At 35.3% G+C, this 288,358-nt stretch overlaps 1 long non-coding RNA gene across 1 annotated transcript, besides 1 other annotated feature; it reads right to left on the minus strand.

Moving 5' to 3' along the window:
• Positions 1-817: 817 nt before the first annotated feature.
• LOC124901589 (uncharacterized) lies at positions 818-205,684 on the minus strand. The gene is made up of 2 exons (XR_007060211.1): positions 205,600-205,684; positions 818-4,333 (listed from the first exon to the last, which is right to left on the minus strand). It is a non-coding gene; the product is annotated as an uncharacterized LOC124901589 (long non-coding RNA).
• Positions 176,905-178,104: an enhancer, noted in NCBI's record as "P300/CBP strongly-dependent group 1 enhancer chr7:12105584-12106783 (GRCh37/hg19 assembly coordinates)". NCBI's record gives its function as "activates an origin of replication core promoter dependent on BRD2, BRD4, P300/CBP, MED14 and CDK7 cofactors, with strong dependence on P300/CBP, by STARR-seq in HCT116 cells {active_cell/tissue: HCT116}" and the evidence as "EXISTENCE:reporter gene assay evidence [ECO:0000049][PMID:35650434]".
• Positions 205,685-288,358: the final 82,674 nt, after the last annotated feature.

The following is a 288,358-nucleotide window of genomic DNA, read 5'->3' on the forward strand; positions in this document are numbered from 1 at the left end:
CCAGCCATGCAGAACTGTAAGTCCAATAAACCTCTTTCTTTCGTAAATTGCCCCGTCTTGGGTATGTCTTTATCAGAAGTGTGAAAATGGACTAATACAGAGGCTAACAAGTAAAAACTAACCAGTATTACTCAAACTTTTTTTCATGTTGAGAACCATGTTTTCAACATAGCAGTTTACTTTTTTTCAAAGACATTTTTTAGTAGTTAATTTTTTTCCCATCTAATATCAAGAGGTCTTGAAGCTTAAAGTTAACATTTTATGGTTTAAAAAAAAGCCCAAAAAATCAGAATGGATGATCCCAGATAATGAGATGGGTCAATTCCACTAGAAAGACACTAAATTTAAATACTGTCATGAAAAGTATCCACACGTAAAAAGCACCCATCAGTTTCAGTAAGAAATTAAGTTACACTGATGACTGTTCTTCCAGTAAATTTCCAAAATAGAATTTTTTTTCAATGTTTTGGAATTACATACACAGTTCTATAATAGCTTGGTCATTTTAAAACCAATCTGGCAATTGTACTAACATACATAGGTGCATGAGACACATGCAACACAGTCCTATGACCCAACACTAAATATATTCTTCTCTAAAAGCACAGGAATAACTATTCACAAGCTTAGCCTTTACAAGAATTTTTGTTTTACTCTAGAAAATCATAAAACATGGGGATCATTTAACTTACAAAATTGCATGTATCCCTTTGCTTTTCATTTCAGGATATATCTTTAATAAAAACATAAAAATTATGGGGATTCAGAGCAGCACAATGAGTGAATAAACAAAGAATTAACATATGAGTAATCTTAATGGAATTAAAACAAGTATACTTTATTGAGTAATGACAAGGACAGAATTAAAGTGTGACAATTGTCTGCAAATATCAGGATGGTTCCCAAGGAAGGATAAGTTCTTTTGCCTACCTTGAGCAAATCTATCTTTGGACAACATCACCAAAATATAATAGAAGATTATTCTAAAAGGTACTACATTTTTTAAATGTGAAATAGTAATAATTTGAAAAGATAGGGTAATCTGGTTAAGAATTAAAATTATACTAGGTGGAGGGTTAAATAATAAATGTATTCATTTTCCTATGACTATAGTTTTAACTCTCATAGTAATAATTTAAACTCTAAACTCTCATTATCTGAATATGAATCTATCACCAGGATCTTTTTAATAGTAAAGAAATTTCTGTGAATTTAAAAGAATTTTGTTGCATGAAATTTAGAGAGAAACTAAAGAATTTTAAATGGAAATATTCTACAGAAAAAAATAAGAATTTTATTTTTGAAAGTGGAAACCATGTTTGGCACTGTAGCTCATTACTGATGACAAATGAATCATAATTAAATTAGTGATAAATCACCAACTGACTTCTATTTGAGTCATGTAGAATATGTCAATTTTTTTTAAATCTTCAACAAAATTGAAACTTTGAAAGAATATGCAGGAGTCTACACTTTTGAATAACTACATTTTAAGACATGTTGCAATAAAGTATTTTCATGTGCGGGAGAATAAAAATGGTGAACATCACCTACCATATATTAGCCTCTGATCTTGAGCACTTCACAGAGGTAACTCATTTTGTGCTCCCAGCAACCTTAAGAGACAGCTGCTTATTATTATAATTTTATATATAAGCACATTGAGACAAAGGAAAGTTGAGTAACTTTCTAAAAGATATAGGAAGAGTCACAGTTAGGATTTATATCTTGCAACTGGGTTCTGGTTCCTAAATGCTCAACCCACTATATCAAACTATATCTTAACAGAATAACTAGAGCCAAATTTACTTTGGACTACCATCAAAATTGAATTCCCATTTAAGTAATTAGACTAAAAACTTTCTGTGAGAAAGTGATGGTATTAGATTGACATTACCTTTTGTCTTTCTGAATGTCATCCGTAGCCAATGAGAAAAATTATACACAGAAAAACTAGCCTTGATAAATTCAAGCCCTAGACACAAACCAGACTGTGGCTTTTGTGACACAAAACCAAAATTCCATATATGTGGTGGCAGTAATTCAATGCTGATTTATTTTGGATGTTTGTCCCCTCCAAAACTCATGTTTAAATGTAATCTCTAATGTTAGAGATGGAGCCTGTTAGGAGGTGATTCGGTCATGGGGCTGGATCCCTTACGAATGGCTTAGTGCTGTCTTAATGACAGTGAGTGAGTTCTGTCTTTGAGTTTATGTGAGATCTGGTCACTTGCAAGTGTGTGGCACCTCCCCCCTTGCTCTCTTACTCCTGCTCTCACCATATGATGTGCCTGATCCTGCTTTGCTTTCCACTGTGAGTAAAAGCTCTCTGAGGCCTCCCCAGAAGCAGAGCAGAGCAGATGTTGGCACCATACTTGTACAGCCTGTAGAATGGTCAGCCAATTAAACCTCTTTATAAATTACCCAGTCTCAGGTATTTCTTTATAATAATTAAAGAAAATTGGTAGTGAAGAGTGGGACATTGCTATAAAGGTACTCGAAAATGAGAAAACAGCTTTGGAACTGGATAATGGGCAGAGGTTGGAAGAGTTTGGAGGGCTCAGAAGAAGACAGGAAGATGATGGAAAGTTTAGAATTTCTTAGAGACTGGTTAAATGGTTATGACCAAAATGCTGATAGAGATGTGGATAGTGAAAGCCAGGCTGATGAGGTTTCAGATGGAAGTGTAAACTTTATAGGGAACTAGAGCAAAGGTCACTCTTGTTATACCCTAACAAAGAACTTAACTGAATTGTGTCCATGTTCTAGGGATCTGTGGAAGTTTGAAGTTAAGAGTGATGACTTAGGGTACCTGGCGGAAGAAACTTCTAAGCAGCAAAGCTTAGATGTGGCCTGGTTGCTTCTAACAGCCTATGATTCAATGCAAGAGCAAAGAAATTACTTAAAGTTGGAACTTATATTTAAAAGGGAAGCACAGCTGAAAGTTTAGAATATCTGCAGCCTAGCCGTGCAGTAGAAAAGAAAAGCTAATTTTCAAGGGAAGAATTCAAGCATGCTGCAGAGCAACCAATTGCTAGAGAGATTTGCATGACTAAAAGGGAGCCAAATGCTAATATCTAAGACAAGGGGGAAAAGGCCTTAAAGGCACTTCAGAGATCTTTGAGGCAGCCCCCTCCCATCATAGGCCCAGAGACCTAGGAGGAAAGAATGGTTTCAGGAACCAGGCCCAAGGTCCTGCTGCCCTGAACAGCCTCAAGACACTGCTCCCCATATCTAGGCTTCTCTAGCTCCAGCCTTAGCTCAAAGGGACCCATATATAGCTTGGGCTGCCCTTCTGGAAGGTGTAAGCCACAAGACTTGGTGGTTTCCACATGGTCTTAAACCTGCAGGTGTACCGAATGAAAGCATAAAGGAAGCTTAGCAGCTTCCCCCTAGATTTCAAACAATGTTATGAGAATGCTTGGATGCCCAGGTAGAAGCTTGCCACAGAAATGTATCTCCAGAGAGAAGCTCTACTAGGGCAATACCAAGGGGAAATGCAGTGTTGGAGCCCCCACAAATTGACCCCACTGGGCCACTGCCTAGTGAAGCTGTGAAAATGGGCCTGCCTCCCTCCAGACACCAGAATAGTAGACCCACCAGCAGTTTGCAGATTGTGCCTAGAGTCCTTGGGTGCTCACCCCTTGTACCAGTGTGTCCTGAATGCACGTTATAAAGTCAAAGGTGATTATTTGGGAGCTTTAAGATTTAATGATCACTCTGTTGGATTTCAGGCTTGTGTGTGGTCTGTTGCCTCTTTCTTTGGACCAATGTCTCCCTTTTAAGATGGGAATATATACCCAGTGTCTATATTCCCATTATATCTTAGAAGTAAATAACAGGCTCATAGGTGAAAGGAATTCATCCTCAGATGAGGCTTGGGACTTTGAACTTTCAATTGTGTTGATGCTAGAACTAGTTAGAACTTTGGGAAACTATTGAAAATGGATGATTATATTTTGCAATGTGAGAAGGACATGTGTCTTGGGGAGCCAGGGGTGAAATAATGTCATTTGGATGTTTGTTCCCTCCAAATCTCATATTTAACTGTAATCTGCAACGTTAGAGGGGAGACCTGGTATGAGGTGTTTGAGTCATGGGATTGGATCCCTCATGAATGGCTTAGTGCTGTCCTCCTGACAGTGAGTGAGTTCTCTCTCTGAGTTCACATGAGATCTGATTATTTAAGAGTGTGTGACATCTCTCCCCTTACTTTTTTGCTCTAATTCTCACCAAGTGACATACCTGCTCCCACTTTGTCTTCTGCCATGAATAAAAGGTCCCTGAGGCCTCCCCAGAAGTGGAACAGAGGCTGTTGCCATGCCTGTACAACCTGCAGAACAATGAGCCAGTTAAATTTATTTTCTTTATAAATTACCCAGCCTTAGATATTTCTTAAGGTATAGTAACACAAAAATGTTTTAATATGGATGCATAGGCTGGAGATGGCTTCAAACATAAGCCATATTTGAAACCACTATTCTAGCCCCATGACATCAGTGCAGAAAGACTTTTAATGTGTGTAAAATTATAATTGCATATATCCATTGGTTTATGATATGGCTAAAAAAATATTTATGTACACACACATACACACACACACAGACACACACACACACACATATATATATATCCATCCCTAGATCATTCACATATATTTCAGTTAGTCTCAAATATTCCCTTTGCCCTCTAGGATTAAAAAGAAAAAAGCCACTTCTTTAACAGACAGATCTGGTTGTGGAAGATGAAGAACACTCACTACAAAACATTACCAAGTAAACTAGCTTCCAGGAGCTGCCATAACACATCTCCAGAAAGTGATTGACTTAAGAAAGAAAAAAATGTATTCTCTCACAGATCTGGAGGCTAAAAGTTCAAGATCAAGGTGTTGGCAGGTCCATGCACCATTGGAAGTTTCTTCAGGGTGCAGTATCTTTCTGGAAAAAGATATTCCCTTATTTCTTCCTAGCTTCTGGTGATTGCAGTCAGTTTTCACATTTCTTGGCTTGCAGCTGTATCACTCCAACTTCTGCCTTGATTGGCACATGGATTTTCTTGATGTGTCCATGTATTCACATAGCCTTCTTATAAGGATACTGGTCATCGCATGTAGAGGCCACCGTAATTCTGTATAATCTCATTTTAATTTAACTTATTACATGTACAAAGACCCTGTTTCCCAATAAACTGACATTCTGAGGTTCTGAGTGGACATGAATTTTTCAGGGACACTATTCAATCCAGGATACCAAGGAATAGATGAAAATTTTGGCCAAAAATTTCAGGAAGTTATAAAATTGAATAAATATATTACTTCCAAGAGCATCAAGCAAAGATACAAAAAATTGGGGAAGAGATGACAAGAAAACAGGAGATAAATATAAATTGAAAGAGATCAGGGAAGATGTGACATTAAAATTAAAACATAACAGAAATTTAGGCAAAATTAGGATGATTCTGACAGAAATAAATAGGAAGTTCTGAAAAGTGGAACATAATATTTACAGGTATATAAATAAATAGAGTCTTAAAATACAAGTCTATTTCTATATTTAGGTAGACAAATTTGATTTTAGAGAAAAAAAAATTGGCTAGAATGGACAGCATGGAAATATATCCTACCTACTAAAGTTATCAGTAGAGAAACTATCATTTGTGCTTCTAGACAGAAGACTAAATAACTCGCAAGGAGAACGTTTTTTAATAGTCTCAGATACTTTCACAATGTCCAAAGACAGTGGAGAAATTTCCACAAATTCCTGACTGAAACAAGGTATGAGCCAAGAATTTGCACACAGGCAACATGGAAGAGTTTTAAATATGTAACAGTGTTGGGAAGACAAAACATTTCCATTTGATCCTCAACTAATAATTAGGCACTAACTCATTTTTATCTGTTTTCCAACCATTTTCTAGCCATTTTCACATCTAGAAAATATTGAGAGTATATTACCAATAAGTAACACTTTATCTATCACCCAAGAGACAATAGATGGATGTGGAATTAAATGTTCACTGAAATGATTCCATTCGTTGCTTGATTTGCCCAGGCAAACATGATTATACCCGCTGTGAAAACAACTATAATTTAGTGTATATCTACAATAGCTATTTGTTTACATACTTATGCTTCCTTCCTACTTTATTAGAACCTTCTTGAGAGCAGGGACTATATTACAGTAGTTGTTTTTCCTTTATCATGGACAGTATACATCTATATATAATAGACCTTTATGAATATTTTTTGAGTTCAATTATTTTTACCAATAGGCAAAGATATTTGCTGCAAGAAGAAACATTTGCTATTTCACTCGAAACAGATTTAAAATAATTTGACATAAGGAAAATAGAAAGGAGAAGTAAAGTACTCAATTTTGGCCTAGGCAAACTGCCCAATTCTAATTAGGCCATGGCCATGTGGGCCTCCCCTTATTTGCATATTTTCTTTAAAGCCCTGGAGGTAACAGAACAGTGATCATGGCAGCCAAGCAAACCATATGGGAACCAGTAGACCACAACTTAATTAGCACTGCAAATTTATGCCAATAGTGTCAGCTTCTATTTTTATATTACTTCATCTTCAGAATCTTTAAGTTTCAGTTAAATTTATCTTTTTGCCTTTGCATTTATCTTTCCTTAAAATATGTGTTAAATAAAATTACAATGATATTTATCAAACAAATGTATTTAAAGTAGAAGCTTAATTTATTATCTATTTAAAGCTTACTTACAAAAAAGCTATCTGGCTGGATAACAATAATGATAATAATTATCTCTAAATCTATTTACTTCACAAGATGCATACCTAAAACAAAATGATCCAACATGGTAAATATTTCAGAAAGAAGAATGTATATAATGAATGACAACAAATATTAAATGCAGATATGCTTCCGGTAAGGAGGGAACTTGGTGATCTTGAGCTTTGAACTGGGAAACCAAAGAATGTATTTTTGTATAGAGCCTTAAAATAGATAATAACAAAGAAAATTTTTTAAATCTCGCCTTCTAAAACTTACTTTATCATTAATATATTTTAAACTTTATTTACTATCAAAATTTAATTTCATATTTAAACAAACCACAGGGGCTTATTGAAACAAGGCATCTGTAATATAATCTTATAATAAATATCAAAATCAAAATGTTAAATAAAGCCTTGACTCTTTAATTTTTATACCATAGTGCATCAACTTTACAGCATTTTAGGGAGATTTAATATATCTTGTTGAATAATTTTACCATTTACTTGACAGATAGGTGATTGATTCAGTGGTAGATTTAGGAGCAAAATTGTAGTCAACTGAGTCTCAGTTCAGTGCTCTCTTCCTAGACTAGAAGGCAAGTGAAATGTCAAAGAACTAGATTCCTTTTACTTCATGTCATTATTTACATCTACATTTCATTAGATAAAAACACCAGAATAAAGCACTGAGACAAAATTCCTAAAACTTATTTAAAATCCGTATTAATAAACATTACCTTAACATGTCCATAGGTGACAATTTAATTTATACAAGAAAAGAAAAGTAATCATAAATACTTTCATTTTTCCTAACTTTACTACTATGTTGTAATGAAAAAAAAAAAATTTGGCACTCCACAGAGAGCAGATAAATTCAATCAGTTGTTAATAGTTTGGAATTTGTAGTCTTCTACTTAAGTTAAAAAATATAAATGAAATGATAAGGTTTTGTCTTTGCTTTTTTTTCCCCTCAATTCTTTGTTGTACCATCTGGCCTGAAATGCTCACAAACACTGCTGTCTGGACAGAGATATGACTAATTATGCAGACACAAAATCCCAAACATTAACAGTCTTCAATAATTTATTGTTACTACCCGAGTCTGCCATTGTTATCTTTTACTTTTTATGAGCTACTTATCTCATTAATCATCTTGACTGTTCTAAACCTAGTTTTAAATATTTTATGCATTTTTATATAAAGACTTTTAAAAAGGTATTATAAATGGTCTTCAGGAAAAAAACACAAAAAATGCCATAAAATTAGTGAACATGGTAAAAAGAAACTGGACATTGGTAGCACTGAAACAATGCTGTTAGATTTATATAATAAATTTTGTTATTACAAAATAAATTATTTTAAACAAATTGGTAAGGATAGAATTGATTTAATATCACAAAATTCTTTTCTCCTTTGTTTTTACTTAGCGTATCTTTAAAATCCCCCCATGACATCATAATAATGACTATGAATACCTAATAAGCAAGCAATTTGTATTATAATAGAATGTTAGAATTCATCAACTTTGATGTTTTGAAATGAAATAATATTAAATGAAATGCAAATTAAGCTATTGCAATATCTGCAGAAAATAGTCATTCAGTTTTAAATTTAGGGCCTCTGGAACCTAAGTATATAAAACTCTGGACTTGTCCATTTCAAATCAATTTTTTAAAAATTATATAACAGCATGCTGTGGTTTCTATTGATCAGGTACTACTAGAGTTCACCACATGTTTATTCTGTGTCTTAATTTCACTTTTGACACTTCATTCTTCAACTCACAAATCTCTGGAGTGAATGATACCAGCAACAGCTTCCTTTGCTCAAAGAAGAAACCTTTGCAAATGGGCCCCAATGGCCCATACAATATTTTCTCACAGACAATGAAAAGCATTAAAGAGAATCAGAATGACAAATTTTGTTCCCAACAGATCCCTAGGTACTTAGACAGAAGTTTTGATGACCAAATAACAAACATAAAGTCCACAATTGCTTCAACAAGCGGGCCCTAGTGGGTAATGTACTTCTAAATATAAACTGATAGCGTGATATAGAATGAGTATTTTGAATTATATTTTGTACTCTTCTTTCATTTATTTGACTTAACTGCTTTGGTATCACTTTTTTAAAAATCAAATAGGGCACATTATCAATGGAGAGTTTACTAGAAGTGAGTAGGAAAGGCAAAATTAATAGATTTTCAGTTTACACACATAAAACACAATTAATGTAAACCTGTTAAAGGTGGCACTAATGTAGCAGTTTATCATTTCTAAAGTTCAAAATAAGCTATTTGAAATCTAGAAAATAAGAAAACAGCTGTCATATTTTGTAAAGCAATATGCAATTTCAAAAAAAATAGATGTGCTTCTCAGCAGTGACTAACAGGGAATTAACTTGAAAATTAAAATCTTTTCATTAAGAAATCGATTTATTTTCTGGCCACTCTCTTGCAGATGTGGGATGAATTGTTTAACACAGATAATAAGTTAAATTAGCAAACTGGCTTTGATGGTTATTTTAAAAAAGATTATTTAGCTTCACCCTCTAGTCAATCTAGAAATTAGATTTGTTACTCAAGAAGGAATTTGTTCTTTGATTGGGAGAGACATTACCCAACCCTTTTCTTACTTTGCATTCTGTCTGTGGAACAGCATGCTCATTTTTAAGTTTTCTATTACCTCTGGATGCTGATAGCACTCAGTTCTACATCCCCCCACCTCTTTCCTCCAGGGCTCATCACATGGGCTATGATGGTAAATAAAATCAATAATTGATTTTAATTTAATTGTTTAATAAATATAAAATTAATAAATGCTTGCTGTTCATGATTATATTCACCAACATCTACTAGAACAAAATATATAATAAATGAATGAATGAATGAATATAAGAAGGGGGAATGGACACTGGTAAATATAAGTAAAAATTATCTCAATACAAATGGCTCATGCCTGTTATAACATTTTGGGAGGCTGAAGCAGCAGGATCACTAGAGTCCAGGAGTTCGAGAGCAGCCTGAGAAACATAGTGAGACCCTGTCTCCAACAAAAATTAATTAATTAATTAAAAGTATACAAAAAATTTTTAAATTTAAATTTGTTACTGCCAGGGATTTAGGGGACCAAGTCATCTTAATTCAATCAGAGATTAAAAAGACTGTACCTGAGCTTCTCTCTCACTGATGGATAGTTTACTTCTTGTTACTATTATTTCTGAGGTGTAATCCCTTGGTTTCTCAATTCAAAACTCAAAATCACAAGGCCCTTCCTTCGAGGAAGTATTTGCATTTGACATTTTTAAAAAACCTGTTATATACATTAATTCTTTTTTGAATATTTGCTATGTTATGTCATTTTGTTTCAGGTATGGATCTTGTGAGTTGAATAAATTTAGAAGTTATTCTCATTATTACTATCTAGTCAGAGAAATTTTTCATATGGAAGTTTAATCCATTTCTATATATTTCTTTTATTTTATATATATACTTGAATTTTTTGCTTTGTATTGTTTTAGCTCTCCTGCTATATATGATTAATGTTTTTTAAAAATTGAGAGGGTATAGTCTCTTTTAAATTATATCACTGTTATCTTTTTAAGTGTCTGAAAATGATTCATTGCTTAAAATATTTACTTTAACTTCAGAGTCAAGGATTAAGTGGTATGTTTTGTTTTTCATTATTAATAAAGAAAATTGGGCAATGTTTCATTCCTTCCATGCCTATTTACTGCATTTTAGGATTCTAAGGCCAAATTATTATTATTATAGTATGATTTATACAACATATGTCTTTTTTACAAAAGTAGCTTTTGATAACTGCATGAAATTTTAGGACTTATTCATAATTCTTGTTTCCATTATTTCCCCTTTTTAGAGTAAATTTGTTTTTCTTATATCTCAGTTTTAAAAACAGGGCTTGCATATTTGAAAATGTCTTTGTTGTCTTCATTCTTTTCTAACAGGTTAAAACTTTTTATTTAAAAAACATACGTATTACTTTATTATTTCCAGGCATTACCTGTAAGTCTTTTATTTCCTGTTATTTTCTGAGAGTGGCAGTCTCTCCCCAGATACAGAAAGATGGTATCTGGGGAAGCAGGAAAGAAATCAAGGATTCTCTTTACCTCAGGAAGTAACTCCAAGAGTTATAGAGGAAATAAGTGCCAAGTTCTCCATTTTGTTCATCTCTAAGTTTCTGAAACAAGGTACAGATTCTGGCAAGAAGGAATGAAAAATCATATCGTTGCTTTTTATCAGGTATTTTGCTTTATAAAGCAAAACTAAAATAAATCATATGCCAAATGTGGCTAAATTACACTTAACACCCTTCCATCTATTCATAATAATAGTCGAGTTTTACCAGAACCTGGCATTAGGTTTTCTGTTCAGTCTTTTCTATCAGATTATCAGTTCACTTACTCCATATCTTCAAGAGTACTTCAATGAGATATTGAGAAAAACTGCAACCAGGCCAGCTAGCTAAAAACTGCTTTGTTTGGATGATTTAGGTAACATTATTTCCAATTAGTTTTTACTATTAATATAAAATGCCAAGAACTTCTACATAGTTAGAAGCCAATTAAAGTATGCCACTTAAAGATGTGGTAAGTTCTTATCACAAGATCTTGATTTAATAACTAGTCAAATCCATATATTTGGCTTCAAATAATTTGTACTAAAAGAACAAGTATTTACATGTAGTATTATTTTTCATTCACGAACTTGCATCATTAGTCTACTCTTTGAGGTTACATCAAAAGAAAAGCAAATGGGACAGGAAGAATGACCAAAGCATAAGAGCACAGCTAGAGTTGTAAACAAAGATATCTCACTCATGATGTATTTCAACATTTTTCATAGTAAAAGAAGAGAACATAATATTGAAGTGCACCTCTAAATTCTCCTTCATAGTTGTCAATATTGGAATTGAAATATTTAATTCAAAACTACCTTGGATAGTAATAAATTGCAGTAATGTATTTCTTTATGGGTGTTTAAATACATTTACTTTTTAACAATATAGATATAAAATAATGTATAAGATTTAATGATTAATCTATGAAATAGAGCAATAGTCATTAAATAGAAATATAAAATAATTTCTAAGATTAAATGATGAATTATAAGATATGTCAAAGCACTTAAGTTGTCCACAGACCTGTTTATCATATAATTTACTTGTCAGGGAAACTGTTCAGATAGATAAAATATTTTTGAATCCAGAAGGTATTAACTATAAGCTATACTGTGCCCACTAAAGAACTATATCATAGTATTATTTTTAGTTTTCAAATTGCATAACAATGAATTTGCACCTAGAATCTAGTGATTCACTAAAAACTTTTGTGTGGATGTTGATGAGAAATCTTTGGTTTAGGACAGGCTATTTTCTTTTAACAATGCATTGAAAATCTGCAGTCAATTCTTAAACTAATTGAAGTATTCATGTGACGTTAAATGCATGGAAAACAAGCAGTTCTAAGAGAAAAGTTTATAGAAACAGACTTCTTGAAATGATATCTCTGATATCTTTTGAAGCTAACACTTTCAAGGAATATTAGTTTCAATATGCACATTAAGCCAGCTTTTGTTACAGCTAAAAGTTTGTTCAATTTAAGTGAGTTTTCAGAATTCTGTAAACCTCATTTCCAAGAGCCTACATCAAAAAAATACAAAGATCTCACATAAGCAGCCTAACATTATACCTCAAAGGACTAGATAAACAGGAACAATCAAAACCTGAATAATTAGAAAAAAAGAAATAATAAACATCAAAGCAAAAATAAACAAAATAGAGACAAAATATAAAAAAATCAACAAAACAATGAGCTATTGTTTTTTCGAAAAGATAAAGAATGCTGACAAACCTTTAGCTAGACCAAGAAAAAAAGAGAGAACAAACAAGTAAATAAAATCAGAGATATAAAAGGAGACACTGCAATGGATACTACAGAAATACAAAGGATAATAAGTGACTACCACAAACAAGTATATCCCAACAAATCAGAAAACCTAGAAGAGATGGATAAATTCCTGGACACAAAAACTTACCAAGATTGAATCATGAAGAAATAAAAAACTTGAGAAGGCCAATGAGTAATGAGAATGAAGAAATAATAAAAAGTGTCTCATCAAAGAAAGCCCAAGACTTGACGGCTTCACTGCTGAATTCTACTAGCCATTTAAAGAAGAATAGCACTTCTACTCAAACTATTTCAAAAAATTGAAAGGAGGGAATACTTCTAAACTTATTCTACAAAGCCAATATTACTCTGATACCAAAACCAGACAAAGATACAACAAAAAAGGAAACTAATGTCCAGTATTCATGATGAACATAGATGAAAAAATCCTCAACAAAATACTAGCAAACTCAATTCAACAGCACATTAAAAATAATCACTCACTGTGATCAAGTGGGATTCATCTCAGAGATGCAGAAAATATTCAACATATGCAAATTAATAAACACAATCACATTACCAAAATCAAGGACAAAAACTACATGATCATTTTAATAGATGCTGGGAGAGCATTTGATAAAATTAAATATACCTTCATGAAAACACTGTCAACGAATTGAGTATAGAAGGAACATACCTCAACATAATAAAGGCCCTATATGAGAAACCCACAGCTAAATCAAATTGAATAGAGAAAAGTTAAAAGCTTTTCCTCTAATATCTAGAACAAAACAAGAATGTCCACTCGTCCCATGTTTATACAACATAACACTGGAAGTTCTAGCAAGAACAATTAAGCAGGAGAAATAAATAAAAGGCATTCAAATTGAATGGAGGAGGTTAAATTGTTCCTGTGTGCAGATAACATTTTCACATATATTAATGTATAGAAAACCCTAAACACTCCACCAAAAAAAATTATTAGAAACAACACAAATTTCTATTCAAAATCAACATAGAAAAATCAGTAGCACTTGAATTTGTCAACAGTAAACTATCTGAAAAAGAAATCCAAAAAGCAATTTTATTTACAATAGCTACAAAAAATACCTAGGAATAAACTTAACTAAGGAGGTGAAAGAGCTCTACAATGAAAACAATAAAACATCGATGAAAGAAATGGAAAAGAACAAAAAAAAAAGGAAGATATCCTATGTTCATGGATTGGAAGAATTAATATTGTCAAAATATTCATATTACAAAAACAGTCTATAGATTCAATGCAATGTTTATCAAAATGCCAATGACATTCTTCACAGAAATAGAAAAAATATTTCAAAATTTATCTAGAAATGCAAAAGACTCCAGCGAGCCAAAGCAATGTTGAACAAAGAGAGCAAAGCCGAAGACATTACATTACCTAACTCCAAAATATACAGAAAAGCTATAGTAAGTAACACAACATAGTACTGGCATAAAAAGAGACATATAGACTAACAGAACAAAAAAGAAAACCCAGAAATCATCCATTTACAGGAAACTGATTTTCAGCAAAGGTGCCAAGGATCCACATTGAGGGAATGGCAGTCTTTTCAATAAATAGTACTGGGAAAACTGAGTATTGACTTATAGAAAAAATAAAACTATATAACTATCTCTCACCCTATGCAAAAATCAACCCTAAATGGATTAAAGACTTCAATGTAAGACCAGAAACTATGAAACTAGTAAAAGAAAACATAAGGAAATTGCTTCATGAAATTGGACAGCAACAATATTTTGAGTAAGGCCTTGAAAGCACAGGCAACAAAATAAAAAATATACAGATGGGATTACACAAAACTAAAATCTTCTGCACAGCAAAGAAAAAAATCAATAGAGTGAAGAGACAACCTACAGAATGGGGGGAAGTATTTGCAAATTATGCATCCAACAAACAATTAATATCCAGAATATGTAAGGAACCCTTAGCAGCGAAAGAAATTCTAATTTTAAACTGGGCAAAAGAACTGAATAGACATTTCTCAAATGAAAGCATGCAAATGGCCAAAAGTTACGTGAAAAAAAATTACACATCACTAATCATTAGGGAAATGGAAATCAAAGCCAAAATGTTGTATAACCTCACCCCAGTTAGAATGATTATCATAAAAAAATAAACAAACAAAACAAAACAAAAAATTACAAAAGCTGGCAAAGATGTGGAGAAAGGGGAACTCTTATGCACTGTTGCTGGGATAGAAATCAGTGCCACCATTATGTGAAACAGTATAGAATTTCCTCATAAAGCTAAAAATGGAACTACCATATAACTCAGCAATCCCATTACTGGGTATATATCCAAAGGAATTGAAATCAGTGTTTCAAATTGATATCTGCACTCCAATGTTTATTGGAGCACTATACACAATAGACAATAAAAATATCAACCTAAATGCCCATCTACTAATGACTGAATGAGGAAAATATAATATACATACACAGTGAAATACTATTCAGTCATAAAACAGAATAAAATCATGTCACTGCAGGCAACATGAATGAACTTGGAGGACATTATGTTAAGTGGAATAAGTCAGACACAGAAAGACAAACACTGCATGATCTCATGCATTTGTGGAATCTAAAAAAGTTGATTTCATAAAAGAGTATTATATTGATTACCAGAGAATTGGGAGGGAGGATTGAGAGAGGATGGTCAATAGATTCAAAGTTACAGCTTGACAGGAAGAATAAGTTCTAGTGTTCTATTATACAGTAAGATGACTATAGCACATGATAATGTAGCGTATATTTGAACATAGCTAGAGGAGAAGGTTTTGATTATCACCACAAAGAAATTATAAATATTTAAAGTAATGAATATAGTAATTAGTCTTATTTGATCATTATACATTGAAACATCATATTGTACCCAACCAATATGTGCAATGATTATGTCACTTACAAATAAAAATTGATTAAAAAAGAAAATAATGCAAATTAAAACTACAAAATAATTTTACATAAAATAATTAGGACTAATAAGGCCCATGTTTCAAAGATTTCATATTTAGATTATAATCCTTTTCCAAATGTAGGGTGTCATTTAAGTTAATCAAATTCTTTCACCAAAAACTTTGCAAACTATCTGTTCTGAAAGACCAGTCTTTTACTTGTCTATCCATTATAGGCCTATAAAAAGTTGATTTCATAGAAGAGTATTATATTGATTACCAGCGAATTGGGAGGGGTAGCAGTGAGGGAGGATGATGAGAGTGAGAGAGAGAAAGAGAGAGAGAGATTGCATCAGCTTGGTTTTAAATAGGAATGCAAATACAGTGATTAAAAATGATCATATGAAACCAAATTCAATGACTAGAACTTTCCTATAAACTATAAGATAGATATGATAAGCCTAGACAAAGATAATAACATTATAAATCCCTTTTGAACCATGTTTATAATGAGAGGACTAGCAAAGGAATAGGTCTGCATTTGGGCCAATAGTATAATGCAGGTTTGAAACACTGGCAGCTTCTGCCCAAATCACTGTCAGATATTGTTAATTGATTTTGCCATTTTCAAATCACTTAGCTACTAACTAGAGATGTGGTTTCTCAGTCTTTGCCCATACAGCCTTCCAGACGGCCACTTCTAATCTATTGGTATTAACATAAAACCAGTTTGCCAAGGAGAGAAATGAAAAACTATGACAAGAATAAGGAGACTAATCTGACTTCTGCTTTGTTTCTGTCTTTACAATTAAATATGTGAACATGAAAGCATATAACATTCTTGTTTAAGTGAAAAGATATACTGGACTAACTAAACTAATATGGATGAACACATAGTTTCTAGCCATATAAGTAATATAAGGGGACACTGTGATCATATAGAAGTGTGATTATAGAAATACAAGACCAACTTTAGACGGGAACAGTCAGGGAAGGTTAAACATAGCATAAACCTGGAAGCACTACTTAAAGAAATTGAAAAGAGCTGGTAAAGAGATTCCAAAGAGCTGGACTCCATGTATGTCACAATGCAGTTAAAACCATGTGAAAAAAGAAAAACTTTATTACAGATTTTTGAATTAGCCAGTATGTGCCAAAAGATTTTAAAAGAGAAATCCTTGGGACAAAAGGCAAAAATGTGGTTTATGGCCAGGTTCTGAGCAGCATATCTTCATTGTTTCCTAATTCCTTTTGGGCCCAAATCCTACAATGAACTAATTTTACTCATATCTTTCCTCCTTTTTACAAATCTTTTCCTCACTGCCATGATGAAGCTTAATGATTTTTTTTTTCAATTGTGAAATGTCAAAGCTATGGGAAGGTAGCATGCCAATTTGCTTTGTGTTTAATTTTCTCTTCAATTTTCTTAGATGGAAGTTATATTACAAATTCTCTCTAAATTGATCTGTAGATTCAACAAAAAATGCAATAGGCTTTTTTGAAAAAGAAATAGAGCAGCTAATTCTAAAATATATACGGAAATATAAAGAATCTAAAAGAGATAAACCAATTCTTACAAAAGAAAAAGACTAAGAGATGTTATTCTTTTCATTTCAAGAATTATTATATATTTACAGTAGTCTACATTGTCTGGTATTGGCCAAAAATAAAGAGTTTAATGGAATGAAGTAGAGTCCAGAAATACAGCCACATACACATCACCATTTTATTTTCAACATAGGTACAAAGCAATTCGATGATGAAATGCTAGCCCTTCAATGCACTGGAACAATTGGTTGACCTATAAGGAAAAACAATAAAAATAAATACTGACTCTTCCTTTAATTGCACCAGTTACAAAATTAACTCAAAGTTTATCATAGACTTTTTAATGACCATAACACTTTTTTAAAGTAGTTACTTTTTAGAATGTTTTGCAACTTAGAGTGTCTCATGTTTTCTCACGAATAGACTCAGGCTATGCATTGTTAAGAAGGATCATGCAAAGGTGATGTCTTCTCACATCACATCAGGAAATATATGAGGTTGATACTTGCTTAAACTGTTACATGCCTCGATTGTCCACTCTATAGTTATTATTTTTTCCTACTTAATTGTTAAATAATTTTGGGGGAGGGAAGGACACTTAGAAACTATGTGCATATTTTGTACCTATTTAAATTTATATCCACTAGTTTTAGCATGCATCAGATGTTGCCTGTGGTAATTATTAATGTAATGTTCTAATTGTGTGATTCTGTTTCCCTCTTCCCAATTCCCTGACAATACCATGGCAGAGCTAGAAAGAGGTACCTTATTACTTCCTGAGGAAGATGAAAGTCTAAAGTTTTTAAGTGGTCCCCAGTGACACTATGGGGTCTTAGTTACTGAATGGTAAAGATGAAAGTCCAAACTTCTTATTTAACATTGTGTGATACCAAGGCAGTCAGAATTGGAGGCACCTTGTTACAACTTGATGAGAGTGTAATCTATGAACTCTACTCAACTTTACTGGCATGGATCAGGGAGGGGACCAAAGTTAATTTTCTGTGGCATTTGGCTTGTGTAGAGAAGTTGTCTAAAAGTTCTCTATTTGGTGAGGCTGTCTCTTTTCTGATCCTTTGGCTAGAGAGGGCTTTTCTTCTTTTGTCTGTGCCCATTGGTATTTCTAGGTTTCCAACTTCTGGTCCTATTTTAGAATATGTAAGGCAAAATGAAAACCCAAGAAATTCACCACCACATAATTTCTTGGGTCAGAGGTACCCTAGTGTGTCTGTGTTCTCTCCACCATTTACAGTTATTTTATATTTGCATTATACATAATGTCCAGAGTTTTTAGTTATACTTCATAAGAAGAATAGGGACATTTATGAGTACTTCACCTTTCTGAAATATAAATTCTCTTTTACCTCTTTTTGTTTGGTTGTTTTCTTATTGTTGAGTTTAGGAACTTCTTCATATGTCTGGACACAAATTTATTTGGTCAGAAATGTGATTTGCAAATATTTTCTTACAGTCTATGGCATATATTTTAATCTTCTGACAGCATCTTTCACAGAGCAAAAGGTTTAAAGTTTGATTAAGTCCAATTTACCAATGTTTTATTTTATAGATTATGCTTTCGTATCTAAAAACCTTTTGCCTAGCAAATAATTGTGTACATTTTCTCCCACGATTTTTTCTCAGAGTTTTATAATTTTTGCATTTTACGTTAAACTCTATTATTTATTTTTTGTTAATTATATATTAGCTTTCAGTATAAGTCATGAATTTCTTGCTCATTGTGTATATAAATGTTCAGTAGCTCTAACATCATTTGTTGACAGGCTTTTATCCATTGAATTGCCTCTGCACCTCTGTCAAAATCAGTTAACTGTATTTATGTGGGTTTATTTCTGAGCTCTCTATTTTGTTCAATTAATGTGTATGTAATCATTACTTACACTGGATTGCCTTGATTACTGTAGTTTTATATTAAATTTTGATATTGGGTAGTGAGTAGTCAAACTTTGTTTTTCTTCAAAATTAATTTTGAAACTCTAGTTCTTTCATCTTTGCACATAAACTTTAGAATAAGCTTACTGACATCTATAAGAAAAAAATTAAGGCTTAAGGCAGGAGGATCACCCGAACCCTGGAAGTCGGGTCTGCAGTGAATTATGTTTGGGTCATGCACTCCAGCCTGGGCAATAGAGCCAGACTCTGTCTCAAAAAAGAAAAAGAAGAAAAAAGTCTGCTGGGGTTTTGATTTGAATTGCATTGAAACTATTTTCAAAGACTTTATTCTTACTTAGAAATCATCGTATCTTCCAATCCATGAGCACTCCATGTATTACCATTTATGTAGATCTTTGATTTTTATAATCAATGATTTGTAGATTTTGGCATATACATTCTGCATGTATTTTGTTAATTTATAAGTACTTTACTTTTTTGACATTATAATTTTTGTCTAAATTTAGAAAGCTTTAATAAGCTTTCTTTGTCACTCCAATCTCCTATAGAGATAACTTGTGCCTAGAGTGGGAATGGCTACCAGAGCAAACATTAGCAATTTTGAATTTTGGTCTTCTCTTTGCCCTGTGCTTAGAGAGGGTCTATATGTTTGCTCTAGTTCTGTCATCCTCTAGCAGTATTCTGAATATGTTAGGTTGGCAGTGGGGAGTGATGTGCCTTGAGAGAAGGGGGACATATTAGTCCCTGTTCTTCTGATTAAGCCTCATCTTAGATATGCAGCATGTCTCTGGGGTATATCTTTTATAAGTTATCTTGCTCCTCACCCTAGTTTTGGGTTCACTAGGTAGTCCTTCCTCTCCAAAAGTTAATTTTTTTCTTCTACTTCCTTCTCTGAGTGGCAACTGATGTTCTAATGGCAGCAGCACTTGTTCTTAAACCACAGATTAAAACTTTCATTCTGAAGGGGAGAAGGCTCCAGGAGATTCTTGCATCTAACTGCACAGCTGTTGCTTTTCCTTAAGGTTAGATCACAGTCAATATTTCTTAGAGTTCTTTCCAATTTTTCTGAGTATCCAGTGAAGTTTTCAAGTAAAAGCCTACAAGACGGGACAGATTTACCCAATTTCTAAAGCCCCCATGAGTTTCCTATTGCCCCACCAACCCTTGCTACATCTATACCATTTGAATGTTTTGGGAGGCATTTTAAACTATTCTTACTCTTCTTACTGTAATTCAACTGCTTCTACTGCAGGCAAACAAGTTCTCAACTCCTTTCTCCCTGCAGGCTTCATTATTCATTAGATTTGGGGCTCGTTGTTTGTAATTGCAAGCTTAGTAAACCAATGGGTTAAAAAAAATCATGAATTTGAAGTTAGCCTGGCTAAACATTTGTAATGGCACAGGTTATGTGCCACTTTGGATTATGGGATGTCCAAACAGTTGGTCAAACAGTCTTAGTATGTCTGTGAGGGTGATTCTGGATAAGAGTACCATTGAATGGATGGATTCAGTAGAGTAGACTGCCCGCCTTAATAGGGGTGGGCCCTATCCAATCAGTCAAAGGCCTGAGTAGAACAAAATGGCTGGCTCTCCCAGGAGTAAGAGTGAACTCCTCATGTCTGATAATTTAAAGCTGGGACATCTTTTCTTTCCTACCTTTGTATTTGAATTCAAACATTGGCTCCTCCTGGATCTTCAGTATGCAGGTATTCAAACTGGAACTATACCATTGGCTTTTCCTGGGTCTTCAGCTTTTGAACTACAGATCTTGGGACATGTCAGAGTCCATAATTGTATAAGACATTCCTTAAAATAAATCTCTTAAGATATAGATATAGGTATGTAAATATATAGATATATAGATATTGATTCTATTACCCTGACTAATAGTAAGACAACCTTCCATAAGTTGTCTTCCTCTTTTTGATTATTCTACTCATGTAAACCCATATGGATGCTTCAATACAAAAGCAATTTGTCCTAGTTACAAGATACAACCAGAAATCTGCTCTTCCAGCCAAGAAGCCTCATTCTTTTGTGCAGTTAATTCCACAGAGTGTTTGTATCAAAATCCTCACTTATGCCCATCAATTCCCATGTAATATTTATTGAACTAGGCAAGAATGGCTAAAATGTCTGGTGAATTAGTAGCCTAGAAAAGCCTTGTTAAATCTGCTGCAAAGGTGCTTCCTGAAAAGAAGCCAAGAAGTTTTCAAAGGCAACAAATATGTCTAATCAAGAGCTCCAATTACCTTTTTCTACATAATTCCAGTCTATTCAAACATATTAGGCTTACACTCACACAGGCTATATCTCAAAGTGCCATGGTGACTTGAACATTACTCATAATGACTGAAGAGACCTAATTCTCAAAGTCTGCACCCTGGCCCTAAGATTAGAGGAAAGCCATTTCTCCAAGATTCAGAAAGCCTTCCTCTATTCCTTGCCTCAGGGTAAATAAAGGAATAAGCCTCATTTTCTAACGTAAGCATAATGGAATTGGCTGTCTAACAGATTGTCACCGTACTTACAGCATTATCTTTTGGCTACAAAATGAAGTACAAAATAAAGAATGTTTTGGGGGGCATTTTTTTTTTTCGTCTACACACAGCTGGGCCTTGAAAATCACTAAAATTCTATAGGATTATGGCTTAAACACACAGCAATGAACCACTACTCTCTTTAGACTTGCTTCAGGATGAATCAGCCTTCTTGATAAACTTTAGTGTGTTTTCTTAGTGGGAAAAAGCATAAGCCTGAAGCTTATCGATATGAATGTTTCTTAGGCCAGAAAAATCTGTAAAATTACCAAAATTTATTATGCTTTTCATGTGTGCCCCAATCTTTAATCAAAAGTCCTATTGCCCAAATCCCCTTCTACAGAAGAAAAGTCTAATGCAACAATTTATATTATGCTATGAGTTACTAATAACATCCTAATAGTATCCTTTTGAGCAATATTTACTCCTTCAAAAACAAGGTCAGATGTTATCAAGTTTTAAGGAAGTGAATAAGAATGAGGCATATTTATTGGGAAGAATTTTTTTTAGTAGGTGAGATTTCTTGGCCCCCTTTAAAACATGCTGTCAAGAAAACTGCTCGCTGTGCACCTCTTTAATATCAGCCTTGCCTTGGTTAAATTCAATCCCACTTCAGGTAAATTCCCAATTTTTATAGCTTCAAATGAATTTTGCAAGAAAACCGGGTACTTAGCTTTTGCTGTGGAACTTCAGAAAATCAGTTTAGAATGACTGACCTCTGTAGAATTTTATCTACTACCAATTTTATCTCCGTGGAATATTATCTACCAAGGACCAACTTTGATAAGCATGTTTTCTTCCTTATCACTAATTAATTTGGAAAATTAAATGAGGTCCTGGCATAAAAGGGATGCTAACATTTCTTTAACATCTTCCCTGTACTGCATATATTAGATGTATTATCTAGTTTAATTATTGTAATAACTTTACTAAAAACATACTATTATTTTCATTTATACAAGATGAAACCAAGATTGTAGGTATATACGAAATAACTTTTGCAGTCACAGAATAAGGAATGAGCTCAGTTTTAAGCTCAGATATGTCTTCCCCAAAGGCTGAGCTTTTCAATTGCACGTGTCTTCTAAAGAAGAAATCTGACCATGAACACAAATAGTTAAAAGAAAAAAAGGACAAATATAAAGTGGAAAACATCATAACCACATAGGACCACAAAATCTGCTGCAATGCATACCTGAAAGTACATTGTACTCTATAAGTAACACAGTAAAGATAAATCATGCTCTATAAGTAACACAGTGAAGATAAATCATGCTTATTTGAGGCACCATAACAATAGATACCACATAAATGAAAAATAGAAGTGAGTGCAAAAACACACTCCGGCTCATGAATTCATCATGTCCATGATAACAGTTCTCTCAAATGCCAAATAAAGGATTCCCGGTGTGTAAATGCAACATTTATGCCAAAACAGCAGGAGACCATCAGTGCCAGAACAGTAGCAGCAGAGGCATTTGCAGCAACTGTATCCTTCCTGGCTGGAAATGCAACTGAGCTAGCTGGAAGGAAATAAGCCTCAGTGATGGAAGGAAGCTAGGCTAGGAACAGAAGCCAAGGAACAAGCTACCAGAAGAGTAAGAATCCCACACAATCTGGGCAGGATTGATACAAAGGGCCAGGATGGACAATAAATCACGGTTTTCTGATTTATTTATATTGATTTACAGGAAAAGATATGAGATATTATGTGAAAATTATCTATTAGTACTTATTTTTCAAATTAGGGCTTATAAGCCAGTAGGGAGTTTTAATACACCAGATGGTACAAAAATCAGGTAAAAGATGACTGTTACATAGAAAAATACTAATTAAAATGAAAAAAATAATTTTATTCTCTTTTTGTGGTTTGTCTATTTAAAAATTTTAGTTGTTTGTATCCCTCACCTGAAAAAGTGCTTTGCATTTTTTTGCATATTTCTTAATAAAATTTGGGTATAGAAAACATGTAAAATCTAGTACTTAATAAAATTGATAGTTATACTTTAGCAACACAGATAAAATATATCTTAGTACTTCAACTTTTCCTCATGTGATGTGAGCCCTATCAATAGCTGAGTAATCAATTATATATTATCATATGACAAACCGTTTTTTGAATACCACTTAATTCCTTTCCACATACATTACTCATTTAACTGAATTAAAGACGGAGAACACTCAGAGAAATAATCTAGAATGTTTAATTTACCTAAACATTCCTAGACCCAAGTAAGATCTTAGTCCTGAAGACTTAAAGATGAAATTGTGAGAAACTTATGACTATATAAAGGCAGAAAGGCCTGGGAGAGAGGGGATTGGGGAAGCATATGACTGAAACTCACAGTATCTTCTGCTATTTTTAATATCCTCCCCTTTTAAACTCTTTATTTTACAGAATATTCAATGATAAACTGTTTTATCCAGTTGGCAAACATATAATGCCAATAAAAGAGAAATATGGAAGACATTTACTAGGTACTCAAAAGTGGCTAAACGTGGCCAGGCGCGGTGGCTTATGCCTGTTATCCCAGCACTTTGGGAGGCCGAGACAAGGTGGATCACGAGGTCAGGAGATCGAGACCATCCTGGCTAACACGGTGAAACTGCGTCTCTACTAAAAATACAAAAAAAAAAAAAAAAAAAAAAAATTAGCCAGGAGTGGTGGCGGGCGCCTGTAGTCCCAGCTACTCGGGACGCTGAGGCAGGAGAATGGCGTGAACCCAGGAGGCGGAGCTTGCAGTGAGCCGAGATCGTGCCACTGCACTCCAGCATGGGCGACAGAGTGAGACTCTGTCTCAAAAAAAAAAAAAAAGGCTAAACGTTAGTTTCTTGGTAGCCCCTGTTGCCGTAAATCTATCAATTTACATTTATCAGTAGTAAGAGCAGTTCAAATGGACAATAGGGGATTCCCAGAGAATGAGCAAGAGTACATATCTGCTAGCCTTTTCAACCTATTCGGCCAAAATATGGGATTTTTATGAAAGAAATATATACTAAGACTGCCAAGCTTGAAGTGTAATATTGTTTCTGATCCTTGCCTTGGAAGATACTCAGGAATAGTCTGGTTTATGAAATAATATTTGTGTTAGGTAACTTTTAGGAAAACAGTTAATACGTGATCAAAGTATTTAGTGTTAAAGGACAATATAAAACTTTCAAAATACAAAAAATAATTCAAAATTTGTGTTTCTATTTTTTCTTAAGAAAAATTATACTAGGAAAAAATAAAATTTTACAAAAGGGTAAAAGTCTCAAGACCTTTGATATTCACTTCTATTTTGTACTTTATTCAGGAATATTTAAAATATATGACAGAAATACAGATTTCTTAAATGGAATGATCTGAGATTATAGTATCAATTAAAATGTCAATTATATTGGAATAAATAATCTTTTGAAAAGAGTAGAAATAAAAAACAAATGACAGTAATAAAATCTAGTGTCTGGAAGTGGAAGCATTTATAGTACCAAGAGATTTCACCAAACTATTTTGTGATAAACAACATTGTTCCCATTTAAAAATGAAGACTCTACAAGAAAAATGTTTCAGGATTTTATTGATAAAGTTTGCTAAGTTTGAGAGTGCTAAGAAAAGCTAGTAAGGATTATTTTAAATTTGACAAATGGCATCAAGACTAAAGTTACTATTCAAACACAGAAATATCCAATGTCAAGCTCTACCTCAAACTCTGAATAATTATTTTTCTATTCATTCATGTACATTACACAACTTTAACTTGCTGCTGACAGATCCTTTATTATTGAATGTATAAAATATAACATTAGCCATCTGTTAAGATCATTTTTCTACCTTTTAATGAAAATATTTTATTAGCTAGTAGAATTTCTCCATTTCCCTGAAATAAAGGACATAAGAAACTTCCATTGTTCAAGCTGACTAGGCTGCCAGATAGAAACCTCATCAGTCACTGAATTGCCCTTGAGTGACACAGTTTTATGATATTTCTAAAGAGTCCGCTTGCACCTGAAAATGTTCTTCCATTTAAGAAATGCAGTCTTGAAGTAGACGCATTTTCTCTCTTCTATTCTCAATATATAAAAAAAAAGGGTATTTTTCTTTACGGCCTTTGTTTTCCACAAGCACATTCAATAAACTGTTCTGTGAAGAGAAAGAGCAAAGGGCTCAATTCAATAAAAAATTGCAGTGATTATGCTATGCAATTGTGCTCCTGCTACTTTATCACAATTTGCCATTCAAGTGGACACTGATGTGCTTCCAGCTCTAGAGGGGCAAAAAGCCCCATCAACTAGTGCAAGGTCATTTTCGACGAGAAAGACACCAGTCCAATTTGATAGCAAGTCTCATGTCAGATTGCCAGCAGTCTTTGTATCATAAACCAAAGTCATACTTCATGCAACACAAAGCAACCAAAACAATCATTACCAAATAATATTTATTTACCTAGATAATTTCAGGATCTGAGATAATCCCTTGCTCTTACATAAGAAGCTACAGTTCTTTTAAGCCTAAAAGGTATATCTAATTGGTTACTGCTCTTCTTTATCACTGCTCCACCTCAAGGCCATTCTAAGAGGTGGGAAAAGCTAGGAAGGATCTCAGGCTTGGAAAAATACTTCAGTAAGCTTGTTGTGTACATAGACTTGAAAGAAACAAAAGTAAAAATGATAGTCTCTATCCTTCAGGATGATGTAGGTCTACTTACACTTTGGCTGTTTTGCTGAAAACTATGTACCCACAGAACTTATTCAATATTAATCAACATATGTAGTAATGATTTCTACAAATATTTTTTGTATGTGTTACAAGTTACAGCATATGTCTAGCTCTGTGGGTCACTATGCTTAAGAAGTGTAAATAAAAACTTGAAGGTGGAAAAGTAGAGTATATATGACAAAGAGAATGGGTTACAGTATGCCTGAAGGTGACTTTAAGAGGACAGTAATATGGGAGCCAGTATGAAGGCTTTTATTTCTTAGTAAGTGAAATATAATGATGGACTAAACAGCAATGATGGCACGGAAAGAAAAGTGAGTACTAAAAACAAAAAGATATTGAAGATACAGAATTAGTAAGTCTTTGGAGTACAAGCAAAAGTTTAATACCAAAGAAATTCTGATATTTTGACCCTGTGAATAGAGAAAAATAGGGTCACCATAAAACACATGGGAAATGGTAGAAAATGAAAATCATTAAAGTAGAGCAAAAATAAGAGAATTAGAGTTTGGGTATCTTAAAGTTGAGAAATAGCAAAATAAATAAGTTAATGGAGATATTTGACAAGACTCTGAAGGGGTAGAATTGAAGCTCACAGTATATATTATGGCTGGATTACAGAACTGGGAATTCTGAGAAAGAGGTAGCTATTGAAACTATGAAAATTGATAGATTCCATACATGAGCAATAATATGTTGAGAAATAAAAATTATATAACTTTGAAGAATAACATATCCAAAAGCCTGGAAGAAGATTAGAAGAGAAGAGAGAAAAGACAAGAGAGAAAATAAAATAAGAATGCTATTTACTTTAGTAGCTCCACTACTAAATATGATACCTCAGAAATTACTAACAAAATCTTAGTTTGAGGACTTCCAAGAAATATGATGAAGTAATTAGCTATGCTCTCCATTGCTACACATCACCACACCATCATGAAAATGTTCAATGAAATATAAAAAGAAATGCAAGAAAATATATGAAAAGGCATCTCACACATACATTTTTGAATCGTTTTATATTGTTCAAAATATATAGAAAAATAAAACGTGGAAGAATATAATTTATTTGCCTGAAATAGGTTGAACCAGATATGCAAATAATTCTGGTAGAACTCTAGAAAATTTCACTTTGCATGTATTAACTGATATTTTATACCTGGCAAAAATGCACAGATTGGGGCTGGTGAGTGAAGGATAAAAAATATGATTTTAGTTTAAAAGATATATACATAAGAAAACTTTATTTCAATCCAGAACATGATTGAGAGCTGTGCAAATTAATTTGGTCCTTTCTGTATAGCTGAGATTTGACCTTCACAAAAGTAGGGGATGCTGACAATTATTAATAATTAACCGTCTTTTCTGAGAATCAGAGTCTGCACAGTTCTTACCTCATGGATGATGATAAAGGAACAACAAAAAAAGGAAATTATGTGAAAAAACTACAACACTTGCAGAATAAAGGAAACAAAAACCAAATCTGGAAGATTCACAGTATATACATATTTGAATTGGAAATTTTAGAAATAACTAAAACAAATGTTGGGGATACAAGAAGAACAGTAAGCTGAGAAATTGGTAAATGTGTGCATAAATAGTCAATTTTTGTTACATGGAACAGTGGCAATAAAATACTGGGAAAGAACGCTTGTGTCAAGAGAGGGAAAATAATTGTTATCACACTCTATAATATTTGCCTTCTTTGGAAAAACAGTAAATATATAGATTTAATTTAGGTTCGGGTTAAAATACATTTTTCTATAATAATCTTTAAGAGGAAAAAAATAAGATGTAATTTCAAAGTTTGTAAAGGAAAAAATTAAATGGAAAAAATATATTCAATTTATAATTTAAAAAAAGACTGGGTAAAAAGCAAACAGAAAATCTCCAAGTTAGGTTGGGAAAAAATAATACAATCTTATAATTCTTGTGGGGACATTAATTGTTAATAACTTTCTTATTTATACAGTCAAGTAGTGAGATTGGGAGAGTTCTGATTTTTTTGTTATATTTGGGTAATATTTCTATTGAAGACATTTAAGATTTTTTCTACAGTTAACATATATTTGCTAAAGGAATCATAAAAGTATACAGCAATTTATAGCAATCAATAGATAGAAAACTGGTGGAAAATTTTGGGTGAGCAAATCAACTGTAAGTATTAACATCTTAGAAAGGGTGTTCCCTTTGTCCTTTACAACAATATATAATAAGGATTTTATCATGAAATGTAAAAAATATATATTTTTTAAATGTTCTCTTCTGACTTATTTATTATAGCAAATATCTATAAACAAACAATCAAATATAGAGATCTCATTATATAAACTATAGTTCATCTTCATGATTAAATAGCATGCATGCATAAAAAATAATATATCACAGGAGGTTATAAGTTGCATGGGAAAGCGTTTAATATATGTTAACTGAAAAAAATTTTCAATAGCATATGTACTACATGATCACATTATTAAAGATATGTGTACTACAGAGTGACATCAGCAAGGGAGTAGGAGATACAAACCTTCTTCTCCCCGCACCCCCGACAATAAAAATATTTATCCATGAATGATAATAGTCTTGGAAGGGCTCAAGGATCCCTTTAAGAACTTGCGGCAACACAGTAAGGAGAAAAAAAAAAAAAAAGGAGAATATTCACACAGAAAGGACTGCTGGGGAGACCAGCATACTTGAGATGTGGAAATGGTTAGGAAGGAGGAAGTGCAAGAGATATCAGTGGTGAATACAGCTGACATGCACAGTAGCCTTCTCAGCAAAGGACACTAGCATCTTTCAGTACTGAGACAACAAACCACACCATTGACCCTAGGAGAGGGAGATGCTACTGCCCTCTCCACCAGATGGAGTTAATGTTATGCTGCCCCAGGGACCAGATCACTCAACCCTCTCGACCCTGTGCAAACCCTTGACCCTAGAGCATCAGCCACGTTGTATGTACCCACCTCACCACAAGCACACCTGGAAGCTGGGCCAGCAGCAAAGAGGGATGCCCTTGGCCATGGCTTCACTGGTTGGAGAAAAATAGATTAAGAGGACGGAGCAGCATTTGTCACTGAACAACCCCACAGCCCTTGCCACCACTAAGGATATCCACAGCCTTGGCCTCCTCGGAGGATCTCTGCAATCTTTGCCAACACCAACCTTAGCTGACAGAGCTAAACAGAGACTACATTGTTGCAACCTCACCTCAAGCCAGAACTACCACTTTCCACCCAGTTGGAGCCCTCTCATCTGACGTTAGGGGAATGTCTTTTCCCACTGAAAACAAATCTTAAAGTACAGAAGAGATTATTACTCCATCACATTTGCAGACATCAATGCAAGGCAACAAAAAATCATGAAAAACCAAAGAAACATAACACCACCAAAATAACAGTAACTTTCCAGTAACTGACACACACACAAAAATGGAGATCTATACATTTTCTGAGAAGTAATTCAAAATAATTATTTAAAGAAACCTCAGCAAATCATAAGGACACACAGAGAGACAACTCAACGAAATCGAGAAAATAATACATGAACAAAATTTAACTGAGAAACTGAAATCATACAAAGGAACCACACAGAAATTCTGTAGATGAAGAATATAATGAATACAATGAAAAATGCAAATAGGAATTGTCAGTAGCAGAATTGATCAAGCAGAGGAAAGAACCTATAAACTTGAAGACAGGTAATTGGAAAATATTTAATCAGAGGGGAAAAAAAGGAAAAGAGACTAAAAAGGAATTAAGAAATCTTACAAAATTTATGGGACAACATCAAGACAGCTAACATTTGTATTATAGGATTCAAGAAGAAAAAGAGTACAAGAAGAGGACAGAAAGTTTATTTAAGGAAATAATTGTTTAAAGCTTTCCAAATCTATAAAATGATATAAAGATCTAGGTATAAGAAGTTCACAGGTATCCAATCGGATTCAACCTAAAAAGTCTAACTTTATCAAGACATAAAATCAAACTGTTAAAAACCAAATATGAAGAGAGAATCTTGAGAGCAGCAAGAGAAAAAGTATTCTCACACACAAGGGGACGTGACAAGGCTACCTGTGGAGTTCTTAGCAAAAATTTTGCAGGCCAGAGAGAGAGTTGATGATATAGCCAAAGTTCTGTAAGAAAACCAAAAAACAAACAAAAAACTGCCCCATAAGCATAGTTTACTAGGCATAATTGCCATTCAAAAAGGAAGAAAAGACTTTACTAGACAGAAAAGCCAAGTGAGTTTATCACCACTAGACCTGCCTTATAAGAAATGCCAAAGGAAATTCTTCAAGTTGAAACAAAAGGATGCTAATTAGTAACATAAAAACATATGAAAATATAATACTCACTGAGAAATGGAAGTACATAGTCAAATTAAGACTACCATAATACTGTAATGGTGGTGTATAAATTAGTAACATTTCAAGTATAAAGGTTAAAAATTATTAAAAATAACTATATAATAATTTAAGACACAATAAAAAAGATATGAGTTGTGACATCAGAAACATCAAATATGGTGGTGGAAGTAAAAGTGTAGTGTTTTTTATACAATCCAAGTTAAGTTGTTATCAGCTTAAAATAGCCTATTATAACTATAAGATGTTTAATGTAAGCCTTATAATAATCACAAAGCAAAACCTTATAGCAGATACAAAAAAGATGAAGAAAATACCATTATAGAAACTCATTAAACCACAGAGAAAGATAACAGAGAAAAAGAAAAGTTCTACAAAACAACCAAGAAAAATTAACAAAATGGCAGGAATAAATCCTTACTTAGCAATAATTATACTGAATGTAAATGAATTAAAATCTCCAATCAAAAACAGAGTGGCCGAATGAATTAAAAAAAACAAAAAACAAGACTCAAATATATGCTGTCTACAAAAGTCTCAGTTCATCTGTAAGGACACACATGGACTAAGAGTGAGGGTATGGCAAAAGACATTCCATACAAATGGAAATCAAGTGAGAGTAGAGAGAGCTATATTTCTATTAGCTGTCACTAATAGAGGTAATAGAAATAGTGAAAAAACTAAAAAAAAAAAAGAAGGTTATTACACACTGACAAAGGGGTCAATTAATTTAGAAGAAATAATAATTATAAATAGACATGTATGCAACATTGGAGCACCTAAATATATAAAGCAAATATTAATAAATCTGAAGGGAGAGATAGATAGTAATACCACAGTAGTAGGAGACTTCAAAATCCTACTTTGAATAACACACAGGTAATACAAACAGAAAGTCAATGAGGAAACAGCAGACTTGAGCTATACTTTAGATCAAATGGACCTAACAGATCAGACATACAATGCCTTGCATCCAACAGCAGCATAATAAAGATTCTTCTCAGGTGCATACAAAACATTTTCCAGGATAGATCATATGTTAAGCCACAAAATGAATCTTAACACATTAAGAAGACAGAAATCATATCATGTAACTTTTCTGGACACTATGGTATAAAACTAGAAATAAATAACAGAAGGCATTTTGGACAATTCACAAGTACGTAGAAACTAAACAACATGATCCTGAACAACCAATGGGTCAAGAAGAAATCAAAAAGGAAGTTTTAAAAACTATGTAGAGATAAATGAACATGAAAATGCAACAACCCAAAACTTACAGGGTACAGCAAAGGCAGTTCTAAGAGGGTAGTTTATAGCAATAAATGACTACGTTCAAAAAGAAGAAAGCTCTCAAATAAAAAAAATTTACACCCAAGGAACTAGAAGAAAACCAAACTAAGCCCACAGTTAGCAAGGAAAGAAAATAACAGAGATGAGAGGAAAAATAAATAAAATACAGACTGGAAAAATAATAGAACAGATCAATGAAACTAAAAGTTGCTTTTTGAACACATAAACAAAACTGATCAACCTGTAACTAGACTAAGAGAAAGAAAACAAGACTCAAATAAACAAAATCAGAAATGAAAGAGGAGACCTATAAATGATCCTGTCTACTATGTACAGAAATACAAAGGATTATCAGAGATTACCATGAACAATTATATACCAATAAATTGGATAGCCTAGAAGAATGGATAAATTCCTAGAACATGTAACCTACCAAGACTGAATTATGCAGAAATAGAAAGTATGAGCAGACCAATAATGAGTAAGGGGATTGAATAAGTAACAAAATACATCTTATCAAATTAAAGCCCAGTAGCATACTGGCTTTCACTTCACAGGTGAATTCTACCAAATATTTAAAGAAGAATGAATACAACTTGTGCTCAAACTTTAACAAAACAGTTAAAGATCAGAGACTACTTCCAAATTCATTTTATGAGTCCAGCATTAAACTGATACTAACACCAGATAAGGACACTACAAGGAAAGAAAATTGCAGGGCAATATTCCTGATGAACATAAATGTAAAATTCTCAACAAAATACTACCAAACCGAATTTAATAGCATATTTAAAGGAATAATCATCATGATCAAGTGGGATCTATTTATGGGATGCAAGAATGTTTCAACATATGCATATTAAAAATGAGATACATCACATTAACAGAATGAAGGACAAAAACTGTATCATTTCAACTGATGCAGAAAAAGCATTTGATGAAAGGCAACATTCTTTCATCATAAAAACTGTCAACATTTTAGATACAAAAGGAATGTCCCTCAACATAATAAAAGCCATATATGTACCACAGTTAACATTGTACTCAATAGTTAAAGGTTGAAAGTTTTTCTTCTAAGATCAGGAACAAGGCAAGGATGCACACACTTACCACTCCTATTCAACATAGTATTAGAAGTCTTAGCCAGAGCAATTAAGCAAGAGAAAGAAATAAAAGGCATCCAAATAGGAAAGGAAGAAGTTAAATTGTGTCTAACTGCAGATGACATAATCTTGTATATAGAAATCATTTAAGATTTCACCAAAAAAAAAACTGTTAGAATAACAGTAAAGGTGCAGATTATGAAATCAACCTATAAAAATCACTTGCTAAGGAAGGAGAACAAGGAATGAGGAGATACTGGTCAAAGGGTACAAACTTCCAGACAGAAAGAGTAGGTTCCGGAGATCCATTGTACAACATGGTGACTATAATCAATAATAATATATCATATACTTCAAAATTGCTAAGAGCATAGATCCCAAATGTTTTCATTTAACAAAGAGAAGTACGTGAGGTGATGGATATGTTAATCATCTTGATTTAATTATTAAACAATGTATACATATAGGAAAACTTCACATTTTTCACCATAAATATATACAATTTTTATTTGTCAATTAAACCTTCAGGAAGCTAGGAAAAAGTATGTAAATGCTATTTGGGAAAAATGTGACTCTTTTTGTGTTCTCCTTGATGGAGGCTCTATTTTCTAAATCTTTTATAATGATCATGTATTATTTTCATAATGAGATAAAAATGAATCCCTAATTTGACTATACAATACTGTAGCATTGTTTAAACAGTGTTAATGTTAATAAATATCATTCTTTACATATAATTGGAAATTCATGGTTTAAAATACGTGGTACTCATTCTAGTAAAATAACCAGAAATATGCTGTGTGCCATCCACACAAATCAACCATCGAAGAGATTATTTCAGAAAATAACATTTAGCTAATTAACAAAAGTGACTGTGTTAGAAATAAGTAGGCATTTATATGACAACACACTATTCTGAAAGATTTCTTTAGTGCTTTTTCATTTTTATTGTGTGTGTGAAGTTTTAGATAAAATTCTCAGATGTCTTTTTTTTTAGCCCTTGTTGAACATTCTGAAAAATTATGAGGAATATATATATAATCCACTTTGAACATCAATTTATTTTTCATTTGTACCTCATTAATGGCAACCAAAAAACCCCATCATGACCATTTTAGGAAATAAAAGAATATATTCAGTTTCAAAAATATTTTTGGATTTAATTCTTAAAATTTTAACATTTAAAATATCTAGGATTTTAAAATAATTTCACTTTTGTAATGAAATTTGTAGGAACCAATTAGAAAATAACAAATTGTGAAAATTTACCTGTCAAAATTTTGCTTGCCACTTGGTCATGCATGTTCTGTATGTATCAATTACACTAACTGACATACTAATGAGTACTTGTGGAAGTAAAAATATTCAGGGTTTTTTCATCTTTAAGGTGGATACTTTAATAAGTATCTTGCAGAGCACGAAACAATACTATCTTTTCACTTTATCCAATTTATATATGACTATAGGGTGGATGACATTGTTTCAGAGATTTCTTCCTGTTAGCTTAATTACTCAGACCCTGTTCATAGAAACTTCTATATGTCCAAAAAAGGAAAATATAAAAGAAAATAAAATCTCACATTGGTGCTTAGCAGGAGAATTTTTAAAGACTTACAAATCAACAAGCTGTTCAAATAAATAATGAATGCTGCAGCTGGCTCTTACATGGGCCTGAGTGTCCAATAGTAGCAGATGTCCCAGTTCTATAAATGTGCTAGCAGAGGAAGGTCCTAAATTGAGATTGAAACAAATTGGGATGCAGGCTTACAAGTGGGCATTTGATTATAGAATTAATTGAATGCATTTTTTTCTAAAAATTTATATAGGTATGAGAGTAAAATGCCTTTTAGATAAAAGATTAAAATCTCCTTTAGCTTCCAAAAGAATTAGTTGATATCTATGTGAAATTTTGTTTTAGATAAGCTCTTTCTCTGCTGTACTTGAAATAGAAAGTGATTGTTTCAATTTAGAAATGTATTTAGAATTTAGAGGGATAGCATTTCAGAAAATTGACATGGATCTATCTGCAGCAAGAGTTATTTAGTAGTTATTTGATGAAGACCTGGTTTGAGCTCAGAACTGCTGGTAAAGTCAATGCCAAGATGGACACACTCAAACTGAATATTTTATGAAAACATTAAAGTGTGAAATGAACCTTGTCTTCAAGAATGTCTACCTAATGAGGAAAGGAAATTTGAACCAATAATAATATTTTAACTCCAACAAATGAAGGTCATATTTCAAGACAAAAAAAAAAAAGAGTATGCGTGAGCATAGATGAATAATACCATGGAGGTCAGGGAAGTTCTTGAAGTTTTGACAGCCACTCATTAAGCAAGCAACATCATGGTGAGGAAAAGTATTCTAGACAAAAGAAATAACATGTACAAATTTTAGAGTAGAAAGTAGAAGCAGTATCTGGGAAAGAAGGCAGGAAAGATCATAAATGATCTTGTACTCAATGCTTCGGAGTTTAGATTTTATCCGGTAAGAAATAAAACCCAGTTAAATTTTTTTTTTTTAGAGCTGGAGAAAAATGTATTGGAATTTTTGCATTAGGAGGTAAATCTCCATTTCACAGGACCATTTCAGTGGATCATGAGTTCTGATCCTGCCCATCTGGGTGTCTCTTAAACTCAGCCACTCGTCTTCATCTAGCAAAATTAATCATAGTCCTTTTTTGATGCCTTTCAGATCACTTCAGTTTTATTTTCTGTAATTCCTAGAACAGTATGTTCCACGTGGTAGAGGCTCAATAAATGTCTGGTGAATTCAATTGACTGTCTTGTCTCAGTATATGAGGAAACTGAAGCTCAGGACAGTTCACCTGTTTCTTCAAGATCAAACAGCTAGTCCATGGCAAAGGAAAGGGTAGAAATAACCCAAGACTCTAAATTCCCAGACTGATTCATCCTTGACTGTACTATGAGATTCTTATTTGTAACAGTCAAATTGCTTTCACCTAGATTTTTCTCCAGGATTATAAACTCAATAAGTCATATCCAAATTAACTAACTTCTGCCTATTTCCTATGACCCAAGCTTTTCCCTGTATTTGTTAATTAACAATGACATATCATCTATATTTAAAACCTCAAAGTCAGCTTGAATTCATCCACCCCTACCTACAACTTCAATTACTTTCAAAATTCTGTCAGTTTTACCTTTATGGTACTTCTTAAAATATAGTTTTTTTCCATTTTACTCTGCCCTTGACTTTGGAAATAAGTTCCTAACTGTTCTTCCTACTGCCATTAAATCCTCTCTTCTTCCAAAGTATCCTACATGATTATATAATTTTCCAAGTACTCTTTATGTCTTAAATTTCTCTTTTTCGCCACAGGCCGGAGAAAACTCTCAGCTTTCAATGAGCTCATGTGACAAGGCTATGTCCATCTGGAATAATCTCCCTTTCTTAAAGTCACGTATACTGTGTAAGATAACATAACCATGGAGTAATATCTCTTTATCTTCACATGTTTTATACAATTTAAATGGAGGGAAATATACAAGGGCAAGAGTCAATGCCCTTGATCATCTTAGAATGGCTGTCTTCCAAACCAGAAACTGTGAATCTATTGCAAAATTAAAATAGGATAGTGACTTAGAAACAGGAAAAGAAGAAAGGCCTAGAAACAGATATAAGTATGGAGAGGAAATTAATATATTAAAACAGAACGGTTAAACTGAGTGGAAACAGAGTGTCTTGTTTAATAATGATGATTGACAGGCAATCTAATTTGAAAAATATGGACTATCCAAGGTACGAAGTGCTTCTTAGATATTCAAGTGAACATGTCAATGAGCCAGTTAAATATAATGAAGTTCAGGTGAGAGGTTAAGCCTAGAAATATAAATTTGAGAGCAATATACAGTTATATTGTATATTAAAACATCAAATTGAATGATGTCGTGTAGGAAATACTGCAGCTAGAGAAGAGAAGCCTCTCTGGCATTTCCAAGTAGGTTGGAGAAAGAAGAGTTGCCCAAAAAGACATTATCTGGCATTCTTTTATAAACCAAAAAATGCTATTATTAAGCATTAATCATAATATTCATATTATCAAATGGTAGATGCACTAAAGTAACTTGGCTTTATCATAGTGTGTGAGGTTGGAGATAAATTAAATATTAATTTCCTTTCAAAGAATAAAAGCAAACAGACTATCAGCCTTTCAATAAATTCACACTATCAAAATAAAAAAGTGCCAGGTCCTTCCATATTTGGCCCCTCACCTTTCTGGCCAATTGCAATTGAAGTGGAGAGCAAGGTCTATAATGAAGTTCTGAGCCCCAAGTTCTTCAACAGTACAATTTCCATAATAATTAGTATATAATATTGTGGTGAGCATTAAACGATCTAATATCTATAGAAAGTCTTGGCACATACCCTTTCATATAGCAAATAATAACTTACAGAAATTATCTATTATCTGTTAGATATATAGTTCTTGTCAACCTGCCAGATTTTCAGCCAGATTCATTTATTGTCTAATCATTCCCTGTTCTTTTCCAATTCTTTACCACTGTTCATGTGATTCAATTCATCAGGAATATGCTTCCCCCATTTTATGACATCTCTCAAGGGCCATGTTCTATCCCTCTTTCAAGGTCCTGTTTAAATATGTACATGTATTTTATATTATGTATACATTTTTTGTTTTGTTTAAGGAACAGATGTGGGGTTGTCCACTTTTATTTTTCTTGATAAGAATAAAATAAAAGCAGTAAAATCATCCACCATCTTCTTATCACCATCACTGCACACATGCAAACAAATATAACCTGAAGAAAAGTAGGAGATGATCTTAGAATTTAAAAAAAGCTATGTATAAGATTTTATTAAAATCCTTAGCTTATAAGAATACCTGGGTCTCAAGGCAGTTAGGCTAATATCTTAGGTTTTTGAGTACACATTCCCATGGCCCCAAAGGACTGGGATATATATTTTCTACCTTTGTGTTTTCAGCACCTAGTACACAATATGTTGGGGGAATGGTTACTATATATTTCCTTTCATTATGGTTGCTTAGGACTTGTGGTATTTTGGACTACAAAAGTCATGAAAACGAGACTTTTCTACTTGATTCTATCACACTTTTCTACTTGAGTCTATCACAGTACTTGGCAAATTAGCTGACAAGCAAATACATGCTAGCCAAATTAAACTGAGACACAGTGACAATTTACGTAGCTGCAATTTAGGACTAGAATTTTATAATCCACATTAAAAATGTAAAAGACAAAGAAAAATGATAATGCTTCTATCTGGTCTGTATATGAATATCTGTGACCAAGGGCTGGTTTGTCCAAATCTGTGACTAGAATGCTTATTTCGAAAAATATAAAGAGAAAGAACAGACTCACACACACACAAAAAGTTTCTGTCTTAATAAAAAATCTTACAAAATGCTAGGAAATAGAAAGATTCTAGAGTATAGCAAATATTCTGCATCTTCCCTTTGCCTCCTTTACCACCCAACTAAGCATGTAGCTGCTCACATTTGTCCTTAAACCATAAGATACTTCTTTATCCCTATTTATCAAGAGCATCAATATACTTCCCCAAGGCATGCAGTCCCAATGTATACTCAAATTAGGATAAGACAAGGAGAGATTTGAGAGGGGGTAGTGTCAACCAAACCATGTAGAGTCATTCTCAGGCCCATTCCTTGATCTCCAGATTTGCATTGAGGGGTGATGGTGCCAGAAATAAGTTTCAGGTCTGCTATGTTTTCTCACTGGGAAATACTTCACCCTGGCTCTTAATGAGGCTAGATATGGTACTGGATAAGTAGCACAAGCAGAGGTAAAATCTAGCATGGGAAGCATGTTTGGAGCAGAGCCCAGGCCACTGGATGGTGGAAAGGCAAGAATCAAAGGACGAGCCATGCCACTACTTTACCTAAGTTTCACACCCATGCCTTAACCCTCAAAATATTTTTATAGTTTTAAAAAACTTCAAGTCACCTTGTTCAGTGCAAAAATATTAAAATGTTTCTCCTCTGGGGAATATTCACAGAGAAAGAGGCTGCTACCTCTGCAGTGCCCTCATTTTGAAAACAGCATTGGGCTTAGAATACATTATTCTAAACGTATATTTTATATGATATTCTTTTTATGTAGTCCAAGGCGTTTTCTCAGAAAGTGCTATTTGCATAACCATGTTTTAGGTAGTACCTGTATTTTCCTCTAAGAGGAAGAATATAACATGCATTTAATTATAGATAGCTTTTAAATTGAATGCATTTATGCTTACACAATATTATGATCCAAAAAATGTGAATCTAATGGACAGCAACATTTTTAAAAGCAACTTTAATACTATGGCTTTAGATTTAAAAAGCAATTGTTATTTTTAAGAACAAGAGCGCAGTTAAAATAAAGGTAAACCATTATTGCAGCTACATGTCTATAAGATAAATAATCAATTGGCAATTATAATCTATACATTATGCCATCAAATAAGTTGTTCATTAAGAAATTACTAACTGATGCTATCCCTAATCATGTTCGGTCAAGGATTGGTTCTCTCATCCAAAAATGGTCAAATCCTTTGAAGAGGAACTTTGAGGATATGGAGATTCCTTTGCAAATCTGGTTCTACTTAAAGAAAATTTATCCACCCCATGAATGCATTTATGCTGCATGGTATTTCTGTGTAATCCTTTCTTTCTTCTAATTCATGTCCTATGAATTAAAATGAGAAGCTTTTGTACTTTAATGAATGCACAAATACAGTATCAATGTCTACTCAACAATTTTGTTTAAATTTCCCAGTGCAAAAGAAAATGGCCAAACTCATTTCCATTGATAATTACTCAGCATGGACTCAATTAGCTCCCTCCAGTGCTTTCCCATCCTTAGTAAATGCAATAGGTTGGATAGTTCCATGTCTCTGCATATCCATATTTTGTTTCTAATGCTCAGATAAGGAATAATGTGTTAAAGTTGTTATTAAGAAATCAGCTAGTCTGAAACCAGGAAATTATTAACACAAGAAGAACAAAATCCACAATATTTTAAGAGAGATCTTCCCTCAATAGATGAGGCAAAATAATTTCCTGAATATCACAGGTAAAAAGAAAGGATTTATCCTCACTTAAAATGACAGATGGGTATTTACATACATTTTTGTGACTGGCATTATTAAGGATTTTATTAAATAAAAATTTAATACAATTTGTCTTTTTCTTTAGCATGGCTAGAAAATGTACAAAATTTAGTAGACTTTTCTTTTTCCTTTTGGTTTTCTTTCTTTCTTTCCTTTGTATAGTTTTTGGGTATTTTTTGTTTGCTTTAAAAATAGCCCAGTTCTTCCCTCTCTGTTCTTCAGAATATTATTCTAGTCTAATATATTTAAAACATCACATTGAATCTTCTAGTCTCTCTATAGAGACCATACCGCTAATGTCTTTTAATTTTAAAAAGATAAGCAAAATGAAGAAGGTGATATGAGAATTTAGGGTTTTGGGGTGTTTTAATGCAAAACATTGAAGAGTCTTTATAATAAGCAAATATCTGATATTTCTTGTCTATTTTCCTGGATGAAGGAGCCTTTTTGTATAATGAAGAGTAAAGAGAAATATATCTAAAGGCCAAAGCCAAACAAGCTATCTTCAAGCTCTAGTTAGCTAATTACTCGCTTAACTTAATATTCAAAGTCTTAATACATATCTATGGAGGCAAAACGAGAATTTGTAGTTCATATCTAAGAAGTCTGAAATAAAATCAGAAATTTATTCACTAAAGTAACGTTTTGGGGTTTGGAGATAACTAGCTCTGTCTTAAGTAAATCTACCCTACCTCTGGGTTTTAATCCAAGATAAGGAGGTTACACCCTTTGTTCTCTTACAACAGAAACATTGCAGAAATATAGAACCTTTACTGAGCTACTGATCACAAGTATTTAATACATCTCTATTAAATTAGTGGTTGAAATGATATATCAATGATTTAATTATTTTATTAAATTAAATGTTGATACTTCCAATGTTTTCCATGATCCCCCCATTTTGACCCCCACCTGGAGCATTTTCAGCAGATTCACACTGGGGAAGGGGAGGTTACTGGTCAGCTTCTAGCGTGGCACTTCAGCCAGACCCACAAAAGTGTAGAACATCTGCAGATGGGGTTTCTAGCTCTATTTTTATAAGTTCTCAAGGTTATTATTCTGTGGAAACATTAGAGATTTGCCCTTTAAAGTATAAATATTAATCCCAGAAAATACTGTCATCATCTTTATTGTCTGAGTCATAGCAGCCAAAGATAACATAAATAAATTGGGCATTTGGCAATAACTTATAAAATAAAAAGCACAATAACTAATTACTGTAACTGGAGTTTTATGTTATTTTTAATTAATTCTTTATGTATTTGAAAGAGAAATCTGTATAGTTGATATCAGCTCTTCATTAACTAAACATGAAATACATTTATTAATATTAATATAAAACTGTTTTCAGTGTCTATATATATATATTTACTATGTATGTATAGGCAATTACAATCACTGAAAACTGAGTTTTTAGTTTCTGTCTATATATATGTGTGTGTATATATATATGTGAATATATATACTCTACACATGTAGTAAATAACAATAAAAGTCACTCATCATTTATCTGTTGTCATCTGGGAAAGTGTTAAATAGTCTATGTAACATTTGGAAAAATGGATTCCCCATGGGTATAGCTCAATGCCATTGATGCTGATAACTGCTGGTTAATGTTGTCATCACTCAGGTTATTATTAAGTTTCCTGTGGCTTTAACCTGCCTAATTGTGTGAGTGGCTTGAATTTTCTAAAATCCAGTTGTTAAGGACAGTTGGTAAATAGAAGAAAGAAATTATACAACAGAGTTCATATTTATTTCGAACTAATGACTTAAAGAAAAAAATTCTGTGGTAACGTGCATCACAGTAGCTTATAAAAATTAGGCAAAACACATTAATTAATTAAATGTCCAAATATTTACAACCTACATTTACAAGGGATCAAGTCTATTCTATAAATGTGACTTTACGTCCCTGAATAGAATAACTGTATTTAATGCAAATCATGGCTCTTTGGTTAATAGCTTTCTAAGGTTTAAATTGTATTTTATATTAAAAGACAGCTGCTGGACATGTATCAATCACAAATGGCTTGGATAACTAAAAAATATATCATGCTGTCTAAACCCCATACTTTCTCTTTGTTCTGATATATGTTTGTCCTACAAACTTAATGGAAAAAATATAGCTTAGAATTCGGGGTTATATATTATTTAGGGTCGTCAGCTACTGGCACTGGGAGAAACCATGAGTCTGTTACCAGGGATTACATCCAGCAAAGCATAAACCCTCTATGGAATGCCATGGATGTGGCAAACATTTACAGAAACTCTAGGTCAATTGAGGGGCATAGTTCTTTTAAAGTCAGAGTTTTTCCAGTGTAGCTAATTACAACTAAAATATACATGTTCTTAACCCCAAAACCACATTTTCTTCGTGGGTTATCTGAGTTACAAGTATCTTCAAAACAAATTAAACTCTATGGCATTCCCTCCTGTTTTCAAAGTACCTCTCAATGACTAAGCTATGAGTTTGTTTATATGTATTTCATGATGCCGTTTATTAGAAACAAATATAAATTGTAGTTACAGTCAGATTTTGTTTTGCAAATGGCACGTCTGTGTCCTGATCCCAGGGTTTTCTGAGGTATATGTTGAAGTCCGTGGGCAGTGTCTCTACAACAACAATAATCATCTTTTTTCCATTAACAAAAATACCGTAAAGAAAAAAATACAACACTGGAATTCACATGAATATTGCTTTCTTGGTTTTCATCATATTGTCTTTCGAACTATCAAATAAAACCTACCTCAAATAACTAGAGGGAAAAACACTGTATCTCTGTCTCCTTTTGTTGTTTTCTTTCCTTCCTTTCACTTTCCTTCTTTCCTTTTCTTCTTTTTGGTTCTTAGAGTTAAAATAACCCTTATAATTCATATAGTCCAACTTCTTAACCTCACAGTTTGAGAAAGTGAGGCATACTTTTGAAATAATGCTTTATCTAACTGATTTAGTTATACCTTATCAAAATAATTTTTCCAGTGAGAAAATTCCTTACCATATAGAATATACCCATATTTATATATTTCTAAGTTTTATTATTATAGCATACACTGATTTAACATCTAGTTTGGAGTTTAAAATAGCAACAGAAAATGGTTATTTTAACTGGAATGCTCATTTGTGAATATGAAATATTTAAAATTGCTAGCAGCATGGATCAGTTGGCTTCAATTCATATTGAATTAATGGAACCAACAAAACTATGATGTTAAAGAATTTGGAACTCAAATAGAATAGGGAATTATATTATGTTTGAATGATAAATAATATCTTTGAAGCATTCTGTTTGCTATCTGTAATAATTCTGATTATTCTATTGCACCAGATTTGGATAAATTGTTGATGTTGAACAAAGTTGTCATAAGACTTAAATAACCATAAAGATTTTTTAATTTCATTTATCTCCAATAATTCAATGAATAAAGATTTTAAAACTGTGAACATATCTCATTTGGCCTGAATCTTTCCTGTATTTATCAGTGAATTGAATTATTGTGCAGAGTAGTCTAGGAAAGTCAGGTTAGATGTTATAGTCATAACTAATGGTGAGTTATTACACACAGTGACTGGTCATCATACCCTCCCTTGGCTAAAAATGCTGGACTGGAGATTGTCATCAGGCCATTGAGATGGTCTGATTTTAAAAAGTAATTAAACTTTAATAAAATACAAATGTTTCACCCACTATGATGACTTTTCCACCAACAGAATCTTCTCTTTTTGGTAAATTGAATTTGAGACATACAGGAAGGATTAGCAATCATTAGCAAGGTTTAATACCAAGCAGCAGTGATTGAAACAAATCCCAAACACATACACATATCCCCAAATGTTCAATTATCATTCTGAATGCCTAGAATAACAAGTGTACCTTGCCTTTTGCTTTTGATGGTAATTTTTTAAATGATGTATAATTCTGAATCTAAAGGTACCGGTGGTAAAAGAAAAAAATAATAATTCTAGGGAAATCTATGAGCGTCTTTTAAGCCCCAAAACCAGACCTAGTTTTCCCTTGGTAGGAACAATATTCAAGTCATAATATGCCCTTTTAGTTTGAAATAATGACTATCATCGTATTTAAATGACAGTGATTCAGGTCGTAAACTTTGACAATCCAACACACATGGTCTGGAGAGGAGGGATTAGGTCAAACATTCAAACCAGACCCGAAAGGAGGAAGATATGTTTGGTTTCAACTTTTCTTTTGTAATTCAGCAGGTTGCCAGTATTTTAAAAATCAGGGAGACTTTGAGTATTAGTTTGCTACAACTGCTGCAAAGAAGTACCACAAGCTGTATAACTTAAACAACAGAAATTTATTGCTTCACAGTTTTGGAAACTAGACAGTCAAAAGAAAGAGGTTTAGAGACCAGTCATATTGGATTAGGGCCCACTTTAATAAACTTATTTTAATTTGATTTCCTCTGTAAAGATCTTGTCTCCAAATAAGGTCACAGTCTGAGGTAATGGGGACAAAGACATCAATAGGTAAACTGGGGGTAGTAGGTAAACAAAATATATTTCATATCATTTTGTATTAATTCTGGATTTTTAGCTAAAATTGACAAAAATCAAATGACTTGAAAACTGTGGGCTACCATTCCTTCAAAATCTCCATCACCTTGAGCTAAATTGTGACTGCTTTCTCCTGTTTGCAGTAATTTCTATTATCTCTACATTTTGCTTAATCTTCTAATTCCTTAATTTTTGGTGTCACCTATAAATTTAAGAATATGCAACAATCATTTAATGTCCTTCTGTTCTTTAAATAATATAAGAAAACTTAGACTGGGTGTGGGGGCTCACACCTGTACTCCCAGCACTTGGGGAGGCTGAGGGGGGCGGATTATGAGGTCAGGAGTTTGAGCCTAGCCTGGCCAACATTGTAAAACCCCATCTCTACTAAAAGTACAAAAAATTAACTGAGCGTGGTGGTGTGTGCCTGTAATCCCAGCTACTCGGGAAGCTGAGGCAGGAGAATTGCGTGAACCTGGGAGGCAGAGGTTGCAGTGAGCCAAGATCCAAGATTGCGCCATTGTACTGTATCCCGGCCAGGCAACAGCGCAAGACTACATCTTAAAAAAATAAATAAATAAAATAAAATAAAATAAAATTTACCTTCTTATTCCAATAGGTGAACAGTGCTATACTGACAACAGCTAAAACAGCTAAATTTAGTTTTTTTACACCTGCCTTGAGTCCAGCCATCTTCCCGTTATGTCCAAGGGACTATTGGACCGACTATGTGGTATGCTTGAACTGATCTATTATTAAATGGACAAAAGCCATGTTTAATAGTCACTCAAAAAAATAAAATGGATCTAATAAAATTGTGGAATTCACAGGGTCAGGAATTATGGGCCCACCCTCTATGTTTGTTTGGTTTTTGACTAAATAGTAGACATGCAACAAACAGTGGTAAAGGAAAAAAAAAATTCTAGGGAAATCTATGAGCGTCTTTTAAGCCCCAAAACTAGACCTAGTTTTCCCTTGGTAGTAACAATATTCAAGTCATAATATGTCCTTTCAGTTTGAAGTAATGACTATCATGGTATTTAAATGACAGTGATTCAGGTCGTAAACTTTGACAACCCAACACACATGGTCTGTAAAGTAGGGATTAGGTCAAACATTCAAACCAGACCCGAAGTCCTTAGCATCTGGAAAGAAAATCTATCTTCTTGATTAGAGATCACTTGTGAGTTTCCCAGGTTAGAAATTAAAACAAAACAAAACAAATGTCATGCACACATTCACCACAAAGAAGGTAGGCAAAATCTCTGAGGTGTGAAGTTGCAACACTGATCAGAGTACAGAGAGAAAAGCAGAGTAGGAAGAAGCAGGCAGGACAGGTGGAAAGAAGACAAAAACGAGCCATATCAGGGCAGAACTCAAATCCCCACTGGGTCACCAGAACTGTTGATAGAATGCAAGAGCTGTTGACTTATTTTCAACCACAATAAGCAAAGCTTCAACTCTTCCTGAGTCCTGCATGCACTGCTGATGAGACAACTTTCAGTCTCCTTTGCTCCTCAAGGTATCCTTACAATAGAGACCCATTAACTCAGAAAATTAAGCAAGTCTGAATTCTTTGCAGCTAGAAATAAATTAACAGATGACTTATATCTCTTCTGCATGACATTCACATCATAAATAAGTGCAGATTATGTGCTAAGTGCAACTATTAACATTTTTCTAGCATCTACCAGTTAGATTAATATTACCTTCTCTTCATGACAAGAAATGAATATGATTCATCTCATTTCCATCTAATTATTGCCACATGCAATTGCAATAAAAATGCAATTAAATAATTTACTTAATCCTTTAGCAATTACATCTACCAAGAAATTATGCCATTGAGAAGAATAAAAATTAGGCCCAAGATATTAAAATTACTATGTCCAAGGAAAAAACTCTAAACACACACACACACACACACACACACAGGGTTACATAGCATATGATTTGGGGATTATTTTTTTTTAAGTTTTAGGCTTATTACAACATGAATATGAAACTTTTTTTTATAATATGTTACAGAGCACAGGTTTGCAAACTATGGCCTGCAAGTCAAATTTGGCTCCTCTCTGTTTTTATATGACTGGTGGGATTTAAATGTTTAACATTTTTATATAACTGTATCTGAAATTATTATATAAGGACCTAAGTAATATCCTCAGTTTTGCCTTTTGGCCCTCAAAGTATAAAATACTTATCATCTGGTTGTTTACAGAAAATGTTTACCCTAGTATGGAATACACTGCATCCATTAATAAACTATTTTTAATTAATACAAATTATTTTACAAATGTATGGAGTACATGTGAGTATTTATTACATGCATATGGTATGTGATGATCATGTCAGGATATTGCATCATCTTGGGAATTTGTCATTTCTATGTGTTGGCAACATTTCAAGTTCTCTCTTCTAGCTGCTTTGAAATCTATAATACACTGTTGCTAATTGTAATCACTCTACTCTGCTATCAAATATTGGGGCTTATTCTACCAGTATGTTTATACCCACTAACTAACCCCTCCCCTTTCACCCACACACCCTTCCCTCTGGTATCTTTCAATCTATTCTCTATGAGACCAACTTTTGTTTGTTTGTTTGTTTGTTTGTTTGTTTGTTTTTTCAAACACCAAGTCGAACCAGTGAGATCAACTTTTTTTTAGCTCCCACATATGAGTGAGAACATGTGGTATCTGCCTTTCTGTGCCTAGTTTATTTCACTGAACATAATGACCTCCAATTCCACCCATATTTCTGCAAATCACAGCATTTTCTTTTTATGGCCAAATGGTATTCCATTGTGCATGTATACCACATTTTCTTTATCCATTCATCCATTGACAGGCACTTAGGTTGATTCTGTATCTCTGCTACTGGGAATAGTGTTGCAACAAACATGCCAGTTCAGGTATCCCTTTGATACACTGATTTCTTTTGGATATATACCCAGTAGTGGGATGACTGGGTTGTATAGTTCTATGTCTAGTCTTTTGAGAAATCTCCATTCTGCTTTCCATGGTGTTTGTACTAATTTACATTCCCATCGACAGTGCATAGTAGTTCTTTTTCCTCCACATCCACACCAGCATCTGTTTTTCTTTGTTTTGTCTTTTTGGTAATTACCATTCTAACTGGGGTATATTTCATCGTGATTTTCATATGCATTCTCCTAATGATCAGTAATATTGGGCATTTGTTCATATATCTGTTGGTCATTTGTATTCCTTCTTTGGAGAAATATCTATTCATGTCCTTAGCCAACATGTTAATGGGATTTTTTTAAATTGAGTTGAGTTCCTTGTATATCCTGGATATTCGTCCATTGTCATCTGAGTAGTTTGTAAATATTTTCTGCCATTCTGTAGGTTGTCTATTTACTCTGTTGATTGTTTTCTTTGCTGTGTAGAAGCTTCTAGTTTAATATAATCCAATTTGTCTATTTTTGTTATAGTTTTCTGTGCTTTTGAGGTCTTAGCCTTGAAACCTTTACCTAGCTCGATCGTCTTGGCAGCGTTACTCCTATGTTGTTTTTTTCTTTCTGGCAGTTTTATAGTTTTTGGTTTTATATTTAAGTCTTTAGTCCATCTTCAGTTAATTTTTGTATATAAGGAGAGATATGCATCTGGTTTCCTTCTTCTGCATGTGGATATCCAATTTTCTCAGCACCATTTATTGAAGAAGGTGTTATTTTTCAGTGTATGTTCTTGGCTCCTTTATCAAAAAATCAGTTGGCTGTAAATACTTGGATTTATTTCTAAACTCTGTAATCTGATCCATTGGTCTATAGTCTGTTTTTATGGCAATAGCATCCTTACTTTGGTTACTATAACTTTGTAATATATTTTGAAGTTGGGTAATGTGATGCCTCTAGCTTTGTTCTTTTTGTTCAGGGTTACTCTATTTTGGCTTTTGTTTTGAGGGGTGGTGCTCCATATGAATTTTAGAATTTTTTTCTAATGCTATGAAGAATAATATTGGTATTTTGACAAGGATGATGATACTGCCCAAAGCAATCTACAGGTTCAATGCAATTCCAAGGAAAATTGACTTGTTTTTATAAACTAATCATTGTCATATTTTAAACTAGACTCTTAATGTTTCAAAAAACAACTAATCAATACCAAGTAATCAGCCTCTCCTTCCTTGGATTGATTTTTCACACTACACTCATCTGGCTACACCTCACTCTCACTCCCTACTCATCACTCAGAGAGAAGATATAAAATCAGGTATAAACCACCAAGATTTTATAAAATATTATTCATGTACTATTTTATTCCACAAAACTTACTAGGACCTTTGTACTGGAAAAATAAGTTAATAAATGTGCTGTGGGTTAATGGCCAGGTTATTGGCTTGGCTACCCGTGTTGAGAGCTGTGCACTCATCCAGTAAGAAAATATTGAAAAAGCTGTAAAATAGGGTTCTAAGATAAATTAAGGTTCTTAGATACTCTTGAAGCATTGAGGTGGAAAAAGCAGGAAAATATGTAGTCTAGCAACTCAAGAGGAGTACGGCCTGGGAAATATTTCAGAATCATAAACACATACTTGGAAGTTGAAATGTATTTAAAATTAATCAAAGAAAGATATAGTTAGAGAATGGGCATGGAATATATGGAGATCACCAACAGTTAAGAGATGACTGGTGAGATTCCGTCTCAAAAAAAAAAAATAACTGAAGAACATATCAGAAACAATATAAGTCACAGCTGTGACTTAATTTTAAGGAGGAGACACAGTTATCAATATGAAATAGGGAAGCCAATTAATAAAATGTCTTTATTTTTATTTTTCAAGACAGAGTCTCATTCTGTTGCCCAGGCTGGAGTGCAATGTGCGATCTTGGCTCACTGCAACCTCCATCTCCTGGGTTCAAGTGATTCTCCTGCCTCAGCCCCTCGAGTAGCTGGGATTACAGACATGCACCACCACGACTGTCTAATTTTTATATTTTTAGTAGAGAGGGGGTTTCACCATGTTGGCCAGGCAGGTCTTGAACTCCTGACTGCAGGTGATCTGCCTGTGATCCACCTGCCTTGACCTCCCAAAGTGCTGAGATTATAGGCATGAGCCACCATGCCCGGCCCAACAAAATATTTTTTAAAAGTGAGTGTTCATTAAGAGAAAATCTGTAATCTTAGTAGAAGAAGATAAGGACTAGTATTTGGAAATAAAACAGCTTACATTGTATCAAAGCAAAAATTGTAATAGACAAAGTTAAATAGGCAAGGAGGACTTTATTCAAAGCTACTGCAATAGGAAAGAAAGGCCATACTCAGCCTGAGCTCAACTCCACTAACACAAAGGACTAGAAAGTTTTTAAGAGCTGAGGTGTGGGGATCTTAGACAATCTATGTTTACTGATTTGCTTTACCCAAAGAAAATGTAATTTTTTTCTCATCTTCATAATAGGGAGTAATTTAATATCTTAAAGCAAGGACTCACTGAAATTAGGCTCCTACTCTCCTACAGAAACTGAGAAACAGGTCCCCTATTTTAGATGGCTCCAAGTACCTGAGACAGATATTCTTGGACTTTAAAACTGGCAAGAAGCTTTTTAAAAGATTAATACCTTAAAGGAGCAGAGAAAGAATGGACATTTACAAATTTTCTAAAGTAAATGCTTTAAGAAAAAGGGGAACAGGGACCTAGAATAAAGAAGAAGTTTCTCTTCCACTGAAACTTAAAGACAAAGGGCTGAACAAACATTTTTGCAACACAGGTAAGCAGAATAAAAATATATAAAATTCAATTAAAATTAACTCCCATCCCCAAAAATAGAAGCCTGGTATCAGTGGTAAACTGCTTTTTTACAACTTTATACTAAGGTTTCTTAAATTATATATTTGTTAATATTGTCATTCTGTTGACAACCCACATTTTACTACTTTATTTTCAGGCACTCAGGAAAAAGACTCACAATTGATGACCACAGAAATTATATAATCTCTCTCATTGCCATTTTTGGCAGAATGGGACAAGCTGTTAAGAATCATTAGCTGTTTAAAATGAATGATTTTAAATGAAAAGCTAAATACAATCTTCTTTCTTGTCTGCAAGAAAAATAATGTTATAAATTTGAGTTTTTATATGGATGACTAAATGCTGAAAAAGTTCATATGACAAAATGAAATTCTATCTAAATACAGCTGGACTCCGGTAAGTAGGTAAATGCCTAAATCATACATAAAATTCTATTTGCCCTCGAGACTAGGGGCTTTTCCATTTTGTAGAGTCATTATAGTCTTTGACAGGCTGATGAATCTGTGGACCCACAAATTTGCTCTAGTATAGATAGACTTCATTGCCTTTGCTCTCAATCGGAAATGTTATTCTGGGATAAAGAACAGAGATAAAACAGATAGAGCACACCATATTTGAGAAGCGATAGAAAGAATATTAAAATGACATAGTCTTATAAATCAGAATGGAGGTTTGGGGAAAATGAAACTTCCGTCAGTTATCTATATTTTATTATTATATAATTCCGTTTGTTTACTTCAGTAAAATATCCATGATAAATAGCATATTAAATTTAGATCTACTCTTGAATCTGCAAGAATACTTTTTTAATATCCTCATGTATAAAATTATATTTTTCAACTATGCCACAAAATGAACCCCTGTGGAAAGTATTTGATATTTCAAATATTTCTTGGTAAATTAAAAAGTTTTGAAATAAAAATTCATTACTAGTTACTACTAGTGTAAAGAGATTCACATAGAAAATATTCCTCTTAGAAAAATCACGTGAGAATTATAGACATCATAACATTCAATAAAAGGCTAACAGTTAAAGAAATACACAATTTACATTTAAAATTATAAAGAATATAAAAAGTTATTTTATATGATGATGGCTATTACTTTAATTTTGAACCAATATAATTAGAATAAAACTATGTAACTAAGTTACCACAAGTGACCTTACTCTAGGTTTTCCAGAAAACTGAAGAAACAAAAGGTACATAGTATAATAGTAGAAAGCTAACCAAAATTTGAAACTGATTTTGTTTTAAAATTTTCAAGTTAACTAACAGCATCTTTGATATTGTTAAGATGTCTAGAAAATAAAATGTTTGTTACTCTAATGAGGCAATTGAAAGAAACATTAAGGCAAAAAAGGCATGGCGCACAAAATGAGATGCATGATATGCTAACATACGCCACATAAAAAGCAGAGTGAATACTCGGAAGTGATTTTCTGTATGCAGTGAGAGGTAAGGGGATCTACCCATAATTGAGACCAATGGTTTATTACAGAAGAGGACTACTTTCAACTTTCATCCAGCTCCCAGCTTCTGTAAATGAGGATATATTATAAAGATTTAATATTTATTGCTTTTAGACCATAATAGATAAGTCCGGTGATAGATCCCCAGAAATAGAACCTGTATCTCTAGAGAAGCACAGAGCTATAGGAACACTGGATGGCAATAATTACTAACATGGTCTCCAGGCTAATTATTTCAAACATAAACAGCAATGTTTATTATCTATCTATAAGCAGCCAAGTTATTAGTTCACCATGAAAATGAAATGTGCTTGCAGTGGAATATATCTAGTAAATTTAATAGAAATGGAATCTCACTGCTTCATTAAATTATACAATATCATCAATATCACATTCTGCTTTCATGGTCAGCTACAATAATGCTGCCCGCTAGTTTCACAGAAAGATATGTAGACAAGCAACAAAGCTAAAAATAAAAATCACCCATTATTGATAGCTATGGAAGGAGAAGTGCCTACCACAGTACAAGATTCTGTTCTCTGTTGACCTACAATGAAAACATACAGCAGCTGTATGCCCAACTGGCTTTAATGTAGTAAACTGAAAAGTATCAACCGCACACAGAAAGGCAAGAATAATAGATAAATATAGACAGATAGCTATATACACACATATATATTTAGATACATAAATCTATATTCATTTAGATATATGAGTAAATAAGTCAAAATATAAGGCAGTCCAAAAAGTCATAGTGCATATTTAAGTTTTAAATGTTCTGAAAATTAATTCCAAATATTGAGGCAATATTTTAGCCTGTTAGGAAACAATGGCACCCAATGGCCATCTGTCCTTCTTTACTTCTCTTTCTTTCTCTGTCCTTCCTTTCTCCTTTCCCTTCCCTTCATCTTCTCTTCCTCTCCCTCCCTTCTATTCTTCCATTTATTCCCTCCCTTTTTTCCTCCCTCCCTCCCTCCATTTTTCTTTCATTTTTTTCTTGCTTTCCTCTAATGCTTATGGTGCATCTTTTGTGCCATACACTGTTCAGCATTGTGAAATACACTGGAAAAGGATATTTAATTATCTACCTCCTAAAAACTCTTCTGGTATAAAGAAGATTTTAAAAAGCCAAAAGAAAAGTCAATAAAAACAAATAAATATGTGTAATGTCAGGCAATGATAAGTGCTGTGAGAAAGACAAAGGACAGCCAGAGGACAGACAGTAATGTGCGTAGAATGAGGGAGGAAAATTTTGATTGAATGACAATAGAAGACTTCTCCAAAGGGGTGGCATATTGGTAGAGAGGTAAGTAAGGGAAGAGTAAGTCAAATAACAATCCGGCAGAGCATTCCCAGATAAGGAAATCCCAACTAAAAGCCCTTCCGGAAGTGGAATGAACCTGTTGTGAACAGGAAGGCCAGAGTGGCTTACATGGAGTTGTTAACAAGGAGACTGACAGGAAATGAATATGGAGTCATGGGCCTACAGCTTCTGACCCATAGGACAAAATGAAGACTTTCTTTATTCAGTACGGCTGTTATTCAGAGGATCGTATAATGGGAGGCTGATTTTCGTCAAACTAGAAGTCCAAAGGCAGGTTTCAAATACAAACAGGCTCCTCATTTCATAAATTACATTTGGATGCAGACTTTAAAAATTAGAGTATACTGAAGTCCTTTCAGCTATACATGGATATGTAATACTATAACCTAGCATATGTATGATGCCTCTCTCAGCTTATAAAATACTTTTATTACATTATTTGATTTCATAATCACATTCTTTTATAGTACACAGAGAAAGTATTTTAAACTTCATCTTAGATATGAAAATATTAAGGCTTAAAAGGTTAAATGAATAGCCCATGGCCACAATACTAATAAAAAAGTCTTGAGTTTAGAATCAACAAATATGCAAATGCCAAGAAAGTAGTCATTAGTAGTAAAAATCATTCTTTACATGAATAAAAGAATAGGATATATATATATGTATATATATATGTGTGTGTACACATATATATACACATACCTGAGTGATGAAATAATATGTATATATACATATATGCATATATGTGTGTATAGGTTGACTTTTTAGCTTTGTGTCAGTTAATATCCTCCATGGTCCCTTTTGCACTATCTGCTGGGAAAGAGCAGACTTTTCACTGTTCATATAAAAGCACTTTCTTTAGAGTTGAAAGTATGTATTTAACCCCCATGGGCTTTTTCTCATGACAGTGTCTAAATCCCTTTGGTTTGTTAGGCACTAATGTGATACATTATTGCACTAACTGCTATTTTTTCAATGAAAACACAGCAATCCTAATGACTAACTTAGACAAATAATGATTGCCACACTTTGAAAAGAAAGCAAAGATATTTAATTCTCTCTGCTTCATTATTTTACTATGCCTGAGAAACCAGCGTGAAGATTCATTAATAATGTTAGAAATAACATGATTTCATGACAACATTCTGCAAGTTGCTTTTAACTCCATCCAGTTTCACAGTTCTGGCCCACAAAAAGGCCAAATTAAAACATGACATAGAGAAATTATGTTTATAAACTATGGAAAAGTAGCAATTAAGAAGAGTACTCAGACCCAGTCATATCCATGTTAGAATGACTTTGAAGGAATTATATGTGTATACTATATAGGTACTTTTAGAACATGTTCAATTCTTGATCTCATTAGCAAGTGCACTGTGGCTTGTAAGAACAAGCAAGCCTCTTTTGACTCAATCTCTCTCTCTTTTCCTCCCCCGCCCCGCCGTCTCTCTCTCTCCCTCCCTCCCTTATTCCCTTCCTCCCTTTCCCAACCCCTCCTTTTGAAATGAGGACACCAGAAGTCTACTTTTTCATAGGAGGTCTTTCTATGTCATTGAAGAGAATGTATTTTGTTTTCTCTGGAATACTATAAGAGAATGAACTTTATCATTAACTGATAGATGTGTTAGGTCTAAAGTACAGTCAGGCAACAAATAATGACATTATGGTCAACAACAGACTTCATAAACGATGGTGGTCTCATAATAATACCATAATTTTACTGTACCTTTTATGTTTTTTAAGTTCAGGGGTACATGTGCAGGTTTGTTATATAGATAAACTAATGACATGGGGTTTGTTGTACAGATTATTTCATCACTCAGGTATTAAGCATAGTACCCATTAGTTATTTTTCCTAATCCTCTCTCTCCTCCCACCCTCTACCCTCCACCATGCCCCAATGTCTGTTGTTCTCCTTTATGTGTTCATGTGTTCTCCTCTTTTAGTTCTCACTTAAAAGTGCTAACATGCGGTATCTGATTTTCCATTCCTGTGTTAGTTCACTTAGGATAATGGCTTCCGGCTCCATCCATGTTTCTCCAGAGGATACAATCTCATTCTTTCAAATGGCTGCATGGTGTTATAGGGTGTATATGTACCAATCTACTATTGATGAGCATTTAGGTTGATTCCATGCCTTTGCTATTGTGAATAGTGCTGCTGTGAACATATGTGTGCATGTGTCTTTATGGTAGAACAATTTATATGCCTTTGGGTATACACCCAATAATGGGATTGCTAGGTTGAATGGTAGTTCTATTTTCAGGTCTTTCAGAAATTGCCACACTGCTTTCCACAATGGTTAAACTAATTCACACTCCCAACAACGATGTATAAGCATTTCTTTTTCTCTGTGACTTTGCCAGCACGTTATTTTTTGACTTTTTAGTAATAGCTATTCTGCTAGTGTGAAATGGTATCTCATTATGGTTTTGATTTGCATTTCTCTAATGATCAGTGATACTGAGCTTTTTTTCATATAATTGTTGGCTGCATGTATGTCTTCTTTCGAAAAGCGTCTGTTCATGTCCTTTGCCCGCTTTTTGATGGGGTCATTTTTTTTCTTACAAATTTGTGTATGTTCTTTATAGATTCTGGATATTAGACCTTTGTCAGAAACATAGTTTGCAAATATTTCCTCCTATTACGTAGGTTGTCTGTTTACTTTGATGACAGTTTCTTATACTATGTGAAAGCTCTTTAGTTTAATTAGAGTCCGTTTGTTAATTTTTTCCTTTTGTTGCAATTGCTTTTAGTGTGTTCATCATGAAATCTTTGCCCATGCCTAAGTCCAGAATGGTATTGTATAGGTTGTCTTCCAGCATATTCATAGTTTTGTTTTTTACATTTAAGTGTTTAATCCATGTTGATTTTTATATATGGTATAAGGAAGGGGTCCAATTTCAATCTTCTGCATATAGCTAGCCAGTTATCCCAGCCCCATTTATTGAATAGAGAGTCCTTTACCCATTGCTAGTTTTTGTTATTTTTCTCAAAGATCAAATGGTCATAAGTGTGAGGCCTTATTTCTGGGCTCTCTTTTTCTGTTTCATTGGTCTATGTGTCTGTTTTAGTACCAGTGCCATGCTGTTTTGATTACTGTAGCCCTGTAGTATAGTTTGAAGTCAGGTAACATGATGCCTCTGGCTTCGTTCTTTTTGCTTTGGATTGCCTTGACTATTCAGGCTCTTTTTGGTTCCATGTGGATTTTAAAGTAGTGTTTTTCTCTCTGTGAAGAATATCATTGAAGTCTGAAAGGGATAGCACTGAATGTGAAAAATGGTTTGGGAAGTACAGCCAATTTTAACTATATTGATTCTTCCTATCTACGAGCATGAAATGTTTTTCCATTTGCTTGTATCATCTCTGATTTCATTGAGCAATGTTTTGTAATTCTTACTATAGAGACCTTTCAACTCCCTAGTTAGAAATCTTTCAACTCCCTGTATTCCTAGGTATTTTAGTATTTTTGTGGCTATTGTGAATGGGATTGCATTCTTGATTTGGTTCTCAGTTTGACTGATGTTGGTGTATAGGAATACTAGTGGTTTTCGTACATTGATTTTGTATCCTGAAACCTCACTGAAATTGTTTATTAGCTTAAGGAGCTTTAGGGCTAAGACTATGGGGTCTTCTAGACATAGAATCATGTTATGGGCAAATACGGAAAGTTTGATTTCCTATCTTCCTATTCGGATGCACTTTATTTCTTTCTCTTGCCTGATTGCTCTGGCCAGGACTTCCAATACCATGTGGAATAGGAACGGTAAGAGAGGGCATCCTTGTCTTGTGCCAGTATTCAAGGGAATGGGAATGCTTCCAATTTTTGCCCATTCAATATAATGTTGGTTGTGGGTTTGTCATAGATGGCTGTTATTATTTTGAGGTATGTACCTTCAGTACCTAGTTCATTGATAGTTTTTTTCAAGAAGAGATTTTGAATTTTATCAAAGCCTTTTCTGCATCTATTGAGATAGTTATGTGGGTTTTGTCTTTAGTTTTGTTTATGTGATGAATAACATTTATTGATTTGCATATGTTGGACCAACCTTGTATCCCAGAGATAAGTCTACTTGATTGTGGTGGATGAGCTTTTTGACGTGCTGCTGGATTCAGTTGGCCAGTATTTTGTTGAGGATTTTTGCATCAGTGTTCACTAAGGATATTGACCTAAACTTTTGTTGTTGTTTTCGTGTCTCCGCCAGGCTTGGGTATCAGAATAATTCTGGCCACACAGAATGAGTTAGGGAGGAGTCCCTCCTCCTCACTTTTGTTGGAAGAGTTTCAGTAGGAATAGTACCAGTAGGAATAGTACCAGCTCTTCATTGTACATCTCATAGAATTTAGCTGTGAATCCGTCTGGTCCTGGACTGATTTTTGTTGGTAGGCTATTGATTACTGATTCAATTTGGAGCTTGTTATTGGTCTGTCCAGGGATTCCATTTTTCCCTAGCTCAGTCTTGAAAATTCCTGGACAGATATTATCTGTCGAGGAATTTATTCATTTCTTCTAGATGTTCTAGATGTTCTAGTTTGTGTGCATAGAAGTGTTCATAATATTACCTGTTATTTGTATTTCTGCAGGGTTGGTGGTAATATCTGCTTTGTCATTTCTAATTGTATTTATTTGGATCTTCTCTTTTCTTCTTTATTAGTCTAGCTACTAGTCTATTTTATTTATTTATTTATTTATTTATTTATTTATTTATTTATTTATTTATTTTTATTTTTTTTTTTTTGAGATAGAGTTTCACTCTTATCGCCCAGGCTGGTGTACAATGGCATGATCTTGGCTCATTGCAACCTCCATCTCCCAGGTTCAAGTGATTGTCCTGCCTTATTAAAAATAAAAAAAAATCCTGGATTCATTGATCCTTTGAATGCTTTTTCATGTCTCAGTCTCCTTCAGTTCAGCTCTGATTTTGGTTATTTCTTGTCTTCTGCAAGCTGTGAGGTTGATTTGCTCTTGGTTGTCCAGTTCTTTTAGTATGATATTAGGTTGATAATTTGATATCTTTCTAACTTTCTGATATGGGCATTCAGTGCACTAAATTTCCCTCTTAACACTCCCTCAGCTGTGTCCCAGAGATTCTGGTGTGTTGTATCTTTGTTCTCATTAGTTTCAAAGAACTTTTTGATTTCTCCCTTAATTTCATTATTCATCCAAGGTCATTCAGGAGCAGGTTATTTAATTTCCATGTAATTGTATGATTTTGAGTAATTTTCTTAGTCTTGATTTCTAATTTTCTTGTGCTATAGTCTGAGAGAGTGGTTATGATTTCAGTTCTTTTGCATTTGCTGAGGATTGCTTTATGTTCAATTGTGTGGTTGATGTTAGAGAATGTGTCATGTGGCAATGAGAAGAATGTATATTCTGTTTTGGGGTGGTGAAGAGTTCTGTAGATGTCTGTAAGGTCCATTTGTTCCAGTGATGAATTCAGGTCCTAAATATCTTTATTAATTTTCTGTCTCAATGGTCTGTTTAATACTGTCAGTGGAGTGTGGAAGTCGCCCACTATCATTTGGGGGAAGTCTGAGTCTCTTTGAAAGTCTCCAATAACTTGCTTTTTAAATCTGGATTCTTCTGTGTTGCATGCATATATATTTAGGATAATCAGATCTTATTGAATTGAATCCTTTACCTTTACGCAGTGGCCTTCTTTGTCATTTTTGGTCTTTGTTAGCTTAAAGTCTACTGTCTGAAATTAGAATTGCAACCCCTGCTTTTTTCTGTTCTCATTTGCTTGGTAGATTTTTCTCCATCCCTTTATTTTGAGCCTGTGGGTTTCACTGCCTGTGAGATTGGTCTCTTGAAGACCGCATACCACTGGGTCTTGGTTATTTATCTAGTTTGTCACTGTGTGCATTTTAATTGGGGGCATTTAGCCTATTTACATTCAAGGTTAGTATTGAGATATGTGAATTTGCTCCTGTCATCGTGATGTTAGCTGGTTGTTACGCAGAGTTGTGTGGTTGCTTTATAGTGTCACTGGTCTGTGTACTTAAGTGTGTTTTTGTAGTGGCTAATAATGGTCTTTCCTTTCCATATTTAGTGGTTCCTTCAGGAGCTTTGTAAGGCAGGTCTGGTGGTAACCTCAGAATTCCCTCAGTATTTCCGTTTCTGAAAAGGATCTTATTTCTCCTTTGCTTATGAAGCTTAGTTTGTCCATATATGAAATTCTGGGTTAGATTTCTTTTCTTTAAGAATATTGAGTATTGGCCTCCAATCTCTTGTGGCTTGTGGGGTTAATGCTGAGAGGTCTGCTGTCAGTCTGATGGTCTTTTCTTTGTGGGTGACCTAGCTTTTCTCTCTAGCTGCCTGTAACACTTTTTCTTTCATTTTGACCTTGGGGAATATGATAATTGTGTCTTTTTGTTTCATTTTTGACCTTGGGGAATATGATGATTGTGTGTCACTTCACGTGAAGTTCCTTGCTGGTATTCTCTGCATTTCCTGAATTTTAAGGCTGGCCTCTCTAGCTAGCTTAGGGAGGGTCTCATTGATGATATTCTGAAACATGTTTTCAAAGTTGCTTTCATTCTCCGCATCTTTTTCAGGAGCACCAATGAGTCATAGATTTGGTCTCTTTATTTAATCCCACATTTCTTGGAGATTTTCATTTTTTTTCTCTATTTTTGTCTGACTGTTATTTCAGAAAATCAGTCTTCAAGCTCTGAAATTCATTCCTCCACTTGGTCTATTCTGCTATTAACATTTGCAATTACATTATGAAATTCTTGTAGTGTGTTTTTCAGCTCTCTCAGGTCAATGATGTTCTTTTTTATACTGGCTATTTTGTCTTTAAGTTCCTATACCATTTTATTGTGATTATTAGCTTCTTTGGATTGAGTTTCAATGTATTCTTGCATCTCAATTATCTTCATTCCTATCCATATTCTGAATTCTATTTCTGTCATTTCAGTCATATGAGCCAAGTTTAGAACACTTGCTAGAGAGCTAGTGTGATAGTTTGGAGGAAAGAAGATACTCTGGCTTTTTGAGTCGAATTGAGGTGGAAGGTATTTAAAAATGTCCTTTGGGAACTATTGGCTCCCTCATATTTTTCCCAATTGGCTGATATACAAAGATTTGAGCTGGGTACTGAGCCAAAGCAAAGATTAGTATCTTGAGCTGATTCTTTCTCATCTTTGCAGGCTGATATTCCTTCAATCTTTGAAGTTGCTGTCCTTTGATGGTTTCATTGTGTTTTTTCTCTTACCCTATTTGATGACTTTGAGAGTTTTATTGTGGTAGATATAAGGTGGGTTCAGTCGACTGCCTTCATTTCTGGAATATATTGGGGGGCAAAGCTCAGCTCACAACTCCTGGACTGCATGCCCTAACGCTAGGGGACTGATATTGATCCTTGACTCTTCTCTCTGGCTCCTCAAGGTTAGGAACCCACTGTGCTGGTGGGGATCGAGATACTACCAGACCACTAGTCACCACACTTTGATGGATGGTGTCAGCCGAAGTGTTTTGTAGGCCAGTGGTAGCAGATCAATCCTCATTCTCATTTGCCAGCTGCAGCAGAAGCATGGCAGGGTGCATGCTCATCAGCTGCAACAGAGTGCTACCAGGTGTTGGGGTGTCAGCTTTCATGCAGGTATTCACAGCAGTGATGGAGGCGGCATGTCTCAGAGGAAGAGGTGCCCCCATTGGTGACTCTGTGCATGGTCACACTGGTGGTGGTGTTAGCATGAGGGCAGGGCACTGGTGGGTGCAGGTGTGTGTCTACCCTCTGTGTGCATTCATGCAGGTAAAGGTGGCTGCTCAGGGTGGGGGAGGGTTTGTTGCTCTCTGTGCCTAGTTTCACTCTGGCAACAATGTTGGTACAGGGGTAGGGTTCTGTGACTGCCAAGGCCCTAACTGTAACAGTGATATGGCAAGGGTATGGGGGGCGGAGAGCACTCATGATGGCAGCAGTGGCAGAGCAGGGTTCATGCATACAAACATGCTGGTGTGGTAGGGAAGAAAAGATTTGCCTGCACACACACATGTCGGTAAAGTGATTGGGGGTTGGCCATGGGCCCAGGGGACGCTGCAGTGAAGGGAGGGACTGGGTGGGTGCTGCTCTGCTGGAGCTCTCTGCTGGTCAGGTACCATCTGCCACAGCAGGAGCTATGATGCAGGCCCCCAGGGCACCTGAGGCTGTACTGCAAGCAGGCACAGCCAGGCTGGGGCCCTGAGACAGGCTAGTACACCAACACATGCTCAAGTCAAACCGGTCTCATCAGATGGTCAAGACTGCCCAGCAGAGGTCAGGTCTGACAGTTCCCCTAGGGCTAAAGTCTCCCGTGAGAACAAGTTGAAATTAGGGGGATGGGCATCCCTGGCCATACTCTGGTACAGATGTTCCCACACCAAACCCACAGGGCTCCATACTGACTGCAGTGCTGCCTCTACCACTTCTCTAAGCAGCTCTCTCTGCCACTCAAGTGGCCCTGGCAGTTGAGGGGTCTCCTCCTGCTGGGATTCCAAAGGTCCATGGCAAGAGCAGGTCACTCCTTGCCATTTTAACTCTCCCCATTCCCTGGCATTGCTGGGGGCCAGGAATGAGTCCCAGTGTGTAGCAGCCTCATGTAGGGCTCCCAGCTTCTTCCCACTTCAGCCCAGCTTCTGTGTCTTCCTCAGTCTACTCTCAGTGCCTTCCCTCTGAATATCTGTTAGGACTGTGCCAGTCATCTCGGTCCCTTGGTGGCAGCTGTTCCACCTGGCTGCATCTAGTCGGCCATCTTGCCCTGAATTCATTTTATGTTTAGATATGTTTAAACACACAAATACTTACCATTGCATTACAGTCGCCTATGGTTTCAGCAAAGTAACATGTCATGCAGATTTGTAGCCTAGGAGCAATAGGCTATACTGCATAGCCAAAGCATGTAGCACTGACCACTCTTCATCAAACCTAAGTGTAAAAGAACACAGGTTCTCTATTTCTTTGGGTCTTCATTTTCTGAAAGCTCCTGTGTCACATAAAATTTATATTAAATACATGTGTATAATTTTCTCTTGTTAATCTGTTGTCTGTCATAGGTACCTCAGCCATGAACCTAGCAATGGGTGAGAAAATACATCTTTTCTTCCATACAGTTGGAATCTCTTCTAAAAACTTTTGTTATATTACACAACACAGTTTTAAGGGCAGTAAGAGAAGAGTTATTATTTTACAGACTGTCATGGTCACGCTTTACAGAAAAGCACTACTTGTACAAACTCTATACTGTACCTTTTTGGCAAAGAAATTGTTCCAAAGGAGAGGTGACTTTAGGCACAACAGAGAACTGAGGTAGAAAGTATTTAAAAATGTCCTTTGGGAACTATTGGTTCCCTCATATTTTTCCCAATTGGCTCATATACAAAGATTTGAGCTGGGTAGTGAGCCAAAGCAAAGACTAATATCAGACCTGGGAAATAGAAGTACACTCTAAATGCAGATAAAATCAATGGGATGACCAAAAAGAATTTCAGAAGAAGATAACCTCAACAGATAAAAAATGGAAAAATAAATGAAGGGAAAAAATAGAAGTTATAAAAGAATTAATTTCAAAAGATTTCCCAGAATAGGTATTTGAGCTTCCTCAAATAGATTCAGTTTTTCCATAACACTTGTTTTAAATAGCAAATTTGCTCAAACACAATTGGTATATTAGAAAACAATTTTAACATAATGCAAATTTTTATTTTGCTTATATGTGATTTCATTGGCAAGAAACACTAGTGACTTCAGAAAACTGTGTGTAGCTAAACCAAGCATTGGAAGACAATAACACACACACATACGCACTCCTACCCGCCACCTCAGTTCACAGTATGTGCTATGAGTCACCCCTACCCACATACAGTGTTACAACTTTCTCTCTACTTCATTGAACCCTCCTTCCACTGCTGCAAAACAATTCATAGTTGCAACCCTTCCGACTCTCACTGTACAAGCAAATTTTAGGCCTTTTTAAATGTAAAATGCCATATTTATTGTAGTATGTCTATATATTTTTAACCATTTACCACATGCAAAACTATACTACCATTTTTTATTAGGTTCTAGCTTTTGTATTGTCACTGACAAAGTTTTTGAGGGCTGTGCTCCTAACCCTATTTTTCCCATAAACCCTTCTGATTGTTTTATTGTATGATTTTCAGTAAATTTCAAAAACTCTTACTTAGAAAATAAAAATAGAAAAGAATCACCTAAAAATATTTATATAATTAATAAATTTGCTAAATGACTGGTGTTTTCAGGTATCACAGCAGTGAATTATTTAATGATGAAGGGAACCATTAAAAATAATAACCAAAGACAAGCAAAGTATGTAATGGCTGGTTTGGAATATGCTTTTTAAAAAGGTAACAAACTATACATCTTTATAGAAATGCATGTAGAATACCCAAATAAATGAAGAAAAAAATACCATGTTACACAATGGGAACAAATTATTTGTAATAACCTCTATTCTTCCCAAAATAATACTCACATATAAACATAAATGGAAAACAAGATATAACTTCAAAATAGACATTTTTGAAATATAACATTTCATATGTGGTAAATAAAGCACCAGCCAAATAAGAAATTGTGTTGCTTGGTAAACACTAATAGGAAAATAAAGAGTTGTCAGAAAAAGAATCGATATATGTCTTCATATTTCATAGTATAACAGAATAAATTCTAGATGGATTAAAGTGCTGAACAACTTTTAGAAATCATAAAAATACTACAAGACAGGTTTCTAAGCATAAAATAAATAAAAAATATCCTGTGTTTTAAAAAATAACAAAATAGACAAACTGAGAAATCACTGAGTCCTTAAATTCAACGGGCCACTCAAATAGATTTTTCTAAAGACTAATTTTTATGATTTATTGCTAAGTCATTTATTTTTTTGAGATGGGGGATCTCACTATTTTGCTCAAGTTAGACTCAAACTCTGGACTTAGTAATCCTCCTGCTTCAGACTCCTAAAAAGCTGTGACTACAGGCACATGCCGTTGTGTCCCATTCTAACAGATTTTTTAAAACAACATTAAGGTCACAATGGGAAAATGGGTCAGATGTTGATAAATTCTAAAAGTGTAAATACAATGGATGAATAAATACATGAAATATAAATCTTTACTACTATTTACTATAAGTAGAAATTAAAACAATCAAAAATAGCTCTTTCTTTACTAAATTGGCAAATACTTTATAATTTTTAATACTGAATATTGGTGATATTGAAATAAGACAGGTCTCTCGTCCTACCAGTAGGGTGTTGTGTAAGTTTACTAGGCCTACCTTAACAAAGTACCACAGAATGGGTAGATTAAACAACAGAAACTTTATCTTCTCACAGTTCTGGAAAATAGAAGCTCAAGACCAAGGTGTCAACCAAGTTGGTTTCTTCAAAGGCCCTTCTCCATGGCTGTAGATGGCCATCATCTCCCTGTGTCTTTGCATGGTCCTCTCTGTGTGTGTCCTCATCTCCTCTTCTTGTGTGGACACCAGTTGATCATATTGGATAGGGCCCACCCATATGACCCCATTTTATCTTAGAAATCTCCTTAAACGCCCTCTCTCCAAGTACACTCACATTCTGGAGGCGATGGGGGATTAAAATCTGAACATATGAATTTTGAGGGGACAAAATTCAACCCTTAACAGATGCCAAAGCAAAAATTGCAACTGCCAAGGGAAGGCTTTGCTTAAGTCTATTACCATACTGTAGAAAGATCAGAGTTCAGTCTGAGATCAACTGCTCTGATACAAATGGCTGGAGAGTTTTAAGAGTTGGAGTAGGGTATTTTAGGCCATCTGTGTTTGCTAACTGGCTTTACGCATGAAAAGTAAACTCCTGTCCTCAGGATGGGAGGTAATTTTGCAACTTGAAGCAAGAGGCCACTGAAGGAACGTCAAGTTGTTAGAGTGAATTGACAATGGTGGAATTATTTACACCATGAATAGGGCCCCTCCCTCCAAAATAAAACCACTTATCCACGTGCTCTGCTTTTGGTATGATAATATTTCAAAGCCATGCCATAAAAAGCAATCAGTTACGTTTAGAAATAAATAAATATGTCTTCTAAATGCTATCAAGTCAGTGATGACTTCAGGAAACCAAGAATTGCAGACATGAATTCAAAAGATAGCTGTATGAAACAGAATTATCTTGAAGAAACCCAGAGTCACCATCAGGTTAAAGCCTGGTAAAGAATTAGGAAGAAAAGGAGAGAGGGAGACCAACGAGGTAATTCCAAGTTACCTCTGTAAGGAAATTCAGGGTTCATTGAAAAACAATTGGAAGGGACCAATAGATAAGTGGCTACACAATCTTCTGAATCAAAAAATAGGGTTACTGGTCTTCCTCAGAACTGTATCACTCCCAGAACAGGAAGAGCCCTGGAATGGTCTCAAGGAATTTTATAGATAATTATCAAACCATCTATGGCCATACCACTCTGAACGTGCCAGATATCGTCTGATAATTGTTAAACAGAAATGAACAACATCAAATTTCTCCTTACCTTTTTTGCAGTATCTTAAAAGCCTTTATTGACAAAGGACTATGTCAACAATTAGAGGAAATAAATCCTGCCTGAAAAGAATCCTAGCTAACAAATCAATTTGAATAATCATATTTCTAAAATGCAAATTGACTCATTTCTCTCTCCATTAAAACCATTTGATGGTTTTCCATTGTCCATTGAATGAATTTCAAAATTCTTAGCATAGTTTATCAGGCAGTTTGTACTCTGATTCTTCCAACTCTTCATACTTTGCAAGTTGTAGCCACATATCTTTTCCTTAGCCTCCAACATATGCCCTCATTCCCCACACTAGACTAGATTAGCGGATCCTACAAGTGTTCACAGAGCACAGTAAATGTTCCTATCACACAGCCCAAATCACCCTGAATCATAAATCTACATCCCTTAAAGGATCATAAACTGAGAGATACAAGACAGTGTTAATTTTATTCAACATTTACCCCATGCATTGTGCACAGTAGATGTACAGAAGATATTTTTAACAAATAAATTGATGAATATTTAAGGAGAATTTATTGTCTCCAGGGGAAGAAAAACTAGTACTTAGTAACAGAAGGATTATAATTTCCTCTAACATTTGTTCTGTATAGGTTATGAAGAAAATGTTACATATGTCACTTAGAAGGTTCGCAGAGATCCTTGCATAGCTAATACATTTGAAGGCCCACTTTGCTTTTCTCTGGAAACTCTGCCATTCAAATTAAAATCTCTCTATGCTTTGGTCAAAATCAATTGCTGCCATCTCAGATTAGCCTTCCAATTATTTCCTTTCTTCTTATTCAAAGAAACCCTGAGCAAAGGATCAGTTAAGTTTAATGAAAATATCACTAAATTAGATACAGTGTTTATCATTTAACTCTCTTATGAAAATATGTGTATGTATAAATTCATATATACATGTATGTCTATATGTATACATATATTATATATGAATTATATATAATATATGTATACATGTATACATATATATGAATTATATATAATACATGTATGCATGTATACATATATACATATATACACATATATATGAATTCACAACACAAATGAAAAGCAACATAAAACAAATAAAAAAGATTTTAAATTAAAAACAAGATGAAACACAGCCTTTTCTCATTTTTCAGTGTACTGATTTACCCAGTCAATTCCCTTCATCATCTACCTCTCCCCACCAAATCACAAAACACACCATTCTGCCTAGCCTGACCAAGCAATATCCTTTATTAATATAAAAAAAAGAAAAAAACCCTGTGGCTAAATCTACGCACTTCCATCAAGGCTCATTTTTCTTGAGAATGACCCAACACTTGGTTCTGCATACATTTGCCTAGCAGGCAGTTCCCTATATAGTTTTTAATGGTGTGAATGTCTATTACCAGACATCTGTTTTAAACCTATTTTCTTTATTGTACTTACTCCATCTAATTACATTATTTTGGTAAACAGAAGAAAAAAAGTAATTTAAAATGACATCTATCTGAATCAGTCCCAAGCTAGTTAGTTTTCTTTTCTCTCCCAAAGATGTAAAAACGGATGTTTTTGTTTCTCTGCCCCACTACTGCATATCGTTTTATTATGGAATCAATTTGTTTACTCTTTTCCATTTTCTGCTTTTAACTGATATTACCATTTGCAGTCTTATACAGAAGTGGTCTTAAAACATTTTCTCTTGCAATTTTAGTTACTTACTTTCAGATCTGATATCTTTTAAGGCGGAAATAAGAAGATGCAGAAATGCCTCCCATTCAATAGACCTAGCATTTGCAGTGAAAGGACTTAAGACTGTGTAGTGAAGTCTCTGACAAAATTAACCTTACGGCATCAGATTACTTCTGAAACTTTGTTTTGTTATCTATAAGATAAAAAAAAAAGTGATTTCTCAATTTTCCAAGTTCAAGTTTAAGACCCTGGCTTTTACACATTACTGTGAGTGTTAAAAGACAATGAAGCCTGAAAAAGAAGAAGGACATTTAGAAAAGCTGGTAGAAAGCAAGAAGAGATGACTGTCACAAAGCCATAAGAAAAGTGTTAAATAATAATAATAATAAAAAGGTTGTCAAGAGTGTCAAGTGATAATCGTAATTTTTTTTCACTTACATAGTGTTTTTAAGTTGCCAAATACTTTTTCATAGATTATAATGTATTGCCAATGTCAATTCTGTGATGGAAGTAAGACAGAGATCGGTTTTCATTTTTAATGAATCTCTTAGTCTGTTGCATTGCTATAAAGGAATACCTGAGGCTGGGAAATTTGTAAAGAAAAGAGGTTTATTTGGCTCAAGATTCTGCAAGCTGTACAAGAAGCATGATGCCAGTGTCTGCTTCTGATGAGAGCTCCAGGAAGCTTCCAAAAATGGCAGAAGGCAAAGAGAGGCTGGCATATCACATGGCAGGGGAAAAACGGAGAGGGAGAGCAGGTGCCAGGCTCTTTTTAACAACCAGGTCTTGCAAGAATTAAGAGTGAGAACTCAATCGCGTGAGAAGAACACCAAGCCATTCATGAGGGACCCACACCGATGACTCAGACACCTCCCAGTAGGCCCTGCCTCCAACACAAGGATCAAATTTCAACACGAAATTTGGAGGGGACAAATATTCAAATTCTATCAATGGATTAAAAAACTGAGGTTAAGGAATATTAGAAAAGTCAAAGAGAAAAACATGAAAACAGGAAAATCTAAATCATAGAAATACTTTAGATCTGCAGTCCTGATTTGTTATACACACAGATTCTGATCTGGACTGCTGGGGTTCAAATCTCAGACCACTAGGTAGTTTTTGACCTTTTGACTGCCCTGTACCTCAGGATGCTCACCTATAAAGTCCAAATCCTGACACAATTTACCTTAATGATTTGCAGTAAGAACTAGTTAGATACATATAAAGCACTATGACAATTTCCTCGCATTCAATAAATGTTAGCTGCCCTTATTACAGTCACTAAGGTGAAAATCCAGCCACAGCTTCACTGCCTCAGGTTACCTTCTCTCTATGGGGCTCTGGAGGAGCGGAGAAGCAAGAGGCATGTATCAAGGGAACCCTCAATGAGGAGTGGCCAAGCAGCCACCTAAGGAAGCAGATTACGTCAAGGTCTAGGGCCTCACTCCCTTCCACAAATGCTGAGCATGCTTAACTCCTGGCCTAGGCAGTCTCCTCAAAGATAGAATATAAGGATATTCCTACTTACAAAGACTTTATATTACTCTATTAGGGACTTTTGTTTGAAGACAGTGTTATGGAAAGTCATAACATGTGAATTTAACTCTAGTCTAAGAAATTGTACAAGTGTAAGCATGTAAGTTAATTACCTTTTATGTTGAAGACACAATTAACTTATGTAGTAACATCTGGTGGGCCTATTTGCTTTTTCAAATTAAGATAATTAGAACTGACAAAGTACCTTCATTCCAATTTCTCTGTCTCATCACCACCCGCCCCTTAGATTATTTGCAAGTTTGCTTTTTGTTGTGACAGGTTTTTTCTGTCATTTTTAGTCAATATCAATTTGTTTTATTTTAAACTTTAGGAGCTGTAATTACTACTGTGAAACTGTTCATAATACAAATTTATATTATGTTGAAAAAAGTCATAAAATGAAAGTACACATAATTTAAGCAGTCAGTACTTCTCATAATTAATATTATTATATAGTATTCATGAAATTTGATGAAAGACAAGCTTCTCTAAGACTTTTTAACACTCACTCTAGTATTCTCAATTCTTAAAAAAGGACCTAATATATACTAGCCACTCAGTGAATATTTGTGTCATGAAAGAATGAATGAATGAGTCAACCATATGGAATTTTATAATGCCATATATTTACTAGAGCATAATTATGATGCCTTGATTTTAGAAATTCTATTTACTACTATTTTAGTTCATGAAACTATGTTAAATCTATTCAAACATACATTTATCTTCTTTACATCATGTGCTTTTCATCCTGCACATCCTAAATTTAATACTAGACAAAATATTTGCACATATAAAACTATTATTTTATTTTTTATTATAAGGATTACTCATACTAAAATTTTATAATGATTTTTTACACCAACCCTTTGTATATAATACCAAGGGCATTAGTATTCGGAATACATGAATACTCATTCCAGCCCTTAATAAAAAAGTCACTTAATCTTTCTGTGCCTAAATCTCTTAATCTACACAGTGTAAATAATCATAAACTTACTTTTCTTAGCTCAGGGTGTTGTTCTGAAGATCAAATTGTTTCTTAATAAAAAGCTAATTAAAATAATCAAATTAGAATGGACTCTAATGTATTTAAGAACTTTATTCTATTTTTTCAGGATGTAGGAGACAGAAGGTACCACCCCCAAATGTGACTGCAGAAGACCAGAATATAATGCCCCAAAATATGCTTCTTTAGTATAACGATTATTTTGAGCTGATTATTTTGAGAAATAGAAGCTCTGAAAACAGAGAAGCTACTCTTTGAAAGGAAAATTTACATTTATAAAGGAAATCTCCAACTTAAATCTGCATAACAAACCTTATTCATATTTACCATACTTTTCCTAGTTGCCTTTCCTTAACTCATGTCTCACACCCTTTTTGCTTATTTGTTTTTAGCTGAAGATTATATTTAAGCCTGAATTCTAAGCTTCTTTTGGTTACTCATTTCCCTGCGTATTTTCTATGTATATATGAGATGTACATGTTAATAAATCTCTATTTTTCTCTTGTAATCTGTCTTTTGTCATAGGGTCCCCATTCAAGAACATAGAAGGATAGAGGAAAAATTATTTTTCTTCTACTACAAAATAAAAGGACAAAATATTTTAATTATAATATTTTAAAATCTATAGTGAGGTACAATTTTTCTTTAGGCATTGGAAAACTTACGTGGTAAATATATGGTATTGTTAACCCAAAGGAAACAAGCTGAGACAAGGTTAATGTAATTAGAGAGTTTATTGGGCCAAGCTTGAGGATTCCAACCCAAGAGCACAGATTCAAATTTCCCTGAATACACACTCCAATTAGTAGCAGTTACGAGTAAAGTTTTAAAGGCAAAAAAGAGGCAACAGGGAGTGAGTTGATACAAAGTTGTTTGTCAGGACTTTCACTGGTTGACAAAAATCACATTGATTAGTGATTGGCCAGATATTGTTAAGCTATAGAACGTGAGTAACAGTATCCTGTGTGGATTAGGTTAATTTATAGCTACCTGTGACAATAGCAAGCAGTTTCAGGAAATGAATACAGAGCTCAAACCAGGGAGCAGGATGTGATCACTGTCTCACTTTAATATCTCTCTGGGCCTGATATTTTAAAAGATTTGCATTCATCAGACGAAAGTTATGTTCTTTACTAATTTCCCCTTTTTGATCAAAAATCTTTTTTATGAAAAACACTAGTGATCAAAATTTGACTGCCAAGTGTCCCTTACTGCCAGTAAATCTCATTCCCAGGTAGTCCTGTCAAAGTAATTGATCTATGGTTGCTGTCATTTGCTAAATCTTACCTGGTCTTCAAAGTACCATGAATTTAGTTTTTTTAGAAGTAAAACAATGAGACATAAATAGCATTAATAAGTTAAATAGCAGAAATATAATGCAAACAATGATTACAATCAAAAGAGACTTTGTATGTCAGAATAGGGAAAAAATACTCTGTTAGGGAGTCAACTAAAAACATCATGAAGAAAATTAAATCCATATTCTTCTTTAGAGATGTCTCGTAGCACTGAAGTAAGTCAGGATTAAGTCCAAATGTAGGTAAATAATAAAGCTCAAAAACAATGGAAAAGACTAGACTCTAACAACAGGTGTACTAGTTTTCTTCTGAAATACAATGTTTTCTTCCTTGAGCTCTCTATTTTTTCCAAAGATAAATCTTAGTAGGACAGATTTATTTGCAATGTAAGGTTTAGTCCTCTTATACTTGGCCTGATTATTTGCATTAAGTGCAACAAGAATAGTGAATGGCCATATAATCCCCTTTAAATTGGCTTTGCTAGGATTTTTACATAAGGAACATCCAATTCCACTTTTAAAAGCCTTGAGGCTATTCAAACCAAAGATTTGCCATGAGACTGTCTACAATAATCATAAAAATTGGGAGAATTCTTCTCTAGGTCCCAAAATAACTTGAGGTTCCTAGGCCTGTCAGAAAGTGACATTCTTTACTTACCACAAGGATAGAAACCTTGTAAAAGAACTATGTATTATTACACAAGGTACGAGCCCAGTGTTTCCAAGGGGCTTTTTGTCAGCTCTGCAAAGTCAATTTTAATTCATCAAAGCATTCTGGTCACATCCAAAATTATGCCATCCCAGTCAAAATCTGGGTTAAAATAACCAGTTATCTAACTGTGGCCTGTGACAAAAGAAAACAGATTTTTATTGAACTTATGCAAATGATCATATTGCCATAAATTAAGAATATACACGAATAGTTTTCAAATCATGAAGAATCTGGTAGAGAAGGGCAAATGTTTCAGTTTTACTCACAAAAGTATGCTTTACTCAATTGCTATAAGCTATAAATGGCTCAAAAAGAAAAAAAAAATGTTTTCTTGACCCTGGAAAACAAAACATAAAAAGAACCAACAGTATTTCAACCAAAAGTCATACAGAAGTATTTAAGTCCAAAATTGTTAGTTTAGTCCCATGTAATTAATTCCTGTTCTGCCTGATGTTAAGAATCCTTTTGAACGTATCAGCTGTTTTTTATTAGAGTCCTACAGTTTTTCTACCTACCTCATTGGTATGATCTCCAAAATTATCAGAAACCCCTACTGAAGAGCATTTGCTAGAGTCTTTTCCATAAATGCTTTTACATAAGGAGCAAATTTTAAACTGTAGCAGATTATAAATCACTTTTTGCCAAAAATCAAAGTAAACTAATAATTGTGGATGACAATAGTGTTAGAATAGCCATGGTTAAAGACACAATTGACAAGAAAAATTGGTTGTTTCTGTTACCTACAACAATTTAACATCATAATCATAAAAATTTTCAAAATCTCATATAATTTTGGAACATATATTAGTAACACATTTATACAAATATAACCCCAAAATAGTTAAAAATAACTTCATGTTTTACAATATTTCATATCAAATAAGCCTAATATGTCTCTCTTGGACTTCCAGAGGCCCTAAATGTCCAAAAAGTTAGCTTGCGGTCAAAAGGACAAAATTTAGAATTGAAATTTGACTTTAGAAAATTTGTCAAATATCAAAGGTTTAAAATACTTGCTGAAAATATGATCACAGGTCACTGTAAAATACTGATGATTCATTTAGCCAAAGTGATAATTCAAAAATTTTTAAAAGCAAAAAGCTTTACTATTTGAGAAAGGGAAGATGCGCTTTCTCCAATTATCATAATACCTAATATTGACACTGTAAGGCAAACAAAATCTTTTACTCCTTTCTCTTTTTTTATGCAACTTACTCAAAAGGAAATAAAAAATCTTTTATTATCTCATGAATATTATGTGGAAAACCAAGTTAGATTTGTGTCACTATATTATCAATGCTAAAGCTAATTTTAATAAAATCTTACAAACAAATCTATCCAATCTCAATCAGCTTTGACCATACTGATAAGATTTCCATAAACCTTTTATAAACTCTTGCAATTTCTATTAAAAAGCAGATCCTTTTTATTCTGACACAGAGGCCCAGGATCTGGCCCTGCATCAGTGTACTTTTGATGTTAATGCTCAGTTTTAACTTATTTTAAATTAAAATAACCCCCTTTTAATTTTAGCCAACCTGATCACACACAAAATTCCATTCAAAAAAATCGGTCTTACATAAACCTTCTACAACTTCCTTAAACCTTCAGTTTTCATCTATCACTTTAACTTAGAACAAAAATTTCCTTTCCTTTTCCCCTTATTTTGAATACATAAAGTTCTCTCCCACATAAAGGAAAAATTTCTCTCTTTTAAACTTTCTCTACTTCTTAACTTTATATGCTCTGTATATAGACATGTTTCTCATATCCAACAGTTTTAATTGCATATACTAATTATAATTTTAACTCTTAGTAGCCCTTATTTTTAGTGAAAAATTTAGAAAGTAAGCAATTTTAAATTTTAATCATGTACGAGATGCAGTATCCAACACAAAGAACAGAGCTGTAAAGACAATGCCTGAAAGATCTAATATCATCTAGCATGGCCAAGAAGCATAGCTGGGCCAGGAAGGATGGGGCCCAGGTGTTGTTCCCAGTCTTCACTATGTTTACTTGTCTAGACCCCAGAATTTGGGGCTTAAAACTGAAGACAAGCTTATAGTAAGATGTGTATAAGGCTTTGGAGGACCCCAATAGTCAGCATTTACAGGTTTAAGTCACAACTTAAGCAAATATGAAAAGTACCGCAGAAGCAATAGTTTTATGATTTTAAAATAGTTTAGAAACAGCCTAAATGTGTCTGACCAGCAGACTCAGGCAAAAATGTCTAAAAATTTGAAGATGTCTTTATTTTACCAACTATTTTAAAACTATTTTTTTATTTACCAAAAATTACTAAAGTTATAAGAATTTGAAAAGTATTTGGGCTAGTTATGTAATTTATGAGGATTCACCTTTAAGTTAATTTGCTAACGTGTAGACAATATATATTGTCTACATATAAACATGTACAGACATATATATATATGTAGACACAACATATAACATATACATGTACTTGTGTATGTATCTAAAAGCCAAATGCAAAAGAGCTTAATGCAAAAGAGAATATAACCTTAGACTTGAGGAATCTGCCCAGTTAACAATTCTTGGGGTTTTATGAGGAAAAACAGAGGTTTCTCCCAAAAAGAGGAGTCTCTGGAACCTTTTCTGATTTCCTTAAGGGATCCCAGGCTGTTAGAAAGTTTTTTAGGTTCCCTTACGTGGCATCAAGGGTGGTAAGAGGAAGGAGGGACTGACAGAAGTAAATGAAGAAACAGACAGAAGGGGCACATATGGTTATCATGGTTTTAAGAACAGATAAATTCAGTAGACTGATAAGTTTTTACAGAAGGAGAACAGAGCCCTTAAAAAGATATATATGTATGAATACATATGGTTATATATGTGTGTTTATATGTATAGGTGTTTATATATGTATGTATACATATATATCCTAAATATCAGTTTTAATTAAGTTCACATTTAAGTATACAGCTCTTAAAAACATCCTTTTAAATTTCTTATTATCAGATTTTAGCTGGGACAGTCGATATTTCAGGATTTTGAATCTTTTTTAGCTGAAGTACATTCCCAAGTGAAACTAATAAGACTTAACCAAGGTTGCAGCTTAACCAAGAATATACATGGTGTCTTCAAAGAGGTGGAAAGCAGTGCACATGGAATCCAGAACTATCTCAAAGACAGCACAAAGAAAGGAATGTTTTGCTAGCCACAGATGAAGCATAATCCATATCTCTGTCTGGCCGTATTTTTTAGGGTCTCAGCTTTTGAGCTGACCATCTACACATAAAAGCCCAAAAGCCTCATGTGCCCCCGATGAATGAAAGGAGACAGGAAATCAAAAGCTGTCCGTGGAAGGGAAAAGGATCAAAAACAAATAAGCACCCCTAAAAGTCGAAAGTGGTGTAAATGTCAAATCAAGAGAGACTGATTCCCTGACCAGGAACTGAACCCGGGTCCATGGTGATGAAAGCACAGAATTTTAACTACTCAACTACAATGTGGAGGCAGCCTTCATTGTTAATCCCACAGGAAAGCTAAAGCAGGTAGTTTGAGTTTACAAAGGATTTTAACTTTTTTCAGATCCGATCTTAGCTGGAATGCTGCTTAGCTAATTCCCTGGATGTTGGCATTTGAACATCAGTATCAGTCATTAGTCCTGATTGGAAAAAAAGTTGTTGGATATGCATTTTTATAATCTCAGTGGCTTTATTTTTACTCATTTCCCCATTTTGACTATTAATCTTTTAATTACCTGTTTTATTGCCCTAAGCAATTGTCAGCTAGGAACAAAGGTATGTTTTAGAGTTTCGTCTTATTCATTGAGTGGTCTTTTTACTTGAGCAAAGAACAGTTTGAGAATCAGGTGGCCCTCAGAACCAGAAGAATTCATAGTGTCTCTAGGAATGCCACAATAGGAATTTCAGGGAGAGGGGTCAAAGACCTGGGGAATTTCCTCAGGTGGTGGTGATAGATATCTTTAAATCCTGAATGGAGGCAAATTTCTCAGAATTTCTTCTAGAAGCATTTTAGGTACCATTGGAAGTAAGTCTCCTATTTGGTTCTAAAACTAGCTTTTTCTAATTGTGCATGCAAATAAGTTATTTTAGGTATTTTTAAAATTTCCATTTTTTGTCATTGTGTTTATGACCATCCCAGGTTAGATGTGTCCACACTCTGAGGTATATATAAGAGCTGCCATAAGTGTTATACATAAAACCAGCTGGTGTTTAACTAATAGGAGTTGGTCACAAATGAAAAATCAAGCCTTAATTTCAAAAATACAAAAGCAGATGCATTTTTAAAGTATCCTATGTAAAATGAGACCACTAGTGCCTAACTGTCAATTCTGTGACCCAAGCCTCCACTGAGAGACAACAGTGGAAAAAACTTTGACCTGAACCCCACCCCGAGACAGAGGTAGAAAAAAGGCAGCTCTCTGCAGAGCTCTTCACCCTGTTCTACCCAAAGACAGAGACTACAGCACTCACTCTTAAAGGAAAGAGTGGGTCTGAAAAACAGCCAAATAAATTCTACAACTTCAACCAAAAAGTGGTAGGAGAATTCACCCAGCATGCCAGATGGGAATTCCAAATACGAAATGTTTGTGCTGCTACCAAGCACCACTTTCAGAAACACTGGGTAGTCAGACAGAGTCACTCTTAATCCTGCTGACTTATGCCAGATATGTCAGCCTAAAAGGAAGAAACTGAGGCAAAATTAATATAAGTAGAGTTCATTTGGGCCAAGCTTGGGGATTCCAACCCAGAAGGATAGATTCAAGTTGCCCTGAATATACACTCCAATTAACAGCAGTTACACGTGTATTTTTAAAGGCGAAAACAAACAAACAAAAACAAAAACAAACAAAAAAAAAACAAAAAAGAGGGGTGGCGAGACAGGGAGTGGGATGATACAAAGTTGTAAGAAATTCTTGCTGATTTACAGAAATAACATTTATTGGTGATTTGCTATGTGTTGTCAATCTATAGGTGGTGGGTTGCAGTGCCCCATATGGCATTATTAGGTTAATTTATAGCTATGTGTGGCAATAACAAGCAGTTTCAAGAAATGATACATAGCTGAAAGTGGAGCATAGGATGTGACTGCGGTCTCATTTTAGTATCTCTCTGGGTCTGACAATTAAAAGGACTTGCATTCCTCAGAAAATAATTCATTTCTTTTCTCCTGATTGTACTTGAGTAAAATAAAATAAACACAAGAGAATCTACATTATAATTTTCAAAGTCCTCTGAATCTATAAATACCCGCAAACTTACTAGGTCAATAAGGCATTCAATATTTTTATCAACATATAGCCTAAATAAATCAATTCAAGTAATAAATATTCTATAATATCTTTCATTTTTTTCTATCTTTGTCCAGAACTGAGGTTACATTTTCATTAGAATACTATCAGCATGTCTGAAATTGCTACGCAATAATTTTAATGTTTTTTCCTAAATACTAACCTGCTGCAAATATTAAAGAAGAGAGCTACCATCAAGCAATATTAAACCTAAAACATATTTATCACGTTAGTAATAAAATTTCACAAATTTATTATCAATCCCATTTTGTGGGATTAAGTCTGAATGCAAAAAGAAAGTCAGAACTTCATATCTCCTAATTTCTTGTAAACATTTGTTTTCTTGTATTATGCTTAGTTATAATAACACTAATAATTCTATTAAGCAATTTTTTAATCTGCTGTGCATATTGATTCTAAAATGTCTATTATATCATATACATGTAGGGATGAAGAAAATTTTCCTTCCCCACTGAAAGTTTGAATTTAAATCTGTTGAAATGAGTTGATAGATTAACAGAGAAATAAGTTACACAAGTGTTATTGACATGCATAAAAACAGGAGAATTGCAGGAGAATGACTACCAAACAACCCAGCAAGGTACAGATGCTTATATACCCTTTTTATATAAGGAAAGAAGAGATGGGGTGAAATGTAGTCATTTTGAAGGGTAGTAAGTAGTTTTTAAAGGGCATAAATAGGCCCAGTGCTCAGATAAAGGACAGTAAATAATTCTCTTTGGGAACTGAGTGGGACTGGAGAACAGAATATGGTGTGGGACAAAGTTCACCTGGACTCTAAGTGTGGTGTTTAATTTTCAACGTCTTCTGCTAATGTATGAGTTTTAATTTTTTTAAAGTGTATTTTTACAATCTCAGTAATTTTAATTTTTTCTGGTTAATGAAATTTCAGGGAGGGATCAACAGTAACTGTGCTCCTTTTTGGCAGGTCTGCTTTCTAGGTAGATAAGGAAACTTCAGAGAACAGCCTCATCCTGGGCTTTGAGAGAGACAGAGGATTGAGAGATGAAGGTGGGTGAGTGGAGGGATTTGAGAAGAGACCTTGAGTTTGCTCTTTAGTTGACCATGTCAAAGCATATTTTGGGGCATCACATTCTGATCCCCAACAACACTAAAAGATAATTAAAATGAGTACAATGATTAAAACCTTCTAAACTGAGAAAATAGTTTCTATAGTATCCTAAGTATATGTACATCACAGAGTCTTGTTGAAGGAGTATAGAATGTACCAAATATAAATGCACAAAAAGTACAAGTGGTAGCATTTCAGTAATAATTTTATTGAGATTAAAGTTGAAATTTACTCTGCCTTAGGTAACCTAACAACTGCAGAATAAAAAAAAAAAACCCAACTTCTAAAGTATTAATGAAGCAATTAGCATAGAGATGAATGCAAATTGCAATAGTGATAGGGCAATGAAAAATTAAGAAGGAAAATTCAAGTCATTGAATACATGACTGTGTTTCCTATTCAATACCTTTGAGGATAACCTGATTTGCCCATTAAAAATGAGTTCCTGTCAAAATTGGTGTATATAAGATGCACTCCTGTTGTAAACGCTTGTAACAGATGGCAGAACTCACCATAGAGCTTTACTTCTAGACTGTAGGCAATTTTTACACAAAGCCTTCAGTGCTGCAAAATATCTCTTATTCAAGGACCCTAAAGAATATTACAGTAAAAAAAGAAGAGGGGAGAGAATTTATTTTTCCTTAGCATCTTTCAATGCCGTGAAGTAAATCAGGATTAACAATGACTAGAAATTAGAGGATAAAGTAAAAAATATTCTCAAGTCACACACAAAAAGATTAATGACTTCCCTTGGCAAATTACCATTATCAAAGAGAAGTTCCTCTAAAAAATTTGGTTGCATTCATTCTCACAGGCCTTTAATGTTAGCTAGAAAGAAAACACATTGGGCCGGGTGCCGTGGCTCACGCCTGTAATCCCAGCACTTTGGGAGGCCGAGACTGGTGGGCTGCCTGAGGTCAGGTGTTCAAGACCAACTTGGTCAACATAGTGAAACCCCATCTCTACTAAAAATACAAAAAATTAGCTGGGCGTGGTAGCAGGTGCCTGTAACCCCAGCTACTCAGGTGGCTGAGGCAGGAGAATTGCTTGAACCAAGGAGGTGGAGGTTGCAGTGAGCCGAGATCACGCCATTGCACTCCAGCCTGGGCGACAAGAGTGAAACTCTGTCTCAAAGGAAAAAAAAAAGGAAGAGAGAAAGAAAATTCATTTATATCTGCAATAGAATTAAGACCAAATTTTATAAATGTATTCTTTAAAGCAACCAATTAAGTAAGTTGAGTTCATTACAAAAATACTGACAGTTTTTTGGATGCTTCTTCTTTTGTAAAAGACCAGAAAAAAGAACAAAAGGTATCTGATGAAACTAACTTTCTAGTGCACTATTTATTAGTATTGATGCAATTCTAGATTTTACCACACTGAGTTTAAATAAAGATAAAGTTGGCTTCTGCATCTGGTAATGTTAAACTAAGTAATTCAGATAATGTTTCTAACCAAGGCAATTAGAAAATCTGGGAAACATCAAAATTATCTGCTTGAAGGAATCAGGGAGATAATAAAATAGTGAAGAATGATCAGGCCAGAATCTGAGGGAAGGCAAAGGCCCAGAAAGGTGAGCCTAGTTTTGATGTGGATTTCAGAAGGGGTAGATGAGACTCCGAGAAGTGCTCTTAACAGTCTTGTCGAGGTAAGGGGGCATGGATTAAAGTACAGTGCCCACATAAGAGTCCCTGCTGAAACCTCTGGCTTTGACTAGAACTGAAAAATAAAGAGGGGAAGAGAAAGAGAGAGAGAGGATGCAATGGACCTTTGAATCATTTCAATCCCCGTAATTGAAATAATGTGACATGAGATTGTAGTGACAAACACTTTACAGAATAAAGTTTAAGCGCTCTCTGGAGAGACATAATAATTTCATCCAACAGCTCAACATATCTTATTTGTAGAAATGATTCAGCAAAGACAACACTGGCAGCAAAACAAAACACAACAAAATGGGCCAATGAGGAAGTAACAAACAAAACAGATCATAGGCACTCGAGATAATAGTTTCAAATCCAAGCTCTAAAACAGCTATAACTACTATTTGCATATAGTTTAAAAGTATTGGAAATTTTCGTGGAGAAAAAATATATTACTAAAAAATTGAATAGGAGGGATGCACTTCTAAAACAGCAGAATAAGAACTTAAAAGAAAATCAGTCTTCCATAAAACCAACAAGTGCACTTGCCAAAAATGTCAAAATTAAGTTTTTGTGAACCCTAGGAATTATCTAAAATTTTGGAAAAATCCAAAGAGTGTTTATTCAAGAAAAGTGGCTGGATCTCATTAAGAACAACATGCTTTGTGATGTTTTAATTTAAACATTCCTTTCTCCCCTGTTCTTTGGTAACCTGGAAAACCAGTAGCCTTGCAATTACAGCAGCTGTGAAAACCAGCAACCTAGCAACCACTGGAGGGGGCACAATAAGTCTGAAGCTCTGCAAATGCCCCATCTCCAGACTGTCACTATTTGTCCTATCTGACAGTTCCCTGAAAAAGCTCTATTCTCAGGGCTTGTCTTAAATTAATCTGATGTAGATTTTACTCTGTGTGAATAGCCCTATGTCTAGGACATTAGTCAAAAAACAAATGATAGCAACTATTTAATTTTGCAGTTGACCGACCTGGGAAGAGGGGGTTTGAGCAGATGGCAATTAAGGTAACAAGACTTTAAAAGTGTCAAAAGGAAAATCAGGGGAATGAGATGTTCAGACAGCACTTTGAAAACCTCTGACCTATTCCTAGAAATCTAGAAGGGCATACACATGTGTAGAACTCTGGACATGACCTAATGAGACATGAGGAAAAGGGCCTCCTCTTTTATGTCTAGCTGACCTTGAGGATATATACAAGCAGGAAGTAAATGCTATGCCAGAGTTGTAAACTCCTTGATGAAAGATGGAAGGGACGCCACACACGAACATAATCTCTGGCAAAGTCTGGAAGACTTTTTGGCCCAAGGCCTTTATGGAAATCTCTGTCCAAACATTAGCTTACCACTAAACTAATCTAGCAGAGACTTTAGTGGCCACACGTAATAAAGGATACAGACTTTGTACAATTATTATGGGAATATCACCAAACAAACAGAGGCAGCAGCCAGCAGCAACAACCACCAGCAATAATAAAAAGACTGGAAAGAGGGAGACACACAAAGAAATAAGAAAATATGACCCATACACAGGATGAAAAGCAGGCAAGGGAAACTGGCCCTGATAAAGTCCAGTTGTTGAATTTATAACGCAGTTATTATAAACATGTTGAAAGAACTAAAGGAAACTATGTCTAAAGAATTAAAGTATGAGAACAATGTCTCACCAAAGAATATTAGAAACAACAGATCAATTATTAAAAACAACCAAATTTGAGGAGTACAATTACTGAAATAAAAGATATCATAGAGAAGCCCAACAACAGATTTGAACTGACAAATGAATCAATGAACTTCAAGACAGGTCAATTTAGGATTATCCAGTCTGATGAATAGAGAGAGAAAAATAAACACATCCTTAAAAATATGATGGAAATCACAGAAAGAGAAAGTATATTTGAAGAAATTACAATATCAACAAATTCTTCCAATTTTATGAGAAACATTAATCTACACGTGCAATAAGCTCAATACATCCAATTAGGATACTTCTAAAGAGATTTATATTTTAGGACATCACAGTTCAACTGTTGAAACATAAAGACAAAGAATCTTAAATGCAGTGAGGAACAACTCATCACACACAAGGGATTCTTAATAAAATTAACAGCTAACTTCCAAACAGAAACCACAGTAGTTGGAAGGCAGTGTGATAACATACTTAAAGTACTGAAAGAAAAAGACTGTCAACCAAAGATATTATATCCTTCAAAATTATTATTAAAAGCAAAGGAGAAATTAAGATTAAAAACTGAAAAACTTTATTACTAATCGATCTTCTATATAAAAAATACTAAAGGAGATCCTTCAACTGAAATAAAAGGACACTGAAGAGTAACTCAGACCACCACAAAAAATGATAAACATTGGTAAAGGTAACTACATAAATAGAAAAAATAATATAAATGTATTTTTTGGTAATTCTTTTTCTTCTGTAATTTAAAAGCAACTTTATAAAGTAATATTTATAAAACTATTGATACCTTATAATGAAAAATGATATAATTTGGATGGCAATTATGCAAGAGAGAGGGAGGAACACTATATATATTGAAGACGAGTGTTTGTATACTTTTAAATTAATTTGCTATTAAATTAATACTGCAGACCATGATTTTTTTTTTTTTTTTTTTTTGAGACAGAGTAAAGTTCACTGTTGTTGCCCAGGCTAGAGTGCAATGGCATGATCTCAGCTCACTGCAACCTCTGCCTCCTGGGTTCAAGCGATTCTCCTGCCTCAGCCTCTCAAGTAGCTGGGATTACGGACATCCACCACCATGCCTAATTTTGTATTTTTAATAGAAATGGGGTTTCGCCACATTGGCCAGACTGGTCTCGAGATTATTCTTAATTATAATTCCTGAAGTAACCCTTAAAAATTAACCTTAAGGCTGGGTGCAGTGGTTCATGTCTGTAATCCCAGCATATTGGGAGGCAGAGACGGGAGGATTACCTGAGGTCAGGAGTTCAAGACCAGTCTGGCCAAAATGGCGAAACCCCATCTCTACTGAAAATACAAAAATTAGCCAGGTGTGGTGGTGCGTGCCTATAATCGCAGCTACTCAGGAGGCTGAGGCAGGAAAATTGCTTGAAGTGGGGAGGCAGATGTTGCAGTGAGCTGAGATCGCACCACTGCACTCCAGCATGGAAAATAAGAGTGAGACTCTGTCTCAAAAAAAAAAAAAACCTTAAAATAGTAAAAGAAACAACAAAGAATAAAAGTTGTATACTAGAATATATCTACTTAACACAAAAAGGTGGTAATATAGGAATATGAGAACAGAAAACAATGTAAGACATACAGAAAACAAATAGCAAAATGGCAGACATTAATCCAAACTTATTAGGACAGGTTGAGCATCCCTAATGCAAAAAACACAAAATCTGAAGTGTTCCAAAATCTGAAACTTTTTGAGAGCTGACATGACAATAAAGATGACATTGCTAACACTGCAGAAAAAGTGCTTGTACATAACATTGAAACCACCTTTGTAAAATTTATAAAAGTGAGAAAATTATGACAGTGAGAGATTTGACCTAACCAACTCCATCTTCCCTTTAACCTTCAAACTGCTCTTGGTCATTCCTGGGTGTGGGCCAAGCTAACTGTGGGAGAAATTTAGTTTATAATTTAAATGATAATAGCCCTTCTCAAAAATAAGCCACCTTTATAAAGCTAATAAAAGGCCACAATACTAAGTTTATAAGAGGGACCTGAATTCTGCTAAGACATAGGTATAGCTAAACAATTACTAGACATTGTCTCAAAGGTCACAAGATTTGTAACTTCCACAACTACTCCTGTAAACAACATCACTATTGTAGAACCTAAGATTGGCTGTTTTAGATGTCTTTTCAGACTTTTGGATTTCTGACAACTGATGACTCCACCTGGACCTGGGACTCAATACTCAACCAATCCTGTAGCACCTATGCAGAAGAGGACTCAGAGCAGAAGGGCCATTTTCCATACTGCTCCAATTGCCTCCCCAACCAATCAGCAGCACCCATTCTTTAGCCACCCACCTAAAGAAATTTCTTTAAAAAGTCCTAGCCTCCAAATATTTGAAGAAGTTGATTTCTCAGTCTTCTGTTTAGCCAACGCTTTAAACTCTCTTGTCTTCTGTTTAACCAGCTTTATTAAACTCTTTCTCTATTGTAATTCCCTGTCTTGTAAGTTAACCCTATTTGGACAGCAAGATGAATCTGTCAGGCAGTTACAACATAGTAAGAATGTTTGATGGGCTTACTGAAGGACAGCATGCATTCATAACAGTACAGGAAATCATGTCAGTATACAAAATCAAAGACACTTCTAAGACAAAAGCCATTGTTAATGAGGCAGATAAATCTCAAGGAAATGTTTAAAAATCCAGAAGAATGCCTCCTCAATCTTAGGGGACCCACTTCCTGGTCCCTCAACTACTTCTATTTCTTCTCACCAAAAAACGATATAATCAAAACACAGCATTGTAGATGGAGATGAAGCCTGCAATTGTTTGTTGTTGCTGTTGTTTAATGGCTGATACAGGTTTTATTAGTCCATTCTCACACCATGAAGAAACACCAAAGACTGGGTAGTTTGTAAAGAAAAGAGGTTTAATTGACTCACAGTTCTACATGGCTGGGGAGGCCTCAGGAAACTTACAAGCATGGCAGAAGGCACCTCTTCTCAGGGAGGCAGGAGAGAGAATAAGTGCCAGCAGGGGAAATGCCAGATGATTATAAAATGATCAGATCTTATGAGAACTTACTCACTATCATGAGAACAGCATGGGGAAACTGCCCCCATGATTCAATTATTTCCCACCAAATCCCTCCCACAACATGTGGGGATTATGGGGATTACAATTCAAGATGAGATTTGGTAGGGGACAAAGCCAAACCATATCATAGGTATTTTGATGATGCTACTGTGCTGCTTAGCTACCATGTACACATTGTTTTTTACTATATTAATGTTAGTCATATTTTTTACTGTCAAATACTTACACGTGCATAAATGCAAGACAATGATTACTTATCAGTAGCATATAAATTCAGATTCAGGAATGATACTAATGACCAACAATTATAGATTGTCTACATGGATGGCTGAGATACTGACACATTTGCTCTCTGATAATGCAATGTAGACAAACTATTTCAGTACACAATTATAAAAAATATAGGAATTTACCTCCAGCATATGCGTATAAGGTGTATATAAAATATAAATAAATTTTCTGTTTAAACTTGGGTCCCATTCCCAAGATATCTCATTATGTATATGCAAATATTTCCATTAGGAAGACATAAGAATTGTAAAAATATATGAACTAAACAATGGAGTCCCAAAATACTTGAAACAAAAAGAAAAGTAGAAAATTTAACATTAATAGTTTGACATTTCAATATTGAATAGAACAACTAGGCAGAAGATCAACAAGAAAAGAGAACACTTGAATGACTCTATAAACCATAGAACACTGCATCTCAAAAGAGTAGAATACAGATAGATCATGCCATACATTTCTTTAGGCCTCAAAGAATATTGAAGGATTTGAGTCACACAAAGTATTATGGCCTAAATTGTACCCCCTTTGCTCCACAAATTCATATCTTGAAGCTTTAGCTCCCTATATCTCAAAATGTGACTGTATTTGCCTAGGAATACAGCTAACAAGGGAGGTGAAAGAGCTCCACAGTGAGAATTACAAAGCACTGCTCAAATAAATTAGAGATGACACAAACAAATGGAAAAGCATTTCATGTTCATGGATAGGAAGAATCAGTACTGTTAAAATGGCCATACCACCCAAAGCAAATTATAGATCAGTGCTATTCCAATCAAACTACAAATGACATTCTTCGCAAAAGCAGAAAAAAATACTCATATGAAACCAAAAAAGTGACTGAATAGCCAACTTGATTCTAAGCAAAAAGAACAAAGCTAGAAGCATCAATTTACTCCATTTCAAACTAAACTACAAAGCTACCATAACCAAAATAGTGTGGTTCTGGTACAAAAACAGACACACAGACCAAATGGCACAGAACAGAAAGCCCCAAAATAAAGGCACACACCTATAACCATTTGATCTTTGACCAAAGCTGACAAAAACAAGCAATGGGAAAATGACTCTTTATTCAATAAATGGTGCTTGGATAACTGGCTAGTCATATGTTAAAGACTGAAACTAGATCCCTTCCTTATACCACATAAAAATAAATGTAAGATAGATTAAAGATTTAAATGTAAAAACTAAAACTATAAAAACTCTGAAAGATAACTAAGGAAATACCATTCTGGACATAAGAATGTGCAAAGATTTCATGATGAAGATGCCAGAAACAATTGCAACAACAACAAAAATGGACAAATGGGACCTAGTTAAACCAAAGAGCTTCTACACAGCAAAATACACTACCAACAGAGTAAACAGACAATCTACAGAATGAGAAAAAAAAAATTGTAAACTATGCATTTGACAAAGGCCTAATATCCAGAATCTATAAGGAACTTAAACAAATTAACAAGCAAGAAACAAACAACCCCATTAAAAACTGGGCAAAGAACATGAGCAGATACATTTCAAAAGATGACATTCAGATGGCCACCAAGCATATGAAAAAAAAGCTCAACATCACTACTCATTAGACAAATGCAAGTCAAAACCATAATGAGATACCATCTCACACCAGCCAGAAGAGAATGTGAATTCTCACACCAGGTGGGAAGGTGAATTAGTTCAGCCATTGTGGAAAGCAGTTTAGAGATTTATTAAAGAACTTAAAACAGAATTACCATTTGACTCAGTAATCCCATTACTGGGTATATACCCAAAGGAATATAAATCTTTCTACTACAAGCAGAAGAAAGGAAATTAGAAATACTTTGAAATTAACTAAAATAAAATAAAACATGCAAAAACCTTTGGGATGCAGCTTACGTAGTGCTTAAATTCCTTCTCTACTGCCACTTTGGTTTCAATTTTGTTAATCTTTTCAAAGAACCACCTTTTGTTTTTGATGATATTTTCTATGGTTTTCCCCTGATCAATTTCAGTTGTCTTCACTTTGCAATCAAATAACTATCCTGCTTGTGCAGGGACTTGCTGGGTGATTCACACCCATATGAGCCAATGACACACACCCACCTTCCTCCTTCCCATAGTAGATGCCAAGGCACCCCAGGATCAACTTCAGCCCCTTTAACTTCTGTCAGGGGCTATCCCATCTGTGCAGAGAAGTCTGCTGGGAAACCAGCCCATCTGGGCCACCAGGACAGCCTTGTGGATACAGGTTCCTGGCCAATATTCACATGTAGCCCCAATAATCTCCTTGGATATTCTCCATGACAATCTGGCTCAGAGAGCTATGCTAAACACAGAGTTATCATGAGACTTGCCACAAGCCTGGGCTTGGAGTCTCCTCTCATGCTGAGAAAGCTGCAGTGGTCACAGGTTCAAAGAATTCAATGGTCAGTCTGCTTAGAATTTCTGGAAGTCCCTCTATAGAAAGACAGGCACCAAAAAAGCCAAATCGTTAAGACTGAACTACATACCTAATCCCTCTATGTACAGACATTGTCACAGGTACAAACACATCAAGAACATTCAGAGAAATATTACCTCACCAAACAAACAAAATAAGGTGCTAGAAACTGACCCTAAATTGATAGAGATTTATAGTCTATCAGAAAAAGAACTCAAAATAGCCATCTTAAGGAAGCTCAACAAACCTCAAGAAAACACTAAGAATCAATTGAGAAACTTATCATAGAAATGTAACAGAGATTGAAGTATTTTAAAACACACACACACACACACACACACGCACAGAAAACCTGGAGATGAAAAAAGAATAAATGAAATGAAAAAGATGTAATGAAGAGCACAACAGCAGAATTAGTCATAGAAGGGAGAATTAGCACAAAAGCAGACTATTTGAAAATACATAATCAAGGCCAGTTGTGGTGGCACATGCCTGTAATCCCAGCATTTTAGGAAGTCAAGGCAGGAGGATTGCTTGAGCCTAGGAGTTCAACACCAGCCTGAGCAACACAGTGAGAGCAACTTATCATCCATTTCTAATAAATGGATGAATAAATTTGAAAATACACAGTCAGATGAGAAAAAAAAATCAAAAGGAATGAACAAAGCTTACAGGATCTATGGAACAATATCAAAAGATATTGTTCAGATATTAGAATTAAATATCAGGTATTGGAATTAACTCCAATATTCAGGTATTGGAATTAACTCCAATATTCAGATATTGGAGTTAAAAAGGAAACTGAGAAAGAATAAGAGAGTAGAAAGCTTATTTAAAGAAGTAATGACACAAAACTTTCTAGACATAAATAAAGATATAAATAACCATGGACAGGAAGTGAAAAGGTCATTAATCAGGTTCATCCCACATAAGGGTAACCAAGATAATAGCATAATCAAATTATCAAAGTTTAAAGGCAAAGAGAAGATCTTGAAAACACTAAAACAAAGGAAGCAAATAACATATAAAGGGAATTCAATATGAATGGCAGCAGATTTCTCAGCAGAAATTTTATAGGCTTCTAGGAATTTAGAAAATATATTCAGAGGGCTGAAGAAGAAAAAAATAAAAACAAAAAACCCTGCTGACCAAGAATACTGTATCCAGCAAAGCCATCCTTTAGAAATAAAGGAGAGAAAAAGACGTTCCCAGACAAGTAAAAGCCGAAGGAATTTGTCAATACCAGACCTGTCCTACAAAAAAGTGCTAAAGGAAGTTCTTCCAATCAAAAAGAACAAAAGGACACTATTGTAATTTTTTCAATTATACTGTAATTGTGGTATGTAAACCACTTATATTTTTACCAAAGCAACTAAAAGACAAATGTATTAAAAATAATAATAATGACAATTTGTTAAGAGATAGAAAACATAAAAAGTACAAATTGTGACATCGAAAATTCAAAATTTTGGAGGAGAAGGGAGTTAATGTATACAGGTTTTTTGTTTCTTTTCTTTTTTGCAAAGTTAAGTTGGCATCAGTTTTAAATAATTTGTAATAACTACACCAGGTTTTTTGTAAGGATCATATTAGCCACAAAGCAAAAACCTATAATAGACACACAAAAGCAATACACTAAAATATTCTATCTGAAAAAAATCACTTCATCAAAAAGGAACATAGTAAGAAAGAAAAAAAGAAACAAAAAAAAGAAAGGCATTAAAAAACAACTGTGAATAAGCAACAAAATGGCAGCAATAAGTCCCTACCTACCAAGAATAACACTGAATGTAAATAAACTAAATTTTCTAATTAAAAGACACAGTATGGCAGAATGGATTGAAAAACGAGTCTCGGCTCTATGCTCCTTACAAGAAACTCACTTTGCCTATAAAGACACGTATAGATTAAAAGTGAAGGAATGGAAAAACATACTCCATAGAAATGTAAACCCAGTGAAAACCAAAACAGAGCAGGAGTAGCTATACTTACAAGAGATACAATAGCTTAAAGTTAAAAACTTAATAGACAAAGGGGTCATTACATAAATACTGAAGGTTTCAGTCCAGCCAGATAATATAATAATAGAAAAATATATGCACCCAACACCAGAGCACCCAGATATATAAAGCAAATATTAATAGACATAAAGGGAGAAATAGACTGCAACAGATTAAGAATAAGAGACTGTAATACCCTACTTTCAGCAATAGACAGATTATCCAGGCAGAAAGCCAACAAAGAAACATCAGAGTTAAACTGTACTCTACAGCAAATAGACCTAACATATATTTGCAGTACATTTCACCCAACTATTGCAGAATATTCATTTTCCTCATCAGCAAATTCTCCAGGATAGACCACATGCTAAGTCACAATACAAATCTCAAAAAATTCAAAAATGTCAAAACATATCAAGTACCATTTTTAACCACAGCAGAACAAAAACAGAAATTAATAACAAGAGGAATTTTGGAGACTGTACAAATACACAGAAATTGAACAATATGCTCTTGAATGACCAACAGGTCAGTGAATAATTTTGTTTTAATTTCTTAAAACAAATAAAAATGGAAACACAACATACCAGAACCTAAATGATACAGCAAAAGCAGTACCAAAAGAGTTTATAGCAACAAATGCCCATGTTAAAAACAATAATAATAATAATAATAGGAAGACTTTAAATAAATAACCTAATGATGAAGCTTAAGGAAATGGAAAAGCAAGAACAATTCAAGTCAAAATTAATAGAAAAAAAATAATAAAAATTATAGTGGAAATAAAATTAAGACTAAAAATAATTAAAAAGATGAGCAAAATGAAAAGTTTTTTGCAAAGATAAACAAAATCAACAAACCTTTATCTAGGCTAAGAAAAAAAGATAAGACTCAAATAAATAAAATCAGAGATTAGAAAGGAAACATTATTACTAATACCATGGAAATACAAAAGATAATTACAGACTACTATGAACAACTATATACCAACAAATTAGAAAATCTAGAAAAATTAGATAAACTCCTAAACACACACAACCAATCAAGATTGAATCATGAAGAAATTGAAAACCTGAACAGACCAATAATGAGTAATGAGATTGATATAGTAATAAAAAAGTCTTCCACCCAAGAAAAGTCCAGGACTTGACAGTATCAAGCTGAATTATACCCAACATTTAAAGAACTAATCTCAGTTCTACTCAAACTCTTCAAAAAATTGAAGAGGAGGAAATACTTCCAAACTCATTCTACAAGGCCAGCATTGCTGTGATACCAAAACCAGACAAGGACACAACAAATAAATAAAACTACAGGTCAATATCCCTGATGAATATAAATGCAAATATCCTCAACAAAATACAAGCAAATCAAACACAAGTCATTAAAAATACCAGTTACAATGCTCAAGTGGGATTCATTCCAGGGATGCAAACGTTGTTCAATATATGCAAATCAATAAATGTGATATATCGTATCAAGAAAATCAATGACAAAATCCATATGATTATCTCAATAAATGCTGAAGAAGCATTAGATAAAATGTAACATCTTTTCCTGATAAAAGTCTCAAAAAATTGGGTATAGTTGGAACATTCTTTAACATGTTAAAGGCATGAATGAGAAGAAACTGAAAGCCTTTCCATGAAGATCTGAAGCAAAATAAGTATTCCCATTTTCACCAATTCTATTCAACATAGTACTGTGAATCCTAGCCAGAGCAACTGGGAAAGAGAAAGAAATAAAGGGCATTCAAATTGGAAAGGAAGAAATCAAATTAGCCTTGCTTACAGACATGATTTCATATTTTCAAAAGCCTAAAGACTACCAAAAAACTTTTAGAACTGACACACTCTGTATAGTTGCAGAATTCAAAATCAATATAAAAATATTAGTAGCACTATATACACTATCGGCAATCAATCTGAAAAAGAAATCAAGAAAGCAATCCAATTTATAATAGCTTCAACAAATTTTGCCTAGTAATAAACTTAACCAAAGTAGTGAATGATTCTATATAAGAAAAACTATGAAACACTGATTAAAGAAATAGAAGAGGACAGAAAAAAAATGGAAAGATATCTCATGCTCATGGATTGAAATAATCAACATTGTTAAAATGCCTGTATCACTCAAAGTTATCTATAGCTTCAATATAATCTATACCAAAATACCAATGACCTTCTTCACAAAAACAGAAAAAAATCCTAAAATTTGTATGGAACCCAAAAAGAGCCACAACAGCCAAAGCAATCCTAATCAAAAAGAATAAAGCTGAAGGCATCACACTACCTGATTTCAAATTATAGCATAAAGTTATAGTAACCCAAGCTGCATGGTGCTGGCATAAAAACAGGCATATAGACCAATGGAAAAAATAAAGAACTCAGAAGTAAATCTATGCACTTACAACCAAGTAATTTTTGACAAAGTTTCCAAGAGCATACATTGGGGAAAGGACAGTGTTTAATAAATGGTTCTGGAAAAAGTGGATATCCATATGCAGAAGAATGAAACCAGATTCCTATCTTTCAACATATATAAAATGAATGCCAAAATGGATTAAAGACTTAAATGTAAAACTGAAAGCTATGAAACTTCTAGAAGAAAATATTGAGGAAATGCTACAGAATACTGGTCTGGGCAAAAAATTTTGAGTAAGACTCCCAAAAAGCTTAGGCAACCAGAGCAAAAATAAATGGGATTACATCAAGCTAACAAGCTTTTGCACAGCAAAAGACAATCAACAAAGTGAAAAGGCATCCTAAAAAAAAAAGGTGAGAAACTATTTGCAATCTATCCATCCAACAAGCAATTAATAATCAGAATATTATCAATATATCAGAATAAGAAACCTTATATCAAATTTAAAAATCTGATTAAAAAGTGGGAAAAAGACTCAATAGACATTTCTTAAAAGAAAACATACAAATGGACCATGAATATATGAAAAAAATGCTCAACATCACTAATCATCAGGGAAATGCAAATCAAAACTGCAATGAGATATCACCTAGTTCCAGTTAAAATGGCTATTATCAAATAGACAATAATAACAAATGCTGGCAAAGATGAGAAGAAAGATGAACACTTGTACACTGTTGGTGAGAATGTAAAGTAATACAGCTCTTATGGAATACAGTATGAAGGTTGCTCAAAAAACTAAAAATAGAACTACCATATGATCCAGTATTCCCACTACTGGATATATATTCAATAGAAAGCATATGAATATATCAAAGAGATAGCTGCACTCCCACATTTTTTGCAACACTATGCACAATAGCAAAAACAAGAAATCAACCTAAGTGCCCATCAATAAATGAATGGATAAAGAAAATGTGGTGTATATTCACAGCAGAATATTGTTCATCCATAGAAAAGAATGAAATCCTGTCTTTTGCAGCAACATGGATGGAACTGGAGGTCATTAGGTTAAGTAAAATAAGTCAGGCACAGAAGGACAGATATTGCATGATCTCACTCATATATCAGAGCCAAAAAAGCAGATCTCATGGAAGTAGAGTAGAATGCTGGTTACTAGAGACTGAAAAGAAAAGATGGGGAATTAGGAGGAATTGGTTAAGGGGTATAAAAGTAGTTTAAAAAATAAGTTATAATATTTAATAGCAAAGTAGAGGAATTATAGTCAACAATAATTTATTATATATTTCAAAACAGCTAGAAGAAAACAATTATAATATTCCCAACCCAAAAGTAAGATAAATGTTTCAGGTCATGAATATCCAACCCAATTATCCACATTTGGTCATATTGTATAAAGGTACTAAATATCACATATACAATATGGTCACATATTGTATATAGGTACTAAAATGTCACATGTAGCTCCCAAATAGTTACAACTATTATACATCAATTTAAAAATACCTGACAAAAAATTTAAAATCTTTTTATATAGACTGATGAAAAAAAGAGAAAAGTCTCAAATTACTCAAATGAAGAAAGAAAGAAGATATATCTAAAAAGGAATATAAGATTTTGAGATTGGAAGGGAACATTAAAACTATATTCATAGATGATATGATATATATATAGAAAATCATAAATGATTCACATACACTATAAGTATCATTAGAACTAATAAATGAGCTCAGCTAAGTGGCAGGGTACAAGATCAATATATAAAAATTAATTGTATTTTGATATACTAGCAATGAACTAAATGATAAATTCCATTTATCATAGCACCAAAAAGAATAAAAAAAATTGATTTAATACAACAAGTGCAAATTTTATATATTGAAAACTAGATAATATCTTTGAAAGATGTTAAAGAATATCTAAATAAATGGAGAGACATCCTTGTTCACGTAATGTAAGATTAAATATTAAGATGGTAATAGTTATTAATTGATCTACAGTTTCAGTGCAATTCCAATCAAATCCTTCCTGTCTCCTTCCCTGTAGAAATTGACAAGTTGATCCCAAAATTCATCTGAAAAATCAAGGAATCAAGAGTAGTCAAAACAACACTGAAAAATAAAACAAAGTCAGAGAAGTCACACTTCCAGTTTCAATATTTACTACAAAGCTATAGTATCGGGGGAAATTCACCCCTGATATTTCACGTAGGTTCTTTTCTATTTTCCCTAAGTGTTGGCCGGTCTGAGAAATAAAGGGAAAGAGTACAAAAGACAGAAATTTTAAAGCTGGGTGTCCAGGGGAGACATCACAAATTGGCAGGTTCCGTGATGCCTCCCAAGCCGCAAAACCAGCAAGTTTTTATTAGTGATTTTCAAAAGGGGAGGGAGTGTATAAATAGGGTGTGGGTCACAGAGATCACATGTTTCACAAGGTAATAAAATATCACAAGGCAAGTGGAGGCAGGGTGAGATCACAGGACTGGGGCAAAATTAAAATTGCTAATGAAGTTTCAGGCATGCATTGTCATTGATAACATCTTATCAGGAGACAGGGTTTGAGAGCAGCCAACTGGTCTGACCAAAATTTATTAGGCGGGAATTTCCTCGTCCTAATAAGCCTGGTAGCGCTATGGGAGACCGGGGCATATTTCATCCCTTATTTACAACCGTAAAAGGCAGGCATCCCCAAAGTGGCCATTTTAGAGGCCTACCCCTAGGCACACATTCTCTTTCTTAGGGCTGTTCCTTGCTGAGAAAAAGAATTCAGCGATATTTCTCCTATTTGCTTTTGAAAGAAGAGAAATATGGCACTGTCCCACCAGGCCCACAGGCAGCCAGCCTTTAAGGTTATCTCCCTTGTTCCCTGAACATGGCTGCTATCCTGTTCTTAAGGTGCTCAGATTTGATATTGTTCAAACACACACACTCTACAAACAATTTGTGCAGTTAACGCAATCATCACAGGGTCCTGAGGCGACATACATCCTCCTCAGTTTAGGAAGATGACAGGATTAAGAGATTAAAGTAAAGACAGGCATAGGAAATCACAAGAGTATTGATTAGGGAAGTGATAAGTGTCCATGAAATCATCACAATTTATGTTCAGAGATTGCAGTAAAGACAGGCGTAAGAAATTATAAAAGTATTAATTTGGGGAACTAATAAATGTGCATGAAATCTTCGCACTTTATGTTCTTCTGCCATGGCTTCAGCCGGTCCCACCGTTCAGGGTCCCTGACTTCCCACAACACTACAGTAATCAAAACAGTGTGGTACAGTATAGAAAAAGCTATACAAAACAATGGGCAAAACTGAGAGTACAGAAATAAGCTGTTATACTAAAGGTCAATTAATTTTCAAAAATGGGTCTAAGATATTTAATGGGGGGAGATAAAGCTTTTTAAGAAATGGTACTAAGACAATAATATCTTCATACAAAAGAATGAAATTAGAATCCTTCATACTATAAAGGAAAATTAACTCCATATGAATCATAGACCTAAATGTGAAAGGTAAAACTATAAAAATTCTTAGAAGCCACAGAGGAGTACATTTTATCCTTTAATTAGTAATGGTCTGTTAGCTAGGATGTTAAAAGCGCAAGTCACAAAAGAAAAAAGTGAATTGGACATTATCAAAATTAAAAAGAAAAAACTTTTTGTATTTCAAAGGATACCATCAAGAAAGTGAAGACGGGAGGCCGAGGCGGGCGGATCACGAGGTCAGGAGATCGAGACCATCCCGGCTAAAACGGTGAAACCCCGTCTCTACTAAAAATACAAAAAAATTAGCCGGGCGTAGTGGCGGGCGCCTGTAGTCCCAGCTACTTGGGAGGCTGAGGCAGGAGAATGGCGTGAACCCGGGAGGCGGAGCTTGCAGTGAGCCGAGATTGCGCCACTGCACTCCAGCCTGGGCGACAGAGCGAGACTCCGTCTCAAAAAAAAAAAAAAAGAAAGTGAAGACAACCCAAAAGAATGGGAGAAAATATTTGTGATCATATATTTAATAGGGGACTTGTGTCTAGAATTAATAAAGAACTGTCAACTTCAACAAAAAGAAAAATAGCCCAGTTTAAAAATAGGCAAAAGATTTCTCAAAGAATATCTATTAATGATCAATAGACACACAGAAAGATACTTAATATAATTTATCATTTGGGAAATATAAATCAAAATCACAATGAGATATCATACCACTTCATATTCACTAGGGTGGCTAAAATCAAAAGGCAGACAATAAGAAGTGTTGATGAGCATGTGGAGAAGCTGAAATCCTCATAAATTGCTGATGAGGTTCTAAAATGGTACAGACACTTAGAAATTTGGCAGTTCACCAAAATATTAAACATGTAGAAACCATATAACCCAGCTATTCAACTACTAGTTATATAACCATATGTGAAAATCTAACTTATTAGAAGCAACTTGTGCATGAATGTGCACAGCAATATTATTTCAGTAGCCAAAGAGCAGAAATAACTCAAATATCCATCAACTGATAGATGGATCATCAATGTGTTTTATAGTCATACAGTGGAATGCATGGCCATTAATTATGACCCCAAAAATGCTTGGTTTTGTTTTTCAACCTGAGGAATTTCTGCCTTTCTACTGACAGAGACATTTGTTTTTCCAGCATTCTTGTTAAGGAATGCTGAAAAGCAGGTTTTGTCTTTTATCAAGAAATTTCACCATCTTTTTTTATCAAGAGTCCTGAAGAAGAATTAAGGGAACTATGGCATTATAAAACTAAAATTATGAAAGTTCTCAGGAACCCTCAAACTTCCATGGCCTAAAGTATTATTGTTAGCTTCAATGTTTCTATGGGCCAAGCCATCTGGGACACCTATATCATCTCTCCTGATTGATTAATAACAGGCTACCTTAGGCATTTGGAAATTTCATTAACAGTCTTAAATTCCACTCAATTACAAACAGATATGACTAGTACTACACGGACTCAGGATATCTCTAGCTCTAGATCAACAGATAAGAACATTTCTAAAACACCCACCTCTAAATGATCTATAATCTGAAAATGTAATCTTCTGGAAAAGACACCAAAAAACCTGCACTTGAACCTCAGTGAAAAGGATCTTATCAGGTACTGTTAACAACTGACACAACAGTAAGACTCCAAAGTAGTGATCCTCAGATTCATGTTTCCTACCTCAAAAGATGTTTATTACTTCCTGTATTAGTCTGTTACCATAGACTGGGTGGCTCACACAACAGAAATCTATTTTCTCACAGCCTGGAGACTGAGAAGCCCGAGATCAGGGTGCCAGCATGGTCGGACTCTGGTGAGGCCTCCTTCCTCACTTGCAAACAGCCACCATTTGCTGTGTTCTCACATCGTTTTTCCCCAATGTGTACACATGCAGACACAGAAATCTCTCTCTTTCTCTTCCTGTAAGGCCATCAATTCTATAGAATTATGCCCCTACTCTTTTTTTTTTTTTTTTTTTTTTTGAGACAGAGTCTTGCTCTGTCACCCAGGCTGGAGTGCAGTGGCATGATCTCGGCTCACTGAAACCTCTGCCTTCTGGGTTCAAGCAATTCTCCTGTCTCTGCCTCCCACGAAGCTGGGACTACAGGCGTGCGCCACCACGCCCAGCTAATTTTTATATTTTAGTAGAGACAGAGTTTCACCTTATTGGTCAGCTGGTCTGGAACTCCTGACCTCAGGTGATCCACCAGCCTCTGCCTCCCAAAATGCTGAGATTACAGGTGTGAGCCACTGCACCCACTGCTCCTACTCTTTTGACCTCATGTAACTTTAATTGCCTCCTAAAAGCCCTGTCTTTAAATACAGTCACATTGTGAATTAGAGCTTTAACATGTAAATTTTGGATGAAACACAATTCAGTCCATAGCACTTTCTCTTCACTAGTGGGCATTCATTCCATTTACAAATCTTAAAAAAAGGCTGGGGGTGGGGGGTTAGGAATCATTTAGAAGCTGTTTACTTCTTCGGAAGGGTAGAAGGCCCCTTTCAGTCCTTCTACTCTGCTAGTAAGCTTGCCTATTATTCCAATATGATCTCTGCTAAAACACTGATATGCTCCCTTTTCTATTCATCTTATTTTTGTGACCCCATCTGTTCACCTTTTACCACTTAAGGAAAAGCAAAACTCTTACACATTTTTTTCCAGAGTATAGCTACTACTCTAAATCTAATGGATTTCTGGCTCTGACACTTGTTCCTTAACCTTGCTGATAAAATTTAATAGCTATTCTCTGAAATACTTCAAAAGACAAATTCTCTTTAACAGGACATTCTTGGCACTTTAGCTCCCCTCACCTTCAATTTTGCAAATTGAACCTTGACCTCATAACAGCAAAATGCTTCCGCCAAGGTCATTACAATCCTATCAACAAGGCCTAGTCAATCAAGAATAGGCACTAATATTGGGTCTAAGCTATCACAGTTTCTTTCTTCAGAGATAATCTGGCCTACTTTACAGAAACTGTCTAATTCCACTCAAGGAATTTGTCCAACTCAAAGCACATAAATTGACATTTCTATTGCAATAAATGATACTTATTCTCCTCATACAACGTACGCTTCACTGGGATACTGTTTCTTATATGAAGATCAGCCTTATATCTGTTGAGCACACTCTTACTTATCCTGGGTATTTGGAGTAATCGTTAGAAATTTCCAGATGTTGAAAACTACCATTGATGGGGTTTGAATGTTTACCCCAAATTTCTTGTGTTGGAAACCTAATCCCCAATGCAGCAGTATTAAAAAGTGGGTCCTTTAAGAGGTGATTCAATTATGAAAGTTTGCTCTCATTAATGGATTAATTCATTTATAAATTAATGGGTCAATAAACTGAATTATGGGAGTGGAAGTGTTGTCTTTATAAGAAGAGGAAGAGAGACCTGAGCAAGTACGTTAGCATGCTCAGCCCCCTCACCATGGATACCCTGTGCCTCCTTGGGACTCTGCACAGAGACTTCACCAGCAAAAAGGTCCTCTCCAAATGTGGTCCCTTGACTTTGGACTTCCAGTTTCTGTAACTATAAAAAGTAAATTCATTTTACTTATAAATTACCCAGTTTCAGGTATTTTGTTAAAGTAACAGAAAATAATACAACCATCCCATTAGTGAATTATATTTTCTTAAATATAATACCTAGAAGGCTACAAAATAAAATAAACTCAAGTATTTAAAATTAATTTTAAAACTTCCAGAAGAGATATTGTCTTTTCATGTATATTCTTCAAGCTATAATTTTCATAAAAATAAAACTTGAAAAGCTGTTTCAAAACTTATTTTTAGCCTTAAAGTAATAAATGATAGCACTTCTGCTCAGAAAGCAAAAAAAAAAAAAAAAAAAAATCGCCTAAATAGATTTACTAAAGTTGTCATAGACAATTGTGTAGTCTTTAATGTCCTCTTAGCCAGTCAGAGTAGAGTTTATCTCAAAGTAAATACTTCTGGTTACCCTTATACAAATACACAGGGCAAATAGAACAGTCTGTGACTATGTTTTCTAAAAAGCCTATCTCACTCTCTAAAGCAGAAACAACTGGATTCTGGGACCTATTACCATTGCCTTGGTTTAATAATGTAAGTGGTTGTGTTCAAAACCTATTTTAAAAAGATTTTTTAAAGTGTCTTTTAAAAACTAAAAAATGAGACAAAAAGGGATACAGAATAAATAGAATGTACATTAAGAATATAGGTAAGTAGAAAGTTGATGAATTCAAACCAAAATAAATTATTACTTTCATTGAATGTAAAGGTAATACATGTTCCAATCAACAGAAAAAAGAATTAGATTGTATTAAAAACAAAACAAAATCTTAGAAATAAGCGTATTTCATAATAACAAATATATAACAATTCCCAATTTGTGTTCCCTCGGTGTTATATTTATGCAGCAAACATTAACAGAAATACATGGATAAATGAACAAATTCACAACTATTTCAGAAGTTTTTTAACACACCTCTCCAACACCAATAAAACAAGAAGATAAAACATAACAAATATACAGAAGATTGAACTATACTTTTAGCAACCTTGGCCTTGTTGATGTGTGTGTGTGTGTGTGTGTGTGTGTGAGTGTGTGTGTGTGTATAATTATATGCATAGGAACTGCAGAACTGCCAAAATAAATGTACCTTATTTTCAAGGGAAATAGAAAATTTCTAGATCTCCGCCATATGTTGAACACAAAATAAGACTGAGTGAATTTCAGTGCATTAAAGTCATGCATAATCTAATCTCTGATCACAAAGAAGTAAATCCATAACCAAATTTTTTTTTTTTTTTTTTTTGAGATGGAGTCTTGCTCTGTCACCCAGGCTGGAGTGCAGTGGTGCGATCCTGGCTCACTGCAAGCTCCAAGCTCCACCTCCTGGGTTCACGCCATTCTCCTGCCTCAGCCTCCCAAGTAGCTGGGACTACAGGTGCCTGCCACCATGCCCGGCTAATTTTTTATATTTTTTAGTAGAGACAGAGTTTCACCATGTTAGCCAGGATGGTCTTGATCTCCTGACCTTGTGATCCGACTGCCTCGACCTCCCAAAGTTGTGGGATTACAGGCGTGAGCCATCATGCCTGGCCAAAAATTTTTGAATTAATGTATATTTGGGAATTAAGAGATGAATTATAAACAACCTATTGATCAAAGGAGAAATTACAAAGAAAAATTTTTGAGATATATATTTTTCAAACTGTAAGTGAAAAAAATATGAATTTTTAAAACAGTGAAATATATATATTCAAAAATTTTTAATAGTTTAATAGCACAGGAGTGTTACTACAGTTAAGAATTTATTGTATATTTTAAAACAGCTAGAAGATTTAAAATGTTCCCAATACAAATAAATGACAAATGGTTAAGGAGATGGACATACTCAATACCCTGATTTGATCATTACACATTGTATGTATATATCAAAATATCACATCTACACATAAATATGTACAGTTATTACATACCAATAAAAATGTAAAAATCTTGGCAGAGTACAGTGGCTCACTCCTGTAATTACAGCACTTCAAGAGGCTGACGTGGGAGGATCACTTGAGGCAGGAGTTCAAGACCCGCCTGGCCAACATGGTGAAACCTCGTCTCCATTAAAAATACAAAAATTAGCTGGGTGTGGTGGTGTGTGCCTGTAGTCCCAGCTATGTGGGAGGCTGAGACATGAGAATCACTTGAACCCAAGAGGCAGAATCCAAAATGTTGTGATTACAGGCATGAGCCACCGTGCCCGGCCGCCCCTACTCTTTTGACCTCATTTAACTTTAATTGCCTCCTGAAAGCCTTATATTTAAATGCAGTCACATTGTGAATTAGGGCTTCAACATGTAAATTTTGGATGAAACACAATCCAGTCCGTAGCACTTTCTCTTCACTAGTGGGCATTCATTCCATTTACAAATCTTAAAAAAAAATGTGGGGGATTTTATTGCTGATGAAAGTGGCTCTCAGTGGAAAGGGGAGCTGAAAAGTGGGCAGAGTAGGAAGATAATCCCTGGCGGGACTCCTCTCTGAAACTACACCATCAAGACATCCCTCTGAAGTCAAGCTGCTTCTCTCCAACATCCAACCATAGTCTCCCATGTCCCACTGCCTCTCCTTTTCTCCCTCTTCTGCCTGCAGAGCCTGGGGTTTTTAAGGGCACAGGATTTGGCATGGGGGTGGGCCATGAGTGGTTTTGGAAAAGGCAACAGTCAACCAGGAAAACAGGAATGTATGTTCTCTTTTTGGGCCGTGGTTCCAGGCTTGTGGGTGGGCCACTCACCGGGGCCCCACCCTCTTCTGCCCAGAATTTCCCTGCCTCCTGTCCCTATCAGTCACTCACACACACACACACACACACATGCACGCATGCACACACGGACACACACAAAGTAAGAACATTTTAATGATGGCAAAGTTATACTTAAAGAGAGACCCATAGCTTTAAAATTAATATATTAGGAAATGAAGCTAAAAATTACTGAAACCAAATATTGAATGAAAAACTTGAATAAATTTTGGTTGAACTTCAAGAAGTAGACTGAAGAAAATATTAATAATGAGACTAGGAAAAAAAACATAGAAAACAACACATTTCTGTACAAATTAACAAAGCCGAAATAGTTCTTTGAAAAAAAAAAACTAATAAAATTGATTAGTTCAGACTAGAATTATTAAGAAATAAAAGGAGATACAGCACAAATAAACAGCAGCAGAAATGAAATCAGATTATCATTACAGAGTTCATTATCAAGATAATTTTTGTGGTTATTATAAATGAGTTTTCAGTATATTTCCAAAAATGTATATTAAAAAATGACGACACCTAAGGAAATCTTGAATAGGACCACATGGGAAAATGTCTTCTATCATTACAATGTTATAGTTATTAATAAAAAACAATATTGTTACAAAATAAATAAATAGACCAATGCAATAGATTTCAGAAACAGACCCACACGTATAGACACTTGATTTGTGACAAAGATGGAACTGCAAAGCATTAGGTAAAGGACAGTCTTCAAATAATTAGTGCTGGGTCAATTTAATCCACATATGTAAAAAACATGAAACAACTCCTATCTTATACCATTCACAGAACAATATTTTCCATTTGGATTGTACATTTCAAAGTCGAAAACAAAGCACTTAAGCTTTGAGAACATTTTTATGATTTCAGAACTGGGAAAACTTGTTAAGTAGGGGAAAAAAGAGACACTGATCATAAAGTCTGTTCATCAAGAGACATTAACAAATAAGGAGTGGGAAAGATATATGGCTATCTGTAGCATATATTAATAGTACCAACAAGGTGCTCAAGGAGGAAAAGACCACAGAAAGTTGAAACTCAGACAACATATTTGAAAGGCACTTCACAAAAGAGGATATCCAAATGCCAATAAACATGTGAATAGATTTTCTACTGATTAATCAGTAGGGAAATAAAAGTTAAAGCTACACAAAATACAAGTCCACCAAGAAAACTCAGTTTGAAATGATGAAAATTGCAAGATGTTCAAATCTGAAAAATGTGCCTTGGACTTTATGATAATGGAAATTCACAAGAACAAAGTCCATTTGCTTAAAGTGTGGTCTGAATCAGTAATTTACTTGCTGCCAGCGGAAGAACTCAGAGAGCACTATGTTAATGACCACTGATCTTAATGTCACAGAAATAAAAACTGCATTTTAGGGAGGGTAGCAGTGGTGTGTTGGACGTACACATCTTTTCCCCTGCTTTCAGTGAAATCATGTTGGTAAGTTGAAATAGGCCACATGGGAAGAAATTGACGAACACTGCAAATCAGGGCTATTTTTTTCTTCTGGAGAACTGACTGTTGAACACGTACCAGTACGCCACACTAAGAAATAAATCCTGGCTGGGCGCAGTGGCTCACGCTTGTTATCCCAGCAGTTTGGGGGGGTCAAGGTGGGCAGATCATGACGTCAGGAGTTTGAGACCAGCCTGGCCAACGTAGTGAAACCCCGTCCCTACTAAAAATACAAAAAATTAGCCTGGCGTGGTGGCAGGCACCTGTAATTCCAGCTACTCGGGAGGCTGAGGCAGGACAATCGCTTGAACCTACGAGGCGGAGGTTGCAGTGAGCCGAGATCGCGCCATTGCATTCCAGCCTGGGTGAGGGTGCAAGACTCTGTCTCAAAAAAAAAAAAAAAAAAAAAAGGAAAGAAATCCTGCCTTCTACAGCCTTACAGAAACAGAAAAGCTGATTCAATGAGAGGTTAGGTGCTCTCACATCCAATTTGTGAGCCAAACCTCTCCATTGTAGGGAGAGAACTTCAGAGTATTTGAGAAAATTTAACAAACCATAGGAAATTTCCCTTTTTTCAGGATAAGGGCACATTTTCATTTAGAGCACAAATTTAAATTTTAATGTGGTAATGTGGCATATTTGCTACACCAAAATCATTTCAATTCAAAATTTGGAGTGTTTTTTTCCACTACAAGTTAAATAACTTCATTGTTCAGTTTCCAAATGTAATCTTCCAAATTAGACAAATGTGAACTACTATGAAGGAGACATAAAGTTCACATGAAGCTTTCATGATGTTAATCTTCATTACATGTTTTCACCTTGTTCAAAGTTGTTCCTCCGATATACACAGCTATGGCTGATTGTAAATAAACAGATGGCTGATGGACAGAATGCTGTATTTCCCTCATTTCTAATTATACAGTATAAAAAGCACACATCTTTTAATAATAGCATGTCAGAAATTTACATTTATTTTGTTGAAGAAACGGGGATCATTGGACCACTGATCTTCTGTCTCTTCATCCCACTGGGATGAATCATTTGTTTTGCTCTATTAACTGCACATTCCCTTGGATGGTATTTTTTCCTCCTGCATTTAAAGGAAGAAACACTATTTTCAAGCATTGTTAATGTCAATGTAGTTTATGTCTTAAACTTTTAATGTTTACTTTTAATTAGAACAGAATCTAATATTTTTGCTTAATGTAATTGCTTCATATAATTCCAAAGTTAATTGATAGAAACACAGTAATTCCGGATCTTACCTGTGACACTTCCCTATTTAACAAGCAATGGAGAAAATCAATAAAAATAAAAACGTAATTTGCTCTAGATAGATAACTACTCTCAGTTTCAATATCCTCTTTTTCTCCCAACTTTGTAATAGGCTAAGAATTATATAATATTTTGACTAACATTGAGACCATCCATGGTGCTCCTTCATAGGATAGCTCAGGTGTATATATTGAGCATATAATGTAATATTTTTATTTACATAGCCAATAAATTTGAGGTTCAAAAAATGAGTAAGCAGGAGAAGCAAGAGCAGAACTGAGGCTTTAGAATACTTAAAATCCCCCATGTTATGCATTAAAGCAAAATGGGCACTGGCACCGCTTGCTATCTATGGATTAATTCTAGATTCTTTCTCTCACCTTAACCCATTAAATCACCTTTATGAATTTGTGCCTGCACTGTCAATACAACAACCAGTAGCCACATGTGCTATTGAGCGCTTGAATTGTGGCTACTCTGAAATAAGATGTTGTGTAAGTGAAAAATTCACACTGGATTTTGAAGTCTTAGAATGGAACTAAATAACTTAAAATACCTCATTTTAAATTTCTATATTGATTATGTGTTGAAATATTAATACTTGGATATATACAGGGAAATAAAATGTTTATTACAATTGATTTTACCTGTTGCTTTTTACATTTTAAATTAGGATAACAGAAAACTAAAAATCAGGTATGTGGCTCACATTAGAGGCTTGCTTTATACATCAGATTGACCACACTGCTCTGGATTTTTCTCATTCACATTTCTGTGCTTGGCTTATCTTTTTTATTTATGCAAGCTATGATTTTCCTGCCTGCAACACTGGCTTCTTATCACAATGATTATTATTCTTTACTTTGTTCTCCTTTGGATATGTCCATCCTGCATTTCCTGATTGAGTTTTGACCATGGTGGTGTGCCCATAGCACTCTGCTCCAGCCAACCCTGAAACGCCACCAAAGTTGGGAGTGCTGATTCCCTTAGGATCCTTATGAAGTGCAGCTTGCTTATAGGCTGGAAGGGCATTCAAGACGCTGTCAGCTATCAACGAAATACTCCACAGCATCAAGGTCCTTTCTCCAATAGTTAAAACAACCAGTCACTTTTGTGCTAGAACAAAATCTACTCAGTAAGCACCTTTAAAAAGGAAAATTACAAGAGAGTATTTAAATACATATATTATATATATTTTAATATTAATATAGATATATTATATATTTTTTTTTATTTCACCTTACCCAAAGTTAAAAATTAACCTAGAAATTCATACACTTAAAAGGACACAAGCAGGAGCTGGTCATTATTATAACTCATTAAATGTTAGTAAAAATGAACTTCCAGTTTTGTTTTTGAAAGTTACCCAAAACATTTTATTTTGTTTAGAAACATTAAAAATAGAGAATCCATCATATCAAAATAATAGGAGAAATCTTTTTTTAAAGTTTGCTTTTCCTTTTGATTTACAATTAGCTGTCAGGATAACAGAAACTAGTCATATACAATCTCAGGGAATAACCACCATAAAAAATATATTTAAAGGAGGATCTGCAGGGTCTTAGTAAATTATTGTGTCCAGTAGCAAAATAAATTTTTCATTTTTAAAACCCCAGTCAAATATGATTAACTAGGGTCTATGACACCCACTTACTATTTAAGGTCGACAAATGCAATGTTATTTCTATGATGATAGTGCTATACCATACTATATGGCCACATGGAGTTGTAGCACAAATGAAATATTTCATCCTTACCTTTCAGATACTGATAACCATAATTATTGTGTATGTAAATTTAATTTTCCCATTTTGTATCACATAATCTTTTAGATTTTTTAACTGAGTCATTTTGTGCTAGAAAACATCTACGTAGTGAGTCATCTTAAGAAAAAGTAAAATCAGGAGAGAATCTAAATTTTTTGGCATCAGGAAATTCTAATTAGAATATATTTTATACAGTTGAGAGAACACAAAGTTGTAAACATTAAAATGGGAGAAAGAGGAAAACCCAGATTTAAATGTTCTTATTTGGTAGCTAAAATCATCTCATTAAGACCAATAAAATATACAATTAGGTGTTTTTTTCATATTTAAGTTTACATGGTTACCTTTAGGACAAAAAATGTCAAATGACTGAACAATTGATTCCAAATTGAATCACTATTATATTAGTTACAAATTACCTACCTACAGTTCACTAAAATTATTGTTCACATAAACACTAACAGTACTCAACAAAAAGTAACATTTTTCAAATTAATAAATACAAAATATGTTTTACAACATGGAAGTCTGCTCTTCATGTATAAATCTTTTTCTTTTCAACTTTTATTTTAGAATCAGGGGGCACATATGCAGACTTGTGACATAAGTATATTGCATAATTGAGGTTAGGAGTAAGAATGAATCTATCACCCAGGTAGTGAGCATAGTACCCAATAGGTAGTTGTTTTCAACGCTTACCCATCCTGCTTCCTTCCTCCCTCCTCTTGTATTGCCCAGTGTCCATTGTTTTTATTTTTATGATCATGCGCACCCAATGTTTAGTTTCGACTTAAAAGTGAGAACACGCAATATATGACTATTTCTGCATTATTTTGCTTAAGATAATGGTTTTCAGCTGCATCCATGTTGCTGCAGAGGACATGACTTTTTTCTTTTTTACAGCTGTGTAGTATTCCATGGTGTATATGTGCCACATTTTATTTATCCAATCCACTGTTGATGGGCACCTGAGTTGACTGCATGTCTTTGCCGTTGTGAACAGCACTGCAATGAACATCAAGGTGCATGTGTCTTTTTGGTGAAAGATTTATTTTCCTTTGGGTATATACCCAAGTAGTGTGATTGCTGAGTCCAGTGGTAGTTCAACTCTCAGTTCTTTGAGAGATCTCCAAACTTCCAAACTGCTCTCCACAGTGGTTGAACTAATTTATTAATACATTCTCACCAACAGTGTATGAATGTTCCCTTTTCTCCATAGCCTCACCAGCATCTGTTGTTTTTTGACTTGGTATTAATAGCCATTTTGACTGGAGTGAGATGGTATCTCATTATAGTTTTCATTTGTATTTCTCTGATAATTAGTCATAATGAGTATTTTTTTTCATATGTTTGTTGGTCAATTGTATGTCTTCTTTTGAGAAATGTGTTTTCATGTCCTTTGCCAACTTTTTGTTTTTTGCTTGTTAAGTTTCTTATAGATTCTTAATATTAGACCTTTTTCAAATGCATAGTTTGTGAACATTTTCTCCCATTCTATAGGGTGTCTCTTTACTCTGTTGGTCACTTATCTTGCTGTGAAGAAGCTCTTTATTAGGTCTCATTTGTAAATTTTTATTTTTGTTGTAATTGCTTTTGAGGACTTAGCCATAAATTATTTGCCAACGCCAGTATCAAGAAGGATATTTCCTAGGTTTTTTTCTAAGAATGTTATAGTCTGATGTCTTATACTTAAGTCTTTAATTCATCTTGAGTGAATTTTTGTATATGGTGATAGGTAGGGGTCCAGTTTCATTATTCTGCATATAGATAGCCAGTTAGCCCAGCACCATTTATTAAATAGGGAATCTTTTCCCCATTTCTTTTTTTTTGTTGACTTTGTCAAAGATAAGATAGTTGTAGGTGCTCAGCTTTATTTCTGGGCTCTCTATTCTGTCCCATTGGTCTATGGGTCTGTTTTCGTACCGGTACCATGCTGTTTTGGTTACTGTAGCTTTGTAGTATAGTTTGAAGTTGGGTAATCGATGTGTATTAGTCCACTCTCATGCTGCAATAAAGACATACTTGAGACTGGGTAATTTATAAAGAAAGAAAGATTTAATGGACTCACAGTTCCACATTGCTGGGGAAGCCTCACAATCAAGGTGGAAGAAAAAGGCATGTCTTACAGGGTGTCAGGCAAGAGAGCGTGTGCTGGGGAACTGCTCTTTATAAAAGCAACAGATCTCTTGAGACTTATTCACTATCATGAAAACAGCATGAGAAAAACCCACCCCCATGATTCAATTACCTCCCACTAGGTCCCTCCCGTGACATGTGGGGATTATGGGGGCAACAATTCAAGATGAGATTTGAGTGGAGACACAGCCAAACCCTATCAGATGCCTCCAGCTTTTTGGTTGTTGTTGTTGTTTTGTTTGTTTTTTTTGTTTTGCTTAGAATTGCTTTGGCTATTCAGGCTATTTTTTGCTTCCAAATGAATTTTAGAATAATTTTTCCTAATTCTGTGAAAAATGACATTGGTAGTTTGATAGGAATAACATTGAATATGTAAATTGCTTTAAGCAGTATGACCATTTTAATGATTTTGATTCTTCTAATCCATGAGCTGGAGATGTTTTTCCATTTATTTGTTTTTGTTTTGTTTTGTTTTGTATCTCAAACGTCTTTCAGCAGTGTTTTATAATTCTCCTCACAATGATATTTCACCTCCTTGGTTAGCTGTATTCCCAGGTATTTTATTCTTTCTGTGGCTATTGCAAACGAGATTGCATTATTGGTTTGGCTCTCAGCTTGAGCATTATTGGTGTATATATTGCTACTTATTTTTCTATATTGGTTTTGCATCCTGAAACTTTACTGAAGTCATTTATTAGCTTCAGGGGCCTTATTAATAGTCTTTAGGGTTTTCTTGGTAAAAAAATCATATCATCAATGAAGAGATAGCTTTACTTCCTTTTTTCCTATTTGGATGCCTGTTATTTATCCCTTTTGCCCAATTGCTCTGGCTAGAACTTCCAGTACTATGTTGAATAGGATTGTTAAGAATGGCACCAGTTTTCAAAGAGACTGCTTCCGTCTTTTGTCTATTAAGTATGATGTGGGCTGTAGGTTTCTCATAAGATAGAATCTAAATTTTTTTTAAAAGTTCATCATAAACTAGGAAATTCCTAACAAACAGAAATGACTCAGTAGAAGCAGGTAGTCTACCATATTGTAATGGTTATTGCATAAAATAATTGAACCGCAGCTTTCAACTCATTGAAGATGTAGTAATAATTTGGCATAAATGAGTATAAATTCAGTATAAATAATATTAATGGGATTTAACCATTTCACTTCTGTTTTGATATTCTCAAACTGTCACAAAAATATGTAATCCATAATTTCACTTGCTAACACTGTTATAAAGAAAATTGTGATTTGTTGTGATTTGTTTGTGACAATAAAAGTGCCTAAAAGAGAAATGGTCAACATGATTCCCCAGTGAAGAAGGGACAAAGTAAATCTCAACAGAAATAGATATACCATTTGGCCAATAAAGCCTCCCTTTAAGGGTTCTCATTTCTACATCCCTTCCAAGATCCCAAATGTAATATTTATTAGTAATCCTGCATTGCCTTTCTTTTTTTTTATTCTCTAAAATATCTATTTATTTATTCTTTCCAGAACTAGAAAAGTGAGAGCACAATTTATAATATCCTAAAATCATTTTATCCCCAGGCATTGCAAAACCCAGTCATGCCAGATCCCAAGCTAATTTATTAGTTAATATTTTTTCCAGAAAACATAAAGCAATTAAATGCCTATATTTAAGTACAGACTAATAATTATCAAATTTCATTTACATCAATGAAAGAGAAAAATCTTAAAAATCAGTACTTCACAACATTTTCACTACCAGTAACCCCTTGAGTTGCACTTTCCTTCATTAACTGATGTTCAATATGTTTTAGATAATAGGGTTTCACAGAAAAACAACATGAGATTGGGGTAAAAATGACTGATTTAAATTATGAGTCTCTCTTACATAGCCTGTATAATTTGAAGTAAGCTATAGTTCCTTTTCTCTATTCTTATATATATCTACATGATCATTCTAATATACATTCACATATAAAGGGAATTTTGGTTTTATTACAAAAATGATATGCTATATATTATTATAAATATATATTTTTACTTTAGATGATATAACTCTCCAGGCTGAAATTCACACTCCCATTTTTAATAAATGCATAGCAAGAATTTACCACAATTTTTGGGGCGATTTTTCCACAATGGCAAAGATGAACAACGTTGCCACAAACATCTCTCTATAGATAGAGAGACAGAAGGACAGAGGTGGGGGGAGAAGGGAAGAATTGAGATTGAGAGTTAGGATGTGTGAAAAACAATATTACTAATATTAACACTACTTTGATTTTCAGTCAAAAACGATGTGTCTCTTGATTATCTAATTGCTTTAATTATCATTTCAATAAGTGTTCAATTTTTATGCCCATACCATTCTATTGTTTTAATATTTCAGATTTGAACTCTTCACTCATTTAATTCATATTTAACACTTTTTTTTTATAGCTAGAAGTACTTTTGGAAAATATTGTTCTATTTTGGGAGCTATGTTTCCTGGATTTCAGTTTGTAGCTATTCATGGTTATCATATGGTAAGTTTATTTCATTTTGTTGTTTGATTTGTGCTACATCTGAAGTAAGAATGCTTCTTACTAACATGTCATTTAAGATAAAAGAACTTGATTTTTTTTTTTTCTACTCATTTTTCTGTGTCTCAAGAGAATGAGTGGTGAGAGGCTGGGACAACGGAGAATCAAAAAGGTTAAATTTTTGTAAGATGTTTTAAGTCAGTTCTCCATTCAAAAAACTTTTTAAAATGTCCTATACCAGGACACACTTGGTGGTCCTGGGAGAAACCTCCCCAACTCAGACGGTTTCCCCTAAATTCAGGGTGTGGCCTTAGAGCCTTCTCAGTTGTTGATTTCCCCAAGTCTATTGTTTTCAATTCTCTTTAGGAAGCAGAGTTTCTTTAAGATTGAGAATATTTTATTTCATTAAAATGTAATTTCCAACGCTGTTTCTTACCCTTCTCTCATTCTATAACATATGTATTTTAGCTATTGTTTTTAATTGCAAGAACGAAAACCTATTCCAGCTACTTAGAGAAAAAAGAAAATAAGCATAAGGATAATAGTCTTTCAGAAGATCCAATAAGTAGTCGAAAATAAGTCCTCAGAAAGAAAAGAACCAGATTAGCTCTGTAGAAGTTTGTGAATCTTCAGTGCTGCTAACATTATTGACACCCAAATTTGAAATTTTCGAATTCTACAGTTGACGAGGCTTTAGTCTGGCACCCAGCCTTGCACTAATCAATGTGGCTGGAGGGTTTGGTCATATCCTACAGACACAGCTACTCGGCAGGACTGCTACATAATTTTGTATAGCCAAGTGCAATGTGAAAATGTGGGTTACCTTGTTCAAAACTTATTAAGAATTTTCAACGAGCCATGGCAGAGAATTAAAACATGTGTAGGGGGGCCCTTCGAAACTGCATAGGTCACATATCCATGAAGCCAGCATGGAGATCATGGAATCTGCATAGATGTGCTAGAGGGAGGGAAAGAAGTTCCCAGAAGTGCAGCAACTGGACAGAGGAAACTTTTTTTTAATGTTTAGTACACTGTACATGGCTTACTATTTTAAATGGAGGCCAGGCACTTCTAATACTGATCTTTTTATAACTTTATATTGTCTCTGACAGCTGGGGTCTACAGCAGCCTCAAAAATGTCATAGGTTTTAAATTTCTCCCTCCATGCCATTCTTTCTACTACCCTACAATTTTTTTTTAGACCCTAGTGCAGTGTTTATCAAGCTGTCTGACATGACAACCCAGTTTTTGTTTATTGTCAAATAGTTCAGACTAATATGTATACAAAATAAGAACATAGATTATTTGAAGAATAATATAATACATCTCAATTTTTATTATTAGAGTCAATATTATAATCTATTAAATATAAGCAGGATGAATGTACATAGAAGAAGACAAGATTTTAGAAGATAAGCCATAAATATTTGTTGAAAGTGTTGATATGGGTGACTAATACAGAAAAACACAGTGACTCTTGCAACTTCTTTTGTTTGGCAATCATAAGAAAAAAGTAGGAGCAAAATTGTAATTTCCCATACTACACAAACAGTTTGAATACCTACACAAACAGCTTGAACAAACACCATATATAAGATTATTTAAAATTTTTGATGTGACAAATATGCTTCTCTACTTAATAACGATCATTGTTACAGTTTTCTCCTGATACCTCTGATTTTCTTAATGATGTAAATACAAAGTAAAAGGGAACATAGGAAGAACATTTAGAAGAAACATAAGTGTTCTTAAACAGAGATTTTAAATGGTTTCTCCACACAGATGTATTCATCTAGTCTAAGTCTCTTCAGGGACACCTCAGTCCATCACAGCCTTGAGGCACCTTCAGGAAAGAAAGAGAAATCCCAGGCCTCAGGGGGCTGCTTATAACGTCAGCTGCCCCAGCTGCAGTAGTAACATAAGTGAAGAATATCCCCATTTTAGTTGGAGTTTAAGCGCAAAATGTACAGTGGATATTAATGTATAAGAAATACAGCATCTAGAAGTAGTGATGCATACTCAGAGTCCAAATTATTAATTTTGTAATAATTAATTGATATAATACTGTATTATCTTCAAATCAGCAACTAATAAAATTAAAACAATAACTGTGAGTATATTGCAACTCAAAAATTTCTTTAAGGGATCTGATGAGGATTAATGTATAATTTCATATTCCATTTACAGTGTTCAAATACAAGCTTTTTGGTATACTAAAAAATAAACTGTGCATCAGAATTACTAATGCTCCATTTCTCAAATGTGATGGAACTGGAAAAAAATCCTTTGTAAAGCTACTTCTCTAAGAGAAAACCATTGTCATAAATTCTTATCACTTGTGTTTTTAATATATGTAATTAGCTTAGGACATATAATGAGTAAGGTCTTGTTCTAAGTATCAGTTCCACGGCTGCGTCCACTTGCATGCTTTTTTTTTTCTCCTCTACCCATACTTAGCTTACACTACTGAGCAATGTCATCTCTTAAACTGCTATTTATTTATTAGTATTGAATATTGAAAATTAGCTATATATTTTCCTGATTTTAAAATAAGTAAATGCACATTGTGAGAATTTTGTAAAACAGAAAAAGATATTTTAAAAATCTCTAATAACTTGACCACTCAGAGAAAAAGTTGCCTATATTCTATTATAGTTTCTTACATAGTTAAGATCAACATTATAATTTCTATTTTTATCTCTGATTCCAACTTCCAGTTCTCTTTCCAACATAAGCAGATTCCATACTTTTTGCACTATATGTAACACTGAACATTTTGCTAGGTCATCACATATTCCTTATAAACATAAATTTTCCCAGTAAAATTGTGATCTCTCTCCATCCTCCATATTCTTGTAATTTAAAAACAAAATATTTGATAGGATGTGACAAGCATGTATTTCCATTTAATCATTTGACTTTATTAATTTATCAGAATGCAGTACGATCTTTGAGTTGAATAATGTTAATTCAATTTTTTTCCCTACTCCTGCATTGTATTATTGCTTCTGTACCAGTTGTTTTGGTTTCTGCTTCAGGAATTCTGTTCTCCATATCTATTCTGAGATTCCTCACTGTTTTTCTTGTACTGTTTTACTCTTCATGCTGGAAGGGCATCTTAACATTACTGATCAAATTATAGTAATGTCAATTGGCTTTTAATGATAGTTTCACTTTTTCTCATTTATTTGCCAGCACGTTTTAGATTATCCCTCTTTCTGAGATATTTTTTGTTGATTTTTTGTTTTGAATTTCCAAAGCGGATAATTGAATGAATCATATTTCTTAGTCTATGCTATGTCATATAATAAATCAGTAGGATGACTGTCACATTTTTCCCCTTAAATTTTCAATTCTGAATCCCATTCCATCCACCATAGCAGTGACTTTAATGTTTTGTTATGGGTGTTTTGACAAGTATGTGTCTTTAACAAATATGCTATTTGATGCATATACATATTTTTGGCTTATAAAAATGAGATAGTGTTATAGGTTCTTATGTTTTCCCCCCTTTAGTCAAGACTGAGTTTTTAAATGAATTCATATAACTTAGGTACATCAAATTCTTTACAACTACCATCTACACAGTTATTTCTATCACTTGATACACACTCATTTTCTTAGTTTTGGGTATCTATTTGTCTAACAGTTCCTGATAGCACAAGCAGTGCTGCAATGAATGAATTTATATAGGTTTCCCTCGTGAACTTATTAAGAAGTTCTCTATCCTCTGAACATATAAGATCGCTGGACAATAGGATTTTGCCATGCTTAATTTCACTAAATGCTGTCAGTTACTTTCCAGAGAGCCAATTCTAGTTTGCATACCAATTAGAAGTACGTAAAGACTTGTGTTCCCTATTTCCAAATAATCCAATTTGTTTATTTAAAAAATCTATTAAGCATAAGGCAGTGTATCAGTTATTTTAATTAGGAATTACTTCATTACTGATGAGTTTGCATTAGCATATCTTCATATATTTGTTGTCATTTCCCATTTTTTGTATTTTTATATTTCATTCATTTTTAATTTTGGTTTATTTTTTCTTACTTATATTAGTTGATAATTTTTGACACATATCTCATTGATTTGGATGCTTCATATACCTTCTCTCAATCTGTTAACTTTTGTGTGCTTGAATAATTATCCATGACTTGACATGGTCATATATATTGACTTTTTTTCTCATTACAGTTTGTGCTTCTATAGTCCTTGGGAGGAAGAACTTCCCTTCTCCAAAGTCACAATCTTCTATACATTCTTCATTTTGAGGTATAATTTTAACATTTAGTTCCTTAAATCCTCCTGGAGATTACCTTTATATAGTGTAGAGTCCCCTTGTAACATTTTCTTTAGTGTGAGCCTGGTTTTCAAATACATCTACTAAACTACCCATCTGTAGCCTGTGGATTTTGGAGTCATTACTGTGGTATATCAAACCCCTATCTATACCTGGATGGTTTTTTGAGCTCTATTTTCTCAACCATTTGACTGTTCACGGACAATAACCATATGGTTTATCTTATTAAAGCTTTGTAGTATGTCTTAATATCTGGTAGGATAAGTGCCCCATTTTGTTCATCTTTTTCAGAATCTGAGTTTTCATATGCATTTTAGAATAAGTTTCTCAGATTATTCAATAAAGCCTGCAAAAAATTGTCATTTGAATTGCGTTTAACCCACAAATTAATCTGGAACTAAGATTATCTTCACTATTGGGAAACACTTTTCCCACATTCCTGACTATTGTGTGTAGATAACACCTCTGCTGTGACTCTGCTGGCATGACTTTAGCCCTACTTAAGATCTACTTTAATTACTTCAGAATAGAAGGGGCGGCTTTATCTGACGAAGGACTTTGGCAATAATAAACTGGATATCGTTGGCACAGTTCTTCCCTTTTTCTTCTAGGGAGGAAGGTACCTGCAGCGAGCAGGGAAGTCTGCTTCTCCAGGCAATAACATTAATCTGGACTGGCTGTATCATTAGAACAATGGATGCCTTCAAGGATGTTGGCCTCCATCCACTGACTTTTATTTCTCAGACCTTGCTTTTAAAAAGAGCGCTATTTATTGAGTTCCTTTCAAAAGCAGTAATCTTTTGTACCTTGTCAGACAACATTGAGAACAAAATAGGGTGTGGAATTTCACAGAGAAGTAACCCAAGAGAGCTTTCTAGTCAAATCAGATTGTGTGAACCTTTAACATTTTGCCAAGGTAACTTTGCTTTGGTGATCTTTAGAGGCCTGTGTTATCCAGGCAGAATTTTGGTGTTCTGTGGTAGGTTTTTAGCTATGAAACTGGTCACAGAATATTCTGAACGTGGTGAGTGACTAGACTTTATGGTGTCTTTGTATATAGCTAATGTATATTTCTATAGGTCCACTTTAGTCCTAGGCAAAAACATTTGAGTCGTTTCATATAACGGCTGCCCAATCCTTTGGCCATTAGCAAGCTGAGTCAGCTCAAGGGTTACCGTCACCACCGGTTCCCTTAGACATTTGTCTCAGCAGGATGGGCTGAGGCAAAGATTGACTTGTAAGAAAAAAAATCTTCACAGACCTATTTGACATAAGAGGGAGCAGAAAAATATAGGTGATTGCACTGGATTTTTTTTCAGCAAGATCTGGAAGTGGGGATTTAAATTTGTGATGTAGCTGAATTCTGCAGGTTTTAATAAAACTTTAGGCTTTATTTCAATAGCTGACATGTAGCTTAGTAATAAAGTACAATCTTACGTACCCAAAGCTAAAATATATATTATTAACTTAGAGATCTTTTAAGGAACAGACAAGAAATTCATATTGGAGGCTAAAATGAGAGAAATTCAAGTTATACTAAACACAGACACACACACACACACACACACACACACACACACACACACACACACACCCCTCCAGTTAGACTGTAGTATAGGAGAACTTAGAAAAACAGTACATGAAGTGGCAATACTGTTAGCATTTCTCTTCAGCTCTTAGCAAAGTAATATGAGAAAGAAATATCAAGTAAGAATCAAAGAGGTTGAAGACAAACAAAGGGGAACAAAGAGAATGAAGAAAATTGGGTCCTTGTAGAGTTTGATAGATCAACTATCTCTGCTATCTAAAATGTAAAAAACAAGACTGAGAAAAGCTTTTGGTAGCAATGTCCTATACAGATTTTTGTGTAAAACAAAAAATGTCAGGATGAGGGGAGCCTGGCTCCATTTTCTTTCATCTTTATGCTCCCACAAAAGAAACTGGCTCAGGCTAGATCCTGAAGTTACCCATCACTCCACTTCCTGCAGCAGATACTGGCTTGGCAGTGCAGTAGTCTCTTGTGATGGTGATGGAGGAGATGATACATTTTTCTGTTTAATGTGTGAGAGAAAAAAAATCAGAGTTAACAACCTCCCTCCCCAACATACTGCTAGACTACGTGGGGGCTAACAGCTTGGCCATCTTCTACTCTTGGGGACTGTTTTCCCTCTACCAGGACCTAGCAAGATTTTATCTCTCTGTAGGTTTCTGAGAGATTTTATGTTTCTGTGATGCAACAACTTTTTATTACTTCTCAGGCTTCTTCAGGATTTGGCTGGGAAAAGGTACAGAATTGTTGGTGTGCCATCTTGGAAGGCTTGTCAGGGAATGGCTGTCTCTTTCCTTTTAAACTGAATGGTGTTCAATTTTCATGTCTTTTGGGCTCCAAAAGGCTTTTGTCTATACAAATGCTATTAAGAAAATAAAAAACATCTCTAGATTTTATCTAGATTCTTGTAGAAAAGAGCTTAAATGCTGAACTTTTAAGCTCTTTATTCGAAAGTTGTCTGTGATTGAAGTTTTTTATTTTTCATCATATGAGGAGAGCTCTATGTGTACCCAGCTGTAGGGTATGTGCATTGCCCTTGGTCCTACAATTTTTTCTGTTTAAGTAATTGGATCCACTTTCCGGGACCAAATCTGAGTGTCCAGAGATTTTGGAGTATGTCTTTGTTAGCCTCAGATTGGGCTGTTGCAAGAATATATATATATAAACCATAAGCCTATATATAAACTGCTACTATTCTCTCTACTCCTGCTTTACCTAAAACTATGGTAGAGCCATGTAAGTTCCACCCCATTCCCTGCCTACTGGTAACTGCTTTCTAAAACTTTAATTACAGATGAGTATAAAAGATGGTATGGGGGCAGGAGCAGAATGACAAGAATAGAACTCTGGCTGTCTCCAAAAGTAGTAACAATGAAACAGAGAGATGATTTTCCAACAATCTCTTCAGTCAAAACTTTCATTTCTGAACCTACAGATAGAAGGTGGGGAAAATTCCATATGCCCTTCTTTCATACCAAGTGGTATGTTCTGTTTCCAGCAACATAGTATGAGGCTTGGATTATGTTCTAAATCCAGTTATAATCTAGTTTTCTAGTTAGATTTTCCTCTAGACTCCATTAATAGCTATGCATTTTCATCACTTTTTCTCTTTTTGTTACTCTTTTGGTCTCCATAGGTCTTTTACTGAGAAGTCAGAAAAGGCTAAGAAATGATTGCTTGTCATAGCCCCATTTTAATTTCAATATCTAACATTTTGTGCTGTATTCATTCTTCTCCAACTAGACTGCAAATTCTTTAGACCACAAGCTGGTGTGAAATAATTTGTATTCCCTAAAGCAATTAGTATTGCTATGTTTATTATAGACATGTACTAATTAGAATGCGTACAATTTATATGTAAAATATAAAAAGAGAAATACCAGAAATAAAATGTCTAGGGTCAAATTATTGAATATAGAAGACTATGTTCGAAGTTACTGAGCTTACTTTTAACTTGTCAGGCTCTTACAGACACTGCTGTTTTATTAGACTGAGGCAGTGTGGTTTATAAATGGGGCTATGATTTTTATGCCTCTTCTCTTGAGAGCCAGAAAGTCATTATTTTAATCAAATATTTATATAATAACTCGTTGAGCAGCTTGGGGTCTAAATGAATGGTTGTCTATGTGGATGAAATGAAATTAACTTTGCTCCACCAGAAAATGTATAACCTGCCAAAGTAAACACTAAAGAACAAAAATTGTATAATAAGATGATGGGGAAGAAATGTCAGTGGTAAACAAAGCATCAGCAAAAAACCTCCCATGCTGTGGTCTCAGAAAACTTTTATTTCCTAAAGAGTTCTAACTCTGGAATGAAGATATGACTTTATATATTTCAGATTGTTTGAAATGACCACAAAGTCTATTTGTTGCTCAGATCACCTGGTAATGGCTCCAGCTTTTGTGAAAACCCTTTAAACACAGCTCACCTTAAAAGGCAATATTGAGATAAACAAGGATTAAGAGCAGGTCAAAAACACCAAAGCAAAGTGCAATTGAAAAATAATTATTGGTTATTTGTCAAATCTGAGAAAATTACTACAGATGCAACGAAGATGTGGTAACCACTTTACAGCTATCAAAGTATCAGTACTCAAACTGCTCATTTTATCATAGCCATGCTTAAGTTGCATAAAATGTAAAGAACAATGATATTTTCTCCTTTATTGCTATGTAAATTTCTCTGTTTACCCTTAATCTTTTATAAGGGAAGGCAGAAATTCAATTTTTCTGGCTTTCCCTAACATTCAGCACATACCATTTTTCAAGTTGCAACATATGTAATATAAAATAAAGAGCACTACTAGTTTCAATCTGACAAATTTGTTTCACTAGTAAACCTTTAAAAAGGCAGGTAATGAAACAATTTATATTAAGCACAAAATGAATGGCATGTCCAATTAAAATAATTCTGCGGGTAAATAGAAGGGAGCATGGGGAAAATGAAAGGAAACTGACATTGGTAAAAAACCGTTTGTAAGGTGTTTTATTACTAAAACAATTCTGTGAGTTAAATTTTATTATTCTAATTTTAGAAATAACAATAAAAAGGTTCAAAGAGGTCAAGCAAATTGCTTCAAGTCACATACATTGCCTTGAGCTGTCTGCTTTGGAGAGTATATCATTTGTGTGGGGGATGCATCAATGCTGATGTGGAAGGAGAAGCAACTTTCTTACTGAATAAGAGGCCAGTCTTAGAGGGCCTTAAACATGGAACAATAAAAGCGTGGTGTAAATCACAAAGAAAGGAGAGACCCAGCAATTAGGGCAAATGATACAATCAATCAGTGTTCTACAAAAGGGAAATAAAGCCAAACCTTGAATTAGAGAATTAGTATGGTGGAAGGACAGAGGGAAAACAATCAGGAAATTATTTTACTACTTAGATGGTATGTAATAAGGATTGGAGTGAAAATGAAAGAAAGAACACCATATTTATCATAAAGCAAAGCCAATAAATATATATTTCCTATTTGCTTGCAAAATCAGTTTCATTGCCCCAATCATTTTGATAGGAAAAGAAGTGCTCTGCCCACAGCATTAGACTTCTGAAGAACTAAAGCCCAAATCTTTCTCTCCTCCTCCCACCAGTGGTGCTGATGGGAGAAGCAGTTGAAGTGGAGCTGGGTCTTTGCCAGTGGAGATGCCCACACTTCTAGCATAGTGGGAGATTGCACTCATGATTACTTTATTTCCTAGAATAACAAGTCCTTGCAGTTAGGAGGGACTTTAAAAACAACCAATATACAAATTCTTTCTGCAACACCTCTGAAAAGTGCTTGCCAACCTCTGTTCGAGCTGTGAGGCAGCTGTCATTGTTGGAACGCTCTCTCATACTTAGGCAGAGTCCCACTCTAGTTCCTGTGGTTATCACCCTTAATTACTTACATCAACTGGAAATGCCCCTCTATTCAAATATTTGTAGATTGCTATTATGTCCTTAACTCTTTTTTTTCTGTTTAACTTTCCCTGGGGTTAGGGGAAGGAAGTTTTGCTGAGGAAAACACAGGAATGTTCTGCAATAGGAGTAAAACAACTCAAGTTCTAGTCCAAGCTTAGGTTCTGCCCTACCCAAAGCAATTGATAGGTTTTCCTCATCTGAGCAATATCAGTTCAGGCCTCAGTCACTAATCCACATGCTTATTATTCTTTGATCTTTAAAAAGATATTTATCAAAGTCGGTAATATGTCAAGCACTTTCTTATCCCCTGTTCAAAGGAGTTTAAAGTCTAGGAAATCAGATGATCCAGTATTAAACATAATTTTAATATGAATGTCAAATATCACTTAACTATATTTCATATGCGATAGTTTCTTGCCCACTCCCATCCAAGTCACCTTCTCTGTGCACGCTTTTAATATTAGTCTTCTTTATTCCAATGTGGTATCCACGACTGGAGACAGTTTTTCCTATGTGGCCTAACAAGTGCCAGAGGTTGAGAGCTTAGACTGTCATGTGGGATATAGTTAAAACTGAATATTAAATATTTAGGCTGATATAAAATGGTACAGAAAAAGAGCCAGGTGCTTCAAGTCTGAGAGAAAAAACAAGAATGTACATAGAGAATAATAATCCTTAATATCTGCATAATGCTTTTCTACATTTATATGCTCTTTGATACCCTCCTCCTCCCACTGGAGTTGTAGAAGATATTATATGCACCAAGAAACTTAAGCTTTGAAAGTCTAGAGTCACACACAGATCTCAATTGAAATCCAATGTTCATTCTACCATACCACAGTGTCCTAACTATAGAAATATAACAAAAAGTGATAAAAACTATTGATTGGAACACAGGGGGACCAACTGTTCTGATTGGCCCTGAATGAGAGATTTCATGGACTGCAAGACTTTCAGTGCTAAAAAAGAGAGATTCATCAGCAAGCCAGGCAATTTGGCCACATTTATAAGGAAAAATGGTGTCCTGAACTACATATAAACATTTGTATTCAATGACTAAAAACACAATAGGCATGGAACATAAGTCACCCTTATTAAACTCTGATGAAATAATGAATCTAGGCAACTAGTGGGTGAGTAAAACTATCAGGATAAAAGGTTGACAGGAAACAATGTTATAATTGCTAGGCCATTAACAATGGACCCACTGATAAATCTTAACATCACAAAAAGTGGTATTTTCAGAGATTATTGAATCCTGATACAATTCAACAGTTTTGTTGCCAAAAAATTGCACAGCAATCAATCAAGCCTTAAGATATCATGAACAGTTAACAGGTAAATACAGAAGGAGTCATAGGAGATTTTGCTAGATGCCACCATAAAGATTCAATGGGCCAAATCTGAAATGTAAAATATAGTATTCTTTATTTTTTTGCCTGTTTACTCAACACATATATAACAAGAAAAAAAAGGAGAATCACACCAACCAAATGTCTTGTTTAGACCCTGGATTCTGACTAGAAACCAACTGCAAATAGACATTTTTGAGATGACCAGGGAAAAAAAGAGTATAATATTAAGACATTATTATTAATTTTACCACTAATGATAGTTATGAGGGTATATTTCTAAAAGTCACCCTCGGGTAGAGACATATATTGACGTATTAATATTTATGAGTATAAACATATAATGTCTGAAGTTTTCTTTAAAATACTCACATATGCACACATAAGTATATCATAGGTGATGATTCCCTTCTCTCCATTTATTCTGAATGTTTGAAAAATTCCAGATGTTAAGAAAAAGTCACATAAGCAATCAATATAGTAGATATATAAAGACAAAGGAAAAGGAAAATAAAGACAGTATCTCAAGAATGTCAGCCCAGGAGACCTCAATATTGCTAGTGGTAGGAGGAAATGGAAAAGTAAAGAGTGTGAAGGGTCAAGACCAGGGTTCATAGATGAATCTCAGTTATACAGATGGATGCAAAGTGTGTATTTGTGTGAGTGTGTGTATGTGTTTATGTAGACTTGGAAGGCAGATCTCCAATATATTTACAATGATTATCCTATGTCCTGCAACTCAAATTGACTTTTAACTTTTTCCTGTATATGTCTCTACATTTTATTGCATTTCAACAACTTGCATGTTTTTATTCTACAATCACAAGTGACACAAAATCAAATGTATATAAAAAACATTGAGTTAATTTTTATTGTATTGTATTTTATTTTATTTTATTTTTTTGAGACGGAGTCTTGCTCTGTTGCCCAGGCTGGAGTGCAGTGGTGCGATCTTGGCTCACTGCAAGTTCCACCTCCCGGGTTCATGCCATTCTCCTGCCTCAGCCTTCCCAGTAGCTGGGACTACAGGCGCCGACCACCACGCCTGGCTAATTTTTTTGTATTTTTAGTAGAGACAGGGTTTCACCCTGTTAGCCAGTATGGTCTCGATCTCCTGACCTCGTGATCCGCATGTCTCGACCTCCCAAAGTGCTGCGATTACAGGCATGAGCCACCACGCCCGGCCAAGAGTTAATTTTTAAATACCATAACTTAATGCCATATTTGCCATAGTTGGCTATGGCACATTCATTTTGAAATAAACTTCCAATGGTAAGAGATCATCTGAAAAGACAATCTCTTCAAAGTAACAGATGCAATAGAAGATACAGAAGTCAGGAAAGGATTATCAACTACATCTTTCATATGATCTAATTCACTACCTGATTACTGCTGCTTTCTAGTGATTGTTTACAAATGCCTACTGGTACTAAGTTTAGACATAGAGAGAAAATATGCACCATTGCAATAAAGTTAGTTATTTCATTCATCATAAAGAAATGTAACAAGCTACTCTCTGCATAGAAATAAAAAAGATGAGTAAGTCTCCCAAACTATCATTTAGGAAGAATGTCCTTGGAAACAATGTTTACAGGCAAGGAAAATCGCATTGGCCTTTGGTCTGTGCTTAAATATTCTTTTGGAGTTCTGCTCTAGCTTCACTTTAACAATTCTTATTCAGTTTCCCTTTCTCCTCAGTGTCTGGCCATACTGAACACTTTGAAACTTAGGTAGTGTTATCTTTTCAAAAGCAGGAATAATACATTTCCTTCTCTCTGAGAACAATATCCTTGCAATCATCCTTCGTGGCTTTTCTGTCCTTCCTACCTTTTTCTTTGCCAATATATGAGGAGTGAATATTTCCACTTGTTCTCCATTTTCTGTCAGTACATTTTACTTTGTTGTTAATGATGATAAAGAAACTGGGTTTATCTTGGCAAAGAGCTATATCTCTAACACGTAGTACAACACTGAGAACACATTAGGGTTTAATAATAAATGCTGAATTACTACATAAAATGCATAATCTTATGCTTATCCAATCACTACATAAAAATAGCAAATCCAGCACTCATCATTTAAAATATTCAGAAATCTCTTTGATAAAAACTTATCTCCCTAACTTCAGAAGCCATTGTTATATTTCTGAAGACAGAGATCTTGTTTTCTTATTAGTCTGCCAGGTAATTTAAGCTATTGATGATCTTCACCTAGAAACATAAGAACACTAAAGTAAATCATTAGTGTTGGGCAGCAGAATGGGGTATTAAATTTTGTATGATAAATAGAGCCTGCTCTCCTCCCAGCACCCAAATATGCTAATTCATAGCGGGAGAACTGAAAGATGTTTTTCTCAGCACGGCTGCTGGACTTAAGCTGATGTATTCTGACTCTCTACTCAGATGCTAGGTCCTTACATTTTTGAGATGGTTAAAGGGAGGGTGAGGGGGATGAAAATAGTTCAGAAAAGTCAAATCTACCTGACTATGATGAATCTTAAATCGATGATGCTGAGTTCATTGGTAACATGTACTAATCACGCAACCAAGCTTGCCCCAGGCTTTTATAATTCAAATATTGCATTTGAGTGCAAAACACTATAATATTGTGGACATTTTATTTTACTTCTTCAAAAGTTATGCCAGCCTAATTATTGCTTGCTTTTTTTTGAGACTGAGTATATCATATGACATATGTTGTTTCTGTTAGAATTTCAACATTTCTATATAGTAAAGAAAAAAAGGCATTCTGGGGCAAAAGAGAATTGCAGAACTGAATATTTTAAGAAATGACACAGAAGAGGACATATTATCTATTTTCTTCTTTTTACATCATTTTTGTCCTTTGTAGAATACTGTGAACCAAAAAGCTGTGAGTGCTTCTATATTAAAGAAAAATAAAATATCAATGAATACAAATGTATTAATATATAGAATTCTTCACAAGGCTTATTCACTTTTTCAGTATAGTCTTATGCCACTTAATAACAGGAATATGACCTGAGAAATATTTCCTTAGGCCATTTTGTCACTGTGTGAACATCATAGAGTGTTTTTACACAAACCTAGATGGGACAGCTTACTACACACCTAGGCTATATGGTATAGCCTATTGCTTCTAGGCTACTAACCTGCACAGCATGTTACTCTATTGAATAGGCAATTCTAAACATGTCTAAACATAGAAAAGGTAAGGTAAAAGTACAGTGTAAAAGATAAAAAATGGTACACCTGTATAGGGCACGTACCATGGAGCTTATTGGACTGGAAGTTGCTCTAGGTGAGTCAGTGAGTGGTGAGTGACTGAAGGCCTAGGACATTACTGTACACTGTGTAGAATTTATAAACACTCTACACTTAGGCTACACTAAATGTATAAAAATAGTTTTATTTCTTCAGTAAAAATTAATCTTAGCTTACTATAACTTTTTACTTTATAAACTTAATTTTTTAACCTTTCCATATTTATAATACAGCTTAAAACACACATACATTGTATAGCTGCACAAAAATAATGTCTTTATATCTTTATTCTATAATCTTTTTTCTATTTTAATTTTTTTAAATTTTTTAAACTTATTTTGTGAAAGACCAAGACACACAGATATACATAAGCATAGGCCTGCAGAGGGCCAGGAGCATCATTATCACTGCCTTCCACCTCCACACTCTGTCCCACTGGAAGGTCTTCAGGGGCAATAACACAAATGGAGCTGTCATTTCCTATGATAACAATGTCTTCTGGAATACCTCCTAAAGGACCTGCCTGTGGCTGTTTTACAGTTAGTTGTTTTTTGGTTTTTTTTTGTAATAAGTAGAAGGAGTACAATCTAAAATAACAATAAAAAGTATAGGATAGTAAATACATATACTGGTAATATAGTCATTTATTATCAAGTATTATATACTGTACATAACTGTATGTGCTATACTTTTATATGAGTGGCAGTGCAGTAGGTTTGTTTACACCGGAATCATCACAAACACATGAGTGATACATCATGCTATGACATTACAATGGCTAAGATATCACTAGCCAATAGGAATTTTTCCAGCTTCATTATAATGAGACTGCTATTGTATATGCAGTCCATCATTAACCAGAACACCATCATGCAGCATATGACTGTACATGCTTTTGTCACCCAGTGGTAAAGCATTGAATGTGGGAACAGTGGATATCAAGTACATAAACTAGAAACATCTCAGCAACAAAATTTCAAGAAATGTTACAAAGTTTCTACATACTTTTTCAGATATTCCAGTTTTCAATTTTAATGCAACGTAATTCTCAATTTACCTTTTCCTGTCACTGGCATAATGCAGACGAGAATTCCTATTGGGATGACACTTCAATGAGACAATTGTATATCACAGAATATGAATTTAGGTTGTAGCACAAGTAAATTTCTAACTCAAAGATCATTTTGTACCATCATGTGCATTTTCTTCTTACACATATAAAGAAAAGTTGATCTTACAACTAATAAACATATAATCATTCTTGTTATGATTTCTGGCTTGATGTTTTCCTTGGAAGATCCAAAAGAAAAAGGTACAATATCATTCTTTGTATGTAAGTTTATAAATGGAATACTCTCCCATGTAAATATGCCTATTTTTTTTTTGAATTCTCTAAATGAATTCACATTTTGGGAATTGTGGGTATTTCTTGGCCCATGATAAATGTCAGGGAAAAAAATTTCTTTGATATGAAAATTGTAAAAACAGATAATTAATTTCTTATTTAACAAACAGAATTCTAGTCCTGCACCCAGATTTATAATTATAGCTAGTTCAGAATCACATACAATTTTCCCATCATGAATGTAGTTTGTAGAGCTCTCTTCTTAAAAACATGAGTTGAAATTTTTAGTAATCAAAATGAAAAACATTTGCAAATTTTTCTAACATGCCTTCTCTGATGTTCCAAATTAATACCAATAATTTGTTTTGAGATGAAACGCAGAAAACACTGAAGTAAAAGAAAAAAACTTTATAACAATAAAAAAAGAAAGCAAGGAAAGTTTGCTTTTTCCTTTCTTTCTTTCTTTTACCCTGTTTTAGTTTGGGACAAAATCATTTCCATTATAATGTATATAGCCAACTCTAACTAAGGTTTAAAGTGTTAGATATAAACTGCCAGTAAAAATAACTTTCTAAAATGGAATTTAATATGTAACTTTGCCATTGCTTTTTCATCTAAATTTTCTATGGCTTTGACATTTTCCCTAACTGAACCATTCACACTCTTTGCATTAGCAAATACTAAAATAAAAAATAAGCTATCTTTCCATTAGTATGAAAGAATAAAATGACTCAAACATGCTCTAATAGAGTATCTTATATGATAATTTAAAAATATTTCTACTAATTTAGCTACCGTGAATTATGATCAGTGAGAAACAGTACAATTTTTTACCTTTCACTTGAGCCAAACTTTCTACCAACATTCGTAAAAAGATATTAACAAGTTTCTTGCTTCAACACTTCATTGTATATTCTTGACATGGAACAAATGTAAGATTTAGAAAATAAGCAGAATGTATTCAGTTAGGAACATATGGATCACAATAAATTAATAGAATAGTTACTATTTTGGATAAAGAAACATCTCATAATTAAATAACGTCTGGACAACTCTAAAAGCAGTATATGTTAATAATTAACTCTCTGTATGGAGACACAGCCCATAGAGAGTTTGTCTACTTAAAATCAGGGAAAGAGATAACCAGAAAAGGTCCTTTGCTAGATACAGAGTAAGCACTAAATAAATTAATTCCTTGCTCCCTAGAACTCTTAAAAAACAAATGACAACAATAAAACAAAAACAATCAACAGTAATACTGTTTCTAGCATCTGTTTAAGTTTTACTGTACTCAATAGTATTAAAATTATGACATATCCATAAAACACTCATTTCCTCTCTTTTGCCTATTTCAGCTTTATTTTATTTATTTTCCTAAGTGTTTGTTGCAGAAAGATGCCTTCAGGCACTACAATTACTAAATTAAGTTATTTTCAACTATCATAAACTAAAATGTGAAAATATCGACATATTTGAAAAAAGCCTTAACTATACATTATACCTGAAATCATATTTACCATTCCCAAGATATTAGAAATGTTTTATTCTGTCCAAAACTCAGTCATACACCGAGAAATGAGAGAAGCATATGGGCAAATCTGGCTTATGACTCTCTCATGAATCTCTTTCCACTGTATAAATATAAATTGCATTAAAGTCAGCCTTTGTTTCAGAAGAATGCTTACATAGTTTCAAAATATCTAGGTTTTAGCTGTCCTAATTTTGCTGACAATGGGGAATTCATATTACAAATGTTGTGGAATAAAACCATAAAGGATTTAAAGATTGTAATAGTGTCAATGAACAATTTAATTTAGAAGAAAAATGCTGTGTGGGAGAGCATGGCAGAGGAAAGGAGGATGGCAGAGGACAGCTGAGGTCAGGGCCTGTCTTTAATATGTGCCTCCTCCTAATCAAGAGTCATAAAAAAGAAAATAATGTATTCCCAGGATTAGAGTCTCTCCTCTAGACCTTATTAAATGCTTCATACCCAAATGTTAAAAATCCAAGAAACATTAATACAGAGAAATACATGAGAAGATTAAACTATATGGGGCATATGTTTCAATTTAGTTGATAGAATTTGAAAAACATGGCAACACAGATATTGCCAGCAAGGTCATAATTAAGCCATTAAATTATCAAAATAAGCTTCGTGTTTAGGTAAGACAGGGCTAGAAAAACAAACTGAAACGAAACTCTGACTAGAATGGCATGAATGAAATTTTTAATGAGTAGAGGCATAGCTCGTTTGATTACACTTTGCTTTACTGCACTTTGCAGATACTGTATTTTTCACAATTTGAAGGTTTGCAACAACCCTGCATCAAGCGAGACTGTCAGCACTGTTCTCCAGTAGTGTGTGCTCACTTTGTGACTCTTTCCAATTTTGTAGTGTGGATAATTGCAAATATCTTGCAATATTCTTTTTTTTTTTTTTTCTGAGACGGAGCTTCGCTCTTGTTGCCCAGGCCGGAGTGCAATGGTGTGATCTTGGCTCACTGCAACCTCCACCTCACAGGTTCAAGTGATTCTCCTGCCTCAGCCTCCCCAGTAGCTGGGATTACAGGCACCCGCCACCGCACCCAGCTAATGTTCTGTATTTTTAGTAGAGATGGGGTTTCACCATGTTGGCCAGGCTGGTCTTGAACTCCTGACCTCAGGTGATCTGCCTGCCTCGGCCTCCCAAAGTGCTGGGATTACAGGCGTGAGCCACCGTGCCTGGCTGCAATATTTCAAACTTATTTATTATTTTATATCTGTTATGGTAATCTGTGATCAGTGATCTTTGATGTTACTATTATAACTGCAGATGTGGTAGAAATAGCAAAAGAACTAGAATTAGAAGTGGGGCCAGAAGATGTGACTGAATTGCTGCAATCTCACAATAAAATTTATATGGATAAGGAGCTGCTTCTTATGGATAAGCAAAGAATGTGGATTCTTGAGATGCAGTCTACTCCTAGTAAAGATGCTGAGCATATTGTTGAAATGACCATTAATAATTTACAAAATATTACATAAACTGTCGATAAAGCAAGAGCAGGGTTGGAGAGGATTGACTCCAATTTTGAAAGAAACTCTACTGTGAGGCAAATGCTATGAAATAGCATCTCATGCTACAGAGAAACCTTTAGTGAAAGGAAGAATCCACTGATGCAGCAAACTTTGTTGTCTTATTTTAAGAAATTGCTACAGCTGCGCCAACCTTCAGCAACCACCACCCTCGTCAGCAGCTATCAACCTTAAGTCAAGACTCTCCACCAGCAAAAAAGATTACTATTTACTGGAGGTGCAAATGAATATTAGCATTTTTAGCAATATTTTTAAATTAAGGTATGTACATTTTTAGGACATAGTGCTACAACATACTTAATAAACTATAGTGTAGTGTAAATATGGGAAACCAATAAATTTGTGTGACTCACTTTATTGCAATATTTGCTTTATGCAGTGGTCTGAGGCATGCCTGTATATTTTCAAGGAAGAATATTTACGGTTTCTCATTACTGAGATTGTCTATAGAATAATGATTCTATACTACTTTTTTTTTTTTTTTTTTTTTTTTTGAGACGGAGTCTCGCTCTGTCGCCCAGGCTGGAGTGCAGTGGCGGGATCTCGGCTCACTGCAAGCTCCGCCTCCCGGGTTCACGCCATTCTCCTGCCTCAGCCTCCCAAGTAGCTGGGACTACAGGCGCCCGCCACTACGCCCGGCTAATTTTTTTTTTTTTTGTATTTTTAGTAGAGACGGGGTTTCACCGTTTTAGCCGGGATGGTCTCGATCTCCTGACCTCGTGATCTGCCCGCCTCGGCCTCCCAAAGTGCTGGGATTACAGGCGTGAGCCACCGCGCCCGGCCTCTATACTACTTTAAATACATTTGAACTCCATTTTACAATTATTAAATAATAAAACCACTTAATCACATTTCTCTTATAATTTAAATAAAACATTGCCTAAAGAAAAGAAACAAAGTTTATTTTTTATTTTTTAGTTAAAGGAAATCAATGAACAAAATTCTTATTTTAGCCTTTAGCAAATGGATGCCTTAAACTAAAAATAATTTTGGAGTATTTAGATGACAAAAGGAATATATAAAAATAGCTATCTTCATAATTCTTCAAAATTTAGTAACATAAGACATTTTATTAAGGGGAGTTTATCCACACGTAACTATAGTCATCCCTTGGTGTATGTAGGGATTGGTTGTAGGATCTCCACGTATACCAAAATCTGACATACTCAATTCCTGCAGTTTACCTGGCAGAACCTATATACAAAAAGTTGTTATACACACACACACACACACACACACACACACACACACACACACACACATATATATACATATGTTAATTAATACCTTGAAATTTCTAAATTAAGAATTCTGTGACTTGGGTCTTTTTAAATAGGACAAAATTCCCTTTGTCTACAATGTTTTGAAAAACATAGTAGCAAAAACACTGTCTCAAATTCATTTATGAAGCAGTACTTATGGTTTATTTATCAGAATTGCAGAAAAGTAAAGAATAAAAGTTACATCTTCCTAACTTCTTTCTTTCCTCTCTATAGTAATTTAAAGGGACCTTTATTACATACAGCACCATCCCTGATTACAGTAAGGAGGCATAGATTCCATTTCTAGCTTTGTTACTAACTTATTACACGACCTTGGGCAAGTCATATCACCTTTCTGTACAATTAGGTGATTGCATTTTTCCCTCAGTATGGCTTATTCTCACCATCTCTAGGGCCTTTTATGACCTAACAACAGAGAGTGGTTTACAAAGATAACAGACAACCCACTTTTTTACTATATTTTAATCAGTTAATCTGGCAATCAAATAGATAATTCTGTTGATGGAATTGTCATAGCTTCTGTGATGATTAACAATGCTAATACCTCGAGTGGGTGGTATAGGTTAATTTACTCTTTGAGGATCCTTATAATGCTGTTTCAAATGATCATAAGGAATTACAGATAATTTCAGCTTGATTGCAGAATTCTTCTGCAACCAACATTACACAATGTTCAATATGACAGCTTAACTCCAAATTAAGTAAAATCAAACTAACAACTTTTTTACTTTTAAATACAATGGATTTATTCTTTTCTTAGGACAAATTTTATTTTAATTATTTGGTTTTATACACACAGACACACAGTGCTATTTTTATCAACAGTGTGGAAACAAATGCTAACCAATTATAACTTACTGTTAGGTCTTAGATATTTTAAGGTAGATTAGCTATTTGTTTTGAAATTTCCCTCCCTAACTTTTTAGAAAATATTAAATTAGCAGAATCACAAAAACATATTATATTCACTAAAATACCCTTTTCCCATAATTTAGAAATGTCAAAGATTTTAGTATGATGCCCCAAGAGGAGAATTTAATGTTTGAGAATGGGTATTTTTTTCCCCAGAGGAAATGAGAATTATTCTAGATCATCATAATAGTATACTATAGAGGGTTTTGTTTTGTGCTCTTTAGGGAAGAAAAAGCACATTCAGTTAGTGAGCTGGCATCCTCAAGGGCCTAAGGAATCAGGCTTGGGAAAAACAATGTTGTAAGTGTAATACTATAATTGAACTGCATTAAACTTTAATGAACTTGAATTGACAGCAGAGGAAAAAAATGATCTAATGTGTATTTCTGAAAATTCTTTCTCATTACCTTGAAATCCTATAAGACAATCTAAAGCATGTTTTATAAGAATTTGGTGAGAATGGAGTGGGGAAAGAGGAAACTATAGTTCTCTTATGTATGTATTGGAAGACATTTAATTACTGAATTTTAGAATTTACTGGCCAAAAGATTAGCAGAGAGGAGCTGTCTATAGGTATTTTTTCAAGAAAGGCAAATTCACATTGACAAGCCCCTAATTTCTGTCAAGTGCTATACCAGATAGACTCATTCACACTTAGTAACTCATTTTTTCCTCATCTTAACCTTATCAGAAACACTTTCTGGGGTGAAATGTAAACTCCAGGAAAGGTTTACAGCAGCTTCATTTTGTTTCTATGGTGCCAAGCTCTCATGTAATGATATCACAGGAAACAAAGAGATTGAGAGAGTAAGGAGCCAAACTTTTAGTAGAAAAAATAAGCTTAAGTGTTGCCCTCTCTGTAATTTGCTCTCTTGAAACCTTCTGTTGGTCTTTTCCTTTCTGAGAGTTCTCCTTTTCTCTTGGACTACTTCTTTCTTTCCCATAAGTCAACAATTTTTGAAGCTGCATTCTATATTGCAGAACTCCAAACACCAACCAAGGTTAGGCTCAGGGGACAAATGGGATCTAATTAAACTAAAAAGATTCTGCACATCAAAAGAAACTATGAACAGAATAAACAGCTAAAGAGGTTCTGCATAGCAAAAAAATCTATGAACAGAATAAACAGACAACCTACAGAATGAGAGAAAATATTTCTAATTATGCATTTGACCAAGGTCTAATATCCAGAATCTATGAGGAACTTAAACAAATTAACAAGAAAAAAAACAAATAGCCCCATTAAAAAGTGGGCAAAGGACATGAACAGACTTCTTTTCAAAAGAAGATAAACATGTGACCAACATGCATATGAAAAAATCCTCAACATAACTCATCATTAGAGAAATGCAAATCAAAACCACAATGAGATACCATCTCATACCAGTTAGAATGGCTATCATAAAAATTCAAAAATAAGAGATGCTGGCAACGTTGTGGAGAAAAGGAAACACTTATTCACTGGTGAGTAGGAATGTGAATTAGTTCAGCCATTGTGGAAAGCAGTTTGGAGATTTCTCAAAGAACTTAAAACAGAACTACCATTTGACCCAGTGATTCCATTATTGGGTATATACCCAAAGGAAATAAATTATTATATCATAAAGACACATGTACATGTATGTTCATCACAGCATTATTCATAATAGTAAAGACATGGAATCAACATAAATGCCTATCAATGGTAGACTGGTTAAACAAAAAGTGGTACACACATGCCATGGAATACTAGACAGCCATAAAAAGAATGAGATCATGTCCTTTTTCAGCAATATGGATGAAGCTGGAGGCCATTATCCTAAGTGCACTAACATAGGAACACAAAACCAAATATCGCATGTTCTCACTTATAAGTGGAAGCTTTGAGTACAAGTGGACACGAAGAAAAGAACAACAGATACTGGGGCTTATTTGAGGGTGGAGAATGGGAGGAGGGTGAGATTCAAAAAACTACCTATCAGGCACTGTGCTACTGTGCTTATTACCTGGGTGATGAAATAATCTGTACACTAAACCCCCATGACACACAATTTACTTATATAACAAACCTGCACCTGCACCCCTGAAACTAAAATAAAAGTTATAAAAAGACTACTAGATCTATCTCTAATCACTTCTAATATTTTTGGTTACAGTGAACTATACAGTATTTTTCAGGTTTGTCCAGAGAAACATAACAAATAAGAAACATAACAAATATCTATATCTATAGATAAACACACACATTTTGTGAGAAATTGGCTCATGCAATTTTGGATGCTGAGAAGTCCCATGATCTGCAGTTTGCAATTGGAAACTCAAGAAATCTGACAATGTAATTCTAGTTCAAGTCTGAAGCCTAATAAGCAGGGGAGCTGATGGTGTATATCCTGGTAGAAGGCAGGAGAAGACAGGTTCAGCTCAAGCAGGCAGGTAGTAAAATTAAAAATAAAAATAAGGTAATTTCTCCTTCTTTTACCATTTTGTTCTATTCAGGCCATCAACAGATTGGATAGTACCACCCACATTGGAGAAGATAATCTAATTTACTGAGTAAATTCAAATGCAAATCTCATCCAGAAACACCCTTATAAACACACCTTGAAATAATGTTTAATCTGAGCACACTGGGTTGTAGTCAAGTTGACACATAAAATTGACTATCACATATGCCACATGTTAGTACAGGTGTGATGTTCATGGACAGTTGCAAGATCTCAAATGTGCTGAAAACTAAAATAGTCATTTAACTATATACTGAAAGTTTCCAAAGCCTAGAATATACATATACACATTCATTACTTACATATACTAATTAAAGCTACAAGTGACATCAACCAGAGAGAGGCTTAAAACAATAAGTACTAGACTTGGCTGAACATTAGAATCACTTAATGATTTTTTTAAAAAAATGTAGATGCCCAGATTACACCTAAAACAATTAAATCAGAATCTCTGAGGGAGATTGATATGGTTTGGCTCTGTGTCCCCACCCAAATCTTATTTTGAATTGTAACCTCACATGTCAAGAGAGGGACCTGGTTGGAGGTGACTGGATCATGGGGGCTGTTTCCTCCGTGCTGTTCTTGTGATAGTGAGTGAGTTCTCATGAGGTCTGATGGTCTAAAAGTGGCACTTCCTATTTTGCTCTCATCTTGCCTAAATATTTTTGCCTTATTTTTAGCCATTTCTATAAAAGTAATGTGTCTTTATTAATAAACTAGCCTTAAGAATACAGTAAAGCTTTAAGTGTTTTTTCAATTCAAAGGATTTCAAAGTAATCATTTTTTATTAATTAAACCTTTCACCATCTATAAAATGATATGTGATTAGTGTTAAAAAATGTTTAGACTGAAAAAACAGACAAAAAAATATGACGAGTCTGACAAAAAGCTTATCAAGTCTCATGTAGGAATCTCAATTCCACTACCTACAGAGAATAGCTTATTTTCTTTGATATTTCTTAAAAAAAAAAAAAAAAACACTCAAAATGACCTTTATCTGTGTTTCCAGAATCAACTCACTTTATTCTCTATTTCATTTATTAAGAAACTGCCAATTGAGTGCCTATTATGTTCCAGGCACTATTTTGTATTATATATCTAGAGGTAAAAAGAGATGAAAGGTCCTTCATCCAGTGGGATTACAATCTAATGGAAATGACCTATCATGAACAAAAACTACACATACAGGTGTTACATTCCTATTCCCCACCCCAACCCCTGATTCATGGCTAGAAGAAATTCAGAGGATGCTGTTGGCTTTCTTTTGTTATATGCAGCTGAAACTGATCCTAATACATGTAGTAAACAAAACAAATATAAGAAGGGATGATGGAGAAAAAAAAGAGGGAAAGTGTTTCAAGGTAGCCAAAACAGTCAAAGTAATTACGGAACAGATATGAAATATTCAGTCCTACCAAAATGAAGATATTTGAGAAGGACTGACTGTATTTCTGCTGATGCTGGTGATAGCTATGGCCAAAAACTTATGGTTAGCTGACTTTGTTGTTATTCTGAATGCATTCCCTGGTATAAGGTGGTATAAAAAATGTGTATTATCTAATAAATACAAGCCAAATCTTTTGAGAAAATGGATTCTTCCACTGAAAATCCAGATTAATCCTACTATAAAGAAAAGTCGTGTTGGACTTGAAGATATCAGATAAGTAATTCTTAAGCCTAAGCCTCTGAAGATATCATATCTGCATTATTTTGAGGTAAACTATTTTCATTATTATACTAGTCAGCTCAGACAGCTCTAAAAAATCTTACTGATTATCAAATAGTGATAAAAGTATGTCTAAGTCTTCTATAGTTATGGATTTGTCTATTTCTCCTTAGGTCTGTCAATTTTTGCTTTATAAATTTTGGAGCTATGTTATTAGGTGCAAACAAATTTAAGATTATAGTCAATTCCTTTATGAATTATTATTCTTTATTCCCAGTAATGATTCTTTCTTTAAAATCTCCTTTTTCACAGATCATTTACTTTGGAAAACATGCAACCTTTCTCTCCTGTGAGATGAAATCTTCTCCCAACTTTTTGCCAGTTTTATAACCCCGGGAATGTCTTTTTCAAGGACCTGGGAGTCATCCCTTTGAAATGCAATCATCAAGAAAAATAGTGCTCCAGTTTCTGTGAGAGGTTATGAGTCTAACTTCATATTTGGCAATTAGCAAACACAGATGGCCTAATCCCAGTGATTAACCTCCCTCACTTACTCTCCCAGTACTTTTCCACTAGCTCAAGCAGCACCTAAAAATTCCCAAGCCTTTTATTTCAGTGGTTGAGTTCAATCTCTATCCCCTATTACAATAGTCTTGGATAAAGTCTTACTTGCCTGCTTAACTTTCGAGTGCAATTTTTCTTTGACAGTTCAAAATAAAGGCATGAGAATAATCTATAATATATACGCAAACCATGGCAAATCCTGTGTTATTATCTTGCTGAACAGGACATTTGATAGCTGTCAGAGGTATAAAAAGTTTTAATTTATTTTTAAATCCCAAGAGAAAAGTGATGCTAGAAGAATGAGAATGGGACAGATGAGAGAAAGGATACCATGGAACTGAAATTTTCTCCTTCACTTTCAGGAGTACACTGAGTAATAATCAATTATGCCAGAAAGGGAAACTAGGTAACTTTACTCAGGGATCAGAAGGAAAATTCACAAACATATAAGAATTGTTTTTCACAACATGGTTTTTTATATGGTCTATTATGACATAACAATGCTTATTACCTTTAACATTAAATGATTTTTAAAACGAAATTACTTGTAAATGAAAATCTTCTGAACTTTTCTATAAAAGATATTAATAAAAAAGACTTCATGCTCTTGCTTGTTTCTTAGATCAAAAAGTAAGACTAGTTTGACCTTCATATGACTATAACATTATTTGTTTAAAAGGGCTTTATTGAATGAGAGGAGTATCCCTTTTGCTGCTTCTTTTTTCCTGCTCTATATTTTGTCCCCACACCACAAACACGCATTTATTTATCCAAAAGGGAAAAAAATGAAAGTAATAAAATAGAGATAAGATGAAAACTATATTTTATCACTTAATTTTCTTGTTATTCAAGATAAAATACAACAGGCAAACAAGCTTCAAGTTAAATATTAAAAATGCTACAAACCAATAACTTATCATTCTTTTAAGAGACAGAAATTGCTGAGGAGCTTTTGATATTTTAATGGAAAAAATAAATCTAACATGACCATGATTTAGAAAATATTTCCACAAAATAGTATTCAGTAAATGATTCTACATAACCTCACATTCGTCATAAGGCATGGCTATTTTCTTAGGCATAATTAAATGCCACCTCAACAAACAATCTTATTTACTAAACTGCCTTTTTTGGGTCAGGTTTCATTTTAGCAGTGAGGTACATCCCAATTTCTCCCTTATAAGAAGCTGTATTTTCACTTTTCCATTTATCTACGAGCCTTGTGGATGAATAAGTGAATTATCTTCTCTGCTTCTAATTTTTAAATTGTCATTTCCGTTTCCCAACTAAATTATCAAAAATTATTACATGTCTCCCCAAAGTCCTTCAATGTGTATCTCACATTTGCTCAAATAAACATGTGAGGAAAATCCTCATGAAAGTACATGATTTTTCGTTCCTTTAAATCATGTTTTTAAAAGTTAACTGCTTGATGTAAAGACCAATTTCAATTTTTTAATCTTTATTCCCATTTTGCTTGGCACAAAAATAAAAATAAAAGGGTACCCAGTCTATGTTAGAGTAAATTAACTTTGTTCTGTTCCATTCTCCAATTACTTTCTCAGTGTTAAACTCTCAACACTTAAACTGGTAATTAATTGGTTTTCCTACAGGAATGCTGCTGTTGAAGAAATGACTTTCAGAAGAAATTATAAGCAGTGAATGTGCTCATAGAAACTATTCAGAAATATTTAACAACTATCATTTGATCAGAAAAGTTCCTAAAGTGGGTTTATTAGTGTTACTAGTATTTCAGCATTGAGGTTAGTGGCTGACATTAATAAAGAGATGCCCGAGAATGATTATGAACCTAGCTGGAGGCAAGTTTGCTACTGGGACAACAGTAATCTCAGCACTACATTATTGGCTAGGGAAGTAGGACAGTAACATTCAAGAGGTTGAAGTAGGTCTCTTTTTTATTTGTGCTTAATGAAGCCATCAGCTATAATCTAGTAGCACAGGACTGCCTTTTGTATGTTGTCTTCCATTGTATAAAGTGGCACTCATTGAGGAAAGGGTTTAAAGAGAATTCCTTAATAGGAGACAAAACTAATGCAAATAGAATTTGTTTACTTGTACAGGATTTTTTTTCATATTCAATAAGACTCCAAAACAGGGTATCTGTATTCTACTTTAAACTGAATTACATTGGCATATCTTAGAGACATGACCTAAACAGACTTTTCAAAGTGGTGATATATAAACTACACAAAATCACTGTAGTACCACATATTAGACATCATAGGACAAGACTTGAAATTTTTATACAACCCAAGGAATACTGCACTATAAATTAGGTTCACTCTCTTTGTCATAGATGTGATGTGGAAATATACTATTAGGCATTGGCCTCAGAAATAGAATATAGTCACAACACATGAGAAACAAGGGCGTGGAGAAATGACCCTTTTAGAATACATAAGAAAAATGTGAGTGGTAACTTCGGAGAAAATTTACATGTAAGTTTGTAGCATATCCACTTAGAGTAAGCTCAATGTCACAAGACATTTGATACTATTGTAATTAATCACAGTTATTAGTAATCAGAATGCCAGATGGATTTCCCAGAGAATTTCAACCCTCATTCCAGGCCTTAGGAAGCCCGAAGTATTTCTTATTCTTCTGAAAATCCACTTGGAGCTTATTCTATAGTTTTATTCATTGGCATAGCTGGCAATATAATAATATTGCTTATCACATCAACTGAATTATGACTCATTCTTCCTATCACCCAAAATGTTCCATTTCTTTCATGCACCAAGCTCTTTACCACATCATCATTTGTGCACATGCTAGTCCTTCTGCCTAGTGTGACGACTTGAATTCTCCACCTATCAGTCCCCTAGATATGCCCATGCCCTAACCCTTAGGACCAGCAAAGTGTCCCTTCTTTTTAAAGGAGGTTTAGCAGATATAATTCAGAATCTCAAAATAATTCATCTTGGATTTAGGATGGGTCCTAAAAATGACAGGTTTCTTAAAAGTGAAAGGTAGAGGGAGACTTGAAACACAGAGATACTCAGGGCAGAAGACACTGTGAAGATGGAGGCTGAGACTGGAGTGATATATCTACAAACCAAGGAACATCAGGCTGCCCAAACTGCAGGCTGCTACTGGTGAGGCATGGACCCCATTCTCCCTCACAGCCTCCAAAGATAACCAACACTGCTTACACATTCCTGTGGGATGTCTAACCTCCAGAATTGTGGAAGAATGCATTTCTGTTGTTTCAAGCCATCAGGTTTGTAGTTGTTACGGCAGTGCTAAGAAACTAATAGAGTGGGACACTTTCTCTCTCTTCATGGATAGTCTTTGCTTCAGGTCTCTGTGGAAAAACTTCCTTCTCAGAGTGGCTTTCCTTAACCATACCATTAAAATAGATCGCTTAATTGATTATTCACTATCACTGACTCTGTTCATTTTTACAGCATTCATTACAGTTATAACTACATATTTACCTATTATTTCCTGACTTCCACACTCTATGACCTCAACAAAACTCTACAAAATCTCTTTTTGTTTTCTTTCTTTCACTGAACATAGTTTATCCAGCAACTTGTACATGCTTAACACATAACTGGGCTCAACAATTGTTGTTGAATACATAAATGTACTAATACATGAATGTTACCTATGAAATTCAGCCCATTTCTGCTTTAAAAATTAACAATAAAAATAAAGCACACCTAGAGCATTCACAAGCATAGTGGAATTTCCATCACTAAAGAGTGATGGAAGGCAAGAGAGACGGATTATGTCATCTACTACGCAGCACCAAAAAATCTTAAATCTTAGATATTTGTGCTGCTAAAAATCAAATTATGCCATTTTAAAATTAGATAAAATACAGAGTGCCATCCTGCTGGGTGTATACAGACCAGAAGGAAATTTAGTTGGGAAAATACTTGTTGTTCCAAATTCTGGTGTTTTATTACAATCAAAGAAGAGGAAAGCAAGATCTTCTTTGCCTTCAAACTCTATTTTAGATTTGGTTCTGTTTTATCAATTTAATTCAACACTTCCACATAGATGTTTTTATATTACATGAATTTAATAATACACTAAACTTATTTTTGTCTCCTATTATTGAAAAGTACCAAAGCTCCTTTCTGTTTTGTTTGATTTTACTGTAGAGTTTTGCTTTTTCTAGAGATACTTTTCATTTAACAGCTTTTGTTAAGTGTCAGGCTCCACTTTGTTCCATGTAATTATTGTTTTCAGATTTCAATTTGTATGTTTGTCTCTTAAGGCATTGGTGAAATCTCAGATTTTATATTAATTATAAAGGAGAATAAATTCTAGAAGACACATATTCCAAAAATGGAGTGTTTGTTCCCTACCATTTTTCACACCTCTCTGAATTTTAGTTCTGTTTAGTTGGGAGGCTGTGATTTTACTTTCATCTGTGAACCTCATGCATGAAAGTGGCACATTAAATTGTAAAAATACAAACAGATCGTGTGATCATTCCAGGAGCCAGGCATGAGGTCCTGCATGAAAGTGTTGGGAGGTCACCACAGATTCATCTCAGACAGTGATAAGTATCAAGGATGGAGTTAAATCACTCAGCCCCTGGGTTGGGTGAGGTGATTCAAATGGATGACTGTGTGGTCTCCTGAGTACAGTGAAGCGACAGGCTGGTGGCTATGTTCCCCAAATTGGATGCAGAAAACAAGGGCAGAGTGGCTTCGACCCCTATTACCTTTGAAGCAGCCACGTCAGAAAGCAGAAGAAAACAACATTTCTGAAGGCATTTTCCAAGGTTGATCTCATCACTGAACGATTTCAAGCCTTAAGCACCAGGACAGGAGGGTGGAGGAAGGGATCAGAGGGAACAGGCTGTAGGTTTGCAAAAATGTGTGAAACCATGAAATCAGAAAAGCCAAATGACTACTGCGTACTTGTGACTCAAATCTTCAGTTTTCCTAGTTCTTCTAGAAATACAAGTCAGGTTAGTTTGTTTATCCTTTCTGTCAGCATGGATCAAGCCCCTAAAATGTGGTAAGTATTGTCAGAGCAGGACAATATCTTACTCTCAAGTGTGAGGGGAACAGAAACAAAGCAGCAGTTTTAGCCAGGGGTCAATGATAGACTGGAGGTAAATTAATAGCCTCCAGGCTGTGATTCACCATTTGGAACATTATACGTAATGTTTTTTGTTATTACATTATATGTAATTTTTTCTTGTAAGCTGTTTGAATTTTTCAAAAATTTCATACATGCAATGGAATATAGATATATACACATATAATATAGATGCTAAAGTATATATCTATATAAAGTATAAAGAGTAATAATAATAATAATAAACAAACCCCTGTGTGCCTACCACCCACCTTATTGTCTTTCCTTTGAGGTACCATGTGCTCTTTCCTGAACCTGTCTTTATCCCTGTTTGACAGATGGAACCCCTTTACTAAACTTTGTGTTGATCATAGCCTTCTTGTCCTTCATCACTTTATCTCCATGTATGTATCCTTAAAGAATAATAAATGGAATTAAACTGAATGTATTCTTCTGTCACCTTTTTTTACATTCATTGCCGTAGGAGTTTTTTCACTACTAAATATTATTCTATTATGAGTATATCACAAATGTTCTCTTCTCCAGCTGGCGCTTATTGAGTTGCATCTTTGTTTGAAATAGAAAAATGCAATGTTGCTGTGAACATTCTTTTATGTGACTTCTGGTGGTACATACCAGAGAATGGATGTATACCTTGAACAGAATTGCTGGTTTGTACAACAAAAGCACATCATCAGCTTTAATAGATATGGCCAAATTGCTTTCCCAAGTACTAATTTATGCTCCCCACCAGTATACTAGAATTTCCAGGGCTCTAGATCTTTACCAATGTTTGAGATTGTCAGAGATGCATTTTTGCCAAGCTGGGGAGTATAAAATGTTACCTCATTGTGGTTTCATTTTGTAAATTTTTTATGATTAGTAAGTTGAACATGTTTTATTATGGGAAATCTTATTTCTTCCTCTTGGCAATCCGTCTTCATGTCTTTTGTCTTTCTTCCTATTGGGTTGTGTTTTAATTATTAACTTTTAAAGTTTCTTTATATTTAATCTTTTATTGGTCAACATTTATTTAATCATTAAAGTGAAGGGAAACCAGATTTAGAGTAGAAAAATCTTCTGAGGCCATGTTGAGAAACATGCTAAGCATTTGAATCTTTATTTGGAGAAAATAAAGTTAAATACATTTTTAAAAAACTTAGACATTTCTTTTCTCAAAATTCCTTCTGGTCATGTGACAACTATAGGTTTCTCTTGACCCTTCCCCCATGCAGTGCTTGGTCTCATACTTTCTCCCTGACTCATTTCCTTTCTAGCCCTCTCACTATTATGACTCCCCCTTCCTTCTTGGGTAGAGAAAGGAGTTCTCTAATCTTAACCCTAAACACAGGTACCCAGGGTGTCACCTCCTAAGACATTTTCTCCTTGTTTTAAAACATTTAAAGAGTGCTTTTTTACACATCAGTGACTGTTCTGTTAAGAAAAATACATATATTTAAAACTTAGAAATAAGGCAAAGCAAAAGCAGAATATCCTGTCAGTTTTACGGTAGAGCATTGTTACATTATTTGATTATTTAATTATATAAAAAATGCACCTATGATTATTTATAATTAATTTTAAAATTATTATTAATCAAAAGGAGGTAAGTTGCAACTTAACTTGTAGCTTTTTGTATGATTGAGATGCAAGCACTTTCTGTTCAGTAGCAAAGACAATCCCAAACTGTTACAGGCCATTGCCCTGGAAGGCATTAAGCAGTCACATACCTAACCTAGCCATCATTCCCCAACAATCTTTCTCTAGTGCCTGTATAGCTTTCTGCCTATAATTCTCCTTAGCACCAGCTTGATCATTCTGCCAGCTCCCTCATTAATTAGTTGAATAAATTCTTGGCATATGTTCATCCTATGTTTTTATGAGAGTCATACAATGAGCTTTTTAAAATGAAAGTCTAGCTTTAGAAACACTAACTAACCGAATTCTTATCAAGGTATTTTTTTAAGAACTAACATTTTCCTTCTCTAACCTGAATTACACTGCCAGCTTTTGGGATATTCCCTTAATAGCTTTTACCCCCCACACCACTTAACACATGGCATAAAAGATTTTAAAACAATACAAAAAATAAATACTACATAGGGTTTGCCTTTGTTTTACTTCTAAGCAGTAGATAAAAATTTCTGAACATTCTGTCATTTTTTTCTAATTAAAGTCGAAATTATTGTTTTTGAAAAAGCAGTCACATAAAGTCCAGAAAACTGTTCTCTCATTCACACTAAAACTGTATTACTAAAGAAAACCATAAGAAAGACAAAGGGAGATAGTGAAAATGCCTACATTCCTCATGATGCTGCTTCTCATTTCTGTAGTACCCACAGCTAAGGTTATCTTTGGCCAGCAGGTCTCTGTGGCAATGGTACTAGGCCAGGAAAAGAATGTATGGCATAGCACCTTCTTTATCTACTTTTGGGAGCATCACGAGAGCATCAAGCCAAAATAATGTCAAGGAAAGCCATTCATAGGTTTATGACAATCTGCTTTAACAACCATGGATATCATTTTAATTGGAATGGTCATAAGCAAAACCTAAGCTCTCCATGTTATATGCACATGTACTACACATCTGTATATAAACACATATCAACACACATGCATACATTTATATTATAGCAGTCATTTTAATGCATAGTTATATCAATCTACCATATACTGTGAATTTTACTTTTAATTAGATTTGGTTGCAGAAAAGGTACTTCAAATAATCTTACCAATGAGTTAGAATTTTTAATGTATGCATCAAGGTGACACACATGAAAATATCTATAATCCCTCACTTAGCAGTGTTCTTAAGATCATGGGGACATCTATAAAATGTGATATTATAGTAATATAGTATTAGGATATCAGATAAAGAGATGGCATTATTACCAAATGATAGTGTGTGTGTGTGTGTGTGTGTACTCTGCCACACAGATTACTAAGGATAAAATTTTAAAATTGCTATAAAATATATTTTGTAGTTTTCTTGAAACATGCTTACATTCACGCATTACTTAATATGTAAAATAAATTTATTTTACCTTTCACAGTTTCACATATAATTGTAGGTTATTCACTGAACAGAAAGCATATAAAATATGGCAGATATAGAATATATGATATTTTACTCTTTACTAAAGAGGTTGTGTAGGCAGAAAAAACAGAAGGCAAAGTTTGTTTTATTTTTTTCATTTTATATTTTTATTTGCTTTAGTGACATTTTGCCTGAACAGTAGTATCATGGAATATTTTGTGTATTTACTCAGAGACCCATTTAAAACTATGCTTTTCAGCCAATAAACATATGACAAAATGCTGAACATCACGAATGATCAGAGAAATGCAAATTAAAACCACAATGAGATATCATCTTATACCAGTCAGAATGGCTATTACTAAAAAGTCCACAAACAACAGATGTTGGCGAGGATGCAGAGAAAGGAAACGCTTATACACTGTTGGTGGAAATGAAAATTAGTACAATCTTTATAGAAATCAGTATGGAGATTTCTCAAATAACTAAAACTAGAACTACCATTTGATCCAGAAATCTCACCACTGGCTATATACACAAAAGGGAAAGAAATCATACCAAAATGATACCTACCTGTACTCATATGTTTATCACAGCACTATTCACAATAGCAAAAATATGAAATCAACCTAAGTGCTCATCAACAGATGATTGGATTAAAAAAGTGGTATGTACACACACACACACACACACACACACACACACACACGTGTACACCATGGATTACTACTCCACTATAGAAAATAATAAAATAATGTCTTTTGCAGAACTGGAGGCCATTATTCTAAGTGAAACAACTCAGAAACAGAAAGTCAAATACTGTATGTTCTCACACGTAAGTGGGAGCTAAACAATGTGTACACGTGGATATACAGATTGGAAAAATAGAAACTGTGGACTCCAAAAGTTGTGAGGGGAATAAAGGTTGAAAAATTACCTATTGATTACAATGTTCACTATTTGGGTGATGTTTTCAGAATTTACTACTACATAATATATACATGTAACAAAATTGCACTTGTACCCCCTAAATCTATACAAATAAATGGAAGACATAAAGATAAAATATGTTTTTTGAAGAAAATTCTTCAAATTTAGAAGACTAAAAATCCATGTACATGAGATTTGTTTTCTAAGTTATAGACTTGCAGCTGCATAAGTGTTCAAATAAGGAACTAATACATTAGCACAATAGAGACAATTCACCAGAAATGCCAAAAACTAAAAAGAACTCTAAAAAGTAATTATGCACACAAGATACCTGCCAGTAGTTCCAATCTGGTTTCAATCAACTATATGTTGTTCTATTCCTCATCAACCCCGAAGGTCACCAGTGGCTAAGCAAGACCCACAGGATGCTGCCAACAGGTCTGAAGGCTTGGTACACAGTAGGAGAAAACAGAGAAGGTGAAAGGAAGATGGGCAAAAAGAAGAGTGTTAAGAGAGAAAGAAGAAGTATTTGAGATCCTGCCACTGCACTCCAGTCTGGGCAACAGAACAAGATGCTGCCAAAAAAAAAAAAAAAAAGAAGAAGAAGAAGAAGAAAAAAAGAAATAACAAATCAAGAAAGGATAAGAAATTTAACTGTGCCAGAAGAATGACCTTCCAATGTCAACCTGACATTATTTAGTAAGAATATTTATGCCTGGTTGTTATGTAAACTAGAACTACAAGATCTTCATCTTCCCATTCTTTATTCAAAAGAAAATAAAATACTGCAAGTCTGTTTGGACTATTTATCTGTTACATATGAAGAAAGAATATTTTGTATTTAGCTGAATAATGCTAGAAAAGCCACAAGAAAATATGGGTACAATAACTGACATAAATTAACTTTCCATTTCTCCTTAAACCTTCAATTAACCATCAAATTTTATAGATATCAGCAAACTTGCACATGTGCATAATAAAAATTGGTTATATTTTATCTATTTCCCTTCATTACTCAATAATATTATACAGCTGATCTACAGTCGGGCTTTCTGCTAGATACTATGATACATAATGAATAAAATCTTGTACTGATGAAGCATACAGCTTATATAAGTAGACATTAAACTAATAAGAACATCAGTTATATACATATATATAATATTAATAACTGCTGTAAAATTAGAGCATTAGGATAGTGGTTACCATGATGGGGCACTTTTCTATGTGTACATTTTACTTCACAGTAAAATGTTAAATATATTTTGATATGAGAGATCTAAGTGAAGATGACAATTAGGCAACTGGATGTATAAGCCTGGTCTTTTAAAAATGTTTTGGGCTAGAGCATAAATTATCAGTTTCAAGCATGTAGGTGGTCTTTACAATTACAGAAATGAATGAAAACAAAACTAAAGAAAGGTTATTGCTATCCTCCAATACAATAAAAAACACTTAAATGTCTAAAACAAATGTTAGTAAGTTATTTAACTCCTAAATTTTGTCTTTTGGAAAAGGTGCTATTCAAAGAACAGTCATATCTAGTTATTTGTACCTCTGTCGCCAAGTGGCATCAATGGAGCTAAAGAAAAAAAATTAAAGCTATTTCCTTGTTATTTGAAAGGAGAAAAGACTGATGGGGTCACTTTTCAATCTAGTCACTTCTGGTTTTTTGATTTTGAATCACTGCAAGGAAAATTAAATAATCAAAGTAAGTTTAATGATTGAGGTTTCAACAAAAACAATGAAACTCCACTGTACATTAGTTTCTCTTATTTAAACAAATATTAAAGAATGGGAATGATAAGAATAAATAGGGCTAAGGATGGCGAGTCCCAAAATTATGGGCAGTTAAGTTATAAAATTAGTAATGAATAGTGTATTGAGCATAGGATTCGGATGGCGAACAGGAGTAGATTTAAATTCTGGCACCTGCGGGTTCCTAGTAGATCACACAGGTTATGTAGTATCTCAAAGCTTGAATTTTTTCATTTGTGAAATACTGCTATCGTTTTTATAGAATTAGTATAAAGATTGTGATAATGTTCATAAAATAGAGATTTGGTAGAATCCATAGAATGATCAATTCCAATTTTCATGTTTTACAGCTCCACTCACCAAAACACAAGGTCCCTGAGATACTCCAAGTGACTTGGCTAAAATCAAGAACATACCTAAATCCTCCCAGTCTTCAATGACGTGATTCTTATAAAATGTTATGTCATTTCTAATAACCTACCATTTAGAACAAGCCTTGATCTTAATTACATCCACTATAAAGAAAAAATGACATACATAATTAAGATACTTGTGGTTATGGAAACTGTTCTTTTGACTTAAGAACAACTAATGCTTTTTCAATTCTTATATAGAACATCTAACTAACTGTGTATACTACCCTGAGAAATCCAGAATAAAGAAGAAACAGCACAAAAACTGAATCTGAAATTGGAAAATGAATAACATTTACGTTATTCTGTTTTATCATCCATGAGTCTTTAAATTGTCTCAGCAGTCTTTAGAAAGAGCCACTATACTAATCCAGACACTTTGCTTACCTCTACATTTCCTGACCCCTGAAGTGTAAAAGATTGACACTTCCAAGATAGATTTTAATTGAATATCTACAGTGCTTTATAGATATGGCAGGTCAAGATGATCAAAACAAGTCAGACACAAAATCTCAAATACAATGTATCCATTTTCCCTAAAAAATACACTCAACACACATTCCTCCAGGATTCCAAAAACTTTTAACACAAATACACATATACCTTCAGAGATAAGATTTCTAGTTACAATACATATATCATATCCTGAAAATCATTGAAAATGGCACTATATGTTATATGTGTATTTATATATGTATTTATATGTCCTATATGTATATATACATATACACATACACATACTCCTATATATTTCACTTGCCAATGTGTTTCTAAATGATGAAGACATAGGAGAGACAAAATATCATTTTCTTCTACCCATTCTAGGTTCATGACTGAGGCCCTTATAACAAAAGATAGATTAACAACAGAAAATCATACACAGTTATTTAGTATAAGTTTTATGTGACATGGGAGTCTTCAAAAAGAAATGAAGATATAAAATAAGTAAACTTGAGTTTTTTTAATAGTAGGTTTGATGAAGAGTAGATAGTCATAGAGAAATATGATAAGGCAAAAAGATGTGATCTAATAGTAATAAGCTGATGGAAATAGCAAAGTCTGCCTGTTCAGATTCTTTTCCGACTCTTCATCTTCAGAGTTAAGGTTGTTCCTTTACTCCAGGTATAGAAAAGCATCTTTCACAAGAAGGTCCTATGATCTGCCCCAGGGAGGTCAGAAAACCCTCTCTAAGTTTCATGACCTGATTTAGGGGAGAAGGGCAGGGGAAAGTCAGAGAGATCTTTCTGCTTCTGCCGTTTTCTCAGATTCCTTTAGCTTAAAATATCCAGTATGCCAAGGTGTCTTATTCTGGGGTAGCATGTTCTAAACCCCAACAAAGACATCCAACTAAGATTATTGAATATGTCAGTATATGCAAAATGATTCAACAGCATACATTCATGTGCATACATTCTATCATTATGGCAGTCTTCTTGACAATAGAGCCACTACATTTATCAAGAAAGTGGATCAAAAAACAGCAATAAGAGAAAACTTTAATTTATGCAAAAGCTATATTTATTTATTTATCTTACATGCACTAATTATACTGTATTTGTTATTTATGAAGGGCACAATATTAAAAGACAATATAAAAACATGTATCCCTTACATGAAATATCAACATCAAAATACATAAGATAATTAAAATATACAGTTGATAGAATCCAGGAGAAGCTGAAAAACACAATACCAATGGAAGACAAATACATTTTTTATAGTTCTAGAGAGATCAGGAACACACAAATAAATTAACAAACAAGTATTCTACAGAGAGTTAGCATTTGTTTCCCACCACTCATAGGACCCTTGGAACAATGGAAGAGTTCAATACCCTGCAATATGCAGCCCTTGTGGAGGATACATTCTCTGACTGTAATGTAGTACAAGATGAAAATAACAACAAAATAAAATGAACAATACTCAGTAATTTGACCACACCCTAAGTTTTGCAGAATTGTACTATGACTCTCTATTTTTATTCAAATATTGTTTTTCAGATTTTCAACTTATTAACCTTGCGTTAGTCTGTTCTCATGCTGCTATAAAGACATATCTGAGACTGGGTAATTTATAAAAGAAAGAGGTTTAATGGACCCACCATTCCACATGGGTGGGGAGGCCTCACAATCATGGCTGAAGGAGAATGAGGAGCAAAGTCACGTCTTACATGGCAGCAGTCAAGAGAGCATGTGCAGGGGAACTCCCCTTTATGTAACAATAAGATCTCATGAGACTTATTCACTATCAGGAGAACAGCAGGGTAAAGACCCACCCCCATGATTCAATTACCTCCCACCAGGTCCCTCCTACATGGGGATTATGGGAGCTCCAATTTAAAATGAGATTAGGGTGGGGACACAGGCAAACCATATCAAATCTAAAGCCATTCTGTGTGGCTATCACACTGCATAATAACATTCCATATTTTTATAATTGTGATTCTTAACCCCTATACTGTGATTCCTTTGGCCACTATATATATCTACAGTTGTGACAGCACAAGACAATGGGCCATCCTCCTGAGACTGTCATTCTTGCACTGAATGACTTGTGTCATGCCAGTATTAAAATGTCCCTTAATCGTGTTCCTTTAATTATTCTTATCCAAGTTCCTATTTTCAAAGCTTTTCTTCACTTTTTAACATTTAAAAATGAGACTAAATTGGCTGGGCACAGTGGCTCATGCCTGTAATCCCAGCACTTTGGGAGGCCGAGGTGGGCAGATCACAAGGTCAAGAGATCAAGACCATACTGGCCAACGTGGTGAAACCCCACTCTACTAAAAATACAAAAATTAGCCAGGCATGGTGGTGCATGCTACTTGGGAGATAGAGTCAGGAGAATCGCTTGAACCCACGAGGCAGAGCTTGTAGTGAGTCGAGATCACGCCACTGCACTCCAGCCTGGGGACAGAGCGAGACTCCGTCTCAAAAAAAAAAAAAAAAGAGAGAGAGAGAGACTAAGTTAGCTGGGGGAGGTGGCTTATGCTGTAATCCCAACACTTTGGGAGGCCGAGGAGAGCAGATCCTAAGGTCAGGAGATCGAGATCATCCTGGCTAACATGGTGAAACCCCATCTCTACTAAAAATACAAAAAATTAGCCGGGCTTGGTGGCGGGTGCCTGTAGTCCCAGTTAATCAGGAGGCTGAGGCAGGAGAATGGTATCAACCTGGGAGGCGGAGCTTGCAGTGAGCCAAGATCACACCACTGTACTCCAGCCTGGGCGACAGAGCGAGACTCCATCTCAAAAAAAAAAAAAAAGAGAGACTAAATTATTTAATATGTAGAGAAGTGTCAATAGTAAGAATAATATATCAAAATTGATCAGAAATTTCCAAAGTTGGACTCAGAAAAATAAATGTCTCTATATGCTTTTTGTACTGCTATAACAAAATAACTGAGACTGGGTAATTTGTGTTTTTATTTCTCATAGTTCTAGAGTCTGGGAAGACCAAGATCAAGACTCTAGCGTGGTCTAGTTATTTTAGTCCAACAGATTTCTAGGATTTATGTTTGGCTGGTTCAAATACATAGTATCATTTTAGATAAAATTATTTTACTTGTTTGAGAATTTTACCTTCTGGCTTGGTTTAAACCAACTCTTATCTTACCAGGGTTTACTGACTAGATTAAACCATAGTGGCCAAGTTTACTACACTTCACAGATGAAATTGAGATGAAAATGCAACTTGCAGCTAGGTTTCATGCTCAGTCACTAACATCAACTGATAAACACAAACTTAACAGTGGAAAAAAGAAGCTTAAAGGAGAAAGTATAGAAACTACTATCTAAAAGGTACAGAAATTACTGAGGAATTTAAAATTTGCTTCCTGTGGTAGTTTTTATGGCAGCTATTTGAAAATTGTCATTTGAAAAACTTCCATATGGATTGAGCTCAGCAGAATTGCTACAAATATTAAATGGTAGCCCACAAATCCAAACTGAATCAGGACTTCAAACACAATCAGTTGGGTCATCAAATTGATTTGTATTAATAGATTAATTTCAGCAAAATAAGTCAATCCAAAGCCACTTAATTTTAAATTCTGATTTCAGTTCTAATAGCTAATATCCCTTAAATGCCTCTCATTAGTTGAATATAACTTAGAACCATTAGGAGAGAGATCCTGGAAAATTTATTGCTGAGACTGACCTGAAAGAATACAGAGGGAATGTAGAAAGGGGTAGCAATGACGTAGGTTTACAACAGAAATCCAGCAGACCAATCAAGTGCTGGGCCACATATTGGATGACAGATCTGACTTATGAGAAAAATTGCTCTACTTTATTCATAATCAGAGAATGACAAATATTAGCAAGGATTTAGGGGCTCAATACAATTCAGTGTTATATTTCACCACTGTTTAAGAAATTGAAAAGCGAGAAAAAGCCCCAAATACATCTACCACGATATGATCGATCCAGGCAGTGGAATGCTATACAGTCAGTGAAAATGAAAAGGCTGTAATTCACAGGATAAAAGCATATTGAAATGTTTAAAGTATTCAATATAATTTTGAGTAAAAAATACAGACCACAAAGTTCAGTGTGAGCCAGTATGATCTCATTTATGTAAAATGTAGCTACTATATTTTTATAAGCTATCTGGAAGGGTATAAACTAAATTCATAGCAGCACTATTATGGGGGATAATATTTAGTGGGGAGAGACCTTTACTTTACAATATATATACTTTTAGGGTTAAGTTATTATTAACTAATATGTCTTTCTCTTATAATAAAAATAGAGGCTTTTTAATTGAAGTCATTACAGAAATTTTATCTAGCAGCTGAGCAATATTATCAGGATAAAGTTGTTATTATTAGCAAGTAACAAAAAAAACCTGTAAAACTTCCTGGGTATGGAAGATAGCTACTAGATGTGTATTATTTAATACTATACCCTTAACACATTACGTAGAACATGATAAGTGTTCAATAAATATTAAGTGCATGAGTAGTTAAAACCTCTTTCATGATTGACTGATAGATAGATACATAGGAAAGGTGGAAAACAGATCACATTAGAAACAGAATAGGGTTAACTTATTAAGGAAAATGAGTTGTATACACTAGTGGTAATGACTAAAATTCTCAGAGAATTACTTAAGTTGTGTCTATTATTATTTTTAAAATATTTCTTTATATTGAATTATTAAATAGGTATCAGTATTAGTAATCAGGACACAGTTTATATATTTAGCTTAATAAAGTTAATAAAAATTATATAAAATGACTACCTAATGTATTTAACTAGAATTAGTAAAGAAAGCTATGCTGGCAGGGGGCTGACATCACCTTCTTCTCCAGTGACATGTCTTATGATATATTATTTGGGATTCTGTTCCTTGGTATGTTATCATCACTCATATGTACTAATTTTAAAAAATGGTTAAGCAATTACTTCCCTAGGAAAATCTCCCTTTTAATAAGATTTGCTTGAAACCTCCAAAGCCTTTAAGAAATAGTAATTTTCTAATGGTGAACACACAAGCATCATATTAAATAGCATGACATATATTTTGGAAGGAGAACCTGATAATTACTTTCAAACACCACAACCCAGCCAGTTGTCTTCTGAAGTACCATACTTCTGAAGTAGGAAATAACATAACCATTTCTTGGGCCCCTGAAAGTAAGACCGTGCCTATTTCACATTGGTGAATTCAAGGTTAGAGGCAAGGGATCCGGTATGGCAACAGCAAGAGGAAGTGAATGGAGTAAAGGATAAGTTAGGTCTTTTCAAGAACTTAGGGGGAAATAATAATTTTTAAATAAGGTATGTAAAGCGCATCTTAGTTTACTGGTTCTTTATTATCCTCTTCTGGATGTCACAGGAACTGGATTATCTACTTTCGTATTCATCTATTTTCATGCTGCTAATAAAGACCTACCCAAGACTGAGTAATTTATACAGGATAGAGGTTTAATGGACTCACAGTTCCACATGGCTGAGGAGGCCTCACAATCATGGCAGAAGGCAAGGAGAAGCAAGTCATGTCTTACGTGGATGGTAGCAGGCAAAGAGAGAGAGCTTGTGCAGGGAAACTCCCCCTTATGAAACCATCAGATCTTGTGAGACTTATTCACTATTATGAGAGCAGCACAGGAAAGGCTTGCCCCCATGATTCAATTACCTCCCATCAGGTCCCTCCCACAATAAGGGGGAATTATAGGAGTTACAATTCAAGATGAGATTTAGGTGGGGACACAGCCAAACCATATCAGCTTTATATTCTCTGGTGTAGGAACTGGACTAGTTTTTACTCAGGGTATCTTTCTTGGTCCACTATAGAAGTAAACATATTTTTACAGATTTTTTTTCCCTACGATCTTTTCCCTAAATTAAAATATCTTCCTGATGTTTTCTAAGATTGGTTACTGCCAACAGAAATGCCATTCCATTCACTTTCTACCTTATTTGCAATTAAAAGGAAAATATATTCACACATACAATGAATCATGAAGGATATTTGATTACATATAGGATTGAAATGAATTTAAACTTTATTTTGGAACCCCTCCTCTCAGCAGGCTCTCAAGCAGACTGAGAGGAGAACAAGGACTTTAAGGTATAGAGAAGCAATGGCAGAGGGACAGGGTCTGAGGAAAATAACCAATCAGGAAATAGACGTGCTCTCCTCCTCTTTGTGAATTCTTATGATTTGTAGGCCTAGACTACATACTTCACCTGGCACTCACATTGGAAAAGAGTGAAAATGGGAAACAGAGTTTGGGAAACAAGGTTTTGCTAAAGTAGAAAAGGAATAGAAAGGGATATTATACATTGCAGCATCTGAAAGAGAAAGAAAACTTGAGGAGATACTTCTCTGAATCAGTTATTCCTAAAGGAAACTGTATTAGTCAGGGTTCTCTAGAGAGACAGAACTAATAGGATAAATGTATATACAAAGTGGAGTTTATTAAGCAGTGTTGACTCATAGGATCACAAGGTGAAGTCTCACAATAGGCTGCCTGCAAGCTGAGGAACAAGGAAGCCAGTCCAAGTCCCAAAACCTCAAAAGTAGGGAAGCTGACAGTGCAGCCTTCAGTCTGTGGCTGAAGGCCCAAGAGCCCCTGGAAAACCACTGGTGTAAGTCCAAGTGTCCAGAAGCTGAAGAACTTGGAGTCCAATGTTCAAGGGCAGGGAGCATCTAGCACAGGAGAAAGATGAAGGCCGGAAGACTCAGCAAGCTTGCTGTTCCATCTTCTCCTGCCTGCTTTATTCTAGCCATGCTGGTAAATGATTAGATGGTACCCACCCAGATTGAGGGTGGGTCTGCCTCTCCCAGCCCACTGACTCAAATGTTAATGTCTGTTGGCAACACCCTCACAGACACACCCAGGAACAATACTTTGCCTCTTTCAACACAATCAAGTTGACACTCAGTATTAACCACCACAGAAACTTTACTTTTAAGATATATGCATAAATTAATCACAAAGAAAAGATTAACTATGCACAAACACATAGATAAAAATGACAAATTTTAATTGCTGTTAGCTATTTCCAATATTTTAAATAACATCATATGGCATATATTAGAACTAGCTAGTATTTGACTTCAAAGCAATAGCTCAGCTGAGATGGGATATAAGTTAACACACATAGGAGGTGGAGTAACTGTCACATAGGAGGCAATTAATCAATGTCAACCAAGTTTTTTTCTGGCAATGGAAAAAAATACTATTAATTGCATTTCCCAAATAAAAACAAATTGAAAAATGCAAACATTTTTCACTCTATATTTCATATAAAAATGAATAATAACTTTGGTCACCATTTTGTATTGCTATTTTATAATTTTTTATCATTATAATCCCATTCCCTTTTATTTCCCAGATACTAGACCAAATCTTAGGCTAAATTATTCACATCTCAGAAGGGAGATGTATATTATAAGATGATTTCCATTAAAAAAAATCTTTAAAATAAGTGAAGAACTCCAAAATTTCTTAACTATTTAGAAACATTAACTTTTCAGACTACTTTTACTCTAACAATGTCAAATGAGTGGTTGGCACATATGATTCAAATGTCACCAACAGCTCACAAATGGATATAAAGAACTATAATTTGTCACTATAAGAGATTCAAGGCTATCAATTATCTGCCATCACAAACTAAGCAATTACATGGATCTGACATTTCTCTAGAGCTTAGTTTATAAGGTTTTTTACATCAGGAAGTAGAATTTGTCTATCTTTGTATCCTAGGACCTCTTCTAGTACAGTGGCTAGCATGTGACACTGTAGGTGATCAATAAACTCATAAAATGGTTAATGGGACTTCATTTGAAACAGTAGAGGGATAAGACGCAATTGCTATTACCTCCATGCAATATTATTATCACTCTCCTCCCCACTCTAAGACCCCTGGAAAGACAACAAAATCATATAACAAGATGATGCAGATATAGTTATATCAGATAATATTAGAAGAGAAACAGCAGTTAGTAAAGAGAAGTATATTTGGCAATGATAGTTCCCATGCAACAGACAAAGAGGAAAAGAAAAAAAGCAGCAAGAAATATAGAGAAAGATGAAAGGAAAGGGAGATATACAGATCGTAGCTATGAGGAAGGAGTGATTGTTCCTAAATGTTGCAAGTGTGGATAATACAGATTGGTGGATGATTCATGGCTAAAATAGCAAGCTTCAGGTAAATCAGAGGAAGAAGCAAGGACCAGAATACAGGCGAAAGGAAAAGTATAAGAGCATTGAGCAATTAAGGTTCTGATACATATAATTTCCCAAAATATTGCAAGTAGCCTAAACAGCCTGAGCACCTTTTTTCTTAATAAGAGTTGAGTATGTAAAGTTCCCTTTTATAAAACTATAAAAAGATGTAGCATTTGGCGGCTATTTCTAAAAAATACAAAACCATATCCATTTGCGAAAACATTCATTCTTTCCAGACAGCAGCCATGAGTGCTTTTATATTATTCTTTTTCAGCATTAACCAGAAATGGTCCCCAAAAGATTGAGAAATTAATGACTACAAAGACAACCTTCGTTATTCTCAAAGAATACACAGCATAGATGTTCTGAGCTAAATTTTGCACATTATCCTGTATATGTCCTTCCTTCATAAATAATAGCATCTATAATTTTAGTTCTGATTTACCTTGAGAGTTTGAAAAAAATAAAATGAATGTTTCATAAAGATATTGGAAACATTCCTATTTGACAGAGAATATAAAACCTATACTGATTAGAATAGGAATGAGGAAAGCTAGGCTCTCTTACAGGCTATATGTCTTCTAACTTACTAATTTCAGGACACTCCTGGACAAATTATTGTGTAAGAAGTGATTTCGTGAATTGAATTTCTTTCCCATCGCTCCTATTGTTCAGACAGAAATCTAGGAATCATAGAGAAGCAAATAGGCATAGCATCTTTCATTGCCTGTTAATAAAAGACAATTTTTAACATAGCCCAGGGCAGGGAAAGGCGGATACCCTTGTGTTACAATAAAGCCAGAGTTATTAGTTATTTATTTGTTACAAATAAGGTCAAAGTTATGTTAATAGAAAGAATATGAATTTCTCACAGAGGCCAGATGGGGACCTTTAGAAATAAATGAATCATCACAGTGGGAAGGGTGTTTGCTTTCAGAATACTTTGGGTGAAAATAAGCTATTGTCTAGAGTAAAAGCACCTACCCAACCCTATCAACTAGTTATTTTCTCTAAATGGGAAACACAATTGTCATTATATTCCCCTAACACATCCAGAAGATAGAAAAACTCTGGCATATCCCTTCATCTCTCTGCGAAACCAGTGGAAAACCATCAAGTCAATGAAAAAAAATTTGAGTGCTTTTAGCAGATGCTTTCAGCTACAAAATTGGAAAGACATGGGATGATTAGCAACAGAGGGGCTGGGAAATCATGTGTATTTGTGTGGATGGTTAGTGAGGAAAGAGATTAAAGAGAAAGGACTGAAGGAAAGAGGCAGAGAATGGAGAGAATGAAGCATAAGATATTCATGTGCGACACCCACCTATTCCACATCCAAGACCTACTCCAAGTCATCAATCCTGATGTGACAAGAAGCAGTCAGGTAGCTAAGCTATCTTGCCTACATCTATGCAAATCTTGTATATATAGATTTAGGACAACTACCTGAAGCCTACGATGAATTTCTTAAGTTTCCCTTAATATTCTGTGTATTCACTTTAGGAACAGGAGCTTAAAGTAAAATCCAGAGTGGAGAAAGCTGTAGCCCCATTGCTTCGCCATAGTCATCAGCAGACTGACAGCATCCTCGAGGCAGTGTATTTTCAATGAGTGGGATCTACCCACAACTATGGCTAAGTTAGGTACTTGAGACCTCTTCATTCTCATCCTCTTCCTAAAAAAATGGCTTAAGGCAACAGAGGGGGTATAGATGGGCAAGAAAAGAAATTTCATACAGATTACAAAGAATACTATTTCTCTTGAAATACGCTATCACCAACTTCAGATTTCTAAAATGTAAAACAGAAATTCCCAGGAGCATTTCTTTCCTAACTAAGGCTCTCAGTATAATGACAATTTTGCCCACAGGATAATGATCTACATTGAGATAAATACTATTACAAAACCCAAGTAAGAAAGAGTCTTTAGATTTAAGAGCCAAAAAATAAATATAAGTGTTCATATTAGAAAAAGAAAGACAAAAGGGAAACACAACTGTAATATCCTCCATCTTTTTAGGAGGCTACAGTAGATTTCAAAACTACTTCAATGTTGCTTCTCTGTATTTTTAATATGCCATGAGGAATTATGCCCAGAGTCAGTTACCCCAAAGAAAAAACCTTCAGTGACATATTTTAGCACAGTGCATACTCTTTAACATCCAATTAATATAAAAAACTCAGAAAAAAGTATGAAAGAGACATAGAAGAGGCTCACAAATTTTAAAATATTGGCAATTTTATAAAACACTCAAATTGACAGAGGTGTAAATGCATATCAGAGAGATATAAAGGTTTATAATTTCTAGGCAAAATAATGAAATACTAATAAAACACGGAGTTACTCTTTATGCCCTAGATACAATATATAAAATATTAACATAAAATATGTAGCCTATATATGCACACATGTGTATGTATATAAATAAATATAATTTGGAATTGTATTTCAATAACTCAGCACAGAAATAATTAAAAGCAAAAGCTCAGTGTTAAGGTTTCTCTTAAGTTAATCATGAGATCAAGCAGTTAGGTTTAATGAATAGCAAGCCTATGGCTGTAACTTTATATGAAAGTTATTTTCCCTGAAGAAAATCTATGAGGGAAATGAAAAGTAAGTTGCAAGGTATTTTAAGGCTTATAGGTTTAAAAAAATCTAAAATTAAGCTTTATTTTTAGATTTTCTGTTGTCACAGAAACACAGTTTGAAAATAGGAAATTTTGACCTAAAATGTTTTAAAATATAGATAACAAAAGAAACAAGGAAGCAGTACACAGTGATCAATTTAGCACTGTATTCCACTATTCTAAAATAAAATTTTACTATCTCAGGAAAGGTGATTATTTTCAGGGCTATGATAGACAGTCTCTTCTGAACTGTGCTTGTATTCCTCACTAGTGAAGGGCAAGGTTTATAAGGCAGAACAAGGCAGGAGTAGTAATAGCAAAAATAGCAGAAAGAGAACTGTGGGACACTCTCGTAACCTGATGCCTCCCTTCTTTTCCCATATGCAAGCTTATTCTTGTGAAATAAGAATCAAATGCTGTTAACATATAATTAAGGCAGAGACAAAAAATGACCTGAAAATCTGAGGTTTTTTCCTTTGAAAGAAAGCTTCGTTATTTTTTCCATCTTTTTCCTCCCAAAACATTCATCATGGAAACATTGTTACTTCACTTATCCTAATATTTCCTTTCTCTTTCTCCATCCTTAAAAAGTGACCTCCACACTTTCTTCCTGGTTCCTTTTTTAGGTACCTTCTTAATCAGATTGTCAGACAAAAAGAGAAAGGAATGGGTGAATATTATTTCTACCAAGTGAGACACCCTTTATCCTCTTCAAAATAGGAGAACAGGAAACAAAAACCACCTTTTTAAACAAATATTCTATTTACTAAGTAATCAATGGAAATCTGGCCATAAAATACCAAGTCAGGAAAAGTTAATTCATTTTTAAACAGATTTTCCATTGATAATATTTATCGAAGATTTATCTCAATTAGTCCACATCCTAGTGAAATTTAAGTGTTTATCTCAATTAGTCCACATCCCAATGAAATTTAAATTTTACAGCATGGGGAAAACAGCCCCCATGATCCAATCACCTACGACCAGATCCCTCCCTCAACACGTAGGGATTACAATTTGAGATGAAATCTGGGTGGGGACACAGAACCAAACCATATCGGACCATAAAACAATCAATATCCTCCCAAAAATGCACCATAACTTTCCACAAAAGTATCAATTGTGAAAAATGAGAAACCTAAAGAAAATATCTTACAAATATTATTGCAGTTAGAATATTCTACATCTTTCAACATTTTTCAATTTTTTTCCTCACCATTAATGCGAAGCATCTGCAATGTGCCTGCTATTTTGTCATTTTCACTCATTTCTAGAAAATCTTTTCTAAATTCATCATTCACTGAAACTAACTATGGAAAGCAGAATGTCCCAGGAGTTGCGCATTAGTATTTGGCATTTCATTCAAGATTCATAATTTCTGTCTACAAACCTTACACAGAGACATTCCTTTACTAGATTACAATGTCTCCCACATGTAAAGTAAAAAATAACAAGTACATTTGCTTTGCAAACCATTACTTTTTTTCTAAAGTGGGAGAACCTTATTATCAATAAGGTCCCTTTTTATGGGATGTGATGAGTGTGAGGATTCGTGAAAGCTGCTCAGTTGCCCCAGATGTTATTGGGAGAAATGTTGGGAGAGCTGATTGAGAAACCCTGGAAGCACAAAAAGCTAGAGGTGGGGGAATGGCAGACTTTAATAAAATAATGTAATATGTAATCACATATCAAATTTTTCTGAAAAAGAAGCACATTGGATAAATGAAGCAAGTTCCGAAACTGCATGAATACCGGTTTTCTTTAGAAAGTTAACTCAAGCATGTGCACACATGCATAAACCATTATACACACGATAGACATCATTATTTTTCTAGCTCAAGAGCCATTTACACTTCTTTTCCTTTTTTGACTCCTTTTTCTCTTTGCTTTTCAGCTTTCTTTTAACATATTTTTAAGTTCACAGATTCTTTAAGCTCACTAATTCTTTCCACTGATGAGCACATTCAAGACATCCTTCATTTCTGTTAAAGTGTCTTTGATGTCTAGTATTTCCTTTTCATTTTCAGAATTTCCATCTAGTGTCCTTGTTTTCGCCTCCCCTGGTTGTCTTTAGGTTTACCCAGAAATTTACTTATAAATAAGGTCTGAGGCTGGCAGTTCTTTCAACTGTAATCCCGTTATTTTTAACGGGAGTCTTGTTCATGTGGTGATAGGTGGGAAGCTTTCTATATTTCTATGATAAGGTTTCGGTCTTTTTTAAGCCTGTGTTCCTCAGCTTTAACCTTCACAAGTGCTTCTCAGTGTTTTCCTTTCCTTTTCCTACCCCATTAGGTGAGACAGGAAGCCTAAAGAAAGCTAGAGTTAGGTATTTTCCTTCTTCCAGATCAATTAGATTTTGATAAAACTCAAGATGGTTGGAGTCTGGTAAAATTATTTCCCTGGAGTACAGATCTTTTGCCAATGAGAAGAGAGTGCTCTGAGCTTATTTTGAAATTGTTAAATTATCCTTCCCCTTGCTTGAAGCACGGAAAGGATTCTTCTCCAATTTTATCTCCCTGAGAACCCGGTGGAGTTCCTGAAGGTAAAACTCAGAAAAATGTGTAGCCCTCATTAGCCGGGATCCCCGAAAGTTTTTTTCTCTCAAGCTAGTCTGTGTTCAATCCCTAACAATTAGTTGGTTCCTCTTTAGGATCTAGCAATTGCTTCTGTGCCCAATAAGGTATAATTTTCCCTTTTCCTGGCTCCCTAGTTTTGAGGGGAGGAGTTTTCCCTTTGACTTCAATGCTCTGACTAATTTACCAATAGCTGTTGATTTTCAGTTTGTTCAGGGCCTTTCTTGCTGCAAGTATGGCAGTGATAACTTCCTAGCTCTTTATATTTTAGGCCAGCTAACGGCTTTATAAATGCTACATTAAGGAATGATTCATTGTAAATTTCCATAAAAACTTATACTATTATTTAACCAACCAAATGTTGATTTTAATAGACATAATTCAATCAGACATCCAATTTGTTTATCCTATGTCACCTCGCCTGCACACTTACAGATTTTATTGTCCCGTCCTGCTGAGAAATCGAGCTGGTTCTGCTTGACTTCACAACACATATCTCAAGTCCTAGTTCAAGTCTTGATTCAAAAAAATTCCTACTTATGGCTTGAGACATAAATGGTGTTCACTAACATATGAATACCATGATTGGCAAGAACTGATGACAGATCATTATGAATAATTCGCAGATCTGTTTTTACTGTATTTGGTGAAAGGCAGAATACTCACTGCTGATTGAAATGTTGCCTTTGCCTTTGAAAACTTATAAAAGAAACAGCCAATTTTTAGCAGCTGGAAAGAAGGCTTACTTTTAGTTTGCATGTTGTTCTCTGAAAATACCTTTTACCTAATTCAGCAAAAACTGGTGGAAATTTCCAAATCACTGCATACCAAAAATTAAAAATATGACCATGTATTAGTCCATTTTCACACCGCTCTAAAGAACTACCTGAGACTGTATAATTTATGAAGAAAAGAGGTTTCATTGAATTCATGGTTCTGCATGTCTGGGAAGGCCTTGAGAAAATTAGCAGTCATTGCGGAAGGCAAAGGAGGAGCAAGGAACATCTTACATAGTGGCAGGAGAGAGAGAGAGAGTGAGGGGCAAACCGCAAAACACGTTTAAACCATCAGATCTTGTGAGAACTCACTCAGTGTCAGAGAACAGCATGGGAAAAACTCCCGCCATGATCCAATCACCTACCACCAGGTCCCTCCTTCAACACGTGGGGATTACAATTTGAGATGAGATTTGGGTGGGGACACAGAGCCAAAGCATATCAGACCATAAAACAATTAATGAATGGAGGATTATAAGTAAATATTTTTATAATAAACTCAACCTTAAAAACTGATCCTGCTGAAAAGAGTTTGTTGTGATATAATTATGGTGAATCAAGAGAGTCAAACTAAAAAAAATTTTGGTGGTAGTTGTTTTAAATTACATATTACACAGTAAATGTGACATCATTCACACGGTCAAAACACATTATTTTTACTTTTAAAATATTTTTATCAAAGTCACCACATTTTCCCATAGCCCTTTAACTATTTTTTAAACAAAATTACACAAGAGAATTACACTAATCTGCATGAGATCTCACTCAATATGTTTCCTTAGTGGACAAAAAAATGTCTTTGTGGGGAAGATAGAAAAGAAAAAATATAAGCTAAAACTTTAAGGGAGGTAGGGACTAATGATGTGTAAAATTTAATACGGCTCAGTACGCCTACTATGCTATATTCCATTTGTTAAAGAATGGTAGAAGAAGCAGTTCTCTGGATAATGTGAGTAAGGGTTATTAGCAATAATAATGGTTTGCTAGCCAAAACATTTGCAGATTAAGCAACCTCTGCCATGGAGGTTAGTAATATTTCAAAGATATTGCTCAAGAGAGTGGAGTAGGCATTTTATTTTTGTACCAAGAAAACTGGACTCTTTACCAAAGTGGGTGGCAGCAGAAGTCTTGCTTCTCTCATTTTTCAATTTAATGGGTAGTGAGAATTCTACCTAGTACTGAAAATTGTATGGCATTTCACTCATTCAATCATGCAGTGTTCTACAGTTATGCTCAAATCGTCTGCTACTCTGCTCTTGTTAAAAATCACATCAGAAAATGCAACAATCTGTTTTATACCCAGGTCAGTTTTAAAATAAAAATAACGAATAATGTATGTAAGTTTCTTCATTAAAACCGCATTTTTGCCATTTTTGTAATGAATAAATAAATAGAGCTAAATTGTCAAAATGACCATTAGGTTTCCTATATTTGAATTTCCATTTATCAGACAAATGGTTTTAGGCAAAGGCCTTTGAATGTCTCATAAAGAAACCTTAGAATTCCAAGTGTTCTTGTTAGCCAGTCTAATGGCTAGAAATCCAGGTGTGGACTAGCCACACAGTTGTTATATATTACATATATATAAAATGTTGATAATTCAGGAAGGTCCCTGAGAAAGAACATCATTCCAAAGTTGAATCCACTGTGCTTGTGGTTTAATAAAAACTGTATAACTTTGAGGGTTGTCTATCACAATTCCTTGAATCATGACACCTTTTAATGAGAGCCAGAACCACTCAAATGGTATAATTAATTACATTCCTTTTCAATCACAATTACTATTTAATCTAAGCTCACCCAATGGCAGCTACTGTCAGAAGTTCCATTAATATATAGCCTTAGTAACACCTTTCAGTATTAATCAACTTGGCTAAAATAACAACATTTCAACTAAGACTTTCACACAGATCATACTTAGAAAATATGGGGGGGGTGTCATTTTCCAGACACTATTCCAAAAGTCAGAAGCAAAACTATTTGGGGGAGAGGAAGGTCTATAATGTGGCAATAGCTTAACTGAGGTGTAATCCAGAGCACCAAGTAGGATCTAACCCAGAATGGCTGACAGTATCTGAGCCAGAACCACTGTGAATTAGGATCAACTTCCAACTTAAGACATACTATGGTCTGAATATATGCCCCAAAATTCGTAGGTTGAAACCTAACTCCTAAGGTGATGGTATTAAAACGTGCTGCCTTTCAGAGGTAACTAGCTCATGGGGGCAGAACCCTTACAATGGGATTAGTGTCCTTACAAAAGAGGCTGAGAGATCTTGTTTATCCTTTCTACCACACGAGAAGTCAACGAGAAGTCAGCAGTCTGCAACCTGGAAGATAGCCCTCATCAGAACCCAACCATGCTGGTGCCCTGATCTTAGACTTCCTAGTCTTCTGAACTGTGAGATATAAATTTCTGTTATTTACAAGCTACCTAATTTATGGTATGTTATTACAGCAGTCTAGACAAACAAATATAGCAAAACGCCAATAACAAAGACTCGCAGAGACACAACTCCAGTCAGTTTGAAGGATTGCTCATGAAGATCATCACCATGGTTCATGATACAGCCCTGGAGGGACAAACACAAAAATCACACTTAGGCTTTAAAGTCGAAGATGCTGATGGTGAAAATGAATATTCCTGTACCACAGAGAATTCCTAGTACATTTGTTCTCAATGTTTGCTACACACTTGAATCACGTATTATTGTCTTCATAAAATTGATGGAAAATTATTTGAGGAACAGATGTCAATAAGTTTCTTTTAGTATAAAGTGCTAAGTTTCTCCAAATAGGTCTTAGATAAGCTGATATTAAACCCTCTTTTCTTTGCTCTTTCATTTTTTCTACCTAAAAAGAGAGTCTGGCAGGCATAAATGTTTCTTTTCCTCTTCCCTTCCATGTCTGGCCTTACATCTAGGATAGTAAGCGTGTTTCAACCTGAAAAGGGAAAGGAGAATAGTAGCCTGACAGATAGGTCAATCAAGAGCATCTGGTTTCCATCCTTAAAATATCTATTTGTATATAAAAATTAAAGGCTTTTATTTTTTTTTTAAAGTGTGGTCCTCAACTAGGAGCTTCAGGATCACCTGAGACTATTTTAGAAATGCAAACCTAAATAATTCCGGAGGGAGGGCATGGGAATTTGCATTTTAACAAACCTTCCAGATAATTCTGATGCATGCCAAAGTTTGAAAACCATTAGTCATTCTTCTGATTAAGAGTTCAAGTGAAGTTGTGATACATGGATATATTATGTAGTGGTGAATTCTGGGCTTTTAGTGCACCCATCACCTGAATTATGTACACTGTACTCAAAAGTATTTCATCCCTCCCCTCATTTTTACCTTCTTGAGTCTTCAGTGTCTGTTATTCCATTCTATGTGTCCATGTATACTCATTGTTTAGCTTCTACTTATAAGTGAAACATGAAAGAAACATTAATCTTTACAATCATTTATGTAAACTATTCATCATGTTTTCCTGAATTGGTAGGCAGCCCTATAATAACATATAGATGGTTAAAATTTCCAGATTCAATTGTTAGGTCAAAGCTTTTATTTGAATAGTAACTCTGCCCATGCTTGTCTGCATATTTTATTTATAGTTTTAAAGTCAGAGGGAAGTGAATCATATAAGCAAGATGGAATACTAGTAAGTCACAACAGCCATCCCTCCCACAAAAACAATAAACAACTATATAATGACAAATATAGCTCTGTGATGGCTTGGAATATGGTAAAGAAACTGCTGAAGCCCTTTGGAGCACAAAAACTGAAGGTGACTGCATAGAAAAGTGTACAAAACACTTTTATCTGTGCCACCTCATAGCTCCATCCAGCACAGCTCAGCACCAAGGGGGATTCCTTTGATTTGTCTTCCCCTCAACCCCCCACCACAGATGAAAAGTAGAGCAGGAGAGCCACAGAACCCTTGAAACTGTCATGGACTCCCACAGATTTTGCCACTGGGGATTACCAGTCTTCACTGACAAACTGAGCCTAGCTGATGACCTGTCTGTGCTGCTGCACCCCACTGGGGCTGAAGCCTGCTGAATACTGCTTCCCCCTTCAGGAACAGAGTCTCTGCTGTACATTGCCCTCCCATCAGAGTCAGAGCCACCACGGTAATCCATCCCCACTCTCTAAAGACAGAGCTACCAACCTCTTCCCCAAAACTACATGCATGTCCCAGACCCCAGCTCTATGCCCACTCTATGTACACCCACACCTTGGACAGAAATGTTACTAACTCAGTGAATGTACCCATAAGCCAGACCCAGCACCTTGGGAAATCTACTTGGCCATGACATCCCACCCTGGGGAACAAAGAAATCAGGAGGACCACAGCAGTCTTTGCCACTGAGGACCCCAGGAGCTCTCACCACCACCATGGACACCTGCAGACTTGGCCACCAAGGACCCCTACAGTTCTTACCAATGCTGACCTCAGCTGATGGAGCTCCACAGAGACAATGACTCAGCACTGTCTCTACAGCCAGAGCTACCGTTGTGCCCCCATTTGCTGCCATAACCCATCCAGCTGGCACTCTAACACCCATGTGTAGGTAAAGGTCTTTCCATAATGACACCAGTGTATAAAGTCTGGAAGAGGTGAATGTTCTTTCAAATGTACAGATATCATTGCAAGGCTAAAATAAAAATTTTTTAAATCAAAAAAACATGACACCTATGGAACACATAATTTTCAACTAAATAATCCCCCAAAAATGGAGACCTAAGAATCTCCTGATAAAGAATTCAAAATAATTATTTTAAGGTTTCTCAGTGAGCTACAAGAGAACACAGATAGCTCAATGAAATGAGAAAAATAATATATAAACAAAACAAAAGCCTCAATAAAGACTTGAAAATTACAAAAAAGAACCAATCAGAAATTCTGGAGCTGAAGTTTACAATGAATAATATGAAAAAGTGCCATAGACAGTTTCAACAGTAGACTCAATCAAGCAGAAGAAAACAATCTGCAAACTCAAAGACAAGTCATATGAAATCACCCAGTCAGAGGAGAACAAAGAGAAAAGAATGAAAGAGTGAAAAAAGCCTATGGGACTTAGGGACACTATCAAGTGAATAAATATATTCATTCTGGGAGTCTAAAAAGTAACAGAGAAAGATAAAGGGCCAGACAGCTTATGTAAAAGAAATAACTAGGCCAACCATGGTGACTCATGCCTGTAATCCCAGCACTTTGGAAGGCTGAAGTGGGCAGATCACTTGAGGTCAGGAGTTCAAGAGCAGCCTGGCCAACATAGTGAAAAACCACCTCTACTAAAAATACAAAAATTAGACAGGCCTAGTGGTACACACTTGTAATCCCAGCTACTCAGCAGGCTGAGGCATGAGAATCACTTGAAACTGGGAGGCAGAGGTTGCAGTGAACTAGGATCACACCGCTGCACTACAGCCTGGGCAAAAGGGTAAGACTCCATCTCAAAAAAAAAAAAAAAAAAAATGAAAAAAAAAAGAAAAGAAAAAGAAATGATTATGGAAAACTTCCCAAATCTGGTGAGGGAAATGAACATTCATATTCATGATGCCCAAGGAACCCCAAACAGGCTGAGTATCATGAGGTCTTCACCCAAATATCATAATCAAATTGTCTAAAGTCAAGGACAAACAGAATTTTAAAAGAGGAGGAGAAAGCGATTTGACATTTATAAGGGAGCCCTCATAAGACTATCAGCAGATTTCTTAGCTGAAACCTGATAGGCCAGGAGAGAGTAAGATTATACATTCAAAGTACTGAAAGAAAAAAATAACTGCCAACCTAGAACACTATATTCAGCAATATTATCATTTAAAAATTAAAAAGAGATAAACTCTTTCCCAGACAAACGAAAACTGTCACCACTAGGTCTGTCTTACAATAAATGATTAGAAGAGTTCTACAAATTTAAACAAAAATGCTCTAAAAATAATATAAGAGCATAAATCTCACAAGCAAAGGTAGATATATAAACATATATGGATTAATGTAACTCTACAAAGGTGTGTAAATTACTTTTAATCCTTATATAAAAGGTAATACAGTAGTCTCCCTTTATCTGCAGTTTTGCTATCCATGGTTTCAGTTACCCACAGTCAATCACAGTCTGAATATACTAAATGGGAAATTCCGGAAATACACAATTCATAAATTTTAATTTGCATGCTCTTCTGTTTAGCATGATGAAATCACACACCATCCTACTCCATATTGCCCAAAATGTAAATCATCCATTTGATTAGTGTATCCATGCCATATAGGCTACCTGTCCATTAGTCATTTATTAGCTGCCTTGATAATCAGATTAATAGATCACAAGAAGAAGAAAGGTGGGTATAGTATAATAAAATATTTTGAGAAAGAGAGAAATAGACCACATTCACATAACTTTTTGTAGCATATCATTATAAATGCTGTACTTTATTATTAGTTATTGTTGTTAATCATTTACTGTGTCTAATTTATAAACTTTATTATAGTTATATATGTATAGGAAAAACATAGTATATATAGAGTTCAGAACTATTCATCGTTTCAGGCATCTACTATAGGTCTTGGAACATATCTCCAACAGATAAGGGGGTACATAGATAAAAATTTGTTAATGGATATGCAATATAAAAGAAAGCAATCCCTGCCTTTAAGAACACAAAGTGTTGGGGGTTTGGGGAGTATAAGAGGAGTGTTTTTGTATGCAACTGAATCGTTTTCAACTCAAAATAGAAGACTACAACTACCAGATATTTTATACAAGCCTCAAGCTAACCAAAAACCTGTAATAGGTATACAAAGGATAAAGAGAAAAGAAAAACAGTAAAACGCATAAATACATACATACACACACACGCACGCACACACACACACAATAACAAAGGAAGGAGACAAAAGCAGAAGAGAGGAATGAAGCAACTGCAAAAAAACAAAATCCAAAAAACAAAACCCCAAACAATTAACAAAATGGCAAATAATTACCTTAAATATAAATGGATTAAACTCACCAATCAAAAAGTATACAATAGCTGAATGGATGGAAAAAAAAAGAGGATCAAGTTACTTTCTGTCTACAAGAGTCTTACTTTAGAATCAAAGACATACAAAGGCTAAAAGTGAAAGGATTGAAAAGGTATTTCCTGTAAATGGTAACTAAAAGAAAGAAGGCATGGATAGACTTTAAGTCTAATTCTGTCTCCAGAGACAAAGAAGGTCATTATACAATAATAAAAGGATCAATCCAACAGAGAGATATAACAAATGTAAATGTACCCACCCAGCACTTTGGGAGGCTGAGGTAGGCAGATCACAAGGTCAGCAGTTCAAGACCAGCCTGGCCAACATGGTGAAACCCTGTCTCTACTAAAATACAAAAATTAGCTGGGCATGGTGGCATGTGCCTGTAACCCCAGCTATTCGGGAAGCTGAGGCAGGAGAATTGTTTGAACTGGGACCTGGGAGGCGGAGGTTGCAGTGAGCTGAGATTGCACCACTATACTTCAGCCTGGGCTACAAAACGAGACTCTGTCTCAAAAAAAAAAACAAAAAAAAGTAAATATAAATGAACCCAATATCATCATTTAAATATATAATGCAAACACTGAGGAGAAACAAACAATAATATAATATTATTTGAGATTTCAATATCCCACTTTCGATAACGAACACAACGTCCAGACAGAAAGTGAATAAATATATGACTTGAATAATAATACATACCAAATAACACAACTTCTAACCCAGCAGCAAAATACGCATTCTTCTCAAGTGCACATGGAACATTCTCCAGGATAGATCATATGTTAGGTCACAAAACATGCCTCAATACATTTAAGAAGATCAAAATCATTACAGGTGTCTTTTCTAACCATGATGTAATGAAACTAGAATTTAAAAACAGGAAGAAATTGGAAAAATTCACAAAAATGTAGGAACTAAACAACACACCATTGGGTCAAAGTGGAAACTGAAGAAAATTTAAAAGTATCTCAAAACCTGAATAATAAAACACAACTTACCAAAACTTGTGAGATACAGCAAAAGCAGTAATAACAGACTATGTTATAATGATAAACACCTACATTAAAAATAGGAAAGACCACAAATAAACAATTTTATACTTTAAATAATCAGTGGAGAAAAAGAACAAACTAAACCCTAAATTAACATAATAAAAATTAATAAAGATTAGCAGAAGCAAATCAGAGAACAAAAAAATGGGAAAATATAGCAAAACTAAGGATTGGGTTTTTCAAAGATAAATAAAATCAATAAACCCTTAGACTAGACTATGAAAAAAAGAGAAAAGACTCAAATAAATAAAATCAGATTTGAAAAAGGAGACATTACAATGGATACCTCAGGAATAAACAAAGATCAAAAAGAACTGTAAATGACAATTATACACTAACAAACTAAAACAACCTAAAATGAATGGATAAATCCTTAGAAACTTACAAGCTACAAAAATTGAATCAGGAAGAAACAAAGTCTGAGAGGCCAATAACAAATAAGGAGATTGAATCGGTAAAAAAATCTTCCAATAAGGAAAGCCCCAGGATCTTATGGCCTCATGTTTGAATTCTATCAAACATTCAAAAAAGAACTGAAACTAATCCTTTTTAATCTCTTCCAAAAATAATTCTTCCAAACTCATTTTATGGGGCCATCATCACTCTGATAACATAACCATGCAAATCCTACAAGAAAAGTAGAAGTCCATATCCCTGATGCACATAGACTTAAAAATCCTTATTTTTAAGGATTTTATATTTATATTAAGGATTTAAGGATTAAATATTTATAAATATAAATATATATTATATTTACATTTATATTATATTGCTATTTATATTAAGGATTTAAGGATTTTAATAACATACTAGCAAACCAAATTAAAAGCCCATTAAAGGATCATATGCCATGACAAGTGGGAATTTTTCTAGAGATTCAAGGATGATTCAATATAAGCAAATTAATCAGCATTATACAACAGTTTACCAAAATAAAAAGAAAAGCATTCATGGTCATCTCAACAGACTGAGAAAATGCATTTGGCAAAGTTCAACACCCATTTGTAATTGAAGCTTTCAACAAAATAGGTAGAGAAATAATGCAGCTTAATATAAGAAACATATATGAAAAGCCTGAAGCTAACATCATAAGCAATGGGGAAAACCTGAAAGATTGCCCTCTAAGATCTGGTATAAGGCAAGAATGCCCACTCTCACAACTTCTTTTCAACATAGTTCTAGAAGTCTTAGCCAGAGAAATTAGACAAGCAAAAGAAATAGAGGGCATCCAAATTGGAAATAAATAGGCAAAATTATCTCTGTTTGCAGATGGCATAATCATATATATATATATATATATATATATATATATATATAACTCTAAAGGCTCCAGAATAAAACTGTTAGAAATAATCATCAAATTCAGTGAAGTTTAATACATGGTGTATAGGGAAGTTTAATGTATTTAGGTAATTCATTATTAGTGTATAGATATGAAACTGATTATTGTATAATGAGATTAATATATAATAATCAGTTTCATTTCTATACACTAATAATGAATTATCCAAAAAAATTAAGGAAATAATCTTATTCACAGTAGAAACAAAATAATAAGATATTCAAGTGTAAATGTAGCCAACAAAGTGAAAGACTTCTAAACTGAAATTTATGAAACATTGATAAAAGAAATTGAAAAAGGCACATATAAATGGAAAGAAGTCCCTTGTTCCATGGGATTTGAAGAATTAATACTATCAACATGGCTGTACTACCCATAGTTATGGACATATTCATTACAATCCCTGTCAAAATCCTAATGGCATTCTTTATGTATAGAAATACAGAAAAACAGTCCTAAAATTCATGTAGAAGCACAAAAGACACCATGTAGCCAAAACAATTGAACAGTAAGAACAATGCTAGAGGCATCACACTTTCTGATTTCCAACTGTACTACAAAGCTATAGTAATCAATATAGTATGGTATTAGCATAAAACACACATGAAGACCCGTGGAATAGAATACAGACCAGAAATAAATCAACACATTTATGGTCAACCAATTTTCAACAGGAGTGCCAAGAACAGAAAATGGAGAAAGGATAATTTCTTCAATAAATGATGTTGGAAAATCTGGATATTCAAACACAACCAATAAAATTGGACCATTATCTCACACCATATACAAAAATAAACTCAAAATAGTAAACTTAAAAAGTAAGACCTGAAAATATAAACTATTAGAAGAAAACTTAGGAAAAAGCTTTTTTGTTTAGGCAAATCATAAATTTGGGCAATGATATTATTTTGAAATGATTCCCAAAGTACAGAACTTTGGGTATCATTTTACAAAAGCAAAACTAGACAAATGGAATTCCTTCCAATGAAAGGCTTCTGCACAGTAAAAGAAACAATCAACAGCATGTAAAGGCAATCTATGGAATGGAGAAAATATTTGCAAACTGTACATATATTGGAAAGGGGTTAATATCCAATATATATCCAAAGGAAATGAGAGTAGTATGTTGAAGACGTATCTCACTCCTATGTTTACTGAAATATTCACGATAGCCAAGACATGAAATCAATCTGTGTCTATCATCAGATAAATGAATAAAAAATATATTATGTATATATATACATACAATAGAATACTGAATATTAGAATATTTTTCAGCCTTATGAAAAGAAGGAAAACCTGTAATTTGCAACATGAATGAACCTGAAGGACATTGTGCTAAGTGAAATAAGCCAGGCACTAAAGGACAGATACTGCATGATCCAAAACAGTCAAACAAATAGAGACAGAGAGTAGAATTGTAGTTGCCAAGAGCTGAGGATAGGGGGCAGAATGGGGAGATGATGGTTAAAAGGCATAGTTTCAGTTACACAGGAGGAATAAGATCTGAAGATTTATTGTACAGCATGATAACTATAGTTAATAAAAATGTATTTTATACTTGAAATTTGCTCAGAGAGTAGAACTGAGCTGTTCTAACCAAATACACAAAAAAAGTTAACTATGAGATGATGGAAATGTTAACTAACTTGATTGTGGCAACCATTTCGAATGTATATGAGCATCAAAATATCATTTTGTACACTGTAAAAATATATGATTTATACTTGTCAAGTACACTTCAATAAACCTGGGAGGGGGAAGTAAACAAAACGAAACCAAACTCATACAAATCAATAGCTAAAAAACAACCCGGCCAAAAAATGGGCAAGAGACCTAAATAGAGATTTCTCAAAAGAAGCATACAAATGGCAGGTACCTACAAGTATATGAGAAGGTATCACTAATTATCAGGGATAACCAATCAAAATGTCAATGAGATATCACCTCACATCTGTTAGAGTGGCTATAATCAGAGAGATCTGGAAGAAAGGGAACCCTTGGGTAATGTTGCTGGGAATGTACAAACATGATGGAAAACAGTATGTGGGTTTCTAAAAAAATTAAAAATAGAACTACCCTATGACCCAGAAGTCTCACTTCTAGGACTATATAAAAACAAAACTAAATCAAGATTTTCAAGAGATCTGCACCCCCATATTCATTGCAGCTCTATTCACCATAGCCAATATGTGCAAACAACCTGTGTCCATCAACAGGTGACTGAATAAAGAAAATGTAGTATAAATACATAATGGAATGTTGCACAGCTTTTATGAATATTTTTTTCTGAATATTATTCCACATTGCAAAAAAATATAAAAACCAGTTATTTGTAACAACGTGGATAAACCATGTATAAATAATCCAGTCACAGAAAAACAAATGCTTCATGATCTCCTATGTGGGATCTAAAAGAATCAAACTCATAGAAGCAGAAAGAAGAGTGTTTGCTAGGAACTGGATAGATGGGGAAACAGCAAGATCCTGTTAAGGAGTATAAAGTTTCAGTGTAACAAGAATAAGTTATGGAGATTTAATGTATACCAATGTGACTATAATAAACAACTTACTGTATAATTGAAATTTGCTAAGAGGTTAGCTCTTAAGTGTTCTCACAACAAAAAGAAACAAAAATGATAACTCAAGAAATGGCTATGTTAATTATCTTGGCTGTTGCACTTATGTCACAATGAATATGTATATCAAATCATCAAATTGTACTTCTTAAATATATACAATTTTCAATTGTCAAATATACTTCAATAGAAACATTTTTTTCTAGAGGAAACATTTGTTATGACTTTCAGTAAGAAAAATCTGTTAAGGACTTTAAAAATAGCATTCCCAGAAGTTTTCTGGTTGAGAGACTGGCCTATGATTTTCTAGGACATCACTTTTTTGTCTGTTCTCTTGTGAATAATTTGGAGAACAATGGGTCACTGGAGGAAAGACTCTTCGAACCCAACACCTGATGCAGCCTTTGGCTCCTCCTACATCTTGAAGCATGACTTTTGATAATTTTATGAACTTCAATTTTCACATCTATTAAGTGAAAATAATCAAAAGAATGAAATATAATGAAAATCAAAATACCTTTCAGGGAAAGAGCTGAAAGAAACTCATTTAATTGGAGAAAAAAATTCTACCAAAAATAAATTTGCACATTTAATTTGCTCTGGATATTGCTGTCCTAAACTATTCTATAGTAGACAGAATTATGCCACCCCTTCCTCCCCTCAAGAAAAGTTGTTCATATCCTAATATGTTACCTCTCATGGCCAAAGGGACTTGGTTGATGTTATTCAGGTGAAGAAATTTTTTTTTTTTTTTTGATATAAGATCTCACTCTGTCACCCAGGCTAGACTGCAGTGGTATGATCTTCGCTCACTGTAGCCTCGACCTCCTGGGCTCAAGTGATTCTCCCATCTCAGTGCTCAAGTAGCTTGGACTGGAGGTATATGCCACTATGCCCAGATACTGGATAATTTTTTTTATTTGTTGTAGAGATGAGGTCTCACTATGTTGCCCAGGCTGGTGTCAAACTCCTGGCCTCAAGCAAGCCTCCCGCCTCGACCTCCCAAAGTGCGGGGATTACAGGCAGAGCCACCACAGCTGGCCATAGGTAAAGGATCTTTAAATGGGGAGATTATCCTGGATTACTCACATGGGCCCAGTCTAAATATACGAGTTCTTAAAAATGGAAACTTTTTCCCAGCTGCAATCAGAGAGATATATAACAAAAGATTGTCAGAGGATGAATTTTGCTCGTTTTAAAGATGCAGAAAGGGGGTCATAGTCAGGAAATGTGGGTAGCCTCTAGAAATTGGAAAGTCAATGAAACCAATCCTCCTAAAAGCCTCCAGAAAGGAATGCAACCCTGCTGATACCTTGATTTGAGACTAGTGAGACTATGTAGGACTGCCAGAAGAGTAACATAATTTAGTGTTGTTTTAAGCCACTAACATTGTGCTAGTTTGTTATGGCAACAATAGAAAACTAATACATATTGTTATGCTTATTCTCTTTAAGTAACTTTAAAAGGTAAAACTGAGATCTGCCCCATCCATAAATATAACTGAGTCATTGACATCAAATAGACCCGGAAGCAGATTAATGGTCTACATAATGTGATTATCACACATGCCACAGGCAAAGCAGTTACTAAGGATCAGTATGTATCTTCTCACTGAATCAGGGAGTAAACTTACTTTCATGGAGCCAAATCACAATTTGCCAATGAAGCTGGATGTTTGAACTTTTCACCTTGCTTTTATAAAAAGGGTGTTTTATTTTATGTTTTGCAAAACTTTTTTTTTTTAGCTTCCCTAGCCACCACAAAAGAGAGTTATACTTGCTGTAAGCTCCCCCAGGCAGAAATCAGAAATTAGAGGACATAGCAACAGAAAGAAGGGTCTTTTAAAAATGCCTGAATGACTTGTGTTTGTCTAACACCTAGCTGTGGTGGAAGAAGAGTATAAGAAACAGACTGTCTACTTATTGATTGTTGTAGGTAAAATATGCACCTAATTGCTTCAACAACAGAAATATAGTCTCCGTCTTGAAAGGAAGTTGAAATATACTATATTGAAACTGTTTTGCAGAGACTGCAAACAAGCAGGATCCTCCAGTTAGAATTAGTTTCAAGACTTATAATTTTAATATTTTAAGTACAAACAGGAGCTTGAGCTGGACAAAATGTCAGCTTATAGGACTTTATAAGTGATTTCTTTACTGATTATATGAGAATTATTTGTGATTAGCATTTCATTCACCTATAAAACGAAAGATTGCTTTAAGTAGATATTTCTCTTTTTACGTCAAATGGAACAAAATTTAGTTTAGACGGTAACTTTGTTTCTGCACTTAAAAACACATTGAACTGCAGTCCAGCACTTATGTAAATGTTTTACCATCATTTTATAATGTGAATTAGTGACATTAATGAAAATAAAAAATAAAGGTGTATGTGAAGCTCTTCCCCACTTGAAGTGAATGGAGACCTGTTCCCTGGAGGAGAATGGGAATCCCAGGCAGGCCCCCAAAATTGTTGGAAGTAAATGTTCAGTGCCACAAAGTAAAAATAGCATTCAGACAAAAGTTTTCTCAACAAGACAATTTACTTCTATAGAAGGGTGAGTCTCATGGATAGAGCAATGGAGAGAGCACACCAGACAAGGGATGGGAAGAGCGTCTTATCCTTAATGCAGCTAGTCCCTACTGCTGTGTCTTTCCCCTATTGACTAGGGTTAGACCACACAGTCTAAGGTAATTCCAATTGGCTGCTTTAAAGAGAGCAGGGGTATGACCTGGAATGGTGAGGTGAGTAGTTTCGGTGGGAAGGATGGTTACAAAACAGGTGACTAAGGATGACTAAGGACAGAACAGGTGACTAAGCATGGAACAGGTGACTATAAGGATGAGTAAAGACAGAGGAGGTGACTAAGGACAGAGCAGGTGATAGAGATTAGGAGGGGGCTGTTTATTGAAACTAGGGACAAGAGACGTAAAGAACGAAAGGACGTTAAGAAACATATATAAGAAACATATACCACAATGATGTGCTGCCCTTTTTCACTCTTCTCTTTTGTCACCCAGGTTTTACTAAGGACTAGACATGTTACGTTTGCTTTCCCTTTGTATTCCTAATAGAAAACATGCTGTATGATTTTGTTTGTTTTATATCTGCTTATTTTAGGACTGTTTGCCATACCACAGAAGTAATGCAACTTGGTCTGCACTAAGGCCTTGTAGGATACAGTAGATTTCTCTTTAAAGAACCAATATGTCACTATGTTCAGCTTCCCTGTTCTTTGTTCCTCATCTTAAAGTTTAACTTCCTTGTTCTTTACGTCTCTTTGTCCCTAGTTTCAGTAAACAACCCCCTCCTAACCTCTATCACCCTCTCTGTCCTTAGTCACCTGCTCTGTCCTTAGTCATCTGCTCTGTCTTTAGTCATCCTTATAGTCACCTGTTCTGTCCTTAGTCACCTGCTCTGTCCTTAGTCATACTTAGTCACCTGTTTTGTAACCATCCCTCCCACCAAAACTACTCACCCTGCCATTTCAGCTTGTACCACTGCTCTCTTTAAAATAGCCAACCCGAATTACCTTAGACTGTGCGGTCTAACCCTAGTCAATAGAGGAAAGACACAGCAGTAGGGACTAACTGCATTAAGGATAAGACTCTCTTCCCCTCCCTTGTCTGGTGTGCTCTCTCCATTGCTCTATCCATGAGACTCACCCTTCTATAGAAGTAAATTGTTTTGTTGAGAAAACTTTTGTCTGAATGCTATTTTCACTTTGTGGCACCGAGCATTTACTTCCAACAATTTTGGGCGCCTGCCCGGGATTCCCATTCTCCTCCAGGGAATGGGTCTCCATTCACTTCTCGTGGGGAGACGCGTCCCATTGCCTCATTGTGGTGGCCTCAGGGTGAGAGATGGGGAACCACCCAGTGCGACAAATAAACTCGGGCTCTCAACAACCCAGAAGGAAACAGGATGATAGCTTGGGGAAAGGATTCTCACATACCGCAGCAATCAGGTAACTCTGTACACAGACCAAGTTAAGCAATGTCGCAGGGGTGACGAAGTATTTCCTTGCTGGTCAAGATATTCTGGAGGTTAAAAGTGTGTTTAAATGATCACAAACACTACTGCTTGCAGTGCTGCTTGTGTGAATGGTACTACGCACTACCGCTGTGTGGAGTGAGTGGGTCCTATCTGCGGTTCCATGGTCACCTCATACGGCTTAGGACAGATCCTGCCATGGGGTTCAAACTGGCATGCCAATACCAAGAGGGGCCTAGACACCCAAAAGGGAAGCGGCCAGAGTGGATGAAGCAAAAGAAGGGTGCAAGGATCCTCCAGCAGGTGGGGCTAAAAGATAGGCAAGAAATCTCTAGTATGAGGGATTAAGCCTAACTAGGACCCAACATGGGAAATACCCTAAGCAAGACAGGGAGTAAAAAGGATAAAAATACCAACAAAGATGATTCCCCCTCATAGTCCCCTAGGTCTCATGTTAAAATACTGGAAAAATAATGAGAGGACTAAACATAAGAAAAAGCAACAAATGATAAAATATTGCTGTTTTATTTGGACTCAGAGACCCATCTTCAAACCCTCAAATCTTCTGACCAAAGTTTGGGTCGAATGAAGATGTAATGTGTCAGCTTTTCATTCAATATGTAAATGATAAAAGCCTCGTTTCTCAAGAGGAACTAGACTATGCTCTTTGTTGGAGGCAGAGACCTGTCCTTTTCCCCTTAAAGACAACTAGGGAAGAACCCAATGTAACATCACAAAAGGAAAAATTACATAAGTTAGTTCCCATGCGCAAAGACTCCAGCATATGGGATCCCCTAGACCATCTTCCCCTGCTCAGTGACCCCAAGCCCTCTCCTCAGACAGCTGCTGCTGCCCAAGATCCTGCTCCAGATTCTTCACCTACTCACGTTATTCCCCCTCCTTACAATCCTGACTCTTGGAAATTATCATCCCAAGAGTCTGTCCCCTAACAGCCTAAGGACCCCTCCCTAAAGGGACTCCAATGTGAAATAGAACAATATAAAAAGGATATCCGAAACTTCCCTTTTCCCTCTACAACTAAAGAGTCAGCCCCTGATCTCCTTCCCTTAAGATAGGTGCCACAAGGAGGAGGAACCATTGACTTCATGGATACTCCCTTAACCAGTTCAGAATTCCAGAGTTTAAAAAAGGAGCTTAAGCCATTACTAGATGACCCTTACGGAGTGGCAGATCAAATTGATCAATTTTTAGGACCTCAGTTATACACTTGGGTTGAGTTAATGTCCATTTTGGACATCCTCTTTTCAGGAGAAGAAAGGAGTATGATTCATAGGGCTGCTATAGTAGTTTGAGAACGTGAGCATTCACCCAGTCAAAACGTTCCTACCATGGACCAGAAATTCCCTGCCCAAGACCCCCGCTGGGACAATAACAACACAACTCACCAGGAAAATACACAGGGCCTAAGGGAGGTGATAATCAAATGAACTCGGGAATCAGTACCCCAAACCCAAAATCTTTCTAAAACATTTAATATGCAACAGAAAAAGGATAAAGGGCCTATGAAATTCCTAGACAGACTGAAGGAACAAATGAGACAATATACAGGCCTCAATTTAGAAGATCCCTTTGGATGAGAAATGTTAAAACTCCAATTTTTCACAAAAAGTTGGCCAGACATTTCAAAAAAAGTACAAAAAAATAGAAAATTGGAAAGACCAGACCGTCCCCCGAGTGAACTTCGCATGGAAACTCAAAAGTTATGTGTGAGGAGAGACGAAAAAAATCAGAAACAAAAGACAAAACTTACATTATCCACCTTCCAACAGAAGACTCCAAATCCATGTCCTTCTAAACAGAGCTTCCAGAGACACAGAAACTATAAAGGGTCCAAACCCTTCTTTAAAAGACCTAAGCCTCCATCTGGAGGACCAAGGCCCTCTGAAGAGTATGGCAAAACAAAGTAAAAAAATCCCAGAACTGAGAGGTACAAAGGACAAGATAGGTGCTACAAATATGAAAGTACAGGCCACTTCAAGAGGAAATGTCCTGAATTCAAAAAAGAGAAAAAAGTCCTTCCGTTCATTACTTTTGAGGAAGAATAAGGGAGTCAGGGGCTCTGTCTCTTTTATGTTGAGTCCCACCAGGAGCCCTTAATAAATTTAGAAGTGGGACCTAAACATGAATTTATCACTTTTTGTTCGATTCAGGGATGACTTGTTCCTCTGTTGGTTTCCCCCCATCTAATATTGCCTACTCTTTGGAAGGACTTTTGCTCTCTGGAGTGAAAGGTGAAGGATTTAAAACAAAAATTTTAAAATACACAAAAGTCAAATACCAAGATCAATCAGCTCATATTCAGTTTTTGTTAATCCCTGAAGCAGAGACTAATTTATTAGGGAGGGATTTAATGTTGAAGTTAGGCAGAGGCCTACAAGTCAGACCAAGAGAATTCTTCACCTCATTAAACCTACTCACCAATACAGAGACAAAATACATTAATTCTAATGTCTGGTCCAAAGAAAAGAACTGAAGAAAACTCTGAGTCCCTCCAATCCACATCAAGCTAAAAACCCCCGGGGAAGTAGTAAGGAGAAAATAATACCCCATTCCCCTAGAGGGCAGGATAGGGTTAAAACCTATAAGTGAAGGTCTTACTAAAGATGGGCTTCTTGAGCCCTATATGTCCTCTTATAACACCCCAATACTGCCTGTCAAGAAATCAGATGGGTCATACTGGCTGGTAAAAGACCTTAGAGCCATTAACCAAATAGTCCAAACTACCCACCCCATTGTTCCCAATCCTTACACCATTCTCAGCAAGATTCCATATAATCATCAATGGTTTACTGTTACAGATTTGAAGGATGATTTTTGGACATGTCCCCTGGCTAAAGATTGTGAAGATATATTTGCTTTTGAGTGGAAAGATCTCCATCCAGGGTGAAAACAACAATATCGATGGACAGTCTTATTCCAAGGGTTCACAGACTCCCTTAACCTTTTCGGTCAAATTTTAGAACAAGTATTAGAAAAAGTCATCATCCCAAAACAAATATGCCTACTCCAATATGTTGATGATATTCTTATATCTGGTGAAGATATGGAGAAAGTAGCTAGCTTCTCTACACATATTCTTAACCATCTGCAGTTCGAAGGGTTACAAGTCTCAAACGGAAAGCTTCAGTAGGTAGAGCCTGAAGTTAAATATTTAGGCCACAGTGCAGACAAGTGAAAAATAGGGCCTAAATAAGTTGAGGGAATCGTATCCCTACCCTTGCCTCAAACTAAATAAAAACTCAGGAAATCTTTAGGGTTAGTTGGATACTGTCACTTATGAATTGACTCATATGCACTAAACAATAAACTTTTATATCAAAAACTTGCCCAGAAGAAGCCTGACCATCTCCTGTAGACTTCTGAGAAAGGTGATCAGATCAAAGAGCTGAAAGAAAGGCTCATAACCACCCTTGTCTTAGCCTTACCTTCCCTAAAAAGCCATTCCACATTTTTGTCAACGTGGATAATGGAGTAACTTTAGAAGTGCTTACTGAAGGACACAGAGGCTGTTGGTAGCCTGTGGTCTTCCTGTCAAAAGTCTTAGATCCAGTTACTTGTAGATGGCCTCAATACATCCAATCCATTGCAACTACAGGAGTATTAGTAAAGAAAGTAGAAAGTTAACCTTTGGAGGAAAATTGACAGTAAGCATGCCCCACCAAGTTAGAACTATCTTAAACCAGAAAGCAGGGCAGTGGCTTACTGACTCAAGAATCTTAAAGTATGAGGCTATTCTGTTAATATTAACCACTGATAATTCACTTATCCCAGCAGGTTTCCTAACAGGGGATCCAAATCTAAAGAGAGAGCACAAATGTTTAGATTTAATTGATTATCATTTAAAAGTCCAACCAGACCTAGGAGACACTCCCTTCAGGACGGGACGAGAGTTATTTATAGATGATTCCTCCCGGGTGATTGAGGAAAAAAGACACAATGGGTATTCAGTACTTGATGGAGAAACTCTCGAAGAAATAGAGTCAGGAAAATTGCCTCATAATTGGTCTGCCCAAACTTGCAAGCGGTTTGCACTCAGCCAAGCCTTAAAGTACTTTCAGAACCAGGAAGGAACCATCTATACCAATTCTCAGTACACCTGTTGAGTGGCTCACACATTTGGAAAATTTTGACTGAATGAGGTCTCTTTAGTAGTAAAAGTCAAGACCTTTTTCATAAGGAGCTAATCACCCAAATATTTAATAATCTGCAGTTGCCAGAAGAATAGGTATTGTCCATGTCCCTGGATATCAGAAAAGTCTTTCTTGTGAAAGTCGAGGAAATAACCTAGCAGATCAGATAGCCAAACAGGCTGCCATTTCTTCTAAAACACCTATTTTTGACTTAACTCATTACCTTCCTTCTCCTACCATGATCCCCATTTTCTCTTCCACTAAAAAAGAAAAACTAATAAAAACAGATGCTAAAGAGAATTCAGAAGAAAAATGGATACTGCCAGACCAGACAGAAACGTTATCCAAATCCCTTATGAGGGAAGTCTTGTCCCAACTGCATCAAGGGACCCATTGGGGGCCCCAAGCCATGTGTGATACAGTCCTCAGAGTTTATCGGTGCACAGGAATTTATACCCTGGCCAAACAGGTTACAGACAGTTGTATAGTATGTAAGAAAACTAAAAAGAATACCCCTTTGGGGAAGGAGCCCAGGCTTAAGGCTATCCCAAAGTATCCAGATTGATTGCACAGAGATACCTTCAATAGGTCATCTAAAATACTTACTAGTGATAGCAGATCACCTCATTCACTGGGTCAAAGCTATCCCCTTTTCAAATGCAATGGCCAATAATGTAGTTAAGGTGTTAATTGAAAATACAGTGTCCAGATTTGGGCTAATAGAAAATATTGACTCAGACAATGGAACCAATTTCACTGCGCACATCACTAAAAAGCTATCCCAAACACTAGACATTAGATGGGAATATCATACTCCTTGGCACCCACCTTCATCAGGGAGAATAGAAAGAATGAATTAAACTCTGAAGAACCGCTTAACCAAGTTGGTTCTGGAGACTTGGTTACCATGGACCAAATGCTTTCCTATTGCCCTGTTAAGAATCTGAACTGCCCCTCAGAAAGATATTGGTCTTTCCCTTTAAGAGATGCTCAATGGATTGCCTTATTTACGCTCCACTATTGACATTCCTACCTTTGAAACAAAAAACCAATTCCTTAAAAATTATACACTTGGCCTATCTTCTACTTTCTCTTCTCTTAAAACCAAAGGTCTCCTAGCACAGACACTGCCCCTGGAGTTCCCAGTACATCAAAATCAGCCTGGGGATCACATCCTCATCAAAAGCTGGAAGGAGGAAAAGCTTGAATTGGCCTGGGAAGGACCTTACCTAGTGCTCCTAACTACTGAAACCGCAGTCTCAACAGCAGAAAAAGGATGGACCCATCACACCCGAGTCAAGAAAGCACTGCCCACACGAGAGTCATGGGCCATAGTCCCAGGTGAAAACCCTACCAAACTAAAGCTAAGAAAAAATTAACTATCTTTCATCTATTCTATTACTCCTCCTTTCCTTGCTGTATTGCTGACCACCTCATTATTAATGTAACCAGGTCAATTTTGCCTCAAACTATTACATTTGATTCTTGCCTTGTTATACCCCATAGAGACTTACCAAGTCAAAGACAGCTTTCCACTTCAGAAAAATACCTCTGTCCTTCTTGACTCCCCTCAGGCTGGAGATTAGTGAATCAGGATCATTTAGTCTGGGAAGGTTTCAGTGAAGACCCCAGTGTCAACTGGGAGTCTTGCCCCCCGATACAGAGCTTTTATGCTGTAGTTGGTCCAACATTCTGTGGACCACTAAAGTGCAAGGATGGACTGCCACAACCAGCAGTTGTAATTTCCTAAAACCACACATTCATTTTACTAAAGAAACAGCTTCCCCTAACTGTCAGCTCAACCAGTGCAATCCAGTACAGGTTATTATCTCAAACCCTCAAAGTTCTTCTTCTCTAAGTCGGTTCCTTTATTTAAGCTGGTTTTATGGGATGGGGGCTGAGGTTTCAGGAACAGACCCTATCAGATCCTTTGAAATACACTTCATTGCTCCCCTACTGCCTATACCTTCCCCTAAGCCTTCTTCCAAAACCTCTCACAATGAAACTGTTGTTTCTTCTCTATCTAATGACAAGACCAAGGTAGCTATTATAGAACTTAAAGACCTAAAACAAACTTTGGCAACTGAGACAGGGTATCAAGATGTGAATGCCTGGTTGGAATGGATCAAATATTCTGTCTGCACTTTAAACAAAAGCAATTGTTAAGCTTGTGTGAATGGCAGACCAGAAGCCCAGATTATCTGCTTTCCACTAGGATGGTCCTTCAGTCAACCAGACATGGGCTGTATAGTAGCTCTTTTCCAAGATTCCACAGCCTGGGGTAACAAGTCGTGTCAAGTTCTCTCTCTGCTATATCCCAAAATTCAACACTCTGCGGGTCAGCCACTGAGGGCCATCCAGCTTCCGCCTCCCGACACTAGGTTCACTTCGTGTCTCTCACAATAAGTAGGTAACTTAGCGTTCCTTGGAGACATAAAAGGATACAGTGAGCTGAATACTTTCCAAGAGCTTAACAATCAGTCAACGCTTATTCACCCCCGAGCAGATGTATGGTAGTATTGTGGTGGACCTTTACTGGACACTCTGCCAAGTAACTGGAGTGGCACTGGTGCTCTAGTCCAATTGACTATCCCTTTTGCCCTGGCATTTCATCAACCAGAAAAAGGAAAAACACAACGTTGTAAACCAAGGGAAGCCCCTTATTGGTCTTTCCACTCCCACGTTTATTTAGATACAATTAGGCTCACAAGGGTACCACATAAATTTAAAGCCTGGGATCAAATAACTGCAGGATTTGAGTCAATATTTTGGTGGTTGACTATCAATAAAAACATAGATTGGATAAATTACATCTATTATAATCAACAGCGATTTATCAATTACATCAGGGATGTTGTCAAAGGAATAGCAGAACAATTGGGGCCTACTAGACAGATGGCCTGGAAGAATAGAATGGCCACAGAAATGATATTAGCCAAAAAAGATAGTGTTTGTTATGATTAAAACTCAGTGTTGTACCCTCATCCCAAACAACACTGCCCTTGATGGGAACATAACAAGGGCCCTACAAGGACTTACTGCTTTATCTAATAAGTTAACTAAAAATTCTGGAGTCGACAACCCTTTCTTAAGATGGCTAGAGAGGTGGTTCAGTAAATAGAAAGGAATCATAGCCTCAATTCTTACTTCTCTTACAGCCATAACAGGTGTACTCATTCTTGTTGGGTGTTGTGTCATACCATGCATCCGTGGGCTAGTGCAAAGACTTATAGAAACAGCACTTACTAAACCCTCCCTTAGCTCTCCTCCACTTTATTCAGATAAGCTTTTCCTTTTAGAGGATCAAGTTGAACAACAAAGCCAAGACATGTTAAAAAGGTTTGAAGAGGAAGGACTATAAAAATTGAAAGGGATATTGAAGGATTCCATAAATTCCTCTTCTAAGAACCAATATGTCCATATATTCAGCTTCCATGTTCTTTGTTCTCCATTTTAAAGTTTAACTTCCTTGTTTTTTATGTCTCCTTGCCCTTAGTCTCAGTAAACAACCCCCTCCCAGCCTCTATCACCTGCTTTGTCCTTAGTCACCCTTAGTCACCTGCTCTGTCCTTAGTCACCTGCTCTGACCTTAGTCATCTGCTCTGTAACCATCCTTTCCACTGAAACTACTCACCCTGCCACTCTGGCTCGTACCCCTGCTCTCTTTAAAATAGCCAATTGGAGTTAGCTTAGACTATGCAGTCCAACCCTAGCCAATAGGGGAAAGACACAGTAGTAGGGACTAGCTGCATTAAGGATAAGACCCCCTTTCCCTCCCTTGTCCAGTGTGCTCTCGCCATTTCTCCATCCTCGAGATGCACCCTTCTATAGAAGTAAATTGCCTTGCTGAGAAAAATTTGCCTGAGTGCTATTTTCACTTTGAGGCACTGAGCATTTACTTCCAACAGGCCTTAATATTCTGACACTTCAATTTCTCTATAATTGTGCCAATTAAAAGGGTTTTTACTTTTCAGCAAAATTCTGGCCCAGTCATTCAAATTTCACAGTCACATAAGGAATCCTCAATTTTAAATGAGTTGCATTCCCAAAATGCATATGTAAATAGATTCCATTTAATCCCCATTGTCCCATTGAAATTGGTTAGACTTATTCTAAATTCAACACCCCCCCGAATTCTAATCACTTAATAATGTACTTTAAGCATATTACCCAATCAACATGGGTCACAAAGTTTTATGAATGCCAAGCATCTATCTAGCCCTGCTATGCTTTGTCCTTATTCCCTCTATTTGCCTGCAAAAGATATGCGGGCTTCTCCACTAATCATTCATGAGATCCCCATGACCTGGGACAGGACAAAGGTTCAACTGACTTTCCTAGCTTGTTTTTGTGAACTCTGAGGTTTGCACGAGGGGTGCCACCTTTCCACCAGAATCTGACTCTCACTGCCTATTTCCCTGACCTAATGCAAAACAAGACCCTTTCATTCCTCTTGTTTCTTGATTTCCTAAATGATGATGACAGTGCAAGAACAGAGGGAGGATAAATATTTATCCATTTGATACCCTCCCTAGAGAAAGTTAGTGTTGCATGAAAGGGATGGTGTGACGGTGGGACCAAATGGACTACCCTAAAGAATCACTATATGGGCCTAAAGAGTTTTGAGACAAGTTTCTGAAATGAGGGATGGGTGGAATGGGGAAGGGATGGATGCAAGGCGTGCTGGCGGCCTGCAGCCTTGCAGCACTTCCCAACTTTTCTGTGAAAAATTACTGGACTAGAATCAGACTGCCTGAGGTTGAATTTCAGCTTCATCGCTTATTACTTACAGCCCCTCTGAAAAGTCCATTTCTCCCAGCTTTAGTTACCTACATATAAAATGGAGATGAGTGTCTATCTATAAGGTTGTTATCTGTATTAAATGAGACAAGATAAGGACTAGCCTAGTCTAGTACACATAGGGAATGCTCAGTAACTACTATCATCATAATTACCAATCATGATTATTGTACGACGTCTGCTGATGTGGCAGTGTTGGTTAGAGTTGAAAGTCAGAAGAAAAAGGAACAGCCTACTTTTTCTTCCCCTTCCCACTAACTTTTCTTTTTAACCAATGTAGATAATATGTTGGTGCAGCCCTGGAGTTATACGGAAGATGTCAAATCAGGGTTTCAGGGTAAACAGCAGGAAGTAGCAAGATAGTTGTTAGCTGTGCAAATATAGGGAAGGAGATGATAGGTGCCCATGGGAATAACAGGTGGGCTGGAAGAAGAAGTCCATGCCCCTAGGCTGAAGAATCTTTAGCAGTAAGTACTACCCTAAGCCTCATGCACAAATTTAAATTTAGTCTTTTTGCACATGCCCAATGAGAGTTTACATTGTTCAACTTATCCCCCTTCCTCATGCACAGGTCTAAGCCCCGGAAGTCAATGCTCAGTGACACTAACACCAGGCCATCCCTAGTGAAGAGTATGTCCTTGAACAAAGCTGTAGCAGCCAGATGCTCTTCTTTCCCAGAGCCTCTTAATCTCTTGATTTTGTATATGACTAGGCTGCCATATACAAAACATAGGGAGGTAGAAGTCACAGCTACCAAGTAGGCAGAGTAGAAGAGGAAGCTTGTTTGCAAAAATAGGCATTAAAACAGACAACCCAGGGAGGAATAAACATGAAGGATGAAAAGTTCCAGTGATTTTTCCTGCTTATGTTAGCTAACTGAGGCCTACATGAATTTCAGCCTCTGGATTCAAGGCTATGCATTTGTACCCTTATTATTAATTTGCTTCATGATTTGAGAAGTTGGTTTCTATTATTTCAAATCAAAGAATTGTAATAGCAAAACTATATAACCTCTTCAACTTAGCCTGGGGTTTTTACCGCAGTGATTACCTTCTAGCTCAATTTGAAAATATTATTGGAACTTCCTCTTAAATAGTGAAAGTAATGGGCAGAAACTATCATCATAACTGCAACAGCCTAATCCTGTGAAGTCATTAAAGGTTTTCATGTGCGTCGATGCCACTTTATAGAGATGACAATATAACACTCTAACGGACTATAATAAACCTGAGCCAACTACAAACCCACTAAAATATATCAAGAAATCTTAATATCATTACTACTGAAACCATGTAGTGTGAAAATTCAGATTATCAGAATGTTCTAAGTTAATTCGTAGTAGTAGTATTAATATTTATGTTCTTTTGTTGCTGCTGTGTTATTTAAAAACTGTTTGACAAGTAAGCAACTTACTGTTTACTTTTTATTGAGATGGAGTCTCGGTCTGTCCCCCAGGCTGGAGTGCAGTGGCGCTATCTCGGCTCACTGCAAGCTCCGCCTCCTGGGTTCACGCCATTCTCCTGGCTCAGCCTCCCCGAGTACCTGGGACTGCAGGCGCCCGCCACTACGCCCAGCTAATTTTTTTTTTTTTTTTTTTTTGTATTTTTAGTAGAGACGGGGTTTCACCGTGTTAGCCAGGAGGGTCTCGATCTCCTGACCTCATGATCCGCCCGCCTCAGCCCCCCAAAGTCCTGGGATTACAGGCGTGAGCCACCGTGCCCAGCCCCTGTTTACATTTTTAAATCCCACATTTTAAATCCTCTATATTTTGGGGATTTAGGTTGCTTTGACAAGAATAGCTGGAAAAAAAGGAATATTACTGTCCTGACATAAATTTTTAGTTGTATTTTTAGTGACTACATATTTGTTTTAAATAAAGCTCTTCCAAATGTGGAGGGCAGGGGAGTCTCATTAACCATATGGAACAATCAAAATGCAAGTGATAGAGCATAAATAGTTTTTGCTTCCAAAATTTCAACCTATTCATATATTTTGATTGACAAATTACTTTACCTTTGTTTCCAACACTTTCTGCTATCATATGGAAATAATTGTTACCAAATTAGCTTCCTAATGCATATAACCATATTCATTAATAGTAATTTATCCATGAAAATTTAGAATTTTTCATAACAGAATTATACAACCTTAAAAACAATTTTTTTTTTTTGATAAAAGGTATTTATAGCCAACGTAATTACAATCACAAATACAGGGAAGAAAGAACAGAGATGAGCCATGATATCTAGGTTTAAGTGATATGTAATTTTTTTTAGTCAAAGATGTACTATAAAGATTTATATGCTGAAATGCTGATGCCTTGTTATTGCATTACTGGATCATTGGAGAGGGTGCTGGTAACAGTGTTTCCAGTATTTTGAATTGGGGATGTACACTGTGATTGGTAAAATGCAAACAATATTTCCGTGCCTGTATGTGTAGTGTAGTATGGATTATAATCCAGTCTCCTCTCTTGGCTTAGAGAAGAGGTTGACTTAGAATTGCAAGATGTGATGCCAAGGTGAATTACTGATTGAGTATTGTGCAGTCACAAGTAGGAAAGCAGAGGAAATTTGAACTATTAGGTACAAGGCAGTGAAAACAACACAAAGCAAGAACCAGTACCCAAAATTAAGCAAGACTTAAAAGATGAGATTTGGCAATTCCTTTTCATAGAGTTATAGTAAGTAGAATGGCAAAGTCTACAGAGAAGATAGATACAAAGGCCCCTAAGAGTCACCATGCTGTCTTCTCCTGCCATGAGTGAATGGGGTTTCCCTAAATCACCTAATGTGGGGTAGTCTGACTGGGCTGTATGTTTATTCACCTGAGGAGCTTTAAACAAAATACTAACACCTTAGGTTCACCCAAGACCAATTTAATCAGAATCTCTGGGGATTCATGTGCATAGCCAGCATCGAGAACTGCCTATTAAATGATTGAATGGAAGGAGTTTCCCCACTGGAGGAAACACTGAAGGTGAAATGTGGGTTCCTGTAACAAATCCCCTGCATTCAAATCTTTCCAGGGTACTGTGCACTGGAATTAAGATTGTAGTGCTTGTATGGTCAGTAGCCATGAGGTACAGGAGCTGCTGAGGCACTAAGCTAGTTCAGATGACATCCTCAAGCATGCTATAGCAGAAAAGAGTACATAAACATGTATATAACTTGCTCTGTGCCCATAAGAACACATATCTCAAAATAGAACATCACAAAATGGTTATGACTTAAGACTATGCCTAAGTGCTCATTAAAAGCAAACAATGAAAGATGCTACAACTTACCTTTGGCGTCAGTTTAACATAATAGGTAGAAAAATACTCATGTTTCCTTTTGTCTAAAGTTCATCAAGAGGTCTTAATTTCTAAAATGTGCTTTGTCCCAAATATTCAGAAAAAAAATCTCTTAGTTGATCCTTAAACATGCAGTATTTTTCCATTCTGACAAACAGAATGTTTTGTATATTCCAGAGGTGTTTTTCTCCTAAACTGTGCACCTGACAACCAAAATGAGATGCCATCATCCTCTGTCTAAGGGTGAAAAAAGGTGCTTCCAGCCTTTGCTCTGAGGAGATAAGAACCCTCTTGGAAAGTGTCCATCATTAAAATAGTGCTGGAGGGAGTTTACCTGCCTATATTTTAATTACTGTTTTATTCGCATTATTTAAGTTATCCCTATTGAAGTCAACCCCAAATCCACTGCCTAGCAATTATTTTTCTTTTTCATTAAGATATATCTGTCTTTACATCAAAACAAAACAGTACTTTTTAAAATTCATTATATTCACTAGAGTTATGGTGAATACGATTCTTTTACACCACTGGTGCCAGAGGACAAGATAAACATGCCACAAGGGCTAACGTTTTAGCCTGAGTCAGCATAATAATTATCACATTATTAGAGAATTGTGCTGTGTTGATTAGCATACATCAGCATACAAATCAATTTCCATGTAAGAACCAAAACCTTTCTCCAAATTTCAGTAGATTTACGCAAACCTCCCCCCAACCCCACTCCTTTGTGCCAGGTGAAGCTGGGAAACTTAGGGCACAGGAAGAGTTTCATTTTTGCAGTATTTCATTAGTCTGGAAAAGACAAAGGTTTACTCTGGAAATGAGTTACTTTCACGCTTTAAATGTACAGCTTGAGGAGGACGCTACTGCAAAAACAGGGAAGAGAAAGAAGCAGATAACGTATTTGGCAGTGTGAGAAGGATTCAATATTAAAGATTAGGACTGGTAATGTGTCCGGTCCAGGGTAAAAGAAGCTAAGAACCCACTGGTTGGTTCATTGAGATGTGAAGAAAGAGTTCATTCTTTTACACGACTCCTTGAGAATAGTGGTTAATTATTAGAGGTCTTGGAAATTCATATTTTTCTCCATTCTGAGAACATAGGCTCTATAAGAGGGAATTTTTTCCTTCCCCAAGCTTCCACTCTTTCCATTTTCCTTACCTAAAATTTAGCCAATTTTGTTTTTATTTACCTGTAGTATTTCATTCATTTATCTTGTAAGGTTCCAGAAGACAGAAATTGCATCCTATTGATTTTCTATTCCTCATGGTGCTGAACACTCAATATGTTTGTTTCTATTCATTATTTGCTAAGAGCTATAAACATAATAAAGTGTCTGAAAATTATTTTAAATTTTTCAGGGCATTTCCAAGTTGAAGGGGTGAATGGAAGCTCCTCTGGCAGCAGGTGTCACCTCCCAGATTAGGCACATGAAAATAAGAACCATGTTTATTATGGAAAAATGAATGCATTTTGACATAGGTAATGTCAAATTATATACTTAAATGGGTAATGAATCATAGAAATAAAATTGTTATTCCAAAGTGTGAGTAGTAGTTGCTTAAATGGCAAAAGATCATGACTTGGAGTCACACATTCTAAAACACGTTTGGACCAAGACTGCATGTGTTTTTTTCTTTTTTTTTCAGTCTTGATCTTTAGCATGTGACTTTTTATCCCTGAAAAATGCCCAGTTTACTCTCACTTCTGCTATACACTCTTGGTTGTGTGAAGCTAAGATGTCAGGAATTCTAAGCACTTAGAACAGAGACTGGACTGGCATTTCATAACCATTCAACATATCTTAGTGAACATAATTATGATAATGATGACTATTATTACTTTGTCTAAATCATATTATTTCTTCTCTGCCTATGGAGATTCTTGGTGGCTAGCATCTATTTCTGTATTTCTTAGTCCCACAATCAATGCATTTTTTTGTATCCATGTCAGTAGGAACATGTGTGAAGAGCAGAATGCAAAGCATAGTTAAATATCAATGCTCTAGTGCACCAAATGCATTCTCATGTGCCTATGACAAATTCCATATACTAAAGCTGATAGACACATCAAATAGAGATAAAAAGCAAAACATTTATTTTAGCAAGAATATATTAAATTCTTAGAATGTATTTGGCATGTGAATAAATACAAAAGCAAATAATAATTTAAGATTTATATAGAACTTCAAGTTTTTATCCTTGAACTTGGAGAATGATGATAACTATGGTGAAATAGAAATAAAGAATGGTGGTATTAATCCATTCATAAAAAAAGAAACCATCTGTCGGAGAAAACAAGTAGCCTCAAACAATTATTAATATAGGATTTTTTTATTATACATGTCAACAGTGAAAGTCACGCTACTTGACTTTTCAAGTTTCCGAAAAGCTCTAAAATTAGAAGTCAAACTTTTACAGTATGTATATACAGTAATGAATTCAGAGTCAAACTTCCCACCTACCATCCCTCCTATATATGGCCCCTTAACACTAATGGATGGATGGTTGTGGTTTGGAGGTGGTAACGAGGAAGAATGTTTTTCTCATAGAACTGATTCACACAAACCATTTATAAAAGGCAAGAATACTTAAATGAGTGCCTACAGGCTGTGGTAATAATAACTCACATCTGAAATTTGGAACCAAATATTTAAGAGAGTGTACTTTGTAGTATAACTACTTTTCTTGACTCAATCACTTCATTGTTTTGTTAAAGTGTTATGTCAAAGCTGTAAGTTAGAACTGCTACTAAATGATTATCTAATTCCTCTAGCGTGCCCTTCTCATTTGTTTGCAAAGCTACATGAAATAGGCTTCTGAGGAAATCGTATATTAATGTATATTTGTAGTAATTCATAGTGTTGAGTTATGTGAAGTCATAAAACGGCATTCTTTCTCATTTGTTAAAGGGCAAGTTTCACATCAGGAATGAAAAGAAATGACATTTTTATAAGAAGTAAACTTAAGTTGAGATAAATAGTCAAGGGCAAATAATACACATTTTTAGGTTATTTATATTTGTCATCATTATTTTCACTATCACTCATACTCAAGCCCTTTACCTGTTACCACTTATTACAAGACAAAAACAAAATGATTGTGATCATAAAAAATGAAATAGGTTAAGTTCAAACAAGAGCTACAATAGGAATCCTGTTGAAACTTAGTTGTAGCTAAAGCTTGGAGCTTGATATAGAGGTTACGCAAGTACTTAGATACTGAATGGCATGATGTTGTAAAATGTAAAATGTAGACTGTGCTCTGGACTGGAAAATTCAGATCTAACCACTTATTGAACTAAATCGTCCATTATATGTTAGGTTATCCATTATATGTTGAGTCTTTTATGCACATTAAATTATTCACTCCCAGGTTAAAATCGGAGTAGGAGTGGGAGTATTTTTGCGTATAGTAGTCAAGTATCCTGCAATTGGTTATCACAAATTCTACAGATAATAACATACTTAAATGTACTTTACATTTTGCATCTTTAGTAACACACTGTGCTTTCTGCAGAAAAACCTTTTGCAGACCTATGTCCCTGGTGAAGAGAAGTGATAAGATTGTCCAAAATCCAAATTACATCCATTTAAAGACACTGGAGACCAATAAAAGCTGTGGATTTGAGAGACTATGATCGCAGAGGAAAAAGAATTACAAAGGACTCCACCCAACATTCATTATGGCTTTTTCCTGTTAAAGCAATTGTTAATTCGCAAGCAAAAGGTAAAGGGCTAAGGAACAGAACAGGGCTTCTTAGGGGGTTGAAGGGACTGAAATGTGGTATGGGGACATCAAGGAGAAGGGGTCCTGGTAAATACCCCAGGCAAGAACTGTGAATGTTGATATCAATTCTACTCAGCCAAAGAAGATCCCATGTCACATATGTTTATATTTGTATTTGTGATATGTGTGTATACATATACACATACAAACACACATATTTATTTCAGAGGTGAACCAACGTTAAACCAACTTTTACTAAGATGAAACTGCAATTCTAAACAAGCTCCATCTCTCGCTGAATTGCATTAATATATTCTATCCCTTCTCTCTGGTTGAAGGAGGCAACAGGGAAATTCTCTCATGACAAAGAAAACAGTATCTAGAGATTACCTCCATAATTTTTATACATAACAGGCAGACAGCATCCCATTAGACAATTATCAGACATACCAAGGAAAGAGACCAAGTGTATCAAAGCCAGAAAACAGAAAAGACAATAGAAACAAACCCACAGTTGATGTAGATACTGGAGTTATCAGACAAGGATATTAAAATAAACATGATGAACATAGTTACATAGTTAGATAACAAGGTGGAGAACTTCAATAAAAAGCTGGGAATTAAAAATTAATCACATGGTAATTCTAAGTAACATACTGAGCATCACAGTAAATTCTATTCAAATTAGATAACACCATTATTTTTCCAAAAAATTTATAATTTTAAAATGTCTTTGGCCATTTATTTCTAAAAATTACTCCATTAATATATGAATCTCATAATTATGCTCAAATACAGGCTCTGGCTTTCATTCTCCATCTATAAAAGTGTCATTTTTAATATATGTGTTAGACCACTTGAAAATTTCAATTTTCCAATTGCAGTAGAAATGATTACTGTTAATAATTATATTGCAGTCAAAAGGTTAGCAAAGAGAATGCTAAAATACTGAAATGACCTAAAGATATTATTTAAACTATGGGCAGCTTGTTTTTCTTTTTCATTTATATCTTTCAGCCTTGTTACAGCATTGAAGGAGATAAAGTTGAAAGGTAGCCACTTTACTTGCCTGAATTTATCTAAAACTTCAAAAAATTATATAGCAAGTAAAGAAAATGTCTTAAAAACAATGAAATATAATATTATTTCACCACTTTTCACATAACGGTCTGAAAACATATATATATATAGAGAGAGTTTGTCTATATATATGGTGTTTATATATATGTTTTCAGACATATATACCAATATATATAAATACTCTGGTTTTGTACCTTTGGTGTTTGTATAAATGTGAACACCAAAGATAAAAAAAATAATTCATTCACCACTGAAAATATTAAGTCAGATGTAATAGCAGAGAAGCTCCAAATTAAAGATTATCCAAGGAGAGTGTAGATTTTATTCAATAAGTGAGGCAATTATTCATTTATGTGTTATCATGTTTTTATCATGGATTTAGGTAAAGTGAAGATATCATTAAGTCTCCACATGGATAAAGGAAATAATGCTTAATATATACATTGCCTCTTTTAGACTATATTACATATTCGAATATGACATTTTATATTGCTTTCTATTATTTTATATTTGGAAGTCTTATTTTCCCACCAAGATAATAGTAGCATATTTCATTCTGGAAATTTCCAACTCGCATGTGTTATAATTTAAAAAGCATTTTCTATGTCAGAAGTTTGGAATTAAAAAATAAAATAATTAAACAAATATATCCTGCTTCCCTTCTTTAGAAAGCTAGCACAGAGTAACAACTGGATTTTCTGGGTTCAAGCTGCAGAGTAATATATTCAAGCTATATGAACATGTACAATATACCTAATCTCTCCGTACCCTCATTTCCTCATTTTCTAAAAACACATAATAATATTACCTACTTCACAGCATTGCTATGAGAATCAAATGAGTTAATATATAGAAGGGCTTAAAAAATTCTTGGTACTTAGTAAGCATTTCGTGTTTGCTATTGTTATTCTTGTGGCCATTACTATCAATCTTATCACTGATATTATTTTATTTTACATTCAGGTCTCTTTGTTCGGCATGTATTGCCTACCTTTCTGTACCTGGCAAAGTATTTCTCATTTTTAAAACCTGTCCCGAACTCCTAGAAAGAGTGTCTCTTCTTGGTGTTCCCATAGCACTCTTTGCATGATTTGGTTATTATCAACCAAATGATGTTGAAATTATCTATTTGAGTATCTAAAAGCCCCTTACACACTTCCTACTCCCTCTATTCTACAAGACTATAAGCTCCTCATGGGAAAGGCTCTTTCTTATATGTTCAGTTTGTCTGATGTACAGCTCTGTCACACGTCCCCAAGTCCACTCCAGGTTCAGTGACCCACAAGGAGGGATCACAGGACTTAGCATGTAGTTACTTTCCTGGCTATGATTTATTACAGTGAAAGGATACAAAGCTAAATCAGCAAAGACAAAGGGTGCATGGGGCAAAGACCAGAAAAAAAAAAAAAAAAAAAAAAAAAAAAAAAAAACAGGCACAAGATTCCAAGAGTTCTTTCCCTGTGAAATATTCAGAATATGCTCTTTACCTCCAACACAGAATTGTGACAACACATGTGAAGTGTTGTCTACCAGGGAAACTCATCAGAAATTCAGTGTCTAAGGTTTATACTGGGGTTTGGTCACATAAATACTCTCTGCCCAGTCTTTAGCAAAACTCTAGACTCCTAGAAGGAAAACCAGGTGTTAAACCACATTTTACACAGCTAGGCATACCAAGCCACTTTTTTCATGTAGTTAAAGTTTTATATCATTGTAGGGAACTGTTTACCATTAAAGTTCCCAGATGCTAGTCAAGGACCAATCTTGCAAGCAGGCATGTGTTTTCTGCAAAAGAAACTAGCACATAAAATATATTCAATAACAATTGTGTAAACTGAACTAAATGAGCTATCCAATGAAACAATATTTCCGATGGTAAGTAAAATAAACCCAACTCTCAAAATGTCATATAACTTATAATGTGAAAAAAATGTTAGGTAGTCAAGTACACATTCACCTAATAAACATTTTTGGACACTCAGATACTGTAATATGTATTGTATTAGGTATGAGACTCTTAAAAATCCAAATACATAGAAGTGATATATAGAATGCTGGCTACAGAAGTGCAGGAATGGGGAGATGTTGGTCAAAGGGTACAAAGTTGCAGTTACGCAGGATGTATCTGGAGATTTCATACACAGCACGATGACGATAGTTAATAATATCATTTTGTGTACTGGCAATTTGCTAACAAAGTAGATACTAGGTGCTCTTACCACACACACACACACAAAGGTAACTATGTGAGGAGAGAGATTCGTTAATTTGGTCAACTATAGTAATCATTTTACTAAGTATATGTGTATTCAAAAAATCACGTTGTACACCTTATAGACCATAAAAAAGAAAAAAAGACAAAATAACTGAATCTAATATATAACGTGCTTTTTATATTTTTGCTTGATTTTCAGAAATTGAGGGAAAAAAATACTCTCCACAAAAACAGGCAAACAAAATCCTGAAATGGGTCAAAAGCTACGAGTTGGAAGCAAATATAAAAGCTGGGTTTGGCTTGGGGGTTAATCGCAGTATTAGCACTGGGACTGGAGCTCTGCTCTGGCCTTGCTACAAAGTAGGAGAGCTACATGGGAGCTGGTTGAGGATGAGGGGTCAGAATAAAAAAAGCCTTCTGTAAGCATGTACACTCTAAGCATTTTCTCTCCTCTCCCACTCTAAGCATGTACAGACCTCCTTAACATTTCCTTATCTCAGATACTTTTTGCTGGGTATAAAACAAAAGTTATTTTAAGTCAAGTTTCCTTCTGTGTTTTTGTTTTTTGTTTTTTTTTTGTAAAAGTTTAAAATGAAGAAAAAGATAAGTCTAGGTATCTTTAGTCACAGTAAAAAAAAGGAAGAGTGTTTTTAAGAGCAGTTAAAGGGAACCCCAGCAAGCAATGTGGACTAGTGGAACAGAACCACGCATACAGTCAAATCAAATGAACTAAGAAGCAACATCCTGACTAGCCAAGAATTATAATGGCATCTCATTATATTATATGATATGTTCACACGTAGAGTGCTGCTGACTGGCAGAGCAATGACCAGATACCTTGGATAAGACCAAGATATCAGGCTGATCTTTACTGAAGGTGTAATATGGCTAAATATCAGCAATTTTATAGAACCTTATCTATTAAACATGGATTAATGTGAAGTAATAATCTTAAAACTTAACACATACAGTTGATATCGCAGCATTTATTCATGTGATAATAAAGATTTTGGTACTGAATAGACATGGACATACTATATTGGACTATGTGTATGTATCAGCACACACACATGTGTACAGGGATTGGTAAAGATGGTGGGAACAGAGAAATTAAAAAGAAATAAGAACAAAAAAAGGAATAGGCAAACTCCTGGTCTTGAACATAAAAATCCTGTTATATGGACAGTGCTTTGGAGTGGGGCAGAGAAAGAGTGACATTTTTATCAAGTGTTCTTGTAAAACATTGCAGTACTCCCCAATTTGTAATCTCCATCCACACTCACCATTCTGAGAATAAATCAGCCACATCAATGAGGCAGCATTTGGTCTTTAATGTGAATGCCACATTTTCTAGCATTTCTATCTATATGTAGATATATAATGGAGATGATGAAATTCTTAATTTCTTAGTCTTGAAAGATAAAAATTGAAGGAGGTCAGATTATAATATTTAATGAGTACCTTTATGAGCCAGACATTGTTCTAAAATTTTATATATTTTATTTCACTTAATGAGCAGATAGCTGCTCATTGGGATAATTTGTTAACATTAAAAATGTGGTAAAGAATTAAGGCTGGAAGTATCAAATATGAAATAATACAAAAAGCTGTATATTTTTCACTCCTTAAATTAATTCAATTTATGTTGTGGTACCTAGCTAATATGCATATAATGACTTTTTCTGGTCAATGTAAACACTAATTTGTCTGAGAGACTAGTATTGATTGATGCAGAGCTATTATCAATATTGGAATTTGAGGGTCAGTTATTTTTGAAATGTATAACATTATTGACTGCATAGAGGTTATAACTTACAAAACACACAATATGGTAGAAAAAGATACATTTCAATATAAATCATTTGCCATTTCAAAGTTCCATTAATATAGGAAAACATAACTCTCAACTTAGTCATTTCAGAGACATTTTTAAAACAATCTCTAGATTTTACCATGAACTTTTATCCTCAGAGCTTTCTGCACAGTGTGGGTGTTGGCAGGAGGTCTACAGGGGCAGGGTGGGGAGAGGACTAGGGAACCATATTCCACCTTTTTCTTTACCATGATACTCACTGTGAACACAATCTCACTGTGGCCTGTATCTCCAGAGTGGTAAGAGGAACAAACAGGAAACACAGAAATAGAAAAGTAGACAGGGTACTGGAATGTAACTCTTCAGAATAATTTGTTCCAAACTCAAAGAAGGTAATTTAAACCAGCAAAACATCAGGAGCACCTCCAACCATAGGTTCAGGAATTGCACAGAACCCCCTTAGCATTAAGGGTTCCCATTTAGGCCCCTTCTGTGAGGGATGAGTGAGGGAACCATGAACCCTACGACCTGACCAGAACACATGACCCATTAAGTCTGTCGGGGATGGTTTCTTTCTAGAATGGGGTGTGTGTGCTTGCTGACAGCTCTTATTTTCTTCCAATGTGCAGGATTAAATATCCTGATCAGCAAAAGGTATTCCTGGTCCCCTTTGCTATGGTTCACTCTATAGCCAATACTTCTGAAAATAGTTTGTCCGTTTAGATTCCAGTGTACTGTGTTTGTGTTTTTTTAGAATTTTCAAGCCAGTGTGCTAAGGGTCACACAAACGATAACCATGGGAAGGAAATTGTATTAACCTTCATTTCTGCTTTATGTGAAAATGATTGAGACTGGTACAATTTCTGTAACTGTTAGACACAGATTAGGATTTGGCATTTGTTTTGTGAGCTATTATTATTTTAGAAATACTAAAATACATACATTCATTGAGTGCACTTTATGGATATATTAACTCATTGAATCCTCTTTTCTACTCTGTGAGGTATATGATACTATTATTATTTATTTATTTAATTTATTTATTTTTCAAGATGGAGTCTTGCTCTGTCACCTGGGTTGGTGTGCAATGGCGCGATCTTGACTCACTGAAACCTCTGCCTCCCAGGTTCAAGCGATTCTCCTGCCTCAGCCTCTTGAGTACCGGGTGCCCACCACCACACCAGGCTATTTTTTTGTATTTTTAGTAGAGACGGGGTTTCACCAGGTTAGCCAGGCTGGTCTCGAACTCCCGGCCTTGTGATCTGCCCACCTCAGCTTCCCAAAGTGCTAGGATTACAGGCGTGAGCCACCGCAACCAGCCCTATTATTTATTTTTATAGATTAAAAAACTATGTCACAGAATTTAAGAAATCTACCCAATATAAAGTAGCTAACAAATGACAAAAAGGAATTCACATCCACTCAGCCTGGCCTTCTGGTTCTGTGTTTGTGGGCATGCCACACCTCCTTTACTGAGTTACTATTCTGTTGTTTGGTGCTTGCCTAAGTTTTTCTAGGTTATCAGTTGTTAGAAGACAAACAATTTGTAAGGTACATGGATGTGCTTTGGTCAAGAATTAGGCCAAGGCAGACATCCAGGCCTGCATTACTTAGCGAGTTTAGGGTGCAGGCACATACTCCATTTGTTATGTAACCTGTTTGTTTAAGCTCATACTTGGCTCTCAGCCACTATTGTCTGTAGAAGGTATAACTGCCCTGCTGACACTGTACAGGATCTTGGGCATGGCTTGACATGGCGCTGGCACCCAGAGAAAGAGAGAGAGAGAATCAGAGCTGTCTGTCTTGCAGACGGACAGAGGACAGCTATTGCATGGCTCGTGCTGGTGCCCAGAGAGAGAAAGAGTTAAGCTGCTGACCCTGAAGGCAAGGGAGAGCCTGCTATGCAGCTGCCGGAAGGGCAGGAGCTGCAGAGCCAGAGCAGACAGCTGAGATAAAGGTGGACAGTGTTAGAGAGCTAATGTGAGTAAGCTGCTACTGAGAGACCTGCTAAATAAAACTACATTTCACCTGCCTATGGCGCCCCCGGAGTGTTCTTTCAGCTATCCACCCACTCCCCTTGGACCTCAGCTGGGGCTGGAACCTGACAATTGGCATTGTCAGCAGGATAAGGTGAGTGGGTCTTCAGCCCCTGAGGGCTCCTGGGTTGGCTCTGTGGCCGCAGCATGGACTGTGGTACCCAGTGGCAGCCATGCTGCGAGGAGGATGGGATCTGATGGAAACATGGGAGGCAGTGGATGGGTCTCCTGTGAGTATGAAGAGGGCACTGAAGTACCTGGAAGTGCACAGCACCAATGAGGAACATGCCTTTGCCAGCAGAGTCAGACGGGCATTTGTAACTGTGCTGCGGGAGGTGCATGCCCAGTTCCTGCAGGATGCCAGGCAGGGAGGAGGCTCCTCTGCTGCGGGCTCACCCTGTGATCCATCAGAAGGCAGAACATGAGCAGCCAATGGGACCCCAGGGGAGAGCCCAGGGCCCCCCCACAGTGGTGGAACACAGCTCTTATAGTGCTTATACCCCCACTGAGTTGCAGGAGTTAAGCAAGTAATCTCGGCAGTCATGTGCAGACTTAGTGTAAGTCACATGGGAGAAGGACATTGCTGCGCAACCCAGTCCTGCCCAAGCATTCCAGTTCACAGACTGCCTGCTGCAGTTAGGTGGAAGTGTAAAGCCTTTTCTGTTTGATAAGAGACTGACCAAGATGCCTGGCTTAGGGGGGCACTGGATGACCAAAGACCATATGTGGACTTGGCAATCTACTGGACTCTGAACCCGGATAAGTTTCTGGGCAGAGCTGCAGTTATTGATGGTTATGAAGACTGGTCAGTGAAAGCGAAACCTGTATCTTTGCATCTTGGTATCTGCTGCTTGGTTTTCCGCTCATGAACTGTGTATGTCTCTCCCATGCCTGAGGACATTCTGGCTGGGGATGTTTTACACGGCTTGGCAGCTGTACCATCTGTCACAGACTTGCTGGACTGCTTAACAATGGAACTGGGATTCTTGTCCAGAGAACCAGGAATAGTTTGCCTTCATTGGAGGGTGACAATGGACTTTCACAGTGTTGCTACAGGGCAATATGCATAGCCCCACTCTATGTCATAGTCTTGTTGATGATGTTATGTTAACTTCTGATTCTCTTGCAGATTTAAAAGTGGCAACGCCCCTCTTGCCTTAGATTTGGATAAGACTGAGGCAGCCTTTTCCAATAGCCAAGCAGGCTATTCAGCAGGCTCAAGCCCTGCAGGTAGTTAACCAGGGGCTCCCATTTAAACTTGATGTACATGAAATTACAGATAGTATTGGTTAGAGCCTATGGCAGTGCATGGAGTACTTGGAAGAACCAGTAAGCTTTTAGTCCCAGCTATATGGAAGGGAGCTGAGCTCTGGTGTTCATTAATAAAGAAGCAGTTAGTAACTGCATACACTGCCTTTCAGGCTCATAAGAGCATGTCAGGATGGGTTACAGTCATCATCGTGTGGACAACTTACCCAATAGCAGGATGGGTGCATTCATGGCCCCCCGGACTGGGATGGCACATATCCACTTTAGTGAAGTGGGGTGCCTACCTGGAAGAATGAAGTACCCTGAGTACAACTCCCTTAGCAGCAGAGTTACAAGAAGCCTTAGGATCCTAATGCAAGATAAGGCCATGGGGCCTGAGGCACCCCTAGACGCTGAGCTTTCACCATTAGGAAGTGCATCCCCCCATTCCTAATAGGGCATGGTATACAGATGGGTCTAGCCAAGGTGCTACTGCTGCCTGGACTGGTGTCACAATCCAGCCTAGTACTGACACGATGTGGTTTGAAACCAGGTGTAGGCAAAGTAGCTAATGAGCTGAATTCAGGGCACTGAGAATGGTAATCACCAAGGAGACAACACCTATGGTAATCTGCACCTATAGCTGGGCAGTTTATCAAAGCCCCTGTGTATGTATCAAGGCTGCGTGCCCAAACCTGCGTCCCAGAGCATATGTGTCAGGTTTATGTGTCTGGGGCCTATGTGCCAAAGCTGTATAGTGGGTCTGCATGCCTAAAGCTATGTATCAAACCTGTTTGTCCAAAACCTATGTCTCCCTCAACCTAGTGGGTAGAGTGTAAGGTACATGGATGTGCTTTGGTCAAGAATTAGGCCAAGGCAGACATCCAGGCCTGCATGACTCAGCAAGTTTAGGGTGCAGGCACATATTCTGCTTGTTACATAATCTGTTTATGTAAGTTCATACTTGGCTCTGAGCCACTATTGTCTGTAGAAGGTATAACTGCCCTGCTGACACTGTAAGGGCTCCTGGGCATGGCTTGACATGGCACTGGTACCCAGAGAAAGAGAGAGAACCAGAGGTGTCCATCTGCAAGACAGAGAGGAGTCATGGCAGGACTCCTGCTGGTGCCCAGAGACAGAAAGAGTTAAGCTGCTGACCCTGAAGGCAAGGGAGAGCCGGCCATGCTGTTGTAGGCATGGGGTCAGCAGGCGCCGCAGAGCTGGAGCAGACAGCGGAGATAAAGGTGAACAATGTGAGAGAGCTAATGTGATTAAGCTGCTGATGAGAGAGCTGCTGAATAAAACTACATTTCACCTGCCTATGGCCCCCGAGTGTTCTTTCAGCTATCTGCCATTCATCCACCCACTACCCTTGGACCTCAGCTGGGGCTGGAACCTGATACAATTGAGAAACAAAAAAAAGGGAGATCCCATAGATTTAACTGAGGAGAAAGGAAAAGAGTGACATAATTTTAAGAAGAGATTTTTAATGTATAATCTGGCACAAATCAATAATTTTCCAAAAAAAGGATTATCTAGGTCAGCCTTCCCCAATGCCAGTTGAATTTTCTGAACCATTCTCTCAATGTCCACAAGGCGAGTAGCAAATGGGAGATATTATTAGATACTGCCAATTAAATAAGAGTTAAAATGTGTTCATTTTTATATAAATAATTCAACAAAAATTGGCAATTCACAGACTTGTGAACCAGATGAATACAAACTATGAATATTTGATTAAGATTCTCAGAACTCTCTGTCTTTAATGAGTAAATTTTGGAAGTGCTTTCTGTAGAAGAGTGACTCAGGGAGAAAATAGCAGTACAGAGAATAGAGCAAATACCCACTATGAGGCATAAGTTGAGGAAAAGTAGGTCATGCTTTCATACTTAGCAATCTAAGGAAAGTAAATATAGAAATCTACAAAATATGCATCGGATAATTTATTAAATAATTTCTTCTGCCATTTCATAGGAGGGAGCTTTCACCTTTCACACTAACCCTTTTTCATACATATATACATATATATATACACATATATATACATATATACACTATATATACATATATACATATATATACATGCATATATATACACATATATATACACATACATATATATACATATATATATATATATTTTAAAAAACCATCACCCACTCCTCTCATGGGTAAAATACTTAAATGTTGAGCATATCTTATTAGCATTTGATTTATACATCACAAATATGTGTCTTTTGTTGAATTATCATTGTTGGTCTAGTAGGTTTGTCTTATTACTTGCCACATATTTAAAAGGTCCTCTTCAATTAGATCACATTAAGCTCAAAACAGGAAAGATGACATTGAGGAGTCTGGGGATGTCACTCCTTCAGTAAATGACTTTAGCATAAAAATGAGATGACAGAAGGATTCTTTACAAATCTCAATATTTGAAGAAAAAGTATGTTCTGGGTTGCTTCTGTTGTAAGAGATTAAAATGGGAAAGTGAGGTTCTGAACAAGGATTTATTATGGAAGCCAGGAATCACGAGGTGACTCCTACACCCCTCGGTCATGATGAATAAAGGTTTAAAGTAGAGTTTTTCAAAGAATGAAGGGATGGGGAAGCACTATCTTTCAACCCCAAGTCAACAAAGAAGAGCTATGGGGAGTGATGGGAATCTCCTGGGGGTTGGAAAATACACAGAAACCAGGCACCTGGCTACCTTTCTAATGAAAAGCACAGGAGAGATTATCCCCACATGGGGATCAGCAGGTACTCAGAGGTTTAAGGAAAAAGAATGCATCAGGATTTTCCACAACCAGGTGCAGGTCACACGAAGGAGCAAGTATGGGGTTACATAAGTTCCTTTCCATGAAAACCACAGGAGGAGGTGTGAAGACCTCAGCAAAGAAGGAATAACTTACCAGTCAGAATGAAGATCCAGCAGGGAACTGCAGGTGAGAGATCCTCAGCGACTGGTGTTTCTGGAATAACCAGGGAGAGCACTCTACAAGAAATACATATGAGGATAGCTTTAACTCCTGCCGGATGCAGCAAACCCAGGGGCGGTACCAGCTATCCTTTCAGCAAAAGCATTCCTTTCTCCCTCTCCTGTGCTCTAACCCCTGTGCTGGCAGGAGCAGAGGAGGGAGATAGGGAAGGAGAAGAGAAATGAATCACTTTCCCTTCTCCAACTGTAGGCATTCAGCCTATTCAGCAGGCCTAAACTCATGGAGCAGAGAGCTCTCAACTTCAAATCAGGCACAGAGTTTTTATTGTTATGTGAAATTTGAAAATATAATCATTAAAATAAAACTTGTTTGGCCAAAGGATTAAGAGGTTTGCTTTAGTTTAAGGTCAGGAGAAGAACTAGGCTATTGATTAAATGTATACACAACAGGGGAAAACAAAAAGAAGTTATAATACTATTATTAATATATCCTAGATCAGACTTGTTCTTACATTTAAAACTTACATTTCAACAGATAAAACTAAAAAAGGTGAGCAGAAATTTTAAGACAATAGATTTTGGCTTGTGAGTAGATATTGCTAGGATATAGCTTTGTGATCCTGGTTTTCAGGTGAAACACAGTATCAGAACTAGCCAGATTCCTTTACAACCCTACTGCAGTCACCAACCGTATCTATCTCAAATAATTCCAGATCACCTGTCCCTCTTTACAAATCACTGTATGTGCCCAAATTTGTTGGTTTCTTTTAAAACATTTTATCAAGAATAATGACATAACTGGATTTTAGCTATACTTCACTCCATATGTACTTACCTGCATCTACTATTCTAATAAACATTTGAATAATTTCTTTTTTGGTATTATATGTGTGTGTATTCTTCCCTGAACTTAGGTTTCTGATATAACTCATATCGGTTATTCATACAACAGCCTTTTCAATTCTCTGCATAGGATCTTGATAACTGTTCTATCTCATTTCTATCCATATGAAAGAGGAGTATGTCCTTCATTCAAAGTAAACATTAAGATAGACTGATAGACTGAGCCCAAGACTTCATTCTTCTCCATGGTAATAAATAGATCCCCGTGCAAAGAGATATTTTTTTTTTTTTTAGCTAATAAGCTTTATCTTTAAAACAGTTCTAGGTTGATGGAAAAATTAAGCGGAAAGTTCAGAGTTCCCATTACTCCCTCAGCTTCACTCCTTCTACTTCTCTATCACACAGTTTCTCCTATGTATTAGTGTGGTACATCTTGCATTACTGGTGCATGTATTACAACTAATGAGCCAATACCAATACAATGTTATTACCTTCAGTCCACTCATTTTGTTTCACAGTTCTATGGGTTTGTACAAATCCATAATGTCCTGTATCCACCATGAAAGTATCATACAGAATAGTTTCACTGTCCTAAAATATCACCTGTGCTTTTCCATTCATCCTGCCCCTTCCAACTTCCTAGCAACCACCGATCTTTTACTATAAGTTTTGCATTTTGCATAATGTCATATTGTTGGATATGTACGGCTACATACATTATACAGCCTTTTCAGACAGGCTTCCTTCACTTAGCAATATGCATTAAAGATTACTTCATAAAAACTGTAGTAAGAAAATGATAGACTAAAAATAGATTTTATTTCAATAAACACCACATTAGAAAGTTCAAAATAGAAACCATGGCTAATTAGCAGAAAACAATTCAAAACTATTATTCTAAAGAAAAAAGTCTAATAATATGAGTAAGCAGGAAATAAAAGACTGATTTGGATGATATATACATTATACATATATATACAGATGATATATACATTATATTAAACTTTATTTTATAATAAAATAGCAAATTATTTAGGTCAGATTCTAAGTAGTATGTGCTAATTTAGACTGAAGATGTCAAGATTCTGAGACTGTAATGAATGTCTTTTGAATTAGGTATGAAAATGATGGAATCATTTATCATAAAAAGGAAGGATTAGCAATAAAAATCTCCGGAAAGTTAAGAAAATGAAAAGACAAGCCACAGATTGGGAAAAAATATTTGCCAAACACATATCTGTAAAAAAAGAACAGGTATCCAAAATACCAAAGAACTCTTAAAATTCAACAATAAGAAGAAAAACCCATTTAAACAGTAGGCAGGAAATCTGAACAGATACTTAAAGAAGATATACAGATGGAAAATAAGCACATAGAAAGATGCTCAACATCATATGTCATTAAGGAGGTGTAAATAAAACAATGAGATGCCACTACACACCTATTAGAATGACCAAAATACAAAACAGTTACAACACCAAATGCTGGTGAGTATATAGTACAACAGGAACTCTCACTCATTGCTGATGGTAATGCAAAATGTTACAGCCACTCTGGAAGAAAGTTTGGCAGTGTCTTATAAAACCAAACATACTGTGTGGGATCATATGGTCAATAATGCTTCTTGGTATTTTCCCAAAGGAGTTAAAACTTACGTCCACGTATTAAGATTTGTTATTGCCAAAACTTGGAAGCAACGAAGATGTTATTTAATAAATGAATGAACAAACTGTGGTACTTTCATACAATGAAATATTATTTAGCAATAAAAAGAAATGAACTACCAAGACATAAAAAGACATGGAGAAATTTTCGAAGCATATTTCTAAGTGAAAGAAGCCGATATGAAAAGGCCACATAGTATATAATTTCAACTCTATAAGATTGTGGAAAAGGCACAACCATAGAGACAGTACACATAACAGAGGCTATCAGGATCTCAGGAGAAGGAAGGGAGGGAGAACTGAATAGGTAGGGCACGTGGGATTTTTCAGGCAGTGAAACCATTCTGTATTATACTGTAATTGTCAATATATGCCATCATACATTTGTCCAAACCTATACAATGTAAAACAGAGTGAAAGCTAACGTAAACTATGGGATTTAGTTAATAAAAATGTGTCAATATTCATTTATCAATTATAAAAAATGTACCACACTAATGCAAGATGTTTATAACAGGGGAAGCTGTGCAAGGGAAAGGGGGATATATGGGATTCTGTCTGTATATTCTGTGCAATTAATCTGCAAACCTAAATTGCTCCAGAAATACAGTCTATTTTTTTCAATCTCTTGAAAAGCACACAGCTAAAATTTGTTGAAGAAGATAGTATCAATCACGAAAGAAGGTGGTGGGGAGAGAGAGAAAAAGAGGAAATTAATGGTATTTTAGAAAGGATGATGAGAATGAGCAGAAATATTTAGAACATGGTCATATGCACCCACAGACGGATGTTTCTGGAGACGTGGTAGTCCACTGTGCCACTGCAGAGAGAGTTCCAAGACTCATGGTGAAGAAGCTTCCACGAGTGATAGTTTGGGCTCTTAGTCAAGTCACAATCGGTCCTTAACCTCTAGCTAAAAAAATGTATAGAAATTCCCTAGTATTTGGGTATTTATTTTCTAAACCCCTAAATTTATAAGATAGGATAGAAAAAACAAAACTCGTCACTACCCAAAAATATTCAGAAGTGAATTGACCACTTATAAAACTGGTTCCTAGGTTTTCCCCATTAATATTAGTTACCCATCTTCACTGCTCAGTTTCTTTACTGTTAAATTCCTCATGATTGCCAACTGGAGCACTGAAGATATCACATGAATGAAATTCAAATTAAGTACAGATTGAAATAGAAAATGTAGTGAACTACTAAAAATGATTTTGGAAGATAGAATTAGAAACTCATTGACAAATGGAAATGCATCACAGTCAAATAAATTAAAAACTAAAGAAAAGAATAATATACCTAGCTAAGCCTCAGAAAAGATCAATTTAAATATCAAAGCATTAATAAAGATCTCTGGTAAAAATGGGTTATGCCTCATGTCAGATATTTTTAAAAAGAATTATCTTAGAGACTATGCTGCAGGACTCAAACATAAAGTGAAAGGAGCAGATCATACTGTCCTATCATTTTGTTTGGGGAAATTATAGAAAATACCCTAAACTGTAAATAATAAAAAATAAATACGCCATAATTTTTATTTTTCTTTCCTTACAACTTTTACTTTAGTTTAAAGAGGTACACATGCAGCTTTGTTAAATGGATAAATTGCATGTTGTGAGGGTTCGGTGTACAGATAATTTTGTCACCCGGGTAATCAGCATAATACCCAATATGTAGTTTTTCAATCCTCACCTTCCTCCCACACTCCACCCTTAAGTGGGCCCCAATGTCTATTGTTCTTTTCTTTGCGTCCATGTGTACTCAATGTTTAGCTCCCACTTATAAGTAAAATATGTGGTATTTTGTTTTCTGTTCCTGCATTAATTTGTATAGCATTATGGCCTCCAGTTTCATCCATGTTGCTGCAAAGGCCATGATCACATTTTTGTTTATACTTAAGTAGTATTCCATGCTGTATATGTACTACATTTACTTTATCCAGTCCACTGTTGATGGGCACCTCGGTTGATGCCTTGTCTTTGCTCTTGAGAATAGTGCTGCAATTAACATACCTGTGCATGTGTCTTTATGATAGAACAAATTATATTACTTTGGGTATCTACTCAGTGATACGGTTTGACTCTGTGTTCCCACTCAAATCTCATGTTGAATTGTAATCCCAAATGTTGGGGGATGGACCTGGTGGGAGGTGATTGGATTATGGGAGAGGATTTCCCCCTTGCTGTTCTCATGATAGTGAGTTCTCACAAGATCTGCTTGTTTAAAAGTGTGTAGCATTTCCCCCTTTGCTCTGTTCCTCCCGCTCTGCCATGTGAAGAAGGTGTTTATTTCCCCTTCATCTTTCTGCTGTGATTGGAAGTTTCCTGAGGCCTCACCAACCATGCTTCTTGTACAGCCTGTGGAACTGTGAGTCAACTAAATCTCCTTTCTTCATAAATTACCCAGTCTCAAGTAGTTCTTTATAGCAGGGCAAGAATGGGCTAATATAGAAAATTCATATCAGGAGTGGGGTATCGCTATAAAGGTACCTGAAAATGTGGAAGGGACTTTGGAATGATGAGTGATAGTGAACATTTTTCACATGCATGTTGGTTGTATGTATGATTTCTTTTCAGAATTGTCTGTTCATACCATCTGCCCATTTTTAATGGGATTGGTTTTTGCTTGTTGATTTGTTTGAATTCCTTGTATATTTTAGATATTAAATTTTGTTGAATGCATGGTTGGCAAATATTGTCTCCCATTCTATAGGTTGCCTGTTTACTCTGTTGTTAGTTTCTTTTTCTGTGTAGAAGCTCTTTAGTTTAATTAGGTCTGTTAATTTTCGTTTTTGTTACAATCGCTTTTGGAGTCTTCATCATGAAGTCTTTGCCTGGGTCGAGGTCCAGAATGGTATTTCCTAGATTTTCTTCTAGGGTATTCATAATCATAGGTTTTGAAGTTAAATCTTTAATCCATCTTGAGTTGAATTTTGTGTACAGTGAAAAGTAGGGGTCCAGTTTCAATTTTCTGCATATGACTAGTCAATTATCCCAACACCATTTACTGAATAGGGAGTCCTTTCCCCATTTCTTGTTTTTGTTGGGTTTGTTGAATATCAGATGGTTGCAGATGTGTGGCTTTATTTCTGGGTTTTCTAATCTGTTCCATTTGTATGTTTTTGTATCAGTGCCATGTTATTTTAGTTACTGTTGCCTTATAGTATAGTTTGAAGTTGGGTAGTGTGATGACTCCTGCTTTGTTCTTTTTGCATAGGATCACTTTGGCTCTTTGGGATTTTTTGTTGTTGTCATTACAAATGGATTTTAGAATTTTTTTTCTAATACTGTGAAAAAATGTCATTGGTAGTCTGATAAGAATAGCCTTCACTCCGTGGATTGCTTTGGGCAGTATGGTCATTCTAACAATATTTACTCTTCCTATCTATGATCATGGAATATTTTTCCATTTGTCTATGTCAACTCTGATTTCTTTCAACTATGTTTTGTAATTCTCATTGTAGAGATCTTTCACCTCCCTAGTGAGCTGTATTCCTGGGTGTATTCCTATTTTATTCTTTTTGTGGCTACTGTGAATGAAATTGTGTTATTGGCTTGGCTCTCAGCTTGGATGTTATTGGTATATAGAAATGCTATTGATTTTTATACATTGGTTTTGTATCCTGAAACTTTGCTGAAGTTGTTTATCAGATCTAGGAGCCTGTGGGCAGAGACTATGGGGTTTTCTAGGTATAGTATCATAATATATGTGAAGAGATAAGGTTTGACTTCCTCTCTTCCTATTTGGATGCCCTTTATTACTTTCTCTTGCCTTATTGCTCTGGCTAGGACTTTCAGTACCATGTTGAGTAGGAGTGGTGAAAGTGGTCATCCTTGTCTTGTTCCCGTTTCTCAAAGGGAATGCTCCCAGCTTTTGCCTGTTCAGTAGGATTTTGACTGTGGGTTTGTTGTGGATGGTTCTTATTATTTTGAGGTGTGTACCTTTGATGCCTAGTTTGTTGAGGGCTTTTAGCATGAAGGGATGTTGAATTTTATTGAAAGCCTTTTCTGCGTCTATTTTTGTTTCTTTGTTTTTAGTTATATCACTTTTTAAGATGGCTTGCTACCACTGTTTTTTCCTCTCACTACCTATGACATTTTTATCCTAATTTTAAAGTTATTCTGTTGTAGTCGGCTTTTCCTGATACAATTAGATTTCAATTAGAAGACTGCTACCACCATTATCCCAATACTCAATACATGTGACCATTTGTCCTCATTCACAAATTTCTCAAAAGTATGACACAGAAGAGGAAACACCAAGCATCTTGCACTGGTTCTGCCCCCTCCATTAAGTCTCTGGCTCCCATGTTAGTCACTCTCAAACAGCTTCAAGTCCGAGTTTGGCTAGCCTCAGCCCACATATGGTCACTGAAATTCAGCATCCTAACCAATGCCCAGCAGCTTTTCTAAAACATTAAAAAAATAATGTTATGAATTGATCAAAACTTGAGACACATCTATGAAGGGTCTGCAAATGCAATATCCTATAGTATGGCAGTAGAGTATCATTATATTTAATTAATATAAAACAGCTAATTAGTATTTCTGTAAATATAGTATTTTATCATAAAATTTTCCCACTGATTGACCCTCATCTCTATTTCCAAGGCTGTGACTGTCACTATTACTGGCACTGAAGAGAACACAGGAGAAGTAGATTATGGGACCCATGCCTGAAAGTTTTTGTGATAATTTGGAGCTATATTTTCTTAGTTTACAATTTTAAGAAATTATAATTAATCATTATAATTACATCATTTTATTTTGTAGTAATTACCCACAATTACAATAGTAAAAGGGGTTAAGAACTATGGCAGATGCTGGGAACAGTAACTCACACCTATAATCCTAACACTTCAAGAGGCCCAGGAAGGAGGATTACATGAGCCCAGGAGTTCGAGACCAGCCTGGGCAACAAAATGAAACCTCATCTCTATGGAATAATTTAAAAATTAGTCAGGCATGGTGGTGTGCACTTGTAGACCCCGCTTAAAAAAAAAAGAACTATGGCAGAAAAAAATTAAAACTAGCCTAGTAACATAGCCAGACTCTGACTCTACACAAAACAGAAAAAATTACCCAGGCATGGTGGCTTGTGCCTGTTTTCTCAGCCTCAGGAGACTGAAGTGGGAGGATTACTTGAGCGTGAGAGGTAATGAGCCATGATTACAGCACTGCACTCCGGCCTGGGTGACAGAGCAAGACCCTGTCTCAAAAAGAAAAAGAAAAAAAGAAAGAAAGAAAGAAACTTTAAAGACATTGTCAAGGAGGCAAAATTTCTTCTGACCCTTTAGAGATGTTTAAAATAGCCAGAGAAGGGAGTAGATAATCTTCCAAACAGAATTAAAAACATACGAAGTCAAAAGGCAAAAATGAACATTGGCAGTTTCTGAGAGCAATGGGATAAAGGCCTAACGGATGGAATTTTATTAAGCAGCAAGGTATACAAAGATAGAGAGGAAGAAATAAATAAGTTGAGAGTTTTTATTATATTATTTATTTGCTAAATCCCCAGTTTAAAATGATGATGTCACATAACAAGTGTATTTCCAGTTAGCAACGTGTAAGGAACTGCTCAAAGAAACACAATTAACAATGTTCATCTGCCCTTGAAATAACTTATTTCTGTGTCTGTCATATTTTCCAGCACAGAATCTTATTGAACCTCAACTCATAAAATTCTATAGAGGTTCTTTTTTCTTTAAGAGATTAATGCCTTGTACAGCATTCTCATCTGTATTTAATCTCAGAATTTTGATTTTGTATTTTGCTCCCCTATCCTGAATGATAGAAACCTTTAACTCCCCATTCTCTATTCCATACAGTTTCCAGCTTGAAGACACTGCTCTCCCAGAAGAGAGATTACTCCTTTCTGTTTCCTGCTCCCTGTTTTTCCACAGTATACTGCAAAAGCAGAAAATAAGAAAAATTAAAAGGCAACTCTGGGCATATCTGTGATGAGAGTATGAATTTTTCTTATTGGTTTTATCCATTCTTGTCAGCTTACACTTTTAGAGACTAAAAGATAATCCCTTTAATGCCTGAGCTTTTTTACTTTCTTGTCAGAAAGTGGTTTAAAATGCACATATAATAACACAACTGTCTTTACAACTCCCCAGATATCTTCAGTTATCTTAAATATTGCTTCAAAGGGTATTGCTTAAATATTGCTTAAGGATAAAAATATCTGTAAATATTGCTAGTTTAGCAAGATGATAACTCACAAAATATTTTGAAAGAATACTGTATTCCCAAGGAAACTATAATATTTTCTAAAATCTTAAACATAGCATTTTAATGATTTTTAGTTTAAATTTAAAGCGGTTTCATGATCATTATTAATATTTGGCACAGCTATAGGTAGGGCCCATACATACTTTTCCTTTTCAAACAGTAATGTCCATTCTAATAAATGCTTGATTTTACAAAATATTCTACCTCATTCAAAAATATCCCTAGGCAACTTAAAATAATTTATGCCTAAAAATATTTGTTTGTGAAAATTTCATATATTCCATAGATGCTGCTGCATTATTCAGAACTCAGCTCTCACACACTGGATATCCCATAAATGTTGAGTGACTTAGCATGAGCTTCTAACCCTGCAGATGTCCCCAGTAATGAGGATGAAAGCCCTAATAATTGCTTATTCAGAATTGATTCATAGCCCACAAACACATTCCCTTTCATTTTATGTGGAACTTTTCTCTAATGTTCTAAAAAACTGTAATAAAATGTGGACTTGCATATTTGAAAAATAAAAAATTATTTTGTCACTCTTATTAAGAGACATAAAAGGCTCTGGGTCACAGTTTGATTTGGGAATTGGTTTGCTGAAATTTACTTGAAGGGTAAATGTCTTTGAAATCACCATGTTCACTTTTCCCCACATTAAGAGATCCTGGAAAGTCTCAACATTTGTGAAAATTGCCACTGGGAAACTCACCAATTGATTTATCCTCTGATAAGAAATGACTGACCTTTTTGTTTGGATCTTGGCAGGACAAGATGTGGTTAGGTATATCTGGAAGTGATAGCTTCTGAGGCTGAGTTTCTACAACCAAAGCAAAACTGAAGACTAAGACAGTTTCTTATGACTTTTGAGCTAATCAAAAAATAGGATTCTTCTGTAGTACAACTGAAAAGTAAATAACAACTACTGCAATCATATTTCTGTTTACTCCTTGCCAGCTCCTGTTTGAAGCATTATATGAACTATGAGAAACATTATGTGAATTGGACTCATGTAAATCATCAGAAATGTATAATCTTCAAGCCATTTTAAAGAGGGAGTCTAGTTGAGTAATTTATGCCAGGTTACACAGCTATTAAGTAGCAATAATTTTGCTACTACCTAATTCTCTCAATAATCTCAACTACTACACTAAAAGCTTCCACATTAGTTACAAAAATATTTGACTATCCTTTGCTGGTTCAGAGATTTATCATCATTAAAGGAATTATCAAAAAGTGTGAGAACAAGTGGTTTTAATGTATATAGTGATAGCTGATCTATTTTGGTCACTGATTAAGACTTGTAAACAATGTGTTTAAGTATGTAGGTAGAACAGGCTATGAAATTGCCTCTAATTATAAGATGGCTCTTTAGTGTAAAGAGAAATCCTTTAAGTGCTTCCGCTATGTCTTGTATCAAAATATTACTATTTCTCTCTCTCTGTCATGCACACATACACACACAAACACATACACACACAACTTAGTCTTAGATAAGTCAGAATCATATCTATAGGACCTAGAGGAAAAATTTAAAGAAAGAAGAGAATGCAACACAAGATAATAATTTGAAAAGCAGGACAGAAAGGGAGGAAAACTAGCTGGTAGTTAACATTTGTTGATGATTTCTGCGTACTAGCCAAAATTCTAAGTGCTTTATATGTTTTAAATAATTCAATTATCTCAGCAACCCTTTGAAAAAAGGTACAAACCTTATGTTACTTTATTTAAAAGCTGAGCCTCAGGGAGTATAACTAGTGTGTCCAAAATCGTGTGGCTAGGAAATTATGGAGCCAAGGTTTGCCTGCAGTCAGTCTGGCTCCAAAGTCTACATTCTTCACCATTAATAAGATGGTTTTTTCACTGCTGTTTGTTTGCTTTTTGTTTTAAAAATGAGTGCAAGATCCAATATATGATAATATAAAATGTCTAGTGTGTGATGAAAAGCACAATCATGTTGATAACTTAATTGGCTTATGCTAGGAAGAATATTATCCTTGTTTTGTATAAACCAACAATAATGATTAAACATTAATGACAATGTTTTTTTTTTTTAAAGAACCAAATGTAACTCTGTATTCTTGAACTGTTACCAGGATATAATTAAGTTTCAATGATGCTTTAGAAACATTATGTCATATACACCACAATGTTTTAAATGTTTATATTTGCGGACATCCCAGACTCCTATTCTTAAAAATGTATCTGATTATGGGTCACCTAATTAAGTGCTTAAGTCCCACAGTTTCAGTCTGTAGGCTAACGTGTAATACCAGAGATATCTAAGGACATAATAGCAAATGAGAGACATTTATTTCATGGTGCATTTTACAACCAATTTCAAGAACTGACATGGATGAACCATCATCTGCCTTTTACTTAATGGTCCAAGTCTGTCTTCAACTACTCCCAAAGATTTTAACATCACTATATATTAAATAGAAGAAAATCTGTGTGGAAGTATCAAACGTGTTTTAGATTTTCTTCAAATAGCCGATTTCATTGTTACTTATCTAGTTTCAAGTCAAGTCTCTCACATGTTTGGTTAAATTAGAAGGCACCATTTTTTTAGCCCAATACAGAAAAAAAAAAAAAAAAGTTTTGCTTTAAGTTATGGTGACTGAAGAAAGGGAGATTTAATTAAAGGAGTTTGAAGGGCAGATGAATACTTGTGAAATATCTTATTCATATAGAAATGTTCAAAAGCTTTTATGGAAAAACAATGGTTATTTCATACACTGTTTTACATAAAAACGTATTGATTTCAGAAACATAAATGTTGACACAGTTGTCTTAAAATCATAAAGTTCATTTTGTCAATTTGCAAGTTTTTGTTTAATCTCTAATTAAAATTATTACAGTTTCAATATAACCTAATTATAGTTAAAATAATAGCTTATTTTAGTTGTTAACCATACATTAATTGATCCACAATCTGTTTGATTCCTTTCAAATGGATTGCCAATTTTGCCATCATTTAATAAACAATTGATTCCTTTTGCATCTATAAAAATTCTTAAACATTTTTATTGGCAAATGAATTTCTGTGCATTTACTGTATTATATGAATTAAAAATGAATAAACCAGACTATTGTTTAGTATGTAACCCAGTAAACTCCTATTAAACTCTTTTCCTTCCAAAAAAGGTATATCAAGAGGTTAAGTTTGACAAGGTATATAACTCAGAACTCTGGAATTTACCATAATTTAAACTTTCAAGCAAAGTATACACACCAGCACATAATAGAATATTTAATATACCAAACCCTAAAATTTTAAAAGTCACAAAATAAGCACTACTAAAAATATTTGAAAAAAAGCATGCTGTTTCAAATTCCTTAAACATTTGTTTTTTTCTATCACTAAAGTTAGAGTCTAAAAAATGTGGGGAAAAATTGCCAGATTTTACCAAAGAAGAGATAGCCTATTAACAAATCCTATGGCTTTTTTTCAGATAATTTCTAAATGCTCTCTCATAATTTTAAACTAGAGTTTCATATCTTGAAATGAACTAAGATAATTCATACAACTGAGTTTTAAATAATATTATTTTCTAATCTCTTAAAAATAATATATCAAATTATTAAGCTATTCTACAAAACCACTTATGTAAATTTGGCTGAAACCAATTTTTTTAAATAATAAAAAGCAAAACAAGGTGAAACAAGACATCTTCACAGATTAACTATCCTGAGCTGCTTTTTATTATAAAGAATGAAAAAGACATACACTTAAGGTTTTAGCTTCTAGCCTTGGCCTTACTAGTTGATCTGGAATGTTGACCTCTCTAAAACTCAGCTATTAAATGAAGGTGTAGGACTAAGTAACTTATGAGAATACTTCCAACTCAGAATTATATTTCAAGCTTGCTTAGAATACTTTTTCAGAAGACAAGAAGGGTGCAGAAAAGAAATAAGTTTTTAAAAAGATACCACTATTTATACCATCATTTTCACTAAAACAATATTATTTACTGCCTTGAAAATTTAGTTAATTTTCTTACAAGGATACAGCTTACACTATCAAAAGATATATATCCCAACAAGGAAACTTAAAAATATGAAAAGACTTCTAAGTTTGGATGAATTTGTACTGATACTGTGACTCCCACATTTGGAAATGTTTTATCTCTGCAGTTTAAGAACTTACAAGATGTGGAAATAAGATGAACGGGAGTTGCACAAAGTTATTTTGTCAGATCCTAGCGATTACATATGTACAAAGAAATAAATGACCTTGATACCATGTTTAGAAAACAAGAGACTGCAGACAAGATGAAAGTGCTAAGTTTATTTCCCCTCATAGCAGAAAAATAAACCATGGATATCCCACTTTTTTATATATATTAAAGCTTAATTTGTGTTGTTGAGCAAGTCATGGTGAGCTAGTTTTTGGTGAGCTTGATGCTTTCTTCTCTGGGTGTTTTATGAACTGAAGAAATTCTCCTGGTATGCAAAGACTTGCTTGTGTAATTTTACTAAAAGTTAACAAAAAGTCCAGAGCCAAGCCTTTGTATTTATGGGACTATAAAAACCCATTTTGACATTTTTAGTGCCTTCCTAAACACACATCCCTCCTCTGGAATTTAGTATTTGTCTTTCATTTTGTAACACATCAGTTTGTTTTCCTCATTAGGAAAGTCAAAGAAAGGAACAGTGGTATTACTTCTTAGATGGTCACAACGTGTGCGTGAACCTTCTTAGTGTTTAAATCCAAAGTAGTGCTTCTGAGATTTCAAATGTTTACATTTATCCACAGCCACACGAGCCTTTGATGTTTGAGTAATTCAAAAACAATTCAATGGCATTAGGACTTGGACTTTGATAACATCTGATCTAGAAGTACTAGCTTTGCCTTTTTTTCAACAATTGGACTCTATTTTGAACTTCATAAGAAGTTCATCAAAAGTTCATCATCAGAAGTTTTTTCTTTTCTAAAACTGTTTTATAAAAATGGCCAATAGAGTTCCAATTTGTAACCAGATTTTAATAACTACATTTTTAGTTGTATCCCTAAGATGCTATTTTTATTGTGTTTAGTACTGAAGGAGTTGGGGAAAAGACTAGTCAGGGAAACTGTAGCTTTTTTTTCCTCACATTTGAAAGCAATACACAGAATCAAGGAGTCAGACAAGTTAATGTTTTTGGTCACCACTTTCTTCTAGCCCAAATAAAAAAAATTTGTTAGTTTTTATTGCATCAACCAACTCATCCTAATAATTCAATGAAACAGACTTCCACTAGTATCTAAGTGAGCCCAATACTGAACTAGGAGCTATGACATTTGTGTAAGAATCAATCATATTAATAACAGCTATATTTGCTTACATTATGTCAGACACTGTGCTAATTATAGTCTAATTATCACAAATAATATATGAAATAGGTTCTAATATTGTGCTCATTTACTGATATAGAAATTAAAACTTTGGAAAGATTAAGGACATTGACAAAGGTTTTATAGCTGAGCCAGAGGCAAAAGAACTATTATGGCATAACCATGTCATGAAAGAAGTTAGACTGCTTTGTGTGCATAAGGAATCTCTTCCTAGTCTTTCAACCCTCTTCTGTGGGCAGGTTCTTTTCCTGTTCCTGGAGAAAACCTCAGGAAGTAGCTTTCTGGTTCTTTTTAGTCAAAAAATGGTCTCATTTCTTAAAGTATACATTTAATGTAATAATCCAAACTTCAAACTTCATACAAAAATAAAACTTTATCTTTTCCCATCCTGGATCGATCTTATGCTGAGAAGCCTGGAGCAGTGCTAGGCCAACTCCTTTCCAAGCATCAACTGTCAAAACTTATACATCCTTCCCCCACCATATATGTCATTATAGCTCACTCACAATGCAGGTTTCTAGCTGTGATCAGCCAAGGGCATGTTTTCAGGTACACGTAAGCATTCATCTCCAAAACTCCAAGGAATGTTATTAGGCCCTATAAATTGATACTTTGAAACTTCTCCGACTGGATTTGAGAAAGTTAGAAACACTTCCTTCATAAAGCAGCCCCTTTCCCTCTTCTATGAGGAAAGAGTGGAGACCTTCATAATTTGTCCAAACAAACCATCTCTGCAGATCTTCTCAACGTCCCCATTAACCTGTAGCTACCACTAATATATCCTCCTGATAACGGATAAGCCAAGAGTTGAAAGCTAGGTTTCACCATCTCCTTTCTAAGTCCTGTATGGGTGGCGTAGATCTGAGTGTGGAATTTGTTGAGCATAAATTGTTTTCTTGCATCCCTGACAAGAATCTCCCATTTTTAACATCCTGTTATGATATCTTAGAGATTCAGAAAAAAGGAAGAATTTTCCAACTGTAACCTTCAAAATAGCTGAGGAACACGTTATAGAATCAAGCCTGCACAGACTATCCACCCGACCTAAGCAATCCCAAGTAGGACCCCACTGAAGGCTGAGAACTGACTTAAATTCTATATCAAATTATTAATACAAAACAAAAAATCAGTAATGCTTTTTTCTTTGAAATCCTATGGATATATGTATGTTTATGATATAATTAAACAGCAAATTTACTATTTTAGTCACTTTCACATATATTTACATGTATGTATTATAGCAATCTATATAAATAAAATGTGAGATAATTTCTAACCATGACCTACCAAATAATAAATATTTTAAGTACTCAAAAAATGGTAAAGAGTCATTACGGATACTACTGTCAAGGTAAATTCCAGTAAAACCAGATTTGGTCCTTGGTATACTGCAGTTCCTGACAAAGACTGGGCATGCCTGCAGGCTGAGAAGGGGCTTAGCTGAGTTTGCCCAATTTAAATGGTTGAACTCACCCAGGCAATGTGAGACAAATGAATCAAATTAAGAATTAAAATCTTAATTAGCTTATAAAGATATTTCCTCATATCCCAATAGACTGTGAAATCACTCATTCTTAAATATTCTGAGCCCGCTCCTGAAAATTTAACATGTGTGGTGTGCCAAACTCATTTTTACAAATAAAATATTTCAACTAAACGACATACTAAATGCAGCTCAAAGGTAAAGCATTCACCACGCCATCCTATTTTAAATCTATATGTCACTACTTTTCTGCTTCAGAAAAAAAAAATGACTAAAGGAAAACCTTTGGCATAAAAATCAAATATGGTAGTTTATAAAGTTACATATTAACCAGCCTCTGTCCACTAGAGAATTCAAAAAATTCCTAAAGGGAAGGGAATGAGGAAAAGGTCATGATCAGAATTACCTGGGAAAGACACGTCTTTCCTTACCCAACCCATCTCCTCTTATCTACCTAAGGCTGTCGGGTGGACAAGCAAATTACCAATGAACAGTTTGAAAAATAACAGTGTATCATATTCTCACTAATCAAAGCACTGACTGTCTCTTACAAAATTAAGGTTGAGGAAAACAGCCTCAGACGGTTAAGTGATTTGTTTAGGATCACACAATTACTAAGCAGAGACCCAACAACAACAACAAAAACTTCATATTCCTACTCCAGCATGCTGAAACTGTATGAAAGTAGCTTAGGTAACAGGTTTCTTATTAAATTTGTTTTATATTCTAGAAAAGTTTCTTCATCCCCCTACTCCCAAATTATCTCCTTCTATATGGTCACATTTGCAAAACTGTTCCAAAAAAAAAAAGTTTGTAAAATATACACAGGGTCAGAGTTTTAACAAAATTGGCACTAACCTTAAATTTCTTTTCATATAAAATCAATGTTATCACTAGATGTATGCAAGAAATAGATGATGGGAACTTATTTTTAAGTCTTTGAAAGGACTTCTGCTACTCTTGTTAAGAAGCCTAGTTCCAGCTGAATAGAATGATCCCATTCACTAGGTCTGCTTGTCTAATGACAGCCCTCTAAATTTTGCACTCAACATGGACGTCATTTTTCACTTCAGGTCGTATTTAATAGCAGTTTGGAAAGATGAAACTATATCGTCAATATGCTTATTTTAAAGATTTACTGTATTCATCCGGGTCAAATCTCCCTGCTCTCTCCACAACTTACTGCAACCCCCACCAAGAGTGCGGGAAAGGATTTTAGAACTTCCAGTTCTTGGAAGTTCTGTCTAACTAAGCAGACAAGACTTACAAGCGACGATGCTGACGGTGGACTCTTGCCCAGGGATCTGGGCAGAGCGTGGGAGGGCCTGTGGGGCCTGGGGTTCTCTCTGCGCACGAAATCCGGGGCGGGCACTATGTGATTCGAGCCCGCTGCGCCCTGGGCTCCTCGTGTCGCCCGCGGGGAAAGGAGGAGGGAGACTGCTCACATGGCCCACTTCGCGGCCTGAGATGGAGTGCGCGCAGGGCGTCAGGGCAGAGGGAGGCGGGGATTCAGGATAAAGAGCGGCCTGATGCCCAGAGCCGGGTGCCCGGACCTCCTGCCTCCTGCTTCTGATCCCTGCAAGCCGCCCACCCTGCGATCGCCGGGTCCCGCCCTGACAATGCCCTGCCGCCAGTTCCAGCCCCAGTGCAGCCGTCGCCGGTCCTGTGCGCCTCTGGTGGCGCGTGCGCCCTGTCCTTCCCTGCCCAAGAGGGAGAACCCTCAGTGCCCCAGCCTCAGCTCTGCGCACAGCGGTCCCCTGCATGTCCGCACTCCTGTTCTGTACTGCACGCTCGCCAGAGCACAGAGCCCCATGTCCCATTGCGAGGGTCCCACAGAGGGCAGTAGCCACCCTCGGAATCCATACCCTGTGTCCCAGAGCCCTAGCAGGTTCTAGGACCAGGGTCAGCTATAAGATCTGAGGCTGTGGGTTGAGACTGGCAGATACCCTCCGGCTGGGATTTGATTCTGAGTCAGTAGGCTCCACATCCTTCCCAAGCCCTGTCATACCTGCTTCCTTCCCCTCCCAAAGAGCTACGGAGAACAAGATATACAGTTGTATTACCATTGCCTACTCAATGCTCACCTTTCTGGATTTTGTTCTTATTCTATTTTCCTCTGTATTTTTTTTTTTCTTTTTGGCCATTTCAGTGATCTACAAAGGTCAAAGCTCTCACCAACGCAATCCCCCAAATCCATTGATAGAACGGCTTTAGATATAATTTACTGTAAGTCTACTAGGATCATTTCTCTAAATTTAAAAAGTGTCAAAGGTGGAGCTAATGTGAACACCACAGCACTCAAGGCTACCAGCTGAAATTGTGGCTTTCATTTACACTATTGCAACTCGCTTTTATGAAATTTTTCCTTTTCCATCCCTAAGGCCTAATGTAGAGGCTCCTTTCAAGTTATGGAATTTATCACCCATTGAATCAAAGGCAGGTTCTTAATCTCCGACTCTTGATATTTCAACTGGAATAATTCTTTGTTGTGGGGCTGTCTTGTGCAATGTAGCATGTTTAGCCTTAGCCTACCTTGGCCTCTGTGACAAGATGCCTATGGCACCCCTTCAGCTGTTACAACCAAAAATACTCCAGATGGTGCCGAAAGTTCCCTTGAGGCAAAATCATTCCCCCTCCCTCTTTCAAAACTATTGATCTAAGCCATCCCAGTACTAAATTCTACAAGCTACTTGGAAAAATCTACTTCTCTCCACTATAAATTATGCCTAGTATGTTTTAAGTGGAAAGGAGACAACATTTAGGTTTTTCCTGGGGGCTACCATGTATACTTTATCTACCTATATTCATTTCATTATTCAAACTGAAAGCAAATGAAGTGCATAGTAATTTCTTTACTGATATTTTATGTTCTATTTCCTTTGCCTAACTGATATATTAAAAAATACACTTCAGGGAAAAAGTGAGATTAATTGCTCTGTATATGAGGAAATTGACAGATATATTAATAAAGAGAACCGTAGATCACCCAAAAGAAAAAATGCATGAAAAACTTACAGATTATATCTGAAAAAAAAAATGGAAAACAAAATACAACATAATACATTGGACAATGTTTTAGACCGTACTTCATCAACAAAATCAATCTAATGGAAAAAAAGTTACTTACTGAATTAAAAGGCATGATAATTTATTTTCTGATAAAGATCTAATGCTAGTCCTTAGTTTTCTGATCATGGAGGAAAAACTGCACTAAGATAATTGTGTTAAATGTATTCACATGATTTCTTAGAGATTCTCTATAGCGATGGAAAGTGTTCATGTGGAGCAAAGTTATTAAGTAGCTAAAATAAAAGGGACTCAGTGGAGGTTACCACCATTATTGAGTGACAATAGAGGATTGTTGCCATTAACTGGACTGAGCTTGGAGCTCTGATTTCAACTCATTTCTGTGAATATCCTGCAAAAAGTTCACTTCCTTTTCAGTGGCTTTACTTTACCATTCATACATTCTTCACGTGGATTGCACTTTTCAAATTAAAAAAGTATTCATATCTATTTCCTCATTTGTTACTCACAGGAATCTGAAATGAGGGGAAGAATTCATCTCCCATCTTAAGGAGGAGGAACTTAAGCTCTGAAAATGTGAACCCTTTTTCAACAGCAGTCAGAAAACAACAGAACAAAGATTTACTGTTCTTGTTCCTATATTCTTTTCACTCTTCCAAATTGATTCACACCTGATCTTGGTCCTGTATCCTTTCTACTCTTCCATATTGACTCTCACAATTTGCATGCCTTTCTCTACTGACGTGGACCACACCAGACAATTCTTTTCTGAATGTTTCAAAATACATTTAAACTCAACACACTTAATAAGGAGTGTGTCTATTTCATGCTGAGGCTTGAATTTCTCAAAGTTGATAAACCTCAATTCAAACTTTAGACTTCAGGCAATTCATTCTGTAATTGAAATCTCAGTTGTCTCATAAGAACTTGGTCTTCGAGGATCAAAAGAAAAGATACATAGAGAGGCTCTTCTGTTGATGGACTTAAAAGCTACCTCATCCAATGTACCCCAAATAATCTTAAGAATATAGAAAACTTCACTTTGTTGATTAGGAATCTGTAAGATTTGAAAATAGCTTTATGAAATACCTTTTACAGAAGCAGCTGGTTGGGAAAGAAGACAGATGAACGAATAAACACAAGGAAAACCTATTTGCAGCAAGAAGGGGGAGAGAAGAAAGGCAAAAATCTTGGCTTCTCCTATTAGGAAAATCAAAGGGACGTACTGAGACTGCAGACATGTGAGAGTCTCTCACTTGTAACTTTGTGAATTTCACTTCAGGCAAAAAAGTTGCACTTTGAAATCACTGGATGGCTGGTTGGTGAGCTGCAGAACTAATGAAGAAAGCTAAATAAGCAAATTAACCTTTTCTAAGAATCGTGGAACTTCAGAGCTAGATGCAGAACTAGAGGCCATTTAACCCTCTCCTTAATCATAGTTTTTGTGTGTGTGATGTACATGTGTATTTCATAATCACCAAGGCATCTCTAGCACACTAGATTCTATCTGAGGTAAGGGTGATACCCCATATGTTTCTCACGGCTATTTCCTGTCACCAGAATTACAATTCTGATTTGAAGGGTGAGGACCTGGAATTTTTATAAAAGCTCCCCAGGTGATTTTAGTGTACTTCCAGGATTAAAAACAATAGTTTTAGGACTATGGCCTTATAGAATAAAGCCCAGCTAAAAATAAGCAATAATAGAAACTTTATGAGAGCTTCTATATGTTCTAATTTATATACTTTAAATTTTAATCTTAGTTTTGAAATTAAAATAATATTTTTGCTTTCATTTCAGCAAAAATGTATGGTATCTATGTAAAAAGCCTAAACAAAACACTAAACAAATCCAAAAGTGTGTTCAAAAAAGAGTATAATTTGATCAAATAGTAATAATATTTTCACTGCATGTGAAGTGTATATCTCTATAATTCTTCCCATTGATGGGTCAAGAAGAAAAATCACAAGATTATGTCAATAAATGGAGAAAAGAATTTGATAAAGTATAATTTTGCTTGTTGTAAACATGATCAGCAAATTAAGAAATTTGCCAGTTTCTACTAATTCAACATATGTCTATCCTATTACCTAGAAATCCCACAATTAGCACACATACCCAAGTGAAATGAGTTTAAATGTGCAAAAACGTCCCACTTATATAAGAATTTTCAGAGCAGTTTTATATATAATAGCTCCAGGTGTGCATTTGAGTTAGTGTGTAGATGCTCACAAAAAAGTTGAAAGCTTGTTTTAATGCCATGCAGCTTGGACTTGGCCACGGTAGAAGTATTTATGCCAGGGGAGTTGGCAAATGCTACTTTTTGTCTTCCCAGAAATTGTTTACCAGCACACCATTAAATAAGTTCAAGTTAGAAACTATCCAAATGTTCATCAGGAAATTGGATAAAGATGGTATATTCATAAAATGGAATACTATATAGCAACATAAATTGCAAAATAACTTACTGATACAATAACGTGAATGACATGAGAAACATTAAGTTGATTGGAAGGAGTCAGACTAGAGAAGTATATAACTAACCTATAATTACAGCATTCAGAATGCTGATTACCTCTAGGGGTGAAGGAGCATTGATTATAAAGGGAATGGAGAGATTTTGAGAGTGGTAGAAATATGCTACAGTTTTATTTAGGTGGTAATTACATGTTATATACATATATAAATATTCATTGAGCTGTATACTCTATGTAAGTTACACAATAATAAAGATCATGTTTTTTTAAATGCTCATGTTAAAGAACACGATCTACAAAAAGCTAAGGCAATTTTGAAAAAAAAATATGACCAAAACATCAGGCTATTGTCTAGTTGGATATTAAATACTTGTCATAACTATGATTGATAGTAGGAGCACTATCAGATAAGCACAAGAACGGAGAACAACCCAATGAAAGAATATAGAGCTCAGAAAGATAGAAATGTAATTTGGAAAGATGGTAAGTAAGGCTTCACAGAGCAGTTAGTTACAAAGAGATTAACAGATTATGGAGGGAAAACTGTGTGACTACATAGGAGAAAACAAGACTAGATGATTAACTGACACCAAAAGAACAAAAAAAGGAGACTATCTTTGTGACTTCAACATGGGAAAATACTTATTAAAGAAAAGCCTGACACTAAAAATCAAAACTAAAAATTGATGCAATTGAATATATCAAAAGCAAAGATTTTTCTTCTTGACCCATCAATGGGAAGAATTATTGAGATATACACTTTATATGTAATCTTTCTGTTGAATGAAGAAACCATAGAAAAAAATAGCGGTCAAATAGCCACAAAGAAGGCAATTGCAGTATGTGATACTGATAAGGAACTCATATCTAGAATTACACTTTTCAGTATAGTATCCACTAGCCACATGCAAATATTTAAATACAAATTAGTTAAAATTAAGTAAAATAAAAGTTCACTTCCTCAATGCCATTAGCCATTTTTCTTTTTTTTTTTTTTTTGAGACAGAGTCTCACTCTGTCACCCAGGCTGGAGTGCAGTGGTGCAATCTCGCCTCACTGCAACCTCCATCTCCTGGGTTCCAGCGATTCTCCCACCTCAGCCTCCTGAGTACCTGGGATTACAGGCGTGTACCACCACGCCCGGCTAATTTTTTTGTATTTTTAGTAGAGACGGAGTTTCACCATGCTGGCCAGGCTGGTCTCGAACTCCTGAGCTCAAGTGATCACTAGCCATTTTTCAAATTCTCAATAGTCATGTGCAGCTATTGGTATTATATTAGACGGCACAAATACAGAACATTTCCCTCACTGCAGAAAGTTCAATGTATTGTACAACATTGGTCTAGAATGTAGAAGGAGCTTCTAAAAATAAACTGGAAAAACAATTCAAAAATTGGCAAAAAAATTTAGGACATAAAAGACAAATGAAAAACAGAGAAAGCCATGTAGTTTACATATACATGAATTACTTAAATTTACTAATAATGCAAGAAATGCAAATTTAAGTTATACTTATGTCCCTACTGAACAGGACAAATTTGGGTGTGGTACAATACCATGCATTGTCAAATATGTAAATAAATAGAAATCCTCATGTACAGCTGGTAGAAGTGTAAATTTTTGTGGTTGTACTGGGAAGCAACTGGTCAGCGTACAGTCTGACCAGCAACTGGTCGGTGTACAGCTCCAGAAAGTTGAAGGCATATGAATATTATGTACCCTTTCTCCTAGGAATGTATGAGCAAAATATGGTACATGCTCACTGTTGAAAACTATAAAACAACAAACATGTATTAGAATGATGAGAATTACAAGATTGACAAGGCCAAGTGTTGGTGATGATGTGGTGAAGCTGGAACACTCACATCAAGCCGGTGAGAATATAAAATGGCATACTGGCTTTGTAAAGCAGTTCAACAGTCTGTTAAAAAGGTAAACATTCACCTACTCTGTGACCTAGCCATTCTACACTTAGGTATATATCTAAGATAAATGAAACATATGCCCACACAAAAACATACATGGTTGTTCATAACAGCTGTATTTGTAATAGCCAAAGTCTAGAAATGACCAAATGTCCATTAACAGGTGAATGGGTTAAAATATTTCATACAATGGAACACTACTAGGCAATAAAGAGGAAGAACTACTGATATATGCTACAATGTAGATGAATCTCAGAACATTCTGTGCAAAAGAAGCCAGACAAAAATTAGTGCATACTGTATAATGACATTTATAGAAAGCTCTAGAAATAGCAAACTGATCTATAGTGACAGAAAACAAATTTGTAGCTGGGAAAGTAGTGGGAGGGTGCGATTACAAAGAGGCACAAGAAAACTTTTGTGGCTAATGGATATGCTCCTTGAGTGTGGTAATGATTTTATTGATATATTCAAATGTCAAAACTCATCACTCATATACTTTGAAGATGTAAAGTTTACAGGATGTAAATTGTGCTGCAATAAAGTTGTACAAAAATTTAAAAAGAGTGAAAACAAGATGAAACAAGAAAGAATGAAAACAAGGGAAAGATAATTTTAACTAACCTACCCATCTGTGCCTAAGGTTATCCAAATATTTCAAAGGAAAAATCATGCTTGACTAGATGTACTAAATGCACTCAGTTGTAACTCTTTAGAACCAGAGCTAATCTGCATCCGTCATCCAGGGTTAGTTAAACTTACTATGGTAATAGAAGAAACTATCTGCCTTTGTTAGGCAAGCATTAAAACTACTAAACTTAAAAAAAAAATTAAAGGCAGCCACCAGTATCATGAAAAGCTAAAGTTAATAGTGTTTTCAAAATAAGGCTTATTAGGCAAACTTGCATTTGACACTTTAGCTACCATGAACAATTTGAATGAGTCTGTCAAAGTGAATCAGTCTGGGCACCAGTCCTTCTCTTTCCTTGTGATCTACTTCAAGTGATTTTTACACCAATAAGTAAGATATCAAGCTAGCTTTACTCCCCTTTGGAGTTAAAGAATAATAATCTTTTACTACAGGCTCTTATTATATATTAAATTTTTCATTACAAACTCGTGTTTAAAGGAAACTTACAACGCTGAGAATTTTGAAAAAAGAGTGATATTCAGATGCAAACATTCTTAGTGGATGTACTGTCTCAGAAGACTCATGTACTACTCTTAGGATGGAGAAGACTTTGGAAAATAGAAAATTCATGATCATTTTTCTCAAACTCCTAGCTGAAATTTGACATAGCATAATCAAGCCTAGAAGGAAACACAGTAAAAGAAAGTAGCAACCGAGTTATCCCATACATGTTAAAGTATGTTCAGCGGGTGCCCCTAAGGAATGAAAGGGGGAAGTAGAGCGAGTTTATGGTAGTACTCAAAACCACTTAGAAAAAGCTCTTCAGAGACCCTTCCTTAGAAAGACAAGGTTATTAATTTCAAGGTAACATTAAATCTGGGTAAAACAGAAGAAAGTCACCAATACATAGCAGAGTATCTTCCTCAGAATGTTGTAAGCGATTATAGAATGCCTAAGCTCTTTACAGCAAATCAGAAAATACCTGACAAACTGGAGTAAGCATGATGGTAATTTTCTTCCTAAGGAGAAAACAGTGATCCATCACTCTCACTCTGATACCTAATAAATGCTGGAGTCTCAGAGGGAATTACTTTTCATTTTAGCTTTGCTACTAACTTTACATACAACTTTGCTCAAATATCAAGACTTCTATAATTCTTGCTTTTAAGAAAACTGCAAAAGTCTATCTTTGAAGATTAATACAAATTGTAAGTTATTTTTGTCAAAAATATGTATTAAATGTTTTAAGCTTAGACAAAAAGAAATTATGTCACTAACTTTAAAAAATATAACTAAAGAATGTGACTCTTCAGGTGTAAAATATTAAAAAGAAATGCTTTCAAAATTAGATTGGAGACTACGTGAAATCTGTAGCTTGATATAATCAAATAACTTTGAGTCACTGCCATTTTACACTGTCAGACATGTCAAAAGTTCCACTGAGAAAACCCTTGTATGTCATCAAAAGACTGTAAAGTGATATGCTTTTCAAAGATGAGATCAAGCAGTCCCATTGAGTCTTACATTATAGCAGCATTGCAGTGTCATTTTATGAAGTGCCATGTGAAAAATACCATGACTTTAGGTAAGAGTAACCAAAGTTTTTCCTAGATAGAGTACTAAATACAAGTAGATTTTTATATTTACTACACAGTAATCCTAATTATCTGTTTTTTTATTCTGCAAGAAAAGAAAGGTTGATTCTATAACCTTTTTAATTTACAGTTAGCTGACTGAAGTGCATGCAAATTGAAATAAAATGGCAGCCCTGGGACATTCTAAAACACGACACATGAGGTTGCCAGGGTAACCCACCAGGAGGCTGTCTTGGCATCTTCTGGAATAAAATGGGAAGAAAACATCATAGTGAACAGATGGGGGATGGGGATCTGCTGGCGGGATTATACAATAAAAGTGTTGCAAAAAACTACAGCTCCATCAAATTGCGTCCAAACAAAAAGGAACAAAGTATCTCTCACACTTCAAATGCTTAAATCAGGCAGTATTTATGATCCAAAAGAGTGGAATATTTTAAAAATTATTCAAAATGTTATTTAAATGATGTAAATTTTAAAGTCACTATTAAATAATATTTATCAATTTTTATACTTACAAAAATTCAACAGACATATATAACTTATATTCAAGGTACAGAAGTGGTTTTAAATGTGTAATATTTTACTATTTTGGAGGGCAGTAGGGAGGCAGGTAACATATCTCAGAAAATAATTTCAAGATGTAAGATCCCAACAGAACAATGGCAGAAAAGAAAAGATGACACTAACGAATCATTCCAGCTAATTGTTAATTTTATGTTTATCCCTGACATTCTTTTAGAGTTACAAAGTATTCCTTTGATTAGGGGTTGTTGCTTTATATTTTGCATTGCTACTGTTTCCATTAAACATACACAAAAAGCTTAATTCCCTCTCTCTGAAGAGCTGATTTTCTCCAACAAAGTTATTCTATAAATAGTCAGTGAATCTCCTTGGCCTGTCCTTAGGCTTTTTTTCTCTCTCCTCTGTCCCTGAAGATTGAATAAAAACTCTCTGAGCTGATGAAGGACACACCTGGAGATAGGCTGCTTTAGTGATGTGTGCATGGGAAATTCCACAGCACACACGGTTGTCATAGCTAAATTGTGTTTAAGAATTATACATACAAACAATGTTTCACTGAGAAAAAGGAATTTAAAAACAATATTATATCATTTCAGATGTTTATAAACTTGATAACTGCATTTTTCTTTTCATGAAAAATATAGAATGTACGTCTTTGGCAACATTGCCCATCATAAGATAACTGGAATCTCTGATTCTATATTTTGGATGACAGTAATCCAATTGATTTGTCTTTAAAAATCAAATGGATTATTTTATGTTGTATATTAATTCAAAACAACCAATATTATTTTGCTGTTCTGGTGCAGTGGAGATCGATCTTAGGGCACAATCTTCCTTTGAAGAAACTATTTTCCTTTTAATGATTAGCAGATACAGTCCTCCATCTGGTCATATCACTATTTTCTTTGAAATTTTTCAGTGTTTCTTATCACCTACAGACTAGTAAGGTCTCCTTACTGTAAATCATAGGGCTCCTCTCAATTAAATTCCTAGATTTCTGCATATACGCAAACTAGGCTCCAGCCACCAGAATTTCCCATTATCTCTGAACATACAGGACTACGTTGCATTTATTTTTGTCTCTCTGGGGCATCCTTCTCCTTTTCTGAAAGCCTGCTTTAGCCCAGCTCACATGTCACATCTTCTGTGAAATAGTATGCCCTCTTCTTCTCTCCTAAGGAAGGTGACTAATTTTTTCTCTGCTCCTATAGCAGTTTGCATTGATCTAATATAACATTGATCACTGAGCACACTGTGACATGTTTTAGAACTCTATCTTCCATGTATGATATAATTCTTGAAGATGGATTTATGTCTTTTTAATTTTTTATTTTTTATTATGCTTTAAGTTCTGGGATACATGTGTAGAACATGCAGGTTTGTTACATAGGGTATACACTTGCCATGGTTTGCTGCACCCATCAACCCATCATCTACATTAGGTATTTCTCCTAATGCTATCCCTCCCCTAGCCCCCTATCCCCCCACCCACCCTGACAGGCCCCAGTGTGTGATGTTCCCCTGCCTGTGTCCATGTGTTCTTGTTGTTCAATTCCCATTTATGAGTGAGAACATGCAGTGTTTGGTTTTCTGTTCGAGTGTTAGTTTGCTGAGAATGATGGTTTCCAGCTTCATCCATGTCCCTGCAAAGGACATAAACTCATCCGTTTTTATGGCTGCATAGTATTCCATGGTGCATATGTGCCACATTTTCTCTATCCAGTATATCACTGATGGACTTTTGGGTTGGTTCCAAGTCTTTGCTATTGTGAATAGTGCTGCAATAAACATACGTGTGGATGTATCTTTAGAGTAGAATGATTTATAATCCTTTGGGTATATACCCAGTAACAGGATTGCTGGGTCAAACGGTATTTCTGATTCTAGATCCTTGAGGAATCGCCACACTATCTTCCATAATGGCTGAACTAATTTACATTCCCACCAACAGTGTAAAAGCCTTCCTATTTCTAGACAACCTCTCCAGCATCTGTTGTTTCCTGACTTTTTAATGATCACCGTTCTAACTGGTGTGAGATGGTATCTCACTGTGGTTTTGATTTGCATTTCTCTAATGACCAGTGATGATGAGCTTTTTTTCATGTTTGTTGGCCACATAAATGTCTTCTTTTGAGAAGTGTCTGTTCATATCCTTCACCCACTTTTAGAAGGGGTTGTTTGTTTTTTTTCTTGTAAATTTGTTTAAGTTCCTTGTAGATTCTGGATGTTAACCCTTTTTCAGATGGATAGATTGCAAAACTTTTCTCCCATTCTGTGGGTTGCCTGTTCACTCTGATGATAGTTTCTTTTGCTGTGCAGAAACTCTTTAGTTTAATTAGACCCCATTTGTCAATTTTGGCTTTGTTGCCATTGTTTTTGTTGTTTTAGTCATGAAATCTTTGCCCGTGCCTACGTCCTGAATGGTATTGCCTAGGGAAGATATATGTATTGTTCATTTTAAATCACTGGTACCTAGGAGAATCCCCGGTACACACGAGGCAATCAACAAATGTTTGCCAAATATTGAATGAACTGTTTCAGGCATACAGTGCGGAAGATCCTAGGAGTGATGACTAGTCTGAGGGGCAGGTGATACAGGGAGTTAAGTTAGCTTGAGAGTCCTGGATCCATAACTAGATTATTTCTAAAGTGTGTATTATTTCAGAGTCAACTAGTGATTCAGGATCAGGTGTATGGTTAAGCAAATGCATCTGCTTTTTACATAAACACTCCAGTTGATTCTCACACCAAGGCTTGGGTATTAAGACATAGACTATCGAAGAGCACTTCACATGAATCTGTTGGAACTCAGAAAATAATATTCCAAAATAAGAGCCTCAGAAACAGCCTGAAAAGTAAGTTTTTTTCCTGACCTTTACCTGCCCTCCTGTCTCTCAGTCCCATTCTCCCCAAGGGCTAGCCATAAAAATTAAAATACCTCTTCCCCAGGGTGAGTCATTATAGAAACTAGAATCCCTTTTCACCAAAGCCAGCCATAAATACTAAAAATATTACTCTAACTCCCTACCCCTCTTTCTGTGTAAAAACTGGCCATAAAGAAATTAACTGACCAACTTTATTTGAATATAGGTCATAAAACCCCCATTCCAGAGAGGGTCCTGATCCTTACTCAGAAGGAAAAAATACAGACACCAGAGAGGAAAAGAAGAATTTATACAGACAGGCCTTGCTGTGTTTCCCCATTCCATCTGTTAACATCAGATCATATTCTTTTTGTTGAATCATATTTCTACGTGGCTGTCCATACATTGTTAAACCTAAATGTAAAAATAGACAATTTTCCTCCTATCATTGGGCCCTCATTCTAAAGTCTCCTGTGTCATGTAAATCTATGATCAAATAAATTTGTATGCCTCTTCTCCTATTAATCTCCCTCTTGTCAACATTTTTAGCAAACCTTCAGAGAACAAAGAAAAGGTTTTCCCTTGGCCCCAACACACCAAGAAAAAAAAGGCATTCTAACATAAAAAATTATAAACAATTTCCTAAAACTTGAAATATTTTCCATTAAATGCCTGTTCCACTTTTGTTGAGGGACATTTCCTGAGTTTAGCTAAAGATGCGCTTTTTGTCACATGACCACCAAAGATTAGGCTCGCAGACAATTTGAAAGGTAAGTAAGGCTGGGTTTTATTGAGTGAAAAAGGAAGAAAAGGGGAATCAGGGACTCGTAACAAAGTGAGAGTTCCTGCTGGAGTGCTTCTCACCTGGCAGATTGAATGCCGGGTTCCACCCAAGAAGAGGAAGAGCCCGGCTCCTTTCCCCTGCGAAGTGCACAAACTTCTGTGGCTCCACTCCAGCCTGCATTCTTCCCAGTGCTCAGGTCGGGTGGAGTTTCTCTGGGAACCCCTTCCCACCTTGCTGTCTCACTTTGTTTTAAGCAAATGCAGTATGTAAGTCATGCTTATTATCAAGCATAAAATGTAATCTGCCTCCAATTTTTTTAAGTCTTGTCTCTATCAATTCAGGGAGCAGTTTTCAAGGGCAAAAACTGATAGTCTCAGTTAGATAACACACTGCCTCCGGTCAAGGTCAGAAGAGTACCCATTAATATGATCTTTGTAGCCTCCAAGCAAGTCAGAACAAGGAACCCTGGAGTTCCTGCAGTGAGAATCTTAGTATTCTTTGTATTTGAGAGAATCAGAGTGAAGAGTCTATGGAATGAGTATCAAGTATAGAAAACCACTGCAGTGCTCACATCATGGACTGATGTCTCTGCTGCTTGGTAAATAAACACTGGGCACCAAAAAGCTGGCACAATTACTGGCTAAATTTCAAATTTTGAAATAATTTAATTGGTTAAGCTAAGCTTGTTTGAAAAGTTAGCACACTGGTATTTATATATTTCAGCTGATCTTTTTCTAATACTGCTTTTTGCTAGTGAGTTCCAAGGATCCCCAAGGTGAGGTTCCATGGAAAGGTGGGATGGAGCGGTATGAAGGAGATGCTAAATGTGCTTGTCTGCCATCTCCACTACCTAAAATTCTGTGGGAATTAGAACTATAACTGATCTTGAAGCCACAAACACAGTATATGGTGTTAAGCCCTGCATAGTCATAGCCTACACCAACTTCTCTGCAGGTATGAGCTAATACATTCAAACCTGTGATTCTAACTCCCTCTTAGATTTCAATACCAGTTCTCAAATAGAAAAGTAACATGTCTCTGATATACAGTTCCTTTGATTGGTTCTAATGTCCTGACTTGCCTTAACTCTTTCCATCACCCTTAAAGTGCTGGACAGTGCTACCTGTATACCCCCATCCCAATCCCAATCACTGGCCAGAATTCTTGTCTGATGGGCAGATCACCTAGACAAAGATGCCACTACCTCTCACATTGTGCCAGCTAGACTTCTTATATTACTAAACCCAAGTGAAGCATAGGGCTCTATCATTTAGCCACCATTACCTGCTCCATGACTTTTTGCTCTAAGTCCTTCAGATAATATGCAGGTAATCATTCACTGCAAGACTCAGCTCTGCAGCTAGATTTATTTTCTTGCCTCCATCAAGCTGCATCTTTATTTCCTCCTTTTTAAAAATCACCCTGAGATTTCAGCATGCTTTACTATTAAGCTTTTATGTGCTACAACGTGATTATGTCCTGATTATGCCATGAACATACTGGGAAAGTAATGCATTATCTGTTGCTGAGAGTCTGAAAGTCTAACTTTTGCTAAAAAAAAAAAAAAAAAGTCACATCATTTAAGAACAAAATCATTGAAGACATCAGAGTTGCCCTGGTTGATCTTCTGGCACATTTACTTATAAAGGCAGTATTTACTTGTATATTAAAAACATTCTTTCTTCTGTCTTTTAGAAATTCATAGATTATTTTCAAAAAAAAATAAAAAATAGAAAGAAGAAGAATAGAGAAGAGAATCTTTTCTATTCCCTTCTGTACTCTCTTCATGAGGGAGGAAGCATCATTCTTAAGAGAAAACATATCTGGGAACTGATAGAATTCCAGGGGAATTCCATTGATTATAAAGGGGAATTATCAACATTTTGGCTGGGTATTGTTGTTTTATATTTTTTAAATTTTACTTATTTGTATCTTTCTCATATGACTTGTTAGTAGAAATGGTTAAAGCTTTAATATTGTTGGATTGAATAGGAGACAAATTAGACAGAAGAAAATGACAGAAATGGAAAGGAAGAAAAACAAGAAACAATGTCAAAACTAAAAATAAATTTCTTCCTAATAACATTCTTCAAAATGCTGTGACATCTAATAAACAATATAGCCTAGGGGTCAGTGGACCCCAGATTCTCCAAAAATGTGATATGTCTCTACTTTACGGATTTCACGAAACAGTGCGTGAAAAGCAGCCCTGAAAAAAGCAGACAGAGGAACTTTATTTGCTTTCCATCTTTACCCTACTTTCATGGTCCTCTGCAGACTAGTAATGCAAAATGCTATAACCTCCCCATCTGCCCTGCTCACAGAGCTATAATACTAAAGAATAAGTGTATATATAAATCAATGCTATGAAACATCCATTTCTATTTATTAATTTCACTAAAACTTGACAATTATGCCAGTAATTTGCTGAAGATAGGAAAAGCTCTTTAGTAACTTACCTGAGTGGAGACTTAGAACTAAATCCAATGCTGCAAATTAAACATAATTTTGATATCTTAACCAAGTTACTTCTCCATTGTACTTATTACATATATATCTAAGTGCTCCTTCAGTGATGAAAATATAAACAAAGGAAAATGAAATATCTTCAGTTTTTGTTAGAAAGTAATATGAAAATTGTTTCCAAATGTGTTACCAAGGAAAAATACAGAGTTGCATAGTTTAGTAATAGCAGTAGCAGCAAGCCAGTAACTACAGTGATAGATAGATATTATGTCCTAAACAGAATATGGTCACATAAAACCTCAAAACCAAGCATCAATCTTATATGTTGAACCTTATGAATAAGGATAGTTGTTAACTGACATTTATTAAGCACTATGTGCCATTCACTGGGCTAAACATTCTAATTGTATTATTTCATTAACTTCTCACAAAATCTTACAAGGTTGATTCTAGAAGGCAAGAGTTAATAGCTACATATGTGGCTTTCCCTCTAGCTTTTGGGATGCCCAAGAATTTGGCCTTTGATCAAGTTTCCTAGCAATATATTCCACAAAATGTATAGAAAAATGGGATGTAAGAGAGAAGATAAGTGAAAATCTCACCAAGAACTCTGTATTGGACCAAGCACCTACTTTATTGTCTCAAGCAAGTAATGAATATATTGATAAAGAGCAACTTCTCTGAAGACTGGTGTCACTTATGAGCACCTAAGGTAACCGTGTGCCTAACTAAATAAAAAAGCTAAAGGGATAGCTGTGCTAATTGCCCTCATAAGCCAAGGTTGCCCAGCACCATCTCTCATGATCATATAGTTCCAAATGTGAAATGACTGGCATATAAAAGCAGTACATTGCCACAAAGGATACATAGCCTCTGCTATGTTGTTGCTATGCATGCTCTGTGATTCCCTTCCTGTCCCTCCTTAAACCTAAAAATGTTGATGCTGGTTAAAAGATACTGAGTCTCATGACCTCAATGGTCAAGTCAAACCTTAGACCATCACTGTTAGTACAACAGAGCAGATTTGCAAGGACTATTTGCTATCTCTATTTTGCAGATAAGAAAATGTAGGCTTAGAGAATAAGCTCTAAGTATCTGAACCAGTTGTGAAATTGTCTGACATCAAAGAATGTGCTTTTAAGTAATACCACATATTTTATCTATTTTGCTTCCTGCCAACTTCCCAAGTGCAGTTATGGGATGCCTGACTTTTGTTTGCTGATGACATCATCTTTAACTCCATTTTGATAGTTGACATATAACTGAATTAAATGTACTCTCAGAGGATGAAAAATATTACTATACTACAGAATATCTATCTAATATGCAAAGCATCTGCCCCCCAGGTCTCTCTGATTTCTTTGCTTCCATTACTCAAAATATCCCTGAAGTCCCTGAATCTCTCCTCCAGAGCTTAGGAGAAGATAATAACTCTTTTCTCAACTTATTTACATATGCATCTGTAAGTCTTTTGCTGATCTCTTCTAAAATGCTCCAAACCTCAGGTTCTTATTTTTCAATTTCTTATTTAATGTCAGTATATTTTATTTGCCTGAATATTCTTTATATGACTGTTCTCATCAATGTTAGCAAAGACTACAACTACCTTAAGGGTAGGGACTATGTCTGCCAATATCTTCTACGTGCCCAGAAATCATAGTTGCTTAACAGTAATACATATTATAATAAAACAATCATTAATTCACATATGTGGTATACAGAGCTTTTGATATAAATAAATGGAGATCTACTAAATTCACTTAGATTAACATTTTTATAGAACACCTAAATAAAAAGTTGAAATTTATGAACCTGAATTTATGTTGGAGGTTGCATGAAGAGAAATTTCATCTGTGTTAGAATTCTGTACTCGCCTTAGGTATAGGAAACTTTATTCCCTTTTGCTATTACTTTTAAAGAAGAGATAAATTTTACCACAAAACCTGCACAAACTTAATCATGAAAAGAGAAGAAGTTACTTTATCTTCTACCTTAACTTTAAAATAAAAATAACACAATGACCTGGCTCTGCTTTTTATAAAGTCACATGGAAAATATCCACCTTTCACTTTTGTGTGCCCAATTTACAACTTGCCTTTGTATTTTACTGTGTTAATCTTTCAGAGTTCTTCTACCATACAAATTCCAGAAGCACAATTATGAGTAGATTTTACATCTAAATAAATCATATTTGGTTTCTGTACCCACGCACCTAGTCAATAATGACAGGATACTTTCTAGAGATACCTGCAAATATAAGAAACTTTTGAAGGATGCATATTATGGAAGGTAAAGATTTTTTTCTAATAAAAATTATTTTTTTCCAAAAAAAATAAGGCAATATAGACTCACTGTTATCTATTATACCCACTTCCTTGTTCAATGATTTTACTAACTTACATAAAAATTCAATTGTCTTTCCCTAATTTATTATACCATTGTTCCTTTTTTTTTTTTTTGGCAGAGTCTCACTCTGTTGCCTAGGCTGCCAGGCTGGAGTGCAGTAGTGCTATCTTAGCTTACTGCCACCTACGCAGCCTCCCGGGTTCAAGGGATTCTCGTGCCTTAGCCTTCCAAGAGTCTGGGATTTCAGGCGTGCGCCACCATACCTGGATAATTTTTTGGTTTTGTTTTTTGGGGGGTGGGGAGGAAAAGACAGGGTTTTGCTATGTTGACCAGGCTAGTCTCAAACTCCTGACCTCAAGTGACTACCTCAGCCTCCCAAAGCACTGTGATTACAGGCCTGAGGCACTGCACCTGGCCCTATTGTTCTTTTTATGACATCTAACCGAGGGTATATATTTTTAAAAATCTCTATCAAATAATTGAAGGCATAATTATATTTTAAAGAGGAGTTTCAATACATTGTAATATGATCTTCCTGCAAAGCATACAAAGTTATTATAGTTCCCCTTTCACAGAGGAAAACAGTCTAACTCTCAAAAGTTAAATTAGTGAATACCAGAGCATATATTTGAACCAGTCTATCTGGTTTTATTTGTAGTTTATGATATTTTATTATTTTTATTTTTATTTATTTATTTTTGAGACAGAATCTTGCTCTGTCGCCTAGGCTGGAGTGCAATGGATTCAAATCTTGGCTCCCTGCAACCTCTGCCTCCTGGGTTCAAGCAATTCTCCTGCCTCAGCCTCCCAAGTAGCTGGGATTACAGCTGCCCACCATCACGACCAGCTAATTTTTTGTATTTTTAGTAGAGACAGGGTTTTGCCATGTTGGCCGGGCTGGTCTCAAACTCCTGACCTCAGGTGATCCACCTGCCTTGGCCTCCCAAAGTGCTGGGATTACAGGCATGAGCCACTGCACCTAGTCTACAATGCTTAATTTTAACATTGTAATTATAAAAGTAATATATATACACTGTTAAAAAATCAATGCCAACAAAACTATACCACTGCTATAGTTTGGAAATGGTTTATTTTCCCCACCAAATCTCATGTAGAAATTTGATCATCTGTGTGGCAGTGTTGGGAGGTGGGGCCTAATGGTTGGATCATGGGAATAGATCATTTCTGAATAGATGAATACCCTCCCTGGGTGGAGTGAGGTGTGAGTGCATCCTTGCTCTGTTAGTTCCCACTAGATCTTGTTAAAAAGAGCCTGACACTTCCCTCCTCTCTCCCTTGCTTTCTTTCTCACTGTGTGATCTCTGTAGATGCCAGCTCCCCTTCTTCTGCCATGAGTGGAAGCAGCCTGAGGCCCTCACCAGATACCCAGTCTCAAAACTTCCAGCCAGCAGAGTTGTGGCCCAGTAAGCCCTTTTTCTTTATAAATTAAACAGCCTTAGGTATTTCTTATAGAGACACAAAATGGACTAAGACACCCACAGAGCTAACACCTGTTTATATTTCAGTATATTCGTTTCTAGTTATATATATTTACATATATATCAATATATTGGACATAATATGTAACTATGATACTTAGTGTTGACATATTTTTCTATTTATATATATCCAAGAGCAAATGTGTTATTGTCACGTGTACTTTAAAAAGATTTTTGCAAATGCAGTTTTACATTCTGCTTTTAAATTTACAAGTTAGCAAGCATTTTTGTGCATCATTAAATACTCTTCATTCACATTTTAAAGGATTGCATAATACTCCCTTGTAATAATTTACAATGTTGTAACTTACAATGTTAACTTTTACAACCACTGTTGTTAAGTATTTAGATTGTTCAAAAAATGAAATTGGCCAAGTAAATTGTTTTTGAGATTGGCAATGTTTATGGCTTCCCTTTCACTACCACCATCCACCTTTACTCATTCCTCAGTTCTGAGTAATATGAATTCCCTGCTCTACCATGCAACTGAAACTGTTCTTGCCAAAGCAGTTTATAGCCTTTCTGTGACTAAATCTGATGATTATCTGTTATGGTTCTTAACTGACTGATTTCCAGGGACTGACACTGTAGATGACTTCCTTCTTTTCTTGTCTTGGCCTATATAATGCCACATTCATTTATTTTCACTCAGTGATTTCTCCTCCTTTCAAATTTTGGCTTAAAAATCCAACTCCCCAAAGAGGCCCTCCCAAAACACCCACTCTAAGCAAGTTTCCCACTCCTATACACCCTGAATACTGTTGACTAAGAGACTTAGCACAGGTTATTATTTAAAAAAAAAAAAGTTTGTCTCTTTATTCAATAGATGGAAAATAATAAACTGCAAGAAATATATGTATTTTATGTACCAATGTATACCCATGGTATATCACTATGTCTGACCCTGTGTATTGTGGTTAATACCCTGTGTATTGTGGTTAACAGTGAATAGAAATTGTCTTCCCCTAGTTCCTCAGGCAGGATGAGGACTTTCTTTGAAATCTTATCACTGAAGGGCATACAATTGCTCTCTGGTTTAAAATAATGCTATAAACTTTGTATAATTCATGAAAAGGTATTTTAAGATGGTAGCATCAAAAGTGTGCTTTATAGGAAAAGAAGTTATCTCTTCTTACACTCATGAAGTCTTTTTTGATGAAACCCATTACAACTCTTTGTCACTAACTGTGTATGATTATGAGCCATTTAGTTAACCTGCCTCAAGATGGAGTTTGATCAGCAATTGTGGAATTCTCAGCAAGATTAATAGTTTTGAGACTCTTCATTAAAAAATAAAAACGCTGCTAAGGAAATGTCAAAAATTCAGATGTATTCTTTGGTTTCACTTTTAAAAGTAGACGAATGTATGGTTCTTGAAAATTTAATTATATATCTCACATAGGACAATTGATATTACAGTACTTTCACTCTTGAAGATAAACTACCTTCCTTTAGTTTTGTTCCTTTAGTTAAGAGTTTAGAGTTTCCTGGAGCAAACATTTACTGGAGATTCCATTGTCAGCATTTTTAAACTGTCATCTTAATTATATGTAAAATTTTATATACTTTGTTTCAAGCCATTGTGTAACAAGGTATTCAATGAATACTTCTATAAATCCCTGCATTTTTAGTATGCTTCTGAAAGTTCAAGTTTCGATCTTGTCTCCTGATAAGAAAACATGCTTGATTTCATACTTAATCTTAGAGAATTGATTGAAGTTAAGTTCTTGGTTTAAAACACATTTTAAACTACATATTTGTTTTTCAATGATGAATGAGTCCACATTATTTTTTAAAATGCCAACTGTGCAACTCATTCATCCAGTGCCTCCCCAGGTGTCTATTTTCTCTAGTCCACATTGCAAGCAGTATAGATTGCATGCTGTATTGGTCCATTCTCATGCTGCTATAAAGGATTGCCTGAGACAGGGTAATTTATAAAGGAAAATGGTTTAATTGACTCACAATTCTGCATGGACAAGGAGGCCTCAGGAAACTTACAATCATGGTGGAAGGGGAAGCAAACACATCCTTCTTCACATGATGGCAGGAAGAAGAATCGGTGACCATCAAAGGAAGAAACTCCCTATAAAACCATCAGATCTTGTGGGAATTCACTCACTGTCACCAGAAGAGAATGGGGAAAACTGCCCCCATGATTCAATTATCTCCACCTGGTCCCTCCCATGGCAGATGGAGATTATGGGAACTACAATTCAAGATGAGATTTGGGTGGGGACACAGCCAAACCATGTCACACACCAAACACAAAACAATCTCTTTATCAAGCTTATCATCTCAAAACATTGCACAAGCTAGAAGTGGTCCCAGAAGATGTTTACTTAACCAATTTTTTTTCATATAGTGTTATCATGTCCCTTTCAAAGGTAGTGAAATACTCTCCAAATCACAAAATCTTTGAGATTATTGTATTAAACTAGATATTAATAGCCTTAATCTTAAACATAATTTTGACATACACGGATTTGTTTGAGAAGACACATGCATACACATGTTAGATGGAGTTCTATTCACAATAGCAAAGACATGGAATCAACCTAAATGCCCATCAATGATAGATTGGATAAAGAAAATGTGGCACATATACACCATGGAACACTATACAGCCATAAAAAAGAACAAGATCATGTCCTTTGCAGAGACATGGATGGAGCTGGACACTATTATCCTTAGCAAACTAACACAGGAACAGAGAACCAAATACTACATATTCTCACTTATAAGTGAGAGCTAAATGATGAGAACACATGGACATATACAGGGGAGCAACACTCACTGGGGCCTATTGGAGGGTGGAGGGTTGGAGGAGGGAGAAGTTTAGAAAAAATAACTAAAGGGTACTAGGTATAGTACTTGGGTGATGAAATAATCTGTACAACAAACCCCATGACACAAATTTAGCTATATAACAAACCTACACATGTACTCCTAAACTTAATATAAAAGTTTTTTTAAAAAAGCACATAGATTTCAGTTTCATTAGGTTTCTTTATATATTTTTTGAATAAATAATCATTTACATTGTTTATATTTAGTAATAGTATGACTTCTGAAAAAAAAACGTTGTAATTCAGTATGTGCAACAGTGAATCTAGATTACATCTCAGTGAGAAAAGTCATTGTGCCCCAGCAAGCAACCAACACATACTTAGCACTAGAAATGATGTCCTTAGACCATGAGTTTTTTTGACTCATTACTGAAGAAATACAAGTTACAGTACTTCTTGCTTAAGTTTTGTTAAATTATATAGAGTCAAACCAAAAACATGTGATGTAAAATAAGCAGTTTTAAAGGGATTTCTTTATAATACTAAAAGCTGCTTCCAGTGGTGATTATGTGGGCCATTCATTCATTCAGTAAATATGTGTTGAGCACCTCCAATGAGACAAATTTTCTGGGTACTCGGAATAACGAGATGAACCAGACACATCGCGATTCTGCTCTTATGGAACTTGTATTCTACTGCAGAGGAGTTGGGGGCTGGGTAGCCAGCAGTAACCAATAAACCTAGAAGAAACTATCACCAACAGCAGGTTTTAAAAAGACAATAAAAAGCAGATTATGTAATACCCAATGTTGAGTGGTAAAACCCTAGTTGGCTAGTCAGAAAAGGCCTTTCTGAGAAGGTGACAGAACAACTACTTCAAAGCCCTACACTAAGAAGTAATTTGGAGTGTGTCTGGGGCACACAGCCAAAGGGGAAAGACAGAGACAATGATTAACAGGACCCAACTCATGTACAGTCTATAAACTTTAGAAGCAGTTTTGCTTTTATTACAAGTTGGGAAATTATTGGATTGCTATGAGCAGGAGAAAGGGGTTGGTTAGAGACCATGGATCCAACTGTGTTTTTAAAAGATCACTATAGGAAACATAATATATTATTCAATTTTAACAAGAATGCTTACTAGATTTTTAACTTTTGATGAAGAACTTAATGAATGTATTTTTGGACGACACACTCTTAAATGTCCCCTATGAGTCGCACACCTGTATAATTCCCTACTTTTCGTGTAAGCAGATCATGTGACTTGCTTCTAACCAACAGAAAGATCATGAGGAAATAGTTTACAAGATTAAAAAAGAGCTGAGTTCAATTCCTGGGTATCTTTGTTAACTTTCTGTCTCGTTGATCTGTCTAATGTTGACAGTGGGGTGTTAAAGTCTCCCATTATTATTGTGTGGGAGTCTAAGTCTCTTTGTAGGTCACTCAGGACTTGCTTTATGAATCTGGGTGCTCCTGTATTGGGTGCATCTATATTTAGGATAGTTAGCTCTTCTTGTTGAATTGATCCCTTTACCATTATGTAATGGCCTTCTTTGTCTCTTTTGATTTTTGTTGGTTTAAAGTCTGTCAAATGTCCAACAATGATAGACTGGATTAAGAAAATGTGGCACATATACACCATGGAATACTATGCAGCCATAAAAAATGATGAGTTCATGTCCTTTGTAGGGACATGGATGAAATTGGAAATCATCATTCTCAGTAAACTATCGCAAGAACAGAAAACCAAATACCGCATATCCTCACTCATAGGTGGGAATTGAACAATGAGAACACATGGACACAGGAAGGGTAACATCACACTGTGGGGACTGTTGTGGGGTGGGGGGAGGGGGGAGGGATAGCTTTAGGAGATGTACCTAATGCTAAATGACGAGTTAATGGGTGCAGCACACCAGCATGGCACATGTATACATATGTAACTAACCTGCACATTGTGTACAAGTACCCTAAAACTTAAAGTATAATAATAATAAAATAAAAATTAAAAAAAGATTTAAAAAGATTGTTAAGTTTATTGCAATAAGCTAATTGAAAACATCATTTCTTTGTTATGCCTGCAGTTTCACTTTGCATGTCTTCTTTCCTCAAACATGCTCTCTACTCCATCCTCCACATAGCAACCAGAGGGGCTTTTCTAAAATTTTTCAATTACTTTTTCTCCTTTAGTGCCCCTTTTGGAGTGAAACAATAAATTTCTGACCCCTTGCCTCAGCATAGAAGTCCTCACATAATGTGTCCCTGTTTAATGTTCTAGCTTCATCCTTCACAATTGTCTTATATGCCTGCTATACTTAACTAATTTTAATATTTAGCAAGTAAAACATTTTTATGTGCCTCCAGACCTTTGCCCAAGCTGATCTCTTTCTCTGGAATATTCTGGCTCCACCTGCAATTCTTAAGTAAAGCTGAAAGTTAAAAAGCACAGTAATTCACTAAGAGCCCTATATTTGCATAGGCATCAATTTCATTCAGGCACCTCCATCTAAGTTTGAGAACATTTGCTTTGCCACAAATTTCAATCAGTTTCTATCCACTAAAACTCATGTACAGATTCTGAACTACTTGCACACAATAGAAAAAAAATAGTAAACCAAACCTCTCCTCTCCATTATTTAATATTTGTCTCTCCCCCTTCACTAAAATAAGAGCAGCCACATTACAGGTAGGTAAGGGGAAATAAAGACATCAACAACTAAGTTTAAGTCATTTTTAACAAAGCCAAATTTAGACTTGGCCAGGGCTTAGTTGGATCATAGCAGGCATTATAATTCATTATAAATTAATGCTGTTCTGCATTTTAATGTTTTTATCCTGTCATCTAAATACAGCTATAATTATATAACAGTACTTATTATTATTTTTCTAGTAAATACCAAAAAAGTCATTTTCATACAGGATAATTTAGCATCATAGCTAATTTCTATAGCAGATATTTTTCTTCACTTTTGTGTTAGATTTTATACTATATTCAAGTACATTTTTCATCAAAATGAAATAAAGATAATTTTAATATCTATAACTTAGCCCCTTAGGCTACTTAATATACATGGAATACCCAACTGTTGATACCAGGTATTTTTTTAGAGTAGTTTGGTATTTCATATTTGACTTCAACTGTGCTTAATCAGTACATTGCAAAAAATATGAACATTATAATTGTTATAGTAAAAGGGACTCTAAAAATGAATATTAAAGTAAATATAATATTTCTTAGTCATTTAAAAATCACTTTCTTCTATTATATGCCTTTCCTAGCATGCCAAACCCATTGTCTATTTTTATTTAACATTGTTATCTTTTTAAAGCAAATTTTCTGTTTTTATAAATCAAAGGGGTTAATATTGCACATAAAATGCTCTTTTTCCTCAGAGTGAGGGGGAAATAAATGGCACTGGAAGGAGTATTGGGTCTCTACATCATCTACCTACACTCTCAGTATAAATGAAAGACTTTCATCATCTCACTTTAATTCTTCTCACTCTCAGTGTTCTATACCATATTTGAGATGACCAGGTCCTTTACAGTTGGTGACATCATTCTACTTTTGGTGACATCATCCTACTTTTACTGTCCTCTCTATCAAGCTCAGACCCCATTACACATTCTTCCAAATCTTCTCATTAATATTTTTCTCTGCCATCTTCTTTGGCCTTTCCTCCTACCCATCTGCCAAAATCCCATCAAGTATTCTCCATCTCTGGGCTTGCTTTTAGGTTGCTGAAGTCAGCTAGAAAACAAATAATCAGCCCTAATGGGGCAGATTGTAGCTTTCCAATTTCACTGATTCCAATAATGCCTAAGAAATGCATTAGGCATTTGGACACATAGCAAGTGCTACATATACTTGGTGAACCGAATTTAAAGTTTAAAAACTATCCTTCAGAGTCTTTATCAGGCACTCTATTCTTCAACAAAAATCTTCAAATACAGGAATAATATACTGTTACGCCACTCACAGCTTGTTTCAGTCAAGGAACTAATTAAGAGTAAGAGTATTTTGGCAGTTAGGACAAAACTTCACCAGAGAAAAAGCCATTTCCTACTCCGGCTTTAGGAAGTATACTTAGCTAACATAAACCTGAGTCCAAAGTGAAAGAGGCAGGCAAGTTTATAGGAAAAGAAAGAAAATTAAACTCCTACCTAGTCTATTTTGCTCTACGGAAATTATCAGATTGCCATGTCTTAGAAAATGAAATGTAAGTTTACCATAAAAAGCTAGTGTGTTTACTGGAGCTGTAGAAATCCATCTACCAAGAGGCAAGATGATGATGAACACAGATAAACTTTATGACTCACTCTCTATTTGAAATAAGTGTCTGCAAAAAACTGCTCCTAAGCAACCCTCAATTGATTTTACTGGTGTAAACTGTATGTGTTTTTTCCTTATGAGCCATGTCTGCCTAAAACCAAATTTACCCTATTTCTGTTGTTGCTGTTGTTGATTTTTAATGTAACCCAAGGTTTCTCAAGTTATTGTTCTAGCACTACCCATATGTAATATGTTTAAGGTAGGGACCTGCCAATGTCTTTCTCATTGGCCATTTATTGTTTCATTCACCTAGACCTTTATCTGTGTAACAGTGATAAGATTTAGCTCATCTGTCAGCTGCCTGTACAATAATTCTTTTTTATTCCTCTATAAGAAAATTGGAGTTTAAAAAATTTATTCCTTTACAATCATAATGTATTGCTAAAGTCTTTTAACAGCTGTATCTAAATCTATACTTTACATACATGTATTTATTATTTAAAATAATTCTTTCTTTGAAATTTACAGTTAAAGAATCTTAACTATTTTAATACATATTTCAAAATTCATTTAATGTACAGACCGTCAAGCAGAAGATAAAAAGATGTATTTTTATTAGCAAAGAGCAAATGAGTGGTTTAAAAATTAGTCTCCTACCTGTCATGCCTAGTGAATATTTATGGGAAAAATATCAAGAACCTGGCTTGATTATTGACTTTTCTTTCTGATCACTTCAACACAATTTATGTAGAAATTCAGTTTTGCCTAAATAATTGTCAAGATCAGGGTATAAAAGCTTAATTTAATATTTCCTGCACAAACATAATGTGGTTACATTTCCATTCTCCCCATTTTCTCATCTTTTAATTCAAGATGCTTTTTATATTCTCTCCCCTGCCCCCAGACTCCCACATTCAATCAGTTTCTACAACCTCCACCCACTCACAAAAATATCTCTACCATCAGACATCTTCTGTCCATGTCAGCTGCTATAAACATGTTTTGGGTATTCAGTACCTCTTAAGTGGCAAACTTAACTTCATAACCTTTCATGAATTGTCTTCACTAATCTAGTTGCTTTTAGCCTTCAGAGAGTTTCGGATTCCTTTGAAAATCTGATGACAGCTTGAGATCCTCTTGCCAGAAAAATCCCATACACACAAAATTTACCACGCAATTTCTGGTGCTTAGCAGAGTTAGAAAAGGGAAACCACAAGTATTAGTTCAAAAATTTTGTCTTCTCTCCCTCATTTCCAATCTACCCTTACCCCGCTGTCACATCAGCCATACTAATGTATTGGCAAATCATATTCATGTCCTTGATAAACCTTTTTAATTCCACTGTCTGTCGAACTAAATCTAAATCTGTATTCTGGACTCAAAATTCTGTGAGCTACAGCCTTTGTTCCAATGCGACACATCATTATTTTCTCTGTAGATCCTATATTCTAACCCAAATTCATAATCGCCAAATTTACTCCCTTGCCGTCCTTTCTTTGCTGATTTCCTCTGCATAAATTCTCTCTATACTAATTAAAATATGCTGATGCCTAGGTCCCAAACCAACAGATTCTGAGTAAATTGTTCTGGGGTACATCAGGGGCACCAGTTTTTAAAGCTCCCCAGGTGTCTCTAATGTGTAGCAAAGTTTAAAAATCACTGAGACAGATTATATATCAAATACCCCAATCTCTCAGTTCTTTCTCCGTCTTGATCTTTGCCTTCAGCTCAATGTCAGAAGGTAACATAGGAAAATATTCTTAAAACCAAATGAAAGGCAATGCTTTCTTAAATAGGATACAAAAAGCACCAGCCATAAAGGAAAAGGTTGTTCAATTTGATTTCATTAAAATAAAGAGCTGATCATCACAAGACATCAAACTGGAAGAAGATATTTATATTTATCTGACAAAGTGTTCATATCCATAATATACTTAGAACTCCTGCAAATTAATGTACGACAAAAGAGCAGAAAATATTTTTTGTTGTTGTTGTTTTTTTTGAGACTGAGCCTTGCTCTATCGCCCAAAATGGAATGCAGTGGCGCAATCTTGGCTCACCGCAACCTCCGCCTCCTGGGTTCGAGAGAAAGCATTTTTAAGTGTACAAAAGACTTGAACAGGCATTTTACTAATGAGCTATCCAGTGGGCAATAGTAAAATAACGGGTTGGTCAAATGCATGAGTCATAAGGAACATGCAAATATAAACCACAACAAAATACCACTACATATCTAGCACATCAAAGAAATAGTTTGGCCATGAAAAGTGGTGGCATGCAAATTCAGAATGGGAATTCTCTCAGACTGCTCATCCACATGTAAAAATACATTGGAAAACTATTTGGCAGTACCTATTAAAGCTGAACACAGCTGAATATATTCATCTTTGTGACCTGCTAGAAATTCTACTCTTAGGTATCATCTCCAAAATGTGTTTTATGCATTTATGTGTGTGTATGTACATACAATGAAATTTCAATGTATATTTTCATAAACCAGATTTTGTATGTACACACACACGACAAGTAATGCATATGAGTATTGCACATTCTCCTATAGCCAGAAGGTAGTAGTAGCCTACGACAACTGACTTACTCATGCATGAGATTTTTGAGGGCACCATATTTGCCAGATGAAATTTCTAACATCCAAGAAGTAATTAAGTTTTCTTAAAACAGCATCTGGATCCTTAATATAATTTTACTGTTCTTTAAAAATATGAAAGTATTATCATGATTAAAGGGAAAATGTTTTCTTCTCTCAATGTTACAGTTGACTCACTATATTTCAGATAGAGGCAATGCTAGATCAATTTAGGTCAACAAGTTTATCATTTCCGTTAAAATAGAGTTTAAATATTGGTTGGATAGCAAATGCTATGGTTACTCCCAGCTAAAACCACCTGTTATATGCAGTGTTACCAATATAGAATAATTTTATTGTCTGTTAAAAAATTTACTGTGACATATTTAAAGACTAAACTTTCAACCACAAAAAAGCAATTCTCTTTTGTAGATAATCTATATAGGACATATTAGTTCAGAGAAGATCCAATAATCTAGTTACCAGTGCTTATATATTTATGATGCTGTTATTTACGTACTTTCATTAAATGATGGTTAGCTTTTTATGTCCTAAAAACAAACAGCATTGTGAATTCTACCTCCTCCTTCTCTTATTTGTTCTAATAATGTGCTTTTAACTGCCTGGATAAACCTGGTCAATGTTTCATCATATAAGTGATTCATTAAGGTCACAAAATTCCAAAAACCTTAGGATTACATCCAGCATTCAGATTTATAGCATCTGAAACCATACTGTTTAGTGCAAGCTATAATTTTTATAACTAAAAGTATAAATTTGACAAATTAATAAGAATCATTAAAATATTTATTTAAAAGACATATTTCTGCTGCCTTTATTAGAAAGCTTTTAAAATAGCTAGAAATTACATCCAAATGATGTTAACATTATACTTACTGGCAGAAAAGTAGTATTAATTTTCAGAACTATGTTTAGACAACAAAAAAAGAAAAAAAGAAAAATCTTAAAATAAACCTATGTTGGTATAAAGAACAGAAAGCGTACCTCTCTGCCACTTCTCCAAAATATGTTTTAGAGACTACTTGCTGTGGAAGATATTCTGGGGTGTAGCAGGACGGGCAAAGGGAAGAGTTCCATGATCAAATAAGTTTAAGAAATGCCTCATAATTTATAAAGTACATTAGCAATATAAAACCATAGGAACACAAACACATTTTTCCATTTCAAATAAGAATTTGGCTCTAACGTGAGCTAAAGAGTCACAATTTGTATATTCACAAGTATAGGATTTATTAGAGGTTTTTGAAATCTTATACACTGCCTGGGCAAATCACACGATACAGAGGAACAGTAAAAACATAGTTTAGGTCATATTCTCCGGAATAAAAAAAATAGAATCTTGCCTGGCTGACTAGTTATCTGAAAACAATTTGTTTTTTATTCGTGGAACATATGTAAATACCTTTCTTCAAGCAAGTGTGTGTGTGTGTGTGTGTGTGTGTGTGTGTGTGTAGCATAGAAAGTAGTATTTTTTTAAGTATTTACTCCTCACCCCAACCCCTGCCCTCAAAGTTTAGAGATTTAAAAGGAAGTGGAATCTGTAACAATTCTAATACAATTGTCAATAGAAAACCTTGCTTTTTGTTTATAATTGTGTACAAATTGTTTTTCTTGATATTCTCTAAACAAAAACTCATTCATTAGTTTACCTAAACACCTTTTGGCCCTTTCAACAGAAATTATAACAAACTGTCTCTCAGACCACAGTGCAATCAAACTAGAACTCAGGATTAAGAAACTCACTCAAAACCGCTCAACTACATGGAAACTGAACAACCTGCTCCTGAATGACTACTGGGTACATAACGAAATGAAGCAAGAAATAAAGATGCTCTTTGAAACCAATGAGAACAAGGACACAACATACCAGAATCTCTGGGACACATTCAAAGCAGTGTGTAGAGGGAAATTTATAGCACTAAATGCCCACAAGAGAAAGCAAGAAAGATCTAAAACTGACACCCTAACATCACAATTAAAAGAACTAGAGAAGCAAGAGCAAACCCATTCAAAAGCTAGCAGAAGGCAAGAAACAACTAAGATCAGAGCAGAACTGAAGGAAATAGAGACATAAAAAACCCTTCAAAAAATCAATGAATCCAGGAGCTGGTTTTTCGAAAAGATCAACAAAATGGATAGACCACTAGAAAGACTAATAAAGAATAAAAGAGAGAAGAATCAAATAGACGCAATAAAAAATGACAAAGGGGATATCACCACCAATCCCACAGAAATACAAACTACCATCAGAGAACACTATAAACACCTATACGCAAATAAACTAGAACATCTAGAAGAAATGGATAAACTCCTCAACACATACACCCTCCCAAGACTAAACCAGGAAGAAGTTGAATCTCTGACTAGACCAATAACAGGCTCTGAAATTGAGGCAATAATTAATAGCTTACCAACCAAAAAAAGTCCAGGCCCAGATGGATTCACAGCTGAATTCTACCAGAAGTACAAGGAGGAGCTGGTACCATTCCTTCTGAAACTATTCCAATCAATAGAAAAAGAGGGAATCCTCCCTAACTCATTTTATGAGGCCAGCATCATCCTCATACCAAAGCCTGGCAGAGACACAGCAAAAAAAGAGAATTTTAGACCAATATCCTTGATGAACATTGATGCAAAAATCCTCAATAAAATACCGAATCCAGCAACACATCAAAAAGCTTATCCACCATGATCAAGTGGGCTTCATCCCTGGGATGCAAGGCTGGTTCAACATACGAAAATCAATAAACGTAATCCAGCATATAAACAGAACCAAAGACAAAAACCACATGATTATCTCAATAGATGCAGAAAAGGCCTCTGACAAAATTCAACAACCCTTCATGCTAAAAACTCTCAATAAATTAGGTATTGATGGGATGTATCTCAAAATAATAAGAGCTATCTATGACAAACCCACAGCCAATATCATACTGAATGGACAAAAACTGGAAGCATTCCCTTTGAAAACAAGCACAAGACAGGGATGCCCTCTCTCACCACTCCTATTCAACATAGTGTTGGAAGTTCCGGCCAGGGCAATCAGGCTGGAGAAGGAAATAAAAGGCATTCAATTAGGAAAAGAGGAAGTCAATTGTCCCTGTTTTCAGATGACATGATTGTATATCTAGAAAACCCCATCGTCTCAGCCCAAAATCTCCTTAAGTTGATAAGCAACTTTAGCAAAGTGTCAGGATACAAAATCAATGTGCAAAAATCACAAGCATTCCTATACACCAATAACAGACAAACAGAGAGCCAAATCATGAGTGAACTCCCATTCACAATTGCTTCAAAGAGAATAAAATACCTAGGAATCCAACTTACAAGGGATGTGAAGGACCTCTTCAAGGAGAACTACGAACCACTGCTCAATGAAATAAAAGAGGATACAAACAAATGGAAGAACGTTCCATGCTCATGGGTAGGAAGAATCAATATCTTGAAAATGGCCATACTGCCCAAGGTAATTTATAGATTCAATGCCATCCCCGTCAGGCTACCAATGACTTTCTTCACAGAATTGGAAAAAACTACTTTCAATTTCATATGGAAGCAAAAAAGAGCCCGCATCGCCAAGTCAATCCTAAGCCAAAAGAATAAAGCTGGAGGCATCACGCTACCTGACTTCAAACTATACTACAAGGCTACAGTAACCAAAACAGCATGGTACTGGTACCAAAACAGAGATATAGACCAATGGAACAGAACAGAGCCCTCAGAAATAATGCCGCGTATCTACAATTATCTGATCTTTGACAAACCTGAGAAAAACAAGCAATGGGGAAAGGATTCCCTATTTAATAAATGGTGCTGGGAAAACGGGCTAGCCATATGTAGAAAGCTGAAACTGGATCCCTTCCTCACACCTTATACAAAATTTATTCAAGATGGATTAAAGACTTACATGTTAGACCTAAAACCATAAAAACCCTAGAATAAAACCTAGGCAATACCATTCAGGACACAGGCTTGGGCAAGGACTTCATGTCTAAAACACCAAAAGCAATGGCAACAAAACTAAAATTGACAAACGGGATCTAATTAAACTAAAGAGCTTCTGCACAGCGAAAGAAACTACCATCAGAGCAACCTACAGAATGGGAGAAAATTTCTGCAACCTACTCATCTGACAAAGGGCTAGTATCCAGAATCTACAATGAACTCAAACAAATTTACAAGAAAAAAACAAACAATCCCATCAAAAAGTGGGCGAAGGATATGAACAGACACTTCTCAAAAGAAGACATTTATGCAGCCAACAGACACATGAAAAAATGCTCATCATCACTGGCCATCAGAGAAATGCAAATCAAAACCACAATGAGATACCATCTCACACCAGTTAGAATGGCGATCATTAAAAAGTCAGGAAACAGGTGCTGGAGAGGATGCGGAGAAACAGGAACACTTTTACACTGTTGGTGGGACTGTAAACTAGTTCAACCATTGTGGAAGTCGGTGTGGCGATTCCTCAGGGATCTAGAACTAGAAATACCATTTGACCCAGCCATCCCATTACTGGGTATATACCCAGAGGATTATAAATCATGCTGCTATAAACACACACGCACATGTATGTTTATTGCGGCATCATTCACAATAGCAAAGACTTGGAACCAACCCAAATGTCCAACCATGATAGACTGGATTAAGAAAATTTGGCACATATACACCATGGAATACTATGCAGCCATAAAAAAGGATGAGTTCATGTCCTTTGCAGGGACATGGATGAAGCTGGAAACCGTCATTCTCAGCAAACTATCACAAGGACAAAAAACCAAACACCACATGTTCTCACTCATAGGTGGGAATTGAACAATGAGAACACATGGACACAGGAAGGGGAACATCACACACCGGGGACTGTTGTGGGGTGGGGGGAGGGGGGAGAGATAGCATTAGGAGATATACCTAATGCTAAACAACGAGTTAATGTGTGCAGCACACCAACATGGCGCATGTATACATATGTAACAAACCTGCACATTCTGCACATGTACCCTAAAACTTAAAGTATAATAATAATAAAAATAAAAAATAAAAAAAATAAAGTAGAATGACTGAAGAAAAAAATAAAAACAACTTTTGGCCCTTTCTAGGCATTTCATTATTCTTCAACTTTCATGATATTAATTAAAGTAACACCACACCAAACAAGCCCAAAATGCATTCTGTCATAAACTCAGTTTTGAAGCAGGATCAATATGCACTGTTTACCAACTTTTATGAATCCAGTAAGATAAAACACATACACATGATAACTTAAGGGTCTGTGCTGTGGTTCACCTATAGGGGCCTTCTTGCAAAGGCTCTAAACTGCATCCCTATCTGCCACTCCCATCTCAAGTAGCATTAGATCTACTGGGTCATATGGCCCAAGTGGCAGAGCAGCTTGCACAGGAACCTGGACTTGTTGCAGAGCCTTCTCCTGTTCTGAGCCCCACTCAGAACTCTGGCAACTTTCCAGGTCACTTGGTAAATGGGCAAGAGTAACACACCCAAATGAGCAATGTGTTCCCTCCAAAATCTAAATAGGTCTACTAAGTGTTATGCCTGTTTCTTGGTTGTAGGAGGGGCCAGATACAAAAACTTATCCCTCACCTTAGAAGGAATATTTAAACAGGCCCCATACCAGTGGACCCCTAGAAATTGTATTAAAGTAGAAGTCCTCTCAATTTTAGGCAGATTTATTTCCCACCCTCTGACAAGCAAATGTATAACCAGTAAGTCTAGATGGTTGCTACTTCTGCTCACTAGGTCCAATTAGCGTAACGTCATCAATGTAATAGACCAGTGTGGCATATTGTGGAAGGGAAAGATGATCAAGATTCTTGTGAAGTAAATTATGACATGGTGTTGTAGAATTGATACACCCCTGAAGTAGGGCAGTGCAGGTGTATTGCTGGCCTCACTAAATAAATGCAAACTGCTTCTGGTGGGCCTTACAGACAGGTAGGGAGATAAAGCATTTTGCCAGATTAATAGCTGCATACCAGGTACCAGGAAATGCGTTAATTTGCTCAAACAATGAAACCACCTCTGGTGCAGCAGCTACAGAGTCACCACTTGATTAAGTTTTTGATAATCCACTTTGATTCTCCAGGATCCACCTGTCTTCTGTACAGGGCAAACCAGAGAATTGAATGGGCTGTGATGGGAATCACCACCCCTGCATCTTTCAAGTCCTTTATGGTAGCACCAATCTCTGCAATCCCACCAGGCATGTGGTATTGCTTTGATTTACATTTTCCTAGGTAGAGGCAGCTCTGATGGCTTTCATTTGTCCTTCACTACCACAATAGCCCTCACTTCATAGGTTAGGGAAGCAATGTAGAGATTCTCCCAGCTACAAACTATCTTTATTACAATTATGCATTCTGGACTGGAGAAATAAACACAGGATGAATTGAGGGACCCAGCTGACCCACTGTGAGCCAGACCTGAGCTAAAATTCCAATGATCACCTAACTTCCATAAAAAGCTTCTACTCTAACTGGTGGGCCACAGCGAGTCCCTGAAATTAACGTCAGTTCCCAGCTAATTTTCAGTAGTCCCCCAAAAAGCTGATTTTTTCCTTTCCCCCAGTGCACAGTTAGTTACCCTGGTAAAAGGCATAGGTCCGTTTGGGGACGGCTGGCAGAAATATTAACACTATAAGGTTCCAAAAGTATACTTGAGTCCTTACTTGGGAGGACCCAGCCTCTCCTTCATTTAAGGAATTTTGGGTCTGTAAACCGACTGAAGTCTGGGAATTGATTAAAGGGCTGTGATTCTCTGTTTTAATAATTTGAGTTAGACTTTTGTTCATTTTACCTGTATAAGTTTTCTGCTTATACAGATCAAGTCAGAATGTAATCCATTTCACTTCTGGGAACACCTTAATTAAGTAGCCAATGGCATAGGTCTACATGAGCCAGACTATTGTGATTGCTGCTTTACCTCAGCCCTCTGTTATGGTAACTATGGCAACCTTGCCTTTGATGGTCAAATGCTGCCACTTGGCCTTGTCGCCTCAGGATTTTATTGCATTTAAGTTTTTCAATTGAGTGGCTGTGGTTCCTATTGAAATACAGAGAAGAGCAATTATACAGCTCTTCGAGGACATTGGCAGTCCCCTCAGAAATTTATTTCTAAAAGTAGTGGTGAAAGGTGTGTTCTCTGGACCCTCCCAATGTGGGTGAATAGGTTTAAAATGATAATCCACTCTAGCATTTCAACCTCCCCAAGCCTTTAAATATCTTCCTCTATGTTAAACCAAGGGAGATCAGGCATCTCTGACTCACTCATGGTGGGCCATCTTTTGATCGATGTTTCACCCCACCAACCAAACTATTGGTGTCTTTTCTAACTCTCTGAGCTGCAACACTAAATGCAGACTCTCTGCTTAGTGGGCTCACATCAATAAATTCAGTCTGGTCCAACTATAAGTTCTTTCTACATTATCCCACATCCTTAATATTTATCCCCATACATGTTCCTCAGACTTCTGCTTGTAGAAAGTAAAAATCTCAAATAGTTCTTTTGGAGTATAATGTACCTCCTTATGGATCACTCTTCATACCTCACCTTTAGGTGCCTTCTGGAACTTGAGTCCAATTATAGGTCTAGAAGCAAAGAGGGGAGAGAGGTGGTGGGTCCGAAGGAAAATCAGCATTGTCTTGCCCGACAACTGCCTCAGGGGAGGCCATTACAGTTTTCTTAGACAATTCAGGGTTAATCCCCTCAGTCGGAGGTAGAAACTTCTGTGGGTGAGGTGGCCACTGTCACCGGGGTTAGGGAGGACACTTCTTTTGGCAATAAAGACTTGTCAGAATTTAGGAGTTCAGTGTTTCAGCTTCATCGGTCTCCCCACACATTCCCATCCCAACTAACAGGATCCCAGCCTTTCCCAATCAAAGCCCTTATTTTAACAGTAGACACCCTGTGAGACTGAGAGTTCAACTTTCATGGCAATTCAGCCAATTGTATAATAAGGGCTTGTGTTTGATCTTCAGCAATTTCAGCCCTGTGGCCACAAGAGAGAAGGGAATACAGAGAAGCTCTTAAGCTACTTATGTGGAGCTGGAGCTGGGAATTTGAATCCCTAAGTTCATCATTTTCTTTCATCACATTTGTCCAGCAACAGTAGGAGCAACCAACCAACATCATTATACTTCTTAGTTTTCCACAAATGCTCAAAAATGTCATATACAAAGTCACCAAGTTCCTTGCCTCTTATAAGCGGTTGATTAGGAGTATCTAATGTAGATGTTTTGCATATTTCTGTAAACAGTTCAAGCCAAAGACAATCAGCTCTCTGTACTAGTGGAAGTAGAGTCCTTCACATTTTTAAATCTAATCAGATAAGAAAGGCAATTTCAGAAACCCCAAAACTGATTAAGAAAATTCATTCTGAAAATTCTGTTCTTCTAAAACCAGTCCTGTTACCAAGATCTGTATTTGTCAGGGTTCTCCAGAGAGACACAGCCAATTAAATGATTGGCAGGTAGGTAGGTAGATAGATGATAGATAGATGGATAGATAGATAGATAGATAGATAGATAGATAGATAGATAGATAGACAGATAGATAGATAAAATAGATAGATACATAGATGAGAGGAGACTTATGAGGAGAATTGGCTCACATAATTATGGAGGCTGAGAAGTCCCATAATAGAAGTCACAGGGAAGCCAGCAGTGTGGCTCTGTCTAAATTTAAAGTCTTCAGAACCTGGGGGATTGCTGGTGCTGGTACCAGTCCCAGAGTCCAGTGGCCAGAGAACCTGGTATTCTTATGTCCAAAGGCAAGAGAGGAAGGGTGTCCCAGCTCCAGGTATGAGAGAGTAAATTCACCATTCCTCTATCTTTTTGTTCTATCCAGACCCCTGATTGGATGATGCCTCCCCACAGTGAGGGTGGATCCTTCTTAATCTATCCAGTCACACACCTATCTCCTCTAGAAGCACCTCACAGATGCATCCAGAAATAATGCTTTACTAGCTACCTCCATATCCCTTAATTCAGTCAAGTTGACACCTAAAATTCATCATCACACCTCCCCTAAGGAAACATTGCAAAGTCACAAGTTCCCTCCAGTTCCTTTGACCAGTTAACAAACTTACATCTCTAAGTGATGGGCATCCCTTTTCATCAGGCCAGATGTGATGTGAACTAAAAGAGAATCAATCTCCTTCCCCTCTATACTACCCGTATAGCCACATACAAACACAAAAAGTCACATACATAGACATATATGTGTGTGCACACACAAATAATGGTGTGTGTATATAATAATGGGAGAGGGACAAGATAATGGTATTTAAAAACCCTCACTGTGGGCTACATTGTACTCCCCCAAAATTTATATGTTGAAGTCCTAACCTGCAGCACCTCAGAATATGATTATATTTGGAGATAGGACCTTAAAACAGGTAAATTAAAGTAAAATAAGATCACACGGGTGGGCCCTAATCCAATATGACTGGTGTGATAAAAAGGGGAGAGGAGGACACAGACACAGAGGGAAGACCATGTGGAGATATGGGGAGAAGATGCTGATCTACACGGAGAGGCCTCAAAGGAAACCTACCCTGCCGTCATCTCTTCTCAGACTTACAGCCTCCAGAATTGTAAGAAAATAAATTTCTATTGTTTAAGCCACCCAGTCTGTGGTGTTTCTTATGGCAGCTGGCTAATAGACCTACTATTCACTGAATTTTAATACGGGCATGATTTCAAGGGGAGTTATGTTCTTCATTATTCTCTTGACTTCTTCTTTTCTTCTTTCCCAACACAGGCATATGGTGTTACAAATTTTCCCCTAAATACATTTTAGTAGCATCACAAAAAATGATACATTATGTTTTCATTTTCACTCAATTAAAAATACTTTCTAATTTCTCTTTTGATTTTTTCTTTGACCTATGTGTTGTTTAGAATTTTTTATTTAATTTCTGAAAATTTGAGTATTTTTTCAGAAAGCATTCTGTTACTGATTTCTAACTTAATTTTAATTTACATTAGAATATACATTATATGTATATATACATTAGTAATATACATTACTATATGCATACATATATACATAATACATAATATACATACATAATATACATAATACATAGTATATATATATAATAATGTACATTATTATATGTATATATACATTAGTAATGTACATTATATATGGTCAGTAATATACATTAAATGACCTGAATTCTTTTAAATTTATTGGGAGTTGTTTTATGGTCTAGTAGAGTCTATCCTGGTAAGTATTCAGTGTGTACTTAAAAAGAATGTTTTGAGGTGGTATATTGTATAAATATCAGTTAGATCAAGTTGATTGGTCATGTTGTTCAAATCTTACAGATTTTTCTTTCTCCTAGTCTATCCATTACTGAGAAAGAGTTATTGACACCTCTGACTACAAATGTAAGTTAGTCTATTTCTTCTCGTGGTTCTTCTTTGCTTCATGTGTTTTCAAGCTCTGTTACTAGGCATCTAAGTCTGAATAGATTGACCACCTTATCATTATGAATAAAGCTGTCTATCTCCGGTAATATTCTTTGCTCTAAAATCTACTTTGTCTGATAATAGGATAGTCACTCAGAATTTTTGGATGGTGTAGCTTTTTCCATCCTTTTACTTTGAATCTACATGTGTCTGTACCTATGTATTTGGGGTTTGTTTCTTATACACAGATTATAGTTAGTACTTACTTTTATATCCAACCTGATAATCTCTGTATTTTAAATGAGGGTTCTATATAATTTACATTTAATCTGATGACTGATATGAGTAGCTTCAAATCTACAATATTGCCATTTGTGTACTATTTGTCCCATATTTTCCTTGTTCCCCTTTCCCTCTCACTGCCTTCTTTTAATATAATGAACATTTCTATCATTTCATTTTATTTCTTTTGTTGGCTTTTTATCTGTAATTCCTTTCTTTACTATTTTAATGATTGCTTTAGGATTTACACAATACATGTTTAATTTACCACAATCTTCTTTGAAGTGGTAATGTACCACTACATAATTAGTATAAGAACCTTGTAACAGTATATTTTCATTTTTTCACCTCTCCATATGTGTGGCATTGTTATCCATCTTAATTTTGTATATATTTTGTATTATTGTATATATTGTATATATTGTATATATTTCTGTTTAAACAGTTAATTATCTTTTAGAGAGTTTTACATAATTTTAAATTATTATTTACCTGTCTAGTTATCATTTTCTATGCGCTCCATTCCTTTCTGTAGTTCTATATTTCCATGTGGTTTCATTTTCTTTCTGTATTACAGAGTAAATCTGTAGGCTACAGTTTCTTTTGGCTTTTATACTTCTGAAAAACTCTTTACCCTTTGTTTTAAAAGTAATTTTTGATGGGTATATAACACTATGCTGATTTTTTTTCTTTCTGTTCTTTAAAAATGTTTCTACACTGTATTATTTATAAAAGTAAAGTTATTATTTTTATACCTCTGTATGCAATATGTCTCTTTGTTATTTTTCTTTTTAGTATGTTCTCTTTATCACTAGTATTGGGTAATTTGATTTTGACAAACTTTGATGTAGTTTTCTTCATCTTGCTTGATATTTGCTAAGTTTCTTGTACCTGTGGATTTAGAGGTGCCAGCAAACTTAGAAAATTTATGCCTGTTATTTGGTCAAACATTTTTCTCTCTTCTTCTGTCCTATAGACTCTCCAAGTACATACTTATTAGGATGCTTGAAACTGTCCCACAAGACATTGATGGTCTGTTCACCTTTTTTTCTCTCCTTTTTTCTTCTGGGTTTCATTTTGGATAATTTTTATTGCTGTTTCTCACACTTCAGTAATCTTTTCTTTTGCAATGTGCTATCTGCAATTAACCCCACCCAGAGTATCATCTCACATATGATAGTTTTCATCTCTAGAAGTCATATCTGGGTCTTTTTTTATGTCTTCCATGTTGCTACTTAATATTTGATCACATGGAATATATTTATAACGACAGTTTTAAATACCTGCAGATCTGGGTTGGTTTTGATTATTTGATTTACCTTGTCAGTATGAGTCCATTTTTCTGGTTTTTGTTATTTTTTTATAGCTGGTAAGATCAGATTGATTATCAGATGTGAATTTTAACTTGTTCTATCCAAAAAAAATATTTTTAACCCTGTAAATGTTCTTAAGATTTTATTTCTGGAATCCAGTTAAATTACTTGAAAGCAATGCTCTCCTTTCTGATCTTGCTTGTAAAATTTGTTACATGGAAACAATGTAGCATTCAGTCTATGGTTAAATACTCTCCACTACTGAGGAAAGACATTTCTCTGTACTTTGCCCAATGCCTCATGACCATTGCGATTTTACAGTGTAGTTAACTACACTATGCCTGGCCCTGTGTAAGCACTGCACATTGTTACCTCTAATCTTTTTGGAAAGTTATTCCCCCAGCCTCACTAGTTTCCTTACACATATATGCTGGTTGGTAATCTGCTGAATTAATAACCCCACAATGAAAAATCCTCTAAAGATCTCTTCAGGTTTCTCTCTGTGTAGCTGATTACTCTCTAGTAATGTATTCTGTCAACTCTGGTTGCCTTAGTCTTACCGGACTCTCAATTCTGTATCTAAACTCATTATGTCTGCTAAACTTCACATATGTTCTCCTTCCCTGTGCTGTGGTCTGGAAATTCTCTCAAGCGATCGTTATCTTTATTCCCTAATGAAGTTAAACCATTTACTTCTTTTGATTATCTAGGATGAGCAGGAAATGGAAGCAAGGCAATCACGATGCAACCACCTTCTAGCATGTTGTGTTGTAAATATTAATCCAGATTATACTAATGAACATTCTTACCCAAGATTAGACAAGGAAGGTTCCCGTTCTCCTTTCTTGAAAAACTGTATGCAGGTAAGAAAAGTGCAATCATATGCCATGGCTCTGAATTTGAGAAGAGAGCAATGTATGAGGAGTGAAGTGATACCAGAAGGTAAATTGACAGAAAGTAGTGGTACACATCACAGCTTCACACTCAGTCATCTCAGATACAAGCAGACCCTTAGCAGCTTAGTTATACTAGCTAATGAATCCCTTCTTAAGAGAGTTTGAGTCAGATGGGTAACACTTGCAGGCAAAAATTGTCCTTAAATATTGACAATAAAATATGGAAATATATTTTCCAGAATACCTGACTGGAATTTTAAGAATATGTTTTCTTTTCATTTTAGTGATGGGTAATAGGAAAACAGAGTATATGACTACAGATATTATTTACTTATGAGACTCTAAGTTGGATTGTTAATTAATAATAAAAGCACCTGTAGAAAACAATTTTAATATAAAATTTTATCATTATAACCTTCAATTTTGGCAATGTTTCAATGAGGAAAGTGTTTCAGATTCTTTTCCACTATTCTGTATATTCAGGTACTAAAAAGCAAAAGATTTACCTGAACTCAGTATTCAACCAAAGTTGTTTGACTCAATGAGGGTGTAATCTAATCAGGCAGTAAAATTTTCAGCAGTAATAAAAGTCTCCATGGTCAGTCCACAAATAAAAGAACTTTTTCTTGACTAAAACACAGAAAGACGCTGCAACAGAAAATGAAATGTGGAATACGATAGCATAACTGAGTCCCAAAATCAAACATGAAATGTAAAAAAGTCTGATTAATTTTGGATTTAATACTATTAAATAGATTAAAACATCCTCATAAAGTAGAAACATTTTTCTTCCAGTTTTCACTTTCTTCTTTAAGATGACTGTTAATTAATACAATAGGTAGTATCTATCTATTCTATACTTTTATCATTTTTTTCTTATGATATAGTAATATTTCTGTGAGTAAATGGAAATGAAACCATTTCGTAGATATTAATTGCTTGTAAGACACTGTGGAATGTGCTACAGACAGCATTGTATAGACCAATGATTTCAACATTCTCAAATGTTTCTTTTAAAGTGCTTATACTACCAATAATATATGACTTAAATATTTTCTATCCTCTTATTGGCAGAATAACAAATTTTAATAGACTAGAAGGGAGGAGATATGCAGAATTTAGGAGGAAAAGAAGAACCATACAATATAGCCCACAATTTATACATCCAAATATTTCCCATATATGAAACTCTTTAGATTTTATTGTAACCGTTCCCTCTGGAGTCTTGACCTGCAGTTTAAGAAATACTGGCATTGATATATGAAATACACAGATAATGCAAAAAACTCATTTTACCAGATAGTTTCACCTTCTGCCCCCATCAATCATATTACAAAATCTGTCAGCAGGGAGCAAATTGCATGGCTTAAATTTCACCTCTACTCTTTTCACATGGTCACTCAAAAAGAAGTGTTAATGGACAATATGAATGCCAAAAGTGAAGAAGAACAAATATATGAAGATACCAGTCTAATTAATTAGCCCTTAAATAGTAACATTAAACTATACTGCCATGCTTATGTTGAAAGAAAAAGTGAACAAGCCCTCTAGATTTTGTTTTGTTCTGTTTTGGAGAAGACTTAATATTATTTTCTAATCTCAGTGGCTTAGAATATCTCCTCATTTTCACTTTTAGCATGTTTCTCTTTTATCTTTTGTTTGCTTTCCCATTCTGAGCTCTTCAGCCAATCTTTTTTCCAACTTTCTCCCTTTTTTATCTCACTATCCGGACAAAACTCAATATGAATAAGGGATGCAAATAAACTTGGAAGAAAGTATTTTAGAGATATGAAACTACTAATACATAGTGAATTCTAAATTTCTGTATTCATCATTTGATTAATGAATATTTAGTGTATGCCTATTACCTACCAGATAATGTCATACATTCAGATGATGCTCATTGTTAACAAAATAGTTTGTTTCCTCATAGAGTTTGCACATCAGAATTAACAAAGAAGGAAAATTCAGTACCAGCATTTACCAGTTATTGAGAAACTGTTACATGCAAAATGCTGGGAGTAGATTTTCATGGTGCTAAGGAAATATGTTACATGGAGACTCAACTTATTTCAGTGCATAAAGAAAGGTTTACTCATATAGCAATATTTAGAGTGAGATTTGAAGAATGGTCACCATTTAAACAAAAGAAAGAGAATGGGTAGAACATTTTAGGAAGAGGGAACAGTATGCACAAAGGCTGTGAGGCAGGGAAAGCAGAGTATGTTGAAGAAATTGAGAGAAAGCTGGAGTGGCTGGAATGAAGTGAGCAAATAGTAAAGTTGCACCACCAGAATACAATAAGGGTCTTAAGCCATTTTTTCTCAACCATCCTTTCCGGCACTGTAATTTTCAATTTGGGCTAATCATGGTATGTTCTCTACACAATAGATGGAAACTTGTATCTTTCTCAGACACACAAACCTAAAAGCTGCTAACTGCCTGCCTGAAACTGCTTTTAATACCCTTTCTGTGAAACGAAGCCCAATTTTATTACCTCAAAATGTTTTTCCATACTGTAACAATGGGTTTTAGTTCTGCATAAAAGATATTATTCATTCAGCTGGGCGCGGTGGCTCACGCCTGTAATCCCAGCACTTTGGGAGGCCGAGGCAGGCGGATCACAAGGTCAGGAGATCGAGACCATCCTGTCTAACACGGTGAAACCCCGTCTCTACTAAAAATACAAAAAAATTAGCCGGGCGTGGTGGCGGGCGCCTGTAGTCCCAGCTACTCTGGAGGCTGAGGCAGGAGAATGGCGTGAACCCGGGAGGCGGAGCTTGCAGTGAGCCGAGATCACGCCACTGCACTCCAGCCTGGGCGAGAGAGTGAGACTCTGTCTCAAATAAATAAATAAATAAATAATTATTCATTCAAGTTTAACATAGTGTCTATTTTGAACAATACAGTCCGCTAAGTGTTAAAATGAAACACACAAAAATTAACTTATATCTCACAACACTTGAAGTCTTGGTAGCATGACAGCAGGGTGTTGCCTATAATTTTGGAAAGAGTAAACAAGTATAATGTTACTGGAGGCCAGACACAGTGGCTCATGTCCGTAATCCCAGCACTTTGAGAGGCCAAGGAAAAAGTATTGCTTAAGCCATAAGTTCAAAAGCTGCCTAAGCAACAAAGCAAGATCTCATCTCTAAAACAAACAAACAAACAAACAAACAACAGCAACAACAACAACAAAAATTAGCCAGGCAGGCATAGTGGTGCATAACTAGTCCCAGCTACTCGGAAGGCTGAGGTGGGAGGATCGCTTGAGTCTAGGAGTTCAAACCTGCAATGAGCTGTGATCATGACACTGCCCTCCAGCCTGGGTGACAGAATAAGGCCTCATCTCAAAAATATATATATATATAATTAGCATCAACTTTTAAATTAATTTAGTACATAATATGTTACTGTTAAACATTTATAAATGGGTTGCAAGAATCTTACTAATTTGCATAGTTGTCTTTTCCAGTAATAAAGGGACAAATCAGATAGTCTAACAGAAATTTTTTTAGCATATTAGTACTGAAGCTGAAAGTTTATATTTCCTAATTTTATACAGAGCCAGATCTCATTATTTTTATACACTCAAATACTTACAAGTTGATCAACTAATCTACCAGTTACAATTGGAATGTTTCATCACCACCATCACCTTCACAACCTGCTATGCCTTCAGTGATCATTAGAGTTAAGATGAATATTAACATTAGTAGTGTGAGGAAGAGATATATTAACATTTCTCTCAGATGAGAATACCAGCCTGTCTTGCCTAACATATGAAAGTTGTTTTCCAGTGATTACTGAATTCCATTAAGATTTTAGAACTGAATTAAATCTACATAAAAATTATAAAAACCATCATGTTTTTAAGAGTAAACAAAAACGGGATAAAATCTTAGTTTACATTTATGGATCATATATCCATATTGCTTCTATAAGGTATTTCTTAGTCTGGTGTTTATTCTTAATTTGAATTATGCCTATTTTTTTAATGTTAACTTGGGCTCCTGGCCCAAGGTGAAAAATTTGGCACAAATTTTTTCTCTTCTTACCAATTAGTTCAGAAAATCTTTCAACTTTTATAAAAGCAAGGAATGCTAGAACAAATAAAACTAGAATCTTGAGGAAAATCAAAAAGTTATACAAGAAAGTCACAGTCCAAGTATAGAGCAAAGTATTCAGATCAAAGTAAGTAAGCAGGCTGAAGTAAGAATAATGGAAGGGATATCAAGAAATAACCAGAATGAATGACATGCTGAACATAATAAAGATAAGGTAGGAAGGGAAATATTTCTTCCTCCAAAAGAGAAATAAGAAACAATAAGAAATTGCAGAGAAAATAAAGTCACAAACAAAAATATGGGGAAATGTAGCAATATAAAGCCTGATATAATTTTAACAAATCCATAAATAGTGTGTATCTCTTCTTTCTATATTCCATTAGCCAGAATTAATTGTGTTAAGCTGCAGTGCTGACTGAGAAACTTAGATTACCTGGAAAGAAGAAAAAAAGAGAGAAAGAGAGAAAGAAAGGAAAGAAGGAAGGAAGGAAGGAAGGAAGGAAGGAAGGAAGGAAGGAAGGAAGGAAGGAAGGGAGGGAGGGAGGGAGGAAGGGAAGGGGAGGGGGAAGGGGGGAATAGGGGAGAGAGGGAGGGAGGGAAGGAAAGAAAAAGAGAGAGAAAGGGAGAGAAAAAAGAGAGAAAGAGAAAAGAAGAAGGGCTTGATAAGCATCTAGATCATACCTTAAACAGTTTATTATGAAAGAGTAAAAACTTAAACTTTTTTTATTCATTTACAGATATGATCTTTTGACTTCCCGCTTTGCAAGATAACAATATTGCCATTTCATTACCACTCATCATTCATTCTCCTAACCACTTTCAGCCACCTGTACATTATATCAACATTTTATTTTTTCATAAAAAATAATTGTATTATATTTTATTGCAAGACTGACAATTTTTACATTCTATTCCATGGTCATAGTAAAATTTGTTGCCTTTTGAATACTGGTTAATTATAGAAGTTTAAAATCCATAACAGCATTTTCCACATTATAACTATATAAATATTACTCACTGCAGAGGCACATAGTGTTCTATTATTTCAGTTCTATTTGCACTTCAAGGAGAGAAGATTTAATGAATTTTCTTATCTACTTTGAATCAATCTGAAAAATAAAATGGATATATACACAAATAAACAAGCAGATCCTAAGAGACCTGTGGGACTACAACAAAAGATCTAATATTCTTACTATCAGAGTTCCAGGAAAGGAGAAAAATGATGGGTCTGAGAAAGTACCAGAAGAAATCATGGCTAAATACTTATATGGCAAGGGACAGTAACTGTTATATTCAAAAAGATGAGTGAACCCCAAACAGGATGAACCCAAAGAAATCCATGCCTAGATATATCATCATAAATGTTTGAAAACTAAAGAGAAAGAAAAAATCTTGAAAACAGCTAGAGAAAAAGAATACCTTACCATAGAGGGTAGAAAGAAGTGGCACAATGTTTTTCAAGTGTAAAAAACTGACGAAACAAATCTATCAACCTAGAGTCCTATATAGAGTGAAACTATCATTCAACAATGAAGGCGAATTCAAGAAGCACTCAAATTAAGTAAAACTAAGAGAATTTATTGCCAAAGAATACAGTAAACAAAATTATGGGTCAATAAAATAGAGTAGTCTTCCCTTATACTCAGGGGATATGTTTCAAGACTCCTAGTGGATGCCTGAAACCTCGGATAGTACTCAACCCAATATATACTGTACTATATTTTTTCAATCTGATAACCCAGATAGCTACTGAGTGACTAATGGGTGGAGAGCAAACATAGTGTGGATACACTGGACAGAGAGACATTTCATGTCTTGAGCAGATGGCACAGAATGCTGCAAGATTTCATCACGCTACTCACAACGGCACAAATTTAAAACTATGCATTGTTTATTTATGGAATTTTTCATTTAATAATTTCAAACTGAAGTTGACCGCTAGTAACTGAAACTGCAGAATGTAAAACCTGGAATGGGCAGACTACTCTAGCTAGACTTTCCTTCACCTCTTGAGTTTTTCAATCATGTTAATGTTTCAGGTAAAAATTCTAACACTGCCTGATGTGATTTTCAATGTATATAAAGAAAATATTTAAGACAATTTTAAGTGTGCAGAACAAAGGAACATAAAGGGAGATAAGTTTTCTGCACTTAAACTGTTTAAAATGATGACACCAGTAAACTGATTATATATGTACCATAGTATACACATAGATGTATAGGTATAAGTATATAGATGTAACACACACATACCTATATAGACATATGCATGCGTATATATGTAGTGTAACATATATAGTGTACCTATATTACATAGTGTATATGGTATAATATATGTAGTATATATGTAACACATATATACTATATATGTAATATGTAATATATACACACACTAGTGTATATATCTAATATACATATTACACTATGTAATTCTACTACATCAGAATGAGTAAAATCATTCTACTACATCAGAATGAGTAATATAAGCACTTGTATATACACTATACATATTACACTGTGTGTGTGTGTATATATATAGTGTGTGTGTTTATATATATATATAATAAATATATAGAGTATAATACGTGGAGCAACCACTGAAAAGCCATACAGAAAGAAACACTCAAAAACAACACAGATAAATCCAAATAGAACTGTAAAAAGAAAATAAGCATATTAAAATTTGTAGGAGATGGCTAAAGCCATGCTGAGAGGGAAGTTTACAGCATGAAATGTGTGTGTATATGTATGTGTATAGTTAGGGAAACTAAACCTGATTCAGTTCTAAAGACTGGAGTATGTGCCTTGTCTTAGCACACTTATGAAAAAGAATAAAAAATAAAATAAAAAATGAAGACTGAAGTGTATATGATATTAACCGATGCCCTAGTTCCTGTTGCTTTGTGAGTGTTTAAAATATCCTAGGTCATGCCATAGCCCCACAGTAATGGAGATAACAGTGCTAGTTGAGATTTCATGCCTGAAAAAATTCTATCTACCAAAAACAAATTGACTATATTTCTCTCTTTATAGTACTCTTTTTGCCATTATCTACTAAAAATACAAAAAATTAGCCGGGCGTGGTAGCGGGCGCCTGTAGTCCCAGCTACTCGGGAGGCTGAGGCAGGAGAATGGCGTGAACCCGGGAGGCGGAGCTTGCAGTGAGCCGAGATCGCGCCACTGCACTCCAGCCTGGGCGACAGAGCGAGACTCCGTCTCAAAAAAAAAAAAAAAAAGCAAGGGTGGCCTGCAAAGTTATATGTTGACAGCTCCCTGGGGAAGGGGGAGGTAAGTTAATATAATTTGGATCAAGGACAAAAGGAAACAAATGAAGAAGAATAGCATAACCATGGAGGCATAAAGAACACCAATCAATGAACGGAAGTGGAAATTTGGGATCAAGGCGCCAGGCAATTGGGCCACAAATGGAGGCAATAGAAAGGATGTGGCTAAGTGCACAGATTGAGTCAAACCACATTCACTGGTTTTCTCATTTAGTAGCTGCGTGATCTTGAACATCACTTTTCTCATCATTAAAGAAACACAGTAATCTGCCTAATTAGTTTATTATAGGGATAAAATGAGATGACCTCTTTAATGCTCCTGGCACAGTATTTGTGTGGTACATCCTAAGGATGATAATAGCCAGCAGTTAGTAAAGAGTGGTAGCTGTGGTAAGGCAGACAAGCCTGACGCATTAAGTAGCAAAGCTCATCTTAGAATTATTCTCTGTATTCTTTTTCCTTTTTAAATTGAGCTGAAAAGCTGGATATCCTCTCTTTATGTCAATTGGAACAAAATATTCATGATTTCTATGCCTTTATTGATTATATTTTCATCCATACTCAAGGCTTTAAAAATATCCATACCTCGATAGCTCTAAAATTTTTATCTTCAGCCCTGATATTTCTTCTTGAATGTATATTCAGCTGCCTACTCAGTTTATCCATTTGCATGTCTACAGACTTTTAAGTTTTCCCTATGATCCTCACATCCTGGTCCTCATGGCCTTGTGGAATCTGCCACCCATCACCCCCAACCACCCAATTCTCAAGTGTTGTCAGGACTTGTGACTTGAATATATGGGAAGATAACGGAAAGTCACTCCTGTAATTATATTACATTATGTAAGACTCCATCTTGCTAGCTGATATTTTGGGGAGTCTTGCTGTCCTTTCTGGCCTTAAAGAAGCAAGCTTCCAGAAATCACAAGGCTGCAAAGAAAGGAAGACTACTGATGAATGGCTTGACTGAGCTTGGAAACAGATCCCTTCCCCATTAAGCCTCCAGATAAGAACCCAGCTGGCTGATACCTTGTTTGTAGGCTTGCAAAGAATCCAGCTAAGTCCTGCCCAGATTCCAGCCCCACAGAAACTGTGAGATATTAATTTTGTGTGGTGTTAAGCCACCAAGTTTGTGGAAATTTGTTATGCAGCATAGAAAACAAATACCAGAATTTAATAGGCATCTTCTCACAAACGTGTGGTGTCCAAAATAGAGCATTGATTCCCCCAGCACTCAAATATGTGTCTCATCTGATGTTCCCTGAGTTAGGTGACCCCACCATTCACCCAGCTGATTAGGTAAAATATTTTAGAACACTTGGAGCTTGGTGGTCCAAATAATCCGGCCCATGTCCAACTCTCTTACCTCATATCCTACCTCTTCTCTTTTTCATTTTTCTCCAGTCACAATGATCATCTTGCTGTTTCTTGAACATACAAAGCAAATTATTTATTATAGTCACGTAATTTGCTGTCCCTTTGCTGTCCTTCCTGTCTGAAATTACCTTTCCTTAAATATTCTCATGACTTGTTTTATTTTTTATTCAAATCACATTATCTCCTCATGGAAGTCTTTTATGAATGATCTACTAAAGTAGAAAATTTTATGACTTCCATTTCACTTATGTTGGCTTAGTTTTTTAAAAATAATGCTTATTAAAACTGTCATTCATATCATTTGTTTTTCCACTTACATTGTCATCTCACCAGAATATAAGCTATATGATGTTAGGTAACTTACTGGTTTTGTTATGTCTGTATTCTAAAACAAAACAAGAGGAGTTGATCAATTTGGCCTAAAATTGCATGCACTTGCAACCATTTGGAATTTTTCTAGAAAAGACATTCTATTACAATGCTTTAGAAGTTCAAGTTATCTCAGGGAAAAGCAGGAGAGTACATTTCAAACGTTTATTGAATATGTAATGCTAACTAATCATAAGACTATATTCTATCTTCATCCTTTTATATTGTTTTGAGAAATGACTTAAATGAATTATCCTCAAAAAGTAATAAGTATGCCAAACTGCAGCTCTTAATTGCTCTGCCAATTATACCTTAGCAATCCTTTTTAACTATTGTGTATATAATGCAAAGAAATGAAAAACAATGTGTCAAAAAAGTAAAATAACTTATTCCCAAGTATGTTAACAGTGAGCATTAAAGTCAGATCTGTAACCTTATTCGACGTTAAAGTCAGAGGAGATCTGCCTGGGGTGACTCAATCCATCATACTGCCATTGTTTGACAGTCACAGGCAAGAGGAAATACCTAGGAACTACAAATGAATTTACTCACTAATGATTCATAGCAATTTGCAGAATATTGTATTTGGCACATTTTCTTCACATAGTTCCTTATATTACAATAAAAGGAAGCTGCTTTCTATGTCATTTATATTTTATACAATTTTGCTAATAGACTGGAGTAATGTGCTAATAAGTTGAATCAAATAATTATTTCTTCTCTTGTCTGAGTCAGTTCTTTGCTGCTAGAGGAATGGACAGCCCAAATGATTGATAACAGAATCCACAAACTTTCACCTCCACGTCACCAGTTTGAACCCAAGCTAGTTGAGCAATGAGAGACATTTGTTTCCATTGGCAACTCGTCAGAGTCTTGCATGAAATGAATGGCTAGTCTCTATTTGCTTACTGGACCTGAAATGACAGTTACTTGCAATGATAAATATATTGTGCTGTGAGTAAAGACCTAGATTATCATTATCCTAACATTCTTTTCCAAGGTTCTAAAGTTAATATACGAGATTGGTTGGTATTCAACTTCTGACTAGAATTTTACTCTCTGAGGCAAATTTATATTGTTCCCAATGTTCTCAACATCAAATGTTATTCTCATTTTTAATAAGTAAAAGAAATGTAGTTTAGTAATAAACCAAATATGCATATGATAACTGAAGTTTTGCCTTTTTTTTATTTCACAAAAGTTGGGGTGTCACATTTAGAAAATTTAAATAGATGTTATATATATATTTTTAATTTCCCCAATTTATTTACTCTTATCATTTTTTAACTTTTGTTTTAAGTTCAAGTGTATGTGGGAAGATTTGTTATATTGGTAAACCCTTTGTCATGGATGTTTGTTGTATGGATTATTTCATCACCCAGGTACTAAGCAAAGTACCCGATAGTTATTTTTTCTGTTCTTCTCCCTCCGCCCACTATCCACTCTCAAGTAGGTCCCGGTGTTTGTCGTTCACTTCTTTGTGCTTATGAGTTCTCATCATTTAGCTCCCACTTATAAGTGAGAACATGCAGTATTTTTTTTTCTGGTCCTGCATTAGTTTGCTAAGGATAATGGCTTCTAGCTTCATCTATATTCCTGCAAAAGACATGACCTTGCTCTTTTTATGGCTGCGTAGTATTCTGTGGTGTATATGTACCACATTTTATGTAGTTAATCTGTCATCGATGGCCATTTAGGTTGATTCCATGTCTTTGCTATCGTGAATAGTGCTGCAATGAACATTCCTGTGCATGCGTCTTTGTAGCAGAATGATTTATAACATTTATATATATTTTGTTTCAATAATTTTTAGGATACAGGTGGTTTTTGATTACATGGATACATTCTTTGGTGGTGATTTTTGAGACATTGCCACACCCATCACCCAAGCAGTGTACACTGTACCCAGTATGTAGCCTTTTATCCCTCACCCCTCCCATCCTTCCCTCAAGCCCCCAAAGTTCATTGTACCATTTTTAATGCCTTTGCATCCTCATGGTTTAGCTCCCACTTATGAGTGAGAACATACAGTATTTGGTTTTCCATTCCTGAGTTGCTTCACTTAGAATAATGACCTCCAGTTGCATCCAAGTTACTGCAATGGCCATTATTTCATTCTGCATTATGGCTAAGTAGTAGTCCATGGTGCATCTTTACCACATTTTCTTTCTCCACTCATTCATCCATGGGCATTTAGGTAGGTTCCATATTTTTGTAATTGTTAATTGTGCCACTGTAAACATGTGTGTGCATGTGCCTTTTTCATATAATGACTTCTTTTCCTTTGGGGAGGTACCCAGTAGTGGAATTGCTGGATCAAATGGTAGTTTTACTTTCAGTTCTTGAAGGAATCTCCATGCTATTTTCCATAGTGGTTGTACTAGCTTACATTTCCACCAGCAGTGGCAAAACATTCCATTTTCACCAAATCCACACCAACTTATATTCTTCTTTGAGGTTTTATTCATCACCATTCTTACAGGAGTAAGTTAGTATCTCATTGTGGTTTTAACTTGCATTTCCCCAATGATTAGTGATGTTAAACTTTTTTTTTTTTGTATGTTTATTGGCTGTTTGCATATCTTTTTTTTCATCTCCGTACTGAAGTTTTATTTTTAAGCTTTTTTGAACTTGTAAATTCAGTTTATTTATTTTCCATAAGTTATTGGGATACAGGTTACATGAGAAAGGTCTTTATTGGTGATTTGTGAGATTTTGGTGTACCCATCAACCAAGCACTATACACTGCACAATATTTGTAATCTTTTTTTTCCATTGATGGGAAATTTATTTTTATTTATTTATTTTTTATTATGCTTTAAGTTCTGGGATACATGTGCAGAACGTGCAGGTTTGTTACATAGATAATACACATGCCATGGTAGTTTGCTGTACCCATCAACCCGTCATCTACATTAGGTATTTCTCCTAATGCTATCCCTCCCCTAGCCCCCCATCTCCCAAAGGACCCCGGTGTGTGATGTTCCCTTCCCTGTGTCCATGTGTTCTCAATATTCATCTCCAACTTATGAGTGAAAACATGCAATGTTTGGTTTTCTTGTTCCTGTGTTAGTTTGCTGAGAATGATGGTTTCCAGCTTCATCCATGTTCCTGCAAAGGAAAGGAACTCATCCTTTTATGTGGCTGCATAGTATTCCATGGTGTATATGTGCCACATTTTCTTTATCCAGTCTATCATTAATGGACATTTGGGTTGGTTCCAAGTCTTTGCTATTGTGAAAAGTGCTGCAATAAACATACATGTGCATGTGTCTTTACAGTAGAATGATTTAAAATCCTTTGGGTATATACACAGTAATGGGATTGCTGAATCCAGTGGTATTTCTGGTTCTAGATCCTTGAGGAATTGCCACACTGTCTTCCACGATGTTTGAACTAATTTACACACCCACCAACAGTGTAAAAGCATTCCTATTACTCCACATCCACTCCAGTACCTGTTGTTTACTGACTTTTTAGTGATCACCATTCTAACTGGCGTGAGATGGTATCACATTGTGGTTTTGATTTGCATTTCTCTAATGACCAGGGATGATGAGCATTTTTTCATATGTTTGTTGGCTGCATAAATGTCTTCTTTTGAGAAGTGTCTGTTCATATCCTTCACCCACTTTTTGATGGGATTGTTTGTTTTTTTCTTGTAAATTTGTTTGAGTTCCTTGTAGATTCTGGATATTAGCCCTTGATCAGATGGAGAGATTGCAAAACTTTTCTCCCATTCTGTAGATTGTTTGTTCACTCTGATGATAGTTTCTTTTGCTGTGCAGAAGCTTTTCACTTTACTTAAATCCCATTTGCCAATTTTGGTTTTTGTTGCCATCGCTTTTGGTGTTTCAGTCATGAAGTCCTTGCCCATGCCTATGTCCTGAATGGTATTGCCTAGGTTTTCTTTTAGGGTTTGTATGGTTTTAGGTCTTACATTTAAGTCTTAATCCATTTTGAGTTAATTTTTGCATAAGGTGTAAGGAAGGGTTCCAATTTCAGTTTTCTGCATATGGCTAGCCAGTTTTCCCAATACCATTATTAAAATAGGGGAAACTTTCCCAAATGCTTGTTGTTGTTAGGTTTGTCAAAGATCAGATGGTTGTAGATGTGTGGTGTTACTTCTGAGGACTCTGTTCTGTTCCATTGGTTTATATTTCTGTTTTGATACCAGTATCATGCTGTTTTGGTTACTGTAGGCTTGCAGTCTAGTTTGAAGTCAGGTAGTGTGATGCCCCCAGCTTTGTTCTTTTTGCTTAGGATCGCCTTGGCTATACGGGCTCTTTTTTGGTTCCATATGAAATTTGAAGTAGTTTTTTCTAATTCTGTGAAGAAAGTCAATGGTAGCTTGATAGAGATATCATTGAATCTGTAAATTTCTTGGGGAACTATGGCCATTTTCAATACATTGATTCTTCCTATCCATGAGCATGGTATGTTTTTCCATTTGTTTGTGTCCTCTCTTATTCCCTTGAGCAGTGGTTTGTAGTTCTTCTTGAAGAGGTCCAACACATCCCTTATAAGTTGTATTCCTAGTTATTTTATTATCTTTGTAGCAATTATGAATGGGAGTTCACTCACGATTTGGCTTTCTGTTTGTCTGTTATTGGTGTATAGGAATGCTTGTGATTTTTCACACTGATTTTGTATCCTGAGACTTTGCTGAAGTTGCTTATCAGCTTAAGGAGTTTTTAGGCTGAGACAATGGGATTTTCAAAATATACAATCATGTCATCTGCAGACAGAGATAACTTTACTTCTTCTCTTCACATTTGAATATGCTTTACTTCTTTCTCTTGCCTAATTGTCCTGGCCAGAACATCCAATATGATGTTGAATAAGAGTGGTGAGAGAGGGCATCCTTGTCTTGTGCTGGTTTTCAAAAGGAATGCTTCCAGCTTTTGCCCATTCATTGTGATATTGGCTGTGGGTTTGTCATGAATAGCTCTTATTATTTTGAGATATGTTCCATCGATACCTAGTTTATTGAGTGTTTTTAGCATGAAGGGGTGTTTATTTTACCGAAGGCCTTTTCTGCATCTATTGAGATAATCACGTGGTTTTTGTCATTGGTTCTATTTATATGATGGATTATGTTTATTGATTTGTGTATGTTGAACCAGCCTTGCATCTCAGGGATGCAGCTGACTTGATCATGGTGGATAAGCTTTTTGATGTGCTGCTGGATTTGGTTTGCCAGTATATTATTGAGGCTTTTTGTATTGATGTTCATCAGGATATTGGCCTGATATTTTCTTTTTTTGTTGTGTCTCTGCCAGGTTTTGGTATCAGGATGATGTTGCCCTCATAAAATGAGTCTGGGAGGAGTCCTTCTTTTTCTATTGTTTGGAATAGTTTCAGAAGGAATGGTACCAACTCCTTTTTGTACCTCTGGTGGAATTTGGCTGTGAATCATGTGGTCCTGGGTTTTTTTTTGGTTTCTTAATTACTGCCTCAATTTCAGAATTTGTTATTGGTCTATTCAGGGATTTGACTTCTTCCTGGTTTAGTCTTGGGAGGGAGCATATGTCCAGGAATTTATCCATTTCTTCTAGATTTTCTAGTTTATTTGCATAGAGGTATTTATAGTATTTTCTGATGGTAGTTTGTATTTCTGTGGGATCAGTGGTGATATCCCCTTAATCATTTTGTATTGTGTCTGTTTGATTCTTCTCTCTTATTCTTTATTAGTCTGCCTAGCAGTCTATCTATTTTGTTAATCTTTTCAAGAAAAGATTCATTGATTTTTTTGAAGGGTTTTTCATGTCTCTATCTCCTTCAGGTTTGCTCAGATCTTAGTTATTTATTTTCTTCTGCCAGTTTTTGAATTTGTTTGCTCTTCCTTCTCTAGTTCTTCTAATTGTGATTTTAGGGTGTCGATTTTAGATCTTTCCCACTTTCTGCTGTGGGTGTTTAGTGCTATAAATTTCCCTCTAAACACTGCTTTAGCTGTGTCCCTGAGATTCTGATACATTGTGTCTTTGTTCTCATTGGTTTCAAAGAACTTATTTATTTCTGCCTTAAGTTTGTTATTTACCCAGAAGTCATTCAGGAGCAGGTTGTTCAGTTTCCATGTAGTTGTGCGGTTTTGAGTGATTTTCTTAAACCTGAGTTCTAATTTGATTGCACTGTAGTCTGAGAGACTGTTTGTTATGATTTGCATTCTTTTAAATTTGCTGACAAGTGCTTTACTTCCAATTATGTAGTCAATTTTAGAATAAGTGTGATGTGGTGCTGAGAAGAATATATATTCTGTCGATTTGGGGTGGAGAGTTCTCTAGATATCTATTAGGTCCACTTGTTCCAGAGCTGAGTTCAAGTTCTGAATATCCTTCTTAATTTTCTGTCTCGTTGATCTGTCTAATATTGACAGAGGGGTAATGTCTCCCACTATTATTGTGTGGAAGCCTAAGTCTCTTTGTAGGTCTCTAAGAACTTGCTTTATGAATCTGGGTGCTCTTGTATTGGGTGCATATATATTTAGGATAGTTAGCTCTTCTTGTTGCGTTGATCCCTTTACCATTATGTAATACCCCTCTTTGTCTTTTTTTAATCTTTGTTGGTTTAAAGTCTGTTTTATCAGAGACTAGGATTGCAACCTTTTCTGTTTATTCTTTCCATTTGCTTGGTGAATATTCCTCCACCCTTTATTTTTAGCCTATATGTGTCTTTGCACCTGGCATGGGTCTCCTGAATACAGCACACAGATGGGTCTTGACCCTTTATCCAATGTGCCAGTCTGTGTCTCTTAACTGGGGCTTTTAGCCCATTTACATTTAAGGTTAATATTGTTATGTGAATTTGATCCTGTCATTATGATGCTAGCTGGTTATTTTGCCCATTAGTTGATGCAGTTTCTTCATAGTGTCAATGGTTTTTGCAATTTGTTACCTTTTTGTAGTGAATGGTACCAGTTTTTTTCTTTCCATATTTAGTGCTTCCTTCAGAAACTCTTGTAAGGCAGGCCTGGTGGTGACAAAAACTATCAGCATTTGCTTCTCTGTAAAGGATTTTATTTCTCCTTCGCTTATGAAGCTTAGTATGGCTGGATATGAAATTCTGGGTTGAAAATTATTTTCTTTAAGAATGTTGAATATTGGTCCCCACTCTCTTCTGGCTGGTAGGGTTTCTGCAGGGAGATCTGCTGTTAGTCTGATGGGCTTCCCTTTTTGGGTAACTTGACCTTTCTCTCTCGCTGCCTTTAACATTTTTCCTTCATTTCAACCTTGGTGAATCTGATGATTATGTGTTTTGGGGTTTCTCTTCTCAAGGAGTATCTTTGTGGTGTTCTCTGTATTTCCTGAATTTGAATGTTGGCCTGCCTTGCTAGGTTGGGGAAGCTCTCCTGGATAATATCCTGAAGAGTGTTTTCCAACTTGGTTCCATTCCCCCCCGTCACTTTCAGGTACACCAATCAAACGTAGGTTTGGTCTTTACACATAGTCCAATATTTCCTGGAGGCTCTTTTTGTTCCTTTTTATTCTTTTTTCTCTAATCTTGTCTTCATGCTTTATTTCATTATGTTGATCTTCAATCTCTGATATCCTGTCGTCCACTTGATCAATTCAGCTATTGACACTTGTGTATGCTTCACGAAGTTCTTGTGCTGTGTTTTTCAGCTCCATCAGTTCATTTATGTTCTTCTCTAAACTGATTATTCTAGTTAACCATTCCTCTAACTTTTTTCAAGGTTCTTTGCTTCCTTGCATTGGGTTAGAACATGCTCTTTTAGCTTGGAGGAGTTTGTTATTACCCACCTTCTGTAACCTACTTCTGTTAATTTGTCAAACTCATTCTCTGTCTAGTTTTTTCCCTTGCTGGTGAGGAGTTGTGATCCTTTGGAGGAGAAAAGGCATTCCGGTTTTTGGAATTTTCAGCCTTTTTGCACTGGTTTTTCCTCATCTTCGTGGATTTATCTACCTTTGGTCTTTGATGTTGGTGACCTTCGGATGGGGTTTCTGTGTGGACGTCCTTTTTGTTGGTGTTAATACCATTCCTGTTTGTTAGTTTTCCTTCTAACAGTCATGTCCCTCTGCTGCAGGTCTGCTGGAGTTTGCTCAGGTCCACCCCAGACCCTGTTTGGCTAGGTACTACCAGTGGAGGCTGCAGAACAGCAAAGTTTGCTGCCTGTTCCTTCTTCTGGAACCTTCATCCCAGAGGGGCACCCACCAGGTTCCAGCTGGAGCTGTCCTGTATGAGGTGTCTGTCAACCCCTGCTGGGAAGAGTCTCCCAGTCAGGAGGCACAGGGGTCAAGGACCCACTTAAGGAGGTAGTCTGTCCCTTAGCAGAGCTCAAGCACTGTGCTGGGAGATCCACTGCTATCTTCAGAGGTGGCAGGCAGTTTAAGTTCTGCTGAAGTTGCACTCACAGCCACCCCTTCCTCCAGGTGTTCTGTCTCAGGCAGATGGGAGTTTTATCTATAAGCTCCTGACTGGGGCTGCTGCCTTTCTTTCAGAGATGCCATGCCCAGAGAGGAGGAATCTAGAGAGGCAGTCTGGCTGCAGTGGCTTTGTGGCACTGCGGTGAGCTCCGCCCGGTTCAAACTTCCTGGAAGCTTTGTTTACACTGTGAGGGGAAAACCACCTACTCAAGCCTCAGTAATGGTGGATGCCCTTCCCCCTGCCAAGCTTAAGTGTCCCAGGTCAACTTCAGACTGCTGTGCTGGCAGTGAGAATTTCAAGCCAGTGGATCTTAGCTTGCTGGCCTCTATGGGGGTGGGATCTGCTGAGCTAGACCACTTGGCTCTCTTGCGTCAGCCCCTTTTCCAGGGAAGTGAAGCGTTCTGTCTCGCTGGCATTCCAGGCACCACTGGGTTATGAAAAAAATCTCCTGCAGCTAGCTTGGTGTCTGCCCAAATGGCCACCCAGTTTTGTGCTTGAAACCCAGGGCTCTGGTGGCATAAGCACCCAAAGGAATCTCCTGGTCTGTGGGTTGTGAAGACCATAGGAAAGCATGGTATCTGGGCTGGAGTGCACTGTTCCTCACAGCATAGTCCCTCATAGCATCCCTTGGCTAGGGGAGGGAGTTCCCTGACCCCCTGCACTTCCCAGGTGAGGCGACACGCCACCCTGCTTTGGCTAACCCTCTGTGGGCTGTACCCACTGTCTAACCAGTCCCAGTGAGATGAGCTGGGTACCTTAGTTGGAAATGCAGAAGTCACCCACCTTCTGCTTTGATCTCGCTGGGAGCTGTAGACTGGAGCTGTTCCTATTCAGCCATCTTGCCAGCCACCAACGTTATGATATTTTTAAGTTAATTTAATAATAAATTTAAAAGTAAACTCATAGGAGGTTGTTTTCTGAAGGTGTTTCAAGACTAGGGAAATTATATCTTTTGTTCCACTGACATGGGATCCAGTGGGTGAGTTAGTCAGAAGTAAGGTACACTTACTGGGGCCCTCATGGCTTTTAAAAGCAATTAAAAGGTATGTAATAGAAGAAAAACATATTTTCACAGATAACTTAAAAATATATGCTCTTTGTAGTTGCCTCCTTTGTTTTCAGTATGCAGAGTCCCTGTACTCACTATCATGGTTAAGGTTATCATTAGAGGTGTTCAAAAATATTCTATTTATTCTTCCTGACACAAATTAGTATAATACCTTTCTGCCCCCTATTAAAGTTAGGCATCTACATGTAACTTGCTTCCAATAAGATGTGAGTGGAAATGACATGTGTTTGTTGTCCTGCTGTTGCCACAATCATGGAAGCAAGAATCAGGCTTTTACAGACCCTTCCTACCATTTTGCATTGGACCTGTATTGTGAGCAAGAATTGTTTTCTTTATATTAAGCACTTGATCTTAGGGGCTATTAATTATCAGGAAATAATCTAGCCTATCTTGACTAATACAAAGCTTTTTCACAGACATGACATGAATAGCAAAATTTGTTTCTGAGGATTCAATAATAGAGAAGTCTGAGAAGGACTAAAATAGAAAACATCAGAAAAGATAGAGGTAAAACCAACTGTAAGAGAATTGCAGGAAGATCTATGTGCAAGGAACTACATAAATTATTAGACAGAAGTGGAAATGGAGAGATCTTTGCCATCAGGCAACTGAGAAGAGAGACATGGGAACAGATTTTTCTCGAAGACTTTTAGAGAATGATAAATGCTGTGTGGTATACAATAAATGACCTATTATGCCCCCTTTAAAGATTCCTCCCCTACGGGTCTTTGGTCATTTTTGTTTGTTTGTTTGTTTTTGCTGGCTTTTTCTCTCTAGAGTATATTTACTTTAGGGACCGGGAAAAAATGTTTCAAGGTTACCACAGGGGAAAAACAGAATTGCCAATGGGAGAAAATCATCACAATTTCTTCCCCAGAAGGTAAACCAAAAGTATATTTACATGGCTAGAAAATCCCTAGCCTTTTGTTTTGAATAATATTTATGTATTCATAAACACTGCAAACACTAAATAATGATTCAACCAACAGTTTTATGTGTGTGGGAACTATAGTAAGAGGGAAAGTGTGTTTGTCCCAAGGTGGGGGATCCAAAGAGAAGAAATAAAATCTTATCCTTGTCTTCCAAGAAATACAATAGATACTATCTGCAAATAAAAATTTTAAAATATTCGTGTATATATATGTGTGTGTATGTGTGTGTGCTGTTTAGAAATATGGACTAAAGTACTAGGAAAAGCAGTTAAGTGAATTAAAAGCTGTTGTTTCTGGGTAACGGAACTTGGGAATGAGACTCAATCGTTCAAAAAAGTATATTTAATATTTCACAAAAACCAAAGGTGTAAGTAAAATTAAGGAAACAAAAATATGTCACACTTTCTCATTTTTATCATCTAAATTTCTGTTTTGATGTCTTTATTTTTTAGTGTTGAATATTATTGTGGTTATCAAAGAAAATATGTGTTTATTTTATAAAACTTAAAAAATACGGAAAATAATCATTTTAATTGGCCACACTTCTCTAGCCAATGTCCAGGGTTGTTGTGTCTCACCCAAAAAATGATACTATCAAATGAAGTAAAGAATCACTCAATCAGATATCAATGTTTTACTAGAGTAATGAGACTATATTCCATCTCAGTATCCACAGGTAATAACAAAATGCCAGCTCAATAAATAATAATGGATTTAACATTTCCAGTTGATAGTTGAATGTAAGAAGAGAATCAGTGCAGCTTGTCAGAGCACAGAGCAATGCATAATATTCAGAAAATACTTGAAGTGATCAAGAAAATCATTACTTGTGATGACTTACACATTTATATTGTTATGAGAAACACAAGAATGCTCAACTAATCTATTTCCTTGAAGAGTTTTCAATCAATGAGTCCAGTAAAAAATAAATCAAGGAAGAAATTAGACAATAATAAAACTTTCTCTTTTTTCTTATTTTATTCTCTCCCTCCTTTCTTCCCTCCTTCCCTTCCTTCATTTCTTTTTTCTTTTTCTATAAAAAAGCAAGCAAGGAAAGGTAATTCTTTGTAAGTAAAAATGTTTCTTCTCTGGAAACAATTGTTTCAGGCTCAGGATTCAGCATGAATCAATCTTAACTGAGGAGCAAGGGGAGGAAAACAGGATTTACCAGCCACTTTTTTGATGGTTGTGACCCCCAGGGCTTACCATTCCTGTTGATGTTGTTTTTTGACTTGTAGTTTTCTAATGTTTCTCACTAAATTGATTATTGCCTTTGGAAGTAATTTCATGGCTTTTGGAGTACTATAGCTTTATCTTTCTAACCTTCACAGTACTGTGAAAGATTGGTCTCATTTCTTGTTAATTCTGATTCTTCTTCGAGGTTATTATCTCACTCTCCAAGGGAATCATCATGTACAGTGTTTATTAGTCTTACACATCATGACACCTCCAGAGAATTTATACAGACTAATTCATCTTTCCTGACAATTGCTGAAATAAATGGTGGCCTCAACAGTGGTTTTATTTCTGGGAACTTATTTTTATTGTGTGCCACTTGTCATAGCAGTGAGCAGTCATAAAGACCAAATAGACAACGATTTTCTATTTCCAATATTATATCTAATGATCAGTTTTAAATCATTTTAGCTGCAAAACTTTTTAAAGAATAGTTTAACCCTACTTTTTTATCTGAAGTATTCATTTTTTCTTATATGTGGCAGCAAAGGAGAATGGAAGAAATCATTCACTAGTATTAGAGTCTGGAGTCTTATCCCAGCTGTGCATATGACCTTACATAATTCACTTAAGTTCTCCAAGCCTCAGTTTTATCATATATAAAATGTAGAAGCCAACTTCCAAAGTTAGCTCAAGTTTTAGCAGATTCTGTTTTCAATAAGAAACAATGTCTTCCAACTGTCAAATATTCAAACACCAATAAGTTTATCCAAGAATATATTTCACCTTTCATTCATTAAAATGTATCCAGAAGATAATGCTCAAATGTCTCTCAATTTTTAAAAGATACATCTTATGAAGTGTTCTTTTACACATATTCAATTAACACTAGACTAATAGATGCCAAAATCACAAAAGTTTGGAACAAGGTCTTATGGCAAGTTAGTAGACTAGTGGGTACTTCTGATATAGCCTCTAAAACGCAGCTCTCAGAGCCCCATATATTTACTATCTGGCCCTTATCAGAAAAAAAAATTCAGTCCCTAAAATTAAATAAACAGAGGAGAAATGATAAATATTCCTTATAGAATAATTCCAAATATTAAATATAGAAGTGGGAAAAATACAAAATCACCACTAGAACCCACCAGTAAATTGCTGCAGACAAGATTCATGATGAATGTTAAAATTAGTGGACAAAACTTTAAGGATACTTGCATACTCCAAGGTGTCCACCCTTCAAATATGTATTATTTATTATTATGATTTTAGCATATGTGCACAAAATTTCTAAAATGCCTCCTTCCAGAAGGTAAGCTCAATTCTCCTTCTCTTGAATGTGAGTTGGATTTAATAGCTTAGTTGCAAAGAATACAATGTGTAAACGGAAAAATTGACTTAGTGGAGAAACCTGGCAGATACAACCTCAGACAAATGATTAAGGTTAAGCTCACCAATGATAGTGCATGTTGGTCTCAGGTACCTCTAATTGATTGTCATGAGAAGGGCAATTCATCTCTGTGGTATTTTTCCCCAAGAAGACTCATAGCCCAATCATGAGAAAACATCAGATATGCCCAAATTGAAAGACATTCTACAAAACACTTGGCCCATAGTTTTTATAACTCTCAAAGTCATGCAAAGCAAGAAAATACTCAGAAAATCCCATAAGCTAGAGAAAACTAAGGAGCTATGATGCCTAAACTCATTGTAGTATTATTGATTGGATACTAAAGCAGAAAAAGGACACCGGTAAAAAAAAAAAAAAAAAAAAAAAAAATGTATATCTCACAAATGGCTGTTTTGCAGAATATATACAGAATACTTACAATTCTACAAGAAGAAGTCAAACAATCTCATTAAAAATGATTAAAACTTTGGGGCCGGGCACAGTGGCTCATGCCTGTAATCCCAGCACTTTGGGAGGCTGAGGTGGGTGGATCACTTGAGGTCAGGAGTTCCAGACTAGCCTAACCAACATGATGAAACCTTGTCTCTACTAAAAATACAAAAATTAGCTGAGCCTGGTGGCACATGCCTGTAATCCCAGCTACTTGGGAGACTGAAACAGGAGAATCGCTTGAACCCAGGAGGCGGAGGTTGCAGTGAGCCGAGATTGCGCCATTGCACTCCAGCCTGGGTGGTAAGAGCAAAACTCTGTCTGAAAAAAAAAAAAAAAAAGAGATTAAAACATTGGAACCCACGTTTCACCAAAGGAAAAAACTATGAACAGCAAATAAGCATGAGAAAGTTGCGCAACATCATTAGTCAATAGAGAAATGGAAATTATAAATGTTATATAACCTTGTACAACAACCAAAATGGCTAATATTAAAAAGACTGACAGTACCAAATATTGACATGTGTAGCAACTGGAATTCTTGAATAGAGCCACTGGAAATGTAAAATGATATGACCACTCTGGAAAAAGTGTGGCAGTTTCATATGTAAACACATACTTACCATATGACCCACTAATCCCATTACTAGTTACGCAAAAGAAATAAAAACTTACTTCAAATGCTAATCGCAGACTAATTAGTTATAGCCAAAAATCGAAAACAACTCAAATGTCCATCAACTGGTAAATGGATAAACAAATTTTTGCATATTTATACAACATAATACGTTGCAATAAAAAAGACAACCATAGATTACGCAAAAGCATAGATGAATTCCAAAAGCATTGTGCTAGATGAAAGAAGTCAAGAAGACCACACACTGTATGTTCAATTTCTATTAAATGTCTAGAAAACGCAAGTCTATAGTGAGAGAAAGATCAGTAGGTGCTAGTAGCTAGGGTTAGTAAAGAGATTGATTGCTACCGAGCTGATTGGTATAAAGTACTATGTCATGAATATTGTCATGTTTATAAAAGTGTACTCTCATTAGTTAAGTTTATTGTATGTAATTCTACCTCAAAAAGGCCGATAAAAATATTCTTTAAAAGTTGAAGGTGGATCTCAGATAGGTTCCAAACACTTGACAGAACGAGAGGGATATCCTTGGAATATCTGCCTAAATTACTGGGGCCATTCCAACATGTTTCCCGCAAGGCATCCACAGTGTACTTCAGACATTCATGGGCATATCACTGCTTGCGAAAATGGAAGAACTTATTTAGTGGCTGAAGAGCACAGACATCAGTTTATGGCTTGATAATATCACAGGATTATGGAGGGGCTAAGTTAATATGAGAGCCTGAGTTTAATATCACATGCAAAAGCACTGAGACAAGTTTCAGGGTGCCTTTCGGGTAGCATAAAATTGGCAAGGGGTGGTGCATGTATCAGACACCACAGCATCATTGAGAGGAGGAGGATGGAACAATACTCCACATACATGTTCTGATGAAAATTAAGTAATTTGTCAAATGAGTAAACAGGAAGCATTGAATAAAATCCTGCTTTTCCCTGTCCCCTCTGCCTCTTGTTCCAGGGATCTCTGCAAAGGGCTAATGATAATCCTAATATGTAACCATGGATTCTTTTAATATTATATTTAACACACAACACTGGATGAAACAATCACAAGGATGGCTCTAAAAATATTTAAATCTTAACCAAATATCTGTTGTACAGAAATGATAATGTATATAATTAATGTGTATTAATATATAAAAATAATTATAGATGAGTGTTCCTTTTAAAATATAGCATGTTATGAGTTTTTCATCTTTATAGAGGTATAATTGAAAAAATAATGTCAGATGTATTTAAAACATGCAACATGATGATTTGATATATTATACATTACGAAATTATT

The sequence above is a fragment of the Homo sapiens genome, chromosome 7 (assembly GCF_000001405.40).
Source record: "Homo sapiens chromosome 7, GRCh38.p14 Primary Assembly".
In the NCBI taxonomy this organism is placed as follows: domain Eukaryota; kingdom Metazoa; phylum Chordata; class Mammalia; order Primates; family Hominidae; genus Homo; species Homo sapiens.